Here is a 288,358-nt window from a genome sequence, read left to right on the forward strand (position 1 = left end):
CCTGTGATGCCTTCTGAAAGAACAAGCTGCTGAGTATCTACATTGCCTTTTGGAACTGCTGGATTCCCTTGAGCCTTAACTCCAAGGACTTCTTATGAACCCTAAAACTTGCTGCTTTCAGTATTTTGTAGTTTATTGCTCAGTAGCAATAAACATCAACACAAAGCGGTGTTTGGTGTTTTTCATGAAGTAAGTCTAAACTGAGGCTATTGTCTTCTCTCAAAAACTTTTATGGTATTTTCCTAAATTGTGACTGCTTTCCTTTTTGCAAAAGAAATGTTAGTGGTTTGGCTGAGATATACAGTAGAGGTTGGCAAACATTTTTTGTAAAGGACCAGATACATAAATAATTTATGCTTTCTGGGCCCACCATCTCTGTCACAAACACTCCCAGCTGCCTGTGAACTGCAAAAGCAGCTGGAAAAGAAGGGCAAACAAGTGAATGTGACAATATTCTGATAAAACTTTACTAATGGGCGCTGGCAGTTGAATTTCATAACATTTCATGTGTCACAACACAGTCTTCTTGTGATTTTTTAAAAAACATTTTAAACTGTAAAAAACATTCTTTGCTCCTTGGTTGTACAAAAATTAGGTGACAGGCCTGGTTTAGTTCTGGGTCACAGTTGCTGACCTCTGCAACAGAAGAAAACTATTTACTGTGGAAGTCTGTTCCTCCAGGCCCTGGGTGCTCTCCCTGATAGCCAAGGTAGGATGTCTCTTCAGATCTGTGATACTAAATAAATGCAGGCAGGTCCCTCTTACCATCTAGATGCAGTGTGTGTGCACCGGTGCCATTTCCGGTTTCAGATTCCAGCACAGAAAACACTGTCAGGCCATTAATAACCCTCAGAGGAACACCTTGAAACTTGACTCGCTGAGGGCACGTTGCAAATGGGCTCTAATGGCTTTTATTTCTCATTCTTGTCACCTTAGATCTAATCAGCTGTTTTGTCATTTTTAATTCCTGTTTGCCAGGACCCTCCAATCTCTCTGGCCTTGCAGATAAAGGAAATCCTGGCCTGAGGACTGGGAAGTAGACCAGAGAGATGGGCTGGGTGGATGGCCACCTTCATCTTGACTGGCTCAGGGAGGACCGGTCACATTCCTACTTCCCCAAGTGACTGCTACCCTACACCTCTCTGCAGAGGCTCACCCAGGCCCTCCAAGTGCTTTCTCTGGAAACAGGATTTTTCATTCTTCAATTAGAAATAGGTTTCATATATAGCTCTGTTTTTCTGTGTTGGCTAAGAGAAGATGAAACAGTGAATCAGAGGCCTTTAGATATGCAGCTGTTTCTTATGCAGAGCTGCTGGCCCAGCTCCTCCAGATATCGACATCACACCCCCACATCCCCCAGCCCTGAGCAACCAAAGGGCCACTTTTGACTGTGACGACAATTCCTTCCTTCCTGGGAAGGAATTGTGAATCATAAAAAAGAATCCATTAAATAAAAATAAAATTGCAATTAAATACAAGATCATTTATAATAAATAAATAATGAATAAATACAACCCATAAGAGCCGAGTATTTTCCAGTGTTTCTCTGTTCTGGGCATGATGCTAAGCATTTTATTTCTATCAGTTCATTTAGTCTTCACTATGCCTCAAGAAAATTATTGTTTTCATTTTGTGGGTCAGAGGGAACCCAGAAGACAAGTCATTTCTCAAGGTCCACTGCAGCTCAGTAGCAGATGCACTTGACAAACACAGACCTATCTGGTTTCAGAGTGTAAGATCTGCACTACCCATTGGGTAGCCGTGTATCTTTACCACATCACAGCACCTCTCAGCTAAGGTGACCTGGGCCGTCAGCTAAGAAGTGAGGCTTAAGACTATAAAATCTTGAATCTCACATTCTAATCAATATTCTGAATGTATTATTTTCAACCTTCCTTTGCCAGGAAGGAAAAAAATCTAAACACAAATCTAATCTAAGTTTATATGGTAGCTGATAGCTTAGTTAAGAAAAAAAAGAAAGAAACAAATTTTCAGGATAAGTTTTTGAGTCATTGTTTATTTAGTACCATCTGAAAGGGATTCAGCGGTGTACCCCAAGATGAGACCGGGAGAGGTTCAGGCCAAGATTAATGAAAGGGGACAGACACCCACCTGGGCAAAGACAGCGGCTGCGGTGAGGATGGTCAGAGTCTCATTTTCATACTGGGCCTAGGGGGAGGAGGAATCCACAGGTTGCTGGGAGGCTTTGGCAGGCCAGGAACTCTTGGAGAAGGGCCAAGTAGGCCTTTTTTCTGGAAGGGAAGGAAGAGGAGGGGGTTATCCCCTAACACCATCTCCTATACTTCTTTACATAAACCAGAATACAATGAAGCAAGAATAAATAATAAGCACTCATATTCCACTAGATATGAAAAGAGACAAAATGGAGACATGCTCTGCTCTTTTCTTTGCAAAAGCCTTGTAAACTGTCTTAAAGGATAGACATAAATAAGAGAAAAATGCTCTTCAATCAAAAATTTAAGATTATAAATTATTTAAAAAATCATTAGGCTTATTATACTCTATTTATTAAGACAGAAAAATAGTAGTTACCAAGAGTTTTCAGCAAAACCTGAAGCTCTAGGTACTTAGGAGTTCAGCAGAAACTTGTTTGATTCATTATTTAAACATAGTGCATTTCAGTTTAATTCTGTAACCTAAATTAACCAATTAACTAAAGGTCTCCCATTCCTGGAATATTCCCATATTAAGTGTCAGAGATAGAGGGAAGGATCAGGGCTGAAATAATAAAATCCAAAGCCCTCCCCTGAACACTTCGAATTTTAGGGAGAAAAGACTGGAGCAATTTTTTTCCAGCCAATTAAAATCAGAAATCTAGACTCCGTCCCAGCACAGACATAAGGAATAGAAGGAGATTCTACATTAAACAGAGTGATGGCTGCCAATCAGCTCGCAGGGAGAAACCATCACCAGCCTCCTCACAGGGAACAAGCTATGGCCTTAAAAACAATTTTTTTTAAGTCAAGCCTAAGTATCTGGCAGAAGGCAGATTTCCCCCTCGACAGGCCCCAGCAGAATGACTTGCTCCCAACTTCACTTATATGCCTCATTTTGGTCTTTCAAATATTGATTTTTAAAATATTCTTTGGGAGAAAGCCACCTGGGACCTTTAAATTGGGGTTCACAAATGATGCATACCCAGATGTGTTTATTGCCGGATGGAAATAAAGACTTCCCCGTGTCCTCATTTCCCTCCACCTAAGTATCTCTTTATTCATTACTTTAATTACCTAATCGTAAATTTCTTTAGGGGGTTACTTAGAAAGAAAATTAGCATCAAAGCTTGGCAGTAAATTCAGGGGCTTTTGGAGACAGTCCAAGCTGTTTCACCTGTGATTAATTAGATGGGTTTTTTTCCCCCCTTTAAGTGCCAGAAGGCTGTTGAGGTCTTTAAGCAGTTACATGACTGCTGGCGGTGCTGCAATTATGATTGATGCGCGACTGGAGTCTGAGGCTGCAGCCTGGCATTTGTTGGTGGAGTGTGTGTGTTTGTGTGTGTGTGTGTGTGTGTGTGTGTGTGTGTGTGTGTGTGTGAGAGAGAGAGAGAGAGAGAGAGAGAGAGAGATAAACAAATTTTGGAAGCAAAAGCTTGGAAAAACTCCAAGGGTTTTGAAAACACCATGAGGTGCTTTTTTAATATTCTGGTAAATGCAAGTCTAAAAACTTCAAGCCAGGACCTCGTATCAAAATATTTCAGCAATTTCAGAAATGTTGGTTTAGCAGGCTTCTGTGTCACCATTAGCCACAGTGGAGGTGAGCTTTCTTTGTGGGGGATGCACTAAGGCTGCACTCCCTAATGTGAAGCTTCATCTGTGTTTATGGCAGCTCTCCATCACCTCCTGTTGCTTCAACAGTGGCATTAGAGTCCCATAGGAGGGGGAACCCTACTGTAAACTGTGCATTGAGAGGAATCTAATCTATGTGCACCTTATGAGACCCTAACGTCCCCTGGCCACCCCAGTCCATGGCAAAATTGTCCTCCATGAAACTGGTCCCTGGTGCCAAAAAGGGACCCGGTGCCACTGTACATGGTTCAACTCTGCTATTAATGCAAATCCACATCTCTTTCACATTTCACACCAGTAAAAGAACAAGTCAGGGAAAAAGTGGTCTGTGTGGATAATTCACTGGGTATAAAATTATCCCCAAACTCTAGCATATAGTATACTTAGTATATCTAGCATTTTAGTATATTTGGCAAAGAGTTAATACTACTAGTCACAGTGAATATGCTCTTAAGGACACAATTTAGAAAGTGGGTGATTGTTTTACAACGAGGGCCAGTTTATCATTTTTTCTTTATTCTCTTTATTTTCTTTATTCTCTATGTGAAATAGAGAGGAAAGGATTCTGCAAATCATCTCATGCAGTCATGGTAGAAGGAAGTTCAAAGTTTTTGCCAACTTTCGCTGAAGTTTTCACCAACTTCTGATACCCTAGAAATTGAGATCGTTGTCATCCATCATACGTGACTCCATACATCCATGCCATCCACAACAATATTTGTTGTCTAACAAGTTAAGTATCTGGTGCTAGCTTGCCTTCTTAGGGCTAGCAGAAATGTTTTTCACCTGTCTGTGTTACAGAGATTTCTTCCATCTGCATCAGTGTGGCCTAGCATTTGGAGTTGGCAAACTATAAAATAGGGGCAGAGAGGAAATACTTAAGGCCTGTGGGCCATTAGATTGGTGTTGCAATTGCTTAGTGCTGCTGTGCGGTGGGAAAGCCGCCACAATCAATAGGTAAATGAATGGACATGTTGTGCTTCCAAGAAAGGTGTTTGCTGACCCCTGGCCTAGAGCAGGGTTTCTTAGACTTTAACGGGCACATGAAATACCTGGGGATCTTGTTAACATGTAGATGCTGGGTCAGAAGGTCAGTAGTGGGCCTGAGGTCCGCATCCTGGCACAGCACCACCTGGCTGGTGGGAAGACCTCCCTTTGAAAAGAAAGGCTTTGCAGTGTCCCCTTGAAATACATTCTGCCTTTCTATTTCCAGTGCCATCAAGGCTCAGAGAACAGAGATGACATCTTAGTTCATTAGAGATGTGTATATTGGCTAGGCATGGTGGCTCACGCCCATAATCCTAGCATGCTGGGAGGCTGAGGCCAGTTGACTGCCTGAGCTTGGGAGTTTGAGACCAGCCTGAACAAGAGCAAGACCCCATCTCTACTAAAAATAGAAAAATTATCCAGGCATTGTGATGGGGACCTGTAGTCCCAGCTACTCAGGAATCTGAGGCAAGAAGATTGCTCGAGCACAAGAGTGTGAGGTTGCTGTGAGCTATGATGATGCCATGGCACTCTACCCAGAGTGACAAAGTAAACTCTGTCTCAGGAAAGAAAGAAAGGAAAGGAAAGAAAGAAAGAAAAGATGCTTATTGCTGTAGGACTGGTGTTAGGTTTAGACTTTTCAACTCCATGGTCTTCAAAGATGCCTCTAGCACTCCACCTCTGGGCAAAGGTCTAGACATCCCTTCCCTGAACATCACTGTCCTGGTTTGCACCTCTGAGATTGGTTGTTGAAGGCCTCAGGCTCCTAAATGGACACATGAAATACCTGGGCAAATATGTGAAATACACACATTCACATGGCTCCGGCTCTGGTCCAGCTGTGTACGTGGCACATCAAAATTGTTTGTACCTGCTTTGCTACCTCACTGTTGCCCCTTCCCTGCCTTGGTGTGGGGGCCTCTAATGGCCAGGGAGAGGGCCCTCTGGCCCCAGGCTAATTGGATGCAATGCAAGAGCTAATGCAGGTTGAGAGACCAATTAACTGGGCTTATTTCTACTAATGCTGCATCTGAACATCAATTATGCTAAACAACATATACTATTAAGACATTTCCCTACCACATCATTTGCAATGGGACATTTCAGAGCAGGGCAGAGAGGAGCCGCTTCTCACCACCTGCCTGAAGTGGCTTTCTCTCTCACTGCTACGGAGGGCTGGCGGTTGGGAGCACGGTTTTAGAACTGGGAAAACCACAAAGCAGGAAAACAACAGGCATTAATTGGCTGCTTTATCTAGGCCTCAGTTTCCACACCAGTATTTTTCAGCCTTTTTTTTATCTCACAGCACACTTGAACCTATAGTTCTACTTCCATGGTACACTTAGATTATGTTCATCAAAAGAAAAAAAAAAAAGAAAAAGAAAAAAAGAGAGAGAGAGAAACAAAAAGAATATATTTACTGTGCCTTGAACTTCTTTCAAAAATAATTTAGCTAATAATCTTTAAATATTTCCCTGGCACAACTAAGAGCCTCTCATGGGACAACCACACACTGAAACCATAGCACACCAATTGAATGCAACCACAGCACACCAATTGAAAGTCACTGCTTTAGACTCGGGATTAAAGTCCAAGGTGCCAGAGAACAGGATCCTGGTATTTCTGCACCCTGATCTGCCCATTCTGCTTATACACAAAAACACCAGGCACTGGGAAATTCGAAGGACACTTTGTCTAAAACTTAAAAAAAAAAAATATTAAGTGTAGTAACAGCAAGCTGTTGAGAGAAGGAAGAGGGTTGTATTTTCTTCTACAGCTTCAGCTAGTTTTGTTTCATTCCACCCTCATCTCGTCTTATCATCACAAGATCTGCCCCTGGAATGCACTTCTTGATTTCTTTTATTTCTGATGAATATGGGGGTACCTACAGTCAGTTACATTGTTTGAGTTTGTAATATAGGTCTGAATTATATTTGAGTCTTTTACTCAGGTACCCCGTTTTCCCAAAAATAAGACATCCTCTGAAAATAAGACCTACTTACAGGAAAGATAAGACATCCCCTGAAAATAAGACCTAGTGCATCTTTGGGTGCACACCTTAAAATAAGACACTGTCTTATTTTCGGGGAAACAGGGTAGCATGCCACACACCCTACACTGTACTCAGATGAGAACTTTCTGAACCCCCCCTCCTAAATTTAATTGTGATTTTCTCTCATGTGGGCTTATAGTTGTTAATCTACTAGTTTCAATTTAGTATTGAATATGTTGCATACTTAGGAGAATGTTCTCCACATCCATCCAGGTAAACACAAAAGATGCAAAATCTCCATCTTTCTTATGGCTGACTAGTATTCTATACTGCAGTTTATTAATCCATTCGTGGGTTGATGGGTACTTTGTTTCCAGTTCTTTGTGATTGTGAATTGAGCTGCTATAAACATTTGAGTGCAAATGTCCTTATGATAAAATGCTTCTGTCTTTAAGTGGCTCAGTACACCTTCACACCTCCTGACCATGCTGTTGCCATGCACTGGGTATACTGAGTAATCCAACCCAATTAAAGACATAATCCCTACCCTGGAGTTAATAGTTTAGTTGGGAAGACTGGACATTTACTCATTTACTCAATCATTCAACAAATATCTGGCAATTAGCAGATATTTCAGGTGTCCTGCTAGGCTAGAAGCACTGCAACCCCCATCTAGGATTATTACTAGGTGGAGAGGTGGGTGACCGAAAGACGGATGTTAATATTGTGTGAGTAACACTATCATGACTGTGATAATACTGTGACGAAAGGGGACACAAAATGGAAAAAACGTGACACATAATAAAATCATGTCTTTTAAACAATTAAAATGTTGTGCAGGTTTAAAGTGGAGTGTTACTGTACATTATAGTTCTTAGTTCAAGCTTCTACCACTCTTCAACTTTTCAAACTTCAAGAGAAAACTAATTATCAGGTTTATGCCCTCTCAACTTCCAGCAATTGAAAAACTATCCATATTTACACCTATTCTTCCCCCCACTTCTTCCGTTCTTATAGGAAAAGGTGTCATTTCTCTTGTTTGTGGACATTACCTTCACCAGTGCCCTTGACCGGCTTCCCTAAGATCATATGCACCTGTAGTTGCCTTTCTCCTTCCAAATCAGCATCTCCATTTGGACTGGCATTTTTCTTTGCATCATAAAATTATGATCAAGCTTTCCATTCACCTTAAAAAATCAAGTCCTTTCCTCATCCTGCATCTCCCATCCCCTTTTATCCTCTAAGCTTGAAGGTCTACCTTGTTTTCCCTTCTGTCTGTCTTCTACCTCTGGTTCTTCAAAAGCCTGCAGTTTGGTCCCTTCTGTCCCTGCATTCCACAGAAAGCACTGGCAAAGGCCCCAGTGATCTCCTGACAGCTGAACCTAGTATATTGCTTGGCCTACTTCATTCGTCTAGACTCAAACCTGATATTTTTCATTAACAGCCATCAGAGTCTCTAACTGTGTTCACCTCCAAGTTCTCTTCCTGCTATGTTGATCTATCTGCCTCTTGTCCTTTGCTGACCCTTATTTCTTTGTGTTCCCTCCACATGTTGTGTTTCCTGTCTATGCTTCCCCTTGGGCCTCTTCTCACTTCATATTCTATCCCCTGCGTCCCCACAACCTCTTCTTATCAGCTGGGATCAATCTCCCATAATAAGTTGACTTCCACACTTCTACAGTGCAGTTTAATTAACCCCTTCCTCTGAGTCTCAGTCCCATTTTCCTGTCATGCAGGCATCTCAACTTGCTCTAAGTCATCAGGCTGAGTGTGATGGCTCACACCTGTAGTCCCAGAACTTTGGGAGGCTGAGGTGGAAGGATCACTTGAGCCCAGGAATTTGAGGCTGTAGTTAGCTAAGATTGCACCACTGTATTCCAGCCTGGGAGATAGAGTGGAAACTTGTCTCTAATAAAATAAATAAAGTAAATAAAATAAATAAATAAAATAAATGAGTAAACTTAACTCATCAGTTTTCCACCAAACCTGTAACTTTCTTTGGGGACCCTGACTTGGTGAATAGCAACATCATCTGAAACTTGGATTTTTCTCTTGTTCTCACCCTGACACCCAATCAATCAATCAATCAGTTCTATCAACTCTATTTCCCTAACATCTGTTATAGCTATCCTCACTTCTCTATTCCTACTGTTTCTGCCTTATTTCAGGACTCATCATCTCTTATTATGAAAGAGACAATTAGATTACCATCTGATTTCCTTGCCTCTGGTATTATTAATATTTCTGATTTTATACCCTCTCAGGCTATCCAATACATTGTAGCTGGGGTTGCCTTTGTAAAATACAAATCCAATTTTAAACAAAAGCACACTTAAGTCAGGATGTCTACCTGTGCTTTTCTGTGCCAACCTTTGAAAGAATAAGAGTTGTCTTGGGCCACATATTAAATACACAAACTCTAATGAAAGCTGATCAGCAAAAAAAAGGCCCACTTTTTGAGATATTTGACACCACAGATAAGCACAAAATGTCCTCCCAGAGTCATCATGTGGCCCACAGGCCTCTGGCTGGACACCCCATGAAGCCTTCTGTGGCTAGGTGCAGCCTGCAGTGGCTATCATCCTGGGGAGGAGAGGTGGGGTGGGCAGAGAGGGTAATCAAGGGCTTTGGATTGTAGATTCCCTCTTTCTGCCCACTGCCCCTCATTAAGTATTACTCAGTATTGTTCTGGCAAAAAGTAAAAATAAAAAAAAATGTAAAATTTTATTTGTAGTTTTCTGGTCTCCATGGTACCAATTTCAAGATACCAACATACCAACATCATGGGATTGCTTCAGCACACCACCACTGCCCCCACTTTCTCAATCACTCAGGGCCTCAATCAGAAAGACTCTACCTTCATCCTTTACATGGCTTCCTCATGAACCAGGGATGGCAAATAAGTTTTAATTCACAAAAACTCTGATCAATTTTTAATGGCTGTCCAGAGGGCTGCAGTTAAGGATATTTAAATTGTCTCAAGGCTCAGGGAAGAGAGTGCTGGGATTAATTAGTAACGTCTGCTATGGGTGTGAGGTGCTAAAGTGGATACAGGTGCTACATATTTTTAGTATAGTCGCTGTACATATTAACTTGAATATAAGATTCCTTTAGCGACTAAGAAATAGTTGGAAAATTTATAGAACAAAGCCAAAACTCATTAGCCTAGAATACCAAATCTCCCATGCCCTGGCCAGGGCCTAATTTTTTAGCCTTGTCTTTTGCTATACTTCTCCAACACATTAGACCTTAATTCTATTGAAAAACTTGAGGTGCACTGAATACATGGACCTTTTCTGCCCTCTGTGACTCTGCTTACTCTGTTAACACTGTTTTGGGTGAACCCTTTCATGTTCATCTGGAGCGTACCTGCTAATGCCACTCAGGAAAATCTCTTGAGTTACCCCTAAGCAAAGGTTATATTTCCATAAAACTTTTTCCCTTTCTTTACCACATTCTTGCTTAAACTAGTTGAAGTCTGTAGGCCCTTTTATTTAAGGGAGAGGATGCAATGTTGCCATAGTTCGGTAGCTTTGTTGCAAATGCCACGTGATTTGAGAGGGTTTGTGGATTATCTGAACAAAGGAGCTGCCTAGCCTGAGAGCTGTGCTGAGACTTCTGTTGGCCCTAACAAATCAGGATTCTGCTCTCTGCAGATGCACATACGCATGCACAGAACAGGACTGTACAATCTTCTGTGCTGTTCCTTCCTCTGCGATCAGGAGATATGCACCCCAACTGCCTTCTCAGTTGACATCCTGAACTCTGTGGTCAACATGTGCAGGATCCTACCTACAGTGCTGAGAGCAAACACCCCATCAGCACTAATGCTCCCCTTACAGTGGTGAGAGCAAACACCCCATCAGTGCTAGGTACTCCCCTTACAGCGGTGAGAGCAAACACCCCGTCAGCGCTAAGTACTCCCCTTGCAGCGGTGAGAGCAAATACCCCGTCAGTGCTAAGTACTCCCCTTACAGTGGTGAGAGCAAACACCCCATCAGTGCTAAGTACTCCCCTTACAGTGGTGAGAGCAAACACCCCGTCAGCGCTAAGTACTCCCCTTACAGTGGTGAGAGCAAACACCCTTTCAGTGCTAATGCTCCCCTTACAGTGGTGAGAGCAAACACCCCGTCAGCGCTAAGTACTCCCCTTACAGTGGTGAGAGCAAACACCCCATCAGTGCTAAGTACTCCCCTTGCAGCGGTGAGAGCAAACACCCCATCAATGCTAATGCTCCCCTTGCAGTGGTGAGAGCAAACACCCCATCAGCACTAAATACTCCCCTTACAGTGGTGAGAGCAAACACTCTGTCAGCGCTAAGTACTCCCCTTACAGCGGTGAGAGCAAACACCCCATCAGTGCTAATGCTCCCCTTACAGTGGTGAGAGCAAACACCCCATCAGCACTAAATACTCCCCTTACAGTGGTAAGAGCAAACACCCCGTCAGCACTAAGTACTCCCTATCTTGTTGGCTCTAGGGAGATAATAGATAGATAATAAAGTCTGCTTTTGCTTTACACATATCTGGTAAGTCTGTGTTCTCTTTGTAAGGACACATTTGGAAGCTCTTAGCTCTTTTTCTGAACTAGATTATTTTAAAAAGGATTCGACTGACAAAGAAAGGTTGTATGTATTTAAGGCGTACCATGTGATTATTTGATAAACAAATCCATCATGTAATGATTGTTACCCTCAAATTAATTGACATGTCACACTGCCCATGCTGTGCCTCAGATACCCTGAACTTTCTCATCTCATAACTGAAAGTCTGTTCCCTGTGACCAACATCTCCTCATTTCTCCCAAGCCCATGCTCCTAATAACTACTGTTCTGCTTCAGTAAGGTCCGCATATTTACATTCTAGATATGTGAGATCGTAAGTATTTGTCTTTCTTTGCCTGCCTTATTTTATTTAGCATGATCTCCTCCAGATTTATCCTTGTTGCAAATGTCAGGGTTTCCTTCCCTTGTGGCTGAATAATATCCCACTGTGTATACCTGGAAACACATTTTCTTTTCTTCATTCATAGATTATTAGTTTTAAGACTGTGCCTACTTTTGTTCATCTGTGAAATGGGGATAAGGACATTCCGTTATTTTTATGGTTGTCCTGTAAATAAAGGTGACAATGTAAAATACTTACCACAGAGATCAGTGCAAAACAATGGCTTTAAAATGCAATTCTAATAATGAAAACCACACCACTATTAGGTTCAAGGCTCGTCCATATGAAGCGTCTCTTTACCTTCCTCTTATTAATAATTAGAATCACCATCCTCTTCTTTATGCATCTGTAGAACCCAGTACAGGGATTTTTCCAGGATTGCTGTTTAAAGCATTAACATTCTCAGGGAATTGACTCAGTGTGCAAACCACGCTGAGAATTGCAAGTATCTTCTCTCCTCCTCGTTACAAGAGCATTCATGACACAAACCGAGTTCTGAGGGGCTGAGTCACTAAGGGCTCAGTGAACAAATGGAAAAGGTAGAATTTGGAGGGAAATATAAGCTATTTGCATAGCTCTTCTTTTAAGCTCTGTGCATTACCACCTCTCCTTTTTATTGTGCTTTTCATTCAGGGATGTCCACTATTTCTTTCTTTTTTTTTTTTTTTTCTCTTTGACACACATTGGAAGAAGAAGAGTTGTCTTGGGCACACAATAAATACACAAACACTAAGGAAAATTGAATTTAGCATAGAATAGGTAACACCAAGATAAGGGGTAGAAGTCGCCCAAGATCAGCATGCACCTGCTGGCTGCACACTGGACAGCCGGTCTACACTCTGCTTCTCCTCTGCCAGACAGAAGCTACTTTGGGTGAGATGACTTATTCCTCTATAGAGCTTTGTACCATGGCTGGCATCACTCATAGCGGCTGAGGTGGAATGCAGCTTTAGAAAGAGGGGCATTTTGTTACAAAACGAACACAGTTCAATGATAGAGAGTGTGTATGTCTTTAGAAAGATCAACACCTTTCTTTCTGGCTCCTTGTTCACCTGGGCCCTACCATAGAGGTTCCCAGTCTGAGGAAAGAGAACAAGAGCATCAGTCTGGAAAGATGGAAGCCCCAGTGTCTCCCTGGCCACCTCTGGTCTACTGCAGGAGAGGCTCCAGGTAAGCTCTGCCAGGAGCCAGCAGGGTTCTAGATGAGCACAGGCCTTGCTGTGGGCTGCATTTGTCTTCTGGAAGAGACAACCCAGGGTAGAGACTTAGTGCAAACTGACAAGACGGTGGCCTGCAAACAGAAGATGGAGCAGAGCCAGTGACCTCAGCAGCACCAAGCAACTGCTTGTGCAAATGCCCTTTCTCCACACACAGGCCTGGGAGGTGCAGTGTACACAGCTTAACATCAAGGGCTATGGACTAGCCAGATTGTACAAAAACCTGCCAGCACACCAATGTTCCCGATGGCTCTCTGGGAGATAAAACTCCCGGGTGGCTCCACCTCTGCTCCCCAAACCAACACACATAGAACTTTTTTTTCTTTTTATAACGGTAGCCAAATGGATTACTCCTTCCTGCACAAGAATGAATGTCACTGTCAACATCAAAAAACATCCCTGCTTTGCTCTGCAGCATATGTCTTATTGATGGGGCAGCTCAGAACAACTCACACAAAGCGCTTAAACCTGTGTGACTTCAAAAAGTAATGTAAGACGGCCCCCTCATGGCAGTGCAGCACACACCTAATGTGATTATTTCTCCTTTTCTGGAGATAATAGAATTATGCAAAAGCAGCCCTGACCCAGTAAAGGTTTTCTCTTCAGAATCAAATTTCTGTGCGCCCCTAACTCGAAACTCCTCCCCCTCCGCCCTCAACCTTTCTTGCTTCCGAGGCACTAACTGGGCAGGGCACTTGTGTTTGTGCCCTCTGGCAAGGCCACGGCTTTCTTACCTGTAAAGGATAGCAAAACAATGAGAGATATGGCCAGATTTGTCTAGTGGATAACTGATGAAGAAAACATCCATCTTCATTCATGAATTCATTCTGAAATGTTTATTGATCATCTCCCCTGCAGTCAGCTCAGGCAGCTACATGTAATTTTGAGTGAGGCTATTCACAACTTTCCCAGGTCCCCTTTATTCTCATTTTCTCCAAGTTGTCTGGATCCTGGGAAGAGGCAGGCTCTGCCAGCGGCACTAGTAATAGTAATCAGTAGTAGCTGTAGGACAGCGACCAAAAGAGACCTTGGAGGGAAGACCCAGATCAGCTGTTAAGAATCTACCAGCTCCAGGCATGGGATCTGCCTGTTGCATAAGCGCACCTCCTGGCTAGATTACACTGCATACACAAGCACGTTGCAAGGGACCATTTTTGGCATCTTTCCCTGGGTAGGGAAAATGAGCTTAGGAGAGGGTAGGCCGCTTCCCAAATTCATGCTCCACCAACCAACAGAGCCAAAGCTGGAGCCCAGGACTCTCTACCTTTAAAACCTAATTTTCTTCTTCTTGTATTTCACACATGACTGGAACTCAAATATTTATCACCTCAGTAAGAAGACTATGTTTTTCTAATGGGTGTAGATTAAGTTATTTGGTTTTGAGATTATTAAAAGGCAAGAATAAAATAACGATGCAATAAGAAGATTTAGAAAATGTTGGAATGACTTCAAAAGAAGGAGATTCTATTAACTGTGCAACTTTCAATAGCCTTCTCTAAACACTTGGATTAATAAAGGACCTACTTTTGAAGAATATTTTCAAAAGAACTTTCTTTCTTCTTAGACTTTTTGGAGTACTAATTCTTTGGCACCAGACTAGGAAAATAGATCCTCTGAGACTTGAAGGATCAGAACTCCATGCTCAAAGATGCCAAAACACAATGTATCTTTAGTAGCCATAAAAATAATGAACTGCTATATTCTTAACTGCTTTTGTTCACATCTTTAGCAGTATAAAACTTCAGGATGAATATTCTGACAAGGCTTATAAATTTATTTGTGAATTAGTTAAATGAGATGCTGTAAAACTATGGAAAGTGTTCTTTTGGTATGAAACATTGCATTTATTATTCATTCATTCAACTACTATCTATACAGCATCTAATATGTGTGAAGTACTGCTCTTACCATCAGGAACATGGTAGCAAATGGAACAGATAAGTCTTCTACTAAATCTCACTTAGACTACAGTAGAACCCCCATAGCTGACCACCTGCCTATACTGACCACCTCCTTACATTGACCAGTTTCACAGACTGGACATGCACATTTACATTTCAGTATGGTAGTCTTGTTCCTTATGCTGACCACCTCCATATATTGACCAGTTTGTTGCAGTGCTGTGGGTGGTCAACTTACAGAGGTTCTACTGTGCTTAAACAAGACCTGCTAAGAGGGTAGGAAAATCACTCAGTTGTGAAGTCATGAAATACAGTGAACTATGCAGTAGCAATTGGTAGAAAGGCAATGAGTAGACAGAACCAGAATATGTTTTGGGGGTAGAAGTGACAGAACTTGCTAATGGATTATATATGAACTGGAGGAAATGAAGGGATCTGACTTTCCTCCTTTTGGCTGAACAATTGGGTGCATGATGGTAGAGTTAACCAAGATGCAGTATAAGAGAGCAGTAGAGGGTCAGGGCCAAGGCAATGCAGAGTGAATTGTTCTCTTTTGGCTGTATTGAATTTCGCTTTCTATCAGACATCATGGTGTTAAAGTTAGCAAACACATAGGATTCAGGAGAGGTATAAAAGCTGGAAATATACATTTTAGAGGCATTTGCATTTGGGAAACATCTAAAATGATGGGCTTAGATGACACCACCAAATAAGTTAATGAACATGGAGAAAAGGCAGCCTAGGTCTGAGCTCTGGAACATTCCAGCACTAGAGAGTAAGTAATGGGATCTATCCAACATGCTTGGGAAGAGGTGGCCATAGAACAGGAAGAAAACCAAAAGTGAGATTTCATGAAAGTGAAATGAAGAAAGACTTTTCAGAAGAAATGATCATGTGTGTCCCTGCACAAAAAGCCCAGAATTTATTTAGTATGAATTTTATAGTTTTACTATCAAAGTATAGCTTAGTTTAAGGATATTCAGGGTCCAGAATTTTAGAAATTTAATCGGCTGAGATAGTACCTGTCTACTTTGTATTTTATGAGAATAAGGGTTACCGCATAAGTGTTGCCAATTTTCAAATATGTGTTCATTCTATTCCCATTTTTCCAATAGAGTAATCATTGAACAAAAGAAGATTTTAATCATTACTCTATGTAGCATTGTTGTGGTTGGACTCCAGGTCCACTCCATCACCTGACTTCAGGTCCTTGTTTGGTGGCTCTTCTTTTATAGCAGATTCAAGAGCCAACAGTGGTAAAATCCATGTGTAAAATCAATTGACCACTCAGGATATTTGTCAAACTGTTAAGGTTATTGCCCTTTGCTGTTAAAAATAACCATTAACCAAGTATTATATGATTAAGAAAATTTTGCAGTAACAAGGATGAGACATAGATATGTACTGAGATATAAGAACTATGAGAGTTTACCACCATATAATTCTTAATTTTAAAGCAGTCTGGCAAGAAGGAAAATTATTACAGGAGAACATTTTGAGATGCGTGATGATATGGTGCAGATAAACTAGAAAAAGTATATAAATTCTTAAAACCTTACAACTTGTAAGATTGAATTATAAAGAAATGGAAAATATGAACAGACCTATAACTAGTTTGGAGAATGAACCTGTAATCAAAAACTTTCCAATAGCAACAATAACAAAAAAGCTCAGGGCTAGATAGCTTCACTGCTGCACTCTTCCAAACATTTAAAAGAGGAATTAACACCAGTACATCTAAATTGCTTCCAAAGAATTGAAGAGAATAGAATACTTCTAAACTCATTTTTTGAGGTCATAATTTTCCATACATGTGGCTCATTACAAAAATCAAGAAATACATGAAGCCCTCCCAGCAATAGCAAGATACTGAGCAGACTCAGAAAGGACATTGTCAGCCTTGTTTCCTGGAAGTGAAATAATAAGGCAGAATCAGAAAGGACGCTGTTGGCTGTGTTTCTTGGAAGTGAAGTAATGGACCATAATGCAGTCTATCTCAAAACTTTCATAGTGACCTGAAAACCAAAGATGCTACAAGAAAAGAAAACTATGAGCCCATATCCCTGTTGAGATACATACACAAAAATAAAATATTAGCAAACTGAATTTCAACAGCACATTAAATGATATATCATGGTGAAGCGGGACCTATCCCTGGGTTCAATATACACAAATTAATTAATCTGATACATCATATTAACAGAATAAAGGACAAATTTTGTATGATTATCTCAAAAGATACAGAAAAATATTTGATAAAATTCAACACCTTTTTGTATGAAAAAAATTCTCAACAAACCAGAAATAGAAGAAAATTATCTCAATATTAAAAGGCTATATATGGGGCGGCGCCTGTGGCTCAGTGAGTAGGGCGCTGGCCCCATATGCCGAGGGTGGCAGGTTCAAACCCAGCCCCGGCCAAACTGCAAAAAGAAAAAAATAGCTGGGCGTTGTGGCGGGCACCTGTAGTCCCAGCTGCTCGGGAGGCTGAGGCAAGAGAATCGCGTAAGCCCAAGAGTTAGAGGTTGCTGTGAGCCGTGTGATGCCACGGCACTCTACCCGAGGGCGGTACAGTGAGACTCTGTCTCTACAAAAAAAAAAAAAAAAAAAAGGCTATATATGAAGAGATAAGAGCTAACATTATACTCAATGGTGAAAAACTAAAAAAGGTTTTCTGTAAGATTCAGAACAGGTCCCAGATGCTCATTCTCCTCACTTGTAGTCAACATTGTACTGAAAGTCCAAGCAAAAAATGAAAATAGTTAAAGTAGAAAAATCCTAAAGCCTTCACAAAAAACCTGTTAAAACTAATGAATGAATTCAGTAAATTGTCAGGATATGAAATCAACATACAAAAATCAATCGCATTTCTATACACTAACAATAAAAGGGAAATTAATAAAACAATCCCATTTACAACTTTAGTAAAAAGACTAAAATACTTAGCAATAAACTTAACAAGAAGGTGAAAGATTTAAACATTAAAATTACAGAACATTGATGAAATAAAGCAAATTTAAATAAACAGAAAGCTATGTCATGTTTATGGATTGGAAGAACTAATACTATCAGAGTGGACATACAACCCCAAATGATCTATAGATCCAATGCGATCGCTCTTAGAATCTCAGTTACATTTCTTACAAAAATAGAAAAAAGTTTTAAAATTTATAAAAGACCACAAGCCAAAATAATCTTGAGAAAAAAAGAACAAAGCTGGAGGCCTCACATTTCCTGACTTCAAAACATATTACAAAGCTACATTAATAACAGTATGGTTCTGGCACAGAAACAGACATACTGAGCAATGGAACATAATTAAAAGTCTAGAAATAAACTCATGCATACAGGGACAGCTGATCTTTGACAAATATACCAAGAATACACAATGAGTAGAGAATAGGCTCTTCAACAAATAGTGTGGTTAAAACTTCACATCCACATGCAAAAGTATAAAGTTTGATCCTAAATTTATATGCAAAAAACTCAAACGAGGTTAAATGTTTAAATATAAGTCCTATAACTATAAAATTCTGAGCCAAAAATATAGAGGAATATCTTAATGACATTACGTTGGGCAGTGATTTTTTAATATGACAGCAAAAGCACAAGCAACACAAGCAAAAATAGACAGATGGTACTAAGTAAAACTTAAAAGCTTCTGTACAGCAAAAGAAATAATCAAGAGACTGAAGAGAAAACCCACTGAATGGCAGAAAATATTTGCAAACCAGACATCGGAGAAGGGGTTAAGATCCAAAATATAGGGCAGTGCCTATGGCTCAAAGGGATAGGGCGCCAGTCCCATATGCTGGAGGTAGTGGGTTCAAACCCAGTCTCGGCCAAAAACCACAAAAAAAAAAAAGAAAAGATCCAAAATATATAAAGCACTTTCTTCTTACTAACGACCAACACATAATTAAGAATGAGCAGTAGAGTTGAATAGGCTCTTCTCCAAAGAAGATATGTAAATGGCCAAGCAGGTACATTCAAGATTCTCAACATAACTAATCATCAGGGAAATGCCAAGCAAAACCATGATGATTTGTCACCTCACACCTGCTAGGATGACCACCATCAAAACAAAAAGCAAAAGATAGCAAAAGTTAATGAGGATAAGGCTGGCATGGTGGCTTATGTCTGTCTGTAATTCTAGCACTTTGGGAGGCTCAGGTGGTTGGATTGCTTGAGCTCAAGAGTTCGAGACCAGCCTGAGAACAAGCAAGATTCTGTCTCCATTAAAAAATAGAAACACTATACCTGGGCGTTGTAGCAGGCGCCTGTAGTCTCAGCTACTTGGGAGGCTGAGGCAAGAGAATTGCCTAAGCCCAGGAGTTGGAGGTTGCTGTGAGCTGTGTGATGCCATGGCACTCTACAGAGGGCCATAAAGTGAGACTCTGCCACTACAGAAAAAAAAAAAATAGAAAAACTATCCAGGAAAGGTGGTGGACAGCTGTGGTCCCACAGGTGAGCAAGCAGACCACTTGAGCAGAAGAGTTTGAAGTTGCTGTGTGAGCTCTAATGAACCATGAAACTCTTTCTACCTATGGTAACAGTGAGATTCTGTCTCAAAACAAACAAAAAAACAGTGGATGAGGATGTAAAGAAGTTGGGACACTTGTACACTGTTGGTACACTGTTGGTAAGAATGTGAAATAATACAGCTACTATGAAAACAGCATGCAGATTTCTCAAAAAAAAAAAAAATAGAAATAGAAATACCATATGATCCAGTAATCCCACTAGTATTTATCCAAAAAACTGAGAACAAGATCTTGAAGACACATTTGTATTCCTCTGTTCCCTGAGGTATTATTCACAATAGTCAAGATGTGGAAACTATCTAAATGTTTATTGAACGATAAATGGATACAGAAAAATATAATACATACTTACAGAGAATGTTTTTCAGCCTTACAAAAGAAGGAAATCCTGCCATATGAGACAAGACCAATGAGCTCTGAGGACATTATGTTATGTGAAATAATCCAGTCGCAGAAGGACAAATAGCGTTATACGAAATGCTGATACCACTTATGTAAAGTATATAAAACAGTCAAACACGTGGGAGTAGAACGGTAGGCTGGCAGAGGCTGATGGGAGTGAGAAATGGGAAGTTGCTGTTCCGTGGCTATAAAGTTTTAGTTAGTCAAGATGACCTAGTTCCCAAGATCTTCTGTACAGCAGTGTGTCATCTCACAGTTAACAACACTGAATTGCACGCTTAATATGTTAAGAGGCTCGATCTCATGTTAAGTATTCCTACAGAAATAATAATAAAAAGATTAGATGGTACAAATATAAAATATTAAACCTCTATAAATACAAATAAACACTGTCTTTACAGAATAATTGTAAGTACGGTTTTTAACTTTAGATGTTTATAAGAGCTACTGGGGTTCTGCTTTACCTTATTTAATAAAATTTAAGAAGCCATAAGAAAATATCAATCTTAACCTAAGAGCAACAAGAAGAAAATCACCTCCAGATAATTTACAAAATAATCACTTTTCGAGAGCCCCTTTGAAGACCTGAGTTTGTAAGGTAAAGTGATGAACTGAATTTCCAAGTGTGACAAGACCCTTCAAAGACAGGCAGGGCCTTTCATCTTTAGCCGAGCACAGAAGGAAGAAGCGACCAATATAACAGTAGGTAAGAAAAATCATCCATTTCTTTTTGCAGTTCTTAGGGGCTTGCATGGAATTTTAGAATTCCCAGGACCCCGGACACAAGGGGAGTCCACATGCAGTCACAGTTCATTCTCAAGGTCCTTCCTCCGGTGCTCATGCAAAAGACTGTGGACGGAGCAGGAGAAGGAAGAAGAGTCTGGTGGGCTTAGTGGTGGGCAGGCACGAGTGCCCTCCCACTTCCCCAGACCCTTTCTCTCATGCAAAGTAAAAGCCTTTCACTGCCCAGGCAAGAGCAGAGAAACCTCTTGCCCACAAGGCAGAAGCAAAGATCCCTTGTTGTGGGGGAGGGCTGGACCTCGAGCCCGGAGTTGTACTAAGCAAATGGAGGCCTCCAGCTGCAGCTGCGGTCCCGCCCTCCCGGGCTGCGGTGCCATCCGGGCCCTCAGCCTCCCTCTCTGCGCTAAGGGGGTGGGGCGCGCCGCCGCAGCCCCGGCTCCGCTCCCTGATAGGGCAGAAGGCTAAGGGGCGTGGCTAGGAGCGGGGAGCGGGAACCAAGGTACTGGCAGCGGCTGTTCCCCACTCGGGAGGGATAATAAGGAGCCCTTGGTGACCTTACGCTGACCTGGGTCTTTGGACCATGATCGTATAATTAAGCTTGCAAATTGTGACCCCCGTGTGTTCTTCTGTAAGGTTCCAGGGAGGACAGGTGCGTTTTAAGAAGTTTGGTTGTGAAACCCCAACCTGTCAGTTACCCCCAGAGCGGGAGGGAGAGGCGGGACAGACGGGGTTCAGATTCCGGTCTCCTTGGCTCCCGGAGGGATCCATCTTCCCCCTTGAGAAGTGCTCTCCTTGTAGTTGGTGTGCTTTGTTCTCTAATAAATGTCTGTTGCTGGTGATCGCGCCGTCATGGCTGGGCACGGGCTCATTCTTGGCACTGGGCGCCGAGGAGCAGAGGCCATCCTTCTCCAGAGGGGCCTACCACGGACAGCAGTCCCCAACCTCTTTGGCACCGGGGGATCGATTTCATAGACGACAGTTTTTCCATGGAAGAGAAGGGAGATGGTTTCAAGATGATTCAAGTGCATTAGGTCTGTGTCTCCAATCATCAGGCATTAGATTCTCACAAGGAGCCTGCAGCCCAGATCCCTGGCACGTGCTGCTGATCGCTGGGTTGGCTCCTATGAGAATCTAATAAACCAGCTGAGGTGCTGGTGGGTGGAGGTCAGGCGGTGAGGACACTGAGGGGAAGGGGCCGTAAATATAGACGGAGCCTTCCCTGCTCTTCTGCTGTGCCACGTGGCTCCTAACCTGCTAGGAATCAGTACTGGTCGATGGCGTGAGGGTCGGGAGCTGTAGGGTTAGAACATCCTCACGCCTGGCATCTCACTAAAGGCAAACTGATGCCGAGAGGAAGAAAGAAACCAAATCTCAATGCTCCTCAAGGAGATGTAGAAAGTGTCCCTAAGCAAAGTCCCTGTGCTGAGTGACAATTGAGATCAGCAAGAGGGACCGGGAATACTCTCACCACTGTCACCAGGCAAAGGGCACACACTGAGGGAAGAGCAAAGAAAGCTCTCCCACCCCGGGGAGGGCAGGTCACCTCCCGAACCGGAGGATCCTGCGCCCACCCAACGCGACAGCTTCGCAGGGCCAGGGAATGTTCTCTCATCACACATCCCTCTGCAGATACCAGGCAAAGGTGGGCTGCCGTGGAAAGACATACACCGAGTTATACTGAGAAAACCTTAACCTTGAATCCACGTGCACAGGGCCTGACTAGAACTGAGGCTGGGCCAGGAAAGCGAAGGTGCTCTGGTCCTTCCCCACGTCTCGTTCCTACTAGAAGTGATAACATTCCACCGCTTGGAGAGGGACAAGAACGGGAAAGAGAAATATTCCCCGTGGTTCAGGCTTATAGGGTCTACAGAAAGCTAAAGATGGAGTTGAAAATTTGATTAAAAAAAAAATAAAACCTTCGATATCCCACTCTTCACCTTCACATGAAGTTGAAATAGCTGATGCTGAAGGAATTTGAGATCTGCAGAGCTTTGGAAGTAACTATAGCAACAACAGAACCCAAACTCAGCTCAATTATTAATTAAATCCGAAACTATTAGCCTAAAAGAAGAAGACACATGCCAGTTTTCAGCCCAAATACTGCCTACCTCACACCCTGTTCTGTTCCTCTACATACAACGTCTGGTATTCAGTCAGGAACTGTGAGTTTTAGAAAAAAAATGAGAAGGAAATTTATTATCAAAAGATGCAGCAGTGAAAACAATTATATCTCTGAAATATCAGATGAGGAATTTAAAATAGCAATGGTACATATGCTAAACTATCTCATGGACAGATCAACACTGTACACAAATAGGAAATGTCAACAGAAAATTGAAAATTTTAAAAAGTCCAGTAAAAATGCTAGAAAGAAAAAACCCCACAAAATCGAAGATAAAAAAAATTCAGTGATTGGTTTATCAAAAATTTGGATACATGAGTGGAAAACAAAAGAATTTAAAAAGAGACTAAAGAAATTTTTCAGTATAAGAGAAAATAGCTGAATAAAAAAAAAAAACAAGTAAAAATAGAACAGAGAACACAAAAGCTGTAGAATAATATTAGATAATAATGTGTGACTAATATGTTCCCAGGTAGAAAATAGGAAATGAGGCAAAAAGAATACTCGAAGAAATGATGGTGGAAATTTTCCAAATTTAATAAAGAAAGCAAAGCACAAGTCCAAGCATTTCAGAGAACTACAATCAGGGTAAACACACACACACACACACACACACACACGCACACACACACATACACCCATAACCATGCACTTAGACACGTCATAGTTAAACTGCTGAAAATCAAAGATGAAGATAAAATTATGAAAGCATCCAGAGAGGAAAGAAACACTGTATAGTGAGGAATGAAAAGAAAAATCACCACAGACTTCTTATCAGAAACCATGAAACTTTGATGACAATGTAACAAAATCTTTAGAGTACTGAAATTAAAGAAATAAGTGGCACTACTATTTTGCAATATTGTATTGGATGTTACAACCAGTGCAGTAAGGGGGGAAAATCATAAACATTAGTGAGGAAGAAGTAAGCCAGACTTTATTCAGAGATGAAATAAATATCAGCATAAAAAAGCCCATGGAATCTGGAAAAGGTTAATGTAACTAATAAGTGAGTTTGGCAAGGCAACAGCTACAAGGTTAAAATAGTTAGTACTATGTGCTAGCAACAGAGACTGGGTAATTAAAAATGTGTAAGTATCAATTACCATTACTTCAAAAATTATAAAATACATAGGGATTCACATGTGCATGATGTATGCACTCAAAACTACAAAACATTGTTGAAACAAATTAGAAATCTAAATGAAGACATATTCCATTGTTATGAAACTTCAGTAGGCTTAATGTACATATTATCAAAGTCCCTTAAAGAGGTAAAGGACAAATATTGAAGAAAGAATACCTGAAAATTTTCTACAGCTGGGCTTGGCTCACACCTGTAATCTTAGCATTCAGGGAGCTGGAGACAGCAGGATTGCCTGAGCTCAGGAGTTCAAGACCATCCTGAGCAAGAGTGAGACCCTCTCTTTACTAAAATAGAAAAATTAGCCAGATGTTGTGGTGGGCATCTGTAGTCCCAGCTACTCGGGAGGCTAAGACAGGAGAATCACTTGAACCCAATAGTTTGAGGTTGCTATGAGCTAGGCTAATGCCACGGCACACTAGGCTGGGCAACAGAGTGAGACACTGTCTCAAAAAACAGAAAATAATAATAATACTTGAAAGTTGTCTAAAATGAAAGAAAACTCTAAACCCACAGATTCAAGAAGTTTGATGAATTACCACTTACAAGAAACGTGAGGAAAACTATACCAGGACATAATTTAATAAAATTATTCAAAATCAAAGACAAATATTATAAAACTATACCAGAACATAATTTAATAAAATTATTCAAAATCAAGGACAAATAAAAAACATTGAAACCAGCCAGAGGGGAGAAAATGTAAGGAAAAAATTCACATTGTAATGATGTCCATTCACATAGTCTACAACCCAGTAGCTCTATTTTTTATATTATTGGATATACATTATTTTGATATGGTTGCACATGTGTATCATATCAATAGAAATGTACAGAATTGTTTAAAGCAGTGAACAAAAGAAATAAAAATTTCAATGTCCATTGACATAGAAATGGTTTCATTGTAGCATATTCCCATAGAAGAATATACTATGCCACCATTGACATGAATGAATTAAAAATACCAAAATGCTACAAACTAGTCTTAGAAACATAGTGTTGAGAGAGAAAAGGAAGTCCTCAAATGATATAATAGAGTTTATAAACCAGTAAAAGTAAAAATAAAATTCAGGATATGTATTTATATGTGATAAAATCATGTAAAAGGTATGCAGAAAGCAATACAAGTTATTACAAATGTCCTAATTCTTGTGTTGGTTGTTAGGTTCAAAGATGTTCACTATATTTTGTTTTATAATATTCATATATTATTTATATATCTTACACATAATAAATATTTTTAAAAGATAAAAAAGTAAAAGTAAAAAGATCAACTAACTCCATTTTGTATGTCTTTTTTTTTTAACATGGTAAAGCATTTTCTAGAATTTTAATGTACTCAGTGATATAAAGAAAAAAAGCAAAAAACAGTAACTTTGAACACATGACAAGTGATTAAACAGCTTCATAATGAAACCAGGCTTGCAAAAACAGCAATGCTTTCCATTCTCCACCAAATACTTAAGTTTCAATAGTACTAAATTAAAAGAAAATTCAAGTTGAAACTAAGTAACTAATGTGCTACCCAGAGTGGTAAATCACTTTCTTTGGTTTTAGATTTGAATTCCTTTTTTTTATAAATTAGTGGAAAATATAGAGTGTTAAATTTTATTCTTTCTTTGTCACGCCCTTTTTTTTTTCAAGTTGGAGTCTTGCTCTGTTGCTTAGGCTGGTGTGCACTGGCATCATAATAGCTCAATGGAACGTCAAACTCCTGAGCTCGAAGGATCCTCCTGCCTTAGCCTTCCTAGTCGCTGGAAGTATAAGCATGCACCAACATGCCTAGTTGGATTTTTTTTTTTTTTTGTAGAGACAGAGTCTCACTTTATGGCCCTCAGTAGAGTGCCGTGGCCTCACACAGCTCACAGCAACCTCCAACTCCTGGGCTTAAGCAATTCTCTTGCCTCAGCCTCCCGAGTAGCTGCAGGCGGCCGCCACAACGCCCGGCTATTTTTTGGTTGCAGTTTGGCCGGGGCCGGGTTTGAACCTGCCACCCTCGGTATATGGGGCTGGCGCCTTACCGACTGAGCCACAGGCGCCGCCCAGCCTAGTTGGATTTTTTAATGTCTTTATTCTTTTTAAATACAGCCATTTAAAAGTGTAAATTTCCTGTTAAATAGTTTCAGTGACTTTTTTAAAGTTTTGCATATATTTTCACTACAGTTCAATTCCCAATGTGTTCTTATTTTTTCTCCTGGATTTTGGAGAAAGTGTATTGCTTAATTTTCATTTAGAAGGAAGTTTTCTAGGATTTTTAAAATAGACTTGTAGTTAATTTTTCTATGATTAGGAAACGTACTTCAAATAAATTTAGTCCTTAGCAGTTCATTGAGATGTTCTCTGTGGCCTAAATATCATCACATTATGGTAAATATTAAATGTGCCTTAGGAAAAAAATGTTTATTCAGTAGCTGTTGTGTGTGGTGTTCTGTATTTGTCAATTAGGTCAATTTATTCAATTATGCTACTTAAATCTTACATAGCTTTACTGATTTTTTTTCCCTAAATCTATCAGTTTCCAAAGATATTTTTTAAAATGCCCCACTTTGTATATTTATTTAAGTTTTTCTTCTCTTCTGTCAACTTTATTTTAAGTATTTGAAGGGCATATTTTAGCTATGTCTGACTTAGATTTTGAAAATATTCTCTTTGGGTTAACATATTTATCGAGATAAAATGTTCCTCAATCTCTCTGTTAATGATTCATGTCTGTGTTATTTGCTGTTAGTACAGCCATACCATATTACTCCTTATTTTTATTATTTTTTAAAATTTCAGAATATTAAGGGGCTTATGTGATTTGTTGGCATACAATGTTTTTTATACAGTTTGAGTCAAAGTTATTAGTGTGATATTCATACAAATAGTGTACCCTATGGTCATTAAATGTGAGTTTACCCACCTCTCTTACCACCCCACCCCCCAGCTTGATTTTCATTGCAATTTATGTCCACATGTCCACTAAAGTGTTGATGAGTTAGTTCCAAACTGGTATTGAGTACAGTTGTTTCTATCTCCATTCTTGTGGGGTTTCACTTAGAAGAATGGTTTCCAGTTCCATCCTGCTTATCACAAAAGATACTAGAACACCCTTCTTTCTATGACTGAGTAGTATTTCATAGTATGCAAATATCATATTTTATTAGTCCATTCATGTGTTGGTGGGTACTTGAGTTGTTTCCCTGTCTTTGTGATTGTGAATTGTGCTGCTATAAACATTCAAGTGCAAGTGTCCTTTTTTAAAATGACCTTTTTTCCTTTGAGTTCATACCCTGCAGTGGGATTGCTGGATCAATGGTAGGTCTACTTTGATTTATACAGTTTTCTATGGAGCTTATACTAGTTTGCAGTCCCACCAACAATGTTGAAGAGTTTCTTTCTCTCTTCATCCACACCAGCATCTGTTGTTTGGGGACTTTTTAATACAAGCCATTCTCACTGGTGTTAGGTAATATCTAATTGTGGTTTGGATTTGCATTCTGCTAATTATTAGAGATGTTGAGAATTTTTTCATTTTTTCTTGGCCATTAGTCAATCTTCATTTGTAAAGTTTCTGTTCATGTCTTTACCAACTTTTTCAAGTGGCTGTTTGGTTGTTTCTTGCTGACTTTTTTGAGTTCTTCGTGGCTTTCAGTCCTTACCAGATGTATAGCATGTAAATATGTGCTCCCACTTTATGGGCTCAGTTTGCTGTTTTCATTGTGTTTCTGGATGTGAAGATGCTTTTTAATATGATTAGGTCCCATTTTTTTATTTTTTTGTCACTATGATTGCTTTGGGGTCTTATTATTTTTATTGCATTATATGTGTTTTTATCCTTTATTTTCATTCTTTTTTTGCCATATTTTTAAGTTGTGTCACATAAACATCTTATAGTTTGGGTTGGTTTATTTAATCTGAGAATTTTTACTTTTTGAGTAAATAATCCTTTTTTATTTATTTATTTATTTATTTTTGTAGAGACAGAGTTTCGCTTTATTGCTCTCCGTAGAGTGCCATGGCGTCACACAGCTCACAGCAACCTCCAACTCCTGGGCTTAGGCGATTCTCCTGCCTCAGCATCCGGAGCAGCTGGGACTACAGGCGCCTGCCACAACGCCCGGCTATTTTTTTGTTGCAGTTTGGCTGGGGCTGGGTTTGAACACACCACCCTCGGTATATGGGGCCAGTGCCCTGCTCTCTGAACCACAGGCGCAGCCCTATTTTTTAAATCTACCATCTTGTTATTTGATTAGCTAGCCCTCTTCTTTTCTTTTTTGCTTAATTTTGTCTTCTTTTTACAAATAATTTTTCATTTTATTTTATTCCTTTTATTATTCTTTTAATGTAATTAATAAATTATAATGTGTATATTTCACTTAGTAAAGTTATTATGAATTAGTATTTTCATTAGTATTTTAGTAATTTCAGCTGGTGAAAATTATCTACCATTTTGCAGGAAGGCACAAATACTAGCTAATTTTAATACCATTTATCAAATCCTAAGCTTTTTAATTTAAATCTGATAGGACAATATTCTTATCATCAAGCATGTCCAGTGTTAATTTCTGCTCACCCCCATGTTTACTTGTTTGCTCTTTGTCCAGTGCTCTATTTTTGCATTCCTATTTATGATCTCTTCTTTTGGTTAAAGAATTCCTTTTATTATTTCTTCTACTGTAAATCAGAAAGTGATAAAGTCACTCTTTTGGGCGGTGCCTGTGGCTCAAGGAGTAGGGAGCCGGTCCCATATGCCAGAGGTGGCAGGTTCAAACCTAGCCCTGGCCAAAAACCAAAAAAAAAAAAAAGTCACTCTTTTTCTGTATATCTGTTAATATATGTACTTTGCCTTTACTTATAAAAGCCATTTTCAGTGGACATAGAATGCTAAGTGATTAGTTTTCCTTTCTTTTCCAGATCTTTAAATGTATTATTCCACTGTCCCATGATTTTAATTTTTTCAGTGAAAAAAATCAGTCACAAATTTTATCATACCTTGTTTAAGGTCTTTTTTTTCCTTGGGGTCCCTTTAAGATGTTCGATTTTAGTTTAATATGAAGAAAAATTTCCTGTGATTTGTATAGGAGTTCTTTTCATTTTTCATGTTTGGGGTTCAAAGAGCTTCTTGAATGTATGGATTGATGTCTTCAGGTTATAATCATTCTTGTTCAGTATTTCCACAAATATTTCCATCCTATTGAAATTTCTCTTTCCTAACTTTCTGCGACTTCAGTTATAATTTAGACATTATCACCATGTCTCTTATAGACATTTTCTTTTATTCTCCATGCGTCACTGCAATTTCTTTGTACTAATCTCTTTTCCAATTCGCTAATTTTACCTTCTTTATACAACAGCTATTAAACCCTCTCTTACATTTATGATTTTAATTATTATATTTTTAAATTTTTTTTGATAAATATCTTTCTCTGAAATTAGCCTTTTTCTTTTCTTTTACTTACTTGATCTTGGCCTCGGCACCCATAGCACAGTGGTTACGGCACCAGCCACATACACTGAGGCTGGCAAGTTCAATCCTGGCCTGGGCCTGCTATGCAATAATGACAACTGCAACAACAACAAAAAATACCCAGGCATTGTGGTGGGCACCTGTAGTCCTGGCTACTTGGGAGGCTGAGGCAAGAGAATCACTTAAGCTCAAGAGTTACAGACTGTTTACCAAGTGAATGATGCCCCATGATTATATCAATGTACACAGCTATGATTTAATAAAAAAAAAAAAAAAGAGTTAGAGGTTGCTGTGAGTTTTTTTTTTTTTTTTTTTTTTTTTTTTGTAGAGACAGAGTTTCTCTTTATCACCCTCGGTAGAGTGCCATGGCGTTACACAGCTCACAGCAACCTCCAACTCCTGGGCTTAGGCGATTCTCCTGCCTCAGCCTCCCGAGTAGCTGGGACTACAGGCGCCCGCCACAACGCCCGGCTATTTTTTTTGTTGCAGTTTGGCCGGGGCCGGGTTCGAACCCGTCACCCTCAGTATATGGGGCCGTTGCCCTGCTCACTGAGCCATAGGCGCCGCCCGGTTGCTGTGAGCTTTAAAGCCACAGCACTCTACTGAGGGTGACTCTGTCTAAAAAAGAAAAATAAAAATTACTTCATCTTGTCATCCATTTTGAATACAGGAATCAGAGACACTTTAACATCTATGTCATATATGATATGTGGGTCATCTTTACTAATTTATTTTCTATGGTTTTTATTTTTATTTATTTATTTTTTTATTGAGTCTCTTTGTTGTTATTATTTATGATAAATATTTACTTATTTATTTCTTAGAAGTAAAAATAAGTAAAAGAGATGGTCAAAATTTTCGTATCTCAGAAAGAAGGAAGTCAGGCTTATTGGCCTATTGGAGGCAATTTAGGTTTCTAGAGAAAAGAATAAATTAAAGCAGAGATAAGATTGACTTTAATCATTTTTATTGGGCGCTTTATACTGTACATAAAAAGTGCAGAAATTCGGAATGATGTTAATTTCTAGCATAGACAATTCATCCTTTTTTATGAATTTATAGGCAGTTAGAGCGGCAATTGACTGACTACCTTACTATAATCAGGGAATGAAAGGTATTGAAGCTGGATTTCAGATGTTGTGAGAACTACTCCGTTCTAGTTTAAAGTTATTCTAAAGTAGAGCTTTTCAAGAATCTCAACTGAAAGCAAGAGTTTTTTTTTTTTCATTTATTTATTTGTTTATTTATTTATTTTTATTGAGACAGAGTCTCACTTTGTGGCCTTCGGTAGAGTGCTATGTCATCACAGCTCACAGCATCCTCTAACTCTTGGGCTGAAGCGATTCTCTTGCCTAAGCCTCCCAAGTAGCTGGGACTCCAGGCGCCTGCCACAATGCCTGGCTATTTTATTTGTAGAGACTGGGTCTCACTCTATCTCAGGCTGGTCTTGACCCTCTGAGCTCAAGGCAATCTACCTGCCTCAGCCTCCCAGAGTGCTAGGATTACAGGCATGAGCTACCATGCCCGGCCGCAAGAGCTGTTTTCTCAGGCCAGTTCTTGCCAAGACTTGAATGGCAATTTTCATCTCCCTAGCGTTATGAGAAGGGCAAAATCTCTGCTTAGCTTCTTAGCTTCTTAGCTGATCATTTCTTTTTTAGATTCTCAGCCTCTCATGCTGAAAATATTAGAAGTAAATAAATTCCTCAAGGAAAATAAAAGCAGCACAGAACGTCTTGCTCACTGCTTTCAAGTTCTCTTTCCTCCACAACTTAAGTCCTCTCAACACCTGGCTACCTTCCTAGCCTTCAGCTCCACTTTTTTTTTCTCCTAGGCCCATGAGACTGCTGAAAGCTCTGGGTTTTACAATTCAACTTGATCTCTTGTCCAACACCACTTGCTAATTGGCAAATGCCTTGAGGGAAAAGCAGCAGAGAATGGTGAGCTCACCTCCATAATAAGAAGGTCCATAATAAGCTTGGAGTGATCCTAATACCTAACTGTGTTGTAGTAAAGAAGAGTCAAAGGTAATGTGTGGATGCATAGACAGGAGTGAAAGGACAACTAGAAGACTGTTGTATTGTGGACGTTGAGGACTGAATTCTGACCTTGGATCTTTTGCCCAAATTCCTCCATTCCTGGTGGAGTTATACCTACAATGATAAAAATCTCATGAAACCTCCTGTAAACCGCTCTGAGAATTCACCAGGGTCAGGGGGATGGGCACAAGATGTTTAGTCTTAAGGCTTTTGGGGTCACCTTCAAGACTTTATTGCACCTTTTGTTAGGCTAAATATATCCTTTTGCAGCTGGCATGCTAAGTTCTGAATGGTAGATTGGTAAGGTGCTCCCTCCTCTCATGGTGTGATAAATCATTAGAGACAAAATTAAAGTGGGTGGCATTAATTTGGGAATCCGAGGTCTCACCCTTGTCCTCCTTCCCTAAGAGAGGCTTTCCTGACTTGCTAACAACTAACCCAGTCTAATGTGGTTTACTGTCTAACTTATTCCAGTATAACATACATGTCAGGTAGGAGACACCCTTACCTTACCTTAAGCATTCTAGCAGACCCTATCTGACCTCAAGCCTGCCTTTCTATTGCCTTCAGGTCTTTAGAGGAAGCTTGTCCCCTTCAGTCAATTGCCAGCTAAAGAATCTCTGAAACCTATCTAGGACTTGTATGTCCCCACTTTGAGATGTCCAGCCTTTTTTGCCAAACCAGTGTATACCTTTTATGCGTTGGTCTATGGTTTTACCTATAATTCCTGTCTACATGAATATGTAACATTGAACCATAACCTGGGTGCCTCAGGTGCATTTTCTCAAGACCTTTGGAGGGCATGTTTTCCAAAACCACACTATAGCACACATTCTTGGCATAAACCTCTTTAAATTATTTTACTGTGTTTGGACTCTTCAATCAACAAAGTCAAAGGAAGACAGTATTTTCAAGATGGGGTAGGGTTCCTGCTAAGGTTAATGTCAAGTCAGGGTAGTATGAAATATTCTTCTGTGGAGGATGTCAATGTCATTGAAGGTCTTAGAAAGAATCTTTTTAGGTAGAATAATGGGGGTTTACCGGCAGGTTGTGATGGTTTAAGCAGTGAATTGGAGGTGTGGAAATAAATGAAGTAGTGAATGTAGACAACTCCTTAAAAAGTTTGTGATCTGGTGGCAAGAGAAAAGATGGTGGCAGGGACAAATACGTGGGTTGAGCGATAGACAGCCTACTTTATTGCCTTCTTAACAAGTTATCTAGTCTTTCCCCACTTTCCTGCAAGATCAAATGCTGCAAAGATATTTTTTTGTAGGCAAAGAAGAGCAAAAGACCTGGTCAGCATTTCCATATCACAGGAAAAAGAGAAACAAGGCTCCTGGGCTATCGGGAGGCTAATTTATGTTGCTAAAGATGAGAGTAAATTAATACAGAGAAAAGACTGACTTCAACCCTTCCCCTGACCGGAGGAGCCACGTCCTCGTATGACGTCATCCCCTTCTCTTCCTGCAGAAGAGGCTGCAGGGCAGGCAGAAGACAGCAGCACAAGGGCTGACTTATTTTTTCATTTTCAAAAACAAAAGGAGGGCTGGGACATTTTCCTCCAAGCTTCAGGGATCTGTTAATTGGCTCCCCAGTAAAATTTCAGAAGCAGCCTGCCTGATAATGATTGTAAATGACAGAGACGATCAGGTTTACCTTGTCACGTCCCAGGGGACTTGCAGCTAGTTTAGTCTCAACTTAGCATCAGCTGCTCGGCTTCCTGTCTGCCCAGCACATGGTGGCTGGACTCATCCTGTAGTCTTTCAAACCTAATTAGTGTTAGGGCCTTTCTCCCTCCTCCCCTTCCCAGCAGCCTTTCCCTCTTCTCACTGTCTGGCTTCCTTCTCACTTTCCAGCACTCCCTCCCTCCCCACTCAAATCAAAGAACTGAGGTGAGATTACTGATAGCTTGGGCTATTTTTTTTCTTTGGCCTGTAAGAACCGACTCTTAGGTTCTGAACTGGAGGATATTGTTTTTCCAGGAAAATGTACACCAACCTCACTGACTCCAACCTCCCCTTCACAGTTTGAGGGGTCATAAACTGGTTTATTTCAGCTTAAGGATTTTATAATTAATTAGAGATGTTTGCAAAACACTATATGTCTTAAATACAAGTTAACACGCCAAACATCAAAATGTTGGGGGAGATAGTTTTTACTAAAAACAACCCCCTAGATCTTCTGTGATTTTCCAGAAACTACCATGTATATGTGTACACACGTATGTTTATATTCATATGTGTATACATATTTATTGTTAGGAGCCTAAACTCTTTCCCTACCTCCCCTCCCAGAACAAAGGCCTACTTGGCCCCACCCCAAGAGTTCCTCCTGAAAGACCTTACCTGGCTAAAGCCTTCCAGCAACCTGTGGAATCTCCCTCCCCTTATGCCTGGTATGAAAACAATCCTTAAGCCTTCCTCATTGCAGCCACCATCTTTGCCCAGATGAGTCTTAGTCCCCTTTCATTAAACTTGGCCTGCACATCTCCTGGTCTTGTTCTGGGTACATACCGAACCTCTTTTATTTATGTATAGGTACTTATGCCTATGTGTATGAGTAATATATGACATACATGTACAATACATATAACACATGCATTGCATACACTCCTATATACATATATATTCCTTGAAAGCCTGCTTCTCAAACTTTAATGTATGAACCATTTATAAATCTTGTTAAAATGTAGATTCTAATTCAATGTTCTGAGATAGAGTCCACTTTCCCATAATGCAGATGCTGCTGGTTGTGGGAGCACGTTTTAGGCAGCAGCTTCTTCACTGTAACCTACTTGTCCGACTCCTCAATTTTGTCCAAATATTGTTCCAGCATGTCTTTGGACCACCTGAACAAAATAATACATTTAATAAAGGACAATTTTGCTATTTCTCAAAATAACAAATGGTTAGCTATTGACCAAATCAGACTGTTGATTTGTGTTCTGTTTCCTGTTCGAGTCAAGTATGTTGGGAAATATTCTTTCTCTAATTTATGAGCAATTAGCTCATTAATTTTTAATCTTTCATTCATTTCTACTTTTGCATGTTGTCCGAGGGTCAACTGTAAATCACATCACTTACTCCATTATTTAAAATGTTTAAGAAGCTTCTCATGCACTTAGAATCAAATGCAATTTTTTCTTCAGAGTATGCAGTGTCTTCCTTAATCAGGTCCTGTCTGTCTTTCCAGTCTCATGGAATTCTTCCCAATGTTTATTCCCTATGCTCTAACAATTGTCTGCCTTATGATATTTTCTGCTTCCTTCAACTAGAACATGTAAGTTCCATGGAGAAAGCAATGTCGTCTTCATCCCTGCTTTATTCTTGGCTCCTAGTAGGTGGTGAATACATGTGTTAAATAAATGAAAATCGAAATGATGTTCAAAATGTTCCAGTTCACCTTTCCCCTTTACAATTGGTAAAGGTTGCTGAGAAAGGTTTAAAAACTTGTCTAACGCAAAAGCTGTTTAATGAGATACACAAAACAAGTGTTCAGGTCCCTATCTGCCCTTTCCTATGTTCTATCTGGTGACCACTCTGCTGGTTACAGAAAATCTGTATCAGTAATATGGGAAGATAATGAATGGATTATAGTGATCTATAAGCTCCTCCCCACTTATAAGATGAATTCTGTGAAATACATATGTGGATATATAAATTTTCCTGGGGAGAAATTCTGTAGGCTTTCATCCAATTTTGAAAGTGTCAAAGACACAACATCTTAAGAATTTCCGGCCCCTACTTTTTGGGAACTAAGTTCTTTGCATGATTTTTTCTTTGTCTTTATTAAAGCTCTTTGATTGATAAGTATTGAACAATAATTATGAGTTAAATATTTACCATGTTGCCAAAGGGTTTGGTGTTACGACTTTTCTTGAAATGTTGCCATTTATAGGTGAAGAGTTTGGTTCTGGACTTCACAGAATCACCTGCACGTGATCGTACGTGGGGTACTCAGACCATTTTATTTATCACAACTGGTACTGTGACTGCTCACACATTGGTTATCACTGCATATAACTTAATATTCTTTAGCTAGATTTCTGGTACTCACTCACCTAAAATATTGGAAAATAAAGTATTTATCATTCAAATTGCTCTACTTTCTTAGAAATTAAATCATATGTGGGTTGAGTTTTCCCTCTGGAGGACTGAGTGTCAGATGATAAGCAGAGTGGTCAGTGTGCATATACCAGTGGATTTATGGCTTTTGAATGTCCACAGAGCTAATACATAATTTCCTTCTCAGGAATATTTTGTTTCTACTAAATCTTCTATGGCCATAAAATGTCCAGGGGAGTGGGGAAAAGGGAATGATCCTGCCTTTGCAGTAGACTTTGGTGCCACATCTTCCCAGGCCATTGACATCCTCCCATTCAGAGGCACTTTGCTCCTCAGCCTTTAATAGTTGGGATGGTTGGTCAGAGGTGAAGCCATCATGCACTTTAGAAATTAGAATTTGAGATTCAGAGACAGAATATCTTTGATGTGCCTGTAACTACCTATAAATTTGGAACTGCAGGGAGATATATGTTGCCACATATATGGAAAAACAAAGAAAGTAAGTCTGTAACAATCTGCACAAGGGGGAAAGGGGAAGGAGACTGAGGTAAGTGCACAAAAATTTTTTTTGGTCCTTGACAACTTTCTTACTCTCCTTCTTTTCCATATAGATTGAGTTGATTCCTTCCTTCCTTCCTCCCTCTCTCTCTCCTTTCCTTCCTTACTTCTTTCCTACCTCCCTCCCTCCCTCCTTTCCTTCCTTTTTGAGATAGGATTTTTCTCTGTTGTTCAAGTTATAGTGCAGTGGCATCATCATAGCTTACAGGAAGCTCAAACTCTTGGGCTCAAGAGATCCTCCATCCCAAACTCTCAAGTAGCTGGGACTATAGGCACCCACCACCATATCTGGTTAATTTTCCTATTTTTTGTACAGATGTGGTCTCCCTCTTGCTCAGGCTGGTCTTTAACCCTTGGCCTCAAGTGCTCTCCCCTGTAGGCTCCCAGTGCCCAGCCAGAGGTGATTTCTTAACACTAAAACTTGACTAATACAAACTTCCCTTTTCTGTGGATGCATATCTTTGTTTTACTTTTAGTTTGTTTCATTTCTTTTGTTTGCATTCTTGGGACCATAATGCCTACAAGTTTCAGAGTCAAATAAATAAAGTTTTGAATGTTGACTTGATCACTTATTAGGTAAGCACAATAATTTAGCCTAAAAATTTATTTGTTATTTATCAGAAATTCAAATTTAACTGGGTGTGTTTATCTGGAAACACTATTGTGACATAGCTTCTTCCTTTGTAAAACAAGGGCAATAAACTAATCCAACAAAAATGCTAAAAATTCAAAAATATCATACACATTATAGAAAACAATTTATGGGAAATATGGATTGTTATTTTCTTTCCTCTCCCTTTTTATCAATATGGTATGTACAATGCAAGAAGGCTTTGCTTATAAAGCCCACCATTGCAAGATCACCAAGTGGGTGATTACAAGATCTTGGTGATCTTCCTAGATGTGCTGAACTTTCATTTACTATGTTAACAGAGTATTAACAGGTGAAGGTAAGCATTACAGAGCAGTTTGGTTTGCTCTGGAACATAAAATGGGGGAAAGCTTTCTGCTTTTCATTCAGTGTCTCTATGACTGAATTAGAAAATTTGAAAAGTTACATATTTCAATTGATCCGACTACACCTAGGCAACCCAATCCAGTGTTCATATTCACTCTCATTGAACACCTACTATGCACCAAGCACATACCCTGGTCTTACAGGCAAATTGGCTTCCATTACAACCACCATCTGCCCATGTCATCTTTCTCACCTTCTATAAAAGGAAATTATGGGCTTAGCACCCGCAGTGCAGTGGTTACGGCGCTAGCCACATACGTCAAGGGTGGTGGGTTCAAACCGGGCCCGGGCCAGCTAAACAATGACAACAACCAAAAAATAGCCAGGTGTTGTGGCAGGAGCCTGTAGTCCCAGCTACTTGGGAAGCTGAGGCAAGAGAATCGCTTAAGCCCAAGAGTTGGAGGTTTCTGTGAGCTGTGACACCACAGCACTCTACCCAGGGTGACATAGTGAGACTCTGTCTCACACACACACACACACACACACACAAAAAAAAAAAAAAAAAAAAAAGAGAGAGAGAAAGAAAGAATATGTGGAGAAAAAAGAGGGAAATGAGAAATGTGTACTAGTTTACTTTTTGCCTGTTCTGGGGTAGAAACAAAAAAATACATGATTCTTTATTTGTAGGGGGTGCTTTACTTCCTGTCTCCTGTGTCTGTCTTGCTCGTTTTTATTGTGATCACTTATATTCCTTGACCCGGGGGGTCCCAGCAAGTATGAGAGGACTTTTCTAATGCAGCTCAAACTAACATGATTTCTGCTCAAGGGAAATGGAACAAGGAACTTTTCTTACAGAGGTATTTATCATATATTTCTTTATTAATCACAACGGCTCCAGTGGGATTAGATTAGACTTTTGTCTCTTCCAAAACAGTGTGGCTTTGCTAATCAACCACTAACCAATGGGCACAAAAATGGCCTGCTTCCATTCGCATTTTCCTTGTTCAAAGTTTCCATCTCTGGAGATGCTTGGTAAGCAGCAAAGGTAGGAGCTTGCAGAGAGAGTTGGAAGGTTGACTTTGGCTGTGATTGTGTGAAGATGGCCTCCTCTGTGCTTTCCTTTCTTTGTCCTTTCATTTTTCCTTTCCATTTTCTTTCACATTGTCACCTGGAAGCATCTGGGATGACTGGGTGCTGTTTCTGCCACTCTGTCTCAATACACCTTGCTTAGGTACAAAAATGCCGGACTGCAAAGGGTGGACTGGTACCTGGACTGTTTGTGATGTAGTCTCCTTAATTATGTCAGTTTTGGAAGGATGATTTGCATCTGCATTTGTCACCGGTGTCAGTGGCTCTATATTTACAGTGTCATAGGGCATTTCAGACGAATCAGCATCCTTCTTCTGATTACAATCTAGGCTGAAAGGGATGGCACAATACACAAGGTCCGAGGGCAGCAGCAGGAACTCATTGTCTGGCCGGGTGATCACAAACCTGTAAGACAAGCCAGAGATGAATTCTGAGCCTCTGCAGTGAGGACAGTGGAGCTGTAGGTCATGGCCCCAAACAGAGAAGTCATTTTACGAGGCCAAAAGAGGAAATGTTTTTGTTTTGCTTGGTTTCACTGGTTTCTGATTAGTAGTAAATATCCTCAGTATAGTGTGATCAAAGAGGTCCTAGAGTAGGAGATAGGGGCTGGCTTCATCTCCTGCCTCTGAACCCAGCCACCTCTGACCTTATGCAAGATGTCTCCCTCCTCTGAGTCTTGCTGCTCCCATCCAGAGAGGCATCAGACTGTGGATTGGACTGACTGGTGTATAATGGCCTTCTGGACTCTAATTTGATCTACTTTTAATAGACACTACTTCCATGAATTCAATTGGCACAGAGCTGAGCACTGAGGCAAGCTTTGTCAAAGCAGAACATTACAAACATTTCAGATATTTCCAGTCTGGTTTAGGCCCTAACCTAACAACACCACCACCACCTTTATAGAACATGGACTGGCAAATGAAGGAAAGCATTTTTAAAGTGAATGAACAAAACATGAAAAGTCTTATTTAAAATTTGGAGTTGTAAACAAATAATAAATTTCTATGACTCCTAAAGAACACCTAAAGCCTGGAGCTGCATGGGAAGGCTTTGTGGAGAAGCTTATCACGCTATCCGGTGCACAGCCAATTTTAATGAGTATGAGTTAAATTAGGTCCAACACCAGTGTTCATGTCTGAACGTTGGGGCAGGATGACTTGGCAGGATGTGCATTCTGCATCACCTGCTGCTTCAGTGATTACCTTTCCTAAGACGGCCCTCAAGTTACCATCTCCCTTTGTCCACTGAATAATCTACCCACGTCTATCTTTCCTGTTGAGTACTTTGAAACCCCAACTCTATTATAAAGATTTTCTTAAGAAAAAGATGGTGTATTCATTCCATCTAAAATCAAAATATCATTTTCTTTCCTCAGATCCACCAAATATAAGCTGAAATTCTCCCACTTACATTTTTCATAGGTTTTCCAGAGGTGTTTAGGGGAGAGGATAGAGCTTAGGGCATGCATGCTCCCAACACCATTTCCAGAACATGGCTCCTCCCTACTTGTCAGGATGGTGAGTGTTGGGAAGCCATATCACCCGCCCCCCTGACCCATCAGTGTCATTGACAGGCCTCTATGCTTATTTAGGTCTTTGGCTCTCAGGATACACTTTCTTTTCAGACCTTCATCTCAGGGACCTGCAGAATCTACAATGGTGTAGAGTCTAACAACCACGCACATTTCTGTGACTTCCACTACTAATGATCAGTATCAACAAAAGACTTTCCTACTAGATTCAGAATGCTATAATGTTCTCACACTGTCCCACCTCTCAAATCTTAAGCTGCAGGAAATCATTGTCTAACTACAACTTCTCAGCCTTCTTTCTCCCGTATCCCCTTACTTCCTTACTCTGAGCATATCTACACTTGAACATCATCAGGATGTCTAATCCTTTGTCCTTTCACTTTATAGTCAAGGATTGTGCCACAAATCCACAGTTTACCTCCTTGTGGCTGGAAGTGTAGCACGGATAGCCTTTCCAGAGGACTGGCATGCAAGAATGGCCCCCTTTCCTGCTCAGCACACCTATGGTGGCAAGAGGGGTTGGAATGTTTGCCAGAATAGACAGTAAACTAGTTTGGGGACACCTGAGTAAAATTCAGCAACTTAGCAGAGATAGGATACATCAGACTAGAAGGGGATTAAAAATTATCCTTGAGCAGAGACTATCTAGCCTGAAAGCTATACCCATAACCATTCCTCTCCCATCCCCTAAGGCAACTTTGTTTGTTACCTACTTTCTTCTGCCCTTGAGAATTGTTCTATGATTTAGTGATTCCACCCTGAAGATGTTTTTCATCATCAAGATCATCAGCATGACTGAGTCAGGAGACTATTAACTCTTTACATCTGCATTCTATAAACACATGTCCTACGATCTTAAACAAAAACCTCATGAAATTTTGAATCAGGGTGCCACCAGTCTGCCTCACTAAAGGCTGATATGCTGTCTCTCCCTCCCAGGTCTCAGCAGAAGGCCTGTGTATGAATTTCTGACACCGTTTTTGTCTCTGGACTGGACAATCCAGAAAGTCCCTGTATGGGGAATTCTCATCCTGCAATGTTGTGGCTCCCTCCTGTGCCACAACACCTCCTCTTCCTCAACTCTCACCAGCAAATCTAAATCTTTACCTCTTTCTGAACCCTCTGTGCTACTTCTTCCATCTTCCTCTCAGCAATTATTATGCTTTGAGAAATCCTGCTAACTAAAAATTCCTGTGAACACAGCCCTCTCTTAGAGACAGATATCCTTGCTCATTTGTTTTTTTCCTCTTTTTCTCCTATGGTCAGAGAAACTGTCCTCATTGTTGCTTTTATTTGAGACACCACTCTGAGCCATTTGACCTCCTTCTCCTTTCTCCTGGAACACGTTCCATCAATCTGTTTCTCCTCCATTACTTTTAATTTCTCCTCCCCTGAATCCTGGCCATTCTCCTCCTGAGGATCTCAGTTTGGATCTACGTGATTATGTTGTCCCTGGACTGCACTCTCTTTCTTCTCCTCCTCCCCTTCACCCACATGTTACCAGTCTTCCCCACAGCTGTCAGAATGATCTATCTTTAAATTGAAATCTGAACTTATCACTCTATGAAGCACAGTGGCTCAAAAAGAAGCACTCAGTTAATATCCACTCAATGATTCTGAAGAAAACAAGTAAATCTTTCCAGTGAACAGTGGCATTCAATCTTAGAAAGTCATACATAAACACACAAGTTATGAGAACACCCAAGTTCAAAATCTAGGTCTTTATTTCACTCGGGGACACAGATTCCATTCTTCTCATATGACCAAGATCATTTAGACCCTAATTATCAGGGTTTTGTCTTATTTAAACACATTTTTCCTTTTTCCTACATCATTATTTATTTTCCCTGTACCCTTTTTTGCAACTATAGATGCTGAGCTTTCACACTGAATAAAATAGTTCTGGTTCTTATGCTTGGATGGGCAGTTAGTATTTCCATGCTAGCATACTCCCCTTTTGGGCTCTGAGTTCAACGCCTCTTCATTTATCAAGCGGTATAAGCCAATACACAGGATCCCGTAAAGATCTAAGGAGCCACAGAACAGTTGTCCAAAGTTCTTTTTTGGCTGGGGAGAAAAGAGAAAAATGTATGTCTTCTGGGCACTTTGATCAAGCAATGATAAGCACTTAGTGGGGTTTCACCTGCCTATTCTGGTAGTAGGAGTTTGGAAGCTCTGGAAGCCATTCCCTCATATCTTCATGGTGGCAGTGTTGGCTTGAGACTCTAATACCAGTGATTGTTTTTAACATTCTGGTTCTTTCAAGAGCCTCTGATGGGTGTGATGTGGCGTGTTGTTATGTTCTTATTCCTATTGCTGTTTTGGTGACCATTATGAATTAACAGTGAGCAAGAGGTTGAAAAACTCAGTTTTCCAGGTATGTAATGAGTTGGGATATTAAGTGACTTCTCGAGCATCACCCTCTCACCCTGCTCTGAAACAGGTCAGGGTCCCCAGCTCTCATCTCCACCTTGGTCTTAGACTGTAGCCAGTAGGGTTACTCTGAATAGACAATAGGTTCAAAACCCTGCAGCAGCAAATGGGCTCAGCAAAGTCAAAAGCAAATAGTTCATTCAGGTCTGTGATTTCTCAGGATAAAGAATCAAGTGAGGGTGAGACATCACAGTGGGGAACTGGTCTACCGTCCTCTTTGAAACCCACAGGAGGTTGCCAATGGCAGTCTCTTGGACCTACAATCACTCACAAGCCAGTTCTGGGTAACGAACCCAGGGCCTCAGAAATGCAAGGGAGCTTTGAGAATGCTGTTTGCATCTGAAATTCAAATACATAGAACATAGTACTCACCCTCTGGGGCAGCAAGTGTCAAAGCTCCTTGTGAAGGAGGTTCTCCCAATATCTTCTGAACCAGCAAAAGATGTTCCCTTTAGAAATCCTACCCCTAACTATAACCCTGGACTGCTGTATGTAATGTTAATCAAACAAAAGCAGAAGGCACACCACTGACCAGGGGACTACTCATTCCTCTGCTAGAATCTACTCTGATTCTCAAATGCACAGATGGCCCATTGGAATTTGTCAGAAGGACAAATTATCTTCTCCCTTGCTATAATCAGTTGTTTACCAGTTCTCTGGGTACAGGCAGATTCTTAGAGCCAGACACAGAATCATCCTGTTTGATGTCAGCTAATCTAAGCAGATTTGTTCAGCATTTCAGGATTAGGGAGAATGTGTAGAACTGATGTCAGACTGACTTAGCCATACCTCTGCCCTGACCCTGGCTGACGCTGTGGCTTGGGTAAGTCCTTGCTTATTTAGGTCTCAGCTTCTTGTTATGTTACATGGAATTAATAATAATGCCTACTGCATAAGTCTTTAGACAGATTATGGGCAAAAACCAAAGTAAACTAAAGAATTTTAGCAGTAAACAGTAGCTATTATAATTATTTTTAATATCCTTGTCAAGATACAAAGTTATTGGTCCTCTCTGATGCTTTCTGCAAAATTGAATTATTTATTCTGAAGACAAGGAGGATAACAGCTGTTTTATGCATTGCTCAGTATTGCTGTAAAAACTAACTATAACACATGAATGTACTGTGATTTGTACACATAAAATGCTTTATGAGTATGAAGTTGTATTATTTTGTTTTTGAGATTACATATTATTATTTCTGTGCCATCTATGAACTTAAACAGACTGGACAATTTTCAGAAACTCAGCAAGGTGAGGAAGGAGGAAATTCTAAAGATAAGACTACACTCACTTCAATTTCTGATAATATGGTTTGGTGTAAGGACAGAAGCCCCAGCTTACACCGACTTCTCCCAGACATGTATGTAGTGCAGCTGTCAGCATTGCAGTACTTCTCCTTGTCCAAATGTTGTTCCAGCTGAGAGCATACACCTCCTGTCACCAGCATCTGAAGTAATTCCAGGACGCGATAGTTGTAGAATGCCTGAAAAGCAAGGACAAGGCCAAGTGCAAGGTCAGAGGAGCCCACACCTGGTGTAGGTGTAGAGACTTGAAGCTTTAGTGGGCCTCACTGCTGACAGTGGACCTGATGGTGCAGAGTGCTGTTTCTCATCATCGTTATCTAATCCAATTGGAAGTTGGCAGTTTGGTTAGGTTAGGCGGAGTGCAGAGAATGCAAGGCTGCCTCAGTTCCTTCTTCCTTGGAGATTACACCACAGAAGAAGAAGGTGAATAATGAGGCTGTCACCGAGAATTCCACTCTTTCAGAAATGACAACAGAGGTTAGTCAGGCCATAGATACCCTAATAATCCTCAATACGTATTGAAAAAAAAAATATATATATATGTATCATATCAGATTTCCTATAGATTTTCCTCCAGGAGTACTATTGTCATCTCTACTTGAGATATCAGCTTACATCATCTACATCTACTTATGATCCTTTTGACTGTGATCTTCTGGAGGACAGCTGCTGACTGAGCTTTTATTAATATTTGGATTTCCCATAGCTCTTACTGTATACTTTAGAAATTGTAGGTGCTGAATGAACAAATGCATAGACCTCTCATGACGAGAGCACCACATGGACAGTCATAGTAAGTGACCAACCAGCCCTGTCACCAGGGTGTGTCCTTGTCTTCAGACACGTTGGTGACAGCAACTATGACTGCAGCTCTGGGCCTGACCCTGGCCTCAGAACAAGCTCCAGTGCCCAGTGCCCTCACAGACTTTCCTGCTCTCCCCAGGCCCACCCTGGAGGCCGTGTGGTCAGGATGTACCCAGCCCTTTTAGCCTCCATCATAGAGGAGTTACCTCACGGCTACATGACAGACAAAATGAGGGAACTGACCACGTATGGGGACTCAGTGGAGGTCAACAGCTGCTTGTCAGTGCTGCACATGAGCCAGAAGACAAAGTGGCTTTTGACATGGAATTTTATAAGAATGTATATGAACTAGACAACAAGTCTCTCCAAAGGAGCTCATGCTGGTCCAGCACAGGCCATGAAATCACAGAGCACTCTGTGTTGATCCAGCCAGCCGGGAGGCCCCAACCCCATTCACCTCACTGTGGATACAGTGCCTTGGAAGAGGCCTTGGGAGAGCACTCAAGTCTGTGTCAGCCTTTAATGGGTGTCCCTGGGAGGCCTCCCCAGAGTGATGTTCACACCTCTGACGGGAAATACTCCTACCATGTCACTGCACACATGGGATTTGACCTGGTCGTGAAGACCTCTTCTATCCAACCGAGTGAGTGGATTGGCAAGAGCCTGCAGTGAGTAGGAGGGGCCTCAGCTTGCGTGGCGGTGTGGTGATGCGCAGAGGAAGTGCTGTATGGGGGAGCGGTCAGCTGACAATACCAGGGGGTGCTCTTGATGAGCCTGGTAACCAAGTACCCAAAACGGCTCCTGACAACTTGAAGACCAGGCTCAGCAGCAATGCCAATGGCTTGCTGATGGTGACCTGCCTGGCCAAACTCACATGCTCACAGATTGCCCTCAGTGAGAAACCTGTAAACCTGTGAGTAGGCTGAAAGCAGCCCGCCAGTCTGGGTCTCAGTCCAGGACTCGGAATGGAATGAAGGAGAAAGGGTTTCTTTGTGGTCTTGAGTCACACTGGGCTAGTCAACAGCTTGTGACTCTAATAAACATACCCTACCTCTTGTATATCAAACTTTTAGAAAGTATCACATTTTAGAGTTTTGGGCATCAAAATACACGCAGAGGATGGCTTGAGCACCTTGTTCTGAAATAAACTTGAGTCTCAATATCCTAGCTGTTTTTGGAAACTCCAGGCTCCCTAAACGTTTGGCGTGCACCAGGCTTCATTGTACACGTAAATGTCATTGTAATGTATTACTCATTTTTTCCCCTAAATCTATTGAATATTTTAAATTTTCTACCTTTTGTCTTATCTAAATTAGACTTTGCTGCACTAGAAATGAGAATTGCTATTTCTGTATACTACCTACAGGAAAAGCAAAAAGTTTGTTTTTATAATAAAAGATGGGATGAATTCAATTCAAACTGTTCTAGAAATTTTACCATACATTTTCTCTACTGCTGAATTTTCTCTACAGACTCAATCTTACACAGCCCGGATTTCTATAGGGACTTCTTTACCAGTTTTCCTGCCTGGATTTTCTTTACATCTGCAGTCCGTTGTTTGTGATGCTTCCCAAGTGATTCCTCAGAAACACACATGTGTACCTCCTCGGCCCTTCTGTGTCCTTCCATAAACCCAGCCGCAGACTCCTCACGGGCCTTCAAAACCTTCATGATCTGTCCAGTCTTCCTTCCTAGGCTCATCTCCTGTTCCCACCCCTACCTAAGACTATGCAGTTGCTCGAGTCTCCTATTTCTCCTTCATGCCTTTGCCTGTGACCCCCTGGTTCATCTCCCATCAGGTAGACCCTTTCCTGGGCCTGTTCATCAGAATGAAGTTTTCCTTTCTCTGTGATCTCATGGCTACTGGCTTTTATTCTTCTGTACTTTATAGTCAGTGGTGTGTATGAAACACACCTGAGTTTGTATCTTGGACTGTCACATTTTAGTGGAGTTACTGTGGGCAATATATGTATTTATTATTTTTAGCAATAGTTTTATAATCTTTAACATTGATATAATAATACCCAGCTTCTAGCATTATTTGCAGAAGTGATGAGATAGCCTGCATTTTTACTAATTTTTTTTTTTTTTAACATGAGTTCTGATGTGTTAGAATCATCTGGAGTGATATGAAGAAGTTTAGGTTTCTGGGATCTCAGATCTCCTGAATCAGAATTTATAGGCAGTAATGGGAATTAGAATTTAAAGAGCAACCCAGTTGGTTCTGACACTGGTGATACTTAGGACTGAGCAATACCTGTTTAAAATGCTCTGCTCCCGCAGAAGGTAGACTTTGTCTACCTAACATTCATGTCCTCAGAAGTGCAGGTATCCGGAAGTTCTGAGAATACTAACTATAACAGAGAGCTGGTGTTTAACAAATAAACAAATATTGCTAGTAAAACATGGCAGTGACTAGGACAAGTTGACCTAAGGAAAAAATATAACCTCTATTGATTAAGAGAAAATAAAAATATCAGTATTTTTCAGCTTAAACGACAACCTTGCCCCAGTCTCCAGTCTAAGTCCCCAGTGTGACAGCTCCCACTATGGTTCATCTTTGCTGTATTCCACCAGCACCCAGAGGGTGTTTATGGGATCAGGCCCCTGACATCCAGGAGAGAGTGGAGGATATAAATCCAAGTCGAGCCACAATCTATTTAAGAACAGGTGGCCGCAGTGTAGCGTGAGCAAACATAATACTATTAGAGTAATGCTCCACTGAGTAAAGAAAAGGTGTAAATTCCAGGATTATCCTGGCGTTGGTACCTCTTTGCATATTTAACTGAGAGAGGCTTAGCTTTTGAACATAGCATTTCTTCAGATTTGACATCAAAAGGACTGCAATTCTATATCGAGGAACAGAAGGATTTGTGTGTCAGCTGTACTCTGTGAACTCACGTCCTCTCCTTGGGATTTGCATTCTCTGGTACCGACCTTTCTCAGCCTCTTACTTTCTTTCCTTTTTCTTTTCCTTTCCTCTCCTTGATTTCCTTTCCTTCCTTTCTCTCTCTCTGTCTCTCCTTCCTTCATATTTTTTTTTTATTTTTCTCTTGCTCAAGAAAATCGGCAAGTTGGAATGTGCTTGAAATATTTTCAGACCTCTACTCTTGGACGGTGTTTCTACTCTCTGAACACATGGTGTCCGAAAGCCCCATGCACAGGAAACACTGCAGGGCAACAGATGTCCTGGGTCGTGTTCACCATGAGTGGGAGACAAAACTGTGTGTGTGTGTGTGTGTGTGTGTTCAGAAAGAGGCGGCCTGTGCGCAGATGTTTTGTAAATATTTTGTAAAATTTTGTAATGACTATTTTGTAAATAACGATACATTTAGCTATAATTTCCTGTTTTCTCTATGTATGGTGACTTTTAGGACACCCTGCATTTATTAGAACTTGGATAGTCAATGTTAGAGAAAGTTGCAGCCCAGTGAGTTCTATTTTTTAGCTACATTGAATCTTGAGGTGTTGCCCAGAACCAGCCTAGAATATTACCTAGTAGTATAGATTTTAGCTTCTTGCTGCTTTTTCTTCTGAGAATCCAAAAAGGCCCTAAGATCAAATGTTGTCTGGGAATACTCCTAATTCAGAGTCAGGCTACATGGCAGGACAAGTGCGGGTAACAAGCTGAATGATCTTGAGAATGTCATGTCACCTCTGAGAGCCTCAATTTCCTTGCAAGTAAAGGGAAATGCTCCCCAAGTTCATGGTTAGCTCTGAAAGTCTTTCTTGTACATTCATACAAGAGCCGTGCATATGGGCCTGGCTGCTTCAACATATTTTAATCTTTATAGCTGTGGAACTGACAGCAGATAAAACGTGAACCTGAATTACACCTCCCAGGGATATATTTTCAGCTGGAGCAGGCGTCTATGGCAGTATACCGCGGGTACTAGAAGCTGTTCTAATGCCAACTGCGTCAAGAGATTTGGAGAGAAACTCGTTATTTTACGTGGAGAAAAAATATAGAACTATCAAGGAATAGGATTGCATGAAAATTTAAAACAAAACGCCAGTGTTTCTTAGTAGTGACAAGTTCACAGCACGTTGTGGCTTTGTTGCCACCCGGGGGGACTTCGTGCTCCTCAGTGTTCAGTAGGAGTGATGGGGAAGGAAACGGGGGTGGAGGGGCTTTCTGTTTAGCTTTCCGAGTAAACGTGGAAAGGAGGAGGCCCTTAATATCAGGTGGGAGATGCAGCTTGCAGGGACTAGAGTCACGCCTGTGCTCTCACGTATATCGACACTGTGGAAGTGGCAGCCTCCTTTTTCCCCGAGGAAGTCTGTTCTGAGTGCACCTGTTTGTGGTCTTGCCCTTCTGTACAGCATGGGCATCAGGGAAAGAAGCATTCTGAGTCTAACCATAACCCGGGAGAAGCAACGGGACACATATGTGTTAGTGTGGGACGCTCGGCTGCAGGTCTGAGGAGCCAAACTGGAAGGTGGTTTGGGAGGGAAATTAGCAAGCTGCCTCAGAGCAGAGGAGCTGGGATTCTGTCCATGTTATATGTCTCTGTTGGTCACATAGACCCACCTCAAAAGGGTGATTTAAAAATCTTTTTCTTTTTGTCTCCATTTTGGAGACAGAGTCTCACTCTGTTGTCCTGGGGTAGAGTGCCATGGTGTCATAGCTCACAGCAACCCTAAACTCCTGGGTTTGAGCGATCCTTTTGCCTCAGCCTCCTGAGTAGCTGGGACTACAGGTGCCCACTACAACACCTGGCTGGTTTTTCTGTTTTTGTAGAAGAAGGGTCTCACTCTTGTTCAGGTTCATCTTGAGCTCCTGAGCTCCAGCAAACCACCCGCCCAGAGTGTTGGGATTACGGGCATGAGCCACCACTCCTGGCACTTTCAAAATGTTTTTAACAATCAATCGTTGTGTGGGCACCTCCAGTATGGTGTGGATACTCTGATGGAGGGGAAAAGGATGGGAGGCCAAGATAGGCTGGGCACTTGCATGTAGCTGCCCTCCTCTACCTGTGCCCAGCAGCCCCTGGGCGCTCTCAGTGATGGGTTCCTCTAAGCCAAACTTGAAAATCATTGTACAAGAAAGACACTGATAATCACAGATATCGATTTCTGGGAGGACTGTTGATTGTGGTAGTGAGGTCTGACTTGGGAAGCACATCAGTTTAGCTCTGAAAAACAACTTTATTTTCAAGCAATGGGACCTTAGTGGATTATTTATCCTGCTAAGCCTCAGTGTTTGACAGGAGAATCAAACAAGGTAATGAAGGTGATGCACTTCGTTGGCACAAGGCAAGTGCTTGAGAGATGTTGTTACTCTTCCTATGACAGATATTGCTATTATTATTGATATTATCTCAACAAAGCTTATCAAAATAAATTCCTAGAAGTCTGTGCTGGTTTGACCTGGGGGAAGAGAACTGTGGTGATCAGTGATGTCTGTCATGAGGGCTTCTTGGAGAATGAAGGCTGAAGGGCCCCCCACTGCCACCCTATCCTGTGGGGAGCTCAGAGGCTTTGCCTTCCTGCCAACCCTCATCGAGGAGATGTGTGGAGGATGAAATGGGGCATGTGACCAGTCACTAGGGGCTGCCCTAGTGACTCCCCATGTTTTTAGTGCTAGATGATAAATGTTTTCTTCCTCAAGGAAGCAATTTCTGTGTGACCAGGTGGCAAGTTCAGAAGTCCAGGCAAGATTCAAGGGCACTTAGAAGGTGAGGCCGGAGGAGGTGGAGGCTCGGGCTGGGCCTGTGTTCTTTCTTTCTGAATGGATGGTGTGATTGGAAGTCACAGCTGCCCTTAGAAGGGCAGGTAGAATCAGTAGCAGCAGCCCCAGGGGGACGGGACAAGAATGGGAAGCATTTAGTTCTAAGCATTCACTTTGCTGTGTCACACACCATTAAAGACTCGAGAGCAGGGCAAAGGCTGCTGGGTAAGATCTGGAGGTGCGAACCCACTCCCTTAACATGAAGGGCTCTTTCCAGCCAGATGCTCTGTTGCCGTTCGCTCTCCTTATTCAGGTGACCAAGTGCCAGTCCTTAGTGAAGCACTTTCCAGGAGCTCCTAAGGACAAGCCAATGCCCCAATGTGGGTTGCAACCTCATGTGACTGACCGCTGTGTCAGGCCACAGTGTGGCTTTTCCTCTCTCCCACGAACTTGACCATGGGGATTCAGAAAAGACTCCTGAGATTTTTTTTTTTTGAGACAGAGTCTCACTTTGTCACTCTTGGTAGAGTGCTGTGGTGTCTTAGCTCACAGCAACCTCAAACTTTTGGGCTCAAGCCATCCTTTTGTCTTTGTCTCCCTAGTAGCTGGGACGGCAGGTACCTGCCACAACAACTGGCTATTTTTAGAGACAGGGTCTGGGTCTTGCTTAGGGTGGTCTCAAACTCCTGAGCTCAAGCAATCCACCCGCCTCAGTCTCCCAGAGGGCTGGGATTATAGGAGTGAGCCACCCGGCCCAGCTCAGACTCCTGAGGTTTCATGTAGCTCATTTTCCAGCACTAGATCACCCTGTGCTGCTTAGGCCTGCCCACTGCCATGCCATCTGAAGGGAGTCTGGGAGGGAAGGCTACTGCTCAGACTGCCCGAGGCCAGTGCCACACTCACCTGGTGCAGAATGATGGTGCCATTGCTGGGCCAAGGTGCCCAGGACTCTTCCTCCCCAGCGAACCTGTGTTCCCTGTCCGGTTGTGTGCTGTGTTCATTTGTTTTTCTTTTCACTCTTCCAGCCCTTCTCTGTCCATCCTGCACTTTCTGCCACCTATTAATAAAATCTGTGGCTTTGTTCCTGCCTGTGTGGGCCAGCAGAGTTTAATTAAATCTCCAGTTTAATTTAAGGCATGAAGCTTCCTTCCATCTAGGAATCTCTGAAGAGAACTGGGGCCGTAAACCCATCTAACACGTGCTCTTCAGACAGGTCAGGCTCATCAGATATCACCTTCGGCCTGACACTCCAGTCATTAATTCCAGGCAAGTTAATTGACACGCTGGTGACACAGTGATAGAACACTTTCTCTGATGGAGCCACCTTCGCAGAAAAGTGAGCTGCCTTGACTTCTTCTAATGTGTCCCTGTCTGGCTCAGTCAAGGTTGGACACTGCTGCTTAACCTTGTAGGAACCTTGTCATCTACCAACCTGTTGAATGTTAAACTGTCACTGAAGTATTGTTATCTCTCGGAGACCTCCCTGGGCTTTATGAGATCCCTGCTGTGGCTTAGTGAGGCAGGATCCAGGACAACACAATCTGTTCAGCACCAAACCGTGTCAGTGTCATCAGGGAGGTACATGTGCCAGCCACACGCCCATAAATGTGCAAGCCCTGCCTTGGAGGCACCCTGCAAATCAGGAAAGCTGCTTTTCTACATAGGACAGCAAGGTCGTTCAGCTGTGCAAAGAGACAGCCCTGCACACCAACATTCAGCTGCTTTGCAACACTTCCCTTGAAAAACCCGGGTGGGAAGGGTCTGTGAGGTAACGGGTTACATGTGGCCTTTGAAGGGGTTCTTACAGTCATTCGCAAATGGCGACACACAGATTCAGCAGGTCTTAGTCAATTCCCTGAGCATTGCTGGGGTGCCTCACTGTCTCTGCCTGAAGCGTTTCTCCCTCAAAGCTCTGACAAAGCCTGTAGGGCCTTCCTCTCTTTCAGAGTGGGGCTCACTGGCGGCTTCTCAGGGCTGTCTTCCCTGGCCACCTAGGCATGTTGTTGCAGCCCACAGCCACTTCCCCAAACCCTGCACTTCCTACCTCACATGTCCCGGCCACCTGGCCATGCTGTTGCAGCCCACAGCCACTTCCCCAAACCTTGCACTTCCTACCTCACATGTCCCGGCCACCTGGCCATGCTGTTGCAGCCTGCAGCCACTTCCCCAAACCCTGCAGTTCGTATCTCATGCGTCCTCAGCCCTTGTAACTGGCACCCTGACCTACTTATCTAATGCAAGCTCCTAGCGGGTGCAAACTTCTGTCTGTCTCAGAACAGCACTGACATTTGTATGATTAATTAATTCTGCTTATAGGAATCCTGTAGCAGACGCAAGAGATCTGCTTAGTGGCTAAAGAGGTGCTGAGAACTGAAGAACAACTGTGTGGACAAAAGTGCCCTCTGAGAGGAGCAATGTGGAGGGAGATTCAGCTCAGATCTAAACAAAGCTCACACATCAGAGGCCAGGAGTTTGTTCCCTGAAATCCCTAGGCCCTTTTATGGCCAGTTTCCACATGAGCTGTTGGGGAAAGTTTGGAGAAGAGAGAAAGCAGTGTCTCTTGTCTGCCAAGTGCCACACCAAGGGCCTGTTCTGCTGAGACGCACTTGAAGCCGAGAGGCTTATGCTCTGCCTCCAAGGGCCTTAAGCTTTTAATCTTGAAAATGTGAAAACTTTGCTTTCCTCCCCAGGTAGTTGTGAGGAAAGATGAGAAAATGTATGTGAATGAGCTTTTTGGAAAATAAAGGAGAACTTACAGCTATGAGGTGTTATCATCTATGCAGCCCTAACCTGCCCATTCACCCCTCTGCAAGGGCTTTGGTTTGGGGAGAGCCTTGGTTTCACTGGCCTTACCGTGGCCAGGAGGGAATCCAAGAAGCTGTCAGAAAAGACAGTTCCTGTAGCAAAGGACGTGCTGAGGTGCAGGTCTGTCCCTGGCATGGCCTCTTCCAGTCCACCAAGCTGCTCGATGAAGTGGATGTTGTAGGGGTTTTCTGCAAGGCAAAAGAGGCAGAAGAAAAGGCAAGTGGACGGGATTAAGAATATAGACACCGCCAACCAAGGTAGGCCAATGGGTGAGCACTTGACCAAAGTCTCTGACACCTACTCTGGGGCCTCCGTGGCATCTACTCTGACCTCAGGACGTGTTTTTCCTTTCCAAATGTCTTCCTCCCCTAAAGACATGTATCTCCTTGGGTGCTTTCACCATCAAGAGGACATTCCTATACCATAGTTCAGTTTCTCCAGAACTGTCTTGATTGTCACACTTAGGTACAGTAGAACTTCCAAATTTGACCATCTCCCCACAATGACCGCCTCCTTAAGTTGACTTAATTTTCACAGACTGGACATGCACCACATGTACGTGTCAGTAAGTAGGCCTCGTTCCTTACGTTGACCACTTCCTTGGTCAACTTATAGAAGTTCTACTGCAATTTATCTTTCAAACTAGGACATTTGGGACAGGAAAAGGGGGCACTTAATAATTGTACTGAAACCCCAGTTACTTGGGAAGCTGAGGCAAGAGAATCACTTAAGCCCAAGAGTTTGAGGTTGCTGTGACCTGCAACGCCACTGGCACTCTGCCGAAGGCCACAAAGTAAAACTGTCTCAAAAAAAAAAAGAGAAATTGCACTGAAAGAGGCATAAGTAGGGACACATGGTCACACCAGTTAGTCTTTCCTCATAATACTATGCTTCAGATGATTTGGCATTTAATTCCTAGAGTTACTGGAGCCCAGAGTGAGTAAAAACAGTGCCTTTCAAAATTAATGTGCATACGACTCAACTTGGGATCTTTCTACATTGCAGATTCTGATTCACTGGGTCCAGGGTTTGAATTAAGGGTCATGCTCCCAGAAGATGGTGAGGTGATGATGATGATTCATGGGCCACACTTTGTGTAGGAAGAGCCTAGAGAATGGTTCTAATTGAGACCACTGCACCAGTAGCCAAATTATCCATTTGTGTGTCTACACTGGCCCAGGCTGCAACACAGACCCTGGTAGGTAGCCTCCAGAAGCAAAGGGATCTGATCTTTGTTGGGCTTTGTCTCTAGACCCATGCCTCAAAATATTGGTTTAAGAACAGCATTGGAAAAGAGAGATAATATCTCCCACTAGAGCAAAGGGAAGGCATGCTACTGCCTATTATAAAAGATCCTTGTTTCCTAAGTGCAGATTCCTATCCTATAAGCAATTCACTGTGGATACAGGCGTCACTTGGCTCTTTTCATGTCACCCAGTGGGAAGCAGGGCTTAGGCAAGCAGCAGAAAAATGATGATGCTCTAGCCACTGTTACTGCTTTGAGTAAGAAACTATTTGTTCTTTGCCTGATCAAGGGATTTTGTGTCTTCTGCCAGTATCCATGAAATGGTGGCAGGTTAACTTGTCGGTCTGCCAGTAGGATGATGTCCTGAAGCCTTCATTGTTCTTAACATTACAGTTCTTGATATTGCTGATCAAAACAAACACCTGGACATACGACTCAGAATACATCCCTTACCAAGATTGGTTATTCTGTGATCCCTTCAATGTTTCTTAGTAAGTTTTGGAGCAGTGACATAGTGGTGATATTAATGAATCATTTTCTTCTGAGAGCACCATTATTTTTATAAAAAAGAAATGAGCAAAGTATGACTAACATAGACCCATATGTTCTGTGTACATCTGTTTTTTTCTCCTTGCATTGCCAGCCATACATACACACACATTCCAAATGTGTACAAATCTTGCTGTTTCACCCTAAACCAGCAGTCTCAGCTTTTCTGGTCATTCTCCTGCAGGCTCTGCAAAGTGCTGGCATGAAGCCTGACAGCTTCTATGTCACTGTGACCCTTTCCTGCCAGCCAAAGAGCAAGAAACTGAGAGAGCTGGTGGCTGACTTGTTGGGTTAGTTTGACATCGGCTGCCTAGTGCCTGAAAGTCTGCAGTTGGACAAAGCCTGTAAGTCCTTGGAGAGTGACTAGGTGCTCCTCTGGGCCAGTGAGAAGTGGGATGATTCCCTCCCAACCACCCTAATTTAGAGTCTTCTTCAAATGAACATATTTAGTGCATTCAGTCAGCACTCCCGATTCACAGGTTTTGCATCCAAGGATTCAGCAAACTGTGGGTAGAAACCCCTAGATTAGGAGGGTCAACTTTACTGCGCTATTTCATATTAGAGACTCAAGTGTCAGAGAATGCTGGTACTTGCAGGCCTGGAACCAATCCCCTAGGGATGCGAAGGGCCAACTACGCACACCTTGGGAGTTAGAGATAGTTCAAAGGAGGAGAAAATGGCAAAATATTAATAAAAACCGTGATGGCTTCAAGGTGGTTACAAATATACTGGTAGGTACCAGACAGGATCCAGGGATCTGAGACGGCTCCAGGATGCAGGGTGACCAGATGGCTTCCCACCTGCTATCTGGTCCTCTCAGCTCACAAGGTGGTGACATCTACAGATTCCTCTCAAATTTCCCCTGCTTCCTTTCCAGTTTGAGATAAGTCCCGCTAGCTTGGATACTGTAAATCATAAAATGCTTGTTAAGCATTTTTGTTTTATGGAATCAGGTCAAACACACCTAGGACAGGCTCTAGAGACCATCTCTGAATTGGTTCAATCTGCATTAAAGGCACTACTCTCCTCTTCTTTAGTACTTTCTCCTTTTCTTCTCAAAAATTCTTGGTAGTAAATCCAAGTATGTACCCAAACACCCCTTCAAATGTCCCCTTTCCCTCCCTCTGCTTCCATAGCTCCTCATGTTGACAGAAGTTTCAGAAATGCTCATTTTCCATACGGTGTTGGTGAGACAGAATAGCATATTATTTTTTCAAAGGGTTTTTCCATTTTAGAAAAGCACAACTCAGGTCTGGGATTAAGAGGATGCAGGAAAGATACCTGGGACACAAAAGTTACGGATTCCAAGAGTGAGCACCTCCTCAAAGTCTGCACGCTAACTCCAGCCCTAACCTGCTGTCACTACGAGAAGGCAGGTGTCTGACCCAAAGTAGCATGAAAGGTAAATCAGTGCAGGAAGACCTTGATAGCTGGCTTCTAATCCATGCCCCCTCCACCTGAATCAGACCCAGCCAGGTGCTGTCACGCTCTGTCTCAGGATAATGGAGAGAGTGGAGAAGGCACATGTTATTCCTGTACCCTGACACCCAGACCTAAGGCTCTGCCAGATGATGTCACCAGTTGAGAAAAAGCTGAGGGTAACATCCAGCCAAGCTCTTCAACCTTTCTGGGCCCCATTCTGCTTCCTCAGGCCTTGGATGGTGGATTCTAAAAACAACCTTGGGACATTAGTCATGCATTACAAAAATTTCTCCATTGAATTTTGCCCTCAAAACACAACTTACTCAGTTCAGTGAGGAAGGGGACTCTTCGGTGTTTTGATTTTCCAGAAGGTTCACTTGAGTAACTTGAGATATTCGCTATACACACAGACAAAAATAAAAAAGACAAGAGAAGATAAATGTGTTTTTGTATTTTTTCTTTCTTTCTTTCTTTTTTTTTTTAGAGACAGAGTCTCACTTTATCACCCTCTGTAGAGTGCTGTGGTGTCACACAGCTCACAGCAACCTCCAACTGCTGGGCTTAAGCGATTCTCTTGCCTCAGCCTCCTGAGTAGCTGGGACTATCAGTGGCCACCACAATGCCCAGCTATTTTTTTGTTGCAATTTGGCTGGGACCGGGTTTGAACCCGCCACCCTCAGTATATAGGGCTGGTGCCCTACCCACTGAGCCACAGGTGCCACCCAAGAGAACAAAATGGCATACACAACTTGGTAAGAATGCAGGAGAGCGTTATGTAACTTGGGGCTCAGTCTTAGCAAAGTTACTCTCATGTCCAAATCCCAAATCTGTTTCTGTATTTAGAAAAAAGTATGTATTAATTGTGCATCCTGAACATCTTCTTTTGAACAGTGAGGGGTGTGTGTGCAGACATGCTTTCCAAATCACACTTCACATAAAGCATAAAGCCTGAGAGCTTCCTGGGAAGTCGCTTGTCGTCACCTTAACTGAGACATGATTATTCTCTATGAACTGGTAAGGCTGGATCCTGGCTCAGTCAGGCAGGCCTGAAACCACATCAATCTTCTTGGAGAATGTCTGGGGAACTGTAAATAAATTGCCTGTGCTGTTCCATGGACACTTTTGGAAACACTGCTCTGGCTGCTGGTGCCACTGCCTCTCTGAGATCCTCTCTGGGCTGGAGCACTGATTTCCTCTTCTTTCTTCTCAGCAGAATGGGCTGCTTTCCCTCGGGTTAGCCTGTCTCCACCTGGAACACCTTGGGGTTACTTATGGCGAGGGATGGATGTCACGTGGGGCCCTTGATTTCTGTGCTCTGTTGGTAGACACATTTTCCTCCTGCCTAGGACAGAAGGCACTTTGCTCTTCCCTGTGAGCCTCACCTGTGTGGTGAGAAGTGCTGGCCTGAAACATGGCTTTGCCATGTGGAACTCTGTGAAGAGTTTCAAAAAGAAGCATGATGCTAGAGTTTTAGTTTCTGAATGAAACTAAAAATGTAAAGAAATAAGAAAGAGTTATGCTTTAAAACTGTTGGTTAATTTTCTTGAACTTTTCTGAGGATGTTACATAACAGGGAGAAAAATGTGTATGTTCAGGGTCTACTGTTCTGCTCATAATTAAGATTCTCTGCTGGCTTGGAAGAGAACGAAATCTCTGGGGGGTCCTTGGTTTACTGAGCTAGGTACTTGGTTGGGGAGGGGGTGGGATGTGGGTAATGCCCCCTGAGAAACAGACAAGCCACTGACAGGAAAAGAGAGGAACTCCGGAGAGTTGTTTCTGGAGGGAGTGGAGGATGCCATGCACTCTCATATTTAACACCTAAGAAATATTTAATAAAAGAGCCATGTCTTGATGATGCAGAGGAGAGCTGAATGTTTCTGATATTCAGTACACTTCTGAGTCATGGATTCAGGTTAAAAACTGAAGCTCCAGGTGGCGCCCTTAGCTCAGTGGGTAGGGCGTTGGCCACATACACCAAGGCTGGCAGGTTCAAACTCAGCCTGGGCCAGCTAAAACCACAATGACAACTGCAACTTAAAAGTAGGTGGGCATTGTGGCGGGCTCCTGTAGTCCCAGCTACTTGGGAGGCTGAGGCAAGAGAATCGCTTAAGCCCAAGAGTTGGAGGTTGCTGTGAGCTGTGTGATGCCATGGCACTCAACCCAGGGCAACATGGTGAGACTCTGTCTTAAAACAACAACAACAAAAAAAACCCCTGAAGCTCCATATGTGGAGCCCAACAAACTAGGTTTAGTGTTAGAAATGGTAGTTAAACCTTTCAGTTTTAGGGGAGAAACTGGAAACCCAGAGGGGGAACTGGCTTCACACAGCTATTTAAAAGGAATGTTAACATGAACAGTGTGAGATCAGATATCCTAATTCACTCTTAAGTCTTACTGTCATTGGGCTCTAAATACCTTAATTGATTTTTCTATTTTTTTCTATTTATTTATTTTTATTAAAACATAACTGTGTACATTAGTATGATCGTGGGGCACCATACACTTGGTTCATAGATCGTTTGACACATTTTCATCACATTAGTTAACATAGCTTTTGTAGCATTTTCTTAGATAAACAAACAAACAAAGTCTGAGATTTCCTAATGCAAGAAGACTCAGGGGAACTGAGATTCTACTTTATCTGCAGACTGCACAAAATGCCTCTCTGGCATATGTGCCCTTCCTTCTTCCTCTCTTCCCTCTGTCCTTCTAATAATATTTAAAACATTCTACTCCATGCCAGGAATGCCAACAGTTCAATTACATGCTGAATATTGCAAATACAAAATATTTTCAGACAGTGAAAATATTGACCACAAAGAATAAAAAATTTATCAACTTTAAGGGCTAGTGATCGAGATAGGGAGGGTCGCATTAGATAGGGCTCAACGGGAGGCTCCTCTGACACTTGGGTAGAGTCTTGAGGAAGGAGGAGAAGCCACCCCAGCAGAGGGCATGGAAGAAGGCACCTGTGATGGGAAAGACCCAGTATGAAGAGCAGGAAGTGTGAGAAAATTCAAGTTCCCTATGGGCCTGCAAGATCCTACATGATTGTCCTATAATTGCCGTGAGTTAATATGATTTAACTCATATTAAAGTAGGGAACTGAGATTATCTAATAAATATTTTTAAGATTGCTCTGAGCAATAGACACTGCAGGGAGATAAGAATTATGTAACTTGATAGCAGACCTTTAATGGATATATAGTTTGCAAATATTTTCTTCCCTTCTGTATGTTGTTTATTTACTCTGTTGACATTTTCCTTGCTGTGCATTAACACCTTAATTTAATTAAGCCCTATTTATTTATTTTTGTTGTTGCTGTATTTGTGTTTTGAGTCTTTGCCTAGGCTAATGTCCAGAACCTTTCCTTGTCATTTCTTCGAGAAATTTTATGATTTCAGATATTACATTTAAGTCTTTAATTCATCTTGAATTAATTTTTATATATAGTGAAAGGCAGTGGTCCTGTTTCATTATTTGGCTTGTGGAAGAAAATTGGAATTTTCTAATTTTCCCAGCACCCAATAAAACTTCCTTCCTTTCCTTGGTGTACCTTAGTGTTTACTTTGTCAAAAATCAGGTGGGTGTAGCTCCATGGATTTACTTCTGGGTTCTCTGTTACACTGCTCTATGTTCCACCTTTATACCAGTACAAAGGTGTAATGTCCAGAATCTACAAAGAACTCAAAGAAATCAGTACGATAAAAATCATTCAATCCCGTCAAACAATTGGCAAAAGACATGAACAGAGTTTATAAAAAAATGGCCAATAAACATATGAAAAAATGCTGAACAGCACTAATAATTAGAGAAATGCAAATTAAAACCACAATGATATACTGCCTTACCCCTATCTGAACGGTCATCATTAAAAAAAATAATAAAAACAGAAGTTGGTGTGGATACAGTGAAAAAGGAACCCTTATATGCTATTGATGGGACTTTAAATTGATACAACTTCTATGGAAAACAGTTTGGATATTCCTCAAATAACTAAATGTGGACCTGCTATTAGATTTATCAATCATACTACTGGGTACTCACCCAAAGGAAAAATGTCATTATAGCAAAAAGACATCTGCACCTGAATGTTCATTGCAACACAATTCACAATTGTAAAGGTAGGAAATCAATCCAAGTGCCCATATAAAGAAAATGGGAGGGTGTATATTTCACTGAAGAGTAGTACTCCCATCTATATCATGGAGTGCTACTCCACAGTAAAAAAGAATGAGCTAACCTCGTCTGCAGCAACTTGGATGGAACTGGAGACCATTATCCTAAGTGAAGTACCTCAGGGATGGAAAACACACATGGTCATAAAGTGGTATAAAGATGGTGAAAACTAAGAAGGGGAGAGGCCGGGAGGAGGGTGAAGGATAAATATGTACCTCTCAGGTATACTGTACACTATTCTGATGACAGGAACACTAAAAGTTCTGACTTCAGTATTGTACAGTTCATCCATGTAAAACACTAGCACTCCCTTAATGCAGTAGAACCTCCAAGTTGACTGCCTCCCTGCCCTGACCACCTCCTTAAATTGACCTGATTTCAAAGATGGGACATGCAGTACAGGAGGCCTCATTCCTTATGTTGACCACCTCCATATGTTACACTGTTTGTTATTGTTGCTCAGGTGGTCAAATTAGAGAGGTTCTACTGTATTTTGAAACTAAAAAAAAAAAAAAATTATATAACTGTTGCCCCCACCCTGTGAATAAGTATCACCCGGGAAGATGAGGAAACTGCAGGTGGAGGTTCACATAAGTTTTCAGGGTTTATACCCTGATGGGCACCAAATCCTAAGCCTGCCATCTTTTGGGTGTGGCTACTTTATAGCTCCATTAAAATATACAAGCTTGGACTGGCATTTTCAGTATCCATTATGAGATCAGTATCCATTATGAGAAAATTCTCCATGAATTCCACTTTCTGATTCCAGTTCCCTGCTAATACAGGGTTTGAGATATCTGACTTCGAAAGTCAAATGTTCTTACTGGATACAACAAATACATTCACATCAGCTGAAGTGCCTGCATAAACATCTGCTTCTGACACCCGCTGAAGGATAGCAACTGAATTTCTGCCTTAACTCTGTCTCTTTGCAGAGCAATGGTTAATTTGAATGTGTCAGATCATAGCCTGGGTACATTTTACCAAATGTCAATATTTTTGCTACCTAATAGTACACAGTATTATACCTGAAATTGTACAGGCTGGCAGGGTGCTATTACAAAAGATTGCTTAATTGTAGATTACTACTGTACATTTAAATTTCAGTAGCATATTAAGTTGTCAGGCTTAATTACTGTTATATGTTTAGATTATGCCACAGATAATTTGGTTCAGTACCTAGGTTTGCCAACCTTGTTCTCTGTGTGGCATGACAGGGCAGTAATTAGAGCATTACTGAAAAAAGTCGGAAGTTTTCCATGGCGACGTCCAGGAGGCCTGGCGTTCCTCCTTTGGGTATTTCCCACTCAGCTGTCTCCCCATCACCCTCAGTGTTCCTTGGTGAATATCTGTATGAACAGCCCTGGTGGTCCTAGATTGATTTCATATGAAAGTTATCATAGCTATGACACTGTGGAAAAGCCCCCTGATCCCATAAAGGGCTCGGCAGATACGCTGGGGCCAGGCGTCCCAGTCTGGGCACGGCTGACTGTCTCCATTGTGTGTGGCTCCCCTGTGCTTTGCATCATAAGAGGCTCAGCGGTCTCTCTGACCTCTATCAGCCTGATGCTGACAGCATGTAACAAGCAAAACTGTCTCCAACCATTGCCAGATGACCTCAGTGGGCAAACTTGCCCCTAGTTTAAAATCAATCACCTAGAAAAAGTGGGGGGAAAAGGCTGCCCATTGGCTAGTCTGTTTTGAGAGATCAGTGTGGAAGATCTTTTCTACCTCCAGGTAGTATTTCATAATCCTTTCTGCTTCCAATTATTGGAGGTCAGGATTCCTAGTTCCACCTCGTACGGATGGTGTAAGAGAAGGGTTGAGATGAAATGGGAAGAATGATGAAGAGTGTCAACAGGCTTATCTGAGGATCAGGAATTTTTGTATATAGTTTTCAGATAGATTCCTATGATCCTAAAGTCATTAGTAAAGTTTCTGGGTTAAGTTTGCTATTTATATGTTACCTTGAAATATGCTCAAAATGTGACTTAATTGATGCAATAGCGCCAGATAAGCAGATGTGCTGACTTTTATGAGGTAGGTTGGTAGAGCCTGTCTGGACCTATATTTCCCTGTCACACACGGGAGACGTACACCCCATCCACACAAGAAATAATGCTACATGGCCCACACCACACATTCTTCCTGTAACTTTCCTACTAATTTTTAGAGAAAATTACACACACACACACACACACGTATCTGAAGTCAGACAATTAAGTTCATGAACTCATCTTGGAAAAAGTGGTACATACCTCATTGCTGAATATCACTTTGGTCACCTTCAAAGTACTTCCTTTGGCCATCCGGTGACCTTAGTGATATTCAGCAATGAAATATGTAGCACTTGTACCTCTTTATGATGACAGTTCTGACTGCTATTCCTGAAGAGTTCCCAAAATTGCTCTGAAGGATGGACTAGGCACTGGTGTCACTGCTTAGCTTCCCAAGGGTGGTCCCTTAAAGGTGACCACAATGATATTCAGCATTGAAGTATGAAGCACTTTTTCTAGCATGAGTTTGTGTACTTAATTATTTGATCTCATATAAGTCTTCCCCATTTTGAAGGAGAAAAAAACACTGCAGTTGTGTAGGGGGATTAACCATAGGCATGTTTTGGGCACAGTGAAATGTGTGGAAGCTCTTTGGGAGTCCAGCTCACTCACTCATTGGCTTCAATTCCATAGGTGTCAGTGTTCTCCTAAGTGAGCATAATTATACTAGGTACTTAGAGGAATACAAAACAGAAAGGACATGATCCTCATTCTGAACCAATAGTCACTTATCTCTCACCCTTGTTTTCCAATCTGAGGTTGATGGAAGTTAATTTTTAGTCTCTAGGAGTTGGGAGAGACCTTGGTCTCCTAAAATTCACTTATTGAAAGTATCTTGAAAAGGAAGGGGGGATTATTCCCCCATCTCTCATCTACAAAACTAAGAATTGTAACTTGAACATCTATAAGATTTAGTGAGAATTTAATAATAATATATTTTATTAATTACAATAACATACTAGTTTCTATGTTCACTGACATTTGATTTATAACAAAAAATGAATTATAATTCTGTGATTTTTTTCTCAAAATGGGAAAACAAGGTTATATGTGTTCTACTTAAAAGATGGATATTATTTTTGCTTTGACTTAGAATTTTAGAGGACCACACTGTAGGCTATTCTTATCATCGAATTCTCAGAGATCATGCAGGACACCTGGTCCAATTTGCCTCCTTCCAATAATTAAGCACTTCTGAGAGGAGCTGTGTTTCCTTATTCCATTCTTTCTAGCCTCTTCCTGCCAGGAAGCTGCTCTCACCTGACACTGAGGAGGGCTTGGCAGAGCAGCTGACCCGCACTGATCCGATGTTGAGGGTGGCCATGATGGTCTCTGTGTCTATCAGAGTCTGGCTGCTGGATGGCTTGGATGAGGGGCATAGGACAGCACACATAGAACATTCTTCTATGTTGACTGCATGTAGGTCTCCAGCATAGAGTGCAGATCCCTAAAGAGAGAAAAACAGGGGAAAGACTTGTCAGATGGAGGGATTGGTCATGTCTCATGACCCATGGTAGTGGCCTTTTATGGGTGATGTGATTTAAATCCATTAAATGACTCAAGGGGAAGAAAATTAACAGTGTCTGGATAACAGTAGTGAGGAAAACATTCAAAGGAGAGGAGAAGGATCTAAGGGCAAAATTTGTACCCTCACAGCCTTGTTAGTTAGTAGCTGGCCCTACTTGCACTCTTCAAATCAACTAGCAGAATGGCAGTTGCTTCTCTCTTTGAAGAAATAGAGATGGATCTGGCCCCACCTTTAAACAGCTTAGAGACCACTATCGGTAATTCCTACTATTACCTGGATCTGGAATTCCTGGTCATTTTCTTTTCTTCCTTTTTATAGACTGAAGGAAGAGGGATGGCACAGGGAACTTCATGGTATTCTTTTTAAAAGGATTAAGAATTATTTTTGAAGTTTGAAAAATATTCCTTATATATTGCTAGCATGATTTTATAAAAATTCAAATGAATGGGTGCATTTCACACAGCACATAATAAGAGTTATCATCCAGAGAAATGGCATAGAGTGGAATGAAGACCTATGGAAAGTTCAGGGAAGAAATGATTATGAACTTTTCATAATCATAGTTCTATTATGAATAGTTTCACTTCTCAAAAAGGTAAATCAAATTCTTCTGCTTTGGCTGAAGCCTGTAATTCCAGCACTTTGGAAGGCCAATGCAGGAGTATAGCTTGAGGCTGTGTGTTCAAGACCAGTCCTGTAACATAGCTAGACACCCATCTCTTAAAAAAAAATAGCCATGCATTACGGTGTGTGCCTGTAGTCCCTGCTATTCGGGAGGCTGAGGCAGGAGGATCACTTGAGCCAAGGAGTTTGAGGTAATAGTGAACTGTCATTGTGCCAATGCACCCCTGGGCCAAAGAGTAAGACCTTGTCTCAAAAAAAATAAAAATTCTTCCTCTTCATACATCTGTCAGGGACTATGCAGCATTATGTGATCCATATAAGATGTCTCCAGAAAAATTGAAAAGTTATAGCTCACAGGCTGTAACTCATCATCAGCTTAAGTTTAGCCATGAAACTAGAATCAGACTCAGAAATGTAGAGAAACTCCCATTTGTATAAAGAGCATATTTGAGCATGGTCAAGGCACATGACATTGGGATTTAAATACTGTTTTTTTCACTTACCTGTTGCATAATCTTGGTCAAATTACTTACACTTTTTATGCTTATATTTTAGCATCTTTAATATGTACCACATAAGATTATTTTGAGGATTAAAGATGTTAATACATGTAAAAAATATTTAGAACATCTTATGGTACCCAGTAAGCACTACATAATTGCAAACTATTATTATTCATTCTAGTACTATTAAAATTATTATTATTATAAATATTCACTATCCCCTTATGTGATACTTACAGGCATAATGTATACCTGGGGAAAGTTCCGGAGAAATCGCCACTCTCTCTGCAGGTAATCCATAGAGCCAATGAACACAATGTCCTTCAGCTCCCGCCGGGTATAGTTGCTAGTTCTCAAGGGCATCACAAAGTTACGAAGCCCCAGCAGGGTTGAATGGGAGTCTCCAAACACACATGCCACAATGTGGTTCTGGAACTCCTGTTTTGACTTCTCAGTTCGTTTCTAAAGATAAACACGCCAGAGTCTAGTCATTTTGATAAATAAGATGAGGGGGTCTGTCAGAGTGAGCTCCCTGCCCTCATCCTTAGCCCTACTCTGCTAGTACTCCACAGCAGTACTTTCATAAGGTTAATAGAATTTTTCAAGTTGCTTATTAAAAAATATAAATGATGCATAAGTGGTATAATTTTACCTTTTATGTTTTTGTGGAGTTCCTTCCCATTTCACTTTTTGGGTTTTATTTGGTAGTTTTCTATTAGCCTGGAGGACATCAATTAAAGCCTAGATCACTATCATTCCTTAAGGTGTAAAATTCTTGGAGCAAATGAAGAAACCATATCTTGATTTTTATCATAAGTTGTTAGCCTTGTGTGTTCTATAGTAAAATTTGGTGAAAAATTAAGACATTTCACATTCCACTGCTAAACTCATGCCTTCTAATGACCCCTGAAAATTGTAGCCAGTTGTATGATATGTTTCAGTATTTAGAGATTTTTCATACATTGATTTGAACTATACCAATTTACCTTTCTAATGAGTAAAAATGGTCAAATATTGCTATTTCATAGGGTTTAACCTAATACATTGAGCTGATTCAATGGACTCTTCAGGAAATTCATCACACAAAGTTCACAGAAGAAGTAAGTTTACAAAAATTCCCTGTGCTCTCAAACATTTGAATACATATCATACTTTTTTCAGCAGTCCTCCAAATTAAGTTGAAAACAAAATAATAAAATATGACACGTATTTTAAAGTAGGTTTTCCACACTCTCTTTGAGTCCATAGAAACTCAGAAAACAACAACAACAACAAAAATATAAATGTAATTTGATGGAAACGACACTCCTGTAGGAAACCGATGTGAAACCTATGTCTGTTCTCATTCAGGGAATAGGCTAATGCCTCCTCTTATAGCACTGGGGGCACAATAGAAAAAGTTCTGGAGTTGGAATCAGAAAACATGATTTTGTATTCTGGTTCTGTGGTTAGATATATGACTGAACAAATGGCTCAACCCCTCTGATCCTCAATTTCTCTAAAATGGTAAAAATCAAAAAATTAATTTTGGTTTGAAAATTAAATAATACATTTAAAGTGCATTTTACTTTACTCATTAATAATTGTTCAACACTATTAATGGAATCTGTACCTTACTGAATTCCTAGATTTTCAAAGGAAGACACTTAGAAGCTGGTAGAGCATAAGTTCCTTGTGTTTAAATTTCAAGATGAGCATAATCTACATTTTTCGACACACAGAGATGCAAAATATTTCAAAGTATCTCATTCTTCCTATTCCAGTCCTATTCCAGATCTTTGCTGGGTTAAATGAAATCTTCTATGAAATGGAAATTGAAAATAACCTAGCAGGATAAATAAGTAGCATCTAACATCTTAATAATTAGAGTTTGCCTGATTAGCATATCCTGGGAAATACCGTGCTGTCTTCTCTCTCTAAGGGGGATCTCCCTGCGAAGGGAAATGAAGCTACTTGGCTGCAAAGCCTTCTGAGAGAGTGATAGGAATCTTAACCAAATCCACTAAATAATTATCTCCAGCTAATCTGATTAGTTTTAACTTGAACAATGAAGCCTCTAACGGTATTTAATGTAACAAGCCTGAAGTCCAACAATTGCTCTTCTGAGTAGAACTAAACAATTATAAACAAGATACATGGCAGAGTGCATTAATGGGCACAGCTAGAGAGGCAATTTCTCTAAGAAATGGTACCTTGAAACTGTCTCCCAATTAAGAAAGATGGTGGCTCTTCAGGGAAGGGGAGTATGTGCTATTTGTTCAAAGTAACTTAAATTGACCACTTCCACTTTAACCCTCTCCAAAGGAAACTAAGTCTTCAGATATTCACAAGACCAATTTCCCAACCTGGACATTTCTCTCCTAGGGACACATGTTTCAAAATTCGTAGATTTTTAAAACTAGAAGGCATTCTAAACTTAACAAAGGACTCGGTTTCTGGAACTATATTCCGTATCAAGTATCTTAAGGGAAATATCTATTGTGGTAACTTGTCTGCATACTCAACAAATAGATCCAATAAAATGTCTGCTATTTTCATTCCATGGCCTTGGATGTCTCAATTTGCAACCAACTTCCCAACCTTTCTGAAGATCTGCCTCCCACTGAAAACATGTTTGGCTTTCTGCTCAACGGATGTTTACTTTATATAATTTAGAATCAGACATAATTGCTAAAATGGTGAGTTTCAGCAACCCTTTTAGTCTTCCAGTTGTTATGATGGTTCTGACAGTTTTGTGCTTCTGATCAAATGATTGATCATGTTTTTACAAAACTTGGAACATATTCTGTCAGGACACTGGCATTAAGCCACAAGGATTTTGTGTGTGTGTGTGTGTGTGCGTGCGCCCGCACGTGGGCACAGGCACACACGCATGTCCGCCTAGCAGGAAAAAAATGAACTACTCTCAGAAAATAAGACAGTATATATAAATATCAATTAGTCACAGATGAAAAATTATATAGGACTCATATAGCATGCAAACCATCATTTTTATTAGTTAAATTTATGAGCTACTTCATGTAAGGTAAACCACTGAGATTACACTTGAATTTCCAACTCCTGAAAATAAGAGTAAATGGGGATTCCAGAAAGCAAGTGTCAGACCCTGGATTAGAATACAGGCTTTTTGTATCTTAGTTGCTGGCATTTCGGCGAGCTTAGCCTTTTCGAGATGACAGACCGGGGTGGGATTGTAAAATCAGCAAGGGTTCACCTACCTTGTGTGGGCTGAGGGAAGGAGGATATTTAGAAGGCACATTTGCAGCTAATGTGTTAAAGTGAGTGTAGCTGGCCTTAAGAAAACCACTGTCAAAAATTCAAATTTCAAAATCAATAAATTAGGAAAATGCTTATTTTCTTTGAAACAAAGAGAAAACTGCAGAGTAGTAAACAGTAGGTTTCCCTAGTGCATTCAAATTAATTAGATTTACTAGCAAAACAACAAATCTTCAGGAGAACATTATTCTGAATAACTGAGTCAGCCAAATTGTTTAAGGAGGGAGGGAGTCATTGGAGCCATATAATTTTTTCAGTTCCAGCATGCTGCCCACACACACCTTGGCAGCCACATGTGTCACCTCGCATATCACTCATAGGGCTGGTGAGGTATGTGGGCTTCTTTTCCTTAATTCTAAATTCATGCTTTACAAGAAGAAATGAGAAATGCTTATAACTAACAGACAATATCATTTGCCCTGAAAGAGCTTTATCTTATTTGAGGTTTTGTGGAAGGAAGATTACCTACCAGAACTATCTTGTCCAAAGGGGTCGATTTGCACCAGTGAAACATCCCACTGCTATCCAGCTGGTCAGAATCTTGGTCAAACATAAAAATCCTAAATAGGGCAGGAGGGAGAATTAGTTGTTTGAGGCTCCACTGTAACACAGCCAAGATACAAAACTCATTAGAGCCTTCGGCTTAAAGTGGAGAGTAACATATGGAGAATGATCTCAGGTCTATAAAACTGCAGAATAAGTGTCCAAGTCTGCAGAGTGCCAGGAGCTGAATGACCAAACTTCATCATAGCAGGAGACATACTGAGCACTTTGGGCCCAACCACATTACCTTAGATTGCAGGTACCTTTAAAGTAGTTATTTCTGCTTTTAATTTTACTGTTGTCATGATACCGTTATTGCTTAGCAGAAAACATAAGCAGTGTTCAGGGTACTTAAAAGGCTGTAAGGGACCTACAATGTGTGGGACCTCTCATTTTAGCCTGTTCCCCTCACCCTTTTCTTTTCCATATCTTTTTCCTGATGGGTACTGGTGGAAACAGCTTTATTAATTACATGAGTTAATTAATTATAGTGTTTAATTGCACTCTTTCTAGCTCTCATCACTGACCTCTATTTTCTTAGACTTTGATCTTGGTCTGAGTCTTGGCAAACCTTCCACATGCTCAACCCACACTGAAGCTAAGCATAATGTTGGTTTGTGATCACTGAAAGGGTTAGATGAGCTCTTGGAAAATCCCACTTTTATCCTAAGGAATGCTATTTGCTTGTTAGAGAACAGAGGCAACCATTCTGGAATCCCAGCAAGTTTATGGTTAGAGAGACCTGTGTGAGTGAGGAGAGTGAGGAGACCTGAGTGAGGAGAATCTGGGCTTAGGCTGCAGAAACAACCCCCAAATCCCAGAGGCCCAATACAGCATAGCCTCCATCTCACCCACACTACATATTTCACTCAGGTGAAAAAGTGCCTCAGCTTCTCACAGCCACTCAGGCCTCAGAGTCTCAAAGCCTCTGCCCGTTTATGGCCTCAGCACCTGCTGCCTACATCCTCCTCGGTCATCAGGCAGGTGAAGAGGAAGGGAAGAGAGGACCAAGCCTGGCCTTTCCCAGCTCGGCCACAGTGGCTGGCGTCCTCCCCTGCATAGACCTTTGGCCAGGACTCGTCACCAGTGTCCTGCTTGCTTTAAGGTGGCCGGGGAACGGGATGAAATGGAAATATTTGGTGAGCATTTCTGTCTCTGCCAGAGAGACTTTAAAGACTACCTTCCCTTGTTTTATGGATAAAAGTCGAAGATCTAAGAAACCATAAAGGTGGAACTTGAGGCTGAGGTGACAAGTGCTCACATCATCAGTTTTCCATTCCTTCCTGAGCACAAGAGCCTGGGCACGAGACAACTGAGCAAGATGGCGGCCAAGTAACAGCTTCCTTGCAAATGGGCACCGTGAGTCTGGGGAGACAAGACTCCAGGCATCTCTGGCTGGTGGGATCTGGCTATAATCATTCCTTCGAGGACACAGGGAGTCAACGAGAGACTTCTGGACCCCAAAAGGGCAAAGTGGTTGTGTGTGTTCGATCGGTCTAATCCTGCCGGCAACTTTAAGTACAGCAGCAGTGAGACTACAAACTGGAAAGGCCTTAACCTGTGAGCTGTTTTGATGTTTTTGGACTTGGCACTCAGTTGAACTGCCTTGGGGAGAGCTTGGGCAGGAGTGTGGAGAACTTTGGGCATTGTCTAGGGCCCCAGACTGAGCCACTGAGCCGGAGGGAGCTAATAGTGTTTAGCTATGGGCCGCAGGGAGCCATTGTGAGAGAACTGCCTCGATAAGCTCCGCCCTCAGGGTCGCAGAGCAAGGATCAGGTGGGAGCTAGTAATCTAATGACTGAGCAGCTTAAAGGCAGGAACTAAGCCAAGTTACAGCCTTAACCCTCAGGGGCAGAGTGAGACCAGTTTTGGCACACTGGGTAAGTGGATAGCCACTTCAGCAGTGATCCCAGTGATAAGCACTTTCCTGGGAAAGCTTCTGCTTAGCCAAGTTTAGAAGTTTAAAGTGTCTTTTAAGAGGGCTGAAGAGAGATTTAGGGTATTCACCCTGTGGGGTTTGACAAATTAGCAGAGGCCTCCAGTTGAATCAGTATTGTGATTAACATCTCATACCCCAGAAGATCACCTGTTGCCCAGACAATATTCAACAAGATATATATACTGCTTTGTTTTGGGGGGGGGTTTTTTGTTTGTTTTTGTTTATTTTTATTGTTGTTTTGTTTTTTTTATTTCAACCTTTTCCCTATAGATTTTTCTTTTTTTTCTTTCTTTTCTTTCTCATTTTTCTAGTTTAAATACAATTGTTGCCTTTTTCAATAATTAGAAGCTCATTTTTGCTAGTATTTCTATCTCTCTTATTTGGTTTTTCACCTAAGTTTATCCCATAAAGTTTTCTGTTTGCTTGTTTTGGATTGATTTATAGCAATTTTGTCTTTCCTCTCTACTTGGTGGAGGTGGTGTATTGTATATGATCAGGCTAGCAAAGAGCTTCTGACATCAAGGGAACCACCCAAACTGGCACCCCCAGAGGTTAGGTTTTTTTATGGTTGTGTCAAAGTACCCTACTATATACCTATATTGCTCTGTCTCCCTCTTTCTGTGACTCTCTTTTTTTTTTTTGGCAATATTCCCTTTTACCCACCCCCTCTTTCTCTTTTTTCTTTTCTTTCTTTCTTTTATCCCTTCTTGCTCTTCAACCTTCTCATGCTTCTGGCCCTGTACAAAAAGGACTCATTGAAACCTTAGTCCACAGGCACGACAACTTAAAGAGCAAGAGGAAGTGAAAGAAAAATTAGGGCAAGGAAAATGATAAAAGAAATCACTCATGAGGAAGAATCAGCAGAAAACTCCTGGCAACGTGAAGAACCAGTCCAGAGCAACCCCTCCAAGGGACCATGAGGTAGCTACTGCAGAGGATTCCACCTATAAAGAAATGTTAGGAATGAAAGAAAGGGAATTTAGAATACAGATGATGAAAACAATAAAGGAAATGATGGAACAATGAAGGAAACTGCTAATAAAGTGGAAAATAACCAAAAGGAAATCCAAAAACAGGATCAAATAAGAGATGAACAATATGAAGAATATAGAAAGGCTATAGCAAAACTGAAGGAACTGAAGCAGTCAATTAGGGAACTTAAAGATGTAATAGAAAGTATCAGCAACAGGTTAGACCATGCGGAAGAAAGAATTGTGGAGGTAGAGGACAAAGTTCTTGAGATAACTCAGATAGTTAAAGAGGCAGAAAAGAAGAGAGAAAGCAGAACGTTCACTGACAGAATTATGGGACATTATGAAGCATTCCAACATATGAGTGATAGGAATCCCAGAAGGGAAGAAGAATGACCCAGAGAAATGGAAGCCATACTAGAGAATATTATAAATGAAAATTTCCCAAATATCACAAAAGATTCTTACACACTCCTTTCAAGAGGGATATTGGACCCCAGGTCACCTCAACTCTAACCAAGCTTCTTCAAGACACATTGTGATGAACCTGTCCAAAGTCAACACAAAAGAAAAGATTCTGCAAGCTGCCAGGACTAAGTGCCAGTTGACCTACAGGGGCAAATCCATCAGAGTGACTGCAGACTTCTCTAATGAAACTTTCCAAGGAAGAAAACGATGGTCATCTACCTTTAATTTACTTAAACAGAACAATTTCCAGTCCAGAATTCTATATCCTGCTAAGCTAAGCATTAAAATTGATGGAGAAATCAAATTATTTACTGATATAGAAACATTGAGGAAATTCGCCACAACAAGACCAGCTCTATAGGAAATACTTCAATCTGTTCTAAACACTGACCATCACAATGGATCAGCAGGAAAGTAAGAAGTCAGCAATTAAAGGACAGAACCTAACTTCCACACTGATGCAAAAGATAAAACTAAGCAATGGACTCTCACAAAATAAGATGAATAGAATACTACCACACTTATCAATTATCTCAATAAATGTTAATGGCTTGAATTCCCACTGAAGAGACGTAGATTGGCTGACTGGATTAAAAAACACAAGCCATCCATTTGCTTTCTGCAGGAAACACATCTGGCTTCAAAAGACAAATTAAAGCTCCGAGTCAAGGGTTGGAAGACAATTTTTCAGGCAAATGGAATTCAGAAGAAAAGAGGAGTTGCAATCTTATTTTCAGATATATGTATATTTAAAGCAACTAAAGTCAAAAAAGGCAAAGGTAGTCACTTTATATTGGTCAAGGGAAAAATACAACATGAAGACATTTCAATTCTAAATATTTATGCACCCAATTTAAATGCTCCCAGATTCTTGAAACAGACCTTACTCAGTCTGAGCAATATGATATCTGATAATGTCATAATAACAGGGGACTTTAACACTCCTCTTACAGAGATGGACAAATCCTCTAAACAGAAATTAAACAAAGATATAAGAGATTTAAATGAGACCCTAGAACAACTGTGCTTGATAGACACATATAGAACACTCCATCCCAAAGATAAAGAATATATATTCTTTTCATCACCCCATGGAACATTCTCCATAATTGAGCATATCCTACACACAAAACAAACCACAACAGAATCCAAAGAATTGATATTTTACCTTGTATCTTCTCAGACCATAAGGCACTAAAGGTGGAACTCAATTCTGTGGCTCAGTCGGTAAGGTGCCGGCTCCATATACCGAGGGTGGTGGGTTCAAACCCGGCCCCGGCCAAACGGCATCCAAAAAATAGCCGGGCATTGTGGCGGGTGCCTGTAGTCCCAGCTGCTCGGGAGGCTGAGGCAAAAGAATCGCTTAAGCCCAGGAGTTAGAGGTTGCTGTGAGCTGTGTGAGGCCACAGCACTCTACCAAGGGCCATAAAGTGAGACTCTGTCTCTACAAAAAAAAACAAAAAAACATTCAACCCCACACAAAGGCATGGAAATTTTACTGCATAGAGTAAAACTGAAAGCTTTCCCTCTTAGCCAATACAATTAGGCAAGACAAGGAAATAAAGGGAATGCAAATGGGAGCAGAGGAAAGTTCAAACTCTCCCTCTTTGCTGATGACATGATATTATACTTAGAGAATCCCAAAGACTCAACCACAAGACTCCTGGAAGGCATCGAAAAATACAGTAATGTCTCAGGATATAAAATCAATGTTCACAGGTCAGTAGCCTTTGTATACTCCAGTAACAATCAAGATGCAAAGTTAATTAAGGACACAACTCCCTTTACCATAGTTTCAAAGAAAATCAAATATCTAGGAATATACCTAACAAAGGAGGAGAGGGACCTCTATAAAGAAAATTATGAAATCCTCAGAAAGGAAATAGCAGAGGATATTAACAAATGGAAGAACACACCATGCTCATGGATGGGAAGAATCAACATTGTTAAAATGACTATACTTCCCAAAGCAATCTACCTAGTCAATGCCATTCCTATTAAAATACCAACATCATACTTCCAACATTTGGAAAAAATAATTCTGTGTTTTGTATGAAATCAGAAAAAAAATCCATATAGCTAAGGCAGTTCTTAGTAATAAAAATAAAGCTGGGAGAATCACCATACCAGATTTTAGGCTGTACTACAAATCCATAGTGGTCAAGAAAGCATGGTACTGGCACAAAAATAGAGACATAGACACTTGGAATCGAATAGAAAACCAGGAAATGAAACTAACATCTTACAACCACCTGAACTTTGATAAACCAAACAAGAACATACCTTGGGGGAAAGACTCCCTATTCAATAAATTGTGCTGGGAGAACAGGATATCCACATGTAAAAGACTGAAACTGGACCCACACCTTTCCCCACTCACAAAAATTGATTCAAGATGGATAAAGGACTTAAATTTAAGGCATGAAACAATAAAAATCCTCAAAGAAAGCATAGGAAAAACACTGGAAGATATTGGTCTGGGGAAAGACTTCGTTAAGAAGACTGACATAGCAATTGCAGCAACAACACAAATAAACAAATGGGACTTCATTATACTGAAAAGCTTCTGTACAGCTAAGGAGACAATAACCAAAGCAAATAGACAACCTACACAATGGGAAAGGATATTTGCATGTTTTGAATCAGACAAAAGCTTGATAACTAGGATCTATAGAGAACTCAAATTAATCCACTTGAAAAATGCCAACAATTCCATATATCAATAGGCAAAAGACATGAATAGAACCTTCTCTAAAGAAGACAGATGAATGGCTAACAAACACATGAAAAAATGTTCATCATCCCTATCTATTAGAGAAATGCAAATCAAAACCACCCTGAGATACCATCTAACCCCAGCGAGAATGGCCCGCATCACAAAAATCTCAAAACTGCAGATGCTGGCGAGGATGTGGAGAGAAGGGAACACTTTTACACTGCTGGTGGGACTGAAAACTAGTACAACTTTTTTGGAAGGAGGTATGGAGAAACCTCAAAGCACTCAAGCTAGATCTCCCATTTGATCCTGCAATCCCATTACTGGGCATTTACCCAGAAGGAAAAAAATCCTTTTATCATAAGGACACTTGTACTAGACTGTTTACTGCAGCTCAATTTACAATCGCCAAAATGTGGAAACAGCCTAAATGCCCACCAACCCAGGAATGGATTAACAAACTGTGGTATATGTACACCATGGAATACTATTCAGCCATTTAAAAAAATGGAGACTTTACATCCTTTGTATTAACCTGGATGGAAGTGGAAGACATTATTCTTAGTAAAACATCACAAGAATGGAGAAGCATGAATCCTATGTACTCCATTTTGATATGAGGACAATTAATGACAATTAAAGTCATGGTGGGGGTGGGGGAAGGGGACAGTAGAGAGAGAAAGAGGAGGGAGGGGTGGGGAAAGGAAGAGCAGAAAGAGGGAAGGAGGGAGGGGGGTAGGGCCTTGGTGTGTGCCACACCTTTTAGGGGCAAGACACAATTGCAAGAGGGACTTTACCTAACAAATGTAATCAATGTAACCTGGTTTATTGTACCCTCAATGAATCCTCAACATTAAAAAAAAAAGAGTCTGGACACATAGGTGTGGCACAGGACTAGCTCTGTCCAATGAAACATGAGAAGCTTCCCCTGTCCCCTTCAGGCTCTTTCTTAACCTGTGGAGGTGACCTTCTTGGGTGCATGAGCGGTCATGGACGGCAGAGTTCTCCTGCCTGCCAGACTGCTGCTGGACGCATTGTGTTCCCCTAATAAGAAATAAGCATTCTTGCTCCTGAGGCACAGTGGGTTCATAGTTGTTACCACAGTGTAAGTTCAACCTACCCTAATGCCAATACCTTTTCCAAAAAAGCATGTTCCATAGAATATTAGTAATGGGAAGAGTCCTGAGGAAGGGTTTTTTGTAGTCAAATAAAAGTTGAGAAAATAGAGTAATGTTCCGAAGATAGTATATAAGAGAATTTCTGCAATAAGGAAATCCTTTAAAAATGGTATAATCCACTGTTTCACAACTTACTTGACCACAAAGACTTTCACTATTTACTTACATACTTTCTTACTTTATTTACTTATTTAAAAATATCTTTTGCTATCCACTTTGGGGGGACATACTGCACTGTGCGGCCCCTGACAGTCTGTAGCTTATGACAGTACTCTCTCCTGTGCCATTTCACTCTCCATCTTGGGAGAATTACAGCCTACTATTCTGTGTGATGAAGGGTTAATAGTTTTCCCTGTGAATTAATGTAGCTAATTATTCAACAACTGGCCAAAATACTCAGAACCTTAACAAGAAATCTTACTTTCCTCAACCAAGTTAGCATCTAAATTGCCATCTTATGCTGTAATTTTTCAGATGTAAAGGCTTAACTCAAATTTAAACTGAATTTTCAGACCTGAAAATTGGAAAGGAGCTAGGCAGAGAAGCTGGGGTGAAGGATGGAGCCTGGGAAAAGGGGTTGGGAAGGTACAGAGGGTAATTCCTAATGAGATTTACCAAGACCTTGATACAATTCTTTACCTCCTCCTGCACTTAAGACCTACCTATAAACTCAGTGGACTTAGTGAATTCTAATAATTTACCAAAAGATGTGGTAACATAAGCCTCAAGGCCAGCTTGGTCAAATGGGTTACCTCATTCATTCAAATTAGCATGCCTTTCGGTAATTTAAATATCCGTAAGTCATGAGCCCCAACCCAAATTCTAAGAGCCCCTCAGGCTCTCTTAATGGTACTAGACAGGAGCATGGTGCTGGCCTTCTGCCAAGCTTGTTAAAGGAATTCACCAGGGGACATACTTAATACCTGAGTCTGTTTTAAATTTTTATCAGGCTTTAGAGAACTGGCTATGTTACTTGTTTGTAGAACCCTCTTTCTCTTCAGTAAGTGGCTTTCTGGACACTGTCTCTTAGCCTGCTCAGCACATGTTTACATGAAGTACCCACACTGGTGGTGACTGTCTCTCAAGGACTGTTTGGGAACCGTTCAGGGCTGTTTTACCTTCAGAGAGCCGGCTTCTTGCTCTCTGCCCCTGGTACTCACGTCTACAGCTATAACTACTACTTCCCTCTGGTCACTTTCTTCAGCTTTTTCCCACTTCTTCTTCTCCACCCCCACGATGGATGAAGAGTCTTTGGTCTATAATTAAATGTCCTTTTGGCAAAAGGAAGATGATCTTCTTCCAAGCACATTTTAACTTGACTCAGAATACCAAATCAATCACTGTATACTTCTATCATAATAAAAGCGCGTTCTATGTATACGGGCCGTTACAAGCAACATCTTTCTTCATTCTGATGTTATGGAAAACAGATATGCCTTAGAGGAAACACCTGTTGGAGACCTGCATAAAAGAAAATTCTGGAGGACACCCACTTCATCATAAAGGCATCCATCTGGTGTCCTTGCCAAAGCAAAACCTAATGTGATTTAGATCAACAACCCTTAACTAAAGCTCCCTTCTTCCATATGCTTCACAAATGACATGAACCTTGGAGAAATATGCCTTCTAAAGAAACTAATAAATCATCTGCAAGAAAGCTCAGCACTACGAGTCTTAGAACTTGGATATAAGAAATAGAACATAAAGATGATGCTATTGGAAGAAAACATAGCCATGGGGCACCATCGGGTCAAAACGGACATGTCACATTGGGTGAAGGGGAGGGGGTTGTGTAGGGGAGATACTGGCAAGAAATGTGGTGGCTATTGTCTGGGATGGCCTCAGTGAGACATGTTTAGGATGAGAGTGGGGTTGGTTCTCTGGTCACAAGACACGCTCCTCACTGCCCAGACAGTGCCACTTCTACTTTGGAGCTTCTTGGAGGTACCGGACCTTGAAATGTCCTCAAGAGTCCCAGTATGTGGCTTCCGCTTTTAAAAATTAATAGGCCAAGTGTGCTGGGTGAAAATACCTTCTGCAGCTGATCCACTTGTGGATGTTCAGAGCAGCACCCGGAGGATGCCCCCAGCTCTCTGCTCTGATGCCTGCCTATCTTTGAGCTGCTTTAATACGCATGAGGCCACAGTCCTGTGAGTGCTTGGCCAAGCCCCACCTGTGGAAGTCAGGATCTTTCCTCCCTGCTTCCTGGAACGATTCTGAGTAAATTGTACTTACTCTCCCATGTTCAGAAATTGTATCACTTAAAGGAAAATATAAATAAAGAATTATGTGCCTCTGATTACTGGTGGTGGCACTTGATGAGAAAGGGACCAAACCATATGAGAAAGCCACTTGAGTCTGGTAGGTTTCAGAGCTCCAGGGTAGGCATCATGGTTTCCAAGAATATAAATGTGTTGTCATTATTTTCTCCAACTTGCAAAATTGACTCAGATTATTCTTGACGATGATTTTGGCCAAAGGATATGATCTTTTGTTGCTCACAATATCTGTTAGAAATTTCAAAAAGCCCTACTAGTACCTTTTATTCTTTTGCAGGCCTAATTTTTGGCTTGTGTTAGGATTCTCGGGCTTGTAATCATTCCATATGAAATCCCATTAAAACTCTACAGGTGGCTTGTAAATTATTAGGATAGCATTTTCTAGCCTGAATGAAGAGCAATATATATATTTTTGTTCAAAGCTCGAGTTATACAAAGATAACAAGTCTTATGAAGTTTTAGCATAGGGAGGAGAACCAGTCCCCTGATCAAGTGTTAGGAAGGAGAGAAGAAATGTGACTGTGTGTCTAGGGATTTCAGTGACTTTCTTGGTTTAATCTTTGAAAAGTCCATCGCAGCAATGTCTTGAAAGTAATAGTTGGGTTCCTACCAAAAATGTGAAGCAGAATCTCAGACCCAGATGCCTCTGATGGTGCTGAAAATTTTGTATCTTGAAAGCTATAGCTGCCTTCTCTCCAGTGACTTTGTATATAGTGACAAGACCACATAGTTCACACCCAACTTGGGAATCTTCAGTTCTGTCTACCCCTGTTGTGTTATGGGGGAAAGTCAGCTATAATTTGGGAAATAAGGGCTGGTCATACAAATGGCGCTTCCCACTCTGTGCTCCTCCAAGTTCCCTCCTTGCTTTTCCTCTACACATTCGCACATATACTATAGTCAAATATCAAAATCTGAGCCTAGTCTTTATGGCCACATTATGATTTCATTTTTCTGGGTTTCATCTAGTTGCCATTAATTCATCACAAGGTATTATTTTTAATTGAGAAGGAAGTTTAAGGTTTAAAAATATGAACAATTCTGAGCAGTTCAGTCCCCCCCAAAACCTGTGTATGAGCAAACTAAATAGGCATTTTCTGAGCTCCAAGTAACTTTCAGAACCAAGCAACTGGGAAAGAATCTCAGGAAGCTAGAGCACAGACTGCACTTCCCTATGCGGAAGCCAGAGGGCGGACTCCACTACCCCATGAGGAAGACCTTTGCAGCCCCTTCCTTTCCTATGAGGCATGCACTAGGTCCGTCTTACAACCAGCTTGACCAGTTATTCACGATGGCACTCTTTTACTGGGTAAACTAAGAGAAAATCTGCCAGGAAATCTCATGGACATGGCATACAATGACAGCAGCCTGTTTGCCTCCAAAACACCAGCCCTTCTTGGTTTTCGCCATCTGAAAAAACCTTAGGAAAGTGCTTCAGGAAGAAGGAAATAAATCTGCTGTCTTCCAGAGAGGGATGATGGGCTGTTCTGGTTTGCTCGGGACTGGGGCTTCCTAGTTTTCAGTTAAAGCTCATCACTCTATGGCCAAATGCAGTTGCCTCTACCTCCTAATTTGAAAAGCTCCCAAGGAGGAGGGAGGAGAAAATACTGAATAAAACAATTGAAACCCATGCTTAGAAAACTTCCACACTGGGCAGAAAACTTCCCACACCTCCATGATTATAAACGAGTTTCGCTGATGTTTAGTGGAAGGAGGGCAGCTCCATGTTCTAGTGAACTGTATTTTCCAACCTCCCTCTGCTTCCTGGTCTCTCCTGATTCTTTGGATATGCAAAGAATGAAGTCACTGTGTAATATATAAGCTTTAATAGTAAAGACTGTAGGCATGATGAAAAACTATCTGTAAATGGTATTTTAAAAGGAGGGGTATGGGAATTCAGGATCTCATTGTAGTCAGTATAATCTCATGTCAGTCCACATAGAAGAATTCATGAACTGTGTTTTAAGGTAAACCAATAAGCTGTGAATAAAGTATTCTGTTTGCCTTAACTACTTCTTTACAGATGGGTTCTATTAAACTCATGGCCTCTGTTTTCAATGTTTACAATTTGAGACATCCACAAAGACTTTTTTTTCCCCTAGCTTCTTGCTTATAAGATAGATCCAAGGTCAAAGTGGCCCCAGCCCAGGTGAAGGCAAGAGGAGGATGGTGTTTCTCTTGGATAAACCTATGTCTGAGCCCACATTTGAGCATCTCTCTGTTGAGCTTTGTTATTTCTGATGAGTGAAAACTGACAGCATTTCTTCAGAGCCTTTTCTGTGAAAACACATGTGTGGGCATCTCAGACGGTAAATTGTTACCAGCCAGAAGATCAAGGAGAAAGATAAAAAGACAGTTTCTCTCTTTCTCACTCATTCCACAGATGGACCCTCATTTAAATCATTATATTTTATGGATTTTGTATTTAGGATTTCCCACAATGTGAGGACAAATGAGACATGACCCAGGGCACCAAGCATCTTTAATAAAGGCCAGAGTCTTTGCCCTGGGCGGAAGAACTTGGGACTCAGGGCAAATCTCTTCTCTCATGCGAACAATTTCCTTAGCCAATCTTTCAGCATAAGGTTGTATTTTTAGGTGTTCTTTCCCACACTCCCCAACACTTTTTAAATGTCAAATGACATAAACAATGTTAATATGCACAGAACTTATTTTATTTCCACATACAAGAAAACTGAGATGCAGTTTTCTTTGTTCAGTGGACTCAGAACTGCAAAATCAAGTCAGTAACTCTGATACTTTCAGTCCTACAATGCATTGCTAAAACAAATACAAATTTCAGGCAAAAGACTTTTTTTATATTACTTTTTTGGTAGAGTGTGGAGGTAGGGAGTATGAACATGAAATAATTTGAAAACTACCTTGCTTTTTATTGTATCGACCCATTTTCCAATGGGTTGAGATCAGATCAAGATATTAACATGCCATAAATGCTGTCAGTGGGGTGACAGGCTTGCCCTAGAAAAATTACTAACAATGATACCCTCCAAAAGAAATTAGGAATAGAAACAATAGCATCCATGGGAAGGTTACTGGTGCAAGTGTGCATGTGTACTTGTATGTTTGTGTGACAGAGAGATACAGAAGGGAAGGGTGGGTATCAAATAGAAAAGTGCACACCCCAAAGAGAAAAATACAATAACTCCAGGGTACATGAATACTAGGGATATTTTTATGAGAAATAGAAAGTTATTTGTGAAATCTTCTTCTCAATACTGCTTAGTTTATCTTAAATCCCAATGGCTGGATGTTGAAATGGAGACGATTGTAGTATGCTGGTGATTATGGACTTTTGGAAACATTGGAAGGACCTAATGATGTGTTGAGGGCCACAGGTTTTTAAAATTTCCTCACATCTGGAAGCCATCACTGTAGGGAAGTTTGTTGAATAATGGAATCCTGAGTGTTATAACATTTTACTTAGCACTGGTGACCTGTCAAGGAACAATGGCGATAATGGAGCTGGAGGCCATTTGGGAATCACTCATGACATGGAGCCCTCCTGCTTAGTGTGTTACATGATAGCTATTTCTAAAAAGTGACATGCCTCGATTAAAGATGAAAAGTTAGAATTAGGGGTCTCTGGTGGGAGGGAAAAGGTTGTGGATGTTGTTTTTTTAATAAGAAACCTGACTAGAGTACAGCTGTTACCAGGCATGAGAAAGATAAGAACAAGTCAGGGGGTTTTAGTGAGAAGTAGAAGAGGAAGCAAGGGGTGAGAGAGCTTCAGTAAGGCAGGGCCACTCAGACACAGACACTTTCCATATTTTAGTTCTTTAAATTAAAGGCTACTGAGAATAAATCTGTTCTCCTCTAATTTGAGATTAGGTTTCTGAAGCTCATTAAGTCCCTGGCTTTCCTTATGTATGATTCTATAGGGGACGTTTGTATCTCAATTCCTTGAAGCTAAGGCCTGTTGCATCAGGAAACCATCTGGATGTTCCACCTCTTATACACCTAAAGCTGCACAGGTAATTTTGAAAGTCTTTTCTTTTCTCTTTTTAATGTTTACTTAGTTGCAGGCATTTAGAGAGGTAAGGACATGGAAAGAGAGAGAACAAAGAGAGAGAGAGAGACAGAGAGAGAATGAATATGAGTGATTCTACAAACATTTTGGAAATTTTCCTGTAATTTAAACATCACCACCAAACACACACACGTACATTTTGGTAATACAATTATGTCTAACCTCAATGCCTGCAACATGGAACCATTGCAACATGCTAAGTAAGTGTTGGTGGGGATCTTTCTTGCTACTGTCTCACGGCAGGGCCAAGATCACCCCACAGTTCTATGGAAGTGCATGTATCTCCTTCTTTACTGTCCATGTAAACCAAGGGGAAGATTCAAAATTGTTCTTTGTCAAGATTACCAGAGAAGTATCTCTGGATTTTATAGACTATAATAAATACAAATAAAAAATAATATTGTTTTCCTGATGATTAATGTCTTGACTATTTTGCAAGAAAAATGCATTCCTATCTCTTTTTCATATCAAAGTATCCATGGAAATAGACTCCAAGTTATGTCTGAACTCTTGTTGGTTTGTGAAAGAGTAAAATGCATATTCCATGAAGTTGTTTTACAACCTCTTCCTTTTCACCATCTCAAAGGAACTGACCCTCTTTCATTCAGGATTCCAAGGAGAAAGCCCAATAGTTGCCCTTTATAAGGTATTCCTTATTTATCTGTACTTTCCCAAGTCTCCAATAACCTTTTAATCCAAACTCAAAACTTTTAATGGTAATTTAGGATAGAAATTATTGCCTTTGTCAAATTGTCATAAAGCTAATATTTAACTACTATTTCCAGACATATGATATGATACAGATCAACTTAACTGTAATAGAGCAATTGTTTTGTTCTGTGAAGAACTACATAGTAAATGCTATTATTTTAAGTCTTGCAGTCCAAGAGACTGAATTTATATTATTTGGGTACTTACTTAAATGAATTTTAGTAGTAATATTCAAAATATAATAACAATAGCTTAGTCCATTTTAAAAATTACAGCTCTACTAGTGAAAAGAAAGGAATTTTAAAGGGATTTTGCTTAAGTGGCATTTATAGTATTCTCTATCACTAAAATAAATTGCAAATTTTCATATGTTAATGCTAACCTGTGATAAGATTTGACATATTTCATCTCTGAAAATGTCTTTTCACACAAATAGGTACTGCACAATACTGAGACTGCTCCAGGAGCATGTATTCTAATTGGGTATATTTATCATTTTGAAGGCATTTATAAAATTCTATTAGATTCTTCTCTTGATATTTGCCTTTTAGCATGTCATTATATTGCAGATTAATCACTTGCAATGGAAGTTTAGGGAAATACTTTTCAATTGCATAGTTAAATAATCTTTGAAATATAAATCATTTTTTGCACTTGCATGAAGGTCCAAAAGATCCTGCTAGAACTGATATAGAGGAGGGGGATGGGAGGGGAAGGGGGGAGATTTGATGGAAGGAGAGTAAACGATGGGACCTTTCCCCATGGCTCATATTGCAAGGGTACATGTCAAATCTATTAAGTATAGAGTATAAATGTCTTAACGCAATAATTAAGTAAATGAGGCAAAGGCTATATTAACTAGTTTGATGTAAGCATTCCTAATTGCATATAAAATCAGGACATTTTACCCCATAAAGGCATCAATGTATACATGATCTATGTGTTTATAACTTAATAAAAAGAAAAAAGAAAAGAAAAATAAAATAAATCCACTGAAAGTTTATGTAGAAATAGCAATCTCACTTCTTGTTTTAACTATTTTTCTCCTAGTGTTAAGATTGGATTTTTTAGACAGAAAGCAATACAGAAGGAGTAAAAAGGACCAGTGCTTCTGGAAAGAAGGACTAAAAAGCCTGTTGTTTTTAATTTTAAACCTTGGCAAATATATTAAAAAGTGTGACATTACGTATGATTTAAAGATTGATAATTGTCTAGCCGGGCGTTGTGACGGGCGCCTGTAGTCCCAGCTACTCGGGAGGCTGAGGCAAGAGAATTGCTTAAGCCCAGGAGTTGGAGGTTGCTGTGAGCTGTGTGAGGCCACGGCACTCTACTGAGGGCCATAAAGTGAGACTCTGTCTCTACAAAAAAAAAAAAAAAAAAAAAAAGATTGATAATTGTCATTTGGAATTTACCCTAGAATAGATTTTATATACATTTTGGCTTTCAATTTTAAGAAAATTCATTAAGGAAAATAATCAAACTGCAATTATGAATGATAAGTTATGAAGCCACTTAGGATTCAAAAATAATGGACGAATGTAGTTCTCATTCAGAAATATTTTAGACTTGATACAGAGTTCAAAACACACACAGTCTAAAACTTTACTACTGCTAACCTGTTGAACCAATATGTGGTAGCGCAAGTGAAGATATTCAACTTCTATTTCTTATAAAAATTTGCAGAACTAACAATAACAAAGTCTACAAGAACATATGCAGTTTACCACTGACACTACCAATTGAATAACTTATGATAAATTCAAGTATTTTTCACTAAATACCTCCTGATGAATAATACAACAAATAGCCACAGTCTCTCTGCACTTTACATTTTAAAAGCTTTGTAAATATGTCTAACTAGGAATGTTTCTGCTTCATATGTATTTTTATATCAGTTGTATTACATCTTAGTAGATTCCACTTCAGTTTGTACTGAATTAGTGTTTTCTCAACTTTTTTAGATGTATTTTCAGAAGTAGTTGTGCTATGAAGACACAGAAGCTAATTCTTTAGTCACTTCAAACTTAGCATTAACTCCTTGAGTAGATAACAACTAAGAAGTATGAGTAATATCTGTTAACTCAGTAAGATGCAAGGGAAATCATTTGCAATTATTTACTTTATTGTTTGACTATTGATACTGCTCTCAATGACTTCAATGCATCTAACAACTGTTTATGCTGAAAGATTAATAATGTTAAGCAGTTTTATATCATTTAGATATATTTCTTTGGTTGCTGCAATCAGACACAATTTAATTAACTACCTATCAGTAAATGGCTTTACTTTTGCTTGGCTATCAAGTGAGCAACTCAGAGACAAACTGTGGTTGTAAATAATGCTTTTATGAGATAGTCTTTTTAAATTTTGTACATTTTCTAATCACTGATTCACTGCAAATTTGGGATATTGTGATAAGTACATAGGTCAATAATGTCAACACACAATATTGCTTTTATCACAGATATACATTTATTGCAAATTAAGCACAATTCTTTATCATTGCAAACCACACAAAAGCAAGTAGTGGAGTGGGTTTTGACTTCTTATCTAGAACACAGCCTGGCATAATTCAAAAATAGCATTTGCAGAGACCCATGTTATCACACCACTTCTGTGGCATTTGTTAATGGTAATTTTTTTTCATGCATTATATATAATTCTAACATGCTTAGATTTTTGGATTAAAAGTAGCAAATTATAGTTTATAAAAGGAATTTCTTCAAAAAATCATTTTTATACAAGCCTAAGAGACCATTAGCTGTTTAATAGATGAAAGTAAAGTATAAAAACCAACCAAGAGGAAAGCTCTTATAAGATGACATACTATTGACTTTTGAATATTCACCCTCCTAAAAAAGGAATAAAACACTGAAAAAATATTACAATAAACTTATTTTGAGTTTTAGAAATCAATTAGAGCTTTGAAGCAATGTGAGGAGTGCTTGTTTAAGAAAAATGACAGGATCTTGGTAAGAATTGTGAATTTGTGGCATTTTGAATGACCATTTTCTCATCCTCTCCTCAGTTCTACAGTAGCTTTGAAAACCAGAAGACTTACAATCACAGAAGCTGTGGAAAACAAACATTTAGCAGAGGAGCTTAACAGCAACTAAAGAAAATTTTAGCAGAGGAGCTTAACAGCAGCTCTGAGTTGACAGAGGAAAGAAATGATGAACCAGATATAAGTCAATTGTGATTATCCAGCATGAACAACAAAAAGAAAAGCATATTGAAACAGCCATTCAGGAGGAAAGAAGGGATTTGGAGCTTGCAGAAAATCTCCATTTACATAAAATGTCATTATTTGACTTTTTTAGCAGCTTTCTCGAGACACTCATTCATAGGACTTGTCTTTATTTGATCTGACCCAGAGCTTCCTCACTGTTAATAGTCATTTCCTTTGGGTATTTTTCAAAACTCATCAGCAACAATTATTAAAATTGCAGATGTCTGCCATGGTTAACAGTGTGGCAAAAAAAAAAAAAAAAAAAAAAAAAACCTGAGATATCCCTAATTCTTTATCTTTGAGTCACCTTAAAACTCTATAAAGACAAGAAACAAAGGCTAGAGAAGAGTTGTAAACTGCTAGAGTGTTAAAGGAATTCTCCAACATATACATGGAGCTCTTTGGCAAAGGCAAAGAGACTTATTAATTAGTTTAAGGCATTTACAGAAACCTCAGTGTAAATATTAAGTGATAATAAATATTGGCTGAGTAAGTGGAGACTTAAGTGTCAATATACAAGAAAGGATACAAACTTCAAAGAATTAGCTCTAAAAAATCACTTAAGAAACAGACTTTAAAGAATTAGTTTGGAAAAATTACTAAATGAATAAAAAGCAGGGCCAACACAACGATAGCAAACTCTGAGATGAGAAAGCAAATTAATATCCAGTGTTGCCACATTGTATTATTAAAAATATCTAGTTTTTCATAAGAAATTAGGAGACACAAAGACAAAGGAAGTCTGAGCCATTAACAGGTGAAAAGTGATCAACTGTGTCACTGAGGAAGCCAAGACATTGGACTTACTACACAAACATTTTAAAGCAGGTATTAGTAATATATTTTTAAAACTTGAAACCATGCTTTAAGGACTAAAGAAAACTAGAGAATAATATGTTATCATATACAGAATATCAATAAAGAGGTAGAATATAGGAAAGAATTAAAAAAAATTGGAGTTAAAAAAGTCAAAGAACTGAAAAGAAAATTTTAGCAGAGGAGCTTAACAGCAACTCTGAGTCGACAGAGGAAAGAAATGATGAACTGGATATAAATCAATTGTGACTATACAGCACAAAAAGAAAAACAAAAAGAAAAGCATATTGAAGAAATATGAACTGAGCTTTAAAAAATTGTGGGGCATCATCAAGTATACCAACACACATATAATGAGAGTTCTTGGAAGAGAGGAGAGAGAGAAACAGGGACTGAATAAATATTTCATTGAATAATGACCAAAAAAAAAAAAAATCCACAAATTTGATAAAAATTTTACTGTACATGTCCAAGAAGCTCAACAAACTTTAAGTAATCTCAAAGGGACTCACATCTGGATACATCATAATCAAACTGTTGAAGGCCAAAGACAGATAAAAAATCTTGAAAGCAGCAAGCAAAAGCAACTCATCATCTACAGGGATCTTTAATAAGATTAATAGCTAATATCTCATCAGAAACCATGAAAACTAGAAAACAGTGGGAAGATATATAAGATGTCCTGGAAAAATAAAATGACTACTTCTCAAGTACTCTATATCTAGCAAAATATTCCTTAAAAATGATAAAAGAATTAAGGTATTTCTACAATGAGAGAAATTGCCAGAATTGTTGTTAGCAGACTAGTACTGTAAAACTAAAGAGAGTTTATAGGCAGAGATGAAATAACAATAGACATTGACTTGAATACATATTAAGAAATAAAAAAGTATTGTAAAAGTAATAAAATAATAAATATAAAAGAGAGTGAATACATGTATCTTCATTATATATGTATATATATATACACACACACATATATATAAGCTTCTGTCTTTTCTATGTGACTTAAAAGTCAAGTGTTCACAAAATTATAAAAATGTGTTGATGGGTTTATAATGTATAAACATGTAATTTGTATGACAATTCTAGCACAAATGTGAGATGAACGAATGGAGCTACATAGAAGTAAAGTAGTTATGCATTACTGAAAATTAATCTCTAGGGCAATAACTAATAAAATAAAAATATTTTAAAATAAATGGCAAGAGAATTAAAATGGTACAATAGAAAATATCTATTTAATAATAAAAGAAGAAAGTAATGAAGGAAGAGACTAAAAGTGATACGAAACATATAGTAAAAAATAGCAAAATGGCATAATTAAATCCTTCATTACCCATAATTAGTTTAGATATAAATGGATTACACTGGAGGTGGAACAAGATGGTAGCCAAGTAACAGCTTCCCTGCATCTGGGCACGGTAAGTCTGGGGAGATAAGACTCCAGGCATCTCTGGCTGGTGGGATATGCCTATAATCATCCCTTTGAGGACACAGGGAGTCAGCAAGGGACTTCTGGACCCCAAGAGGAGGACAAAAACAGTGGAAAACTGGCAAGTGGTTGCGTGTGTTCGATCGGCTTAATCCCGACAGCAGCTGTAAGTACAAGCAGCAGTGAGACTGCAAACCGGAAAGGCCTTACCTGTGAACTGTTTCCATGTTTTTGGACTTGGCACTCAGTGGAACTACAGGCAGTTGAACTACAAGCTCTCCTTGGGGAGAGCTTCAGCAGGACTGAGGAGAAATCTGGGCACTGTCTAGGGCCCCAGACTGAGCCGCTGAGCCTGACGGAGCTAATAGTGTATGAATGTGGGCCACAGGGAACCATTGCGAGAGAACTGCCCCGGCAAACTCTGTCCTCAGGGTGTCAGAGCAAGGATCGGGCGGGAGCTAGTAACCTAGTGACTGAGCAGCCTAAATGGCGAGGACTGAGCTGCCATACTTAGACTTAACCCACAGGGGCAGCGTGAGACCAGTTTTGGCACACTGGAGCCTCTGGCTGTTGCCCTGGGTAGAGTGCCATGGTGTCACAGCTCATAGTAACCTCAAATTCCTGAGCTTGGCACCGCCTGGACAACCATAAGAGCTGCGCTGTGACCCTCAACTCATGACCTGTGTCCACCAGGCCTCCACATGCTCTGACCAGGAACTGTGGGAGCCGTACAACCCTGCATCCTCCCTCCTGTACCCTCCCTGACTCCACACCGGCCCGCTAGTCTGGGCAGGGACTCTGGTAGCCGCATGCCATCCAGAGCCCTCACTGCCTCTGCACAGAGCCCTTCTCCTGGCCAGAGACTGCTGGAGCCTTGGGCTCTCTGTGACAAAGTCACTGGACACCAGGCACTCCCAGAACCATGCGCACCACCTCCCGCCTTGTTGCTGGATCCGGGTGTGTCACACTCCAGAGCTGCTTCCACAACCAGAACTGCCTGGCTGGGGCAGCCCCAGAGGAACGACACAGGGTCACTCCCTACAAAGATCCAGCAACAATAGAGTGATCCCACTGGGGTATAATCTTGGAGAGACACCTCCCCACCTCTGAGGACAGCCAGAGGCAATGGTGAAAAACAATCATGAGATGAAATCAAGGGAAAAACTCTGGCAATATGAATAATCAGAGTAGATCAACTCCCACAAGGATCAATGGGACAGACACGGTACAAGATCCCATGCACAAACAAATAGCTAAGATATCAGCAATCGAATTCAGAATCTGGATAGCAAATAAGGTCAAATTAGAATTCCAAGCACTAACTCAAAAGATATCTCAAGAATTCAATGAATTCAAAGACCAAATGACCAAAGATTTTGACACATTGAGACAAGAAGTTGCAGCCCTCAAAGATCTGAGAAACACAGTAGAATCCCTCAGTAACAGAATGGAGCAAGTAGAAGAAAGGATTTCTGACATTGAAGACAAAGCTTTCAAATGCTCCCAAACTGTCAAAGAGGAAGAGAAATGGAGGGGAAAAAACAGATCACTCTCTCAGAGAGCTCTGGGATAATTCGAACAAAACTAATATTAATCTTATAGGGATCCTGGAAATCAATGAAGTGGCTTCACAAGGCACAGAGTTCCTTCTCTATGAGATTATGAAGGAGAACTTTCCAGACATGCCAAGAGATTCTGAAATTCAGATAGCAGACAGTTTCAGAATTCCAGCACAACTCAACCCAAATAAGACATCCCTCAGACACATCATAATCAATTTCACTAAAGTTAATATGAAGGAGAAAATTCTGAAAGCAGCCAGATGAAAGAAAACCATCTCTCCAAGGGCAAGAATATTAGAATAACAGCAGATCTCTCTGCTGAAACCTTTCAAGCTAGAAGAGAATGGTCATCAACTTTTAATCTCCTAAAACAAAATAACTTTCAACCCAGGATCCTATACCCAGCTAAACTGAGTTTCATTTATGATGGAGAAATTAAATACTTCAATGACATTCACATGTTGAAGAAATTTGCCACAACTAAACCAGCTCTCCAGGATATTCTTAGACCTATCCTCCATAAAGACCAGTGTAATCGTCCACCACAAAAGTAAACTAACCCAGAAACTTTTGATCAAATTCCAACTTTCACAGTTGCAAAAGGATTAAAAATGTCCACTGGACTCTCAAAAGGCTTATCAATATTCTCAATTAATGTGAATGGTTTAAATTGTCCTCTAAAGAGGCACAGGTTTGCTGACTGGATACAAAAGCTCAAGCCAGATATTTGCTGCGTACAAGAATCGCATCTTACATTAAAAGACAAAGTTAGACTCAAGGTGAAGGGATGGTCATCTATACTCCAGGCCAATGGAAAGCAGAAAAAGCAGGCAATCGAATCATATTAACAGATGCAATAGGCTTTAAACAAACCGAAATAAGGAAGGACAAAAAATGGACATTTCATATTTGTTAGGGTAATACTCAATATGATATTTCAATTATTAATATTTATGGAACCAAACAGAACGCACCTCAATTCATAAGAGGAACTCTAACAGACACGAGCAACTTGATTTCCTCCAGTTCCATAGTAGGTGGGGATTTTAACACCCCTTTAGCAGTGCTGGATAGATCCTCCAAAAAGAAGCTAAGCAAAGAAATTTTAGATTTAAACTTAACCATTCAACATCTGGACTTAACAGACATTTACAGAACATTTTATCCCAACACAACTGAATACACATTCTTCTCATCAGCCTACGGAACATACTGCAATATAGACTACATCCTAGGCCACAAATATAACCTTAGCAAATTAAAAAAAAAATAGAAATTATTCGTTGCATCTTCTCAGACCATTATGGAATAAAAGTTGAACTCAGTAACAACAGGAACCTGCATACCCATACAAAAACATGGAAGTAAAAACCTTATGCTGAAGGATACATGGGTTATAGATGAGATTAAGAAGGAAATCACCCAATTTTTGGAACAAAACAAAAATCAAGACATGAATTACCAGAACCTCTGGGATACTGCAAAGGCAGTCCTAAGAGAGAAATTTATAGCACTGCAAGCCTTCCTCAAGAAAACTGAAGGAGAGGAAGTTAATAACTTAATGGGACATCTCAAGCAACTGTAGAAGGAAGAACACTGCACTCCAAACCCAGCAGAAGAAAAGAAATAACTAAAATCAGAGCAGAATTAAATGAAATTGAAAACAAAAGACTTATACAACTGATCAATAAATCCAAAAGTTGGTTTTTTGAAAAGGTCAATAAAAGAGATAAACCTTTGTCCAACCTAAGCAGGAAAAAAAGAGTAAAATCTCGAATTTCATTAATCAGAAATGGTAATGATGAAATAACAACAGACCGCTCAGAAAGTCAAAAAATCCTTAATGAATATTACAAGTAACTCTACACTCAGAAATATGAAAATCTGAAAGAAATCGACCAATACTTGAAAGTATGCCACTTACCAAGACTTAGCCAGAATGAAGTGGAAATGTTGAACAGGCCTATATCAAGTTCTGAAATAGCATCAACTATACAAAATATCCCTAAAAAGAAAAGCCCAGGACCAGATGACTTTACGTCAGAATTCTATCAAACATTTGAAGAAGAACAAGTACCTATATTACTAAACCTCTTCCAAAATATATTAAAAAAAAGGAATATTACCCAACACATTCTATGAAGCAAACATCACCTTGATCCCCAAACCAGGGAAAGACCCAACAAGAAAAGAAAATTATAGACCAATACCACTAATGAATATTGATGCTAAAATACTCTATAAGATCCTAACAAACAGAATCCAACAACACATCAAAAAAATTATACACCATGACCAAATGGGATTTATCCCAGTGTCTCAAGGCTGGTTCAATATACGTAAATCTATAAATGTAATTCAGCATATAAACAAACTAAAAAATAAGGACCATATGATTCTTTCAATTGATGCAGAAAAAGCTTTTGATAATATCCAGCATCCCTTCATGATCAGAACACTTAAGAAAATTAGTATAGAAGGGACATTTCTTAAACTAATAGAGGCCATCTATAGCAAACCCACAGCCAATATCGTATTGAATGGAGTTAAATTGAAATCATTCCACTTAGATCAGGAACCAGGCAAGATTGCCCATTGTCTCCATTGCTCTTTAACATTGTAATGGAAGTTTTAGCCATTGCAATTAGGGAAGAAAAGGCAATCAACGGTATCCACATAGGGCCAGAAGAGATCAAACTTTCACTCTTCACAGATGACATGATAGTGTATCTGGAAAACACGAGGGATTCTACTATAAAACTTTTAGAAGTGAGCAAGGAATACAGCAATGTCTCAGGCTACAAAATCAACACCCATAAATCTGTAGCCTTTATATATACCAACAATAGCCAAGAACTCTATACCTTTCACAGTAGTGCCAAAGAAGATGAAATATTTGGTAGTTTATGTAACAAAGGATGTGAAAGATCTCTATAAAGAGAACTATGAAACTTTAAGAAAAGAAATAGCTGAAGATGTTAACAAATGGAAAAACATACCATGCTCATGGCTGGGAAGCATCAACATTATCAAAATGTCTATACTACCCAAAGCAATATATAATTTTAATTTAATTCCTATTAAAGCTCCATTGTCATATTTTAAAGATGTTGAAAACGTAATTCTTTGTTTTATATGGAATCAGAAAAAAACCTGAATAGCCAAAACATTACTCATCAATAAAAACACAGCAGGAGAAATCACGCTACCAGACCTGAGACTGTACTATAAATTGATAGTGATCAAAACAGCCTGGTATTAGCACAGAAACAGAGAAGTAGACTTCTGGAACAGAATAGAGAACCAAGAGATGAATCCAGCTACTTACCGTTATTTCATCTTTGACAAGCCAATTAAAAATATTCAGTGAGGAAAAGATTCCCTATTTAACAAATGGTGCTGGGTAAACTGGCTGGCAACCTGTAGAAGATTAAAACTGGACCCACACCTTTCACCATTAACCAAGATAAACTCTCACTGGATAAAAGATTTAAACTTATAACATGAAACTATAAAAATACTTGAAGAAAGTGCAGGGAAAACTCTTGAAGGAATCGGCCTGGATGAATATTTTATGAGGAGAACTCCCCAGGCAATTGAAGCAGTATCAAAAATACACTACTAGGACCTGATCAAACTAAAAGGCTTCTGCACAGTCAAGAACATAATAAGTAAAGCGAGCAGATAGCCCTCAGAATGGGAGAAAATATTTGTAGGTTATACCTCTGATAAAGGTCTAATAACCAGAATCCACAGAGAACTCAAATGTATTAGCAAGAAAAGAACACGTGATCCCATCTCAGGGTGGGCAAGGGCCTTGAAGAGAAACTTCTCTAAAGAAGACAGATGCACGATCTACAAACACATGAAAAAAAGCTCATCATCCTTAATCATCAGAGAAATGCAAATCAAAACTACTTTGAGATATCACCTAACCCCAGTAAGAGTAGTCCACATAACAAAATCTCAAAACCAGACATGTTGGTGTGGATATGGAGAAAAGGGCACACTTCTACACTGCTGGTGGAAATGTACACTAATACATTCCTTCTGGAAGGATGTTTGGAGAATACTTAGAGACCTAAAAATAGACCTGCCAATAGATCCTATAATTCCCTTACTAGGTTTATACCCAGAAGACCAAAAATCACTATATAACAAAGACATCTATACCAGAATGTTTATTGCAGCCCAATTCATAATTGCCACATCATGGAAGAAGCCCAAGTGCCCATCGACCCACAAATGGACTAGCAAATTGTGGTACATGTATACCATGGAATATTATGGAGCCTTAAAGAAAGATGGAGACTTTACCTCTTTCATGTTTACATGGATGGAGCTACAACATATTCTTCTTAGCAAAGTATCTCAGGAATGGAAGAAAAAGTATCCAGTATGCTCAGCCCTACTATGAAGCTAAATTATAGCTTTCACATGAAGACTATAACCCAACTATAGAACAAGACTACGGGGAAAGGGCCAAGGAAGAGGAAGGGAGGGTGGAGGTTAGGGTGGAGGAAGGGTGGGGCCACACCTATGGTGCATCTTAGAATGGGTACAGGCCAAACTTACTAAAGGCAGAATACAAATGTCTACATACAATAACTAAGAAAATACCATGAAGGCTACATTGAACAGTTTGATGAGAGTATTTCAGATTGTATATCAAACCAGCACATTGTACCCCTTGATTGCACTAATGTACAGAGCTATGATTTAATAATAAAAAAGAGCAAAAAATATAAAAAATAAATGGATTATACTAATCAAAATCTAGATATTGTAAGAATATTTATAAAAACATACATTTTGTTTTCAAGAAACAGATTAGAATTAAAGCATAAATAGGATCAAAGTAAAGTATAGAAAACAATATACCATGCAAATGGCAACTAAAGGATAGCTGTAGTGAAAATACCAATAACGTAGAAACAAAATTTTATAAATTGTCACTAAAGACAAGGATGATGCTTTATGATGATAATAGGGTCATTCTACTGGTAAGACATACAAATTTGAAGGATGCGCAGATAACCTCAGAAGAGACCCCCAAAACACATGTCACAAAATCCAACAAAATTGGAGGAAAAATAGCCAATGCAACAATAATAGTTGGATACTTCAAAACTACAATTACAATAATGAATAGTATAATTGGTGCAATATCAATGAGAAAATAGAAGTCTCCAGCAATGCCATAAGCCACGTAGGCCTAGCAGACAATTTATAACACTTCCCCCCCAAATAGCAGAATATCACTCTTCTTAAGTGCACATGGAACATTCTCTAGATTAAACTATAAGTGAGAACACAAAATACGTCTTGATAAATTTTAAATGATCGAAATCATTGAAAGTCATCCTTTGACCACTAGGGAATGAAAGTAGAAATCACTAATGGAAACAAATTTGAGAAATTCACTAATATGTGGAAACTAAATAACACACTCGAAGTAACAAATAGGTGAAGGAAAAAATCAAAAGAGAAATTAGAAAAAAAATGTTTTGATATGAATGAAAATGAGAGCACAACATATAAAAACCTATAGAATGCAGCAAAATATATTATTAGAGAAAAATTTATAGCTTTAACCACCTACACTAACAAAGAATTAATATCTAAAATCAATATTTCACATTACTGAACTAGAAAAAGAAAACCAAACTAACCCAATGTAGCAGAAAGAAGCAAAAAGCAATAAAGAATTTAAAAAGTGAAGATTAATAAAATCCAAAGTTGGTTACTTCAACAAACCAACTTTGTTCCATATTTTGTGGGTTACTCAACAAAATTTACAAACCTTTAGCTATATTGATCAAGAAAAAAAGCAAGAAGACTCTTAGTTACTAAATTCTGAAATGAAGTAAGAGGTATTCTAACCATACAGAAACAAAATGGTTATATAGGGGAATACTGTGAAAAGTTGTCAATAAATTGTACAATGTAAATAAAATGAGCAAATGGCCAGCAAGACACTATTAAAACTGATCCAAGAGAAAATACAGAATCTGAACAGACATATAGCAAGTGAAAAGACTGAGTTAATAATCAAAAAATCTTTTTACACAAAAGAGCCCTGATAGTTTCACTAGTAAATTCTAGTAAGTGTGAAAAAAAATCAATTCTTTACAAACTCTTTAAAAAATTTGAATAGGAAGAAATATGACCCAACTCTTTTTTATAAGGCTATCTGTATCTTATACCAAAACAAGACAAAGACCTCATAAGATAAATACCAAGACAAAAATTCTCAAGAATATAGTAGGAAACTGAATGGAGAAATACATAAGAAGGATTATATGCCAGGAACAAGTGGGATTTATTCCAGGAATACAAGATTGACTTAATATACAACATTACCAATGTAATACACTATACTAATAGAATAAAGAATAAAACCCACCTGATCATCTCAATACATGCAAAATGCAATTATAAAAGTACTTGAAAAAAATTCAATATTCTTTAAAGATAAAAATGGTAAACAAACTAGGAAAAGAAAGTGACTTCCTCAAACTTGATAAAAGTCATCTGTGAAAATCTTACAGCTAACTTTATATTTAATGATGACATATTGAAAGCTTTCTTCCTTTAATTAAGTACAGACAAAGAAATCAACTCTCACTGCTTCTATTTACCCTTGTACTGGAGGTTCTAGTTAGAGAAATTAGACACACTCATAGAAGGCATTCAAATAAGCAAAAGTAAATATTTTTGCATGTAACACAATTTTATATTCAGAAAATCCTAATACATACACACACATAATCTACTAGAACTAATAGAAAGCTTCAGCAAGGGTGCAAGATGCAAAACCAGTATTAAAAAATAACTATTTGTACACACTGGCAGCAAAAAGTATGAAAATAAAATTTTAAAAAGTTCAATTGACAAGAAAAAGTTTAAATGCTTAGAAATAAATTAAGCAAAAGACATGCAAGGTTTGTATTGAACACTATGAAATTGTACTAAAAGAAATTTTAAAGGATCTAAATAAGTAGAAAGACATTTCATGTTCATGAATTGGAAAATTAAATGTTGATAATACTCTCTAAATTGATCTGAAGCTTAAATTCAATCTCTATCAAAAACCTAACTATATTGTCTTACTCTTAAAATTCATATGAACACTGAAAGAACAGAGAATAATCAAAAAAATCTTGCCAAAGAGCAAAAAAGTTGAGGAATCATAATTCCTGATATTAAAACTTACTACCAATTACATTAATCATAATTAAGTACAGACAAGGAAGTCAACTCTATTTATTCTATACTGGAGATTCCAAAGCAATTAGTTCTATGCACACAATTAATTATAATAGATATATTACATTGATCTATGTCTATCTTTATGCCATTATCTCATTGTCTTGATTTAAACACAGACATAAGTTAATGGAATATAATTGAAAGTCCAGGTACAAATCCTTACATTGATGATAAATTCACTTTTAACAAGGGGTGCCAACAATGAAAAAAATGATATTTTCAATAAATACTAATAGAAAAATTGGATTTTCATATGCAAAAGAATAAAGTTCCAACCTTATCTCACTCACATGAACTCAAAGTAGGTAAAAAACTTAAAATGTAAGAAATAAAAGTGTCTCTTAGAAGAAGAGGTAGATGTAAATCTTCAAAACCTTGCGTTAAGCAATGTTTTTTTAGATATACTGCTTAAAGTCATAGGCAATGAAAAACATATGCACAGTTTGATAATCACCAAAATTAAAAACGTTTATAGCTCAAAGGACTCTATGAAGTAAGTGAAAAGACAACTTATGAAATATGAGAAAATATTTTCCAATATATTTGATAAAGGAATTTGATCCAGAACATATAAATAACTTTTACAACTCAACAAAAAAGATAATTCAATTAAAAATGGATAAAGGATTCAAATAGACTTCCCCAAATAAGACATACAACTGACTAATAAGCACATATAATATTTCAACATTATTACTCCAAGCACAAAAAGAAAACACTTAACACATACAGTAGGCTAACTAGATGCAAGAAGATAGATAATAAAAAGTGTTAGAAAGGATTCCAAAGGTAAATTGGACTTGCATATATTAGAAAGGATTAGAAAGTAGTTTGAGCTTTTTTTGCATGTACATCCTTTACATATTTGTATGAATTATATGTGTTTTTGTAAATGATATTTTTAATATTTCAAATTGCAGCATTTGTAACTGATGAGTAAGAAAGCAATTGACTTTTTGTATACTAAGCTTATATTGGGGGACTTTCCTATAATCATTTATTAGTTTAAGGTGTTTTTGAAATTTCTCTTTGGATTTCTTAGACCCATGTGTTATTTAGATGTGTGTTGTTCAATTTCTACATTTTAGAGAATTTGACAGCTTTCTTTCTGTTATTTCTAGTTTAATCCCACTGGTCTGTGAACATACTTTGTAAGAATTTAATTATTTTAAGCTTGTTAAAGTGTATTTTATGGTCTAGAATATGGTTCATTTTGTGCACTTGAGGAAAAAAAAGTGTATTTTTCTATTGGTGGACAAAGTAAAATGTCAATTAGATCAAGTTAATTGTTAATGCTGATCAGATCAAGTATATCCTTACTCCATGTATTTTAATGGCTTATTTTTAGGTGTATAGAAGTTCAGAATTTTTAGATTTTCTTGCGGAATTGATCTCTTTATCATTAGGTAATGCCTCTCCTCATCCATGCAATTTTTCTTGTTCTAAATTTGACTTAATTAATACAGCTACTCAAGTTTTCTTTTTAATCAGAATTAGTTTATCTTTCTCTATTTTATTTTAATCTATCCAAATCTTTATGGTAAAAGAGTTTCTGTAGATGGCATACAGTTGAGTGCTGACAATAGCTGTTTTTAAATTAACGTATTTATACCATTCATATTCAAAGTGATTATGGATATAGTTGGATTAGTGTTTACCATGTTTGTAACTACTATTTTTTGTTTGTAACATTTGTCCTTTGTTTCTTTTTCTCCACCCTATTTCCTGCTTTCTCTGGTTTTGATTATTTCATATAATTCTATTATGTCTGTTCTCTTAACATAACATGCATATTTCTTTTAAAAAATTAGAAGTAGTCTTAGAATTTGCAATGTTCATTTTCTATTAATCTGAGCTTATGTTCAAGTAATACTATGCTGCTTCATGTGTAGTGCAGGTAGCTTTTAATAGCACACTGCCGATTCCTCCTGCTCATCATAGTGATATTTCTGCCATTCATTTGCTGTAATTATTCAATACAAATTCACTGTTAGCACTTTACATTTTAGATTAAGAATACCAAAAAACAAATGATTTCTTTTACCTTATTTTTTTCACGTTTATTTCTTCTCTAATACTGTTTCTTTCTTTATGTAAACCTAACTTTTAAACTTATATCATTTTCTTTCTGTTTGCAGACATTGCTATCTTTTCTTATATCTTGCAGGCCAAATCTGCTGGTGATAAACTCCTTCCCTTTGTTTATTCAAGAAAGTCTGTGTTTATTCTTCACTTAAAGGATTTTTTGTTGTTTATTTTTGTTGTTGTTGCTGTTTTAATCCTTCAACACTTTAAAAACTTCTCTCTCTTCTTACAGTTTCTGACAAAAGAAACAAAACACTATAATTCTTGTTCTTGTACCTTCAGGAAAAAAATTTATTTTTTTCCATTTGGCTTCTTCCACAATTTTCTCTTTGTCTCTATTTTTTAGCAGTTTTAATGTAATATATATGATTTTAGGTATTTTGGTATTTATCTTACTTGTTCCTTGTTCTCTGAGCTTTCTGAGGTTTGGCATCATTAATTTTGAAACATTTTCAGACATTGTTAATTCAAATATTTCTTCTGCTCCATTTTTTTTCTTTTTCCTCCTCACTTTACAACTATGCTTATATTTACATTTTGAAATCATTCCACTTTTCTTTAGTATTGTTCTAACTTTTATTTTTCTTTTTCCCCTTTTGCCTATCAGTTTGAGGAATTTCTGATATCCTGTCTTTAAGCTCTCACTTTTCTCTTTTCGGCTTTGTCCAGTCTGTTGGTCAGCCTTGATAAGGCAATTTTTATTTCTGTTACAATGTTTTTGATTTCTGGTATTTCTTTTTGATTCTGTCTTAGAGTTTCCACCCCTCTTCTTCCATTGTTCATTTGTTTTTTGGTGTTGTCTACCTTTTCTGTTAGAGCCTTTCACTTTGGTCATACTTCTTTCAAATTGCAAATAAGTATCATTATCTGAGTCTGTTTCTGATACTTGTATTGTCTTTTCATAGTATGTTTTTTTTTTTTCAGGTTTCTTCTTTTTCTGTCTTTTACTTTTTGGAATGCTTTGCAATTTTGTTTTGTTTTGTTTTACATTGGGATATGGTGTACTGAATAATAGAAACTGAGGTAAACAGGTGTTGAGGTGAGGTTTTATGTTAATTTGGGTAGTAAATGTCCTGAGTTTGTTATAGTTATAGATCTCGGAGGCTCCAAAATTTTCTGGTATCATTGTTTCTAACCTCTTTATTATCTTGTGGTTTTGCTAAGAGCTCCTTTTTGAATAAGTTGCACCTTGCAGCTCTGTCAAGTAGGATTCACTTTTGTTGTACTGGATCCCTATAGGTATAGCGATAATGTATTAGGAGAGGGGAAGAGTATATAACTTTATGATTAAATATCGTGCTTTCTTGGGCTTTTTTCTAGGGGCCATGACCTTCATCATGAATCTTAACTCCACCTATCTCAGATGAAACAGGAAAGACAGAAGGGGCTAGAGTAGAAGACTGCCGTGTCCTCAGGTGAGACAGGACATTGGGAAAGTCTTTTCCCCAGGAGAACAGGCTGTTGTATTAGAGTATGTCTCACAGTAGTTACTCCTCCTCTCACCCTGCCAGAGTTTCCCAGGGGACTCTTGTCAGCTTCTCACTGTGACAGCCTGGTAGGATTCCTTGAGGCAAAACTCTCAGAAGGGTGAGGCCTCTGAGCCTGAAGGCCCCAGGAGTTTCCCATTCTCAGTCCACACTCAGCCTCCAGTAATTCATCAAAATTATCATTTAAGTGTTCCTATTCCATTGTAGCTTCCGCGTTCCTCCCCATCCTCACTGGATCTCAGCTGTGACTCCTCAGATTTCAGGGTGATGGTTTGCCCTGCAACCTCAGTTCACTCAAGGACTAAGACAAGTCTTTCATTTACAGTTTGTTGACCGTTCCTTTGTTGTAAGGACAGGGGTGATGACTTCAAGAGCCCTTTACATATTGTGGTTAGAACCAGAAACTCAGCACCAGCTTTCCTTATTCACTGTCACACAGGTTTCGGACATTGGTTCTTCTACACTATAGAATCAGACAGCTCAGTTTTCAAATGTGGTTCACATCCCGACACATTCCATTTACCTATTTAACCTGAGAACTCCCCTTTCAGTAATTAAATACACTTTCTTCACGGGTCATTATGATGTGATTTATGACATGTGTGTAATTGTCAAAATTACTGTGCGTAATTAAAATATGAAGTGAATGCTGCCAGAGGCTTCGGTCTCTCTCTCACTGTCTTCATTAAAAATCAGAAGCTGACCAAATTATAAATAGACCAGTTTGCACAAGTTCCTGGCAAAACCTAATTATGAAACTTATCCTTATTCTATCAGAACTCACTCCATTAGTCATGCAAATTCTGAAAATGATTAAGTTATTTTATGCGCTGGAATTGTGGAATTAATAATAAAGAGGTAGGTAGCAGTAATTAGATAAGACTGTGAAACTTTATTATGTCGGGTCACTTTGGGTCAAACTGGCTGCTCCTCCTGACCCCACACCCCAATGCCACACACACACCCTTACCTTTAAGGTAGTTTAATATGGTGTCCATGAATTTATAATAACTTTTAGAATGAGAATTAAAACAGGGAGTGGGAGGAAGATTTATAAACTGGTTGGAGAGAGATATTTGGTAATTATCATCAGCAGAATTCTTTCTCACCAGAAAAGGCAAAGTGCCACAAGGAGAAATTAATTACTCTGAGGTTGTCTCAGGATATGGCAGCTGGAAAAGGAGCAAGTGATGACTTAGAGCTCAAAGGAGCTTTGGATGATCACAGCTCATCTCCTCTCTAAATTTACAGACTGGGGATTTAACCTAGAGAAAGTTCTTCACCACCAGTTGATAAGAGAGTCAGGCTTAAAGCCTAGTGCCCTGTGTCTCTTCTTGAAAATGTGATAGGCCACATACTGATGGGGAAATGGGTGAGCATCAGTGCTTTGTCTGCAAGAGAATGGTGAGAGAACATGGAAAACCGGCCCCACACTAAATGTCCACAGGACAGAAAAGGTAATTTGCTGATTGCTTAGCTTAGTGAATCATAGCCTCATATGAGACAGGAGAACAACTAGGTGGAAACACAGACATCAGGACACTGAATCAGAAGAGGCCAAGAACTCGGGTGACTTAATATACTTGTCGATAAGCAGAAGTCAATATAATGTAACAGGTAAGAACAGAAGAAGAGAATGATAGAAGGAGGGAGGAAGAAAGGAAGAAAACATTTTGGCTAGGGAGGAGGGATGGGGGCTATGCAAATGTTCCTTTGGAAGGAAAATGGAGAAAAATGGGCCAGAGAAGGTAGAGAAAGGTATTTCCTACAGAAATACAGAAATTCTAGTTCTATAGATATAAGATTGACTGGCTTTATCAACTTATGGACTATCTGAAATTCATCCCTTTATACACTCTCCCTGGGTTAAAGACAGAAAACTTCCATGAATCTAGACCAGGGGTCCTCAAACTGTGGCTCGCGGGCCACATGAGGCAGTGTGATTGTATTTGTTCCTGTTTTGTTTTTTTACTTCAAAATAAGATACGTGCAGTGTGCATAGGAATTAGTTTATAGTTTTTTTTTTTTTTTAAACTATAGTCCGGCCCTCCAACGGTCTGGGGGACAGTGAACTGGCCCCCTGTTTAAAAAATTTGAGGACGCCTTATCTAGACAGTGAGATCTCAAATGAAAGACAGGAAAGCTGTGGACTTGGCCTAGGAAGAAACAGTCCCCTTCCTCCCTGCCTATTTCAGCTGAATGAGTGAGTGGTGAATATCGACACCTCACAGGAGGCTTGATCCTCACACAAATGTGACAAATAGAAACTGTTGTTCAGAAGACATGGAAGGTCCTTCAGAAGGAGACACAAAAGAAGCAGCAATGAAGGCAGGGAGGTAGAGGTGCGCGGAAGGGAAGATCAACGACCAGCCACAAATCACTCCTGGTAAGGACACGACTTTAAGAGATGAATGGAGAGAGGGCTCCACATGTAGAGCACTGGGGATGAGGCGCTGAATAGTAGAGATCCAGAAGCTTGTGCACATGCAGAGGTTTATAGGAGAGAAGCCAAGGATCTGGTTGAGACAGTGACGCAATTACCCATCTTGGACAAATGCAAGGTGCATTAAACCTCCGTGAGCGTGCCTGCCCACGTGTGCGCACATTGTGTGATGTGACCTTCTACAGCAACACCATGAGGTCAGCAAGAAAATATATTCCTATTCTTATCTAGATGTTATGATAAAGAGAAATTAGGTGACTCACTCAAAGTCCCGAGGTGGCAGTGATGAATTTTTGGATTCCAGACACCTGGGTTCTGAGTCTCCGCTAGGTGTTCCTCTGCGACAGGCTGGTACTCCGTCTGCAGACCTCCTCAGAGTGGAGGTAGAAGTTGGCGGGGGATGTAAGCGAGGGAGTGCACACACGCTTCCTTCTCTGACAATGTTGGCTGGCCTTTAGTGGGGTAATTTATCTTCTCCTCTAACGGCGGCAATGTCAGCTCCTGCGACCACTGGCAGCTGCCTGGCCCCATCACAGCAGGACAACTAGTGACTTCCAGCAATACACTGCACCTCAGTGGGAGCGAGACCTCAGCTCCTTCCTTCTCTGCAAGGCACTGAGCACGTCAGGGAGCCTTCTGCTAGTCCCTCTAAACTGAGGCCCGGGGCCTTGTGAAACAGTCACGCTGTTCAGCATCCTTTGTGCCCCTCTTTCAAGAGTGCACTGGCACCTCAGTCACTCACTCAAAGAATATTAAATCCTTTCTATGCATCTTTCTTCTTGCTCTACTGGGCTTTTTAAATGGTTTGTTTTGTTTTCTTTTTCAGATTTCTCAGCTTTGGGGGAAGAAAGTAAGATGACACATTCACCTCCAAATGTGGAGGTGTCCCGGCAGACGCACTTGGAGAGCACGCCTTTCAAGACGGCATTTGTTGGCTCATCTCTCACTTGAAACCCAAACAGGGTGACTGCCAGTCAGGGATCCCGAGCAGCTGGTGGGACCGGCCTCACGTGGTGACGAAGGCGTCCCTTTTGTCAGCAGCAGCTTCTCCACCTCTCCCTTGCTCCTCTTTGCTCGAGAACACAGTTTAGCACTTGTCCTTCATACCAATAACTGGAGGGTGGGAATTATTCAGAAGACGCATGTTTGACACCCCATCTGTTCATTCCTGACAGCGATATATAATGTAAGGCTATAAAAACTTGAAAAATAATGCAACATAAAAAGGGATTGACTCAGCTCCAAGAGGCCGTAAATGGTAACAAATACCACTGGGTGATTTATCTCGTGCTGCAATCTTTACAGTAAGTCATCTTTCAGACATTTCCTTGTGACAGGTTTTAATAATATTAATGCCCAGAGCAATCCAAATCATCGCCAATAGATGTATTTATCAAGCTGCCAATCCAAGTAAATGAAATTCTATAAGCAATAATGTAACATGTTTAAAGGAAGCTAATAAAACAAGTCAGTGGAGAAATATTACTTCAAAGTATTCTCTCTCTCTAATGCAGTCCTGCATGTTAGACAGCCAAAATGCAAATCTTTCCATACTTGATTTATTGCTCCAAAAATACCAATGACCTTTTCCACAGCTTCTGTGTATTCACCCTCACACGTCCATAAAGCCTGCAGCGCATCCCGCCAGCATCGCTGAGCACTGGAGGCCTCAGCATTTATTGTTATGTTTGTCTTGCTTTTACACAGGTACTTGATTGGTGGCTGCAGTGAATAATGTCTAAGTTTCTAAGCCTTATTAAAATGTAACAGATATCTGAGCCATAAACCAGTCTATACAATACCCACTCTAAGTAGGTCTTCCAGAAGACCCGAGAAAGTGACTGGAACAAACTCCTGACGATTTACCGGCTGCCAGGTGAATTTCCGCTGTGGGAAAGCCCATCTGCATCTTCCTTCCATCAGGTTCGCTTCGCTGCTTTCCCTTACTTTTCGTATGGTGCCTGCAGATCACAGTATACCAGCTGTTGAAGCATCTGGCATTTCAAACGCAGCACAAGGCCTGCCTCCTGCAGGAAGTCTTCCTTATTAATTTCACTGGTTTTCTGATCTCTAGCACAAAATACCTGACCCATCCCTCAACACAACTTTCTAATTAATGAATTCATGCAAGCACAAGACACATCAAAAGCACTCATCCAATATCAGATGGAAATACGCACGGCATTGATTTATTATTTCCACTGTGCAATAAATTGATGGCTTGTTGTTCTTGGTTATTGGAGGTTGGATTTACTGTTTAATGAACACCACAAGTGGTCACTAACTGTGTACCCTGTAGGAGAAATCTCTATCTATCTATATGTTAATTTATATTCTAATCGGCACAGTAATGTTTAAAAGTACTTATTGTGATTATTGTTCTTGTTGGTTTATTTGGAGAGAACCTTTTGGGAAATCTACCAATCGCTACTTCTTTGAGAAGCACTTTGTCCCCAACCCAGTGGTCAAGTTTGATCTTACCAACTCCACCTTCTGGGCTACTTTCCCCTGAGTTGAGCTGAGTTGGTCAGACACTCTCTTCCTGGGATACTGGGAAGCTAGTCACCAAGCTTGTGAGCAGGGATATGACTTTAGGGCCATAACAGCCAACTGCTGCTTCACAGAGGTGAAGAAAGCCTTTGTGCATTCGGTGAAGACTCCGCTATACTCACATGGCCCAGTGGCAGAGTGTAGTGAGAAATGGCCATCCCATTTTGGGCAGGGCTCTCAGACCTCTAATTCCTGGTTCCAGTCTCAGCTGAAGGAGAAGTCTCACTTTCTCCTATATAGTATTTCTGATCTATAATTCCTTATTAGAAATTTTCATCCAGGTGCAGTGGCTTACATCTATAATCCTAGCACTTTGGGAAGATGAGGTTGGAGGATCCCTTAAACGCAGGAGTTTGAGACCAGCCTGAGCAAGAGCAAGACTCTATCTCTACTAAAAATGGGGGGAAAAATTAGTCAGGCATGGTGGCAGGCACCTGTAGTCCCAGTTACTTCGAAGGCTGAGGAAGGAGAATGGCTTGAGCTGAGGTGTTTGAGGTTGCAGTGAGCTGTGATGATGCCACTGCACTCTAGCCTGGGTCACAGAATGCAACCCTGTCTTGAAAAAAAAGAAAAAGAAAAACCTAATTAAAATAAAGAAAAAAAAATTTTCTTGTGTTTATTTAAAAAGAGTTTCTCTTACTTGCAACCAATTGAGCATTAATCAAAATATTTATATTTTATAAAAACTGAACACATGAGAGACATATTTTTGTTTGAAAGAAATTCGTTCCTTATAATGAGATGCTGGATATTTTTGGTGTGAATAAAATACAAAGCCCTTTCTATGTTGGCAGTCCAAAGTATTTAGAGTTGAGTTTTTGAGTGTAGTAAAAACGTAGTAAGAATTTATTTAATGCTAGGCAAAGTACATTTTAGGAAGGGGGAAGCACATTCCAGGTAAACACATCTGGCCCAGGGCAGAAAAAGAAGAATAACACACGTTTGGAGAAGTGAGAGAATATAATAGAGTCAGAGTTCAGAGGACTTTCATCAGAGGCCGGGGCTGTGGGATAATGGACATTGTGAAGAACTTTGATCTCATGCCTAAAAGCACCAAAAAACCGTTCAAGGGAAGCAGTGTTGTCCCATTTTCATTTCTGATATATCCGTCAAACTGTACTGCAGGGGTGGATGAGAGGGAGAAGACGGCAGCTTGGAACTGGGATCGCCATTCAGGTAAGGAGATTGCAGGGATTCTTGGGAGAAAAGCAGAGGAGACCGACTGAGGAAGGAAGCTCTCTCACAGCTGCCTTGCTTGGTTCTAGGCCTTCCTGGGACTGCTGACCCAGGCGCTAGCAATTCCCAGACACTAATTTCACTGATTGTTTTATTGTTTGATTTATTTTGCCCATTGTTTTTGCTTACTTTAGACTATGATTTCCAAGTGTGCTTAATAAAGATAGGTCAGATAGAAATCAGGTACTTGGGGGAAAGTTTTAATTTTATAATTCTATTCTGTCATTTGGTGTAATGAAGTTCCAGAATCTGGTTACCCTTCCTGTTTCTCCCTTTCCAATCTTCCTTTCCTCTGGTCTTTTCTTTGGTTTTCCTTTCCTTTGGACCTTCCCTTGGTCCTTTAGCCCCCATCCAGCCTTGGGTGCCTTGATTCTTAGGGGAAGACAAGCCAGCCTTGGGGGCCGAAGAAGCCTCCTGTCCCCTGAAATTTTTATAGCTACATCTATACCTGCCCCCTGGATAATTGGTGTTTCATTTATTCTTTTTGCTTCTCTTATTTCTTGGCTTAGAAAAATGCTGTGATCAGAATGAATGGCTGCGTAAAGTGAAGGAGAATAAAGGAAGACAAAGGAATTTGAGGCAGTTACACAAATCTGGAGGTTGAGACAAGAAAGTCTGGTGAAAGAGTGGGAGAGTGCTTCATTAGGAATGGTTTCCTTTATCCTGCCTGTAGCCAAAGAAAGAAGACAGGTCTAGGTGGAAAGTCCCTTAGAACGAGTGATAGAGTTGGTCTCGCTAGAGATGGTCTGCTTGGCCCTTCTTCCTGGTCCCAAATAACCCAACAGATCTAAGTCCTCTTTTTTAATTTTTGTTTTTTGAGATGAGGTCCCTGTTGCCTGGGCTAGAGTGCCAGGGTATCCTCATAGCTCACAGCAATGTTAAACTGTAGGGCTCAAGTGATCCTCCTGCCTCAGCCCCCTTAGTAGCTGGGACTATAGGTGTGTGTCACCAAACCTGGCTAATTTTTCTATTTTTTGTAGAAACACAGAACACTCTTTTTCAGGCTGGTGTTGAACTCCTGGCTTCACCTAGCCAAGAGGGTTCTGACATAGGTTTGTTTTTACTTTGAAAAACAGAGGTAAGTAAAAGTCAGCCAGGATGATTCTTACCTGTTTTCTTTTTAAATATGCTCTTCAAAATCCTTATAAATTAGCTGTAAAAGAGCTCAGATAATATTCATATAAAGAAATCAGGGCTTTATGCCATTGGGTTCATTGGTTATTTTTTTTTCTTGCCTACCTCACAACTTGTCCTGGGTGGGCTGAATGGATATGTGATGCAAATGAGTTAGTTACTTGAGTTGGGTCTGAGTTGCTGGGGGCAAGGAGGGAGGTTCCTGGAAGACTGACTTTGCAGTCCCAGGAGATACTTGACTTGGTCCTGCAAATCCTTACCAGTCTTTTATCTCTGAGCTATCTCAAAATGTTTCTTAAAGGAGTAAAACAGAAGTGAAGTGAGAAGAAAGAAAGCTCATTATGCATGTTCTTGGCATCTGAATACCCCTGGTGTGGGCGAAAGCTATAATCAGAGTTATTCAGAAAGGTCTTGGGGGATTCAGAATTACCTCAAGCAGGGTAAAATCCAGCCTCTAGGTTTGTCTGACTCCAACTACACAGAATATTTCACTTGAAGACAATCTAGCTAATCTGCATGAAAATCTTTTTTTTTTGAGACAAAGCCTCAAGCTGTTGCCCTGGGTAGAGTGCTATGGCATCACTGCTCACAGCAGCCTCCAACTCCTGGGCTTAAGCAATTCTCTTGCCTCAGCCTCCCAAGTAGCTGGGACCACAGGCACCTGCCACAACGCCCGGCTATTTTTTGGTTGCAGCCATCATTGTTTGGCGGGCCCGGGCTGGATTCGAACCGGCCAGCTCAGGTGTATGTGGCTGACGCCCCAGCCGCTTGAGCCACAGGCGCCGAGCCTGCATGAAAATCTTTTTCATAAAATGTCATTTTATGAGCTAGAAATGTTCGGGTTCTGTTTACTTGTACTAAATAATAAAATACAAATATAAATGTATCTGTCATAATTGATTCCATTCAATAAATAAATAAAAGCTGGACATGTTTATGTGGAAAGACCGTTGGCATTGTTTTCAATTACAGAGCCACTGGATTAAGATGCTACTTTGAATCAAAGTCTAGAAACTTTGCCATTCCCCATTTGGGGCTCTTCTGGATCTTTCTGTGTTGATGTGTATCTGTAATGTACATGTGTGCATTGGCAAAAGCGTCTGGTGAGTTATGCATGTGTGTGTAGGTACACACACACACAAATACATATGACTTATCTTGTGGATTGACTCTTACATGGCAACATCCAACTCTTCCCCCGAAAGAGTAATTCATCTGTAATATATGCACTATCAGTTCTTAAAAATATGTGTTTCCATTACTTAAATTGAACACTTAAGGAGAAGTTTGAGACAGAAAATGGCAGCTTCTCTCTCACTAAATAAGTTGCTTTATTTATTTTTTTTTGGGGGGGGGCTAGCATTTTCCCATTGGCATCTTAAATGCAGATGAGATATAATAATACCCAGATTCATTATGAGGAAACCAGAAAGCAGAGAGCAGCAATCTGAATGGTTAAGATTGAAACTGGGGGGCAGTGCCTGTGGCTCAAGGAGTAGGGTGCTGGCCCCATATACTGGAGGTGGTGGGTTCAAACCTGGCCCCAAACAAAAACTGCAAAAAAAAAAAAAAAAAGATTGAAACTGGGATTATAGCCTCAACCTTGAAAGAAGGGTAGAGCCTTGTCTAACACCCAAAGGCCCCTGAGTGGGATGAAGCCCAGCCCAGCCCAGCCCAGCCCAGGGAATGTAGCCACCAAAATCTCCTGCTCAGGGAAGGCACATGATGGGACGTGGGCTGCTAACACACACAAATATCCTGCCACTCTGTGCCATCCGTGTCTGAGGGTAGAGTTGTATTCTTGGGAGGAGAGAAAACTTGAAATCTTAAAATGAAAACAAGGGGTTATTTCTTATCTTTACATAAGGACTGCTCCTACAGAATCCCATACAATGATCTACTCATTTACAGCGTGAACAGAAAAGCATTTACAAAACATATTTGATTTCCACATGTTTAAGGAATATGTCTTTTGCTTAATGAGAGACAAGCTTATAAATAAAAAGGAATGGTGCCTACTCAGCTTTTCCTAAGGCTTTGAGGAGAACAGAGTAGGTTTCCAGGGAGCCAGGTTATTTGGTTTACTTCTTAGCATTATCTGCAGCCATATTTCATAGTGAAATAAGTAAAATATCTGTTCTCTTTCATTTGGCAGCAGCAAAGATCTTGGGAAAAAAAATAAATAAGAAATATGTAATCCCCATGGTGTAATCCCAGGGTATGAAAACTCACTTCTCTTAAATACCTCCCTCTGGCATAATTGACTTTTCATGTGCATTTTAATAATGATATTTCAGCAGGTTGCAAGAGAATTTTTTTCCTCCTGTTGTTGTTGTTGTAAATTATGGCTTGGAAAAAAAGTGTTATAAATCTAATTACATTTTCACTTATATTAACAAGTCAGCACAATCTTCCAGCATGTTTACCAAGCAATTCCAATATTTACAGCTGACCTAATTGGTTGTGGGGTAGAAGCAATGAACAATATTTCATTGTCCTGACAGTTGTGCATGTGCTGAAGGCAGCTGCTAAGTTGTGAAGCTTCTGAGCAACCCTGAAGTTTTGCCTGCCTTGTGTTTGCAGTCATTGACCAGCTGTGGCCCAGGGAACAGAGAGAAAGGGAAGTGATAGGAGAGGGGTTGGTTAAAGATACTTTTTCTTAACCTTCTCTTGGCAGGAAGGATTTTCCTAATTATTTGGGGACTGTTACAGACTCAAAACTCACTTGTTTTTCCTAAGTTTATAAAAAATGTTATAAATAATTGTACTAAAGGCAATAATATAACTGTTTGGTAAATAGTCTCTATATTTAGTGCTGTGGTAAGGGAGGGTAATTATGGCCCTGTTCCCCCGCCCCTTAATTTTCACCACCAAAGCTGGCATGGTCCTTAGGAGCCAAGCATGGGTCTAACAGGCTGGGGATTCTTTTATTTATTTATTTAATTGTTGGGGATTCATTGAGGGTACAATAAACCAGGTTACACTGATTGCATCTGTTAGGTAAAGTCCCTCTTACACTAGGCTGAGGATTCTTATAGTGTCACCTTCTTAGAGAAAGGACTAAGAAAAAGATCATTTCTAGCAGGCCAAGACCACATTGTCTCTTGGGAAAAATGGAAGAATGTTTATGTCTCTCATTACTAAAGGTGAGCATTGTTACACCTTTGCCAACCTCCAGATTTAAATTGAAGTGGCTTGGTGGGATTACACCAGCGGTGCATCTTACAAGGGTATATGTGAAACTTGGTAAACGGTCTGTGAAGCTAGTGAATGATGCCCCATGATTATATCAATGTACACAGCCATGATTTAATAAAAAAAAAAAAGAAAAAAGAAATTGAAGTGGCATCTCTTAAGTCTTCTATCTTTTCTACTCACACTATTGGTGCTAGCACAAAGGCAAAATGTTAGTCCAATTTCAGTAGGAAGTTGCTCTGATGAACTGACTGTAGAACACAAGTTCAGTTATTTTGTTGGACAATTCCGTCTTCTGTGTTGTGATAGTTGCTAACATTTATCGAGTGCTTACTCTATGCTAGGAATTTCTATAGAAGCCTCATTTATACTAAATCTCATTGGTTCTATGAGATTGGTACTGTATATTTAATAGATGAAGGATCTGAGCCACAGGACAGTGAATGACTTCCTCATCGTCACACAGCCTGGAAATCACACAGCTGAGATCTGACCTTCGACAATCCACTTCTGGACCATCCGAAGCAATAGATGGGGATAGGTGGACTTCTCTTTGATTACTCTATTTGAAATCTAAAAACTAACATGTCATAGCATGTGATTTTAGTGATTTTAGATGTACACAGAGGCCCTTATTGGATGTCACCTAAAATCATCCCTTCCCCTTAAGGTTGATGGCTAAAATTCCCTCACTTTAGGACTTCCTTCCTTAGCTGAAGCCTTGATTCATGAAGAAAGAAAGGTTGTCTCTGGAAGGATTAATATTTTCCACTTCTGCTTTTGTAAATGAGAATTTGGATAACAGATTTTGATGGGATAGTCAATATCTGAGCACTGTGAACCCCTGAAAAAGATAGTAGTGAGGTGTCACTCAGAGAACAAAGAATGTTGAATGAAGAGTCTGTGAAATTTGCCTACTTTGCCTTCATTTCCTTTAAAACTATACAAGTCATTTTCCTAGATTGTGACTAGAGTTTTCTTAGAAACAGTTACTAATCTGCCCCAACAGTTACCAGACAGGGACTTTGTCACATTGAGTTGGTCTTTTATACATGACTCTAAACAGCTAAGGCCTTATCCATGCAATTTAGGAGATTATAGATGAGATGAATAATAAAAACATGCAAATACTAATTACTTAATGCAAATAAATGTATCCACTCAATACATGATCAGTCATCTCACTGTACTTTTATGTTATGAAGGCTGCTTTCACATCTTATCACCCAGTCACATCACTGGAAATTTCCATACTTGCAATTCCTTGGAGAATTTGACTTCATGAGTTTTAAAATATGTCCACAGATTCACAGAGATGTTTAAAAAATGTCTTTGCCCCTCCTTTATTACAGCCCGTCAAGCTAGACAGAATGAGGAGGCAATCTCAATGGAAGAGCTATGTTGCATTCTGTACAGAGCTAATGGTACTGTTCTGATGCTTTTTATGATGCCTAAAGCTATTTTGAATGCTATTTTTAAGCAATAATAATAAAATGTACATTGTTAATATGAAGAATCAATTTACTCAATACATACTTCATGAATTACTATTAGATACACGGTACTTTGCTAGGGTTGTGCTACATTGCTTCTCAGAAATGGGACTTGTGCCTATAGATATAAAATAAAAACAAAAAGTATTTAGAGGGTGTTAAGAAAAACACCCACTCATTCTTTCCAAAGTTATTTTCCCTGCCACCCTAACTCTTTTATCTGCCTTTAGAACTCAAGCTCATTGTGATTAAAAATACCATTTCTGTATGTGTGTGTATGTTTGTGTTTATTTTTATTCCTGCCCTACACTACTCCTATAATTACACATGGCTACACTATTTTTTACTCTTTTCTTTTATCTTGGTATTGACATTTGCTCAAGATATTTATTAAACTTCAAAACTTCATGGAAGACACATGCCTCTTGCTTGTGATTCCAGTAGACTCAAATTACACCACTAATTAAAATGAGGAAAGTACCTTTCTTAGAGGTTCTGAAATCTCAGGTAAAAAAACAAAAACAAAAAAACATAGGACTGAGAACTTAAGTACTATTTGGACTCATGGAGAAAGGTGATTTTGGAGGAGGAAATGCTGGCCATGCAATATTAAGTGCATATGGACTCTAGAACATGATTTGAAATCCTACTATAAAGGATACTCATGTGTGTATATGAATGAGAGAATCAAAGAATGCTTTTGATTTGCAACTTATGGGGCACGTTGCATATAGAAAATAATTTCAAAATCTTAATATTAAAACAAAGGGAAAAAAGTAACTGCTCAGTTACTGGTCAGATTCTATAGGAAGTTCAAACATGACAAGGAAGTAGAAGAGCCATGTATGATGATTTGCATCTGATCCTCTGCCCCTGATGGACTCTTCTGGAAGCTGGCCCTGAGTAGGACATTACATTCTTGTCCAATAATGCCTATTAATCTCTATTAAGTCATCCAGTCTATCTTATCATTCATTAATGTTACAGAAGACATGTGTTTGCCAATTTGCTAGGCAATTTTCATCTTATAAAAGTAACAAACATCAAAAAAAAAAAAAAGAAGAACTAAACTATATGTTAGTGCTAAGTGGGAACAAGGACAAAAGATGGTGATTCTCTTGTCTGGATCATCTTGGATACAGAATTCAATAAATTGTGTGCATGGTAGAGGGGTCATGAAAGTGGCAGGTCATAGGGACAGATATTTTGAGAGTTGTGCCTAGTCATAAATCATGTTGGGCTGGGAATATGTGTGCCAGAAGAGAGACAACCTCTTTTAGTGGGATGGTTTCCCCATGTCCTACGGCTAAGGCACTATTTACTAGCGTGCTTTTGGCCTGCTAGAGGCTACCCACCCTGGCAGTCCTCTGGATGAACCACCATTTTCAGAAATTAAAGACTGCCATGGAATCATTGGTACTAGATGGAACCAGAAAATAGCCAAGGGAGGAGCTGGGATTGCTGTGGGAAAGAGCATTCTGAAGCTATAGGCGGACTTGGATGTGGCAAAGTGACCTTACAGACCTTCACTGAAAAGTCTGTTGATGTGCTCCACTGGGCTGATGGTCTGGGGACTGGTAGCAGACAGTGAATGAAATTTTGGGAGGACTTGAATTGTGCACTCCCTATCCGCAAATGTGAAAGAAATTAGTCACAGAAACATGGAAATCTAAGAGCCAGGGAGATGATGGCAGAGGGGGACAAAAATACAATGACAACAACAACATGAACTGTTTTTCAGGCGCTGTATTTTTACTATGTATTAGACACCATCTAAGAACTTAATCTGTTTTCTTTCATTCAAACATTTCCACACATCTCTCACAACATTTCCATTATTTAAGTTCTAATATTATCTACATTTTATAGATGAAGAAACTGAAGCCTAAAGACTAAAGAGGACTGTGATCTGGGGCTGACATCTCAGATGGGCACTATTGTTGCCAGGTGGTATTTGTGGATCACTTGGCCTTTAAAGAACTAAGGCTGGTAATAGCATATGTGAAGGCCACAGATTTTTGGACATTGATTTTGTATCCCAAGACTTTACTGTATTTCTTGATCACTTCCAGGAGCCTTGTGGTTAAGTCTCTGGGGTTTTCTAAGTAGAAGATCATATCATTAGCAAATAGCAGGAGTCTGACCTCCTCTGTTCCCATTTTTGTACTAACCTGGATGAAGTTGAAGCACGTTCTTCTTAGTAAAGTATCAGAAGAATGGAAAAGCAAGTATCCAATGTACTCAATACTAATATGAAGCCAATAGATAAATAACTATATGTCCACAAGAGAGAAGAACTGAATTGAAATGGGGGAGAGAAGGAAGGAGGGAAAGGAGGAAGGGCAGTAGGGAGGGTGATTGGCAGGCTGTCACCTAAGGTGCACCAAGCAAGAGTATATGGAACACTCCCTGGGTGAAGGACTCAACTACAACTTGACTTTTACTAAGAAACACACACAGTGTAACCTAATCACTAATCATGTGTACCCTCATATTAATATAAAATAAAAATAAAAATAATAAAGAACTGAGCCTTGTAGGATGTTGGAAAAGAAAGAAAAAGTAATACTTATCATGTCTGGTATCTTAAGAAGAACATAGAGAGTATGAAAATAAAGTTGATATTATGACTGTGATCTTATTCACAGGTATTAGTAAGACATGTAAGATGAGAAGTAACATGGGAAAGCAGTTAGATTTCAACATAGTCTATAAAAGCTGTTTTAAGCAGACACAAAGGGAGGACTTACAGGGACAGGCTGGTATACTAAAAGACCCAGGTCTATTCCACACTGCTTGGAAATTTCTGCCTTTCCTTATTTCAATGACTACATAACTTTCGATATCTACTTAAGCCAACAAACTTTTTAAAAACTTTTTTAACTTATATATTTTCATCCTGTTTCCCAGGCTAGAGTGCCCTGATGTCAGCCTAACTCACAGCAACCTCAGCCTCCTGGGCTTAAGTGATCTTCCTGCCTCCACCTCTAAGTACTGGGACTACAGGCACCCACCATAACACCTAGCCAACTTTTCTCTATTTTTAGGAGAAATGAGGTCTCGCTCTTGCTCAGGGATCCTCCCTCTTTAGCCTCCTAGAGTGCTAGGATTTCAGGCATGAGCCACAGACCCCAGCCAACACCTTCTTTCTAAAAGACTGAATGATTTAGTGTGGTCATGGTGTTACTAGTCAGTCACAACACAATGTGAATATATGCACCTACGTCTACTCTTTCTAATGTATAATCACAATGGTTTTACTGAAGAAGTGAGTTTTGATAGAGAAGAGGCAGAGAAGAGAAAAGAACTGTGGAACAAGTGAAATGGACAGAGTTCTCCTGAGCTTACCCAAAGTGAAGTGGTGACAATAAAGAAACAGGAGGCGAGGACAAAAAAGGCTTCAGGAGTGGGAGCATGATGTGTCATTTGTCATAAAATATTGTACATGTCTAACTTTATCTCCCTGAAAAGAAAGAGGAAATACTTATCTTCTCTGTCTCGTATCACAAGAGCCCTTGATTTAAGAACACAGAACTCAAATGAATACAGCTGTTTATTTATTCAACAAATACATATTTAACTCCCATCTATTAAACAGTCTTTTGTGTGCTAGTCTGACAGACTAACTGCTATTTACAACATTGCTTATTCCATGGTAAAGGAAAGACACCAGGTATACCATAAAATATGAACCATAACTTCTGTTACAAGTCAGGGCTGTCTGAGAATAGAAGGCAGTAGTTTCTGAACTTACCAGAAAACCCACCAATGGCCTGAAGACTACATCCTTAAAAGCATCAAACTCATTGTCAGCAAAGCATAAATAATATTATGCTGCTTTTGGTATGTGAATGCATATTGTTGACACATCAAAAATGAATCACAAATAGCACATACCACATATTACATTTTGTCCAATAATGCCTACTAGTCTCCATTAAGCTATTCTGTCTATCACTCATTTAGTGTCACAGAAGACACCTTTGCCACTTTGCTAGCTGAAGCTATCTTTGTCCTATCAAACTAATATAAAACAAACAGGACCCTATTCTTTAATATTAAGTGGAAGCCAGATCTGTCATTGACTCATTGACACTATATTTTAATGAACTGAGCTAATCAACTCCACTGATGAAATATCACAGAAATTCACCCTCAAATAGCATTTATCTACCCAAGTGTACAGCACCACCTAAGATATTCAGCAGTTTGGCCCTGATTAGTTTATTTAAGCTTTATCATTCATGTGAACATACCCCACTTTTCAAGTAAGTGCAAGTGAATTAAGCACCCAGCAAGCTCAGTGGGTTGCTATCACTATCTCTGGCCATCTCTGGAACAAAAACAAATTCAGGGACCCGTCACATTAGACACAGAACTGACGGAACAGGTTCACGAAAGGACCAGGCTATCTGGTTCAATTCTCCTTTTTGAATGCCTGCTTTAAACCATTTTTTTTGTTTAACATATACAGTGGGGGAGTTCAGCCAACATGAAAAATACCAATAAGTTAAATTACTTTGTTTGTTCAGAGGGGCTAAAGAATCATGGAAAAGCCAGTGAAGCCGAATGGCTAAAATTACATTTGATAATTTTCTGTGGCATTTGATTATCCATGGCTTGTCAGCCCTTTCTTATCATAAGAAGAAAAAAATGAAAGCACAAACATGACTGGAGTACTTTATGTGCTATCACATATGTTGTCTTCATTTCCTTAAAACAATTTTCAAATTTGAATTATGTTTTGTAACAACTTTGCATTAACATAAATAGTGTGTACACACACACACACACACACACACACACAGGCATTCATACACATATGCAATACCAAAAGCCAAGGAAGTGTATTTGAGAAATTTGAGATGTGATTTCTCCTGACACTCTCCCAAGCCTTCTCACCTCTCCTGAGGTTGGCTAGCTGCTGCTCACGAGGTGCCTCATTTCCCCCAGGCCTTGTCCACACTACACTTTACAGGACCTGAGATTCCCACTGACTTCCACTTTCCAGTTGCCACCTCCCACAAGAAGCATTCCAGAACGATCTACCCAGACCTCACTGACCTATTCTTCCTCTGACTTTCTACCAGAACCATCTGTGGTACTTGAAAAAGTAGTGTTTTATTTGGCCTCTCATTGTTTGATTGATTGAATTTGAGGGGTTTTTTTACTTTAAAAGATTTTTATTGTCTAAGTTTTCAAAACTTCTCTCCCCTGTAGTTCCAGAGGAGAAAATTAATTTCCCTTCCCTGTATTTTTCGTTGATATGTAATATTTGTGCATATATATGGGGGAATGTGATATTTTGATACATGTTAAAGTGTGTAAGGATCAAGTCAGGATATTTAGAATATCCATCACTTCTAACTAACATTTATCCTTTCTTTGTGTTGAGAGCATTTCAAATCTTCTCTTATAGCTATTTTGAGATGTACCATATATCATTGCTAACTATACTCATCCAACTGTGTTATGAATATTAGGATGTATTACTTCTTCATCCTCTGAATTATTTTATATGAATTCTTCTTGTTTATCCAACTAGATTACTTGGGGGTTGACGCATGATTCCTATGTTTATAAAAGCATCCAGCACAGTGTTGACTTAGCAAATAGAGGATACTTGATAAATACCTGGATATCAACCATTTTCAAAGAAAGACATCTGCAAACCCCAATGCTAGTCTACAGCTCTTTTGTTATTAGAAGTAGTGAAGTGAAATCTGAATCTCTGAAATTCCAAACCATCTTTCCTTCAACTAGTTAGTAGTCCTTCTTCTCAGGTTATCTCCCCTAGTTTTGTAAAACCCTGGAATGAAAGGCCAGGAAGGGCAGAAACTTTAATTCCCAGGACTTTTATATTTCTCTTAGAAAGTGCACACATGGGACTGCAAACTAGTACAACCTTTCTGGAAGGAAGTATGGAGAAACCTCAAAGCACTCAAGCTAGACCTCCCATTTGATCCTACAATCCCATTACTGGGCATCTACCCAAAAGGAAAAAAAATCCTTTTATCATAAGGACACTTGCAGTAGACTGTTTATTGCAGCTCAATTTACAATCACAAAAATGTGGAAACAGCCTAAATGCCCAACCCAGGAATGGATTAACAAGCTGTGGTATATGTATACCATGGAATACTATTCAGCCCTTAAAAAAATGGAGACTTTACATCCTTCGTATTAACCTGGATGGAAGTGGAAGACATGATTCTTAGAAAAGCATCACAAGAATGGAGAATCATGAAGCCTATGTACTCAATTTTGATATGAGGACAATTAAAGACACAGTGGGGGTGGGGGACGGGGAGAGCAGAGAGAGAAAGAAGGAGGGAGGGGTGGGGAAAGGAAGAGCAGAGAGAGGGAAGGAGGGAGGGGGCTGGGGCCTTGGTGTGTGCCATACCTTTTGGGGGCAAGACATGATTCCAAGAGGGACTTTACCTTACAAATGCAATCAATGTAACCTGGCTTTTTGTACCCTCAATGAATCCCCAACAATCAATCAATCAATCAATCAATCAACCAATAAAATAAAATAAAAAAGAAACTGTGCACATGAGGTGGTAGTGTATTTCATGGCTCAGACATCTAACACCTGTCCCATCTGTGGAGAAGGTATAGTAAAATCTCTGCTAACTAGACCCAGCAATCCAGAATTCTCAGTTAGGCATAAGCATGTTTCTCTGTGCATTAAAAGAAAGAGGTAAAGTTTGTCAAAAACAAGTTTAAGCAAGGAATTTACTTCAAAATATTCATTTTTGGAAGATTCTGTATTTATGTCATGTTCAGCCCAATTTCATACACCGTCTTGTATAAAATAATTGATAATTACAATAACAAATATTTCTTGAGTACTAACTAGCAACCAGGAGTCAAGTAATGTGCTTTGTTATTTATATCTCTCACCAACATCTCCCCATTCCCCCCATGACCTAATCTCCACCAATCACCACTCTATTCTGTGTTTCTATGAGCTTGACTTAGGTAGAGTCCATGTAGAACCAAGACCTAGAGGTACTGTCCTTCTGTCTAGGACTTACTTCACTTAGCGTGATGTCTTTCAGGTTCATCCATGTTATTGGAAATATTAGGATTTCCTTCTTTTCAAGAGTGAAGAACATTCCATTGTGTGTGTATACATCTGTATGTCACATTTTCTCAATCTGTTCATCTTTTGACAGATGCTGTGTTGTTTCCATATCTTGGCTATTGTGAATAAAGCCACAATGAACGCAGGAGTGGAGAGGAATCTTTGAGGTACTAATTTCATTTCCTCTGGATAAATGCTCAGAAATAACATTGATGGACCATATAGTATTTCTATTTTTAATTTTTGAGGAACCTCCAAACTATGTTCCTTAATGACTGTACCAGCAAAGTGCTTTAAACACCTCATCTCATGTAATCATTATAAAAAACTCACAAAAGTGTTCATGACATTATGCTCTATTGGCAATATATTTACCCTTAGACAATTACAATTCTCAATCATTAAAGGTTTTCCTGGCATACTACATCTACTAAACTGAAATGTTGCCATTATGTTACAGAGTTCTTGTCACTAAAGTTTACATCTTTTCAGTTTACCTGGATGGAGTTGAAACACATTCTTCTCAGTAAAGTATCTCAAGAATGGAAAAGAAAAGCATCCAATGTACTTGATACTAATATGAATCTAATATATTAACAACTACATACCCACACAGAAAAAAAAAAAAAAAACACAAGTATAGTCTAGAGAAAGGTAAGATAGAGGAGGAAGAGGGCAGAGGGGAGGAGGAAGGGCAGGGATTGGCAGGATCTCAGCTAAGGCGCACAATGTGAGGGTGTTCAGCATGCCCCCTGGGTGAAGGCTCAACTACAGGTTGAACGTCACCTTAGAAATGTAAACAATGTAACCTAAACATTTCTACCTTCATGTTAATCTGAATTTTAAAAAATTAAAGGAAAAAAATCAAGTCACTTAACAAATATATATAAAAAAAATAAGGTTTTCAATGATGGACCTTTTGGATTGACTCTCTATTTAAAATCAGCTAGGCACATCACCCTCCATCTCCTACCCTATTCTCTGGTTAACAGAAATCACAGAAGGATAGATTCATTGACCATGTTTTTCAAATGCAAAAACTAAGGCAATCTCATCAATTTATTGGATAAATAATACAAAATCCATTTTGGAATAGCTGAAATTTGCCTCTGACCTACATTTTTAGAGTGCATTAAAGGTAATCCAAAAGAAAATTGGGTATACAACTTTTGGTTGTTATGGATGGGGGGATTTGAGCAATGGTGGGAGGAGAGGTGTATTTCCTTAGCTTAATGATATGGGGAAAGTGGAGATGATCCATTTTGGTGAGGAGATGATAAGGCAAATATTATGGCTTAAATCAAATTTTTATTGCTTACTCATTGTCGAGAAAATACAGGAACCCAGAGTTCTCTGAAGCTCTTACCTGGTGGCATAGCTTGAGATGGAAACCCCACTTTCTTTTTGCCTGGGTAAAGAAATCCGCAGTTCTGAACCGGGGAAGAAGTCCTTCATGCAGTTTTTTATCACCTTTAATTCTGCAAGAGCATAGCAACCTTACTGAGTTGGCGTGATATCCCTTCACAGGGGATTTTAGACCATTCCCCTTGGCTGAGACATTCCTAGGCCCTTGGGGATCCTTAGCTACAGACTAGTTCTAAGAGGATGAATTGCAACAAACTCTTTGATTTCGTTCTACAGAATGAGACAATGTGTGAGGATTTTAATTCCATATGGTAATGCTTAAAATAAGTGCCTGTTGAGTTGCTGCTGCACCTTTCTAATCCTTCATCCCTCCATCTTACTTGAGAGTGCAGCAGCTGGGCAGCCTTTTCACTATAGCAAGGTCTAGAGCCATCTTAAGACTCTAGGAAAACTTCACTGCACAAGTCTTGCCTCCTATAATCCTGCTCAGGCTACAACTCTGTCTCCCTACACATTACCTTCTTTTACTTAATTTTTCCTTTAGAGCATCTGTTATTATTAACTTTGACTTTTGAATAATCTTGATCACACAGGGGATATGTCTCAAAATTTTTGTGGATTTCCAAATCTGGAAATAGTGCGTGAAAGTAAATAGCATTCTCTTCTGAAAAATAGGGATGATATCACGTCTTTGAAGGGTGATAATGCAGATGAATGCAAGATTGTTCTCAGTGAATAGGTAAAATGAGAAACAGAGCAGTTTTAAGATGGAAAAGTGTCCCACACAAGCTGTTACTTCATTACTTCTACCTGCACCTGTACCTTGGTGCTTGACCATGTCATTCTTATTCTGGAAGCCAGATTCAGCTCAGGAGTGCTTCTCAACCTTCTAGGCAAGGAAGCCATAGTCAGGCAATAAGAATTGGCACATGGTATTGTGATAAAACAACATGTTCCAAAATAAATGTTTTGGAACTTAAATGGTTCTCTTCAGTCTTCAAAGATCCTGCATAATTTGCTTGCCTGAACCTGATTGCTGGGTGATCAGGGGTGCAGAGACTGCCTGAGCAGCAGATACCAAGGAGATGGACAAAGTCTAAGGGTGGTCATCACTGCTATTCTTCTTTTTTGCCCACCCAAGTGGAGAAAAGAGACATGACATTTTCCCACTGTCTCAATGTAAGCATCATCTCTGTACTTAGATTAGCCAGAATGAGGAGTTTACATGGACAAGCCTTTAAACCCACATCTCACCTCACTTTGACCAATGGTAGACAGAAAGAGCCATAAGAATGTCTTGATAACCCTTTTTCTTCTGATGTTATTCTTTCTGAACCATTGCAATTCACAGAATAACATCAAAAGAGTCAAAAAACACTTCTGGAAGAAGAAGGACATCCATTGGAGATGTCATTTTTCAGCTTAAGTTAGCAGTAATTGTATCACACAGGTGTGCTAAGAGTCAGGTTTGGAACAAGATTGCTCCCTGCTTGTAATTCTCAGAAGCCTTCGCTTACATACGGAGGCCTGATGGGGGTTTTCAGGTTGACTGATGCTTCCTTATTTTGAGGTTACCCTTTTCCCTGGGGGATATGCCTTGAGAAGGGAACAGAACATCTGAAATAAAATCTGAATGGACTAGTTGTGTTTCTGTCACTCTCTAAGGCTAGCAGAGTTTAGGGCACATGATAGAAGCTGAGTTATGGAATGTAAAAGACAACATGCCCAAACTGGCTTAGAAACAAAGGAACTTTGGGGGAAGTTGTTGCTTTTCTCAAAATCTAACTCATCAGCCAACATTTGTCACCTACTTTAAAAGGTGTGTGTTGGCATGGGGATAAGTGGGTGAGGTGACTGCTTTGTGTGACTGTCTCAAAATTTTTGCTAAGGCTTTGAATCTTACTTGTATCATTCTTAAAACCTCCTCTGAATGCACATTCACTATTTTCATAATTTTGGAAGCTTTCATAGTGTGTGCATGTATGTGAGTGTTGAAAAGGGCAGCCTGTGTCGGGACTGGTCAAGTTTCCAGCTAGGTATTGAATCTCTGGAGGTCAAGGAGGAACTGACCCAAGTCAGTCTCTTTCCATTTCTTTCAACTCCAAATTGTACAATTCTAATGACTTCCAAAAAAAAGGAAGTCTAAAGGTGTTTCCTCTACTAGGTTATGACAGATAAAGAGATTTCAATAATATACTATTATCCTTGCCTGAAATTTTTAATGTTGTTTCAAATATTTGGGGGATAAAAGGAATAAATAGGAAGATACTGAAATCTCTTTCCTGAGGTGGTAGATAAGCAAGAGAAGTTTCTCTGATTTCATTTGAAGACAGTTTGATCATTTTATTTATTTATATTTTAACCTATTTATCCACAACTTACAGTGTGCAAATAATTTTTTTTCTATTTTAGGTAGGCAAATTAGGAATGGATTTCTACCTAACACTCTAGCTAGACCATTACTGTCTTTCCATGGTTGCTGTGATTTCCTTGTGGACACTAAAGTGATTTCTAGATAAGGCATTAGGGACCCACAAGACAGGCATCTGAGACCTGTAAAAGACTAAAAACAGTGAAACTCCTTCTGTACACTGCTCACATTTCAGTTATTTTTCTCTCTCTTTTAAGGAGTGATTTCCCTGCTATTAATGGGCAAACATTTCCTTTCCTGGCATACTTGATATGAGGACATTTTAAAACAATGCCTCATATGCCATTTCCATATGAATAGCAATAATTTTATTCTTTTCCTCTCTCTCTCAAGAAATCTTATTGTAGTTCAAATGAGTGAAAATAATGCCTATATGTTTATGAAGGCATTAATGCCTATATGTCATCACTGCTTAAGCAAGTCAAGCTGGGAAGATGAATTAGTAGATTCATTAGGGTAGCTGTATCTCAGCCTTCTGGGTTTGGATTTCCCTTCTCTAGTCAACTAAGAGTCTTGGATGGTAAAGTGATTGAGGGCCAAACCTGAAGACAATCATGAAGTAGGATAAATCCATATTTGGACCACCTACTCAAACTGTTTCTTATCAATTGTTTTCTGTCTCTAAGTTTCTTTACACCTTCTTTCCAATTCTTTTTCCTAATTCCACTTTCCTTTAGGTGTGACTCCATTGCAGAATATTAACATAGTAATGACTCTTAAAATAGTTCTTGTGGGGTGGGGAATAGGGAAATTTGGGCCCAACTTTCCTAAGGGCCATTTTCAAATTGCTCACTTCCTCTATTCCATCACATGCTAAGATTATTAGGTGCTCCTCCCTCACCTGGTTGGGGACTACTATTCTTAAATCTTAGATATTATGGGCGGCGCCTTTGGCTCAGTGAGCAGGGTGCCGGCCCCATATGCCTAGGGTGGTGGGTTCAAACCCAGCCCCGGCCAAACTGCAACAAAAAAATAGCCGGGCGTTGTGGCGGGCGTCTGTAGTCCCAGCTACTCGGGAGGCTGAGGCAGGAGAATCGCCTAAGCCCTCAAGTTGGAGGTTGCGTGAGCTGTGTGATGCCACGGCACTCTACCGAGGGCAATAAAGTGAAACTCTTCTCTACAAAAAAAAAAAAAAAAATCTTAGATATTATAAACTGCAGTGGTGAAATCATAAGCAGTGATCAGTAATTGGGGCTGAGAGAGTTTCTGCCTGATAACTTATCTAATCCCATTAAGCAGAAGGGCAGAAAAACCATTGCTTCTCCTACTCTCAAGGCTAGCCCTGCTGGTGTTTATTCTCTGAACCCCCAAATATCATGGTTTAAAATAAGTATAATCTATTAGGGCTACTCTTCCAATTCCTATTTTATCTGTATTTCATTGATGTAAAAGGAAATAATAAGATTCTTCTTGGGTTTATTTTCCCATGTGTAATATAATCATTCACATATGTGTAAAACTTAACTATTGTCTAGGTACTAGTCTTAATAGTTTTTATATTAATATGATCAATTTGTATAATCTTTATATACTAATATTCCCATTTACCCGGTATGATATGTAACATTATTATCAACATTTCAAAGAAATCTGAAGCTTTCTGAGAAATTCAATCATTTGCTCAAAGTCATACTGTCACTAAGCAACCAATTCAGAATCCATGTTATTAACTACCACACCATGCTGCCTCTGTAAAATGTTAAATTATGAACTTAAGTGGAGAACCTCTAGTGTAGTTTTAGTTTAGAAAAATGGAAGTAGCCAAAGGAAGAAGGACTAGAAGTTATAGAACATCAAAATTGGAAAGGGCCTTATAGACTGATTATGAGTGATTACACTGTCTTTCCTAAACTACAGCTCATCAGTGAAATAGCTGTGATCACAACTTAAGCCTTCCCAGTTCTCACTGAATTTGAACTTGAAGGAGAGTGAAATTGAAGGGACCAAGAAAACTTAATAAGACTAATAAATTTATTAAGGGGTGGATTTGATATGCCCATTATCTAGTCCCTGAACTGTAAATACAGAGCATGAAATTTGTACTAATCCAAACCCAGTGTATTTTTATTTTGCAATTTATTGAAAAATTCTTAAGTCATTTTTGAAAGATAGATATCATGACTTTTAATACTATGAGGGCGAAAGCAACTTCCTTCTGAAATGATATCCTCTTTTGGCACATTTTGGCTGGAACTGCTCTCTAGATTTAAATTCACACACCAGTCCCTGCCTGAGCAGGCTGACCCATTAGCATTTTACGGTACTCTGCTGCCATCATCTGGCAAACAGAAGTCAACAGCAGTTGACTCACTCATTGCTATTTAAGAATCTTAGAACCAGATGAATAATTCTCCTGGATGAATTTGGATAGGCTTTGTTAAATAGTAGTTTTTGAGGATCAGTATAGGTATGGTAGTAGTGGCAATTCAGGATAAGGCAGAAAGAAGAAATTATGCTATGTATTATGAAAGGAATGGGAAGATTATGAAGAGGAGGATGACTACAGTGAATCTAAGAGATTAGATTGCAATTCAATCCTCTAGATACTATAAAGTACATGCTATAGAAGAGGTTAAAATTTGGCATATCTACAAATAGGAAGGAAGAACCTTTGTTTTATACAAAAATAGCTTCATATTTATACTAGAGTAACTTCCTGCTTTAAAATATTTATTAGTAAGATCATCCATAAAATTCAAATAAATAAGGGGATGATCACTTATTTTCATTTTTTTTTTTTTTTTTGTAGAGACAGTCTCACTGTACCGCCCTCGGGTAGAGTGCCGTGGCGTCACACAGCTCACAGCAACCTCTACTCTTGGGCTTACGCGATTCTCTTGCCTCAGCCTCCCGAGCAGCTGGGACTACAGGCGCCCGCCACAATGCCCGGCTATTTTTTTTGTTGCAGTTTGGCCGGGGCTGGGTTTGAACCCACCACCCTCGGCATATGGGGCCGGCGCCCTACTCACTGAGCCACAGGCACCGCCCAATGATCACTTATTTTTATAAAGCATTTTGGTAGGGTGGTGCCTGTGGCTCAGTCAGTAAGGCACCGGCCCCATATACCAAGGGTGGCGGGTTCAAACCCAGCCCCGGCCAAACTGCAACCAAAAAATAGCCGGGCGTTGTGGCGGGCGCCTGTAGTCCCAGCTACTTGGGAGGCTGAGGCAAGAGAATCGCTTAAGCCCAGGAGTTGGAGGTTGCTGTGAGCTGTGTGAGGCCACAGCACTCTACCGAGGGCCATAAAGTGAGACTCTGTCTCTACAAAAAAAAAAAAAAAAGGCATTTTGGTATAATGGGGATGTAGCAAGATGATACACCAGAAGGATTGTTCAGCTGAGCTCTCCTAGAATGCATGGAGAAAAAGGGAGAACCCAGCCATACCTGATGTGGGGACCTTACCCAGAGTCATAGCTCAGGGATCATAGCAAGGAGGTGGTGAGCTGAATACAGTGTATGATCCAGAACATTGAAAATCTAATAAATTAGGCAAGTGATTGCAACCAGCTGGGATTGGCTGCCCCCCTACAGAGATGTGGGATGGGAGGAAGCATTTCTGGAGTTCTGAGTTGTTGGGAGAAGTTGCACATTGAGTGTAAAGCTTGGAAGTGTATACAGAATCCAGATTTAAATGCCAGTTGGAGCGGATTTCCTATCAGTTAGTGGCTGGGGAGGCAGCCATACTGAGAAGGTCTCAGTGGCCAGGGGGTTGCCATCATAGTAAGGTCATTAAAAGGTCTTAACCAGAGCTTAAAGCATAGCTGTCTTAATTCCACCTGCCAGGATCAGAATTCCACTCATGTGACAGTCTAAGGGACTCCCACACTCTATGGGAACTTGAGTCAGGAGGCATTGTGAGACTGCCCCTGAAGGATTCTTGTGAGCTTTAAAATCCCAACATGGCCAGGTCTGAATGCTGAGGAAACAATTAGGAGATCATCAAAGGCAACTAAGTTTGGAATAAGGACCATAAAGGTTGCAGGCTGTGCTCTATGTCACTTAAAAATACCACAGAGCCACCTGTTGTTCTGGTGACATATTGCAACATATTGTCATCACGAGCAAGGATGTCTGTTTATTTGGCCATGAGGAAGTTTGGCTTTGCTCAAGCTGAGGTACTTCAAGACCTAAACTCTGAGGCAAGGTAATATGAAGCAAAGGTGACAGTGAGAAGGAAAAAGGACAAGGAGGTGAACAAGAAGAAAGAAGACATGAAGAGGAGGCAACAGAAAAATTTGGGAAAACGAAAAACCAAAACAGAGGAACTCATTCAAGGGACCATGAGGCAGCTAAGGCAGAATACTCCACCTATAAAGAATTAATGGACTTGACAGAAAGGGAATTTAAACCATGGACAATAAAGACAATAAAAGGGATGGACAAGAAAATGGAAAGATAGAACCAAAAGTTGGATGAGAGATATGTAGAATATAGAAAGGATATGGTGGAGCTTAAGGAAATGAAGGAGACAATCAAGGAATGTAAAGATGCAGTAGAAAGCATCAAAAATAGGTTAGACCACAGTGAAGAAAGAATATCAGAGGTAGAGGCTAAAGTTTTTGAGTTAACCCAGGTAGTTAAACATGCAGAAAAGAAAAGAGAGAAAGCAGAACAGGAACTTAGAGAACTACGAGACTCTATGAAGCATTCAAACATACAAATAATAGGGATCCATTAATAGGAAGAAGATTGTCCCAAAGGAATGCAAGCCCTACTGGGAACTGTCACAAATGAAAAGTCCCCAGGTTTTACTACAGACCTGGACACACTCCTTTCAGATGGATATTGAACCCCCGTGTCATCTCAAGTCAAACACAGCCTTTTCAAGACACATGTAATGAACTGTCCAAAGTCAAGATGAAAGAAAAAATTCTGTAAGCAGCCAGGAGTAGGTGCCAACTGATCTACAGAGGCAGAGACATTAGGATGACAGCAGACTTTTCAACTGAAAGCTTCCAAGCCAGAAGAGCAGTGTCATCCACCTTCAACATTCTTAAACAAAACAATTTTCAGCCCAGAATTCTGTATCCTGCTAAACTAAGCTTCAAAATTGATTGAGAAATCAAATGTTTTGAAGATATACAAGCACTGAGGAAATTCACCACAAAAACAGCTCTACAGAAAATACTTAGACCTGTTCTCAACACTGAAAAATGCTCATTTTCCCTAATCAGCAAAAAAAAAAAAAAAAAAAAAGGCAAATTAAAACTACCCTGAGATATCACCTAACCCCAGTGAGAATGGCCCACATCACAAAATCTCAAAGCTGAGGATCTGGTATGGACGTGGAAAGAAGGGAACACTTTTACACTGCTGGTGGGACTGAAAACTAATACAACCTTTTCAGAAGGAAGTATGCAGAATCCTCAAAGAACTCAAATTAGACTTCCCATTTGATCCTGCAATTCCGTTACTAGGTTTCTACTCTGAGGAATAAAAAAATCCTTCTATTATAAGAACATTTGCACCAGACTGTTTATTGCAGCTCAATTTGCAATCCCCAAAATGTGGAAACAGCCTAAATGCCCACCACCCCAGGAATAAATTAACAAGTTGTGGTATCTGGAATACTATTCATACACTAAAAAAAGATGGAGAGTTTACATCTTTTATATTAGCCTGGATTGGAGTGGAACACATTCTTCTTAGTAAAGCATCACAAGAATGGAGAAGCAAGAATCCAAGGTACTTAATTCTAATATGAAGGCAGCAAATGAACTAACTTAAGGGGGGATAGGGGAATGAGCAAGTGGGGAGAGGAGAGAAGGGTGGGGGATGTGGAGTCACGGTGTATGGCATACCTCTTGGGAGCAGGACACAATTATAAGAGGGACTTTATCTAACAAATGCAATCAGTGTAACCTAATTCTTAAATCCCAAGATTCCCATGAATTCCAAACCTTCACGAATCCCAAACAATAAAAAACAAACAAGAAAAATAAATAGAAAATAAAATATTTTCGTTTTGCAAAATGAGAACCATATGCAGTGTGTGCTTGTGCATAATTTATTGGCAAAAAGTTTGGTTTGTATGCTGTGTTTACAGGTTAATATGCCTAATGAATAAAACTACATTGAATTTTCACATAGCATAATGATATGGGTAGCAAGATTATACCTTTTAGTGTATTATTTTCTTCTTTATTACTGACATCTGCTTTGATGGGACTGTCTTCATATTTAATCAGACACATCCACTGACCCAAGAAATATTCAAATTTTTATAGAATGTAGAAAGAGTCAATATTTAACTTCTGAGTCTCAAAATGGGCTCTTAAAGCCTATTTAAGAAACAATATTCTTCAGACTCAAGAGTTCATCTGAAAACCCCTATAGACAATAGGAAATTACATAGGAGTAGTTTCTTGCCATGCCTGAAATTATCTTAGACTTTCACAATAAAATTGAAAGTATCTTCAAAGAAAATAAAGATACAGAGCCTTTGGTTTTGTGTTGGAATGGCACATGGATAAACTCCATGGATCCACTCTTCTTGAAACAGCCATAAATAGTGAAAATTACTAACACACACACACACGGATACACACACATCACCATGGAAATTGTCTGGAAATTGTCCTATGGGGATATAGCAAATAAAGAAACAGTTCTTCAAGAATATATTCTAAATCGTAGCAAGATCAGGAAGAGTCTGTGGCAATTGAGCCACAGATTTTCCTTAAATTCCAAGTAGGTGTGGAGAAGTGTGCTCAAGACTAAAGAGTTCCTACTCCCATCAACTCTCAGTCAAGCCTTATGCTATGTCCCTGTAAGGTCCAGGGCAACAGCATTTCTCATGCCCTCTGCCCCTCAAACTCTAAGTTTCAGAGGCTAAATTCTGGGTAAATGAAGCCTGGAGGATAGAAGCTGGATTACTCCCTTATCCACAGGTGAGGTTCTGCCCAGGCCTCATGGATGAAAAGAATAAAGCACTAATTCCCTCATTCCAGTCTGTTACCAAGGTAAAGATTTCACAGTGGGAGGAGCAAATAAAGAAGACCAGAGGCTACCACCACTGCCAGTACTCTACTCATGAAATGGTATATCACATCAAGAAAAGTGGACTACTATCCCAATTCCTAGCCCCAAACTTGGGACCAGTAGTTCAGAGGGTTTTCCCAGGGTGAGAGGCATGCTATAAGAACAAAGGGCTCTCAAGTATTGCCCAAGGTAATTGACTTTACTTGGAACAGAGTGTGAAGGAGTTCAAGCCCAAGTGTACAGTTGACAATAATAGTGATTTTTGTCATTATTGTCACTATTGAAAACAATAGCATAGGCCAGAGTTCACTACAGTGAACCAGGGAGACAGCTTATGAGTGCTTTCTCAGGGTCAGAACAAACCTCAAAGATCAGCCCCAAACCTACCTTGGCAAAAGGGTCCAAATTTAATTGGATAACACTGTGGAGAAATATATGCCTTAGGCATTGTTAAAAATAATAAGAGGATTCAGAAGACTTTTAGTGTAGCCCAAGAACTGGGTGTGATACCAACAGAAACAGAGAGTTAATCAGAGATATCAAGGAAAGAGACAATTAAAAAGAGCCCCACTAAAAGTACTGTCATCCCAATGGTTGTTAAACACTGCAGCCCAAGGCTGCTTTCTTTGATGTAACATCAAAGTCTTCACACAGTAGAGGAAATGCATTTTAATGAAATAACCAGCCAAGTCACTAACCAACTAATCAAATGTGCAATGACAACAATACACCCTGATGGCTAGAGTTGCTATAATATATTATCTAAAATGTTCATTTTTCAATAACAACAACAAAAAAATGAGAAATACACAGTAACAAGAAAGCATGAAGGGAAAAATCAGGCAAAAGAAAGGGGACTTAGCATACAAAGTCTTTAGAACATATTATAAATGTGTTTAAAGAATTAAAGAAATCACAATTAAAAAAGTAAAAAGCCAAGAATAGTAGCATGCAGTTGCAATCTCAGCTATGTGGGAGACTTAGATAAGAGGACTACTTAAACCTAGCATTCAAGACCAGGCTGAGCAACATGACACTACATCAAAAAATAAACAAACAAACAAACCCAAACAAAAATGTAAAGAAACAGAATGATGACAGTTTTCCTTAGAGAGACACTATCAATAGACAGATGGAATTTTAAAAAAATGGAAATTCTATAGTTGAAAAGTATAATAAATGAAATTAATTATCCACTAGAGGAATTAATGGACACAATTCATAGTGTCACCCAATTCGTATCAACCTAGAACCTCAATGTGTAACTCCTATAAACTTAATTGTCTTCACCCAAAATCTCTTTAAAAAGTAATAGAAAAATAAAATGTTATTTACAAGTGAAACAACTGACTTTTTATGAGAAAGAATGAATGCCAGAAGGCATTGAGATGACATATAAAAAGTGCTGAAATAAACTGTCAACAAAGAATCCTAAATTCAGCAAAAATATCTTTAAAACATGAAAGACAGAACACTGGTTAAAAAAAAAAAAAAAAAAAAAACAAGTGGAGTAAGAAGCTGAGAAATTTTTCCCTCCATAAAAATAAAATAAACTTGTAAAAACTGTCAGAATCTTTTTTTTTCTTCCAGTTTTTGGCTGGGGCTGGTTTTGAACCCACCACCTCCAGCATATGGGGCTGGTGCCCTACTCCTTTGAGCCACAGGAGCCACCCAGAATGTTTTATTCAACTCTGAAAACTAACCAACAGCAACCAAGGAAATATTAAGCAATCTAAATAAATATATTGTAGTGAAAACAGCAATATTTGTGATGTTTTAACTTACACCAGTCCCATCTCCAGATCTCCAGCTCATTAATAGCTTTGAACTATAATAATCAATATTCTTGGTTCCAGAGGGAGTACAGTATTTCTCTTAAAATATCATTTCCAAAGAAGAGTAATTATTTGACTTGTCTGGTAGTTCCCTCAATGACCCTTGAATGGCTCTTCTTTTTCAACCTCACTTGAGTTTCCCTTGTGCTAAAAACTATCTCCAGGGAGTGTTATCAAATGTATTACTATCACTTATGCCTGAGGCAATTGTTCAAGGAAAAAATGATAGAGTAAATGAAATTTTAAATTGAAAAATGAAGAATAAGATGTCTATAGAGACAGTGAAAAACTTTGAAATAGTACTGGGAATAAAAATGACAGTGCACATGCTTGGACTGTGCCTCTCTATTTCCATGCTCAGGAAGGTCTGAGAAGACTCTAAGCTCTCATATTAGGTTGACCTTGAAGTTCTGTACAAATAGGAAGTGAAGGCTAAAGCAGAGATGTTAACTAGCCAGCTGAATAATGAAAGCATTTTTTTAAAACAAACACAGAATCCTGTGACAAATACTGAGAAACTTATTGGTTCCAAGTGTTTAGCAAAATCTTGGTCTAATTATAAGCTGAATTACTAAAGTAACAGAGTAGAGGAATTAGTGGCCAAAAAATGACAGAGACAACAGACTTTATAGAATTAGTTTACAAAAGTCATCAAATAAACAGTAAGACAAGTATAAGAAGCAGTAAAGCAAACATCACTGGGGAAAAGAGAGGGAAAATCTTATTTCCATAATTGCTATCACATAATATGTGCAATATCTAATTTTCAACATAAAGTCATAAAATGGGGAAACAAACAAGAATGTATAACACCCACACAAAAGATATCAATAGATATTGTACCAGAGGAAGCTCAGGCATTGCATTTGCTAATCAAAGACTTCTTAAATCAGCTACATTAAATAAATTCAAAGAGCTATAGAAAACTATGTAGAAAGAACTAATAGAAATGTGAGAATGATGTCTCACAAAATAAATAATATCAATAGAATTATAGATTAGAAAAGGAAAAAAATAGAAATCCTGCAGTGGAGAAGTACAATAATAAAAATAAAAAAAATACAAGAGAAACTCAAAGTCAGATCTCAGCATGCAAAGGAAACAATCAACAGGGGTGGCAGGGACAAGATGGCTGACTGAAGCCAGCTTTCCACAGAGGTTCCCTTCCAGAAGGAGAGTTAAAGGACAGAGATTCAGCAAGTAACCTGGTGGATTAGAGCTGCACCAAGAGAGGAGGTTGTAGAATGCACATCAACCCCACTGAGGTGAGCTGGGACCTCAAGGATACAAACAAAAGGTACAGAATCCATCACCAAGTGGATGGGAGTCCCCTTCCCCATGAGAACGGCTCAGAGTGTCCCACAAACAAACGAGCAGAGTTCAAAATTCCTCCCACTAAAATCCACAGAAGAGACCCTCTAAAAACTGGACGTACCTCCCCTACTAGGGTGCCACAGCGTTCTCCTGCCAGGCATAAAACTGTACAAAACTGTGTATATTCTCTACCTGCAATTCTGAGCTCCCAGGACTCCCCTCCACTCTCACCCTGAGGTCTGGAGGCCTGTCCCCAGAAGTCCAGATTCTTGGGAGATTTCTTGAGGGGTGTGGACAGGGCCTAGACTGCAGCTGGTCAGTGCTGATTCTGCAGCATGGGAGTGAGGAGAGGATGGTCGGCTGAGAGGGGACCACACCGGAGTGGCGGTGCCCCGAGGTGCAGAGCAGCAGCTATTTTTGGCAACAATAGGGCTCACTCCTGGATATTCCAAAGCCAAATTCCCTGTCTCGCTGGGCAACTGGGCATCTACTCAGGTGGCAACCACCGTGGAAAAGATCTGGGACAGAAATGCAGGCCATGTGAGTAAAGGGTTTGCCTGAGGTGGTACCAGCCTGGGTGGAGCACAGAAACTAGAAAACGTACATGTAGAGCCGGGAAATTCCCAGGGCAGGGCTGACCCAGAAGACCGCTTTACTGAGCCTAAGATTCACCCAGCCCTCAGGGGATCGTCAGCCTATAGACAAAGGAAGGCAGGAGGCTAGAACTGATAGGTAACTGAATACAAACCTGCACAAGCAAAGACAGGGCCTGAGGCACAGGCTCTGAGAACTCAAAACAGCTTCTGTTCTGCAGGGGAATTTAGCAGGGACAGAAACAAATTCCTGCAAAGATGTTCTGTTCTGTCAATAACATCAATCAGGGGTGGGGCTGGGAACTGAGTGAACATCCCCCAGCCTCCATCAAGCACCCAAGGTTGTCAGGCCTTACCTTCCCCTGCTGGATAGAGGCAGAGCACAGAGGCCTGGCTGAGCAGATATAGATTTCCTTGTGATTCAGGCAGGTGAAAAGTCCTGGATTATCTGTTTACTAGAGGCAACTGGGTCACAGCCCTGCAGGGCTATCGGTGACTGGCTGTGACAGAGGTGCAAGGTGGAGAAGGAGGCATCAACATTCGCAGACTTATCTATTTTCTGGGTGGGTCCTCCTGACTTCACGGAGCACTGGAGCAAGTCATATCTGAGTTGTCACCAGACACCTGCAATCCAGTTGCCAGAGACCTTTTAAACTCTCCCATCTGAGACAGGTACTGACTGAGAAAATTGATTTGGACCTTTTGAACTGAGCCAGTCACCCAAGGACTATTCAAGTGGTGCCCTGGGTTTGTGGTTATAGGAAGGTTTGATTTTCCTTTTCCAATTGTTGACTGTGGGGGGTGGGGTTATGGAACTGCTGGTATTTCTCTACAGCTGAGACTTCAACCCAGAGTAACTGTTTCACTAGGGTTGGACAGAGACCAGCTGAAAACAAGACAGAACCACTAGGCCCCACCACACCAAACAGGTCCCCAGTTTCTCAGAACATAGCACTGTATGGGTCCTCAACAAAGCTCCAGGGGAAAAATCAAACAGTAAAATAATCATGGGGCAGAATCAGTGGAAAAACACTGGTAACATGAATAACCAGAATAGATCAACCCCCCCCCCAAGGAAAGATATGGCAGATGTAACTGAAGATCACATTCATAAACAGCTGGGCGAGATGTCAGAAATCGAATTCAGAATTTGGATTGCAAACAAGATAAATAGAATGGAGGAAAATTTGGAATTAGAAATTTGAGGAGCAATTCAAAACTCAGAATTAGAAATTCGAGGAGAAATTCAAAAGTTGTCTCAAGACTTTAATGAATTTGGTGGTCAAAACCACCAAAGATTTTGACTCACTGAAGCAAGAATTTGCAGCCCTCAAAGATATGAAAAGTACAGTAGAATCCCTCAATAACAGAGTGGAGCAAGCAGAAGAAAGGATTTCTGACATTGAAGACAAAGCTTTTTTGCTCCCAAACTCTCAAAGAGGAAGAGAAATGGAGAGAAAAAATGAATCATTCTGTCAGAGAGCTCTGGGATAATTCGAAGAAGGCTAATATCTGCCTCATTGAAATCCCTGAAAGTGATGAAGTGGTCCCTCAAGGCACAGAAGCCCTTCTCCATGAAATTATGAAAGATAATTTTCCACACACGCCCAGAGATTCTGAAATTCAGATAACAGACAGTTTCAGAACCCCAGAATAACTCAATCTGAATAAGACATCCCAAAGGCATATCATAGTTAACTTCACTAAAGTTATTATGAAGGAGAAAACTCTGAAAGCAGCCAGATGTAAGAAATCCATTACCTACAAAGGGAAGAATATTAGTATGACTGCAGATCTCTCTGCTGAAACTTTTCAAACCAGAAGAGGGTGGTCATCAAATTTTAATCTTCTAAAACAAAATAACTTTCAACCCCGGATCCTGTATCCAGCTAAACTGAGTTTCATTTATGATGGAGAAATTAAATACTTTAATGACATTCATATGTTGAAGAAATTTGCCATAACATAACCAGCTCTTCAGGATATTCTCAAACCTATCATCCATAATGATCAGCCCAATCCTTTACCACAAAAGTAAACTCACTCAGAAACTTTTGATCAAACTCCAACTTCCACAGTGGCGAAAGGATTAAAAATGTCCACCGGACTTTCAAAAAACTCCATACGCAAAATTTTACCAGACTTATCAATATTCTCCATTAATGTGAATGGCTTAAACTGTCTTCTAAAGAAGCACAGGTTAACTGACTGGATACAAAACTCAAGCCAGATTCTTGATGCATACAAGTGTCACATCTTACCTTAAAAGATAACTATAGACTCAGGGTGAAAGGATGGTTGTCCATATTTCAGGCAAATGGTAATCAGAAAAAAGCAGGTGTTGCAATTCTATTTGCAGACATAGTAAGCTTTAAATCAACAAAAGTAAGGAAGGACAAGAATGGTCACTTCATATTTGTTAAGGGTAATACTCAATATGATGAGATTTCAATTATTAATATTTATGCACCCAACTAGAATACACCTCAAATTATAAGAGAAACTGTAACAGACATGAGTAACTTGATTTTCTCCAGCTCCATAATAGTCATAGATTTCAACACTCCTTTAGCAGTGTTGGATAGATCCTCTAATAAGAAGCTGAGCAAAGGAATTTTTTATTTAAACCTAACCATCCAACATTTGGATTTAGCAGACATCTACAGAACATTTCATCCCAACAAAACTGAATACACATACTTCTCATCAGCCCAGGGAATATATTCCAAAATCGATCACATCTTACATCACAAGTCTAACCTCAGTAAATTTAAAGGAATAGAAATTATTCCCTGTATCTTCTCGGACCACCATGTAATAAAAGTTGAACTCAGTAACAATAGGAATCTGCATACTCATACAAAAACATGGAAGTTAAATAACCTTATGCTGAATGATAGCTGGGTCAGAGATGAGATTAAGAAGGAAATTGCCAAATGTTTGGAACAAAATGACAATGAAGATACGAATTATCAGAACCTCTGGGATACCGCAAAGGCAGTCCTAATAGGAAAATTTATAGCACTGCAAGCCTTCCTCAAGAGAATAGAAAGAGAGGAAGTTAACAACTTAATGGGACATCTCAAGCAACTGGAAAAGGAAGAACATTCCAACCCCAAACCCAGTAGAAGGAAAGAAATAAGCAAATTAGAGCAGAATTAAATGAAATTGAAAACAAAAGAATTATATAACAGATCAATAAATCAAAAAGTTGGTTTTTTGAAAAGGTCAATAAAATAAACCTTTGGCTAACCTAACCAGGAAAAAAAGAGTAAAATCTCTACTCTCATCAATCAGAAATGACAAAGACAAAATAACAACAGACTCCTCAGAAATTCAAAAAATCCTTAATGAATATTAGAAAAAAGTTTATTCTCAGAAATATGAAAATCTGTAGGAAATTTACCAATACTTGAAAGCATGTCACCTTCCAAGACTTAGCCAGAATCAAGTGGAAATGTTGAACAGGCCAATATCAAGTTCTGAAATAGCATCGACCATACAAAATCTCCCTAAAAAGAAAAGCCCAAGACCAGATGGCTTCACGTCAGAATTCTACCAAACCTTTAAGAGGACTAGTACCTATATTACTCAACCTGTTTCAAAATGTAGAAAAAGAAGGAAGACTACCCAACACATTCTATGAAGCAAACATTACCCTGATTCCCAAACCAGGAAAAGACCCAAGAAGAAACGAAAATTATAGACCAATATCACTAATGAATATAGATGCAAAAATATTCAACAAGATCCTAACAAACAGAATCCAGCAATTCATCAAATAAATTATACATCATGACCAACTGGATTTTATCCCAGTGTCTCAAGGCTGGTTCAATATACATAAACCTATAAGTATAATTCAGCACATAAACAAATTAAAAAAAAAAAGACCATATGATTCTCCCAATTGATGCAGAAAAAGCTTTTGATAATATACAGCATCCCTTCATGATCAGAACACTTAAGACAATTGGTATAGAAGGGACATTTCTTAAACTAATAAAGGCCATCTACAGCAAACCCACAGCCAATATCATATTGAATGGAGTTAAATTGAAATCATTTCCACTTAGATCAGGAACCAGGCAAGGTTGTCCATTGTCTCAATTGCTCTTTAACATTGTAATGGAAGTTTTAGCCATCGCAATTAAGGAAGAAAAGGCGATCAAGGGTATCCACATAGGGTCAGAAGAGATCAAACTTTCACTCTTCGCAGATGACATGACAGTATATTTGGAAAACACAAGGGACTCTACTACAAAACTTTTAGAAGTGATCAAGGAATAAAGCAATGTCTCAGGCTACAAAATCAACACCCATAAATCTGTAGCCTTTATATATACCAACAATAGCCAAGCTAAGAAAACAGTCAAGGACTCTATACCTTTCACAGTAGTGCCAAAGAAGATGAAATACTTGAAAGTTTATCTAACAAAGGACATGAAAGATCTCTATAAAGAGAACTATGAAACTCTAAGAAAAGAAACAGCTGAAAATGTTAACAAATGGAAAAACATACCATGCTCATGGCTGGGAAGAATCAACATTGTTAAAATGTCCATACTACCCAAAGCAATATACAATTTTAATGCAATCCCTATTAAATCTCCATTGTCATACTTTAAAGATCTTGAGAAAATAGTACTTCGTTTTATAAGGAATCAAAAAAACCTCGAATTGCCAAGACATTACTCAGAAACAAAAACAAAGCAGAAGGATTCATGCTACCAGACCTCAGACTATCCTATTAATCGATAGTGATCAAAACAGCATGGTACTGGCACAAAAACAGAAAAATAGATGTCTGGAACAGAGTAGAGAACCAAGAGATGAATCCAGCTACTTACTGTTATGTGATCTTTGACTAGCCAATTAAAAACATTCAGTGGGGAAAAGATTCCCTATTTAACAAATGTTGCTGGGTGAACTGGCTATCAACCTGGTGAAGACTGAAATAGGACCCACACCTTTCACCATTAACTAAGATAGACTCTCACTGGATTAAAGATTTAAACTTAAGACATGAAACTATAAAAATACCGGAAGAGAGTGCAGGGAAAGCCCTTGAAGAAATCAGTCTGGGCGAGTATTTTATGAGGAGGAACCCCCGGGCAATTGAAGCAGCTTTAAAAATACACTACTGGGACTGCAAACTAGTACAACCTTTCTGGAAGGAAGTATGGAGAAACCTCAAAGCCCTCAACCTAGACCTCCCATTCGATCCTGCAATCCCATTACTGGGCATCTACCCAGAAGGAAAGAAATCCTTTTATCATAAGGACACTTGTACTAGACTGTTTATTGCAGCTCAATTTACAATCGCCAAAATGTGGAAACAGCCTAAATGCCCACCAACCCAGGAATGGATTAACAAGCTGTGGTATATGTATACCATGGAATACTATTCAGCCATTAAAAAAAATGGAGACTTTACATCCTTCCTATTAACCTGGATGGCAGTGGAAGACATTATTCTTAGTAAAGCATCACAAGAATGGAGAAGCATGAATCCTATGTACTCAATCTTGATATGAGGACAATTAATGACAATTATGGTTATGGGGGGGAAACAGAAAGAGGGAGGGAGGGAGGGGGATGGGGCCTTAGTGTGTGTCACACTTTATGGGGGCAAGACATGCTTGCAAGAGGGACTTTACCTAACAATTGCAATCAGTGTAACTGGCTTATTGTACCCTCAATGAATCCCCAACAATAAAAAAAAAGAAATGTCAAAAAAAAAAAAATACACTACTGGGACCTGATCAAACTAAAAAGCTTTTGAACAGGCAAGAACACAGTAAGTAAAGCAAGCAAACAGCCCTCAGAATAACCTGCAGATATTTGCGGGTTACGTCTCTGACAAAGGTTTAATAACCAGAATCCACAGAGAACTCAAACGTATAAGCAAGAGAAGAACAAGTGATCTCATTGCAGGCTGGGCAAGGGACTTGAAGAGAAACTTCTCTGAAGAAGACTGGGACACGGCCTACAGACATATGAAAAAATGCTCATCATCTTTAATCATCAGAGAAATGCAAATCAAAACTACTTTGAGATATCATTTAACTCCAGTAAGATTAGCCCATATCACAAAATCCCAAGACCAGAAATGTTGGTGTGGATGTGGAGAAAAGGGAACACTTCTACACTGCTGGTGGGAATGGAAATAAATACATTCCTTTTGGAAAGATGTTTGGGGAACACTTAGAGATCTAAAAATAGATCTGCCATTCAATCCTTTAATTCCTCTAATAGATATATACCCAGAAGAACAAAAATCACATTATAACAAAGACATTTGTACCAGAATGTTTATTGAAGCCCCATTCATAATTGCTAATCATGGAAAAAGCCCAAGTGCCCTTTAATGTACGAATGGATTAATAAATTGTGGTATATGTACATCATGGAATATTATGCAGCCTTAAAGAAAGATGGAGACTTTACCTCTTTCATGTTTACATGGATGGAGCTGGAACATACTCTTCTTAGTATAGTATCTCAAGAATGGAAGAAAAAGTATCCAATGTATTCAGCCCTACTGTGAAACTAATTTATGGCTTTCACATGAAAGCTATAACCCAGTTACAACCTAAGAATATGGGGAAGGAGGAGAGAGAGGGGAGGGAGGGGGGAGGATGGGCAGAGGGAGGGTGATTTGTGGGAATACACCTGCAGTGCATCTTACAAGGGTACATGTGAAACTTAGTAAATGTAGAATATAAATGTCTTAACACAATAAGTAAGAAAATGTCAGGAAGACTATGTTAAGCAGTGTGATGAAAATTTGTCAAACGGTCTATAAAACCAGTGTATGGTGCCCCATGATCACATTAATGTACACGGCTATGTTTTAATAATAAAAAAAATTAAATTAAAAAAAGAAAACAATCAACAAACTCAAAGATAAGTTAATGGAAAATATCCAATTTGAGGAACAGAAGAAAAAGAAGAATAAAGAAAAATAAACAGAGCCTAGGAGACTTCTGGGACATGCAAAAATGCACCACCATATATTAAATGGATGTCCCAGAAGGAGAGAAAGAAAATAGTCAGAAAGAATATTTAAATAAATAGGGTGGCACCTGTGAGTAGGGCACCGGCCCCATATACCGAGGGTAGTGGGTTCAAACCCGGCATCTGCCAAACTGCAACCAAAAATAGCCAGGCATTGTGGCGGGCCTCGGCCAAACTGCAACCAAAAAATAGCCGGGCGTTGTGGTGGGGGCCTGTAGTCCCAGCTGCTCGGGAGGCTGAAGCAAGAGAATCGCATAAGCCCAAAAGCTTGGAGGTTGCTGTGAGCCATGTCACGTCATGGCACTCTACCGAGGGTGGTAATGTGAGACTCTGTCTCTACAAAAAAAAAGAATATTTAAATAAATAATGGCCCCCAAATTTCTCAAATTTGATGAAAAACATTAATCTATACAACTAAGAATCCCATTAAACTCCAAGTAGGATGAATTCAAAGATCACCACACTCTTAAGCCAATGATAATCAAATATCTGAAGTGCAAAGACAAAGACAGAATCTTCAAAGCAGCATGACAAGAATGACTCATCATGTACAGAGGATGTTCAATAAGACTGAAAGCTGATTTCACATCAGCAACATTAGAGTTCAGAATAAAGTGGGATGAAATACTTAAAGTACTAAATGAAAACAACCACTAGTGAAGGATTTTATAACTAGTAAAGCTATTTTCCAAAAATGAAAGATAAATTAATATATTTTAAATATAAAAAAATTGGAAAGTTTATTGCTAGCAGTCAAGTCTTACAATAAATACTAATGGTAGTCCTTAAGGTTGAAATGAAAGGACATTAGGCAATAACTCAAATTCACATGCAAAAATAGAGAGCACTAATAAAAGTGTATTTATATAGGTAAATACAAGAGAGAACGTACATACATACATATACACATTATTTTCTTTTCTTTTTAAAATACAATTTAAAAGATTAATGTATAAAGGAGTAATTATAGATCTATTTGATAGGTTCACCATATAAAGATATAATTGGTGACAATAACATATTAAAAGGGAAAACAGAACCATATTAGGAAGGGTTTTGTATAGTATTGAAATTAATTTGGCATTAATTCAAACTAGATTGTTATACAGTATGATGTTAATGGAAAACTGTAGACCAATCACCAAGAACATAATTAAAATATATATACACTAAAAATGGCAAGGGGTATAAGGAATAAAAAAGTTACTTATTTGTTATAATGTACATTACCTGAGTGATGAGTATATTAAAATCCCAGATTTCACCACTATGTAACATATGTATATAACAGAATTTAACTTGTACCTCCTTAATCTATTGGAATTAAAGAAATTTAAATGGAGAAGGAATTCAAATGTTGAGGTAGAAAATATCTATCTCAATAAGTCAAGAATAAAAGATTTTAGAAATAAAAAGATACTATATGGGGAATGAATAGCAAACAGAAGACACTAATATTAACTATCGTTACATACATTAAATATAAATAGATTAAACTTTGCAATTAAGAGTCAGAGATTTGAAGAATGGAGGAAAAACCATGATGCACTGTATGCTGTATGAAAGATGCATACTTTAGATCCAAAGATGTTAATAGATTGAAAGAAAAAAGGTCACAAAGAATGTTCCATGAAAATGATAACCAAAAGAGAGCTGGCACAGTTATACTAATTTCATGCAAAATAGAGTTTAAGACAAAACATGTTACAAAGACTAAGAAATTTTTAGTAATAAAATGATTAATCCACCAAGAAGATAAAGTAAATATAAATATATATGCATTTAGTAGTGGAAATCCAAAATACATATTGCAAAACTGACATATTTGAAGGGAGAAATAAAAGTTCATTAATAATAATTGAACATGTCACTATCCCACTATCAACAATGTAATAGAATAAATAGACAGAAGATCAGCAAGGAAATGAAAGACCTGAGCAACCTTATAAAGCAATTATACTTAACTGACATCTGTAGAACACTTCACCCAACAACAGAAGAATACTTGGTCTTCTCCAGAATAGACTCTGTGTTAGACCATAGAACAAGTCTCAATAAACTTAAAAAAATTTAACTCATCCATAGTTTGCTTCCCAACCAGAAGAGAATTCAACGAAAAAACAATAACAAAGGAAATTTGGGAAATTCACAAATATGTAAAAATAAGACAACACACTTCTAAATAAATGGCTCAACACAAATCACAAGAAAAATTATAAAGTACTTTTAGATGAATGAAAATAAAAATACAGTGTTTTAACAGTATGCCATGTTCCTAAAGTTGTTAGACAAAAATTTTCAGATATAATTGCCTGAGTTTTAAAAAAAGAAAACAAAAAAGATCTGAAATCAATGACCTCACCTAACCTTTCTTCTTAAGACACTGATAAAAGGAATGCAAGCTAATTCAAATCGAGAAAAAAAGAAGAGATGGTAAAAATTAGAATGGAAATAAATCAGTCAAAATAAAAAAATAGAAAAAATCAATTAAAACAAAAGTTTTTTTTTCAAAGGATGAACAAAATTGACAAGTATTTTAACAAGCCTGGCTAAAGAAAAAGAGAGAACACTCATGTTAATAAAGTTAGAAATTAAAGATGGATTTTTGCTACTTAATTGAAAAAAAGTTAAAATGAATATAAGACAATACTTTTTGTATAATATGTAGAGTAAGTGATCAAATTCTTAGAAAGACAAAAATACCAAGACTTTCTCCAAAAAAAAGAAAGAAAAAAGAAAAAATTGAAAATTTACTTGAATAAGGTAAAACAAGTAAAAAGGTTGATGAATAATCAAAAACATAAATAAATAAAATTAGGCCCAGATTGTCACAAGTGACATTCTATCAGATATTTTAAAAATAATTGACACTAATGCTTCACAAACACTTTCAAAAAATAGGGTGGAATTCTTTTCAATTTATTTTATGGGGCCAATTGCAAAAGCAGAGAAAGACATCACAAGAAAAGGAAACTACAGACTATCTCTGTTGAATACAGATGCAAAATTCCCTAATAAATTCTAGTGGATTAAATACAGCAACGTACAGAAAGAATTTTATGCTTTGACCAAATGGGATTTATCTCAAGAACACAAAGTAGGTTTAGCATCTGAAAATCAATTAATGTAATACAAATGTCTGCCAATTAAGTTCATGAATTCATCTTAGGAAAATACTACATGCCTCATTTGCTAAATATCACTGTATTTACCTTTGAAGTACCCTTGGGAAGCTATGCATTGATGCCAGCTCCTAGTCTACCCTTCAAAGCAATTTTGGAACTCTTTCTGGAATAACCATCATAATGGTTGTTGTACATGGTCTAACAGTTAAGTTTGCAAACTTGCCACCATGCGTTTATGTTGGTAGCACCATACAAACAACTCAGTAAGGTTTCATAACCTTGGTATATCAGTGTCTAACAGTGTTTTTGTGTTGATTTGTGACAATGTTTTGCAGAGTGGTGTTCATTATTGTGTGTTTTTGTGTGCTCTTCTGAGAATGTTGGAGCTTGAATTAGAGCAATGAACAAACACCAAATTTCTTTTTAAACTTGGCAAGGGTGGAAGTAAAATCAGGCACTTGTTAGTCCAAGTTTATGGGCGTAATACTATGAAGAAAATGGTAGTGTATAAATAGATTAAATGTTTTTTTTTATGAGAAGAGAGAAAGTGTTACCAATTAACAGAGGTAAGGGCAGCCAGTAACTAGCAGAACTGATGAAAAAATTGCAAAAATTAATTGAATTGTGCATCAAAATGGTCAGCAGACTATGAGAAGCACAGCAGACCAAATAAATGTGATTCAGTAACAGGAAATTTTTAACTGAAAATCTTGGCATGAGAAAGGTCTGACTCTTGCATCATGACAATGGCACTATCTATGAGGGAGTTTTTAGCCAATAAACAAATAAATATATTGGTACACCCTCCCTACTTATCTGGTCTAGCTCCAATGACTTTTTCTTTACCCGAAGATAATGGAAATATTGAAAGGCAGACATTCTGATGACATGCAAGACATCAAGGGTAATCTGATGACAGTTGTGAAGGTCATTCCAGAAAGAATATCAAAAGTGTTTTGAAGGTGGACAAGGTAGGCACTGGCATTGGTGCATAGCTTCCCTAGGGGAGTACTTCAAAGGTGAATGTAGTGATATTCAGTAATGAGGTATGTGGCATGTTTTCTAGGATGAGTTTGTAAACTTAATTCTCAGACTTGCATATACACTATGGAATTCTATTCAACTATTTAAAAGAATGAAATCCTGTCACATGCAGTAGTAAGGATGAGCCTGGAGGACATATTAAGCAGAATAAGTCAGGCACAGGAAGATGTTCTCCTGTGCATTCATGCATATGTGGGAACTAGAAAAAAATTAAGGTCATGGCAGCAAAGAGTTAAGTTGTAGGTATCAGAAGATAAGGAGAGTAGGAGGGAAGGGGGGATGATGATAAGTCATCAAGAGATGCAACATTATAGCTAGAATGGAGTAATGAGTTCTGACATTCTACAAGGTTAGCTATGAATTTATTGTGTATTTTCTAAAAACTAGAAGAGAGAATTTTCAATGTTCACAACATAAAGAAATGATAAAAATTTGAGGTGATAAATATACTAATTACCCTTATTTGATCATTACAATTGTAAACACATATTAAAATATCACTTTGTATCCAAAAATATGTATAAGTATTATGTGTTAACTAAAAATAAAAGGCAAAAATAACATTAGGAATGAAAAAAAGTAGGAAGACTGAAAAGGTTTTTGCAGCTCTCAAGACCAGGGCAATGTATTTCAGTAACAAATGAGAGAAAATGACCCAAACCAGGAGGAACAGATTTCTTGGTTGTTGACATAAGGTGACAATTACAGACCAAAGAGAACACAGACTCTGAAGAGGAATCCATGAGGGCTTTCTCTCCCCTACAAGAATAACCATGATACTGTGCAAGTTGCTCTTGAATTTAAATATCATTCTAGGTAGAAGGAGAGAATAAGAATCTTAGAGATTAGAATAGTCTTAATAGAACATTCACATTTTGAACCAATTAAGTGTATATTCCATGTTACCCAAAGGATCTGAATGCACTTAGAAGAACTAAGTTTTAAACCAGCAGAGTCTTTTGGTTTATATGAATGTGTAAGATTCATTTTTCTTCCCCCAAGGGTTGTTGGTAAGCCATTGACTTCAATTAAAAGAATAGAGAAAATTCCATTCCCTCATTACTGTGTCAGAATGAGTATACTTTAAGCTCCCCACCATTCATCAAGAAAGTAGAATCCTCAAGAAACATTTATGAGTTGGCATTCATATGGTCAACCAAGCAAAATTCGTATACAGGCTGAATTTTTAGTGAAAAAGCAGAAGGCTGAAAGTCAGCATGGTTGGGATTCAGCATGGCAATGTCACTAACTGGCTGTGTGACTTTGGACAACGTGACTGAATCTCTCTTGGAACTCATTTGGTTGGCCTGTGAGGGAATTGATCACTAGAGACCTAGCAAAGTTTCTTGCAGACTAAAAGACTGATTCTCAAGTCTTGTATGTCTGATGGAAAAATGTCTGACACTTCTTTGCCTACTTTAACTGAGAATTATTATTATTGTTATTTGCATTTTTTTGGCCAGGGCTGGGTTTGAACCCACCACCTCCGGCATATGGGGCTGGCCTACCCCTTTGAGCCACAGGTGCTGCCCCCTGAGCATTATTTTTTAAGGGATAGACCCCTCTCTTTCTTTGGCCAGACCTGAAAGCTAGGCTAAGGACAATGAGACATAAAGTGCAATTACCTGTCACATGGCGTCGGACCTTGCCTTTGCAGCCACATTTTGCTATTAGCTCTGGAGTATACACATCACTGTGACAGACAGAACAGTAAAGGAAGGCTCTGGATAATGAAAGAAAGTCAAGAATGATTTGTGAGGCTTAATACCAAGAAGGCATGGTGCCAAACCCAGTCTTCCTCCCATGAAGCTGTATTTGCTATAATGACTTTTCCCCATCAAGTAATTTTTTAAAATTACCTTTTGACATCCTTTAGGGATTCAGCAATAAAGAACCCTACTGTGTTCCTCTGCAGCCTAACTTGTGCAGGTGGATTGAGTATTAGACCACTGGAAACAGAAAATAGAAGTACAGTCATGTTTCCCTTTGGTTTGAGTGGCAATATTTAGTGTTTCATTCTGTCATTACTAATTGATTCTCTAAGTTGGATTAAATCTCCTTTTACTGCCAAACACAATGGAAAATAGGAATTGGACTATATTTAATCCTTTGTTTGATATACGCTAATTATGCTGGTAGAAGCCAGGTAACAACTTGATTGCTGAGCTGCACATACAGGGTAAGTTCCTCCCTGGATTGTGTCACAAATCTGAGATGGCCCAGCTAACTCAGAAAACTTATTTAAGATTTTATATGACAAATAGGCCAAGATCACACAGCTGCCAGACTTATGGCCATACTAGTGGCATTCATCTTTCGGTCACTTGCTATTTAAAATTAAATTGCTTCTGATTAACTTAATTAAAGTGTTATTTTCATTTTTATGTCTGCAGTTTTTGAAGTTGTACATTTCTTTTGTCTTTATTTTCGTCTACTTTTGATTGCAATATTTTTGAGAGCAGAAACCATATGAATTATTTTTATCTTTAACATTACTTGAACATTTTGACTTACTGTTCTCTTATGGCTTATGTGTTTGAAGATGTTATCTTATACATTCGCATCCATGATACTCCTAGACACTCTATGTTACCTACATTTCTCCCCCTTTGTCAGAACTGACTGCCTTTATTTCCTTAATAGCAGAATTCCAATGTGGTGAGGTCTTATAACATCCTGTAATGCCCTTCTCTTCTTTTGAGCATGAAAAAGCATTCCTTTCCTTCTTTAAAAATTACTCCCCCTTTTACGTTCATATAGGAATGAGGTAAAGTCTTAATTTTGGCAAAGCTTTCCCTTTTGTTAGGATACTTCAAAGTTAACTTGTAAGTGTTAGCGAATCCTTAAAAAGTAAATGGGTTTGCACAACAAAAGCTCTTCAGCTGTATGCCAAGAGTACAAAAATGCTAAATAGCTGTGGTCAGGTATATTATGGGCAAAGACCACGGATGATATTTCTGAGTAGTTACTAACTTATATTAATGAGTGGAATAATTGGTTTTAACTCTGACAGAAAAAGAACATGGATTTGTGGTTCCCTAAATTCCCATGGGTGATGTTCGCTAACTAGCAGACAGGTACTCAGTCGGGTCTTATATAGCTCCTATTATTTTTTTTAAGGGAGTGGCATTCTCTGAGCTCATGTTAAATTTCTAGCTATGAAGATACTGTCACAATAATACATATGTCTGATGATATTTGAGGGAAAAGATGAAAAAATTTTAAGGCTTTTCCTAAACTGGCATTATTGCTTTGTCCTATCTTCATGAATCAAAGCCCTTTCTTCTATTAGGAAATGTTTGTCACTGGAACAAGCTTATTACATTATCTGACTGAGGTCAGATCCAGCTTCATCTCTTAGCATGCAGCAAATCTTTCCCTAAGAGAAATTCTCATGATTATCAAGGGCTTTTGCATGTCTTAAAGTCTATTCAAGTGTATCAATTAGAAGAGAAAATAAAAAGTGAGAAAAGATAGATTTTCACCCCCAATTTAAATATTCTTGCTTAAAACCCTGCCATTGATATGTCCAATCTTCCTTATACCAATAGTGGCTGTGGTGGGTTAGTACAATATGGTGATGAGAGCCCAGTCCTTGAGGCAGGACTGTCTGAGTTCAGATCCTGGCTCTGCCACTTGGAGTTATGTGAGGTTGGGAAAACTTTTTTTTTTTTTTTTTGTAGAGACAGAGTCTCACTGTACTGCCCTCGGGTAGAGTGCCGTGGTGTCACACGGCTCACAGCAACCTCTAACTCTTGGGCTTATGCGATTATCTTGCCTCAGCCTCCCGAGCAGCTGGGACTACAGGCGCTTGCCGCAACGCCCGGCTATTTTTTTGTTGCAGTTTGGCCAGGGCTGGGTTTGAACCCGCCACCCTCGGCATATGGGGCCGGCGCCCTACTCACTGAGCCATAGGCGCCACCCGGTTGGGAAAACTTTTTAACTTTTCTGAGCCTCACTTTTTCTCCTCCATGCAATAGGACTAATGGTAATACCTAGCAAAATGGGACTAATAATTGCATCCATCTCACAGCATTGTTATAAGGATTCAAGGGTTAATGTATGCAAGGTTACTCATGAAGTAACAATCCTCTAAGAGATTGCTATTGTCAATATCTTTGCTAAATCAGGATGTACTTGATGTTTCAGTGAGGAGACCAAGTTAAATCAATGTTGGAGAAGGTTTCTCTTTCACTGGGGGTACTTGTGTGCTAGTAAGCAACACTAGGACTTCTTGAATCTACACTACATGAAATTAGTTGCTTAATAAATACTCATGTTTCTGGTCTGTGATGTCCTAATAGTCATCTTAATAAAGTTTACATAAATCTAGAATCTTGGAGTTAGAAAGAATCTTAAAAGCATGTAGTTGTAATTTTCAAGTGACAGTAAATATACTGACTGTATCATGAAGACTTAAGAAAACAGTTCTCAGGCTTATAGATTTTGATTTTATAAAGTCAGAAATAGGGTTTTGGAACCCATATGTCTTTAAAATTTTGGAAATAATTTTGATGGACATCCCAGATTGCTTAAGGCCAAAATTGTTACTAATACTTGAGAGTAAATTTTGGGCTATTCTGAAACCAAAATTGCCCAGTTGTAGATTCTAAGACACTGCCTGTATCCAGTAGAAAGTCCACTATTGTAGGTTTACATTCAGAGGTTTATATTTCTTGGGCATGGTAAAATTGTTCAACTGAACTTGTCCAGTCAGGCAGTAATATTTGTTTATTCTTTCCTTACAAACTAACTTTTACCATACCCCACTGGGTTTTTTCCTACTCACATGACTTATACATTCTCTCAATTTAGATTTTTTCTTTTTTCCAAAATTTCATGTAAAATTATTCATTCATGTACAGTGACTTAATTTAAAATAATTAAATATTCACTGTTTCACTATAATTCTAGGATTCCAGGTAATAGCAATTTTACAACTAGAAAGGGTCTTAGAAATTTATTAACATGACTTTCTTATTCAGCAACGAAACTTGTCTTCAAGGCCAAAGGGCTAGGAAATCATAGTTAGTTTTAGGATTTGGTCTGTTGATTCCAAATTACATGTATTAATTCAACTAAAAAGCATATTTGAGACAACATAATAGATTTTATTGCCTTCCATACCTTTTAAATCCTCACTTTTTCTTATTTTTCAGAATATTTAAAGATCTATATTATAATAGCCGATTCTCTTTCTTTCTTTGCCTTTTCTCCCATTTATGTTTTGGTGTATTCTGTTTGTCTTGGATTTTCTATTATGTTGCATGAGGACTTGTCTTAATTCTTATATTATACATTTATGGTTTCTCAGGAAATGCTAGTGATGTGGTGATATTACCTTTATCCTTTACCTGCCCTATTAATAGAAGACTTTGTCCATTAGGCCCTGCAAATTCCCATTTTGCAGCTTACTTTCTAAGGGTGGAGTTTTGTGGGAACACTTTTTTTTTCCAAAAAATTCCATTTTATAGTATTTTTTCATGGTCAAGACTTACAAGAGCTGATAATAATATTAAGTGGAAAAGATGATCTGATAAGGCAACCATTTCTTCTTTTCTCTGCTTGTGAGAGAGAACTGGCATGGGTTCACGGGCACAAAAACAAAGTTATTGCTGGTTGGGGTGATCATTGTAACCCCAGTTGACAGAGACAGCACTGAATGCATTCCTGAATGCATGGGCAGGAGCCTGGCTCTCAGCAAGTGACAAAAAGCTTAACTATGGCTATATTTCTGGAAAAAAAAAGATTTAATTGTAAATATTCCACTAAAAATAAACTGAAGAGATAAGAAGTTTCTTTGGTACCAGTAACCACCCTGAATGAAGGATTTGTGTTCGATGGCTATTAGCATGAGGTGCATCTTCACAAAGCAGAGTCTGGAAAGGAAGAAAAGGAGTTGTAAGGAAGAAAAGAATAGCAGGGTGCCAGTGAGCAAGAACATGACTAACACTTTTTGCTCTGTGCCTGGGAGCAAATCAGGGTCTTAGCAGAGGAAAGAACACCCACACAAGTAATTTTCACTTATAAGTCAATCACTGGAAGTAACTGATGACCAGTGTGCCAACTGCGGCAGAGATAAAATTGTCCCACACAGACTGCAAACTTCTAAGCTACAGGGACTATGAATTATTCATTCTGGTGTCTTTGGCATTTTATAATGGAGCCTGGACTACAATGAACCCTTGAAGAACATTGTTGTTTGAAGAATGAGAAAAGGATTTTATTCAACTTACCGGGCAACTTCAGGAAAACTCATTCCAACAAAGTCATCTGAGAGACGTTGAGTCAAAATTTTGTTCTTCATGCCATTCAAGAAATGTTTTTTCCAGGACTTTTTGGGGAAAATCTGGAATACACAATTGTGCCACAAGAAGCCCAGTGACTCAAAAGACAGGATGTTATAAATCAGATTGTGTATTCTGTTAAACAGCAAACTAGTTTCTATTACAGTTAGGTCATAAAAAGGAGATTTATTCTAGTACATAAGTGGAGAACATTATAGTAAGAACTAAAACTCTAATACTAGCTCAGCTATTTTTACTAAAGAGTTCAGGATGAGGTGAACACCTCATGAATTAGTTTCATTCCAGATGGCATCCCAAGTTTTCTTACTGGAAATGAGAATTCTCTATTTCCCAGTCCCAATTTTGGCAGGGTAGACTGTGTTTTGAGAAATTGAAAATAATGTGGGATGAATAACATGGAGTCTAAGTTGTCTCTCTTTGGATATGGCTGTTCAAAATTGCTTTTAAAACATTTTCATTTTATACTAACCGTATACCTCAAAGGAAAAAAAAATACTCATGACTTCTGCACAGTTTCAGCATCCTTCAAAGGGACAAAAGAACTTAAAGAGCCATCCTGATCAATAGAGGTGAGAATGCAGAAATCCCAGGCAACAGCAGGTTTCTAGGCAAATGAGAGCTGTGAAGTGAGGAGGATATTTTTGAAAAAGCTAATGAGGCCCAACAGGGAGACCCATTTCTGACATTTGTGTAAGGTCCTCATCACATTCTGCCCCACCTGCTGCCATGAGCATTGCCACCACACTGCTCTGCTATAGCCCATAGGCTCCTTACAGCCCATAATTGCAGAGGATAGCTTAGAATTTCCAAACTTTCTGGGGCACTGTTGCTGGGCAAAGTTATGCTTGGCTCAGAAATTCTTCTCATACAGTTGTCATGTGATTTTGGAAAAAACAAAACAAAAACAAACACACAAACTAATAAACAATTCTGCCCTCCTAAAAAGAACCACCATTTCAGACAAATCATGGCCCACCCCCACCAACAAGATGCAGTGGAATCCCTTGCCTTTACCCACTTTCTTAAATTTCTCTTATGCAAAGGGTTTCCCTACTGGGTTAGTTCACACCTCTAGATAAATTTCAGTTAGTGAAGAAATTAGATTAGTGATTCCAACTGTTTCAGTTTTTGAAAGAGTAAAAAATGATAACTATGGAGATGAAGAAGACTTCTCAGGATGGTTTTTAAAATATCAGAAAGGACAACAGAAGGATAAAATGGACTTTGGATAGAAAAATTTAGAAGTTCAAATAAACCAGTTGGATTAGAGCTAATCTAAATTTAAGTTTAAAACAGTTCTGTGAACCTAGAAACAACCAGAAATGTTTTCAAGCTATAATTTGTACTCAGATGTTTTACAAACATTAATACTTGGAAAAATCAGGTTATAAGATTAACAATTACCATTTTATAGATGGGGAAACTAGGAGCCAGAGAAACTAAGTGCCTAATCTGAGAAAAACAGGACATAAAGCTGAAGAGATTTAGTCATTAAAATGAAAGAGGGAAGGAGGGAGGGGGTGGGGCCTTGGTGTGTGTCACACTTTATGGGGGCAAGACATGATTGCAAGAGGGACTTTACCTAACAATTGCAATCAGTGTAACCTGGCTTATTGTACCCTCAATGAATCCCCAACAATAAAAAGAAATAAATTAAAAAAAATAAATAAATAAATAAAATGAAGTCAACAGTTTTTTAGGGTTTCTGAAAGTAGGTTTTTGACTTTATTAAAAACACTTAAAAAAACATTATGTAGACCACAGATATCTCAATGTCTAGATTCCAAAAGCCATCTTAGACAAATAATGGTAGGTGACCATCTTCAGTGAGATGGTTCCAACTCTAAATTTAAGAATAGAAAAATATAATAGGAATAGTTTTATGTCTCTACCTTCTATATTTCCATGAAGGAGGCAGTCTTCACACAGAGTTGTAAGTCCACAGTTTTCACAACAGAGATATCCTCTACCACTTTCTAAGCATCGATACATACAAAGACTGTTTCCCCATAGGCCTCTTCCTAGAGGCCATCCACACAGACCACTAAAGGCAGGTAAAACTGTGCACAGTGCCGGAAAGGCTCTTTCTCTACTGCCTGGTGGATATTTATTTTAATCGATAAATTGTACCTCTTTACATTCACAGAGAGAATTACAGAAGAATTATTTGCTCCAGTTACCATTTTTCTGACCAGAATATCTTTCACCCCTGTTGCTTTTCCTTAACAGCATCAGAGAAGTAACAGGAAAAGATGCAAAAATTTCACATTGAACAGAGGAAAGAAAGTGCAAAGAAAGATGCCTAGGGGGTGGAGCAAGATGGGACGAGAAGATTGTTGGCTGAGCTCTCCTAGTATGACTGGGGAAAGAAAGAGAACCCTGCCATACCTGGCACGGGGACCTTACCCAGAGACACAGCTCAGGGAGCCCAGTGAGGTGCTTGTGTGCAGAAGACAGTGTGTGATCTAGAGCAGTTGTGAGCTGACTCTTTAGGTAAGTGACTGGAAGCCTGTGGAAATGGCCAGACTCCCCACAAAGGTCCAGAGACAGGGGAAGTCTTTCTGTAGCTTTTGGTTTGTGAGGGAAGCTGTGCATTGAGTGGAAAGCTTGAAGGTGTAAGCAGACTGAAACAGTATACAGCAGCCAGATTTGAGTACCGGTTGGAATGTATTTGCCATTGGTTTGGTGGCTAGTGAGGCAGGCATACTGGAAAGGTCACAGCTGCCAGGGGGTCACCATTGTGGGGAGGTCATGAGGAGGTCGTGGGGTTGGGTCTATTACCAGGGGCCTAAAGCATAGATGTCTTAGTTCCATCTGTCAGGATCAGACCTTGGGATAGGCTGAGTGACTCCCACTTTCAATGGGAACTGTTGTCAGTGGGTATTGTGAAACCTGACTCTGATGGATTCTTGTGAGCTTTAAGATCCCAATGGGTTGGGATCTGAATCCTGAGGAAACAATTAGGCAATCAATGAGGACAACTAAGTTAGGAATAAGGACCATAAAGGTTACGAGCTGTGTTTTCCATTTCCTAAAAAATGACAGTGCCACCTGGTGTCCTGGCAACATTTTGCAACATATATATTATTAAAGTTGGTCCCTTCCTTTTGTCTTTTTTTCTTTTTTAGTAATTCTTTTCTAAGTTGTTGAGGTTTTTGCTATTTTTGGCTATTTAAGATTTTTTTGTTTGTTTTGTTTTGTTGTGTTGTGTTGTGGTTTTGCTAATCTGTTTGGTTGGTTCTATTCTTAACTTCCATTTTTACTTCCATTAACGGAGGGAGGGGGGTGGGGCCTTGGTGTGTGTCACACTTTATGGGGGCAAGACATGATTGCAAGAGGGACTTTACCTAACAATTGCAATCAGTGTAACCTGGCTTATTGTACCCTCAATGAATCCCCAACAATAAAAAAAAAAAAAAGAGTTACTGTTTTTGGTTATGTTACTTTAGCATAATTTATTCTCTCTATTTCACTCTTCTCTATTCTCTCTTTTAATTGAGACTTTTCTACTTTTATCATCTTTCTCACATAAATCACTCATGCAGCAGGTAAGATATTCCCTCCTTTCTTTGGTCTTTCTTCTTTTTTTTTCACTTTCCTCTGCCTTCTTTTTCCTTTATTTGATAAAACTGTATTTTTAAATTCCTTTATCTCTTCTTATTTTATTTTTATTATATTTTCCTTCTTCTTTTTTACTTTTTTTCAGTGAGAGTTGGGTGACACAGCTGTGGTCTAGCAGGGAGGTAGGGGAAGTAGTCTGGATCAAGGAGGCTAAGAGATAATGGTCTAGGGAGCCTTTATACCTTTGATCATGGGAAGACAGTTTTGGCAAGCCCACACTGTAGAATTTTTCTATTTCTTTTTCATTTTTATTTATTTTTTCCTTCTTATTTTTTGTTTTTGCTCTTCTATTTCTCCTCCTGTTTGGGGGAGAATAAGAGTCTGTATTTTCTCAGGCTGGTAAGGAGTATCTGATTTTGAGAAACCCACCTAGCCCAGCCCCTCAAAATCCTTAATACACAGGCATGGCCTTAGCACTGTGCCGATCAATACCATTTCTTTTATTACTCCAATTCTCTCTCGTTGTCCTCCTTCTCTCCTGTTTCTCAATGTTTTATTTCATCTTCCTTCTCTTTTTTCTTTCCTTCTTTTTTCTTTATCTTTCTCTTGTTTCTCCCTGCTTGCTCTTTATCCTTCTCTTCATTTTGACCTTATACCAAGAGGCCAGTTAAAGACCTAAGCTGAGATAAGAAAATTTGAAGCAAAAGAGGAAGTGAGAATAAAAAAGGAGGACAAATAGGTGAACTAAAAAGAAAGCACACATGAGAAATAACAAATAGAAAAAATCAGGCAACATGAAAAACCAAAACAGAATTAATGGACTTGACAGAATGGGAATTTAAAACATGAATGAAAAGGTAATAAAAGGCATAGATGAGAAAACAGAAGGACAGAACCAAAAGTCAGACAAGAGATAAGTAGAATATAGGAAGGACATAGCAGAGCTTAAGGAAATGAAGGAGACAATCAGGGAATGTAAAGATGCAGTAGAAAGTGTCAAAAACAGATTAGAGCATGGAGAACAAAGAACCTCAGAGCTAGAGGATAAAGTTTTTGAGTTAATCCAGGTAGCTAAAGAAGCAGAAAAGAAGAGAGAGAACGTGGAATAGGAAATGAGAGAACTACAAAACTCCATGAAGCGCTCAAATGTACAAATAACAGGGATCCCTGAAAGGGAATAAGATTATCCCAAAGGAATGGAAACCTTCCTGGAGACTATCATAAATGAAAACTTGCCAAATTTTGCCAAATATCCTGACACATTCCTTTTAGATGGATATTGAAACCTGAGTCATTTCAACTCAAACAGAACTTCTCCAAGACACATTATAATGAACCTGTCCAAAGTCAAGATGAAAGAAAAAATTCTGCAAGCAGCCAGGAGTAAGTGCCAACTGATCTACTGAGCCATTAGGATGACAGTAGACTTTTCAACTGAAAACTTCTAAGCCAGAAAAGTAAGGTCATCTACCTTCAACATTCTTAAACAAAACAACTTTCAGCCCAGAATTCTGTATCCTGCTAAACTAAGCTTTGAAATTGATGGAGAAATCAAATCTTTTGCAGATATACAAGCACTGAGGAAATTCACCACAACAAGACCAGCTCTACAGGAAATACTTAGACTAATTCTCAACAATGACCATCATAATGGGCCACCAGCAAAGTAAACATCCAGGAGCTAAAGGTCAAAACTTAGCTTCCACAAAGGTGCAAAGGATAAAACTACAGAATCGACTTTCACAAACTAAAATAAATAAATTCCACCACACTTATCAATTCTCTCAACTGAAGAGGCATGGGCTGGCTGATTAGATCAAAACCACAAGCCATCCATATGCTGTCTCCAAGAAATGCATGTAGCCTTGAAGGACAAATTGAAACTCAAGGTTAAGGGATGAAAAACAGTATTTCAAGCAAATAGATATCAGAGGAAAGGACGAGTTGCAAACTCATTTTCAGATATAAGCAGATTTAAAGCTACTAAAGTTAAGAAAGACAAAGATGGACACTTTATACTGGTCAAGGGAACAATACAACAAGAAGACATTTCAATTTTAAATAATTATGCCCCAACTTAAATACTCCCAGATTTATGAAACAGACCTTGATTGGTCTGAGTAATATGGTATCTCCTATCACCCTAATAGCCAGAGACCTTAATACCCCTCTGGAAGAACTAGAAAGATCCTCTAAAAGAAAATAAGCAAAGATACAAAGGACATAAATGTGACCCTAGAACAAATAGGATTAATAGACATATACAACTCTATCCCAAGCTAAAGAATATACACTATTCTCATTATCCCATAGAACATTCTCCAACATAGATCACATCCTAGGATACAAATCAAACCTCAGCAAAAGTAAAACAATAGGAATTATACCTTGTACCACTCAGACCACAAGGCAATAAAGGTGGAACTCAACTCTAGCAGAACATTCATCCCCACATAAGGCAGGAAATTAAGCAACCTTAGGCTGAAGGATAGTTGGGTTCAGAAAGAGATAAAAGAGGAAATTTTTAAATTCTTCAGACATAACAACAATGAAGACACAAGTTATCAAAACCTATGGGATATAGCAAAACAGTCTTAAGAGACAAATTTATTGCATTAGATGCTTGCATTCAAAAAACAGAAAGAGAGCACAGCAACAAACTCATGAACCATCTTATGAAATTGGAAGAAGGACAATCTAATCCCAAACCCAGCAGAAGAAAAGAAATAGCCAAAATTAAATCAGAGATTAATGGAACTGAAAACAAAAGAATCATTCAGAAAATTAATAAAAGGTTGGTTTCTTGAAAAAAATTAAAAAATTGATAAACATTTGTTAACATTAACTTAAAACAGAAAAGTAAAATCTCTAATAACCTCAATCAGAAATGATAAAGGGGAAATAACAACAGACGCCACAGAGATACCAGAGATCATCTCTGAATACTACAAGAAACTATGCTCAGAAATTTGACAACATGGAGGAAAAGGATCAATATCTGGAATCACATCCTCTCCCTAGACTTAAATAAGAAGAAATAGATCTGTTGAACAGACCTACTTCAAGAACTGAGATCAAAGAAACCATAAAAAATCTCTCAACAAAAAAAGGCCTTGGTCCAGATAGCTTCATACCAGAATTCTATCAAACCTTCAAAGAATAGCTTAAGCCCATACTTTAGCAATTATTCCAAAAAAATTAAGAAGGAAAGAATCCTCCCCCAACACATTCTATGAAACAAACATCACCATGATACCAAAATCAGGAAAAAAAAAAAATTAAAAAGGAGAACTTCAAACCAATTTGATTCATGAATATAGAGGCAAAAATTCTCAATAAAATCCTAGCCAATAGATTACAGCTACACATTAAAAAAAATCATACATCATGTTCAAGTAGATTTCTTCCCAGGGATGCAAGGCTGATATAGCATACACATGCCCATAAATGTAATTCACAATCTCAACAGAAGCAAAAATAAAGACCATATGATCCTCTCAATAGATGCAGAAAAAGCATTCAATAATATTCAGCATCTTTTTCTTTTCTTTCTTTTTTTTTTTTTTTTTTTTTGAGATAGTATCAAGCTGTTGCCCTGGGTAGAGTGCCATAGCATCACAGCTCACAGCAGCAAGCTCAAACTCTTGGGTTTAAGGGATTCTCTTGTCTGAGCCTCCCAAGTAGCTGGTACTATAGGCACCCGCCACAACACCCAGCTATTTTTTTGTTGTTGTTGCGGTTGTCATTGTTGTTTTAGCAGCCCCCAGGCTGGGTTTGAACCTGTCAGGCTCGGTGTATGTGGCCAGCACCCTACCCACTGAGCTATGGCACTGCTACAGCATCCTTTTGCTATCTAGAACACTTAAGAATATAGGCAAAAGTGATACATTTTTAAAACTGATCAAAGCCATCTATGACAAACCCATAGCTAATATTATACTGAATGGTATTAAACTGAAAGCTTTTCCACTTAGAACTGGAACCAGAAAAGGTTGTCCTCTATCGCCACTACTATTCAACATAGTGCTGGAAATTTTAGCCAATACAATCAGATGAGAGAAGGAAATAAAAAGCATCCAAATGGGGGAAGAGGAGGTCAGACTATCACTCTTTGCCAACGATACGATCATATAGTTAGAGAATGCCAAAGACTCCTGGAAGTGATAAAAAAAAAAATACAGTAATGTCTCAGGATATACTCAATATATAACAGCCAAGATGTGAAGCTAATTAAGGACACAATTCTCTTCACAGGAACTTCAAAAAAAAAAAAGAAAGAAAGAAAGAAAAAGAAAGAAAAAAATACCTAGGAATATATATAACGAAAGAGGTGAAGGACCTATATAAGAAAATTATAAAACCCTAAGAAAAAAATGGAAGAATATACCATGTTCATGGGTGGAAAGAATCAACATTGTGAAAATATCTGTACTACCCAAAGCAATCGCCATTAAAATACCATCATCATACTTTAAAGACTTAGAAAAAATAATTCTGCATTTTCTATGGAGCCAGAAAAAAATCCTGTATGGCCAAGGCTATTCTTAGTAATAAAAACAAAGCCAGGGGTATCACCCTACCAGACTTTCTGCTATTCTACAAGGCCATAGTGATGAAAACAGCATGGTATTGGCACAAAAATAGAGACATGGACATTTGGAACTGAATAGAAAACCATGAGATGAAACTAACATCTTACAGTCAATTGATCTTTGATAAACCAAACAAGAATATATACTGGGGAAAAGAATATCTATTCCATAAATGGTGTTGCGAGAGCTGGATAACCACATCTAAAAGGCTGAAACTGGACCCACACCTCTTATCACTTACAAAAATTGATTCAAGATGGATAAAAGTTTTGAATCTAAGGCATAAAATAATAAAAATCCATGAAGAATGTGTGGGGAAAACACTTGAAGATATTAGCCTGGGGAAAGGTTTTATGAAGAAGACTTCTGTAGCAATTGCAATGGCAAAAATAAATAAATGGGACTGAAGTAAACTGAAAAACTCTGTTCAGCTAAGGAAACAACAACCAAAGCAGACAACCTTCAGAATGCGAAAAGATATTTGCATATTATGAATTGGGCAAAAGCTTGATAACTAGGATCAAGCTAGAACTAGAAAACTCAAATTAAACAACAACAAAAAAAGCCAACAGGCTCAGAGTCCATTGCTCAATGGTTAGGGTGCCAGCCGCGTACACCTGGTCTGGTGTGTTCAAATCTGGCCAGGGCTTGCTAAACAATGACAACTACAACAAAAAATAGCCAGGCATTGTGCCGGGCACCTATAGTCCCAGCTACATGGGAGGCTGAGGCAAGAGAATCACTTAAGCCCAAGAGTTTAAGGTTGCTGTGAGCTGTGATTCCACAGCACTCTACCAAGAGCGACATAGTGAGACTCTGTCTCACACACACACACACACACACACACACACACACACACACACACACAAAACCAGCCAACAATCCCATATATCACTGAGAAAGAGAGATGAACAGAACCTTCTCTAAAGAAGACAGAGGGGTGGCACCTTTGGCTCAAAGGAGTAAGGCGCCAGCCCCATATGCTGGAGGTGGTGGGTTCAAGCACTGGTCAAAAACTGCAAAAAAAAAAAAAGAGAAGAAGAAGAAAGAAGAAAGGAGAAGAAGGAGAAGAAGGAGAAGAAGGAGAAGGGGAAGGGGAAAGGGAAGGGGAAGAGGAAGAGGAGGAAGAGGAGGAAGAAGGAGGAGGAGGAGGAGGAGGAGGAGGAGGAGGAGAAGAAGAAGAAGAAGAAGAAGAAGAAGAAGAAGAAGAAGAAGAAGAAGAAGAAGAAGAAGAAGAAGAAGAAGACAGACGAATGGCTAACAAACAGGAAAAACTGCTCATTGTCCCTAATCATCAGAGAAATGCAAATAAAAACCACCCTGAGATATCACCTAACCCCTGTGAGAATGGCCCACATCACAAAATCTCAAACTGCAGATATGGAGAGAAGGGAACACTTACACTGTTGGTGGGACTGAAAACTAATACAACCACTTTGGAAGGAAGTATGGAGAATCTTCAAAGAACTCAAATTAGACCTCCCATTTGATCCTGCAATCCTAATACTGATCTACCCAGAAGAAAAAATATCCTTTTATCATAAGGACATTTGCACTAGACTATTGCAGCTCAATTTACAATCAGCAAAATATGGAAACAGCCTGAATGCCCACCAACCCAGATTAACATGCTCTGGTATATGCATACCTTGGAACACTATTCAGTCATTAAAAGAGGTGGAGACTCTACATCTTTTGTATAGACCTGGATTGGGGTAGAACACATTTCTTCTTAGTAAAGTAGAACACATTTCTTCTTAGTAAGGAATGGAGAAGCGAGAATCCAATGTACTCAATTCTAATATGAAGGTAGTAGATGATCTAATACAAGGGGGCATAGGGGAATAAGGGTGCAGGGAAAGTGGAGGCAGGAGGGTGATGAGGGTCATTGTATATGGTACACTTCTTAGGGGTAGGATACAATTATAAGAGGGACTTACCTAACAAAAGAAATCAGTGTACCCTAACTCTTTTTACCCTCACAAATTATTGTTTGAATCCCAAACAATAATAATTTTAAAAAAGCAAGTGCAGGGCGGCGCCTGTGGCTCAGTGAGTGGGGCGCCGGCCCCATATGCCGAGGGTGGTGGGTTCAAACCCAGCCCCGGCCAAACTGCAACAAAAAAATAGCCGGGCGTTGTGGCAGGCGCCTGTAGTCCCAGCTGCTCGGGAGGCTGAGGCAAGAGAATCGCGTAAGCCCAAGAGTTAGAGGTTGCTGTGAGCCGTGTGACGCCACGGCACTCTACCCGAGGGCAGTACAGTGAGACTCTGTCTCTACAAAAAAAAAAAAAAAAAAGCAAGTGCAAAGAGTTGCCAGAAAGGAAGTCAAGTGTATGAAAAGGCAAATATAGATTCAGAATTAAATGGAGATGAAGGTCACTCCCTGGAAGGGCTTTAGACAAGGAAGTCAATAGTTTGTTACATGGGTAACAATACCTTTCCTGGAGCATTTCATGGCAATGGCATTTGGAAGACCACATTTTGAGCTATACAAATTTACCCCAATTATTGGTTTGAGTCTCTTATTTCATCTCAGACAAAGGTACAGAAAAACGTGATGTGGGAGATTGCAAGTAGATATCTAACACCAGGGGAATAGGTCATAGTGGATCACACAATTCCAGCTCTGCTGCTCACTTCTGTACCGTACGGTCATGTTTAGCTAGGTTCAACAACCTATTGCTGGGAAACAACCTGGAAATATTATTGACAAGAAAAACAACACAATAGATACTTAATATGTGGCTACAGTTATTAGTAATTCATGGAACATCCCTAAAATAACCTGGAAAATTAGATTTTAATTATTATTTATATTACTATTTCTATTTAATCAAATAGAAATAATTTTTATTATTATGTCAATTATTATTTTGTATTTAATTTATATTTAAATATATGACTTCATTCATAATGCAACTTTTATTTATATTTCTACTTTCAATAACTCAGAATATTTCCACCTTTACAAATGTATTCTTATTCCTGACATCCTAAAGTGCAGGTAGGAAGCAGAGTTATAGTATCTTGCATAAATAATTTTAGGTAAGAATAAAATAAATGACTACTTTAGGATCAATAAGGCCTTGGGACTTATTTATTCTATATCTTTCAATTCCTTCCCAGCTGAAACAGAAGTTAAATCCTATCTCTTCAGACCTTTTTGCTTTTCTCAATTTCTGATCCCAATATGTGACATATGAAGAGAGAGCCAAGATGGAACATCAATTTTTAAGGTTACCTTTTTGTTTTGCTCAACAAATAGAGATGTTAGCAAGGTGCACAAGCCTGGCACCAAACAGCCTTGGGCAATAAAACCAAGCTTTAATTCAGCAAAGCAGATAATGTTGTCTCCAATACTCCAGTTCCAGGTGGGAATCTTTGGCAGATAAACCTGTTTCATAGTAGGAAGCAGATCAAGGATTAGGAATGAACATTCATGGAGAAGGCTCTTTTGGATGGATATCATTCTTTCATTTAATCTACTTGAAATCATTTGTTCCTTATTCAGGCACAAAAGTGGTGCCCAGGTCAATGGCAGTGATAAGATCAAATGCAGTACGGTAGAACCTCCATTGCTGACCACCACCCTACATTGACTACCTCCTTAAATTTACCTAATTTTCATAGACGGCACATGCACAGGTATGTATCAGCACAGTAGGCCTAATTCCTTATGCTGACCACCTCTGTATGTTGGCCAGTTTGTTACAATCCTTGGGTGGTCAACTTACAGAGGTTCTGCTATATTTGAAAGTGGCTAGCAATCAAGTGAAGCCATTAAAAAAAATAAGTAGCAAAATCACGTTAAATGTCTTAGATCCCTAATTCTTTCCCTAATTGGTATTCTTAAGTGGTTAACAATCTCAATGAGACTCCAAATTTACCTAAGAATGAGAAACACTTTTAATTTATTGATTCATTAAATAGTAATAAGGTTCAGGCTCAGCACCTATAGCACAATGATTACAGCGCCAGCCATGTACATTGAGGGTGGCAGGTTAAAATTCGGCCCAGGCCAACTAAAACAACAATGACAACTGTAACAAAAAATAGCTGGGTGTTGTGGCATGCACCTACTTGGGAGGCTGAGGCAAGAGAATTGCTTAAGCCCAAGAGTTTGAGGTTGCTATGAGTTGTGATGCCATGGCACTCTACGAAGGGTGACATAGTGAGACTCTGTCTCAAAATAACAAAAAGCAGTAATAAGCTTCATCTAGCTTATTGGACTAAAAGAGGAGAATGGATATGCTGGAATGTTACAATACCTTATTATGGGATTGAAGTATCTGTATGATGACTCTGGTCTTAGGGTTATAGTTCTTAATAGAGAGGACCCTACACAAACCACAAATAGGCGCATTAGTGATATGTCATATTCAAATAGCTCTAATATAATTCAATTCAGAATTAAATTGATGTGTAGGCAAATGTCAAAAGACTCCACATATTGTCTATTTTTATGTTGTTTTCTAAAAATATATGTGTACCACCATACACAGAAGAGTGTTATTGTTTCAGGGACTTCATAAACCAAATCTACAGAAAGGTCATCCCATGGTATTAGAAACACATGGGCTTGTGGGAACAATTCTTGAGGAGGAAATAAACAGTTTCATATGTGTTAGCCATTAAACCCAAATACAATAATTATGGGAAAAAATAAAAATATAATTTTTGTCTATTACTTAAAATAGCTCACAGACTAATTCAACTTTCTCAATTTATGAATTACAAAACTAAACTCCATCTCATATTTGTTGTATTATGTATGGCAAACATTCCTAGCTGTTTCTTGCTGCAGATAGCATCAGGTCCAGCTATGTGTATTTATTTTGCTCCGAGGACCAGAAGTCCATCTGAATTAGGCGTGATGTTGATGCCATTGTCATCACAGTGGTAGCTGAATTTCCTTTACTGCAAATCAAGTTCCTGCTTATTGATAGTTCACAGTTAAAGATGGCAACACTAACTCTAACCAACTTGTAAATAATCACAGAGGTTCACAAGCACATCTTACTGAACCACACATAATTTTTCACCAGAACTAATGGAGAAAAACCCCAGCAAATAAAGTGTATTAATAGGGTTCACAGATTGCAACTTTATTTTTGAGGAGGAGAGTATTTTAGTTATAGAGGTGCTATCTGAACAATAATCAGGTATTTGTATGCCTGCTTTTTAATTTTGGATGACGCTCATCCATGTGAAACTTCAGAGAGGCATACAGAGAAGCACACACATACTCAGGATGCTCTATTTTCACTTCCTTTGAGCCATCTGCAGTCGTGGGGTGGAAGCAAAATAATAGGCAGAAACATGAAATGTGGTTAACCTAATGCTGTAATAGATGGAATCTCTTCCTGTTTGGTCCTAAACACTGGCTTTAATTTAAAAGAAATAGAAAAAAATGTGGAAACAACCCAAGTGGACATCAATACAACAGTGGATTAATAAAATGTGGCATATATATGCCACAGGGTACTATTCAGCCACAAAAAAAAAAAAAAAGTGGTCAACTAATGATACTTCTAAGCAAAGTATCATAAGAATGGAAAAACAAATGCCATGTGTACTCACTATTAAATTGGAACAAATTGATCAACACTAATGTGCACATACAGAAATAACACTCTTCAGAAATCAAGCCGGTGACAGGGGGAGGATGAGTTAGGTAAATAAACACCTAATGGGTAGAATGCACACTGTGTGGCTGAGGGACACGTGTAGAGCTTTAAATCAAACTGTACAAAAGAAGTTATGTAACCAAAATGTTTGTATCACTGTAATATTCTGAAATAAAAAAATTAAAAATAAAAAGGAGAGAAAAGAAAAAATAGAAAAGAAAGGAAAAGGAAAGAAAAAGACGAGTACTGGATCGTACAAAACGCAATGCCAGCTCTTACCTCATGACGTTTGAGATGTCTTCAGCCTGCGGGTCACTACTCAGGGGGTTGGCTAGGATCAGGCAGGCCTCTGCATACTCCACCTGTTCCTCAGGATTAAATCCCACCATCTTGTTAGTCACATGGGAAATGCTCTAGTGTTTCATTTTGTGTTCTCTTATGGTTTTTCCATAAAATTGTCAACAAGAAAGATAACACAAGGAGTTGATATAGGTGTCTTTACCTCAAGATCATAGTTCTGAAAATGTTACAAGGGCTGTGAAGGCTAAAGCTGATGGAGTGGGCACAGGGCCTCTGACACAGATGTAAGATTGCTTTGAAATGGTAAATTACAAAGTTATATTTTTCTTACAGCCACCATCAACATTTTATGCCTAATGATGAACAATAAGACCTTTATAAGCAACTGCCTACATATTTATTTACCTTTTAGGATGGTAAGAAACAGAGGAAATAGGAGTCTACTTTGCCCCCCAAAGCAGCCATTCAATATTTGTGGACTGTGAATTTCAAAGTTATAGAAAGTGATTCAAGTAGCTCTTATAGTACCAAGGGTCAGGCAAGAGAAAGACTGCCAGGTCTATCATTTTTGCTTCAACTTTTTATGTTAACTTTATAGATGAACATTTTAAATTGGAACATTTTGGGGTACTGTATCTTTAAGACATTGAACATGGAAGGAAGCTTTGATCTTAAACCAAACCTGTCTAGAGGATTGAATGCTGCTTATCATTGTCAATTACAACTTTGATAGAATGTCTGCTATTTTCCTTTGTGATTCTCCTATTAGAAGGCATCTTAGTATATTTGGGAGTTGGGTAAAGCTGATAGACTCTTAGAAAACTGTCATCTGGTAAGAATCCTATTTGGGAGGTAAAATCAAACACACTTTCACTATCCATAACTTTTTCAGGCCTCTTAGACTTACAAAATAAAACTGATCTAGATAAATAGAGAATTCACTGAAATCAATTATTTAAATATAAATTTAGGTAAACAGTGAGGTCTACATATTTTTCAAGGAAGAATTGGAACTCAATTATTATACTTATTTTTTGATCACTTTTAAAGTTGAGCAAGCCATACCCGCAACCCCCATTAAAGGGTCTGAAATAGTATGTTTTGAAAGAGCCATGCACCATATCATCTTAATGTTTGCAGTAGTTTAGGAAACTAACAGGTGAAAAAATAAAACTAGTTCTTACCGCAACTCGCCTGAGATCCTCCCACTTCATCGCAGATCCACAAACAAACGTTGTATAGGCCAAGTAGCATTTAAATATGGTTTCCAATTCCAAAGAAGGAGGGGACCTGGACAAAAGAATTTAGTGGCCCAAAATAGAAAAAGATGATACACTCTGGGTTTAGAGATTGTTATACTTATTTAGAGCCTTTAATAGAACCACTCAGAGTGATATGATAATATACAAATCAAGATAATACCACTTAGAAATATTTTTCTAAGGATGAAGAAGTTTACTACATAATAAAGCAATTAAATTACTAAACAAGATGTACAATTTCAAAACAACTAAAAATTTGTTAAAATACCTTCTAAAATATAATAGAACTTCTGTAGTAAAATACCTTGTAATGCTTAATAGAACTTAAGGTGACTACCCAAGGAACTCTAACAAACTGGTCGACAGACGGAGGTGGTCAACATAAGGAACTAGGCTTACATGTGGTTCATGTCTGGTCTATGAAAATTACGTCAACTTAAGGAGGTGACCAATGTAGGAAAGTGGTCAACTCTGAAAGCCCTACTGTATATACAGTAAAAATGGACACTTCATAAGTAGGAATTAAATCTGCCACTATAATAAGAGACTTTAACACATCTCTTTCAACTGTTAGATCAAGAAGAAAGATATCATGGATTTTGAACACACAAGTTTGATACTTATAAATTCTGTAAACAACATTTAATATAGTTTTTTTAAAAGCACAAAAAAATTTATCAAAATGATAATCTACTTGACCAGCAAGGAAAGAAAGCCTTAAAACACTGCAAAAAATAACGATTGTATGTATTATGCTCATTAATCACAATACTATTAACTTAGAAATTAATAGCGAAACAAAAATTCAAAAATACTTTCATATTTAGAAATTTTAAAAAAAATAGGCTGCTAAAAGTCTCCTGGGAAAAGAAGAAATTATAACAATTCTTCACAAATAGTGTACAAACCAAAGCAAACATCAGACACACACATACACACACACACACGCAAACACGCAAACAAAGTTTAGAAAGCCATTAGTTCTAAATGGTTTACAGGTAACATCTGTCACACTTTCAAACAACAAATAATTTCAATTTTATACAAAGTCTTTCAAAGACTTAAATATAGGGACTAGTGCCCAGCTAGCACTACAAAGCCAAAATAACCATAATTCCAAAATTATTAATGGAATTCATCACGTTAACAAGTTAAAAGCCAAAAATTTATATAGAGTCATCTCAGATGCAGAAACAAATTGGTAAAAATATCTCTTAATACTTAAGAAATACAACTTATATTGTATGAAAAAGACATCCTTTTAGGGAAAATATTGAAGTGGCTTTTTTGAATGAAGGAAAAGATATTATCAATGCTTTGTTTTCAACATTATATTTGATGTTTCAGCAAATACAATAAGAGAGTAAAGATACATTGTACCCATAAAGATTAAACAGAAGGAAATGAACTATATTTATATGAAATATAATTTTCACAGAAACCTCTAATGCTACTACAGAAAAAATAAATATAGGAATTTATATGGATAGATACAAGATTAACATAAAAAACCAATTGTGTTTTTCTCTATTAGCAACCAACTAGGAAACATAAGAAGACATTATTCTCAATGAATGATATTAGAAAACACCAAGTACCTAAAAATGCATATTAAAAATAAAAGTTGGTAAGCTGTCTGCCTGGGAAATTGTATCAGATTACTAAAGGGCACTAAATGGAACTAAACAATCCTACATAGTAAAAATAAGGAAGAGTTTGTAGCATAAAGAAGTTGATTCTGAATCTAAAATTTCAATTAGGTTTCCATTAAATTTCTGCAGAATTTTCTACGATGCATGATATACATGATAAAACAATTCCAAAATTTGTATGAAAAATAAAGGCAAGAAAAGCTTTACAATTATTTAAAAAAGAAAAAAAGCTAAAAGATTTGTTCTAGAATACATCAGAACTAATTATAAACCTTTAGTGATTAAAAGAGTATGGTGTTAATGCAATGAGAGATAAATTGGTAAGTAGAAGATATGGAATAGACCCGGTTATAGTGGCAACAAGCATATCAGATCAGTGAAGAGGAAAAACATTTTATTCAATAACTGACAATAAAATGGTTATGCACACGTTTTATGCATATATTTATATACGTAAAAAAACAAATTCCAAATGAATTAGAGACAAACGACAAAGATCAAATTTTAAATTCTTCAAAGAAATTGTGGTTAAATTTATTTTAACTATTGGGGTAGGAAAATATTTCCTAAACCAAACACGAAGAAAATCATTAAATATAATAGAAAAGATAAAATTGAAATATAATTGAAAATTTGACTATAATAATATTGAAAACTTTTAAATAACCAAAACATGTGGTAGTCAATGAAAAGAGAAATTAAAAACAGGAATAAGATATTTATGATTCATGCCATTGGTGAAGAACTGGCGAAAAGAATATATTATATGTGTCTACCAAAGCAAAACTCATAGAAAGCTAAACATAGAAAAGGGCAAAACACATGAATGAGCATTTCAGGGAGAAAGAAAAGACATGATTGATCAGCAGGGAGAGACGCCACGTCTTTGGAGAGACAGGACACAGGCCACAATGGCAGCGAGCTTCCATTTTACACTGGTTCCATTCAAAGATTAAAAAGTATAACCGGACCAATTGTTACGAGGAATGCAGATATATAGATACATGAAGTCTCTTGCACATTACCGATAGGCTTGCAAAATGGTACAACCACTTGGAAAAATGCTTGCATTATCTCTTACACATGAACTTTCTCATCCTTCACACTGTTAAATACACACACACATACATGCCCCATTGCATGTGTCCACCAAGTGCCATGTACAACCATGTTAATAACAAAACCATTTCCCATAGCAAAATATAGAAACAGTCCACATCACATAAGTGGATAAATAACCAGTGATACTCACTCAATGAGATACTATATAACAAAGAAAACCACAATTAAATGAAGCAACACTTAAAACTGTTAAAGCATCTTAACATTATAATATAAAGCAGAGAAAATGTAAGACCTCAAAGATCGCACTGACATGACAGTCCTTCTCTAAAGCTAAACATCTAGAATAATATGGACACTTTAGGGGTGTAGACAGGTTTAATAAATTTATAGAAGAGAATAACAATGGTAATGATATACAAAACATTCAGAGGAGGATAGAATGTGGGAAGGATCACACAGGTAGATAAATGTTATTGTCCTAAAGTTTACCTTGCCTGTCAGTCTATGCATCAGTGCTTACAACATTATTAAAAAATAACTAATGTCATAAATAACCAAAATATGCTCATGTATAAACCAATTAATAATGTTTTTGTGACTAAGAATTATGATAAATCCAATTTTAATTTTCCAACATCCAGAGAAGAAAACTAAAACTCTGATCATGTCATCTCTTTGCTCAGTATCCTCCAAGAACTTAGAACTGACTCAGAGAAAATTCTTAAAATCAAATCCTTACAATGGCCTATAAAATACTTTTATTATCTGGCCCACCATCAGTTGCAGTATTTTGAAATACTCTGAAATCATTAGTTCTTTTGAGTGAAACTTTCCCTTTTCCCTTAAAACGTTTGTATTCATTATGTGACACATGATCATCACCACGTGGGAACAAGTAAGAGATTTGTATATATAAATACTAACAGAGCTAAAGCCTTCTGCTTTCAAAAATAATAAATTAGGTAACTTATGCCAACTTCCTATTGAAGATATATGAAAAATCTGAATGAAATATAAAAAACATCTCTTAAGAAATCCTCAATATGATATGTGTCTGTAACAATATTATATGTGTCTGTAACCAGACAATGAAGAATTACCAAGCCAGAATCTAAGGAAAATTAAAAGAAAAACACATCAGGGGTTAGGTCCAATTCGTTTTCTCTGAAGGCATTTAGTAATTCAAAGCAGCGGTTACTGACCCAAGCTAGCATTTTTGTGGTCTTACATAGCAAGGGGATTTAAAAAGTCCAGTTCCCCTGATACATAAAAGGAGCTGTTTGATAAACCCCTTCAAACTATAAACTATAAATGATAAATGTACACAAACAAAGGTGAAGGGTGAAATTAAGCAGACTGGTTTTTAAATGGCCTGTCGTCCTGAGTTGGCCTCCTGGGTAACACAGAACGTCCAGCACTGAACTTGGATTAAGTAGCCCTTAAGGCAGAGGGGCCCACACACTTCACAGAAGTAAAGGAATATGCTCTATAGGAGAAGATAATATCTTTCTAGGGTAAATATTTTTCTACAATTAATTTAGCCTTTCAAGAACAAGATGGGTGTGTGTCACATCCAGAAGAAGGACCCACAGTAAAACAACAGACATGAGACACTAGATTATCGGACAAAGACAATTCAGTTGAAATAAACAAAAGATAAGCATAGAAATGCAAGAAATAATAAAAATAGAGCAGATTTGATGAAGAAACAATTCTATAACTGAATAATACAATAACTGAGGTTGAAAATTGAATGGATGGGTTTACAAATAGAATAAACAACAGATAGCTAAAATCCGGGAGGCTAGGTCAGAAGGCACACAGAGATACAAAAAAAGGGAAAAGCAAATCTGAGAGAGAGGGTAAGAAATATAGTTGGGACTGCAGAAAAAATAAAAAGACTAACTCATTTATACTGTAATCGGAGTTACAGAAAGGAGGGGGAAAAATGGTGATGCAAACAATGTGTGAAGAAATAATTGACAATAAGTGTCTTAGCCCAATAACTGAAAAACGCCAGGAAGGCTATGGCAACCAGTGTGATGAAAATGTGTCAAACGGTTTATGAAGCTAGTGTGTGATGCCCCATGATCATATCAAGGTACACAGCTATGATTTAATAAAAAAAAAAACCATCTATCCAGAAACTTAAGAAAATTTATAAATCTTAACTATAATGAATTAACAGAAATTCAAATCTACATACATAATAGTAAAAGTATAATACGTTTTGATATTAAGTAAAACATATCTTTTAAGATAGCTGTTTCAAGAAGATAATTCAACAGACTAAATAGCAGCAACAAAAGTGATTCCTAAGTAAACAACTGCCAGTTTATCACTCAATGGATTTATCTTTCTAGACTGAAAAGAAAATAAAGACCTCTTTACATTAAGAAAAATAATAATAAACTTTGTCACTGGCAGATCTACATTTAAGGAAGACTTAGAAACTTTATTTTTTGGCAAGAAGAAAATAGCTGCAAAGGGAATAAAGATCAGAGATACACAATGAAATAAGTGAAAAAGTTTGAATATAAGATAAATTTGATAAAAACTGGCATAGAATTTTGAGTTGGTAGATGTTTGAATGTTAAATAAATAGAATCGTGTATGTAAATCACAAGGGTTCATATCACCTATTATCTTGGATAAGGCAAATATGAATGATTCAGGATAAAAATGGGCAAGATAATTTAATTATTTCATCTAAGGGATTCCAAATGGCTTATGAGTGTGAAAGGGTGCTTGATCCCCCTGGCAAGCAGAAAAATGAGAATTAAAACCCCAGCAAGATACTACTATCACATGAAATACTACTTGCAGGAATGGCTAAAATTAAAAAGACTGATATTTGTAAGTGACAGGAGGTAGAGTTACATTTCCAAGTGTTAGCAAGGATCCAGGGCAGAGGAGCTCCTGATAGCTGGTGAAGGGCTTGCACATAGGTCAAACCATTCTGGAGAACTGAAATTTCTCTTATTGGAAGATATTTAAACATTATCACCCAGGAATTTTATTCCTGGATACCAGGATACACATGTGAGAAATCTTCACTGTGCCATTCTTCATAATAGCCAAAATATGGAGGGAGATGCCATCAAGAGTAGAATGAATTAAGAAAAATTGTAGTGTATTCATGTAATGCAATACTGCAATTAAATACATAGCAATTAATATACAGCAATTAAAAGAAATACTATATCCAACTGCAAAATGGATGATTCAAACAAATATGGTATTAAGGCAAATAAATTTATATCCCATTATTTAGTTTTAAAAGAGAAAAATGCTAAATAATATTCTATTTAAACAAAAGTAATAAAACAATTAAAAATTGTAAGATATAAATTCACAATTGCAGTGACCTCTGGGGACTAAAGATAAGGTTGTAATTGGTGGGGATTATGTTGGCATGTTGTCCATGGGACTTAGTAGTCCTCCCCATCTGAGTGGAATATATTCCAAGAACCCCCAACAGACGCCTGAAGCCATGAATAGTAGCAAACCCTATGTATACAGTACTATGCTTTTCCCAAACACATGAGGTTGGATCATTAAGTTCACTAACTCACCCTAGAAAAAGTGCTACATACTTCATTGCTGAGTATCATTATGGTCACCTTCGATGTATTCCCCTTTGGAAAAAAGAGCCTAGGCCTCATTTCAAAGGAAATTCTGGAACTCTTTTTCTGCAATGGCTTTCAGAGTTATCACTGTATGGCATACAAAAACAGGCAACAACAATAATGAACACTACTCAGTAAGAAGCCGCCACACGAACATAGCTGTGAGATGTGATATACCAAGATAAAGAACCTTACTGTTTGTACAGTGCTGCCAACATAAACATGTGGTGGCAAGTTCACAAACGTAATTGTCAGACCATCTACACCAACTGTTCTGATGGTCATTCCAGAAAGAGTTCCAAAATTGCTTTGAAGGGTGCACTAGGCACTGCTGTGGGGGCATAGCTTCCCAAGGGGCATACGTGGAAGGTGATCGTAGTGATATTCAGCAATGAGGTATGCAGCTCTTGTTCTAGGATGAGTCCGTGAACTTGTCAGACCTCATACATATCTATGATAAACTTTTTAAACTAGGCAAAGTAAGACATTAATAACAATAACTACTAATAAAATAGAATAATTATAACAATCTACTGTAACAAAATTTATGTGAATGTGGTCTCTCTTTTAATATACCATATTTGTACTGTACCTACCAATTTTCCAACTGTGTTTGACCACAGGTAACTGAGAATGTGAAAATTGAACTGGAGATAATAGGAGACTATGGATTACTGTGTTTATTGATTTGAGTTGTGATCACATGGGCATTCGCTTTATAATCATTCATTTTAATGTATGATTTAATTCTATGAAATTTTCCTTTTGAATCATGTTTTGAGATTAAGACATGTTAAAACATAGTGCTTTATTATTTCCTTGCTATTTTAAAAATAAATAGAGGTTTTAGCATATTTTTTCTATATCCCAATGACCTGCATGCAAATCTTGGAAATTTTGTACTTAGCTTTTGTTCCTATTAAATTATTTACCAATGGAGAAACATTTATTGCTAGGCATAATATATTTATTGACTATGTCGTACATGATAAACATTATGTAAGGAGGCAATAATTAAGGATAAAAAAATGGAGAAAATACACACTACTTGAATCTTCAAGGAACAATATTTACTAGCCGTAACAGTATAAACACTGTTTCTGTAACTACAAATTCAGAGATAACTATATTGAACAGTGGGAGGAAGGGAAGTAGTTCTCAGTGCTAAACAATGCTCACCTATAATATCTGGTGGTTAATAAATGCTATCTACAGCAAAGGGATCAAAAAAGCGTTAAAATCTGGATTTCAACTTTGAAGAAAAATTAAATCAGAAAGAGCTGAGGTCAGTTATCTTTGAGCAGTAGGAGTGGGGAAAGGGAAAAGGGGATAAATATTTCCTGGTAAGTTTTTTGCTTTTCATAGTGCACATTATGTTGATGTATTACTCTCTGGAGCAGTACTTTCTTCTGGATGCCAGTTCTGATACGCCCCACACTCTAAAACTGCCAAATTAGGTGTCTTTTCTAATGTCCATTGCCACACATGCCTCTCGTTATCCCTATGTTTTGATTTCCACATTTCAAGTAAGTTTATGTGTACATGATTTTTATTTATCATGGTCAACATTATTGTACCTTTTTTATCTGAGAACTAACTTCTTTTGTCAACTCTGGAAAGTTCAAAAAATTTTTTGTTTGTTTTTCGTGTGTTTATTGTTTGTATATTGAAATACAATTTATTTTTATATGCAGGTAATCACATCATCTTCGAGAAAGTTCAAATTTTATTGTGAAAAAAGCACATTTACAAAGTGAGTTGCAGTTGGCATAAAAATGTGAAGAAAGTCACATCCATGTGCTGCTCATGCACAGTGAGAACACAGGTCACTCAAGCAAAGAGGCATCACGTCTTTATTGCTCCTTGCTGAGTGTCTCTCCAGCTAGTTATCTGGCTCCTGTGCAGGGTATGAGAGCTGCACATCTACTTTATATTCTTTTCTGCAAAATTTAGCCAGTTAGTTTTTGCTGTGTGCCATGAAGTTGTCTGAGGTTTTAAGTGAACATTTTATTTTTATGACATTTCATAATAGCACAATATCTGGAATATTGTTTTGTACAAGTAATAAACAAGTAAACATGGAAAGAAATCTGGTGATTTCTCTATTTCTATAAGTTCTACTTGAAAACCAAAGAATTTCTTCTCTAACTTTAATTTTTTATAATATAGTATCATACATACATGATTAACATAACTGACAACATTCTTTGGGGTAATTTTCTTAGCCAGCTTCGTAATTTAAATAGGTACATTTTCTATCTTTCATGTTACTGTGGGTGGCAGTATTACCAAATTTCTGCCATGATAACATGGGCTGCTCTTCCTCTAGTACCCAACAGCAATTTCCTCAATTGTTTTAATGGCCTTAACCTACCCATCATCTCTATGCAACCCTTCCAGCCTCTGCCTACCACCAATTCCATGCAAAAGGCCATATTTTGGCTTTTGGAATGATAGCACACCACTTCCAGTACTAATTTTTATATCAGTTACCCATTTCTGTGAAACAAATCACTCTAGAATTTATTGACCTAAAACAACATGATTTTGTGGGTTGGACAGTCTCATCCAGGTGATTCTTTTACTATATAATATGGACAAATTCCCTGGGGTGCTTGACTGGGAGCCTAAAGGTCCAAAATGGCTTTACATGACTATTGTTATAGCTCTGTGACTTTTATGGCTGAGAACTAGATGGGTCATCTCTCTCACAAGGTACTCTGTTTACACAGTGGTGCAGCACTCCAGGTAAAAGTTGAAACTGCCTATTTTTTTAAAGCTAGGCCTGAACTCACTGAATTAGCCATAGCCATTGTGTGTATGTTATTTATGAAATAAAGTCACAGGCCAGCCCAGATTCAGAGAACAAAAGCATGAATGTACAGTAAAAGCACAAGGAGAACCAAACTGGGAAGCAGTCTCTACAGAAATTCAGGAGGACAAAGGGCCTTTGTAATGTTAGAGTAGAAATAGCCAGCAGGGAATGAGCTATGTGAATATAGAGCCAGAGAGTGCTGGTGGAGGATGTAAATTTTGGAATCATCAGACTATAACTGCCAAAATTCTATATGGATAATTGCAACATTTTGTACCATTAAAAAATTTCATTCATAAGTATATACAATAATCCACATTATTTATAAAAATGAAACAGCAGATAAAAAATGTCACTTTTCATTAATCTAATGATTTCTTCTTTGTTTGAATTAGATTATAGTGATTAGCTTCTTATAACTAGTTTCAGCACATTTTTTTTTACTACTTTCTAACAAAGGATTCGAATAATGCATTAATTACTAAAAAGACAGACGTGGCCATGATACTGTTGAAATTATTAGTTATCAGACATACAAGAGCACAAGTGAATTGTGGATTGGACTGACATCATGTACCTGTACAGAGTGCTCAGTGCACATGTACCCAGTGCATGAAGGTTGGAAGGTCCCGTATAGGATCCTGTATAAGGCCACACTATCATTTCAAATATGGCTAACTTACTGAATGAATGATGTTTAGATAACTGATTAATCATTTGAGAAAAATAAAGAAGCTAAATCCCTACACGTCACCCAAAATAAACTTCAGTGAGTGTAAATATTAAAATTTACACTATGAAAACAAAAGAATGCTAGAAAAACATTCACTTAATTCTAGAACAGAGAGGCCCAATAATGCCAAAAATAGCAAGGAGGCCAAAAACATCTCAAGTTGGTGTATTAGAATATACACAAATTAGATAATGCCTTATTACAATAAAAGCACACAAAAAAATTAAATGTTAAAAGAGGAAATACGTATAATATATGACACAAAAGGGCAAGCATCAAAATATATTGATTGCTTACAAGTAAACAATACAACAGATAATTTTCCTAATGAAAGAGGATAAAATAAATAAAGAGAAATTTCTAAAAGAAAAGCAAACAGTCAAAAATAGAATATTATTTAATATCATTAGGAACTCAAATCGAAAGTTATAAAATAAAACAAGAAGGAACCACTTTTTATACTTAAGTTATATTTAAGAATCTTCCTGTATTAAATAAGTATTCCCAAGTATTTGACAGAAAATTTGACTTGAACTCTGATAGTGGAAAGGTTAACTGCGCAGAACAAAAACACCATTAAGAATAATTCTTCCATGTAAGATGCACCCAACTTAGTAAATGTAGAATATAATTGTCTTAACACAATAACTAAGAAAATGTCAGGAAGGCTATATTAACCAGTGTGATGAAAATGTGTCAAACTGTTTATAAAACCAATTTATGGTGCCCCATGATCGCAGTAATGTATACAGCTATGATTTAATATTAATAATAAAAAACAATAATCCTTCCAGCATCGATTTGAACTTCACATTTCTAATTTTAGAAATTAATGGTTAGAATAGCAATTACAAAGTATAGAAACATGTACACAAAATACGTATGATAATAAGTGTAGAGTGAGGGGCGGAGACAAGATGGCTTTCCACAGAGGCTCCCTTCCAGAAGGAGAGTTAAAGGACAGAAATTTAGAAAATAACCTGGTGGATTTGAGCTGCACCAAGAGAGAAGGTTGAAGAATGCACATCAACCCCACTGAGGCGAGCTGCGACCCCAAGGATACAAACAAAAGGTACAAAATCCATCACCAAGCAGATGGGAGTCCCCTTCCCCATGAGAACGCCTCTGAGTGCCCCACAAACAAACGGGCAGAGTTTAAAGGTCCTCCCACTACACTCCATGGGACAGAACCTCTAAAAACTGAACTACCTCACCTACTAGGGTGCCACAGTGTTCTCCTGCCAGGTGTAAAACTGTATAAAACTGTACATATTCTCTACCTGCAACTCTGAGCTCCCAGCACTCCCCTCCACTCTCACTCTGAGGTCTGGAGGTCTGTCCCCCAGGAGTCCAGATTCTTGGGTGATTTCTCGAGGGGTGTGGACAGTGCCTAAACTGCAGCTGTTCAGTGCTGACTCTGGGGCATGGGAGTGAGGAGAGGACAGTCAGCTGAGAGGGAACCACACCAGAGCAGCAGTGCCCTGAGGCGCAGAGCAGCAGCCATCTTTTAGCAATAATAGGGCTCACTCCCAGATATTCTGAAACCACACCCCCTGTCTCCCTGGGCAACCAGAGGAGGCTGGGCATCTACTCAGGTGGCAACCACCATGGGACAGATTTGGGATGGAAATGCAGGCCCCATGAGTAAAGGGTTTGGCAGAAGCGGTACCGACCTGGGTGGAGCGCAGGGACTAGAAACGCACTTGTAGACCCGGGAAGTTCCCAGGGCAGTGCTGACCCAGAGGACCACTTTAATGAGCCTAAGACGCACCCGGGCCTCAGGGGATTGTCAGCCTATAGACAAAGGAAGGCAGCAGGCAAGAATTGACAGGCAACCGAATACAAACCTAGAGGAGTGAAGACAGGGCCTGAGGTGCAGGCTCTGGGAACTCAAAACAGCTTCTCTTCTGCAGGGGAATTTAGCAGGGACAGAAACAAATTCCCGCAAAGTTGTTCTGTTCTGTTCTGTCAGTAACATCAATCAGGGGCCAGGCTGGAACTGAGTGAACACCCCCTAGCCTCCATCAAGCATCCGAGGTTGTCAGGCCTCACCTCCTCCTGCTAGATGGAGGCAGAGTGCAGTGGCCTGGCTGAGCAGAAACAGATTTCCTTGTCATTCAGGCAGGTGCAAACCCTTGGAGTATCTGTTCACTACAGGCAACTGGGTCAGCCAACTGAGGGACTATCAGTGACTAGGTGTGACAGGTGCAAGGTGGGTAAGGAGGAATCAACCTTCCCAGACTGATCTATTTGCTGGGTGGCTCCTCCTGACTCCACACAGCACTGGAGCAAGCCATATCAGAGTAGTCACCAGACCCCTGTGATCCAGTTGCCAGAGACCATTTGAACTCTCCCACCTGAGACAGGTGCTGACTGAGACAATTGATTTGGGCTCACTCCTGGATATTCTGAAGCCACACCCCCTGTATCCCTGGATAACCAGAGGAGGCCAGGCATCTACTCAGGTGGCTACCACCACGGGACATATCTGGGACGGAAATGCAGGCCCCATGAGTAAAGAGTTTGCCTGAGGCGGTACTGACCTGGGTGGAGCGCAGGGACTAGAAACACACTCACAGACCTGGGAAGTTGATATGGACCTTTTGAACTGAGCCAATCGCCCAAGGACTATTCAGGTGGTGCCCTGGGTGTGTGGTTGTAGGAAGGTTTGATTTTCCTTTTCCAATTTTTGCCTGTGGGGGGCAGGGTGACATAATTGCTGGTATTTCTCCACAGCTAAGACTTCAACCCAGAGTAACTGTTTCACTAGGGTTGAAGAGCAACCAGCTGAAAACCAGACAGAACCACTTAGCCCCACCACACCAAACAGGTCCCCAGTTTCTCAGGACATAGCACTGTATGGGTCCTCAACAAAGCTCCAGGGGAAAAATCAAATGGCATAAAACAATCATGGGGAGGAATCAGAGGAAAAACTCTGGTAACATGAATAACAGGAATAGATCAACCCTCCCAAGGAAAGATATGGCAGATGTAACTGAAGATCCCTTTCATAAACAGCTGGCTGAGATGTCAGAAATCGAATTCAGAATTTGGATTGCAAACAAGATTAATAATATGGAGGAAAATTGGGAATTAGAAATTCGAGGAGCAATTCAAAAGTTGGAATTAGAAATTTGAGGAAAATTCAAAAGTTGTCTCAAGAATTTAACAAATTTAAAGACAAAACCATCAAAGATTTAGACACACTGAAGCAAGAATTTGCAGCCCTCAAAGATCTGAAAAATACAGCAGAATGCCTCAGTAACAAAGTGGAGCAAGCAGAAGAAAGGATTTCTGACATTGAAGACAAAGCCTTTGAACGCTCCCAAAATCTCAAAGAGGAAGAGAAATGGAGAGCAAAAACGGATCATTCTCTCAGAGAGCTCTGGGATAATTCAAAGAAAGCTAATATCCACCTCATTGGAATCCCTGAAACTGATGAAATGGCCTCACTAGGCACAGAGGACCTTCTTCATGAAATTATGAAAGAGAATTTTCCAGACATGCCAAGAGATTCTGAAATTCAGATAGCAGACAGTTTCAGAACCCCAGCACGACTCAATCACAATAAGACATCCCCAAGGCATATCATAATTAACTTCACTAAAGTTAAGGAGAAAATTCTCAAAGCAGCCAGATGTAAGAAATCCATTACATACAAAGGGAAGAATATTAGAATGAATTCAGATCTCTTTGTTGAAAACTTTCAAGCCAGAAGAGGGTGGTCATCGACTTTTAACCTCCTAAAGCAAAATAAATTTCAAACCTGGATACTGTATCCAGCTAAACTGAGTTTCATTTATAATGGAGAAATGAAATTCTTTAATTACATTCATATGTTGAAGAAATTTGTAATAACCAAACCAGATCTTCAGGATATTCTTAGACCTATCCTCCATAATGACCAGCCCAATCCTCTACCACAAAAGTAAACTCACTCAGAAACTTTTGATCAAACTCCAACTTCCACAGTGGCAAAAAAATTAAAAATATCCACTGGACACTTGAAAAACTCGATACCCAAAATTTTACCAGACTTATCAATATTCTCCATTAATGTTAATGGCTGAAACTGTCCTCTAAAGAGGCACAGATTAGCGGACTGTATACAAAAACTGAGGCCAGATATTTGTTGCATACAAGAGTCACATTTTACCTTAAAAGACAAATATAGACTCACGGTGAAAGGATGGTCATCCATATTTCAGGCAAATGGTACTCAGAAAAAAGCAGGTGTTGCAATTTTATTTGCAGATACAATAGGCATTAAACCAACAAAAGTAAGGAAGGATAAGAATGGTCACTTCATATTTCTTAAGGGTAATACTCAATATGATGAGATTTCAATTATTAATATCTATGCACCCAACCAGAATGCACTTCAATTTATAAGAGAAACTCTACCAGACAAGAACAACTTAATTGCCTCCAGCTCCATAATAGTCGGAGATTTCAACACTCCTTTGGCAATGTTGGATAGATCCTCCAATAAGAAACTGAGCAAAGAAATTTTAGATTTAAAGCTAACCATCCAACATTTGGATTTAGCAGACATCTACAGAACATTTCATCCCAACAAAACTGAATACACATACTTCTCATTAGCCCAGGGAACATACTCCAAAATCGATAACATCGTAGGTCACAAGTCTAACCTCAGTAAATTTAGAGGAATAGAAATTATTACTTGCATCTTCTTGGATCACCATGGAATAAAAGTTGAGCTCAGTAACAACAGGAATCTGTATACTCATACAAAAACATGGAAGTTAAATAACCTTATGCTGAATGATACTGGGTCAAAGATGAGATTAAGAAGGAAATTGCCAAAATTTTGGAAGAAAACGACAATGAAGACACGAATTATCAGAACCTCTGGGATACCACAAAGGAAGTCCTAAGAGGGAAATTTATAGCACTGCAAGCCTTCCTCAAGAGAATGGAAAGAGAGGAAGTTCACAACTTAATGGGACATCTCAAGCAACTGGAAAAGGAAGAACATTCCAACCCCAAACCCAGTAGAAGGAAAGAAATAACCAAAATTAGAGCAGAATTAAATGAAATTGAAAACAAAAGCATTATACAACACATCAATAAATCCAAAAGTTGTTTTTTTGAAAAGGTCAATAAAATAGATAAACCTTTGGCTAACCTAACCAGGAAAAAAAAAGAATAAAATCTCTAATCTCATAAATCAGAAACGACAAAGACGAAATAACAACAGACCCCGCAGAAATTCAAAACATCCTTAATGAATACTACAAGAAACTTTATTCTCAGAAATATGAAAATGTGAAGGAAATTGACCAATACTTGGAAGCACGTCACCTTCCAAGACTTAGCCAGAATCAAGTGGAAATGTTGAACAGGCCCATATCAAGTTCTCAAATAGCATCTACCATACAAAACCTCCCTAAAAAGAACAGCCCGGGACCATATAGCTTCACGTCAGAATTCTACCAAACCTTTAAAGAGGAATTAGTACCTATATTACTCAACCTGTTCCAAAAATGTAGAAAAAGAAGGAAGACTACCCAACACATTCTATGAAGCAAACATCACCCTGATCCCCAAACCAGGAAAAGACCCAACAAGAAAAAAAAATTATAGACCAATATCACTAATGAATATAGATGCAAAAATATTCAACAAGATCCTAACAAACAGAATCCAGCAACACATCAAAAAAATTATATATCATGACAAGGTCAGTTTTATCCCAGGGTCTCAAGGCTGGTTCAATATCTGTAAATCTATAAGTATAATTCAGCACATAAACAAATTAAAAAACAAAGACCATATGATTCTCTCAATTGATGCAGAGAAAGCAATTGATAATATCCAGCATCCCTTCATGATCAGAACACGTAAGAAAATTGGTATAGAAGGGACATTTTTTAAACTGATAGAGGCCATCTACAGAAAACCCACAGCAAATATCACACTGAATGGAGTTAAATCGAAATTATTTCCACTCAGATCAGGAACCAGACAAGGCTGCCCATTGTCTCCACTGCTCTTTACCATTGTAATGGAAGTTTTAGCCACCGCAATTAGGGAAGAAAAGGCATCCACACAGGGTCAGAAGAGATCAAACTTTCGCTCTTTGCAGATGATATGATTGTATATCTGGAAAACACCAGGGATTCTACTCAAAAACTCTTAGAAGTGATCAAAGAATACAGCAGCATCTCAGGTTACAAAATCAACATTCATAAATCAATAGCCTTTATATATACCAACAATAGTCAAGCTGAAAAATCAGTTAAGGACTCTATTCCATTCACAGTAGTGCCAAAGAAGATGAAATATTTGGGAGTTTATCTAACAAAGGATGTGAATGATCTCTATAAAGAGAACTATGAAACTCTAAGAAAAGAAATAGCTGAAAATGTTAACAAATGGAAAAACATACCGTGCTCATGTCTGGGAAGAATCAGCATTGTTAAAATGTCCATACTACCCAAAGCAATATATAATTTTAATGCAATCCCTATTAAAGCTCCACTGTCATACTTTAAAGATCTTGAAAAAACAATACTTCATTTTATATGGAATCAGAAAAAACCTCGAATAGCCAAGACATTACTCAGAAATAAAAACAAAGCAGGAGGAATCATGCTACCAGACCTCAGACTATACTACAAATCGATAGTGATCAAAACAGCATGGTACTGGCACAAAAACAGAGAAGTAGATGTCTGGAACAGAATAGAGAACCAAGAAATGAATCCAGCTACTTACCATTATTTAATTTTTGACAAGCCAATTAAAAACATTCAGTGGGGAAAAGATTCCCTGTTTAACAAATGGTGCTGGGTGAACTGGCTGGCAACCTGCAGAAGACTGAAACTGGACTCACACCTTTCACCATTAACTAAGATAGACTCTCACTGGATTAAAGATTTAAACTTAAGACATGAAACTATAAAAATACTAGAAGAGAGTGCAGGGAAAAACCTTGAAGAAATTTGTCTGGGTGAGTATTTTATGAGGAGTACCCCCCGGGTAATTGAAGCAGCTTCAAAAATACACTACTCGGACCTGATCAAACTAAAAAGCTTCTGCACAGCCAAGAACACAGTAAGTAAAGCAAGCAAACAGCCCTCAGAATGGGAGAAGATATTTGCAGGTTATGTCTCTGACAAAGGTTTAATAACCAGAATCCACAGAGAACTCAAACGTATAAGCAAGAGAAGAACAAGTGATCCCATCGCAGGTTGGGCAAGGGACTTGAAGAGAAACTTCTCTGAAGAAGACAGGCACGCAGCCTACAGACATATGAAAAAAATGCTCATCATCTTTAATCATCAGAGAAATGCAAATCAAAACGACTTTGAGATATCATCTAACTCCAGTAAGATTAGCCCATATCACAAAATCCCAAGACCAGAAATGTTGGTGTGGATATGGAGAAAAGGGAACACTTCTACACTGCTGGTGGGAATGCAAATTAATATATTCCTTTTGGAAAGACGTTTGGAGTACACTTAGAGATCTAAAAATAGATCTGCCATTCAATTCTTTAATTCTTCTACCAAGCATATACCCAGAAGACCAAAAAATCGCATCATAACAAAGATATTTGTACCAGAATGTTTATTGCAGCCCAATTCAGAATTGCTAAGTCATGGAAAAAGCCCAAGTGCCCATTGATCCACTTGGATTAATAAATTGTGGTATATGTACACCATGGAATATTATGCAGCCTTACAGAAAGATGGAGACTTTACCTCTTTTATGTTTAAATGGATGGAGCTGGAACATATTCTTCTTAGTAAAGTATCTCAAGAATGGAAGAAAAAGTATCCAATGTACTCAGCCCTACTATGAAACTAATTTATGGCTTTCACATGAAAGTTATAACCCAGTTATAACCCAAGAACAGGGGGAAAGTGGAAAGGGGGTGGGGGAGATGGGCGGAGGGAGGGTGATTGGTTGGATTACACCTGTGGTGCATCTTACAAAGTTATATGCAAAACTTAGTAAATGTAGAATGTAAATGTCTTAACACAATAACTAAGAAAATGCCAGGAAGGCTATGTTAACCAGTGTGATGAAAATGTGTCAAAGGGTCTATAAAACCAGTGTATGGTGCCCCATGATTGCATTAATGTACACAGCTATTATTTAATTAAAAAAAAAAAGTAAGTGTAGAGTAACCTAAATGCAAAGTAACAAAGAATCATGTAAATAATACTAGTACCTATGCAGAAAAAAAATCTTGCATGATATATTCTAAAATTTTGCAGAGATGAACTCTGGTTATGAGATTGATTTTGTTTCTCTTTTAGTTGATTTCATAAATTTTCTACATTTATTGCAAGGATAATTTTCATCCATTAAAATTATTCATGCAGGGTGGCACCTGTGGCGTATATGCTGGAGGTGGAGGGTTCAAACCCAGCATGCATGGGCAAAAAAAAAAAAAAAAAGAAAATGCAAAAAGAAAAAAAAGATTAAAAAATATTCATGCGGGCGGTGCCTGTGGCTCAGTGAGTAGGGCGCCGGCCCCATGTGCCGAGGGTGGCGGGTTCAAGCCCAGCCCTGGCCAAACTGCAACAAAAAAATAGCCGGGTGCTGTGGCGGGCGCCTGTAGTCCCAGCTACTCGGGAGGCTGAGGCAGCAGAATCGCTTGAGCCCAGGAGCTGGAGGTTGCTGTGAGCTGTGTGATGCCACGGCACTCTACCAAGGGCCATAAAGTGAGACTCTGTCTCTACAGAAAAAAAAAAAGAAAAAAAATAATCATGCAAATATGATAACAAAAAATAAATAAATAGGACTTGATTCAATAAAATCCTTCTGCGTAGTAAATAGACAATCTGTAGAGAAGGAAAAATATTCACAAACTATATGTCCAATAAAGGGCTAATATTCAGAATCTATAAAGAGCTCAAACAAATCTGCAAGAAAAAAACAAACAATGCCATATAAAATGGCAAAACATACGAACAGAAGTTTTTCAAAGAAAGGTAGACAAATGGGCAATAAATGTATGAAGACACACTCAACGTCAGTAATTATCAGGGAAATGCAGATTAAAACTACAGTGAGATATCACCTTACCTCTGTCAGATGGCCATTATTAAAACATCAAAAAATAATATATACTGGTGAGGATGCAGAAAGAAAGAAATGCTTATACATTGTTGGTAGGACTACAAATTAGTGAAACCTCTATAGAAAATAGTATGGAAATTCTTCAGAAATACAGTTTTGGATATAATGTTCAACCCAGTAATTCCACTACTGTGTATCTACACAAAGAAAAAGAAGTCATTTTATTAAAAAGACACCTGCACTAATATGCTTATTGCAGCCCAGTTTTTAATGGCAAAGATGTGGATTCAACTTAAGTGCCCATCCGTTCACGAGGAGATTACCACAGAGTATTACTCAGTCATAAAAAAGAAATAAAGTAATGTCTTTTGCAGCAACTTGGATGAAATTGGGGACCATTATCCTAAGTGAAGTATCTCAGGATTGGAAAAACAATCACCACATATATTCTCTAATAAAGTAGGAGCTACATTGGTGCAAAGAGATGTAAAGGTCATTGGAAATCAAGTAGAAGGGAGGAAGAGAGGAGGGAAGGGTTAAAAAGCCATCTGGCAGAGACAATAAATACAATTCAGAGTGGTGCCTGTGGCTCAAAGGAGTAGGGCCCCAGCCCCATATGCTGGAGGTGGAGGGTTCGAACCCAGCCCCGGCCAAAAACTGCACACAAAAGAGAAAAAATAAACAAACAAATAAATAAAATAAATACAATTCAGATAATGGGCACACTAAATGCCCCAACCTAAGCATTATAAAAGGTATGCATGTAACAAAACATTTGTAGCCCCTAAATATTTTGAAATAAAAATAGCCATGGATATCTAAAGTGTTAATCTGGTACCCATGAGCCAAACAGGTATACTCACTCTCCCAGGAAAACAATCTCGGTGTTGATCTCCCCAGACCTATGGCGGAGGAAATTCCTCAGGAAAGCAGTCACGCTGTCCACGGTGATGTTTCCACAGACCACAATGAACCTAGGCAGCAAGAACACGTGAGGTGGAGCATCTGAAGAAGCAGAGGGACATCCCGTCAGGGTTTGGAGATGAACGACTAGCTTAAGCTTGTTTTTAAACAATTTGGGATTTGAACCACTTGGACTTTAAACATAGAAACACTGAAGACGGCCTCTCCAATGCCCAAAAGCAGCATCCTGTTTCTATAGTCCACTATCTCCTTTCAAGTTGCATATGGTTTCAAAAATTTGAATTGCATATAGCTTTTCAGCAATACAACAGTGACTATCATGATTGCTAGAGTTTTCGTGTTTCTTTATAACTTATAATAGACTTGTCACATGAGTTTTTCACTTGATTCCTGATTGCCCTGTATATTTTTTTTCCTTGAGGATCCAGAGCCAAGCATTATGGTGGAGGTAGCACCACATTCCCGGTGGTTTCACTTTATCTTCCACATCTACAATTATACAGTAGTTATAAGAAGTGAGCCCAAGGAAGAGACATCGAGGACAGGTGCCAAAGTCTAGGTACATAGTTTCTGTAGGATTAGTGTATTTAAAGAAGATAAATTTTCCCTATTAGTCACATAAGAAAACTGAAAACATGATTTTATCCTAAGTTAACCTTAAATTTTCCAGGCCCTACTGACAGATTTTCTATGTGCCTTTCCTGAGATGAGTGAGACTTGACTTATCTAATTTTATTTCACTGCTACTCATTATTTTTCATTCACTTCATTATATTTTTTTCTTTCCTCTTCATACTCCTAGGTCAAGAATGGCTTTCCTCCAACTGAGTTCAGAGGTGATTACAAGAGAGTTTGTCTACTTTGAGCTTCCTTCATCTGTAGCAGATGAGACTGAATTTAAAAAGAACTGCATCAAGTTAAAGATCTCCAATCCATTCTTTTCTTCTTATACAGGAAACAGCATAATAAAAGCTGAGGTAATATGAACCGGTGGAGAAATAGGGAACAAATGTCTGTGGCATGGACAAAGTCAGTGATATAGGAAGCATTGTAGTAGGTGAAGTAGAAATTGCTTCTCACTCTATCAAATACTGGGCCATAAATGAGCCTCTAAAGGAGGGGAATTTTGGTGAAGGCAACTGAATGGAATTAACTATTTTAAATTTGAGCCATGGCTTTAATTTGCTCTATTATGTAAAGTGAGGCACAAGTTAACCATGGGATGAACATGAGTAAAACAATTAGTAATGGATATAAGAGAACAGTTAATGATAGAAATGTAGAAATAGAAAAATAGTGTCATAATTGATAATATTTAGTGGCAGTGAATTACATTATCTGTCATTTTAGTTGACTTTCTGCTCCTATGAATGTCTATATAATTCGTAGTTTGTATGAAGTAGCAAATAACATCTTATGGTATCTATTTTAGCCAGGCCTTCTTCAGTGAATGAAGAGCATTGCAGGTATGTTCATCATTGACTGCGTAGCAAGGTTAGACAGTAAGTGTCTAGAAGGAGACATGTGACCAGCAGAATTTCTCACCCTGAAGAAATTACACTTGAAGGGCTACTTACTTCTTCCCTTTGACCACTTCATAGGAAGTGGTGTTTTTCCTCTTGTTTGCAAAAAGTTCCACCATTTCAGGGACATAGTTTGCAAATAGTATCTAAAATGATCAACAAATAAAATCTTAGGTGTTATTATTTTGATGGATACTCCAAAATTCTGAGATTAGAAAGGAGAAAGAAGCTATGGAATACCTTCTCTTACTTTAGGAGGGGCTTTGTAGGAGGGTTTATTGTATTTTAATAGAGACCCCATTTTTCCCCCTTTGGATTTGGTTAAAATGTAGTAAAATGCTTTCTGTGTTCAAAGTGATGAAAGCAAAGATGAGCAGCAAGGTGACCTCTTTCATCCCTTCCTCACTTCTGAATTCCCCTGACTCTGGCTTTATACTAATCAGGGCTTGGAAAAATTAAACACATGAGGCAGCAGAGAGTTAATAGCTAAGATAAGGGGTATGATCTGTGCAAAGGAGAATGTCAGACAGGTGAAGTGGAGAATCCTGCTGTGGTTTCTAAGGAATTGAAATGAAATAACTGAAAGAAAAGGAGGTTTCCTTTGCCCTCACTACCAAGCACAGATGTTTCCTCCTCAAAAGTTTAATACTGATTTGCTGAGTGCTTACTCATTGGGCTGAAAGGAACTCCATAGATCGAATTTCAAATGCCCTTCCTTTTTAGAAAAAAGACTGAGTCTAGTAAGGAAAATATGAAAGAAGATAGTGAGAGCTGTTTAAATCAGCATGGAGTACAATCGGGCAAGTCTACCCCACTTCATTTATCATCCTCCATTCCTGGCAAACAAGCAATTGCTCCAGAGGATGCAGTTTGGATGATATGGAATCTGTGCATCTTTTCATTTTTGACACCAGCTCTGAATAATGAAACATTCACTCTCCAACCTATATTGCTTTATATATTACTATCAACCACATGCTTATTGCTATATTCAAAAGGTATGAAAAATATTCTTCACCAAACTCCCCAGGGTGAAAACCATAATGAAGGTTCGGCCTAAGGTTGTCTTGGCTACCACATCTCCAAAGCCAACAGTTGATGTTGTTGCCATGACCAGGTAGAAGGAGTCAAAATAGGATATATTCTGTGAATTTCTGCCTTTGAGCCAGGGATCACCAGAATTTTCCACCTGTTCAAAGAGAGAAGAATCAGGAAAAGGTCTCTGAATGGAATCCAAGGAAGGGTTTTAAAGAATTAGGCAAACCATTACATGCATTTCACTTAATCCAAATAAAATTTGAAATGGTTCTCAGCCTGCTGTGAAGGGTTTGAGAATGCTGGGTAGAATTTTTATTTGCTTAGTTATGAGTATTGCTGAAATATGAGGGGGCCTTGGCTTGAGCCCAGCACAGGGACGGGTGTCCCCTGTGACCTCTTTTCATGTGGCCACATCACTTCATCTTGGAGCCAGAGGACTCCAAAGGCTTTTGGACTCATCAGTTACCATGTATTCTCACTTTTAAACTAGATCAGTGTTATCATTAACCACTTCATTTCAGTGAACTTAATCACATGAATGTCAGTGTCCAAGAAAAAATAAACAGATTTTCCAAGTTATTTTTCCCTTTCACACAAAAACCTCAATGATTTAAAGAAAACCCCAGAAAAATATTTTCCTCTGATTTTTTCCAATAATTCAGAGGGAGTTAAATTTATCATATTATCTTTTTATATTAAATAAATGAAGTAGGCATTTATATTTATATTATAGATACATTTGTTATAATGTGTAATATATAAAATAAATATATGCCATGTACTATATAGTATAAAATATAAATGTATACTTAAATATATACATAATTTGTGATTAGATGTTTACATATATTTTTCCTTTGCATTCCCATTTTTAGACCTTTTTCCTCCATGGCATATGCTTTTCTAGACATTTTGCCTTTCTATTTAGCACAAAACATGATAAAGTGTTAGAGACAAACATCTCTAACTGAGGAAAGTAGGACTTTTGTTTTGTGGTCAGGAACTGGAGTAGAAATTAGAAAACATGCAGTTTGCTCAGGTATTAGATTATTTTTTAAAAGTGCCAAGTTCTGGTGGCACCCGTAGCTCAGCGGGTAGGGTGCCAGCCATATATATCGAGGCTTGGGGCTTTGAATCTGGCCTGGGCCAGCTAAAACAACAATGACAACTGCAACAAAAAGATAGCCGGGCATTGTAGTGGGCACCTGTAGTCCCAGCTACTTGGGAAACGGAGGCAAGAGAATCACTTGAGCCCAAGAGTTTGAGGTTGCTGTGAACTGTGATGTCATAGCACTCTACTGAGGGCAACAGCTTGAGACTCTGTCTCAAAAAAAAAAAAAAAGTGCCAAGTTCTGGTTCACCTTTCAGTTTAATGAGTAGGTTGTGAGCATGGAGTTCTACAGACCCTTACTCCGACAGAAGGAAGAGGTACCATGTCTATAAATAACCTCCACAGTGCACAGTGAGTAGGCTGCAAACTCCACTAATCTGCTTCCATGACTTCTGGAGTCTTCACTCTTCTCCAAGACCAGTATATCTTTCTTTTTTTTGCAGTTTTTGGCCAGGGCTGGGTTTGAACCCAACACCTCCGGCATATGGGGCTGGTGCCCTACTCCATTGAGCCACAGGCACTGCCCTATATCTTTTTATTTTAATTATTATTAAATCATAGCTGTATACATTAATGCATTTATAGGGTACAATGTGCTGGTTTTATATGCTTTGAAATACAACAAACTGGTTGACACAGCCTTCACTGCACTTTTCTTAATTATTGTAACATTCATACTCTACACTTAGTAGATTTGACATATCTTAAGAAAATCAAGCTTTAGTTAATCTCTCCTATATATACATATTGGGACAATTTTCTTTTCTTTTCTTTTCTTTTTTTTTTAGAGACAGAGTCTCACTTGATCGCCCTGTAGAGTATCATGGCGTAACAGCTCACAGCAACCTCCAACTCCTGGGCTGAAGCGATTCTCTTGCCTCAGCCTCCTAAGTAGCTGGGACTACAGGTGCCCGCCACAATGCCTGGCTATTTTTTTTGTTGCAGTTTAGCTGGGGCCGGGTTTGAACCCACCAGTCTTAGTATATGGGGCCAGCACCCTACCCACAGTGCCTTTTGTAATGTCTTAACTCAGGGATTCAATATTAACCTTTACTATTTATTTATTTGTTATAAACCACATCTATTCTAACCGGAAATATTCTTCACAATTTAAACAACTCTTTCAAGTTTAGCTTGCTGTCTTTAGGGCTATTAATTTGGTGTTTCAAATCTCTTCCAGGTTCAGCACCTGTCTAGTTTATGGAGAGGGGATAGCCAGGCTTCTGCTCTTCCTCCTACCCAAGTTACATCAGCTTGCCATTCCAGTACAGGAAATGAGTCAAGGTGAAAGCTAAGATCATGGACTAACATTAAGATATGGGATCATTTGAACCCCATGTTCAAAACTGAATTTTTACATTTTTGAACTTTACATTTCAACTTTAGATAAAATATGCCATGAAGTAGAAAGATAGAAAGACTCATCCCATCTCCTCTCACCTGCCCATCCACCTCCATCCGTATCAGCGATATTGTTTCTACGGCTCAGGCACATTCTAGTCTGTAACCACAATTACCTTGGTTACATCTTAACTCTACTTTAAACCCAGTTGTTAACCACTATCACTGCTTTTTAACATGGCTTCCCCACTCTTGAGTTCTTAGTTTTGTTTAATCTCCTTTATGCTTGGGTTTTATCAAGATACATTTTTTTTTTTTAGCAGATATACTTTATGACCTTCAAAGGATACATTTTTAATAGGGGTTCATGGGTACAATTTTCCCATGAATGGTTAAAATGACAAGGCAGGTTATACTTTCTTTCACACAAACTCAGTAAGCACTGTTCCATTATCTTCTAATATTGATTGATGTCGTGAAGAAATCTGACACTAATTTCATTTTCCCGCCCGCCCCCCTTATAAAGACCTTGCTTTGTTCTCTTGGCTCTCTCCTTATTGCTGAAGGTCAGTATATACTCCAAAATATAGTTGGAATTAATAATTTATAATCATTTTTCCTGGGATACAGTCTACCCTTTAAGCTACAGACTTAAGACTTTATTTTAAAACACTTTCCTGGCACCATTTATTGTGTTCTTATACATTGCAGAACACTAAGTGTGTGGGTAGTATATTGAATCAACATTGCCCATCTTTCACATTACTTCTCTATAATCCTTTGAGTATCTCTGCTCTTTCTTGGGTCAGGATTTGCTTCGGTCTTGTCCACCACGTTTCTGAACTTGTTCTTGTCACATTTATTACATTTTGCTTCCCTCCAATGTGGCTCTCAGCTCTGCAATACTTTTTGCTTTTTCCTGTCTTCTTTTCACCTCCCTTTATAATTCCCACTATTGTTTAATAGTCCCTTAGTTAAAACCTTATACATCTTGCACAAAGAACAGTTTTCAGCTCTTTTAAAGCCTTACTGATTATTATTTATTTATTTCTATACAAAGACTGTTGCATCTCTACCCCACACTTTCTCTTCCTTCATGTTCTCACGAATATGTGTCACTATAATCAATGTATCCATGTTCCTGACTTTTTGAAAGAATTTAAGCGTAAGCATCATACTGATACCTTTTTGGTTAACCCCATCTTTGGGTGGTGTCAGCTTTTAACTGAGGGTAGTGTGAGAATGAGATGGTCAGTTAAAGAAATCAAGGCTTTTTTTTTACTTTGGGTAGTCATTTCAAATATCCTTTAAACACAGTCTGCTGTGGGTTATTTGCTCTGGGATATAGTACTTCCATGTTTTTAATACTCTAAAAGTTAGTGTGGTTCAAAGTGGAACCCTGTAATTTGCAAGCCATCCTTTCTCCACATGGGTCCTTGCTGGAGGTCTCACCTGGGAGACCAATGTCCGGCAGGGGCACATGCACACGTGCCTGGAGGGGCAAGTAACAGACTTGCATTATTCATGTGGGGCTGCAGGAGACTGTGTCTAACCCAGGGGCACCTGCAAGCACCTGCTGCATAACAGGGACAGCTGTTCTCCACATGGAACTGCCTAGGGAGAGCCCAGAACCTGGCATTTTCTCAAAGAATCTAGAAATCTGGGTTTTTATGTAAGCTTTCCCTAAAACTTAGTGACCAGTAAAAAAAAAACAAAACAGAAAATAAAAACACAATTAGGTCCAATGAAATATGCCTGCAGCCTCATTTACCTGAGGGTCTGTCGGTGGAACTGCCATCAAAGACAAAAAAGCCCCATATTTTCCTCCGTTAGCATTCTGTGATGGCCAACAGGTCTCTACAGGGACACGGAAGATTGCTTCTCCTCTTGTAAGCCCCTAGGACCAACTCCCTAAACCCAGGAATTTGACTTTACTGCTATGATTCTTCTTCCTAGGAAAATCTCTCTCTTACTTGAGAGATCTCTCTCTTACTGAGTAGGGATGTGGCTGGTTTCAGATTTCCTAAAGGTTTGTATCACAGTTTGTATTTGGTTTTTGACATTTTTCTTTTTGCAATTTTTTTAATGTACTTGTCTCTTAAACAATCATCCAATTACTTTCAGACAATGTAGTTGTCTCCAGTCTAGATTTTTTTTGTTTGTTTATTTTTCTTTTACTATTTGTTATTTTTATCTTACTATGGAAAACCGCCAGCACCTCACTGAAGGCAAGCTGAGGCCCCAGCTGGCCAGCACCAGCACGACAAGCATCACCTGCTGGAAATACATTACAGAAAATCAATAGAAAGTATTGACTTTTTTTGATGAATTGTACATGGTGAGTTTTTAATGTATTTTTTAATTTATTTTTTTAATTGGTTTTGAGAGATGGCCTCAAGTGAAAAAGACTTCTACTCATTGCTCATTATGAGGATAAGCACCAGCTTTTCCTACAAGAAAAGCAGGTAGAGCAAGGCACATGGGCTGATTTCAAGAGAATCAAAGCCCCAGGACTTCCTTTTGCAAAGGCAACTCCTCCCCTACAGTGCCCTACCATTTATAAGTCTGAAATTCACTGACTCCATTTTTTAAAGCAACCTTCCTTCCTCCCTCCCTCCCTTCCTTTTTTTTTTTGGACAGAGTGTCATTCTCTTGTCTAGCCTAGAGTGCCATGGTGTCATCACAGCTCGCAGCAACCTCAAATGATCCTTCTGCATTAGCCTCCCGAGTAGCTGGGACTATAGGCGTCTGCCACCATGCCCACTCTCTAGTTTTAGTAGAGATGGAGTCTTGATATGCTCAGGGTAGTCTTGAACTCCTGAGCTGCAGCAATCCACCCACTTCAGCCTCCCAGGGTGCTAGGATTACAGGTGTAAACCACCACATCCAGCCACTTTCCTTCTTTTTTTTTTTTTCATTCGATACAGTGATACATTTTACCTGTTGCTTATTATATTTTGGGAGCCTATTAGGTTATAAATCTTTATCTAAGAACAGGTTTTGAGAATTGGAAAGAGGGAACATGGATATCTTGATTGTAGGGGACACGTATTTGTGATAATATGAGGGTGCAGAAAACCTAAAAGGGGAACTAAAGCGGTGAAGCTGTGACTGGGTTACAGTGATAGAGACGGGGCACCGCAGACTCCCTTTCCTTTTTCCAGGGACTGGAATGAGACACTCACCAAGTGAATGAATCCTGCCGCAGTGAACCAGACGCTGAAAATCATTGATAGCAGTTTGGAAAATTTCACTGAATTACTAGAGGGAGAAAGAAAAAGAGCTGTTGGGTCTTGCCGGCAGGTTCCAGAACAACACAATCACCTCATTCTCTAAGACTGGAGTCCCCAACCCCCGGGCCCCAGGGACTGGCTGGCGCTGGTGGTGGCAGGTTAGGAACCTCAGTGGGGCGCGAGCAGAGCAGGCTGAGTTTGCACCGCCCCCAGCGCTCGCGTCACCGCCGGAGCTCCGCCTCCTGTCACCTCAGCCGCAGCTTCAGAGCCTCACCCGAGCCGGAACCCTACTCTCAAACTGTTCTTTCCAGGGATCTAGGGTGAGTGGTCCTTGTGAGAACCCAATGCTTCATGATCTGTGGTGGAGCTGTAGTGAGCCTGAATCATCCTGAAATCAACACCCACTTCTCTTCCATGGAGAAATTGTCTTTCTTTTTTCTTTTTTTTTTTTTGAGGTGTTTATACTTTCATATTTATTAATTTATTTAGAAATAATAATATACTCATTACGTGTTGACAGAGGTAATAATTTTTGTGCAAACGAATATATTTTCTTTTTTTTATTAAATCATAACTGTATACATTGATATGATCATGGGGCATCATACACTCGCTTCATAAACCACTTGACACATTTTTATCACAGTGGTTAACATAGCCTTTCTGGCGTTATCTCAGTTACTGTGCCAAAACATTTACATTCTACATTTACCAAGTTTCGCAATTGTCTTTCATGAAACTGTTCCCTCACCACTCTAAGGCCTTGTGACTGAAAATGTGATTGACGAACCAGAAGGGAGGGGTTACCCAGGAACGCGTCGGAGCGCAGAACTCCGCGCCCCCCTGCTCTGCCCATCTGCCTTGTTATAAGACCTTCTGCTGGATTCACAGACATGTGACAGCTTAAGACGCACAGCTGTAAACTCACTGGTCACACAAGTTTGAAATTTTTTAAAAAGTTTGAATTTTGCTGTGATATCCACTAGCCTGACAATATCACTTTTAAAAATATACTCTATGGATGGCGCCCGTAGCTCAGTCGGCAGGGCGCCGGCCATATACACCAAGGGTGGAGAGTTTGAACTTGGTCTGCTAAACGACAATGACAACTGCAAAAAATAACCGGGTGTTGCGGCAGGCGCCTGTAGTCCCAGCTACTGGGAAGCTGAGGCAAGAGAGTCGCTTAAGCCCAGGAGTTTAGGTTGCTGAGAGCTGTGATGCCACAGTACTCTACCGATGGCGACAGCTTGAGACACTGTTATCAAAAAATAAATAAATAAACAAATAAACACATTTAATAGATTGTTACATTATTTAAAGTAATAACACAAATTGCATTGTGCGAGCAATCCAGCCAGAAGGTTTATTAAATGAAATTTAGAGCAGGATTCAGAAATGTTGAGTCACTCATATTGCTAAACAGCGTCTTTGAGTGAAGAGGATCAGAGCTGCTCTTGTCTCCTAAGCGCAGCCCTAGAGTTCAGCTGAAATCTCCGTGGCTTTCAGCAAAGGCCACCTGTCACATAAGAGCTTTTCCCACCCCACTTCTCCATAATGCATAAACAGTGATGAAATCCATCTGGCCTCTAATATTTGATGCCTCCAGGGAGAATGTAAAAGCATGGACAGCGTGTGTGGGTGACAGAGGAAACTGTAAAGCGTCACAAGTATTACTGCTCAAAGGCAGTTTGGATTTTTATTGTTGCTTGGAGATATTTAAGTAACTTCTTCTATAAGCAATAACTCTTATACATGGGTCATATGAAAATCTGGAGATACACAAAAATTAAGAAAAGGATATCTGTATGGATAGAAACCAATGAAGGCCTCCTAGCAACACTGATAAGCCATGCAAGCTGAAACTAGCATGGATGAATGAGAAAGAAAACTTTTGACTGTGTTTCTTGCAAGTGAAATAATGAGCCCTTACATATCTGTCTCAAAACTTTCATAGTAACCCGCTCATAGTAACCTGCTCAGAGTAACTGTCTAAAACCCGAGGAAATATTTCTTTAGGGGAGACATGATTCATTAAGGTAAATATGTAGAACAAAAACCTCTGAATTTCTTTGACTGGGGCTCAGTCAAGGTTTGGTGGAGGGCCCCAGAATTAAAACCTAAATGGACTCACACATCATAGCTTTATGAAATCAAAGAATAAACAAAACTCTTTAAAATGATTACAAAGGTTTCATCCAGTGTGTCATGTAATATAATGGGAGATAATGAATGAATATCATCTTGGGAACTGAAAGATTTTATAATTTTTACTCTGAAATTAAGTTGGAAAACAAGTTAAAAGTTCAGTTGACAAACAAGTAAATAAACAGGACTTCAAATGGAACTAGAGTTTACCTGGTCTTGATGGCTCCTAGAATTTGCAGGATTTGAGGGAGTTCCAGCAGCCGTAATGCTCTTAGGAACCTTAAACCTACAAAACAGTGGAAAGCAGAAAGCCACCAACAGATGAGGGTCATCCAGGGTGTAGCCTGAATTAGAACACCACTGGGGTTGCTTACATCCTTTTTCTCCCTGAAATGCTCCCACATACTTACTATAATGTCATAGATTTAAGAGCATGATCTGTAGTTCAAATGCTTCCCTTGACACTTTACAGCTGTTTAATCTGAGGCAATCAATCCCCTTCCCTCCTCTATTTTCTCATCTGTAAAATGGAACTTATAATAAATAGTACCCACCTCATAGAGTTATAGTGTTGTGATGAAGCATGAAGGAGGATGCCTCACATATACATGGGTCATTACAAAAGTTTCAAGTTACACAAGAATCAAGAAACTTAAAATCCATGTAGATGGAAACAAATGAGCCTTCCCAGCAACACTGATCAGCTGAGCAAGTTGAAACTTACCCAGGCAAATCAGAAAGCAAATCAGAAACTGGACTGTTTCTTGGGAGTGAAATAATGGAGATAACACGGACTGTCTCAAAACTTTCATAGTGACCCGTGTAATAAGCCCTATTCATTTTACTCTGCCTCCTCTTTCTCTCTTTAGACTTGGGAGAAAATGGTTTCTGTGAACCACTTAAACTCCTGACTACACAATCTCTCAAATACTCTCTCCCTTCAATGCTTGTTTGCTGTTTTACTTCATGGAGCTTGATAATATTAAGGAATAGAACTGGCATTTATTTTATAGATAATAATATAAAAATTACATAAAAACAATTAAAAGTACATTAAACATATCACTGTCTGCATATCCACCTTAAAGACGAAAAAACTAATTGGAAAATTCTCTAACATGACACAGCATGCATGGCTATGGTGATTAGTTTTTAAAGACCAGAAGTTCTCTATCTCCCCCAGTCTCTGTGAAATCTCAGCATGCAAGAGCCTCAGGGGAATGAGATGTCGGAGCCTTGCCTCTCAGACTGTGGAGACAGCCCTTCCATCAGCAACTATTAAGTGCCGACTGCGTACCCAGGTGCTTTGCCGGTGCTGGGGCCCAAAGATGGTTTCTGGACATACATGATAAAACCATATAATTAAGGAGGAAAATTTTAGACATGATAGTCAGGCACTAAAGTAAAATGAAAGATAGTTTCTCATAAATGAATGTTGAGTTTCTGTTTAGATATTGCTGCTTTTTCCTATGGCACACTCACCCAGCCAATTACTCTTCAGATAAAAAGAAATAAAGGTCGGTGGGACGGTAAAGATGTCAACAATTGAATTCAACTCCAACCAGAACTTGATCTTGTCATCAGCTGCCAAAAACTATGAAATGGAAACAGAACACCCAAAATGCTGTTACTCTCAAGAATTTCAAAGTAAGCACGAGAGATGGCATTATTCAGCTACATTTTATTTATCAAATGAAGCCTTGATTGTGTTCTATTTTACATGCATACAAACATACATATATTTATATATGTCGATAGATGCACATGCATTTTTATGAATGCTGAGATTGTACCTTTTGTGGGTGTTCAATAAATGAATATATACTCACGTCACTCACCGGAACTTAACTTTCATGCCTGTCCAAGCAGACACTTACCCTTCTGCTGCTTCTAGAGCTTTCTGATAAAAACAGTTACAAACACAAAGCCCTTTACACATGAGCAATGAAGATACATGATTTGGAATATCTCCGATGGAAAAGGTACAGCTTGAATCCCCAAGGCCTATGTTTATGAGCTTCCTATTTACATTAAAAAATGCAAGCATTTCCAGAAAGGTGAGACCTGTCGCAAAATGATTTTGATGATCAATATGTAGGAGTAAGTTTTAAAGGAAAGGCATAGAAATACATGTCATGCAAATGAATGTGTGTCTGTATGTGTGCGTATATTTAAAAGAAGTATCATATTTATATATCCATTTTTCTTTTTGAGACAGGGTCTCACTCTTTCAGTGCTAGAGTACAGTGGTGTTTATCATAGCTCATTGCTACGTTGGCCTCTTGGCCTTAAGGTATCTTCAGCCTCCAGAGTGGCTGGTGCAGATGTACAAACACCACGTGCCTCACTAATTTTTCCATTTTTTTGTAGAGACGGGGTCTTTCTACATTGTCCAGCCTGCTCTCAATCTTCTGGCCTCAAGTGACCCTTTGTCTGGCCTCACAAAGTGCTGAGATTATAGGCCTGAGCCACCACACTTTCCCTCTATTACGTGTGTGTGTGTGTGTGTGTGTGTGTGTGTGTGTGTGTGAACCATCTCTTACAAATATTGGGTGAATAAACACATTGAAATCTTGATCTAGGATAGATACTTGATAAATGCCTATGGAATGAGGGAACTATTTAATGGATTAGTATACAAAAGTGAAGCAAAGCTACTAATGTTTTTATGTGGTTATATGTCACTTATGCCAGTGGAGCCAAGCACACCTCCAGTGACCTGTCACTCTAGTGGTGCTAACTTGTGGTTGTCACTAAAGCTTTCTTAGTGGTAGGTGGGAAACCAGTAAGGGGAAGTTCTTGCAACAGGTGATGTTATCTAACAAAGAAATCATTTTCATTTTGTGTTAGAACTTTTGACCTGGTTTACAGCTCAAGTATAGGAGCAAGCATTTTTAGGTCTTGTTATATATTTAACAATTTGGGGCACAGACCCTCTATCTTAAGAGTCTAAAATCTTAGGCAAGTTGTAGAATTAAGGGAAGCCCATGTAGGCCTATGTAGGTGAAAGGTGTCGATACCCTTTCACTAGGTACTTACTCTCAACCCAAAATAGAAACTAAAGAAAGCATTGAAAATCAAATCAATGGGGATGGTATTGTCTTCATACGACGAACACCTTCCAACAGGGCTGGAAAAGAAACAAGAGCCATCTGTCAAGATGAACATTTTAAAAGCAACATCTATCTAGGCTCAAATAAAGGGGAAAGAATGGGTCATTTTCTATTTAATCACCAAGAATCCAGGAACCTAATTTCAGATCTCAAGAGAACTTTGAGAAATGAATGATTTTTCTCTTTAGAGTAGAGGAATGTGTAAATAAAACCAATGGACTGCCCATGGCAATGAAAATAACAGGAAAATTGCCTACCATTTCTTTCAGAGGGTTTAGTGGTTCAATTAACATTATGTCAATTGGAATTCAGAGAACAGAGATTATGTGGCTCTTCTTGGTGTGTGAGACCATCCACCCATTCAGGATACTTGAGCTTTTGTATTCTTCTGACATAGAGATACTTCAGGTTAAATAGACTAACTTGATACAAATTTAAAGAAAATTTCCTACATAATTTGTTAGGAATTTACAAAGCAAAGATTATCAGCTTCCCTAGGATCCCTAAAATTGCCTGGTTTTGTGACCCTAAAAGTCCAATTTTATTTCTGCTGAAAATTCAATATAATTTCCAGATGATTGGCATGGAATCCCAGGTTAAATTGATTTTGTTCACAAAAGCTTTCATGACTCTGTGATATGGGAAGGGGATACCTTCAGAGGAGAATGGACAACCATCTGCTTCTTTACCATAGGTTGGGGTCTTCTAGCATTTATTAATAAATTGTGGTATATGTACACCATGGAATATTATGCAGCCTTAAAGAAAGATGGAGACTTTACCTCTTTTATGTTTACACGGATGGAGCTGGAACATACTCTTCTTAGTAAAGTATCTCAAGAATGGAAGAAAAAGTATCCAATGTACTCAGCCCTACTTTGAAAATAATTTATGGCTTTCATATGAAAACTATAACCCAGTTATAACCTAAGAATATGGGGAAGGGGGAGAGGGATGAGGGGAGGATGGGCGGAGGGAGGGTGATTTGTGGAATTACATCTGAGGTGCTTCTTACAAGGGTACATGTGAAACTTAGTAAATGTAGAATATAAATGTCTTAACACAATAACAAAGAAAATGCCGGGAAGGCTATGTTAACCAGTGTGATAAACATGTGTCAAACGATCTATAAAACCAGTGTATGGTACCCCATGATTACATTAATGTACACAGCTATGATTTAATAAATAAATAAATAAAGTAGCTTTTTGGCAGACAGCAAAAAAAAAAAAAAAAGAGACCACCCAAAGTTGTTTTGTGATTTCAGGTTTGATAAACCCTGAAACTGTGACAGAACTGCTCACTCAACAACTAAGAGATCCCGAGGCATGTGAAGCCTTCATAAGAGGAGGGCCTAGTGAGCAGAGGCCGGCTGGAGATGTGCCACCCCTGAGACTCCAGAGCAGATCACTTCCATCCCCTAATGATGCAGGTGTCAGGATTCAGGGGGAAATTCTTGCATATTTGCCACAGCTGATCTTCGTGCTTTTTAGGTGGGACTAAACACTTAACATTTTTTAATCAGACTGTGTGTGTGTGTGTGTGTGTGTGTGTGAGCGAGAGAGAGAGAGAGAGAGAGAGAGAGAGAGAGAGAGAGAGTATATTAAGTGCATTTAACATTATCCCTGAGAAGAAAATTCCAAATTAGCTGAGCAACTTACTGGTAGAGCAGACAAGGGAGCCTGGGGATTTTACTTACTCAGTAGAATTGATGAAGTAGATAATAAGAGACCCAATGCTTAGGAAAAAGACAAGAATCACCTAAAAACAAAAAAGAAACAGGGACAAATTTACAAATCCATTTTACATGGAACAAATAAACCAATATCCTTGCATTTTCTCTTTTTACTTTGTTTATGTATATATAGCCGTTTGGTCACATATTCATCTGTTAGCATTCATTCATTCATTCGAGAAAACTTGATTTGAACTTTATTGAGTACTCATCAGATGAACATGCACCTATTTTACTTACCTAATTTTAACTGTCACATACTTCAAACTAAGCATTTTGTCCTTCTTGCTGACTTTAGAACTTTATGATCTCAGTATATCCTGTCACTTATCCATTCATGCACTCATCAAACATTTATTAAGTGTTTAACAGGTGTTATGCAAGTTATGATATGCTAGAAAGTGGGGGCTGTTAGAAACAGACTTTGGACTTGGGTTGCCTGTGCTATTGTAGAAGAAACAGTCCCAAACATGTCTGTCCTTAAGAAGAGACACAATTTTGACAGTAGGGAAATGCTACAAGTGAGAAGAAGAAAATGAGTGCTTCTAAGATGCCAATGCATGTGGTCTGGAAAACAGGTGGAACTTGTGGAACGTTACTAGAAAACTAACTGCTCAAAGGTCTTGATGCATTTGAATGAAAACATCAGCAGTCTCATGGCTTTTTAGATCAACATGAGGTAATTTAACATTTTCTCCAGTTCCTTCTAGTTTCTGAACCATCAGCCTTTTTAATATGTTCAGTCCAATGAAGTTCTAATAATAGAATTCTGAATTTTATTTACCATTACATCTTCACTCTCTTCTGGCTCAGATGTTCCTTGGGTAGGCTGTCTGTATTAAGAAAGGGATCAACTTCTCCTATTAAACCCTTTCAGGATTTTTTTCCTGGTTTCCCACCTCTGGCCACTTCAGAGTTGTCAGTCAATGTTGGGGAGTGAACAGGCAGTGGGAGGGTTAAAGGGGGGTCTGTCCCTCTGGACTGGCATTAGATCATGATGCTTGGACCCCAGAGCTCTCAGGGCATAGAAGGTATTTAATGCCAACTTTCTTTGGTGGTTTTACTGGTTTTTAGATATCCAAATTTAATTCCTATTCGAAGTCAACAAGTATGTTTTATAGCCCCTTTCAAGATCCAAGTACTATTCTGTTCCTCAGTGAACAATATATACAAAGATCGCTGTTTTCAAGAAGCTTATAGCCTAGACAATAAATAATGATAATATGAAAGTCTTATGGGATGATAGAAACAAAATACTAGGAAAATAAAGTTGAGCAAAGTAAAGGTGATCAGAAATGCAAAGGGATGGAGAAGAGAGGTAAAGTCCTTAGGATATTTAATTTCTAAATGTCTCATCTGTGGTTCTCAACCTATGCTTTCATTACTCATCTTTCAATACTCCCCATGCTCCTATTTTCTGCTAGAACCCTCCCCTGCCCAGAAGTCTGCTTCAGCTGGAAATTTCTACTGCTTTCCCATGCCACCCACATCTGGGCCACAAAAGCTCTTAGGCATTCTTTGCCCCAACAGATTTGAAGGACACACTATGTCTAGGGTGGCCATCCATCTGATATGGAGCAGCTAGGCCAGCAGTCTCTTCCCACAAATGAACTACAGGTCCATCATCTGTGTCCCCACAAATGAACTACAGGTCCATCGTCTGTGTCCCCAAATTTACAAGAGATGCAAATTGAGATTTCTGAGTGGTCCCCCTTCAGCCTCTTTCCTTAGGTTGAGATGAAAGGAAAGTACTCTCACCTCTGCCTCAGCAGAGCTCATTCCCAAAATGCTCTTCTGTTTCCAATTTGCCCTAATTTACAAGTAATTGGGTAAGAGGCTAACAGCTTCAACTGATTTTCTTCCAACTGCTTTGTAAGTGGTAGTGTGCAGCCTGGCTCTTAATGTAAGCTCCATTTCACCATAAACATTGATAGAGACAGTACTAAGTTTGGGGGCTTATGCAGACATTCAGTTGGAAATGTAGTCTGAAGCTCAAGAAAGACAGGAGGAGTGAATATACATGTGTGCCTAACGCAGAGGATGCAAAAATGTATATACATTTTATGAAGAAAATACTACATTAAAATTATAATGTTCAATACACACTAATAACAAAAGATAAATATAAGTCACAATGAACACCTCTTGTAATTGCAGAAGTCAAACGTGACTTTGGTATTAAAAATTTCATACAGATGTTTTCCTTTCTTAAAATGTGCATACATTATTTGGCATCCTCTATATAATAGCAGCATATTGATAACTATTAATAGTTTTCATGAAGCCTTTTTATTCTTTTCTTTACATTCCATTCTGTATATTTTTCTCATACTAAATCTCACAAGAGATTCAAATATGAATCATATATTGACAGACTTCTGAAAAGATGTTGGCATGCATGCCATATGTTTTCAGCCCGTAAGCCATGGAAATGAACAAAAATACATACATACAGAGGAACATTTGAGTTTTACTAAAACTAAGAAAAATTACAGTCATATACCACAAACCCAAAGAAATATTTATCCAGAAATGTTACACAACTGGCAGCAAAATGTGTATGAAACCCAAAGAAGGCACCAGGAGCTAACAGCCTATGGACGCTGTTTAGTGAGTCAATGGGTAATTTTGAGAGAACATGTAAATTTATCTTGACTTGGAGGAGCAAAATATGGAAGAGAAAGCTGTTTAGGGAAGGGTATAAAGCCCTACACCCAAACCATGAAGGCCAGGGGTGGGAGGTGGGGCTATGCAGCCAGATTAGCCAGGAGGAGAAACCCTGAGCCCTAGCAGTCACGGAGAAGTAACCTATGGTGAGTGACAACACCTTTTTGTCAGGAGCACCTTGAAAAATAATCAAAGAGAAACAAAATGAAGGATTTGAGACCTTATCCAAACAGAGCCTTGATTGTGGGATTGCTGACCACAGCATTATCCTGCATGTTTATCTTTAAGGGGATACACACAGTCAGCTGGGACTTTGATTTCCACAATAAAACTTTTAAAGCTGTATCTAGTTAGCTGGCAGTTGTGGGTGTCTTCAGAAGACAATGACCCAAGGAGTGAAAAAGAGGCACTCTGAACACTCCAAACATCCATATACAAATATTAGCAGGTAATAGACAAGTGCCAGTTTTCCTACAATTCTTATGGGAGACCAGGCAGAGAAAATACATGAAACGCCCTCCCTTGTATGAGTTAACACAGGATATGCGATTAAATGTTTTAAAATTATAATGATGGTTCTTAGTGAGATTTGGGAGGACATTACACTGATAAAATAAATGCAGCCTACAACCAGAAGCAGTGATAAAGGGGCAAGACAGAGCTCTTGGGGTTGGAGGGAAAGTAATTGACAAAATTAAAATCTCAATAGAGAAACTTAGTAACAGAATGGATATTGATGAAAGTATAAGAGAATAAAGGAATTTCCCAAGACCACTAAGCAAAGAAAAGAGATAAAAATTATGATACAAAAGATATAGAGGTTTAATGCAAGACACACAATTATAATGTGCAGTTCAGAATGATAAAACAGACATTTTCACAAAAAAATTATTAAACAAAATAGCTGAAACTACTTTTCTGAACTTAAAACTGACCTGAGTAGAGATTGAAAAGTTATCAGGCAGGAAACACTGAAGGAAGATGAACATACAGCTACATGATGATGAAATTTCAAATATTAAGAACTTAATTTTTTTGTAGAAACAGTCTTACTTTATTGCCCTCGGTACAGTGCTGTGGCATCACACAGCTCACAGCAACATCCAATTGCTGGGCGTAGGTGATTCTCTTGCCTCAGAGAACAAATTTTTAAACAACCTATTCAAAATAAATAATAGGTTGTTTGAAAATTAAGGAGAATAAGACTGACACCACAACTCTCATTTCTGATCTGTATCAATTAGGATCCAGCAGGGAAGGCAGAAATAACATCAGCCATTTTAAGAGAGAATTTAATTTAAAATAGGATTAGAGGACCAGAATGGCAAGAAAGGAATATGGGGGTAACACAGAGATTAAAAAAAATCAAGCTTCTGAGGGATCAACAAAGGAAGACTGAAATTACCCACATTTAGTCATTTTAAAGAGGTAACTATTGAGGCTGGAATTCCAAAATAGGAAGAGGGGTCCCAACATGGCTGGTAATTGTATCTATAAAGAGAAACTGCAAGTCTGGTTCTAGCATGTTGGGGAAAAAGTGTCAAGGGGTACCAAGCACTGCAACTATACTAAAAGTTCATTGAGTAGGTGAGGCTGAAAAGAACAGGTGCAAAACGAAGGAGGAACAGATCTCTTCCCTCTTCTGGGCATGCTGTATATCCTCCTGGACCCTAATTGGCAGAGCCTGATTACAAGTGAGCGAACTGACAAAGGAGACTTATTTTTTGAATCCTGACCCCACAAAGCAGAGAAGAGAGTCTGGATTTGGACCTACTCGAAAATAGCTTACTACCTAGAATGCAGCCTTAAGTGCTAGAAGACATTAGAACAAAAAAAAAGTAAAAAGGATTATAAGGGCTGGGCATGGTGTCTCATGCCTCTCATCCTAGCACTCTGGAAGGCCACGGCAAGGTGGGAGGATCACTTAAGCTCAGGAGTTAAAGACCAGCCTAAGCAAGGGAGAGACTCCGTCTCTACTAAAAATAGAAAACCTAGCTTGGGTGTCATGGCACGAGTGTGATGTCCCAGCTACCTGGGAAGCTGAGGCAAGAGGAGCATTTGAGCCAAAGAGTTTGAGGTTACTATGAGCTGTGAGACCATGGCACTCTATCCAGAGTGAAACAGTATTTCAAAAAATAATAATAATAAATTAATTATTTATTATTATAATAATTAATTAATTATTTATTATTAATAATGTATTTCACAAAATAATAATAGTAAATTAATTAGGAAAAAAAAAGATTGCAAAAACTCTAACTCAACCAAATTGTCACTTACTTGCAAGAGCAAAGACAAAACCTTTTAGGACATTCAAAGACACTACCCAGACTTCCTTTTACAGAATGAATACAAGACATTTCAACAAAGAGAATAAGAAAACATTTAGAAAGATAAGGTATAGTATATATATTTAAAAAAGTGATTCACAATAAAACTTATGATATTGAAGGTTAATATAACTTTAAACTTTAAAGCAAATATTGAGAAAAAATCTTACTGAATATAGCTTCCTCCCTCTTCCTTCCTCCCTTCTCCCCACAGAATAGCAATCTGAAACTGAACTAATTCAACTATTTCTGGAAGGAAGGAGGGATGGCATGGAGGAAAATCATAGGAATGGTCTGATGCAAAAGGAGAGTATAGTTATAAAACATGCAAGGATACATGAAGGAATGTAAGGTTTGTTTTGCATTTGATCCACATAAATTCAATGTCTACAATATGCTATTAAAAATACAGGACAGGCAGCACCTGTGGCTCAAAGGAGTAGGGTGCCAGCCCCATATACTGGAGGTAGTGGGTTCAAACTCAGCCCCAGCCAGAAACTGCAAAACAAACAAACAAGCAAAACCAGAATAGATGGGGTGGAGCAAAATGGTGGACTAGAAACATCTCCTTAATAGCCACTAGCAATGAGGAAGGGGAAAGAAAACTTCAACCACCTCTGGCTGGGGGCCTTCCCAGGGGTATCAATCTGGGGGCACAGTGAAGCAGTGGTGGACTACAGGAGCAAGGATGTCTGGAGCTGAGGAGAAACAGCACAGAAGGTGAGTGGTAGGGAAGGGGACTGGCTGGCTGCCGGCCCAGAGAACTGTGGACAGGAAAGAACTGTCCTGTCCTGCAGTTTTTTGATTTGGGGCTAATCCTACACACTGGAGTGGCCTTGGAAGGCTTAAATGAGTGGATAGACAGACATGAACAATGTTCAGCAGTCAGGATCAACCAGGTGGGGTGGATCGCCCATCGGCTTGGCTGCTAGTTAGGTGCTACCATTGCAGAAAGGCTGACTGGGAGAAACAGTCTGCAGGATCCTAGTGTATGGCCAGGTCTGGTGCACCTGCTGAGCTCAGGCATCTACTGGGATGCCTACCCATCTACTCTTGGGGTAAGATGAATGGTACTGGGAATTATTGTCATGGAACATTATGTGATATGCTTTCTACAGAATCTGGAAAGAAGTTTAGGACCATAATCCTGCAGAGATTGAATGCTAACAAAGCAACCAAGAGCCGATTGAGGGCAACTAAGTCAGGAAGATGGAACGGATCTCCTCTGCAGCTAAGAGAGTAGCCCGGGGTCCTAATTTTTCCACAGCAAAACAATGTGCGTTATCTGTCTCCTAACACCACAGTGTCACCTGTGTCTAGGCAATATATTGAGATATACACACACACACACACACACACACACATGCACACATATATATTTCTTCTTTGGTGTTTTTTATTTGTTTGTCTGGTGATATTATTTTTTCTTTTTTACTTTCTTCAATAGCAAAGGCTCCTCCATTTTTATTATAAACTTTAAACCTCTTTTCATTCTTTCTTTTTAATTTCTGTTCTTTTTTCTATATATAGGTAGAGATTTTTCTACTTTTCTCATATATCCCACACAAATTTGTTGTACAACAGCTAAGATAACCTTTTTTTCTTTAGATTATATAATTATATTTTAATTCCCTTTATCTATTTTTATTTATTTTTTTCTTTTCTTGTAATGCAGGGGGTGGATCACAGCATTGGTCTGGCTAGTGGGAGGTAATGGCATTGGTCTGGCTCAAGGAGATCAAGAGCTCATGGTCAAGAGTGTCCTTATAACTTTGGCATTTGGAAAGACAGTATTGGCAGGTTCCCACTGCAACACACTGCTGAATTTTAATTTTAATTAATTTATTTTTTTGTTTTCTCTTTCCAGATTTTGCAGAGGCAGGGTCTTGCTTTCCCCATGAAGGTGAGGAGATCCTCACTTCAAGGGACCCCCAGAGTCCTAGAGTTGTGGGTGTGTCCATAGCACCCTTTTGAACAACAGCATTTCTCTTGTCTCTCTCTTTCTCTTCTTTCACCCCACCTTCTTTTTTTTTTCATTTCCTCTTCTTTCTCCCTTTTTGCACTTTACCCTTCTTTTCTTTTTGGTCTTAAACTAAAAGGAAATTTCAACACCTAACTTTTGAGACAAGATAATTTAAAGTGAAGGAAAAAGTTGAGGAAGGAAGTGAACAAGAAGAAAATACATATGAGGAGGAACAAACACAAAAATAAGCAACATGAAAAACTAAAAAAGAGCAACATCCCCCAAGGGACAATGAGGCAGTGAATGAAGAGGATTCTACCTATAAATAATTAATGTAAATGACAAAAAGGGAATTTAAAAATATAGATGGCTAAGGCAATAAATCAGATTGTTGATAAAGTGGAAAAACAGAACCAAAAAATGGATGAAAGATATGAAGAATATACAAAGGATATGGCAGAGCATAAGGAATTGAAGGCATCAGTCAGGGAACTTAAAAATGCAGTAGAAGGTATCAATAATAGATTAGACCATGGAGAACAAATAATCTCAGAGTTACAGGATAAAGCTTTTTAGTTCACCCAAGTAGTTATAGAGGCAGAGAAGAAGAGAGAAAAAGCAGAACATTTGCTCTGGGAATTATGGGACTTCATGAAGCTTTCAAACATATGAATTGTAAGTATCCCTGAAGGGGAAGAAGAACATCCCAAAGGAATAGAACCCCTACTGGAGGATAACATAAATGAAAAATTTCCAACATTTGCTAAACATTCTGAAACACTATTTTTAGAGGCATATTGAATGCTGAGTCATCTTAACACAAACAGAAAATCTCTAAGACACATTGTAATGAGCCTGTCCAAAGTCAAGACAAAACAGAAAATTCTGCAAACAGCAAGGAGTAAACACCAACTGACCTACAGGGGCAGATCCATCAGGGTAATAGCAGACTTCTCAGCTGAAACTTTCCAAGCCAGAAGAAAATGGCCATCTACCTTTAATCATCTTAAACAAAACAATTTTGAGCCCAGAATTTTGTATCCTGCTAAACTGAGCTTCAAAATTGATGAAGAAATCAAATCTTTTTTACTGATACAGAAACATTGAGGAAATTTGTTACAATAAGACCAGCTGTACAGGAAATACTTAGACCTATTCTCTACACTGACCATAGCAATGGACCATCAGCAAAGTAAACACCCAGAAACTTAGGGACAAAATCTAGCTCATACAATGTCACAAAGTATAAAACTGAGCAGTGGACTTTCACAAAATAAGATGAATAGAACTCCACCACACTTATCAATTCTCTCAATAAATGTTAACGGCTTGAATTCCCCACTGAAGGGGCACAAGCTGGTCGATTGGATAAAAAAACCACAAGTCATCATATGTTGTCTCCAGGAAACACACTTAACCTTGAAGGATAAGTCAAGACTCAGAATAAAGGGGAGGAAAACAGTATTTCAAGCAAATGAAAATCTGAAGAAAGGAGGGGTCGCAATCGTATTTTTAGATGCAAGCAACTAACGTTTTGAAAGACAAAGATGGTCACTTCATTCTGGTTAAGGGAACAACAAAATAAGAGGACATTTCAATTCTAAATATATATGTACCCAACTTAAATGCTCCCAGATTTATAAAACAGACTTTGATTGGTCTGAGCAATATAATATCACATATCACCATAATATCTCAGGACTTTAACAGCCCTCTAACAGAATTAGAAAGAGCCTCTTAATAGAAACTAAACAAAGATACAAGGGACTTAAATGTGACCCTAGAACAAATGGGCTTTTTAGACATATACAGAACATATCATTCCCAAACTAAGGAATATACATTCTTCCCATCAGCTCATGGAACATATTCCAAAATTAATCGTATCTTGAGATACAAATCAAACCTCAGTAAAATTTAAAAAATTAAAATTGCACAGTGTATCTTCTCAGACCACAAGGCAATAAAAGTGCAAACTCAACTCCACAAAAATTTTCATCCACTTGAAAGTGGATGCTTATGCTTATGCTGAATGACAGTTGGGTTAAGCAAGAGATAAAAGAAGAAATTGTTAAATTCCTCAAACATTACAACAATGAAGTGACAAGTTAACAAAACCTGTGGGATACTGCAAAAATACTCCCAAGAGGGAAATTTATCCTATTGGCTACCTACATTCATAAAATAGAGAGCACATTAGCAAACTAATGAATCCTTTTAAGGAAATGGAAAAGGCAGAAAAATCTAATCCCAAACCTAGCAGAAGGAAAGATATAACCAAGATTAAATCAGAAATAAATGAAATTGAGATCAAAATAATCCTTCAGAAAATCAATGAAACAAAACAGGGGTTCTTTGAAAAAAATAAACAAAATTAATAAACCGTTGGCCACATTAACTAGAAACAGAAAAGTAAAATCTCTAATAACCTCAATTATAAATGAAAACATGAAATAACATATATCACAGAGATACAAGAGATTATCTCTGACTACTACAAGAAATTCTATTCCTCCACTCTTTGCCAATGTGGAGGAAATGGACCAATACTTGGAAACACACCCTCTCCCTAGATTTAACTAAGAAGAATCTCTTGAACAGACCAGTATCAAGCACTGAAACCTAAGAAACAATTAAAAGCTTTCCAACAACAACAACAAAAAATTCTTAGACCAGACAACTTCACACCATAATTCTATCAAACTTTCAAAGATAAGCTGGTACCTATATTGCAGAACCTATTCCAAAGCATTGAGAAGGAAGGAATCTTCCCCAACACATTCTCTGAGCAAACATCACCCTGATACCAAACCCAGGAAAGACCCAATTAGAAAGGAGAACTACGGTGGATGGCACCTGTGGCTCAAAGGAGTAGGGCACCAGCCCCATATACTGGAGGTGGCGGGTTCAACGGTTTCAAATCTGGCCATGGCAAAAAAAAAAAAAAAAAGGAAGGAGAACTACAGACCAATTTCACTAATGAATATAGATGCAATGTAGGGCTGGGTGCAATGGTTCATGACTATAATCCTAGTGCTTTGGGTGGCCGAGGTGGGTGAATTGCTTAAGCTCACAAGAAGCAAGAGCAAAAGCCCCCCTTTAAAAAAAATAGCTGGGAGGTGGCACCTGTCGCTCAAAGGAATAGATCACCAGCCCCATATGCTGGAGGTGGCAGGTTCAAACCCAGCCCCAGCCAGACTGAAAAAAAAAATAGCTGGGCATTGTGGCAGGTGCCTATAGTCCCAAATTTTGGGAGGGCTGAGGCAAGAGGATTTCTTGAGGCAAAGAGTTTGAGGTTGCTATGAGCTATGATGCCATGGCATTCTACTGAGGGTAACAAAGTCAAACTCTGTCTCAAAAAACAAACAAAAAGACCCCAAACAAACAAACCAAAAAAAAAACCCTATAAAATCTTAGCCAACAGATTACAGTTACTTATTAAAAAATTATATATCATGATAAAGTACTTTATTCCAGTGATGCAAGGCTGGTTTAACATACGCAAATCCATAAATGTAATTCACCATATCAATAGAAGCAAAAATAAATGCCACATGATCCTCTCAGCAGATGCAGAAAGAGCATTTGATAAAATTCAGCATCCTTTTCTAACAAGGACACTTAAGAATATTGGTAGAGGTGGCTTATTTCATAAACTGACTGAAGCTATCTACAAACCCACAGCTAATATTATACTGAATGGAGTAAAACTGAAATCTTTTCCACTTAGAACTGGAACCAGACAAGTATGTCCTCTATCACCGCTAATATTCAATACAGTGCTGGAAGTTCTAGCCAATGCAATCAGACAAGACAAGGATATGAAGGGCATGCAAATGAGTGCAGTAGAGGTCAAACTCTAATAACTAACTCTATGCCAATGATATCATCTTGTATTTAGAGGAACCTAGAGACTCAACCATAAGACTCCTGGAGGTGATCAAAAAATACAGTAACATCTCAGGGTATAAAATTAATGTCCACAAATCAGTAGCCAACAACAGCCAAGTTGAGAAGCTAAATATCTTAGCACAATAACTGAGAAAATGCCAGGAAGGCTATGTCAACGATTGTGATGAAAGTGTGTCAAACGCTCTGTGAAACTAGTGTATGATGCCCCATGATCATATCAATGTACACAGCTATGATGTAATAAAAAATAATAAAATAAAAAAAGGTATAATTCCCTTTATAGTAGCTTCAAAGAAAATGAAATACCTTGGGAAATACCTAATAAAAGAGGTGAAGAACCTCTACAAATACAATTATGAAACCCTAAGAAAACAAATAACAGAAGGCATTAGCAAATGGAAGGGCATACCATGCTCCTAGGTGGGAAGAATCAACATAATGTTGTTTGTATGGAACCAGTAAAAAAACACGTATAGCCACGTGTTTTATTACTAAAAAAACACACAAGGCAATTTTTAGTAATAAAAAACAAATCCAGAGGCATTACTCTGCTAGACTTTAGACTAGGGGTCCTCAAACTACGGCCCACAGGCCACATGAGGCAGTGTGATTGTATTTGTTCCCATTTTATTTTTTTACTTCAAAATAAGATATTTGCAGTGTGCATAGAAATTTGTTCATAGTTTCGTTTTTTTTTTTAAACTATAGTCCAATGGTCTGAGGGACAGTGAACTGGCCCCCCCATTTAAAAATTTTGAGGACCCCTGCTTTAGACTATGTTACAAGTCCACAGTGATCAAAACAGCACGGCATTAGCACAAAAATAGTGAGATGAACATTTGGAATCAAGTAGAAAATCAAAAGATAAAACCAATCTCTTATAGCCACCTGACCTTTGATAAACCAAACAAAAGTTTTAAGAAAAGAAATTCTATTCAATAAATGGTGCTGGGAGAACTGGATAACCACATGCAAAAGACTAAAACTGGACCCTCACCTTTCATCACTTATTAAAATTGATTGAAGATGGATAAAAGATTTAAATCTAAGGCATGAAACATAAAAATACTTGAAGAAAGTGTGGGAAAAACTCTTGAGTATCTTGAGAGATCTTATGAAGAAGTCTTAAGTGGTAATCACAACAATAACAAAAATAAACAAATGGGACATAATTAAATTGAAAATATTTTGCATAGCTGAGGACACAATAAAAAAATAGACAACCTTCAAAGGAAAAATATATTTGCATGTTAAGAATCTGACAATGGTTTGATAATAGGATCTATAGAGAACTCAAATTAATCAACAACAACAACAAAAAAGAGCAAAAAATCCCATCTATCACTGGTTAAGAGACATGAACAGAACCTTCTCTAAAGATGATGGACAAATGGCTAATAAATCTATGATAATCATCAGATAAATGCAAATCAAAACCACCCCACAGAGGAGAAAAACTCATTTCAATTCAAGTTGGAATGAAGGAATGGGGGTGTGCTCCCAGTGAATGGGCACAATGTATGGGTATATGCTACACCTTTTGGGGGGTACAGACCACAACTATAAGAGGTATTCTACATAACAAACTCAAATATTGTGACCTGGTTGTTTGTACCCTCACATTAACCCGTAATAAAACATACATATATATATATGTATGTATGCATATATATATAAATTAAGATGCCATGGGCAAGGATTTCAGGAAGAAGCACCTGGTCTTGCATGGGTAATAAAAGGAATCATATTTGATGGCATATAACTTCCTACCATGAAAAAGGGAGATCTGAAACAACATCTAGCTAAACTAGTTTCTATCCTTTGGCCAAGTACCTGCATTGTACAACTGTTCATGGTCAAAACCACCATGACTGACAGGAAGGCCAATGAGGTCCTATGGAATCAGGGATCCATGATGGAAGTGTCACAATCCAGGCAAAATCTCTCTAGTCTCACCCATGGACACACAATTTCCCTCTGAAGTCACAGTCCTTGAGGTTGTCCTTGAGATTCAGCAGGCATGGCCTGTCACAAGACACTCTGTGGATAGTTCTGAAAAAGGCTTTCTAGGTCCACTTGGTACTGCAAAGTTCTCTAGGAGGAAAAATCTCAGAATGCGATGACTCTTAGATGCCATAATACTCTTTCTACGAGGCCCTTGACACTGAGTTTATTAATACCAAAAATAGGTTTTATACTAACCAGACTATGTCCAAATAAGTATAAATTTAAAAAAAGACTTCAAATCCTGAATTCCTTGGCTGCAGACACTGCTAGGTGAATCCTACAGCACTTCCTCAAGAGGTCATCATGCAGGAAGTCAGGATCGCAAAATTTACAATAAACCATGCAGAAATAGTATATCCCATGAAGTCCAGGAAACACTGAATATCCTGTGATCACCTTTGCCAAGATAGGTCAGATTCCGTGACAGCAGAGGATGCACTCTAGGATCTTGACCTCAAAAATTCAACCCAGAACTCCCTGGACTAGGAGCACTATAGATGAGTACACTGTCCAAACACAGACCTGCTCCAGGGTCACAGGTCATGCAGAATGCCACACATTAATCAACCTGCACAAGGGATATTAGGTTTTGATTAGATATGTTAGGATGAAGAATAGTCACTAACTACTGCACAGTTAGTTCTTCTCTAGAGGAAGAGAGGTTGCTAATGCCCAGATCAAAGACCTGACAGAACACTTAATCTGACTGAGTCCTACTGGAATTTCCTAAAGCTGCACTCATGGCACCTTCAAGTTTGTCCAATGGATCCATGATGAACAGGATCATTGCCTTGTTCAGGCCACACTGGCCCCAGCTGCTTTTCACTCTAAAAATGGCAAGTCTCTAAATACCAAGCCCCTAATGGTATGGCTTGCATGTGTGGCCAGCAGGGTTTCCTTGGGCTGTTGGCTGGATGTTTTAATAGAGTTTGCCAAGGGGGGCAATGATGACACACCAGAGGACCAAAGGAGAGAAAGAAGATAAAATGAAGAGGTCGTCTCAGTGGGGAGCCAAGACCTTCAGAGAATAACTGATAATTTAGGGAACAAAAATTATGATGGGCTCCCCAGGAAAAATAGGGAAGGGGAGATGAATGCCAAGTAAAGAGATAGAGGCAATGATTATTATGGCAAATAGTTCATTCAAGGATGGAGAAGATCTAACAGTTTAGAACAGAATCCTGTGTGATGCCATAGTTGCCAAACTGGGCTATTATCTAGAATTTTATAATTTTAAATACCAAATTAAAACTTCCCTCCTCCAAATTATAAAATTACCTGTTGCTTGGTAAGGACCAGAAGAACATTAAACTATCTTCCATCAAAGTAATAATTTCTCTTTATTTGGTTCCTTTAAGAAGGAGTTCTCCCTTCCCCTTAAATACTGCAAAACTTGGGTTTTGGTTAGTGCAATTCTCAACCACCTGAGTCAGCTTGGCTTCAATATCCTTCTTCTTAATGGCAGATATGCAGATATCCTTCAGATGAAAGTCAAAGAATATGTCATGAGGTTTTCAACTACAAATTAAGTGCATCATAAGATCATGGAATGTTTTAGCTTGGAAGAGACTCAGAAGTCATCAAGTTCATTTCATCATTTCACAGCCAAGAAAACAAAATCTCAAGATCGTTGTGGTGTGTATAGACACTAGAACTTTCGACCCTCTGACCACTAGTTGTTTTCCTATACCACATACATGAGATAATGGAGCTTAAATCATTTTCTTGATTTTATTTTTAATTGAAGTTTTTAACTAAAATGGGAATAATCAAGTTGCCCTGTCTATTCCAGAAGTTAGCTACAAGAATCAGATGGGAATATAAGCGAGAACTGTTGAATTGAATTGAACTCTTTCAAGTAACACATAAATATTATTGTATCCCTGGTTTTTCTGGCTTTAATATGAATGTCTAATTTTGCTTAAAATACCATTTTGTTTTTTTCTTATATGTTTTCCTATTTTTCTGGAAATATGTAATATAAATGTCTCACAAGAGGAAACAAAAGTACATATTTTTCTCAAAAAAGATACAAAAGATACAAAAAAATAAAGTGGCAAAAATAATTAGAAATGTAAATACCTAATGGTCAGTGATTATGATGCCCTGAGTGGTTTGCATGTTTCGTGATATAATTCTCCGTACCACACTCTAGTTGGGGTTATTATAATCTTCTTTATATTCATAGTATGTGAATGAAATCCAATTTAGAAAAAATTAACATGCTCAAGCTTACATTATAGGAAGTGGAGGAGCCAATATTTTAATCCAAATTTCTCAAAATGCAAAATCACCATGTAATTCTGCCTCTCCAGGGAGATAACAAACTCAGACTATGGAAGAACTCAGGGCTGGGTGTCCACTGCCCAGTACCCTTTTCTTTGGGTACAGACCTTCTGTTTGTTTCTGTAAGCCATGGGTATTTAGACATTCTACCTCAAAGCAAAGCCAATCTCTAAATATTATAAAGACCAAATAAAACAGATCACCATAAAGGAAACTAATTAAATTCTCCTGGTGAATTAAGAAAAAAATGTATTCTTAAATCAAGATAAGAACAAAAATCCAGCTCCATTACATTTACAAGAGACATACTTAAAGAGGAAATGAAACAGAAATGTTGAAAGAGAGCTGGACAAAGACATCCCAATCAATAGGAATAAAATGAAAACAGGAGAGTCAACAGGACATGCTAATATTATATTCTAAATTATTTTAGCAAAAACAAAAACAATACTAAATGTGGAAAAATGGATATTCATATTGGTAAAAAGCACTCACAACCAAGAAGATATAGTAAGTAACTTTTATGCACCAATTGACATTATATAGAAACATATCATTCCAAGTCTGTTGGAATGCAAAAAATCAATAACACTAAAAAACCATAAAGTAAGCTTTTTTGACATGCCCCTTTCAATCATTCAGCAAATAATTAAGGATATAGAAAATTCATATGACATAATTAGTCTTATCACATAAAATAGAAAATACAGTTTTTCTTTTTTTTTGGCTGGGGCTAGGTTTGAACCCGCCATCTTGGGCATATGGGACTGGCACCCTACTCCTTGAGCCACAGCCACCGCCCGAAAATACAGTTTTTCAAAAGTCCATTAAATGGTAGTAAACGTTGCTTCTATGCTAGGCAACAAGGACTTTCAGCATAATTTCCACAAGGTAGACATTATAAAAAGTGAGACATTCTTAGACCAAAAATGTCTATCAAGGTAGAAAGGACAGCCACTTTATCACCAATCTAAGCCCTCTCCCCAGAAAAGAAAAACATACATGATTCTTCTAAATATATCATGAATCAAACAAGGCATCATTCAAATAACTTAAAAGATCAGTTAGGCACTAATGACAATCAGAGAACTACTTGTCAAAGTCTCTGCGATATTAGTCAAACTCTGGGTGCTATAGTACTCTTAGGAAACTCTTTTATAACTTACATACAGCTCAAGAAACTGGGGAAATGAGGCCAGCCTAATTTTTTTAACTTTGAGAGGACAAAGTATGGGCTGCAGCCCAGGAAGGTGCTCATCAAAGCTGCCCCAGGGATGGGAATGAGATCTGCGATCCAGTGGATTCCTCAACATGATGATGGAAGGAGGAGACCAGGAGCAGGCCAGATGCCTCAGGACAGGGATCTGAAGAAAGGAGCAGTCTGAGAAGCGTCCTGCTGCTCCCGCAGGCTGGAGGGCAACCTCCCCACACCGGGCCTGAGAAACCTCCCAGGGCTGTCAGCCTCGAGGACCGGGCCATTTCTACCAGGACCGTGCGTCCTCCCGCACCAGCTGCTCCCTGGCCTTGCTCTGGGGATTACCCAAGGCCTGGAGCAGGGGCCCCGGTGGATGTGAACGTGGGAGGAGCTGTCACTCCAGTTTGCTGCATCAAGGACTGCAGTTTAAGAGCAGAGTCCCCGATACTGCCCAGGACAACTACGCTCTGGTTGAGGGCGGGGAGAGGCTCCAGCAGGGCCCCCTTTCCTCGGGACCCACGGGGAGCCGCTGCCATGATGAAAAATCCCTGCTAGTTTTTAAGGACAGCTTCACAAGAAACGGGAGCAGCAAGTTTATCGCTCGTTAATCCTTTACTCTGTGGAGTCTAGAACTTGCTCTCCTCGCTGCAATTCATTGCTAAGAGGAAATACAGGGTATGTTGATTTGGTGATTTCTCTCAATAAACTCTGTGCCCATCTAGCCTCCTTTTCCCCCAGATGGGGGTGAACCTCTGGAAGCAGTTTTTGTATCAGAAAAGGTTTATTGCAAAATTCTCGCCTAGAACTTGTGGGTAACATGGACTACATTAGATCTAACTAGAGGGAGTAAAAAGGGAATTAAACAAAATAAATGAGAAAAAGGTAGAATTTAGAAGGATAAAAAAGATGTTAATTATTCACACATATACATATAAATATATATTAATTCTACCCACACATTCAGGCTGTCCAGAAAGTATCTAGCCATGTAATATGAAAAATAGACAAATAGGCTACATTCTGACAGCCCGTGTGTGTGTGTGTGTGTGTGTGTGTAATTGATGAATACATTTTATTTATTTATTTTAGAGACAGAGTCTCACTTTATCGCCCTCAGTAGAGTGCTATGGCGTCACACAGCTCACAGCAACCTCCAGCTTCTGGGCTTAGGCGATTCTCTTGCCTCAGCCTCCCGAGTAGCTTTTTTCATGAGACTAATGAAACATATGCATCTCTAGAAACACTAAATGACACCATAAAGAAAGGGCACGGCTCATAGAAGAGGATGAGAAAGGTGTGAATTAGTCGTAAAGGGAGAGAAAAACAAGAAGGTTCTTTCTAACCAAAGTGGAAATTAATCTGTGGAGCTGTCCAGAAGAACTTCAAAGTTTCATTCTCTCTGTTGGTGACTTTTTCCTGGAAAATGACCTGTGGCTTTGAGAAACAAAGCTCTTGTTTAAAACTAAGGCGTCTATGTTATCATCGTCTGAACATACATGCTTTTAAGAATGAGTGAGACTCTATTAACAGTTACACAAGGACAACCGGCAAAAGCTTGGGCTAATGGTCATCCTGGTTATAACAAATAACGTCCTGTTAATTCAGTAATTACTGCTTAACACCTCTGACAAGTGCAGCAGTCAAAGGGGAAAACAGATTTAAAATCTTAAGATAGGTATAGTAAACTAAAAGGGAATTTAAATTTCCTGACTCTTAACTCAAAAGATTGTTTTAAAAATTCTCTTGGATTAAATTATCATTATAACTGAAATTTGATTAAAGCAACATAAATATGTATATTACAAACTGATAATTATCAAACACCAAAATTTTATGGGAAATTCATCCAATGAGATGGACTTTTTTCAATTACTTATGAATATTATTATTGTTAGGATGAGACAAGGCTCAGTATCACTATTAGTCATTTTTATGTTTATATAAGCACCAACATATACTGTTTATAAAAATATTAACAGTAATGCCTACATATGTTTATTATATAGTAGGCCTATATATATTTTACACTTACTAACTCACGTAATGATTGTATTATAATAATGATTATGATATGTTAACTCATTTTCATATTTTAGCTCAATTATTCATTTCATTTTGTAGAGACAGGATATTGCGCTGTACAGGCTGATCTCAAACTCCTGGCCTCCAGCAATCCTCCCACGTCAGCCTCCTGAGTTGCTGGGGAATACAGGCATGAGCCACCATGCCTGGCCCCAAACCTATTGATAGTATGTTTTTATTCCCGTTTAATAATTTTTATGTTATGTCTCTATGAGATGTCTTGGTTTCCTCATTTACAAAGGGGGAATGATAGCACCTCTCTTGTAAAGGATGGTGAGAAAGAAGAATTGGCATGTAGAGTCCTCAGGCAGATCAGTTTTAGGACTAGCACTTAAGAAGCTTGGAGAACTGCCCACACCTGCTGACCCTTCAGAAGTCCATTTCTCCATCACTCTCACCTTCCTCTTGGGATGTATTCCTATTTTAAGACAAAGAATCAGTGGACTGACCTGATTTCAGGTCTCCTTTGACCTCGACTGGCTCCATTCACTTCACCACTCTCCATAAAGAACTACCGCAAGAAGTAACAAATTTTATTATGTCAAAATTTATATTTTATAGATACAACCATGGGGAGAAAATAGTTTTCCTGAATGCCCTAGACACTTAAAGAAAATAAATCTGACAGTTGCTGAGAATTTGCATGCTTGGAGGAAGAAAATTGGTAGCAGGCATTGCTTTGGGGGATAGGAGTGAAGAAAAAATTAGTTTTTACTATGAAGGAGTAATGAAGAAATTTAGCTTTTACTATGTACCCTTTGTGCATTTTGATTATTGTATTATGTACATGAAAAGAAGATAATTGTCTTCAAATGATCAGCACATAAACAGATAAATGATGTAATCATCAAAAAATCTGAACAAACATAATGTAGTACTTCCACAAGTCTTTTCATTATTCACATGATAAAGATCTCTAAAGTATATTCTTATACCACACACCAAAATAAATTTTTGGTGCTTGATGGCACCAAATGTTAAATATAAAGCATGAAATAATGAAATGTAAAAAAACACCAATGAAAATACAACTCATCTCAAGAAGATTGTGGAAAAATTATTTTATTTTATTTTGTTTTCATGAAGAATGAAGATAAAGTATGAAGTAAGAGACCGATCTTTTCTAGTATGTTTTATGTTTACTTTTTTCTAAAGGTTGCATTATATTAGAAAAATAACTAAAAACATAAAAATAGGTTTTTTTCTCAGTTCTTTCTAAATTTATTTCAAAATATTATGGGGGTACAAATGTTTTTGGTTACATGTATTGATTTCCTTATGCATGAATTGCGGTGATGAGTTTATCCATCATCAGCTAGTGTTTCTTATACTCACTTGGTAGTAAACCCTCCACTCTCCTCTGTGCCTAATTCCCACTGAATTTTACTTCTTTTTGTGCACATGTGTGCTTATCAGTTAGTTCCATTTTAATAATGAATACATGTGATGTTTGTTTTTTCTTTCTTTAGATGGTTCACTTAGGTTAATATGGTCTCCCATTTCATACAAACTGTTAGAAAAGGCATTAATTCATACTTCCTCATGGCTGAGTAGTGCTGTTTCTGTAATTAATAAAACATATACCACGTTTTATTAATTAGCTCATGAATGGAGGGCACTTGGGTTGATTCCACATCTTTGCAATTGTGAATTGTGCTGCAATAAACGTTCCAGTGCAGGTGTCTTTTTGATAAAACGACATCATTTTCTTTTGGTAAATACTCAGTAGTGGAACTGCTGAGTCAAATGATAGGTCTACTTCTAGTCTTTGAGGAGTCTCCACACTGTTTTCCACAGGGGTCACACTAATCTGCGTCTCATCAACAGTGTAACATGTTCCTTTCTTGCTGCATCCACACCACCATCTATAGTTTTTTGGACTTTTTGAGAAAAGGCATTCTAACTCGAGTAAGGTGATATCTCATTGTGGTTTCGGTTTGCATTTCTCTGATGATAAATGTTGTTGAATGTATTTTAATATATTCATATCTTTGTAGATTCTGGTTATTAGCCCTTTATCAAATGTATAGCTTGTGAATATTTTCTCCCATTCTATAATTTCTCTATCTTCTCTATTGATCATTTCCTTATCTTTGCAGAAGCCTTTTCATTTAATCAAGCCCCCTTAATAAATAAATTTATTGTTGCTGTCATTACTAATGGGGGTCTTCCTCAGAAATTCTTTCCCTAGGTGGGTATTTAGAAGAGTTTTTCCAACATTTTCTTCTAGAATGCTCAGTGTTCCATGCCTTAAAGTATTTTATACATCTCGAACTAACTTTTGAGAGTGGTGAGAGATAAGGATCCTGTTTTGTTCTTCTCCATATGGCTCTCCAATTTTCCTAGCATTGTTTCCCGGATAGGACTTCTTTACCCCAGCAGATAGATAGATAGATAGATAGATAGATAGATAGATAGATAGATAGATAGATAGATAGACAGATAGATACAGTTGTCTGGTTCGTCAAAGATCACTTGACTTTATGTGGATGTTTCTTTGTTCTGTTTCAGTGGTCTATACGGCTCTATTTTTGTTACAATACCATGCTAGTTTTCATCACTATAGCCATGTTGTATAGTCTGAAGTCTGGTAATGTGATGCCTCCGGATTTATTCCTGTTGCTTGAGATTGCTTTGGCTATTTGGGCTATTTTCTGGTTCCAAATGAAGCATGAAATTATTTTTCTAGCTCTGTGAAATGCGACATTGATGTGTTCAATGGGATTGTATTAAATCCTTTAATCACTTTGAGTAGTATGGACATATTTACAATGTTTATTTTACCAATCTATGAGCATATGTTTTGCCATTTGTTTGTGTCGTCTGCAATTTCTTTCCTCAGAATTTCATAATTATGTTTGTAGAGATATTTTACCTCCCTGGTTAAGTATATTCCTTATTATTTTATTTTCTTTATAGATAGGGTGAATGGTATTGAGTGTTTGGTTTGATTATTAGGTTGACTATAATTGGTGTGTCGAAATGCTACTTAGTTGTGTACATTGATTTTGTAAACTGAGACTTTGTTGAATTTATTTAATGATTTCAGGAGTCTTTGGGGTTTTTGTGATATAAGATAATATTATCAACAAAAACTGATACCTTTCCCTGTTTGCATACCCTTTATTTCCTTCTCTTGACTGATTGCTCCAGATAAACTTACAGCACTATGTTGAAAAGAAGTAGTGACAGAGGACACCCTTACTTGTTCCAGTTTTTAGGGGGAATGTTTCCAACTTTTCCCCATTCAGAGTGATGTTGGCTGTTGGTTCATCATAGGTGGCTTTTATAATTTTGAAATAAGTTGTGTCTGTGACTAGTTTCTTGAGGGTTTTTATCATGGAAGTGTATTGTATTTAGTCAAATACTTTTTCTGCATTTATTAAGATAATGATATGGCCTTTGTTTTCGCTTCTGTTTAAGGTGGTGAATCATATTTATTGATTTACATATGTTGACTCATCCTTGCATCCCTGGGATGAAGCCTGCTTGGTCCTATGTGGATTATTATCATTATTAATTATTTTGATGTGCTGTTGAATTCAGTTTCCTAGTATGGTGTTTTATTGAGGATTTTTGTGTCTATATTCATAAGGGATATTGGTCTGAGTTTCATTGTTGTTGTACCTTTTTCTGGCTTTAGAATGGAGGCAACACTTGGATTTCAGAATGTGTTGGGAAAGATTCCCACATTGATGTTATGAAAGAATTTCTGCAGTGTGGGTACAAGCTCATCTTTGTTGGTGTGTTAAAAATTTGGCCTGAATTCCCTGGTCTGGCACTTTTTTATTTTGGAAGGTTGTTGGAAGATTTTTGATTACTGCTTCAATTTTGATGCTCTTCCTGATTAAGCGTTTTCAGGAATTTGTCCGTTTTCTCTATATTTTTGACTTATGTGCATAGATATTTTCATAGTATTCACAGACGATATTTTGCATTTCAGTGCTATCAGTTATAATATCTCCCTTTTTTATTTCTGATTGAGATTATTTGGTCTTTTATCTTCTATTCCTGGTTAATTTAGCAAGGGGTCTGTGAATTTTGTTTATCTTTCCAAAGAACCAACTGTTTGTTTCATTGATCCTCTGTATTTTTTTGTTGTTGTTTTCCATTTTGTTTAGTTTTGCTTTGACTCTAGTAATTTATTTTCTTTTGTTGACTTTGGATTTGATTTGCTCTGTCTTTTCTAGCTCCTTAAGATATGTCACATGATTGTTAACTTGTGGTCATCCTATCTTTCTGGTGTAGATATTTAAGGCTATGAAGTTTTCCTTAGGACTGCTTTTGCTAAATCCCATAGATTTTGTTAGCTTGTGTCTTCTTTGTCATTCCATTCAAGAAATCTTTTCTCATTGTTGCTCTAATAATTGTTCATTATTAGCAGGTTTTTTAAATTTCCTGACTTTGTATACAATTGATTGTTTCTCTTGGTGTTGATTTCTACCATTTATTCCACTGTGTTCTGAGAAGATATATGGTATGTGTCGTTTTTTAATTTGTTGAGACACGTTTGTACAGTAAGATACCATCAATCTTGGACAATGTCCCATGTGCTAATGAGAAGAATGTATATTCAGTAGTTTTGGGGTAAAATGTTCTATAAATATTTCTTAGGCCTTTTGATCTAGAGTTCCATTTATGTCCATTGTTTCTTATTTATTTCTGGTTGGATGATACATCCAGTTCTGTCAGGTTTTTTTTCTTTCATGGATCAGGGCACTCCAGTGTTTAGTGCATAATTGTTTAAGATTGTTGGTGGGACCTCACCTAATGTGCATAATACCATGGTACATTTCAAAACTATTAAGAATCTAAATGTCTTACCACAACAAATAAGCAAGCGAGGTAATGGTTGCTTTAATCAGTTTGATGTAAGCATTCCACATTGTTCATCAATTCAGCACATTGTACCCCTTAAGGCATTAATGTACACACTCATGATTTAATAAAGAAAAAAGATTGTTTTCTTTTTGTTTTAATTGCTACCTTTACCACTATATAATGACTATCTTTGTCTTTCTTTACTATTGTTGATTTGAAGTGAATTCTATCTGATATGAGAATGATTACACTTGTTTTTTTGTTTCTATTTGCATGAAATATTTTTCCCACCCCTTCACTTTGATTCTGTCTGAGTCCTTATGGATTAGATAAGTTTTCTGAAGACAACAAAATACACTTATGTGTATTTTGTCATCCATTCACCCAACCCGTGTCTCTTGTGTGGGGCATTCAGACAATGTTGATAGAATGTCAGTTGCCGTTCTGTTCATCATGCTTTGTCCTACCTTATTGCCTTGTGTTACGTATTGTGTTATTGTTTTATTTGAGCTCTAAGCATTAGCTTTTGGCTGTTTTTACACTGTTAGCCTTTTACTGTGCCGAGTCATGTATACTGCTCTTCTGAGCATTTCCATTGGGGTTACCTAGTCTTGACAAAGTCCCTCAGTGCTTGCTTTTCTGGAAAAAGTCTTTATTCTTCATTTATGAAACTTAGTTTTTCTGTGTACAGAGTTCTAGGTTGATTATTGTTAAGTTTAAGAAGACTAAAGATGGGGCCCCACTCCCTTCTGGCTTATAAGGTGGCATTTGAGAAGTTTGCAGTTAGACTGCTGAGTTCTCCTTTGTGAGTTACTTCATTTTGCTTCACAATTAGCAAGAGTTCCTCTTTTGCGTTATTTTGTTCAATCTGATGACTATGTGCCTTGGTGATTGCCTCTTTGTAATGAATCTCCCAGGTGTTTATTTGGCTTCTTGTACCTGAATATCTAAATCTCTGGAAAGACCTGGGAAATTTTCCTAAATTTTTCCTGCAAATAGCTATTCCTGTCCTGTGCATTTTCTTCTTTACCCAAAGGATGCTTATGATTTTTATATTTGGCCATTTGTACGTAATTCCATATTTTAATTCTCTGTTTATTTTTGACTGAGTTAATTTTAAAGAGTGGTCTTCATAGTATAAGATCATGTCGTCAGCAAAGAGGGAGAGTTTGACCTCCTCTGCTCCCATTTGGATTCCCTTTATTTCCTTGTCTTGCCTAATTGTATTGGCTAGAACTTCCAGCACTACGTTGAATAGTAAAGGTGACAGAGGACAACCTTAGAAGTCATCAAAAAATACAGTCATGTTTCAGGATATAAAATCAATGTCCACAAGTCAGTAGCTTTTGTATACACCAATAACAGTCAAGATGAGAAGCTAATTAAGGACACAACTCCCTTCACCATAGTTTCAAAGAAAATGAAATACCTAGGAATATACCTAACGAAGGAGGTGAAGGACCTCTATAAAGAAAACTATGAAATCCTCAGAAAGGAAATAGCAGAGGATATTAACAAATGGAAGAACATACCATGCTCATGGATGGGAAGAATCAACATTGTTAAAATGTCTATACTTCCCAAAGCTATCTACCTATTCAATGCCATTCCTATCAAAGTATCTACATCGTACTTTCAAGATTTGGAAAAAATGATTCTGCGTTTTGTATGGAACCGGAAAAAACCCCGTATAGCTAAGGCAGTTCTTAGTAACAAAAATAAAGCTGGGGGCGTCAGTATACCAGATTTTAGTCTGTACTACAAAGCCATAGTGGTCAAGACAGTATGGTACTGGCACAAAAACAGAGACATAGACACTTGGAATCGAATTGAACACCAAGAAATGAAACTAACATCTTACAACCACCTAATCTTTGATAAACCAAACAAGAACATACCTTGGGGGAAAGACTCCCTATTCAATAAATGGTGTTGGGAGAACTGGATGTCTACATGTAAAAGACTGAAACTGGACCCACACCTTTCCCCACTCACAAAAATTGATTCAAGATGGATAAAGGACTTAAATTTAAGGCATGAAACAATAAAAATCCTCAAAGAAAGCATAGGAAAAACACTGGAAGATATTGGCCTGGGGGAAGACTTCATGAAGAAGACTGCCATGGCAATTGCAACAACATCAAAAATAAACAAATGGGACTTCATTAAACTGAAAAGCTTCTGTACAGCTAAGGACACAATAACCAAAGCAAAGAGACAACCTACACAATGGGAAAGGATATTTGCATATTTTCAATCAGACAAAAGCTTGATAACCAGGATCTATAGAGAACTCAAATTAATCCACATGAAAAAAGCCAACAATCCCTTATATCAATGGGCAAGAGACATGAATAGAACTTTCTCTAAAGATGACAGACGAATGGCTAACAAACATATGAAAAAATGTTCATCATCTCTATATATTAGAGAAATGCAAATCAAAACAACCCTCAGATATCATCTAACCCCAGTGAGAATGGCCCACATCACAAAATCTCAAAACTGCAGATGCTGGCGTGGATGTGGAGAGAAGGGAACACTTTTACACTGCTGGTGGGACTGCAAACTAGTACAACCTTTCTGGAAGGAAGTATGGAGAAACCTCAAAGCACTCAACATAGACCTCCCATTCGATCCTGCAATCCCATTACTGGGCATCTACCCAGAAGGAAAAAAATCCTTTTATCATAAGGACACTTGTACTAGACTGTTTATGGCAGCTCAATTTACCATTGCCAAAATGTGGAAACAGCCTAAATGCCCACCAACCCAGGAATGGATTAACAAGCTGTGGTATATGTATACCATGGAATACTATTCAGCTATTAAAAAAAATGGAGACTTTACATCCTTCGTATTAACCTGGATGGAAGTGGAAGACATTATTCTTAGTAAAGCATCACAAGAATGGAGAAGCATGAATCCTATGTACTCAATCTTGATATGAGGACAATTAATGACAATTAAGTTTATGGGGGGGGAAGCAGAAAGAGGGATGGAGGGAGGAGGGTGGGGCCTTAGTGTGTGTCACACTTTATGGGGGCAAGACATGATTGCAAGAGGGACTTTACCTAACAATTGCAATCAGTGTAACTGGCTTATTGTACCCTCAATGAATCCCCAACAATAAAAAAAAAAAAAAAAAAAAAAAAAAAAAGAGTGGTCTTCATGCTCTGAGATTCTTTCTTCTGCCTGGTTTAGTCTATTCTTAAACTTTTCCACTGTGTTTTATATTTCCTTAAGTGAAGTTTTTATTTCTAGAATTTCTATTTATGCCAATCTCCTTTGCAAATTTTTTATTTATTTCCTGAATTTTCACTCTGTTTTTTTGATTTAGTTTTCCATTTTTCTCTTGAATTTGAGCTTTTTACAATCCACATATCTGTCATTTTGATATTTTCATGATATTGCTAGATACCACCCCTCTTGGGAATGTACTTTCACTCTGATTTTTCATACTTCTGGAGTTCTTTCACTGAATTGTTATAATCTGGGGGAGTTGTCATTTCTTATTTTTAGATTCTATTTAGGTGGAGGTATTTTCTTTCTCTGTAACCTATAGGGAGTATCTATAGCATAAGTTGAGTAAGAACCCTTTGCTTTGCTTGTAGGTGCTTTGGTAGCAGTCCAGTCCTGGATGGATGCCTTGGTTATCCAGCTCTACAGTGTTGTGGTTTCTTCAGTTGCTAGTTGTTCATAGGGTGTAGCAGGGGCAAGCTATGTGTGTGGGCAGATTTCCTGTCTCTCTTTCATGAGGGAGTGTAGAGGTCTTTGTGATCCTTTCTCTTTCCCCAACCCTATGTTATTCTTAACAGTGTGAATTATATTGGCACACCCAGTTTAATCTCTTAGCAGGTTGTACCTGTGGGTAAGAATCAACCACACTCTATACATTTGAGACAGGAAATGTTGTAAAGTCCTGTGCAAATCAACCTCCCTGTCAGTAGGTGGTGCTTACAAGAAAGAATGAGCTGCAAGTTGTTTTGCGGACCTGTAACTGGCTCTAGTCCTTCAGGAGAAACACTGGAATGCCCCAGGTGGTGGGTTGGGCCCTGGAACTTCCAGGTGAGTCTTGAGTCTCTGCCACAGCAGAGGCAGGGGAGTGTAGAGCTATACAGGCTAGGTTTGGTTAGCTTGCCCTCGGGGTCCACAAAAGCTGGTAGAGTAGCTGTTTTTACTGGGATGCCTGTCTGCACCCAGGCTTCTTCTGTGTAAAGCAACCAGGGACAGGCTGAGGTGGTCCCATCCAGGCAGAAAGTCTCTTGTGCAGGAGGGGCCATCCGAGATTCAGTCTGGCAGCCAGGTGTGGATTTCACTCTTCCCTTTCCCTACTCTGTGGTCTCCCTCCTGCATTTGCTGTCAGGAAGGAGATCAAACTAACTGAGCTCCCACACAATGATATTGAGGCTGGGATCTTCCCTGTCTGGAATCCCATCTCCCTGAGAGTACAGTTTTCCTGTAGGGGGAGGGGTGCCCCATGAATGTGCTGCAGCTTGGACCCACACTAGACTCTCTTTTCAGCTCTGCCCATGTGGGCTCCCTTGCCCTCTGAGATTAGTTCACAAATCTCTCCTCTGTGGCCCTGAGCAACACAATTGAGTTCTGGGGGTATAGGATCTGGCCTGCAAGCCTGTCCCCAGGTCCCCAGAGATCACATCCTGACCTTGCTAGGGAGAAGAGTGCTGGTCTTGATTTGCCTATGGGGTGCTCAAGTAGATTTGATGTTCTTTCACTTTGGTGTGTACCCTGCTCTGATGGACTGGCTGGGCAACCAGCACTAGGGAAGGCTAGTGAGCTAGAAGGTCATAGTCTGAGCATCCCTTGGTCCTCTGAAGGTCTTTACGAGGAAAGGTTTGAGCCTCACTCTCTGTGGCAGCCCCAACAGAAGAATAGCAGTGGCTCCTGAGAGTCCTGACCTCAATCATCAATATCAGCAGTGATGGGTGGAAGAAGGGTGATGAGGATGAGAGTCTGAATGAAGAAAAGCTAGCACTGGTCATCTTTGTCCCTCTTTCTGGAAGGCAGTCTGCCTAGAATGCCCAGGCTCTGGGATCACACAGATCTTCTGATGCACCAACTCCTTGTGGCTCCTGCAGTCTGTGTTGGAGTTGGGAAATGTTTGTGTTGGAATAAGTAAGATGAAAACTTAAGGGCTAAAGTCCCATGGGGAGGATAAAAGCACATGGTGGGTGGAGAAGCAATATGGTACCTGGCATTTTGGCTCAGGTCTGTGGTGATGGGAAGCAACCCTCAGGGGGCTGGCAGCCTGGTGTTTTTTCCTCAAGAAGCTCCCTGTTCGTTGGTGGCAACAGCTTTTGGGCTCATGAGGGTAGAAAGGCTATCCAGCAGCTCAGGGATCTGTGGACTTCCAGATAGGTGACAGCTGCAGGGAAAAAAACAAACAAAAAAAAAACCTCCACCTCCCTCTTTCTGCGGGACTCCATGACTCCTGGGGGTTGATCTAGGCTAATATCTTGTTCCTTCTTATTCTCTCTGCAACTTCTTCCTGTGAACTCTCTGGTAGGTTCTGGCTCTGTCTCCCCAGAGCTACACCCAATCTATGATTATTCCTTTATTTGAATTTTTCACCTGAAACATTTCCTTCTTTCTGAAGTAGTCTGGCAGCCAGTGTCTCTGGTCAGCCCTCTTCAAAATTAGTTTTTATTTAGTCAATTTCCCAGCATCATTTTTAAAAATAAACTTTCTCATTTCTAAATAAATTTTGATGCTTTATTCATTTTAGTTGTTCTCTATATTAGGGTGGGACAACTGTTTGTTGCTAAGGGCTTATTTCTCTACAGAAAGATTACACATGTACAGAAAAGATTTACATTTACATTCACAGGAAGGATTTAAGGCAGAATGCAAAGACATAAAATGCTAGATTGCCTGAAAAAATAGATTTCAGAGAAGAAAGAAAAGTAGATTATGATCATATAATGGTGCCTAAAGCGATGCTAAAAACAGACATACTTGATAAAAATAAGCCTTAAGTTTGGTTTTAATATTTTTAGCCACTAAGCAGCAGAGAAACATAATCAGTTATACAATTAATAATATCCTCTCGACACCCAAAAGAAACAGAATAATTGTTTAGAAATAGGATCTTATTTGGAGCTAAATTCAGAATAAACGTTCACAGGTAGTTGATATAAAAAGATACCTTGCTATAACACTAAAATAACAAGCCCAAAGATGCTATAGGGTTTTTTTTTAATTTATTTTTTATTTTTTTATTTTTTATTAGTATTAGATTATAGCTGTGTACAGTAATACGATCATGGGGCACCATACACTGGTTTTATAAACAGTTCGACACATTTTCATCACACTGGTTAACATAGCATTCCTGGCATTTTCTTAGTTATTGTGTTAAGACATTTATATTCTGCATTCACTAAGTTTCACATGTACCCTTGTCAGTACCTTGTCATGGTCAAATCTAGCATTGTCTCCAGAAAGCATTTTGTTTGGAACAGAATTTTATCTGTCCCTTTGTTGGGCTTCTCTCTCTTTTATTGTCTTTCTTTCTTTTTCTTCTCTTTCTTCTTTTCCTTCCCACTCTCCCATTTTCCTCCTTCTTCATTTTCTTATTTTTATAGTGGGTGGTTTCCATGTATTGTCTCCCAAAGTACTAAGGACATCAGTCTATAGATTTTTTTAAATTTTTCTGTTTTGGGGAGTTTTGATATAAATTTCATGCCTTCACTGAAAAAGAAAATTCAATGGTTTCTTTCCTTTCCTATGCCCTGGAACTCTTCAATTAGCATGAGAGATGTCCACTCTCTGAGAGTTTCATAGGTTTAACCTTGAAATAATCAAAGTCTCACATAGGAAGAGGTGAAAGGGTGGTGGTGATGATGATTATAGGTCTTTCATATAGGTCTTTGACAACCATTTTTTCTAGTTTGGTCTCAGTTCCTTTTCATTACAGATACTTTTTGTAACTTATATTACCTTAAGAATTTTATTTTCTTTCCAATTTTATTGTACATATATCTTTCAATTTCCTTTTTATGTGTTCTTATTTTCTCATTTGAAGGTCGTATTTCATATGTTTGCACTTTTTCCTTTATTTTCTGGTTTAGGGTGGCTATTGATTTCTCTAGCTCTTTGGTTGACATAATCAGCTGTTTTATAGTTCATTGATATCTGACTTTATCTTTTAAATTTATTTTGCTTACATTTTAATATGTTTTCTTTATGCCTTTTTGAGCTTGATATCTAATTTATTTAATTATTTTTATTTAGCTAAATCACTTTATTAAGTTTTACCTATCTTGAAGTAACAGTTTTGGTGTAGTGATATTCATGATGTCATATACTGGTTGTAGTTTGTCACATTTATCATTTCAAAGGTTATGTGTTGAATTGTTTCTCTCCCCATCACCATTCTTCAGAAAATACATTGAATTTTAGTGCCCAGACCTCAAAATGTGACTTTGCTTGGAAAAAAGGCCTTTGCATTCAATTTAGGATGGGGTTATGAGGGTGGGATATAATCCAATATAACTGGTGATCTTATGCAAAGGGGAAACTTGGACAAAGAGTTATGGGCACAGGGAAACCACTGCAGGAACAGGAAGGCAGACAGTGGGGTAAAGCAACTGCCAGCCGAGTAACACAGATTGCCAGCAAAGCACATCAGCAGAAAGGCACGAAGCAGATACCCACTCACAGACTTGAAAGGGAACAACCCTACCAATGCCTTGATCTGGGGATGTTGGTGTCCAGAGTATACGCAAAATATTTTGGTTGTTTAAGCCACTCTGTTTGTGTCATTTTGGTATGGCAGGCCTAGAAAACTAACATGGGTTACTTGGTTTTATTTAATGTTTTTCTCCCCTGAATTCAAACTTATGTGATATTAAAATTGTACTCCCAATTTCTGTTGCCCTTTGTCTGGTATACCTTTGACAATTCCTTTATTTTTAGCCTTTAGTGCTTCTTCAATTTTAAAACTAATCAGATCCTGTCAATACGTACTTTAAGACTTCCATGGCTTTCCTTTGCATTAGAACAGAGCGATTCCATTTCAGCTCTTTACCATGAATCATAAGACACTGTGCTGTTCTTTGGTCTCTTCTCAGCCCTGCTCTGCCCTGCCCTCTGTGGCTGCTGGCACATGTGCTTCCTTCTGGTGCCCATTGTGACCTGAACTCTATCCATCATGCCTGTTCTATTTGAGACCCTGTTCCATCCATTCTTCAGTCTGCTTTGTCATTCTTGTTCTTCCTGTCATGGTTCAGATCATACCTTTGCAGAGGTTTCTTCTCTGATAACTACATCTAATGTGATTTAGTTTTATAACCGAACTTCACAAATACATCACTCATATATCTCCTACAGGATTGATCAGCATCTGAATTTGTCTTATTTATCTATGTGTGCATATTTCATCTCCACCTCCACTAAAATTTAAGTCCCACGCATGCATTTTTCGCTACATCTAGAGTGTTTGCTTGGCATGTCATTGGCAAACAATGAATATTTGTCCAAAGAATTACAAATGAAAAAAAGAAGGATAAAAGGAAGACATGAGGAAATCTGTAAGGCACTGTTTTCTTCTGACTCTTTCATAAACATTTCCTGGGAATCCCTAAGAGTCTCAGTTAAGTCTCTCAATGCTGGAGTGTTTATTCTGATCTCTCCTTTACTCCACACCTCCTGCTGTGCCAACTAGATTATCATCACCAGTTACAGTTTAAAAGAATCCAATTTTCCATCATTAAATAAGTAATCCTTATTAGTATACAATCAATGATCATTCTTTCCTCACCCATTCCTGATATGCAATGCTCAGATGGTGGGTGTTGTAAGCTTCCTTCTGCCTCACCCCAGTGATGTTTAGTAAGTTATTCTTAATAGATCCCCACACCATCAAACATGATATGAACATGCAAAGAAATACTAACCAAGAAATTATTTTCTATAACCAGAGAGAATCACAAAATCCTCCTGCAACAGATCATATCCACAGGGATTTCAGGAAAAGAGACCAAAACTTTAGAACGGTGAGGCACATTTCCAGATGAATCAACATTTCCTGCAGCTTTTATTAAAGCAATTTTATTTATATACCTCCAAGCAAGCTTTAGCAATTTATTACATCTGAATTAAACAACAGTAACTAGAAATAGGACCTGATTCTTTACATGTTCCTGCTAATTGTAAAAAGCAGAGGAGGAACACATGAACCTACTTCCACCATAACACCATCTGATGGCAGGATACCCCAAATTAGAGACTCCCCCTTTTTTGTTAAAATTTCAGATCACACTATACTACTGAAATGATAATCAGTGAAATATTTATTTGCAGAGCATATTTTATGTCTAGACAATGGGATGCAAACATTTCCATGACATATTCTGTTCTTTCAAGAGCTCACAGTGAACGGAGGGAGAGAGGAATGAAAGCAGTAATTATAATACAACGTTCCATGGACATTGGGGAAGCAAAAAGAGGGGCTCTTATGCAAACATGGAGGTAAGAGGAGATGCTGGCTGAACTGAGTTTTAATACACCTGCATTACAAGATTAAAATAGGAAGTCAAGTGAGCAATATCTTAAGAGGGCAATAAAGGCTAGATTATAAAATGAAGAAAAAAGTTATACTGGAAACAAAGAAGGGATAAGTGAGTGGCACTTCCTTGTATATCTTTAAAAAGTTTCTTATGAGGGGGCAGCACCTGCGGCTCAAAGGAGTAGGGTGCTGGCCCCATATACTGGAAGTGGTGGGTTCAAACCCAGCCCCGGCCAAAAACTGCCAAAAAAAAAAAAAAAAAAAGAAGGGGTAAGTAACTACACATTTCAGGTCAGATTAACTCACCATCATTTTTAAAGGGACCTATGTGCCAGACATTCACCTGGATGGTCAGAGGAAGTGAACAAAGTGCATACAACCTTTTTTCTAACAAAAGCTTTTCTTTTAGTATAGAGCCTGACAATAAATATAAAATATAATGCCAAATAATTATATAAAAATAAAGTGGTAAACAAGGGAGGTGGTAACTGGGAGGTAGTGATGTGTGTCTTAGATAAGACAACAGGGAGCACCAGATGCTTACCTGGGTGATAAAATTATATAATCTGACTATAATAATGCTCGTGGCTAATGTTCATTAGCAGCTGATGAAAAAAATGTACTTACCAACACTTGGCCCACAAAGGTCTGTGCTGAGAGCAGCATTTCTATACGATCACGAAATATTCCACGGAAGTGGAGCTTTTTTTCGTAAGGTTGGTAGAAGCTGTCTGAGGTCACTAATTTCTACAAGCAAGAGAAAGAAATTGACAATGTGAGCTGGATCTTGGGGAAAGTAATCTCCTTTGTTTACCTGGACAGAACCTCTTGTGGAATCACCCAGAAATCATTCTCACTTGTCCAACCCAAAGAACCCCAAAGTTGCTTATTCAGTATTTCAGAAATTGAGTTTCACCGCATTCGCATTTTACTGGTTTTCTGAGTAGGTCTTTTATTCTGAGTTCCACTGTCTTCCCCCATGTTTTTCTCCCCTTCAAACTGCCACCACTGCGTGGATCAGGACTGGAAACAACCTGTTTCTTTCTGCTCTGAGAAAAAGTGCTTTAACATTTTCCACTGAGATACACAAACAAAGGGAAAAAGATCACAAATTTATTTTTTAGGTGATTACTCAAGTATCTCACTTTTTAAGAGAGAAGGGAGGAAGGAAAGTGTTAGCAATTTTATGTTGTTTTTTTGTTCTTCATCTAGTATTCCCTGAAATTATAACCTTTCCTCATATTTATATTTATTATATTTTAATTTTATAGTAATCCTATGCAGTAGACAAAGCAGGCATGATTAAATCAATTTTATATCCATATGTTTGGATCAATTTTATACTGAGAAATTAAATGACTTGCCCAATACCAGGCAATGAGGGAAGGGTGGAGTCAGCACTATTAGCCCTGGTCTGTTGTTATAGTCTAGAAACCTACCATCAACCAAAACACTAGCTAGGATGGGCCACCCCAGGCTGACTGAGTCCCTCTGACTTTCAGAAAAGCTCAATCTATGTGGAACCAGGTGTCCAAATCATTTTAATTTTTCTACTTAATTTTATGACTGGAAAGATGGAATCTTTCATTAAAAGGCTCTTTGATAAAGTTCACATCCTAATCAATGATTTGCCCCTAATATACATAGTTCATTATGTATGTTCCTTAGATGTTGTCTGAGAATTGATTTTTAAAAAATATTCAGAAAGACATTAATATGGAACACTCATTTGAATTCCATTATAAAATCAGAAAAACAAATTTGTCAAAAGATACAATAAATTCATGCTATGGATGTAGTAAATCTTCTAAAAATGCACATTTAAGGAGAACTGTTGAGACCTCCATAAGAGCTGTGCAGCGACCCCTGACCAGTGACCCACACCCACCAGGCCTCCACATTCCCTGAACCAGCAACCCTGCGTCCTCCCTCCTGTGTCCTCCTAGCTTCCACACTAGCCTGTTCATCTGGGCAGGGACTCTGGTAGCTGCGTGCCCTTTGGAGCCTTCCCTGCCTCTGCGCAGAGCTCTTCTCCTGGCCAGAGACTGCTGGAGCCTTGGGCTCTCTGTGCCAAAGTCACTGGGCGCCTGGCACTCCCAGAACTGTGCGCACTACCCCCAGCCCTGTTACTGGATCCGGGTGTGTCACAAACTGGAGATGCTTCCACAACCAGAACTCCCTAGCTAGAGCAACCCCAGAGGAACTACACAGGGTCACTCCCTACAAAGATCCAGCAACAATAGAGTGATCCTGCTGAGGTCTAATCTTGGAGAGACACCTCCCCAACTCTGAGGACAGCCAGAGGAAATGGTGAAAAACAATCATGAGGTGAAATCAACAGAAAAACTCTGGCAATGTGAATAATCAGAGTAGATCAACTACCCCAAGGATCAATGGGGCAGAAACAGCACAAGACCCCATGCACAAACAAATAGCTGAGATGTCAGAAATTGAATTCAGGATCTGGATAGCAAATAAGATCGAATTAGAATTCCAAAAGTTATCTCAAGAATTCAACGGATTCAAAGACCAAATGACCAAAGATTTCGACACATTGAGACAAGAAGTTGCATCCCTCAAATATCTGAGAAACACAGTAGAATCCCTCAGTAACAGAATGGAGCAAGCAGAAGAAAGGATTTCTGACATTGAAGACAAAGCTTTCGAACACTCCCAAACCCTCAAAGAAGCAGAGAAATGGAGAGCAAAAACAGACCACTCTCTCAGAGAGTGGAGAGGAAGAAAGAGAGGAAGTTAATAACTTAATGGAGCATCTCAAGCAACTGGAGAGAGAGGAACACTTCAACCCCAAACGCAGCAGAAAAAAAGAAAGAACCAAAATCAGAGCAGAATTAAATGAAATCGAAAACAAAAGAATTATACAACAGATCAATAAATCCAAAAGCTGTTTATATATATATATATATACATATGTATTTTATATATTTTTTATTTTTATTTTTATTTTTTTGGTTTTTGGCCGGGGCTAGGTTTGAACCCACCACCTCCGGCATATGGGACCGGCGCCCTACTCCTTGAGCCACAGGCGCCGCCCCAAAAGCTGGTTTTTTGAAAAGATCAATAAAATAGATAAACCTTTGGCCAACCTAACTAGGAAAAAAAGGAGTAAAATCTCTAATTTCATCAATCAGAAATGGTAATGATGAAATAACAACAGACCCCTCAGAAATTCAAAAAATCCTTAACGAATACTATAGGAGAACTGTTTACCCTCCAAATATGTTTTAAAAGAACTTTTCACATTACCTAGATTTGTGACCTTTTTTTTGTGGCCAACTTTTTCAAAGGCTTAAAGCAAAACAAGAGTACTCTTAATTTAATATAACAAATGTTTGAGGAGTAACTCGGCTTTGATCAAACTTGCTTTTTTTTTTGAGACAAAGTCTCATCCCCCTGGGTAGAGTGTCAAGGCATCACAGTTCACAGAAACCTCCAACTCTTGGGCTTAAGCGATCCTCCTGCTTCTGTTTTTCTATTTTTAGTAGAGATGGAGTCTTGCTTTTGCTCAGGCTGAACTCAAGCAATCCACCCATGTCGGCCTCCGAGAATGCTAGGATTACAGGCATAACCCAAACTTTGATCAAACTTTCTTCTGAAGTTTCAAAAGCAGAATGGTGTAGCATTATGTTTCCTCAGAGCCTACCTTTTTTTTTTTTTTTTTTTTTTTGAGATAAAGTTTCACTTTGTCACCCTTGGTAGAGTGCTGTGGCATCACAGCTCACAGCAACCTCAAACTCTTGGGCTTAAGCGATTCTCTTGCCACAGCCTCCCAAGCAGCTGAGACTATAGGTGCCTGCCACAGTGCCTTGCTATTTTTAGAGATGGGGTCTTGCTCTTGCTCACACTGGTCTCCAACTCCTGAGCTCAGGCAATCCATCTTCCTCGGCCTCCCAGAGTGCTGGGATTATAGGCATGAGCCACCACACCTGATCAGATCCTATTTCTTAACACTTTATAACATTTGGTTAATATTTTAAATTAAAAGGTACATATGGATTGAAGTATAGCTATAAATTACATAATATAATAAATAAAAAATGGGAAATGTGGATTGAAAAGATGTACTTTCACATTTTGTATAACTGCACAAAAATTATAATGGAAAAGAGGAAACATTTCCTGGAGCAGGAGACCAAAGAAATTTTAAAATTCTAAAAACTCATTTATACATTAAAAAAAATTTTAAAAGTAAAAACCAAGAGTCTGATTAACCATATCTGTTACTCATCAGTCAGTATCCCAGAATTCTTTCTGCAATTTTTATGCCACCATTTAATATCTCTAATGTAGAAATAATTATTAAGCATGAAGTCACTTAGCAACAAAATCTATGAGCTTCAATATTAGACAATTTTTAAATAAAGAAATCTGATTTTCATATTTCCCAATAAACTTAAAAATTTATCAATTCATACCTTATGTTATTTTAGGTCGATTTTTAGCATTAAGAGAAATATTTTAAGCAAATTTTCAATACTGATTATGATGACAGATCATGTGTGTTCTACGATGGAAATTACCATCATCTACCAAAGTAAAACCAAGTTTGGGAAATAAAAATGGAAACAAACTACATAGGTTATAACAAAATTCTGGGCTTTTGACTTTGGGTAACAAAACAGCCATGATATAGGATTTAAACGTCTTATGTGGGTAAGTAACATCATTTTCTGCCGTCACCATTATCTGCCAGCTATCAATCAACAACCCCAATGCTTGCAAAGCTTGTTTAGGTGGCTGGATGGTGCATGCTCACAGTGCATGGGTCTCTGCATGTACTTAAACACATGCTTTGTGTTTTGTTCCCACAGTATACCAAGCAGAGGATACAAGTCAGCTCACATTCATGAACAATTTTGAAAATGAGATTGATGCAGTGATGTCTTGTTCTTTTTGCCTTTTTTCTAGGGCCTAGTACAAGTGTCTTGTTAAAATTGATAATAGAGGCCCAGACACAATGTGTATGGACGTATTTTCAGAAGGGTGACCTTGGTTTCCAGAACTCACATTCATCACCCACCCACGCAAGACGTTGCTTGTTCCAGTGGTGGGAGAGAGAAGAGGTCTGCCCTTGTCCCTACAGGCTTTTGAATAGTGGCCCAGGGCCCCATTTGTCTCCCTTTCCAAAGCACCACGGGATACTGGCTCTGTTGGCATGAAAAGTTGAGTGAAGCCGACATTATCTGCTAAACACAAACATATGCCAAATCTGTGTCTGATCTTCGTACAGAGGGATCCAAAATAGGGAAACTGACCAAAATAATTCCTGTTCCCTTGATGTTTTCCCATTTTATTATTGTTCTCTTGATTAGTCTGAAAATGAATAAGATGACCAGTCCACCTAGGAAGGTCGCAAAGGAGGAGAGAATAAACGCTGTCTGGATCTCAGATGTGCAGGATATTTTCCTCCATTCTTCCCCAGCTGCTTCTTCTGGCTCCTCATCTCGAAACATTTTCAAAATGTCAGGAAACGGAATTGTAGGGCTCTTCTATGAGGTCATCACCACATGGTAATGATTCTAAGAATTAGAGTTCCTGGTATTATAACATCCTGACATGGGGTGTACTGACCAGTCCAGCACCAGCACCTGCTACCTACTGTGGTCTGCCTTGCAGGGTGTGAATTAATGAGCAGCTGGAGGTGGCTGGAGCCCACAGCATGTGCAGTCAGAAGATGAACTTCTAGATCTGAATTCTGACTTCCCCACTCTCTTAGCTAGGACCACCTGGCTATTTACTTTATTTCTTCAGGCAAACAATTTCAAAACAACTCCTTGTGAGTGAAATGACATTCAACTATCTGTGTGTGAAGGAGTTCATTCTTTATTTGAGAGGATGACAAATTCTCAATAATTGCAGAGGGACAGAAGACAGAAGTATTTTGGTATTTTCTTTCACCCTGAAACAAAGTAGCAGAAATATATATATATAATAATGAATAAGTTTAATGTGTAATATGAAGATAATACTTAATAGTATTGTTTTGCATTTGAGATTTTTGCTGAAAGAGTAGATTGTAGGAGCTCTTGCCACACACACACACACACACACACAAAATGCTAAGTACGGGAGATGACAGAAGGGCAACTTACTTGGTTATAATAGTCATTTCACTGTGAAAGTACATAAAAACCTGCATTCTCTCTCATATATAGCATCTAAAAAGTTAATCATCTGAAAATATAGAATAGATGGGTGGTTACCAGAGGCATGGAAGGGTGGGGGGAGGGAATAAAGAGAAGCTGATTCATGAGCACAAGTATGTATGGTTTGACAGAGTTTCATAGATCAGTACAGTGACTATTATTCACAATAATCTATCATATATTTCAAAACACCTAGGAGAGAATAAATGTTTTTAGCATAAAAAAAGAAAAATAAGGTGATGACTATCCTAATGGCACTGATTTCATCTGCATAATTTATATGAATGTATTAAATTGTCACATGTATCTCGGAAATGTGTACATCTATCACATATCAATTTAAAAAATCATGTTGTAGTCCTCAAATATACACAAAGAATCAGAATTGCCTTGAAACAAAAATAAATTCTTATTTGTCCTTTAAATAACAGAGGTGTAGTGCAGGTATGCTAGAAGGCAGTTTACTAGTATGATCTTCAGTTGATTGTTATTTGAACCCACGAACTATTCTTTTTTAAATTAAATCATATCTGTGTACATTAATGCATTTATGGAATACAATGTGCTGGTTTTATATACAATTTGGAATACTTACGACAAGCTGGTTGACATAGCCTTCACTGAACTTTCTTAATTATTATGTGAAGACATTTACACTCTACACTTAGTAAATTTGACATGTACCCTTGTAAAATGCACCATAGGTGTGGTCTGACCAATTACCCTCCCTGCACCCATCCTTCCCGCTCCTCTTTCCTCTCTCCTCCCCGTCTCTTCTTCCCCCTTCATCTTGGACTATAATTGGGTTATGGCTTTCATACTGAAGTGTGGGTGATTATATATTGGTTTAATAGTAGATCTGAGTACATTGGATACTTTTTCTTCCATTCTTGAGATACTTTATTAAGAAGAATGTGTTTCAGCTCCATCCATGTAAACATAAAAGAGGTAAAGTCTCCATATTTTTTAAGGCTGCAAAATATTCCATGGTGTACAAGTTTGGAGATCACTTAGGGATTTAAAATAGACCTGTTGTTCAATCCTGAAATTCCTCTACTAGGTATGTAGTTCAGAAGACCAAAAATCACTTTATAACAGCGATATTTGCACCAGAATGTTTATTGCAGCCCAATTCATAATTGCTAAGTCATGGAAGAAGCCTAAGTGCCCATTGGCCCATGAATGGATTAATAAATTGTGGCATATTCACACAAATTATTCTACTTATCTCTTTTCTATGAGATCTTCCTGCCTTTCCTTTCCTTTCTTTCTTTCCTTCTTTCTTTCTTTCTTTCTTTCTTTCTTTCTTTCTTCCTTCCTTCCTTCCTTCCTTCCTTCCTTCCTTCCTTCCTTCCTTCCTTCCTTCCTTCCTTCCTTCCTTCCTTCCTTTATTTGAGACAGAGTCTGCCCTCTGTAGAGTGCTCTGGCATCACAGCTTACAGCCACCTCACACTCTTGACCTCAAGCGATCCTCTTCCCTCAGCCTCCCAAGCAGCTGGGTTTATAGGCACCCACCTAACCACTTGGCTATTTTTTTTAGAGATGGGGTCTCATTCATCCTCCAGGTGATCTCAAACTTCTAAGCTCAAGCAATCCGTCCGCCTCTGATCCCACCCAGAGTGCTAGGATTCTAGGAGTGAGACACCACATCAGGCAGGGACCTTCCCCTTTGTTGCTTTTGTCACTGCTCTGTCTCAAAATCTTTGGTCCAGCAAAGGTAAAGTTCAGAATGAGAGATATTTCTTTTATTTTCCCTAATGGAAATGTCATGTTGTGCCACATGCACTTTGGTGGCCAGAGGAGAGCCTAGCTCACCCCAGCTACACCAAGATGACCTGTGACTAGGGGATGCGACACAGGGAATCCTGCTCTCCTTGGGAGCCTGCCAGACTCTCCCTGTGTGATAGACTATTTCTAGAAGATAATTTTCACATTTCCTACAACTGCTACCAAACTTACATTTTCTTCCTTTACACTTACCTCTGATGTCTACAATATCCTGTCATTGAGCTGGCTAAGAACATAGCATAATGTTACAAAGAATACTGGTCTAGGAGTTAGGGGAACTGAGTTCCAGCCCCACAAGTCCTTCTATTAAATTATTCTCTGACATCTAAGAAGGCATTTGAATTTTCCTAGTCTCATTCTTTGTGGAAGATAATACCCATTTGATAGAAATATTCCAGAATTCAATAAGGTGATGTGGGCTTATTTTTAAAGCATAAAACTCAATATAAGAAAAGATGTTGTTAGACATTTCAGTTCCTTTTCTGAATGACATTAATTACAATGTAAGGTGGAAGGAAAGAAGGAAGAATGGAAGGAAGGAGGAATCATTTGTTTATCACTCTCTCTCTCTCTCACACACACACCCCTACAGCTATTTGAAAAGTAAGATCAGAGTTTCTGAGTCAAAATTCATCTAGTCTGCTTCCTCTGAAATAATGGCCAAATTATCCCCAATTTAATTTTCTTGTTTTCTCAACTTTTGCTATTTAATACTTCCAAGGTGTTATGAATCTTTCTACAGCGCTCTCTGGGCATTTCCAGCCCCATCCCCCGCCCCCCACTTTTTTTAGAGATTGTCCCATGAACACACAAAAATGATTCCATTCAATTCAAACAGTCAAGTAGTTTGTCCCTCTACTACTGCATTATCATGAGAATATTACTAGCTCTGTGCATGAGTCAAAAAAATGTGCAGGTGGTTTCAAAGTCAGTCTTTCCAAACTCAACTTGAACCCAAGAGGATTAATAGTTCTTGTCCATCCAGCACGTCCCTGGGTTGAGGACTGAAAGTGCAGTCCCCTGAGAAACCCCTGGATAGTTGCTGCCCTGAGCCTCACGGCGCCACATCTTTACTGTTCTCTACCTTTGTCCGCCGTGTCTATAAGAACAAACAAAGCCATTTCTTTCCCAGGACTATGACGTACTGTCCCTCTGCTTAGCTGCTGTTTTGTCAGACTTCAGGTTTCCATTCAAATGTCTCATCTCTTTCTCTGAACATCTTGTGGAAAGGAGGCCCCAGGCACAGGCACCATTGTTCTCCCTTTTGGCATTCTGACACTCACGGTACTCAAAATCTGCAGTTCTGTTATTTAGTTGCTGCTGGTCTATTCTCTATGGTCTGTCATGAGCCTAATGCTCCACAGGTTCAGGGAATCACACCTGCTCTACTCAGCACCGAGGACCCTGGGTCTGATGTTGCAGCTGGCATACCTGGCGAATCGTATAGTCTTAATAATATATGGTGATTGCATGAATAAATTGTACATCCTCAAAAATATTTGTTAGGTGAACGAAATACTAAATGTACATGGATCTCAACCCAATTTTTCCCCTTTTCTCTTTTCCATATTTTCCATTCCTCATTGCAAACTATTCTTATGAAGTCAGTACCATCTGTAGAGTGTGTGTGTGTTGAACAAATACTATATGCCAGGGCCTCAGAGCACCATAGTCCACAATGTGAATCTAGCCCAGTTCCTCATCATGAAAACAGATAACTGAGGAAGACGTTTACAGTTCACAATTGTGAGAATTGTTTGGAGAAAAACTCTATGATAGAAGAAGGAACCCAATCTAGTGAAGAGTGAGGGATCAGGAAAACTACCTCATGTATGTGGTGTGTGAAGTTGAGGTCTGCAGGTAGAGGAGGTGTCAGGCCAGCACCGGGCAGGGTTGGAGAGGCGGGGGAGCATTGTTAGGCTGAGCAAATGTGGCGAGCGCACCGGGAGGGATAATGTACCTCTAGAGAACAGGAAAGAGGGCCTTCCGGTGGAATGTGGTGACCCAGGGGAAGGCTGGTCAGGTATAAAAGGAACCAGATCATGTCAGGCCTTGTGTTCCAGTTTAAGATTAAAACTCAAGCAAATGAGGTTAGACTGAGAACAAGAGGAAGCATTTCAAGAGTTACAATGAAGGGAATTAAGTGATCGAATTTCAGTTGTAAAAGGATCACTTTGGTGTCTACACAGAGAAGACACTGGTCTAGATATGGAGAGAATGTGGGGGCTGGTGTAAGAGATGTTCTGGAAAAGTCGGCATTTGGGAGATGAGGGCCAGGCAGTGATTCTGGGTTTCTGGGGCTTTGTTGGGCTTTTCACTTCCATGCTTTTAAAATGAAATGTACAAAATGTAGACTATGCTACTGAAGAAATGTGTGTGTGTATATACATATATATGTGTGTGCATATACATATATACACACACACATTAGTTCACATGAATTTTTTAACATATCAGTGATTAGATTAGAAAATTGCTTTACTTTGTACACATCTGTGTAATTTACCTCTGGGCACTCAAATATTCTGGAAAAATTATACTTTCTAATGGGATCAAATAGATGCTTAATTTTAAAAACTTTACTCTCTTCAAGAATCATGCCACATCTAAGAAAGGAAAGTAAAAATTACATTCTTGAAGCCTAAACACAGCAGCATTCATGAATATGTCTGTGTGTGTATGTGCATTTGCAATGCTTCTGAAAGTAATAAATTACATTGTAATGCTGCCTTTTAAGAGTCTAATCCCATTGCACTTAATGCTATGAGCCTACATTTTTTCTATTTCTACAGGCAGAGGTTGATTTCCTATCCTCAGAGAACATCACACCATTGGGCAAGCACGCTGTGAAGAGATATTCAGGCTCAGTTCACACAGCATGCCAGGGACAGTACCAAGTCTAAAGCCGAGGATGAAGATGGCTCCATTCTCTAACTCTGTGTAACTCTGGGGAGCACCGGAGTCCTGGGCAAAGGACATCACAACGAGCTGTTTCTATGGCAAATGCCTCTTATGGATTTGTTGTTTTTATCCCTTTGGGAATGTTACTTAATGAGTAAGCCTTCAGTGTTTCGGGGTGTGTACATGGAACTATTTTAGCCACCAGGCCTTATCTTTACACCATCTTAAGGTTTTGTGTTTGGTTTAACCCCCCTTTTAAGTTTCTCTAACAGGGGAGATAGCACATTAATTCCTTCCGGAGAAGCTTACACTGGAGGGAATGTGATTATAGCACATTAATTTCTTCCGGAAAAGCTTATACTCGAGGGAATGTGATTTAATTCATTTTCTATTCAGATGCATGATCTACTAAAACCCACCCTTTATAATCCTGTACTCTGCTGTTCCCGGTTTATTCTAAGATGTTCCACTGTGGTATGAATTTTAACCCAACATCAGAATGTCTAAATTGTTTGTGGCGTATCTGGAACTGTTTTTAAAAGCTAACAACTCTGGACAGGCTGATGTTATGAACAATATAATTACCTTCAAAACAAAACTTTGAGTTTTTTTTTTTTGTTGTTGTTGAATTTTTTGGTATACTTCCAAAATGTAAGCCAAGCTTTCTGTGCTCCCCGAATGCTAATTTTCTCCTCAGTAAATTGAAGAGTAGGAACTGGTTTTTGAGATCTTTCCCAGTCTCAACATACTACCAAGGTTGAGGGACTATACCTCTTTTAATAAATTAACTTAGAATTCAATTTGATTTCTCTTTAGATCTTGCAGAATTGTTTTTCTTCATAGAGGGAACATGGTTACTTTGGCCGCTGGCTCTGATTATGTCTCTAAATCCAGAGCCCCTTTCTCTATGTGCTTAGATTACAAATATGCTAACTGGCTTGCCAGAGAGACCACCTCTTCCCCTTTCTCTCCTCATTACCCATTTCCTTTTTATTTCCTGGCTTATTTGCTTTCTGGGGTTCTACAGACCTACGACGCCTTGTTGCTGGTGTCTGCAGACTGCGCGCGTGTGTCCATGTATCACATACGTGGTGGTGTGACTGGGGCGAATTTCCAAGTGAAGCATTCCCTCCATCACTTTAATGTTATGATTTGTGATTTCTAATGATTGTATTAAATGTTTGGAGGGTGGTCTTCAAAAACTGTGATGCAAATTTAAAAACGAAAGTTAAGACATGAGTGTTCTCCTCTTGGCCGGTAGGTGGCAGTATCTCACAGGGAATTAGCAAACAGCCCCAGTGCTGTTTGTTTATTGATTTTGATTCTGTATTTTATTTGTTAAGAAGATGGAGGAACATACCTGGAAAAGAGGTGACTAGGGAGAATGAAAAAGAGAAAGTAAGACAGGAAGAGGAGAGCGCCCAAGCCTGTACAACACAGAGCTTCCTAATCTTTCCAACTCGCTAAAAACCTGTGTTCTCTTCAGGCTCTCTCTGTTTATCTTCTGCAGTGCTGTTATTTTTCAAAGAAAAGAAGTATAAATTAATTTGCATTCCCACCAGCAGTGTAGAAATGTTCCCCTTTCTCCACATCCACACCAACATCTCTGGTCTTGGGGTTTTGTGATATGGGCTAATCTTACTGGAGTTAGATGATATCTCAAAGTAGTTTTGATTTGCATTTCTCTGATGATTAAAGACAATGAGCATTTTTTCATATGTCTGTAAGCCATGCGCCTGTCTTCTTCAGAGAAGTTTCTCTTCAAGCCCCTTGCCCAGCCTGGGATGGGATCCCTGGTTCTTTTTTTGCTTATACATTTGAACACTTAGAGATCTAAAAATATATCTGCCGTTCAATCCTATAATTCCTCTACTAGGTATATACCCAGAAGACCAAAAATCACATCATAACAAAGATATTTGTACCAGAATGTTTATTGCAGCCCAATTCATAATTACTAAGTCATGGAAAAAGCCCAAGTGCCCATAGATCCACGAATGGATTAATAAATTGTGGTATATGTACACCATGGAATATTATGCAGCCTTAAAGAAAGATGGAGACTTTACCTCTTTCATGTTTACATGGATGGAGCTGGAACATATTCTTCTTAGTAAAGTATCTCAAGAATGGAAGAAAAAGTATCCAATGTACTCTGCCCTACTATGAAACTAATTTATGGCTTTCATATGAAAGCTATAACCCAGTTATAACCTAAGCATATGGGGAGAGAGTGGGGAAGGATGGGCAGAGGGAGAGTGATTGGTGGGATTACACCTATGGTGCATCTTACAAGGGTACGTGTGAAACTTAGTAAACGTAGACCGGGAAGGCTATGTTAACCAGTGTGATGAAAATATGTCAAATGGTCTATAAAACCAGTGTATGGTGCCCCATGATCACATTAATGTACACAGCTATGATTTAATAATAAAATAAAATAAAATAAAATAAAATAAAATAAAATAAAATAAAATAAAATAAAGAAGTATAAATTAAAATGCTGATAACTCTCGAGTTGTTATTTAATATAATTTCTATGAATCCTTGAGCTTCTGAAATGGCTTCCCATGAGAATGAGCAACGCAGTCTCCTGGGCAACTGGCCAACCAAGCACCACGTGGTTGGAACGTGCAACGTCCACCTCAAAGCCGGGGACAGCCGCTTGCCCCTGGCCTTCCCTGCAGCAATCCAGGCCGGGGTTCCGAGGCAGTGGTGTCAGGCCAGCCTCTTGCCCCATATCTGCAGCTCCCGTTTGGGATTACTGGTCTACCAAGGAGAGACCACCGCAAATCACCAAGCGTTGTCCCAGTGGCCGCGGCATGTTGCTATTGCTACGGGCATGGCGCGGCTGCATTCCCAAACTCCTCTTGCACTTGATTGAAAAACAGTTGTCGCCAACAGCAGAGGAGATGAAAGCCGTCTTTTCTGGATTAGCTCCCATACAATCGCCATGTCACACAAACGGTCCTCTCCAAGCCTCCGGTCTTTAGAGCCATCTTTGGTTTGTGGACAGCCCAATATAAAACTTATTTTGATCTACATGTTTTAAAGAAAGTCCAAATACATGATATAAAATGCAGGCGTCAAGCAAATGAAATACCGTGGAACTGGTTTACAAATTCTGAGACACAGCTTTGCTTATTTACCCAGTTCTCTCTCCCATCAAAGGGCAACGCTTCCCTCTTTATTGGTATTTCTGACTTTTTCATCAGCATTGTGATTTTAATTGCATTTGTCGAAGAACTGCCTTTATGTGCAACGCCCTTGATGTAGAGCTGTTTGCATTAATACATTTATTTTCTTCTTTCAACAAGTCCTTGAAGTAAGGGCCTTTGGAATATATATGAAAAACAATGCAGATAAGTACGGGGGTGGAAGAGCCATCGCACATTAAATCTTTTATGCCTTAGACTACTCATTCCTTTTAAAAGGGTGGAAACTGCGGCCAAGGCAAAATAATTTGTTCTTAAATCTGTGAAGTCAACGAAATGCATAATATTTTGGAGAAAAAAATGAAAGGAAATCCTACGATGGTGAGTAATCACCAGGGACTAATGGTCAGCTTATTTGGAAAAATCTTCATGCCTCCTGGGCATTTTAAAATATCTTCTAATCTTACCTCTAACAAGCATTGAACACATAGGAGAAAAGGAAATACTACACAAGAGATAAGGATCAAATCTTTTCTGGCCAGAAGAGATAGTGGCAAGATTTTATTTGCTTGTCTAGGAAGCCGGACGCTATGGAATGGCCGACTCGGCAAGTAACTCCTTGTTCTCCTCTGTGACACTGTCTGCACCAGTAGCGCCAGGCAGAGTCCCTGACTGGTCTGTCATTGCAGGTTCCTGAAATTATGCCACCAGGGGGCAGCAGTGACTAATTTTAGCAAGGAGAGGACCCCTCCCCACCCCTGCAGGCACCTGCTGCCTCCCTGCTTTTTAAGAAAAGTTGTGTTTCTTTATCCTGGGGTATACAAAATCAGCCCTTCAGAAACCACAAATTTGCAGGGTGGGAGAAATGCACTCCTGATTAACAGTAGGATAAAGGAAAGGGCCCTTGACTATTTCTTCCTTGGCAAGTACTTTGGGGCTTAATAAAGTTTGAAGGACAGATGTTTTTGACCAGAAACAACTGGTCAGGGTAACTTTCCTCTCTGGATTTTCATGTGTCAGAGACCTGTTACACAGATCTGCAAAGTTAATCCTTGCCATGAATCAAACCAAAATAACAAGCTACTTTATTGCAACTCCACTCAAAATGTCTTGAGCATGGGGTCCTCTTGCTGCAAAGACCACCTTCTAAGAATGATCTCAACCATAGATAATCAAGATTTAACACGGAAATTAAAAGATAGGTGGGGAGTCTTAACGATTTCCTCCATTTAATGTGTCATGCAAAACAAAGCACAGAAAGAAGAAATTTAAGTCGTTTTCCCCAGAATGCGGTGCTATTAGGAAATCGTCTGGGATTCCCTTTATTGCCTGTGTAAGTCCCTCCTAATTCCTTCTCCTGCTAGGAAATAAGCTTATGGGGGGTCTTTCGGTTCTAGACTCCTCTTTCTAAACCTGTCACAAGCTGGTTGCCGTTTTCTGTCACCTGATCTTTCTGAAATCCTTCCCTCTGGTGGAGTGAGGCAGTGGACACATTCAGAGTCCAGTGCTGAAACTCCCAGCAGACCTCATCACTGGCCTTTCTGCTGCAGGTGGGACTGGGTGACGGTGCTGGGAGAGGCAGGGAAGCCTTCTCTGCTTTCCCATTTGCTGACTTTCCAGTTTGAAAAACAATCACCTGTTTCTAGAATAACTGGAATTCCTGGCCTTAAGGCCACCTGGCTAAATCAGTGAATGAAATGAAGTCAACCAAAATAAACCACTGTACCTGTGAATTGTGGCTTCTGTACAGGTAGGTCAAGAGGGTCTTGTGGGTGGGAGAAAAGCACCCTGGACCCTCAATGGTTGCCTTTGAGTCTCAATTTTGCTACTTACCAAGTCTGGAAGAAACAAACAAACAAACAAACAAAAAACCCCACAGACTTCTGGGAGATAGAATACCTGCCCTATTGTCCTCATGGATGGCCTCAGGCCAAGTTAGGGACTTCAGAGGAGGCGCTTGGAAGTTTAAAGTGTCAAGCTTGCAGTAGGACAGCACTATGGATGATAACAACACAAGAGTTCCCGTCATTCGTGGTTGTACTTTGCGTGGTTCCAGTTACTCACTGTCAACTATAGCCTGAAAATATTAAAGGTCTTCACTTAATAAGGAAAGAAAAAAAAATCATATGCTGAGGTTGCCAAGATCTGTAGCAAGGACAAATCTTCCATCCACGATACTGTGGACAGTATATTATTATTTGCGCTATTTTATTGTTAGTCACTGTTGTTAATCTCTTACTGTGCCTAATTTATAAGTTAAATTTTGTCATAGGTATGCATAGGAAAAATCATAGCCTAGTGTGTGTATATAGGGTTCAGTACCACCTGTGGTTTCAGGCATCCACTGGAGGTGTTGTATTTGTGTATAGGGTTCAGTACAACCTGTGGTTTCAGGCATCCACTGGAGGTGCTGTATTTGTATACAGGGTTCAGTACCACCTGTGGTTTCAGGCATCCACTGGAGGTGCTGCATTTGTGTATAGGGTTCAATACCACCTGTGGTTTCAGGCATCCACAGGAGGTGCTGTATTTGTGTATAGGGTTCAATACCACCTGTGGTTTCAGGCATCCACTGGAGGTGTTGTATTTGTGTATAGGGTTCAGTACCACCTGTGGTTTCAGGCATCCACTGGAGGTACTGTATTTGTGCATAGGGTTCAGTACCACCTGTGGTTTCAGGCATCCACTGGAGGTGTTGTATTTGTGTGTAGGGTTCAGTACCACCTGTGGTTTCAGGCATCCACTGGAGGTGTTGTATTTGTGTATAGGGTTCAGTACCACCTGTAGTTTCAGGCATCCACTGGAGGTGTTGTATTTGTATACAAGGTTCAGTACCACCTGTGGTTTCAGGCATCCACTGGAGGTGTCGTATTTGTATACAAGGTTCAGTACCACCTGTGGTTTCAGGCATCCACTGGAGGTGTAGTATTTGTATATAGGGTTCAGTACCACCTGTGGTTTCAGGCATCCACTGGAGGTGTTGTATTTGTGTATATAGGGTTCAGTACCACCTGTAGTTTCAGGCATCCACTGGAGGTGTTGTATTTGTGAATTGGGTTCAGTACCACTTGTGGTTTCAGGCATCCACTGGTGGTGGTGTATTTGTGTATAGGGTTCAGTACCACCTCTGGTTTCAGGCATCCACTGCAAATGTTGTATTTGTGTATAGTGTTCAGTACCACCTGTGGTTTCAGGCATCCACTAGAGGTGTTGTATTTGTGTATAGGGTTCAGTACCACCTGTGGTTTCAGGCATCCACTAGAGGTGTTGTATTTGTGTATAGGGTTCAGTACCACCTGTGGTTTCAGGCATCCACTGGAGGTGTTGTATTTGTATACAAGGTTCAGTACCACCTGTGGTTTCAGGCATCCACTGGAGGTGTAGTATTTGTATATAGGGTTCAGTACCACCTGTGGTTTCAGGCATCCACTGGAGGTGTTGTATTTGTGTATATAGGATTCAGTACCACCTGTGGTTTCAGGCATCCACTGGAGGTGTTGTATTTGTATACAAGGTTCAGTACCACCTCTGGTTTCAGGCATCCACTGCAGGTGTTGTATTTGTGTATAGGGTTCAGTACCACCTGTGGTTTCAGGCATCCACTGGAGGTGCTGTATTTGTGAATAGGGTTCAGTACCACCTGTGGTTTCAGGCATCCACTGGAGGTGTTGCATTTGTGCATAGGGTTCAGTACCACCTGTGGTTTCAGGCATCCACTAGAGGTGTTGTATTTGTATACAGGGTTCAGTACCACCTGTGGTTTCAGGCATCCACTGGAGGTGCTGTATTTGTGTATAGGGTTCAGTACCACCTGTGGTTTCAGGCATCCACTGGAGGTGTTGTATTTGTATACAGGGTTCAGTACCACCTGTCGTTTCAGGCATGCACTGGAGGTGCTGTATTTGTGTATAGGGTTCAGTACCACCTGTGGTTTTGGGCATCCATTGGAGGTGTTGTATTTGTTGCTATTAATCATGAATAAGGTTACATATTAAACACTTTTTGCAGATGGCCTCCCTAACTCATTGCGATTATGTGTAGTAGATAAGAATTTCCTCACTTCAGAGGTTAAAAATTTGCAGTACAGAGAAATTCAGTGATTTCCCTGGGGTCCTAAAAGCTGGGTCTGTTGTGAGCTGCTGCCTTTATCTTGGCCTGTGAGGTCTTCAGCATCTGAGGCTACTTTGTGCAGGAGGTTGAACCTCCGTCCACCCTTCAGGCCACATGACTTCTTACTAGGGGCACTCATGTTAATGAAGGATCATTAATGACCTTATATAACTGTCTTGATTGCCTGCACTGCACCACTCTGATTTACAAATCATGTATCTGAGGTGACATCTTCACTCTAAGGAGAAAAAAAGGAGATGAGAGCTGGAGTGGGGGTGGGAAGCCAGCAGTCGCCACGCCTAATTACCAGAACTCTGCAGCCTGGCAGAGAGGGCTTCTCCTAAGGTGCAGCCTGACTTGAGAAAGTGGAGCTTTGAAGGAGCAGCTGTCCCCCGGAGATGGGAAGGAGTGGACTCAGAGAGGTGGGGCCAAGTTCATCCTGAAGTATCTCAGGTTGGTTTGTGAATTCTGGTGATGACACTTGGAGCCTGGGAATGGCTCTGCCCTCTGAAATGCTCTGGGGAGAGGGATAGCCAGAGAGGGACCGCTGTCACACATTGTGTGCCATTCAGGGCTTGGGGTGCCTGTCTGGAATTAGGCTAACCCTTCCCTTTGTCTTTTTAAGATGCCAGCTCCCTGGTTAGGGGGCAGTTGGCAGGGAGAGTTGAACTCTTGTGGATGGAGTTTATTGTGGTTGATCAATAAAGCAGCCAGCTGTGAGCTGCAGATCTTCTTTAGCGTCCTCCGCAGCGTCCTGCAAAGTCTGTTCATGTTTTGAAAGATGAGTTCCATGGAGGAGGTAACCATGCAGGGAGGGCAAACACACAAAAAATAGTGAGACATTATGAGAAAGCATTTGGTATTTAATTACAGTCCCCATGGTGCAGCCTGAAGGGGGACCTGAGGTCAGGTACGATTTTCAGGGAAGAGACAGTGACCAAGAACAGGGAATTTTGAAGAAGAAGGAGACAGTGTCTTTCCCAGATGAGAACATGTCATGAAATGCAAGAATGAACATGTGTGCAGAGGGGACAAAAGAGCAGGAATAAGATCCTTTGTATCTATTACATCTCCTTGTCAGTAACAGTCTTGATTGGGGTGTTAATGAGACCAAATTGACTCAACTATGTGAGTTAACTTGAAAGGGCTGGGAATCAAAATTCCAACCCTTCATCCCAAATCACGGATTCTTCATCTTAAACCATGTTTCTCCTTAATTTTAGAGCTTGATTTTACAGAGGAAATGAGATTTTTCAAATAAATGTCTTTAAAAGATAGAAACTAAAACCAGAAGAAAATTCAGTTACTATTTATCGAAACTGGCAGGGGGGAAAAAACTTTCTAAGCACAAAATGAATGAAAAAAAAAAACATAAAAGGAACATAGATCTTTGCTTATGAAGAAATTAAATTCCTTTTTTTTTTTTTTTAGTTAAATCATAGCTGTGTACATTAATGCAATCATGGTTACCATCAAACTGGTTAACATAGCCTTCACCACATTTTCTTAGTTAATTATATTAAGACATTTTGGAGGGAGGTGAAGAAATTAAATTCATTTTGTTCATAAGCATATTGTTAAAACCAACTCATAACATTCTTATAACAAAGAATTGGTACAATTTTTGGAACCTCTCATAAATAACTTATAAAATTTATAAGAAATACTAAACACCCCTAGGAAAATGAAAAGGAACATGAGCATTCGGTGATCAATATTTGAAAACAATCTGAAAACTCAAATAAAAGTTTCTTTGTCATGAGTGCCAAAATGTTGCCTCATATACTGCTGTTGAAAATGTATATGTTGCAGAAATACCAAAATATTTATTCCTTTAACTCAATAATTTTTATTCTAGGGGCATATTCATAGGGATTAATCAGAATTTTGGACAAAATTTTGGACAGAAGATAATTTATATTTTTAATGAAACATAATGGCAAATACCTAAGTATTAAAAGGGAAAAAATAAGACATCTGTAGGTGGATTACTGTTCTATGGGTAATGAATAATTACCACAAAAAAGTGTTAAGTTTTTTTTCAAAAGGTAGCAATGTTGAATGTACAATATTATCCCCATAGTAGTTAAATATATGTGCTTAGGAGGAAAAGGCTAGAAGGAAATGTAACACGGGGTAAGTTGTTATTTTTTAGTGGTGAGATTATAGGTATTTTGAAAGCATATTTTTCAGTCTTTTAGATGAATATGTACTATTTCATACCAGATGTTTTAAATAATCAATTAGCTAGTAGCTGTTGCTCCTTTCATCTACTCATTGAACAGGTCTTTGCTGGGATGCTACTTGGTGGTGTTGGTCACCTGCCTGCGAGGGTGAGCACGGTCCTTACTCCCAAAGAGCTTTCAAGCCAATGAGCATGTGTTAGATTACAAATGAAAACAAGTACTATGGATGAGAGTTTCCATAAAAATTCAAATAGAAGTAACCTGACACAAATGTTTTGGGAGACAGAGTTCTCAACTCTGACACCACAATCACCTGGGGAACTTAAAAGAACAACCCTATCCAACACCCCTGCCTCCCCATCAGTCTGAGATTCTGCTCTCTGGGTGATATAACATTCAACTTGGTGGGGTTGAGAACTGAGCTGAAGTGAGAAGATGCGGACAGCAGGCAGGATGTGGCCAGAATCGGGCAGGGTGAGCAGGGGTGCAGTCCCAGGGGGAATCAGGCCAGGTGTGCAGGGGTGCAGTCCCAGCGGTCATGAGATTTCTATCTTGTACATTTGATGATTATATTGACAGCACTAGGAAGTCTTTGAAGCATTTGAACCCAGACTTGATGACAGATTGATATTTTCTAACTCTGTCTCTGTTGTGGACAGAAGAGATTGGTGGGGAACCAGAATGGAAAAGGGCCATCAGAGTACCAGTGTAGGGCAGAGTGGAACCAAATGATGGTGGCAGAAACAGGGAAGGCTGGATGCATTTAAGAGATATTTAGGGGGTAAAATTGTGGTGGCTGGTTTATGATTGCATGTAGAAATGGTGGTAAGGTATTTATCTTGTGAAATCTAATTGAGATTTATTTACTAGACACAAGAGTTGTTAACAGCTGGTGAGCTTTATCATAATCACTGGGAAAAAAAATAAAAACTTTTAAAAATGTTCCTTTAACCAAAGTGAATTTATTCCAGAAAGACATTCAATATTAAGTCTGAATCAAAAATAATTGACTTGTTGAAAGCCACAAATATGTAAGCATGAGCACCTTGCTGGGTGGGAAGCCTGCAGCCATCCTGGTCCTCAAGTATGCCCTTTTGACTAAATCTGAATTTTATAGGATAAATTATTTTATTAAAAGGCATGTAGCAGAGAACGATGAAGCTTTTCTTGCCTCCTTTGGTGTGAAAGAAGAAAAGCAATCTTCAAATCAGAAGGCTGCAGGCTCCCCACCCCAAACTGGGAAAGAAAGACGATAATGACAATTAGTATCTGTGTGAACTTTAGTTCATCCCAGGGACAGTGGAGTTTGATTCCTCGACTGCCCATTCACAGTGTAATCTGCCCTTTTCATTTGGTGTATTAAAGGGCACACTTCTCACTCTATTTACATTTCAATCTACCGCCCTTGCTTCTCAGTAATGGAGGAAATCAAAGGTTGGGTTGGAACAGACTGTAGGGCTCTATTAGCCTTCCCTCAATTCTGTGTCACTAATAATCTAGGCCAGCTGCATTTGCAGATGTTGGACAGAGAGATAAATGCTGACAAGTACCTGTGAGCACACTATGCTAGAGGTGATTTAGGAACACAAAACACCCCAGCTAATTGGAAGGGGGTTAAGGAGGGCTTGGGATTATTTTAAAATATAGACCCAGAAATGTATTATGGGAAATCAAAATCTATTAGAAAACAAAACAATAGAATGGATTCTTGGCATGCACAGGCAACATTTAACATTTCAATTATTTGGGGAACATAAAATAATTAGTAATCTTTCAGGCCTCATGAATTAAAGGTAGTATTCCAGAATGGTCTTAGGTGACTTTAATTAATTGGCTTCTTAGCATCTACATCTTTCTTTTTTAAAAATTTCAGAATATTGGAGGGTATATGTATTGTGCTTTTGAACAGATTGAGTCCAAGTTACTGGTGTGCCCTTCACCCAGATTAGCCTGTCTGTATCCCATCGGTGTGAACTTGCCCACCACTGAGCATCTGAGTCCTCACTCAAATTTGTTCTCGATTCAGCACTGTCTGTTCACTATGGCTTATGATAGCAATTAATGAATGAAAACAAAATGAAAGCCAAACACCAAGAAACAAATTTGTTTCTCTTAAAAAAATAACCTTGAAAGTCAACAATTAACTTTGGAATGAAAGTTAAGTAGTTCCAAAGGCTATACCATAAGATTTCTTAGACTGAAAAAAGGAAAAGTCATTCAACTTGAGAATTATCATGCACTCTATAGAGAAACAAGAGTAAGCAATCTGTGAAACTATTTCAGCAATTACTTCTGCCAGAATTTATGTTAATAGCTATGTAAAAGACTTTAGCACTGAATTTATAGAATCATTAATTGTCTAAGGGGGTCACTTAAAATTTTGTTATACTTCATGGCATTTTACGGAGAAAATGATATGTAGGAGTGGTATTTTCAGATTTGTGAATTTGAGAAGGCCTAGGGACATTTCCTCATAAATGCTTATTTCTTAAAGTGTCGATGACAGGGGACAGATAAGATGAACAAAATCATTCAGAGAAGAGAGAATGAAAGTGCTTAGGAAAGAATTCCTTTACGTGGTCCAGTAAGGACTTGGAGATAAGGCTGTTTGACTCAGAGTCATCATGAGTTGATAAGGGTAATATACAGAAGAGGGTAGAGGTGATACAGGCAGAAGGCCAGATGGCCCTAATAATGTGTGCTGTGAGTAAATCAATGGAAGCAAATTTCAGAAATGTTGCATGGCGAGTTGAGAGCCCAGACCCCCCGCAGTCCTGCTTCTGCTGTGACTTTGAGGAAGCCGTTTATCCTCTCCAGTCTTTAATTTCTTTTCTGAACCTTAATTTCTTCATCCATAAAATGATTGCAGGGGCCTAGGTAATGCCTGAGGTACAGTTCGGTGATTTTACGGCATGTAGGGAATCAGACTACATGGTTTTGCCTTCTTTGTTTCTTCCAGTGAACATTAGATGTTGAATACTTTCCACGCCGCTGCCGTTACTTTAAAACTGTGCCGATGACTGTGCAGCGCATACTGTCTGAATTATTTAGCCATTCCCACATATAGAACTTAACTTATTTTCAATGTTTTTATTTTGAAAATGCTCCATTACACATCTTTGTAAATATTTGTCTCCTTTTCCAGTGAGTTTCTTGGGTTGATTTCCTAAAAATAAAATTACTCTTTCAAAGACAATGAACATTTTTAAAGTGCTTGGTATCTGTTGCTGCATCCCAGAAAACTCAAAATTTTTTATGTCTACTGGAGGTCCTAGGTCTTCACCATTTCACCACCACTATCATGTTTAACATTTTTTATATACTGGCTCCATTGATGATTTAATGTATTTTATCATTTAAATTTTAATCATTTTCATATGTGTTCATGTGCTTTTATAAGTCAATGTTGTTCACTAGTAACTTACCTGTTGATATCCTTTGACTTTTCCCCCTATTGGAAAGCCAGTCCTTTATTTGTTTCAGTTTAAAGACATCTTTTATTTTAAGGATAATAATAACCTTTTGGTTCTTTTATTTGTAATCCATAGGTGTCCTGACCTCACATATCAGCGATTACAAATGTTCAGCAATTCCACAAATACAACTCTTCCAGCTCCTGATCAGACATTTCTGGGGTCTCCCCCACCACATTATCTTCCAGGAACTTGATCAGAAAAAGAAGATAAGTTTGCAAGAGTAGCAGACATCTGTACCTTTCCGAGACAGTTGCTTTTTCTGGTTCATCATCCTTGGCTACCAGCCCATCGCCTTTCTCCACATTCCTAGACCACAGCAAGCCTCCCCTCCCTGTGCCTGACCAGGAGCAGGCTCTTCTGTGCCTTTTGGCTAGCTTTTTCCCATCAGGTGGTTGGGGTCCTGGAAACAGAGTTCCTTTCTTTCATTTTTACCTCAGGTGTCTCCTTCACAGACAACAGAGGGCTCCGAGTGTCGAGAGGCAAGGCAGCAGACAATGGCCAGGCCAGCTCCACCCTCTTCTTGGAACAGCCTTTTGGCTGATGTCTATCTAGCCTGAGGTACTTTCTTCCAAACACACTTCCAATCTCCTTTCTCTCCAGCCCCTGGGTCAGATCCATGGGCACATTCAAATCTTTGCTGTGCTCAGGATTCATGTGCTCTCTTTCCCCAGGTTTTTTCGAGGGGAAGGCTACCTCAAGTGTTCCTGTCCTCTTTCTGAGTATTCTGTGGCAGTTGAGCTGCCTGATTGTGGCCTGGGGCTGGTCCAGTGGGTAATGTGACCTGATGCCTGAAAAGGACTCATGACCTCTGTGTAACCCCAACACAGATACCACTAACTATTGTACCTAAGTTTGGTTCTGGTGTTTTGCAACATACAGAAGTTGTTTTCATTGTACGTATAATCAATTTTAGGATTTTTTTCATTCATGACTTGTTCCATTATCATTCTACATTGAAAATATCCCAATCATCTGAACTCTGATGTTCATCTGGAAGAGACTTTCTCTGAAAACCCTTAAAGGCAAAGAGATTTCCCTGCTGGTTATTAAAAAGTGCATCAAGTCACAGTATCTAAAACAGGTTGGCTGTGACAGAATAATCAGAAAGTTGCACCCAAGTGATGAGATTACAAAGTCATAAAAAAGACCTTGTGTTGCTCTGTAATATGGAATGCAGAAAATTTGCATGTTGGTGTGTCCATCAATAGGACTAGAAAAAGCAGATACTTATATAAAATATTGAAGTAGAATATCATGTAACTACAAATTAGATGTATAGTTATTTTAACTTAACTTCAGGTAGGCAATTTTCTTACAGTGCCAGACACTATTCTAGGTACCGAAGTTATATCTGCGAAATAAAAGGACCAGCACCCTGACTTACTATAATGAAGAGAAACTTATGCTAAATGAATGAATAAATAAAGCAATAAAGAAACTCAGAATATAAATGCTATGAGGGGAACAAACAGCATGATGAGCTACAGAGGAAATGGGGAGGAGGGAAAGTGACTGATGATGGGATGGGCTGAGAAGATGCAATCAGATCAGAAGCTGCAGTAACAACATATTCAGTTGCAAGGACTGACAGTTAAGTTTGCAAACTCGCTACTGTGAGCGCACGTTGGCAGCACTCTACATTCGTGAGACTGATACGACTGAGTAAAAGGAGCTCTCTTTTCACTTCAGGATCTTGAATTCTGTCCCTGTACATTCAGGGAGAAGAGCCCTATTGCTGTCCATTGGTTTACAGTGAATACCAAATCTCTCTATCTAATGTGGTATTTTCTGCTAATTAATATTGGGGCAGAGTCGTCCTACACCATTCTGTTTGATAGGCCAGCTGGTTCTAGAGGGTTGGCCCATAACATCAGCGAATGCCAAGGACTTGAACTCTTTCACTGTGATGTTAATTCACTGAAAAGTGATTTCATTGGCCAAAAATGATGTTGTGTGAGATGCTACTCTATTATCTACAATGTGTCTGATAGGAGGTGTGGATGTGCATGCAAGTTAACATTAATCTATGTTGCAGGGTGTCAGACAAGTAAGAATGCTTCTGAGTAACTTCAGCTTCAGGGTACTTAAAGTTTTAGAATTTGAAAGACCTTCACACACAGTCCACACTTCATAGAGTCTGCTTTCCACCAGAAGATATGGAGAATATTAAAAAAATGAGTTGTTGGAAAAATGAGTGGCATTCAATATATGTTGGGTAGAAAGATTTGTACAGGAAAATCCGCCTTGGAGTGATTAATCCTTGACAATCCCAGCAGGCTAATATTTTTCTGGCAGCACTCAGGCTCTAGAACTGCATTTATTCCCGACTCCTCCACTTCAGACAGAATTCTTATGGGGGATATAGCTTTTCTGCCATCAGAATATTTGTTGTAGCTGCCACAGGATGAGGCTTACTGCAGGGGCCTTGTGGCATGGGGGGGGGGGTCCAAGACCTCACTGTCTGAATGTTTCGAGGCCAGTCACTCATGGGTATGGGCACTCATGGCAGAATGAGATAAGGGATGGGGTTGCTTTAAAGAAAAATAGCACCTGGCAATAACATTGTAGAGAAAAACAGTAGGTGCAGGCATCACTGATCACCACAGGCGACCAATAAACTGCAGAGAGAATCCAGTGACTCCAAATGACTAAACTGGCTTGGGTCCCTTCTAACCAGAAAGGGCTTTGGTCGCCCCCAGGGGTGATGCTGGCAGGTATAGGGTGGAATGGGATCTATTTTCTGGGAGCTTCCCCTATATGCAGAAATAAATTGGTTTATACAAACCATAATCTGCTGGGGATGGTGATTGCTCACAAGTGACTTGAAGTGGGTCATTGGCCCTTCTGGGGCAGCCTTCTTCATAGATGCAGAACTCCTGACCACTCCTCCCTGAGAGATGCAGCCCTCAGTGACTGCAAATGAGGCTGGAGTCTCATCCAGCACTCTAGGTTCGGGGGCCACGCAGGAATCGGAAAGAAACAGAGAGAATGCCCATCTCCCTAGCTCTGTATTACCTTCCCAACTTGGCTCCGTCTCCCTAGCTCTGCGCTACTTCCCCACCTTGGCCCCATCTCACTAGCTCTGCGCCACCTTCTCAACTTGGCCCCATATCCCTAGCTCTGCGCTACCTCCCCATCTTGGCCTGGGGGCAGCACATTTAGTGCTTGGAGTCTCTTAAAATCTCTCACAAAAATAGCTGTTTCCCCCTCTGTGGTTTTAACATCTTTTTCCACAAGGAGTCAAAAACTATAGCTCAGGAAATACCAAGAGGAGTAGCTGTTCCATTATCTAATTATCCCAAGTATCCCCATATAATGCACCTTCCCCCACTCCCACAACAATCACCTGATGTTTATAAAATCACACAAATAGACCTGGAGGGAAAAATGTGTGCGCGTGTTATTTTGGGGAGAGGGGTGCTGGTGAGCCCTATATTCCCAAACATAGTTGAGGCTGACATCTAGGCTACCCTAATGAATACCAAGGTGAAAAATTTAAATGTGGCAAAATCAGTCATCACTCAATCTGGTTTGATTTCTTTGTTGTGTTCCAAGCCTTTTTGATACTTAGAGTACTTCAGAATGTTTACTACAGAGTAGAATTGTGCAAAAATGTGTCACATCTGCAGACACCCAAGGGTAGCCCATAGAGCCATCACGTTCCAACCCATAGAAACATCTATTTAGGCACAAGAACAGTGTTTCAAGTTTTTTAAAGTAAGTTCTTTCTATTTTAAAATCAAGAAATTTCACTTTAAATTATCTGTTATTTTTATAAAAAGTACTATCTTGGAGAGATTTAAAAACTAAAATTTTTGGATATAGTTGAAAAAAATCATACTATATCCTCATTCCCAAGTGGCAGTAATAGGCTGTGACTTTTCGAGAGGACACGTGGTTCCAGTTCTTCACTCTCACCACTGGCTCATCCATTCAGTAGCCATTTATATTTGTGCTGACTCGAATGGTGTATTTATGGAAATGCCCAAACTAATTCTACAGAAGTCAACTTACTCCACCCAAAGCTCTATGAATATCCTATCATGAAATATTGACTTTAGGCTTGGCGCCTGTAGCACAGTGGTTATGGTGCCAGCCTCATACACTGGGGCTGGCAGGTTCCAGCCTGGCCCAGGCCAGCTAACCAACAATGACAACTGCAACAAAAAAAGAGCCGGGCGTTGTGGCAGGAGCCTGTACTCCCAGTTACTTGGGAGGCTGAGGCAAGAGAATCGCTTAAGCCCAAGAGTTTGAGGTTTCTGTGAGCTGTGATGCCACAGCGCTCTACCGAGAGCGACATAATGAAACTCTGTCTCAAAAAAAAAAAAAAAAAAGAAAGAAAGAAAGAAAAGAAAAGAGAAGAAAAGAAATATTGATCTTAACTTTCACCTTGTCCAAAGGGGACCATTAACAGAGTAAACGTGCAACCCATTGAATGGAGGAAAATTTGCAAAATATAAATCTGACAAAGGATTAATACCCAAAATATATAAAGAACCCCTATAACTCAAAACAAACAAAAACAAACAAATTGATTAAGAAATAGGCAAGGAACTTGAATATGTATTTCTCCAAAGAAGATATACAGCCGACAAGCACACGGAAAGATGGTCCACATTGTTAGTCGTTAAGAAGATGAAGATCAAAGCCATAATTAGACAGCCTTTCATACTCATTCAGAGGGTCATTGTCAAAATAAAAACAAAGCAAAGAAACAAAAAACAGAAAAATCAATTGTTGGCCAGAATGTGGAGAAATTAGAATTCTTGTGCCTTGCTGGTGAGAAGATAAAATGGCATCATCACTTTGGGAAATAGCACAGAAGTTCCTGAAAGAATTAAATACACATTTACCATCTCATGCAGCAATTCCACTTCCAGGTATGTACCAAAAAAATTAAAGACGTGACTAGAACAAACCTTTACACGCTCATGTTCATAGCAGTGTTGCTCATCGCAGCCAAAGGTGAAAGCTAAACAAGCACCCATTGCAGGACATGAGGATAAATGACATCATCAGGCGCAGGATACGTGGATAAATGAGGTAATTTGGGGCATTTGTCTCAGATGGTTTTCATTTTAAGGATTTGATTGTTTTTCCTTTTTCACTATTATTTATTTTAAAGCTCAACAATATTTTTATAGTTCAAAAGTCAAAATGACAAGCTTAGAGAAATTTAGTTTCTGTCTCTGTCCCCTCTCACCACATATCTGTGTATTTGCTCTAGGTAATTATTTTTACCAGTTTCTGGTTGCTTCTTTTGGAGATTCTCCTTGCAAGTGTGTCTTATATAAAAAATACTAATATTATTATGTCCTCTCCTTTATTACATAAGGTGAGCTTATATACAGTATTGGGCATGTTCTCTCTCTCCTTTTTTTTTTTAATAATTGACATTTTTTCCTGGCGATTACTCCATCCACATGTATCCATCTTCATTCTTTTTATGTGGCTATATAATATTTTAATGTATACATGGGTCATGTCTTATTCCATTCTTCCCTTACTAGGAGACATTTTTTTCCCCAAGACTTTATAAATAATGCAGTAGTCAATAACTTTGTGAATTATATTTTGGGTTTGTACAGGTGTGTTTTCAAAGTAAATTATTACAGTAATACTGTTATATCAAAGCAGAAATGCATCTGTAACTTTGCCAACTTAGATTTTACTTACTGTCCTGGAGCCTCTTATGCATGAACATGGGATGCAGAAGGAAATGCACAGACTTGGAGTCGCACTGGCCTGAATTTGAACCCTCGTTCCATGATGTACTAATAAACTATGCAATCTTGAGGATTAATGATATCACTTCTATCTAATGTGTCTAGTACCTTGTCTTGCATCAGAAATACCATTCAAAAATCAGTTCCCTTTTTAATCCCTCAAGTTGATAAAATCTTGTATACTTGTATACTTTTCAAATTCTGAATTTCTTTCTTTCTTTGTTTTGTTTGTTTGTTTGTTTTGTTTTGTTGAGACAGAGTCTCACTCTGTTGCCATGGCTAGAGTGTTGTGGTGTCAACCTAGCTCACAGCAACTGGGTTCAAGTGATCCTCCTGCCTCAGCCTCCCAAGTAGCTAAGACTACAGGTGACAATGATTTTGGCTAGTTTTTCTATTTTGGGTAGAGATAGCCTCTTGTTTTCACTCAGGCCATTCTCGAACTCATGAGCTCATGCAATCCTCCCACGTTGGCCTCTTGGAATACTGGAATTTCAGGTGTGAGCTCCTGCTCCTGGCCCCAAATTCTGGACTTCTTGCTTTGGATTCTGTTCTGACATCTCTCTCTAACCTGTACACAGTCTAAGGTTAGCCAAGAAGCATTCTTTCTCGCTCTCTCTTATTTATTTTATTTTTTTAATAGACAACTAATATTTATAAATAAAAATAGAAGATAATTTCAAAAAAACAGATCATGCCAAATCTTACAGACAATAGAAAAAGAAGAAATACTTCAAATTCATTCTACTTCATCTGGATATACCTGATATTAAAATTGGAGAAAATATATTATTATAAAGGGAAATTACAAAATATTTCACTTATAAATAAGGATGCAATATCCTAAACAACATATTAACAAGTTGAATTAAAAATTGTTCAAATAATATACTTTTGTCAAAATTAAATCCAATCTCACAATTATGTGAGAATTAGTCACTATTTTCTTTTCTTTCCCTTGGAGAATGCCATGGAGTATTCTTAACAACTTTCATAGAAAACTCCAGTCTTGTCAGATTACCATGATCTCTTGCTCATGAGCAATTGCTCTTAAGAGCAAGAGAGGACACCATTCCTCTCTGTGTTGGTTAACCACGGGTTTTTAATAATGTGCTTTACTGGGTAACTCATGAAAAGAAGAGCTCATCAGTCTGCTCTTAAAATCCTCTGTGACATCTGTTTTTAGGAACCCTGAATTGAAATCTGTGTGATTGATTTCTACTTTAAAATATCTCAGCATTTTGACTCCTAAAGATTTTCTGGGGCTTTAGTTTATCAAGCTCTCTTTATTCGCCCACTATTAATTGTCAGGACAATTCTCCATCCCCATATTAGACGTAATTAGTCTCATTTGTTGAATGCTGATTAAGTTCAAACGGCCTAGCTCAGCAAATAAAAGAGATTTTTGAGGTTGTTTGGATCATACTGGCTTAGCAACACTCACACATAGAAAGAAGTATGAGTCACCACTAAATAAATCAAATAGAGACCAACTTGCTGAAATTATGGGTGTTTCTAATTTGAGAAAGTAATCACATTTGGATTATTCTAATAAATTACAGAGTTCAATATAGTAGGCTCCTTGGCTTATTAAAGTCTGTTTTCTATTTAGCACGTGAATATTTAATGCATTAATTGTTAAGTGGATAATATTTAGAGGATTTTTTTCTTTTTATTCTGTGCACTTGTAACTAAAAGTTATTTCGGCCATGAACAGGGGTTCTTAATTATTCCTCTTCGCAAGAATCAACTCTTACTCGGGGCCACTCATGTTTTGAGGAACAGATAACTTATCACCAGGCCAAGTGATCCTGCCACCCTGACAATGTTATCAATTTGGTTAGCATTGAAATGGACTACAGGTCTGGACCAAAAGTCAGAAAATGTCACATCAACTAAACTCAGAACTGGCTCCTAACTTGGCAGCTGTTCTAGGATTACGATTTCTTTTGAACTATGAAACATGTCAAATAAACTAAAAACCCCACTTGGTACTAGAACCGGACCCCCTGCTTCTGACTGGTATCCTTTGTTTCAAGGCTCAGAAACAGAAGACTCATAAGGATTAAACCCCTTCAATGCAGGTAAAGAGCAGAGACCGCTTTCTCCTGGTGCATTTTTTAAGGAGGATAAGATACATTAAGAGTGATCTATATTCTATCAGCTTTATTTGAGAGGAATGATATTCAATATTTCAACCCATTTTTACTATCATTTCTGAAAAGAAAGGATTTTCCTCTTTAACATAGTGAACTAATCTTCTTGGTTTAAGATCTTACAATGACACCAGAAACATCTAATGGAATTTTAGACTAAGTTAAACAAACAAAGGAAATAACCCTTTCTTAAACAGAATTATAACAGTGGAGTGACTGAATATTTTATTTTACTATTTTAAACCATACGTCTTGTTTCTGGTATGCCACATACATTTTTCTGCTACCCATGCTGTCTATTTTTCTTAACATTAGACATGACTCTTAAGCCATCTAGTCTTACAGTGCAAAGTGGAATATAGAAAAGATGCCTCAGAATTCATGAGGATAACGTTGAAGCTGTAGTCCTCCCAGTTACAAAATCAGCTCCTTTCAAACCGTGCTCAGCCTGCGGATGGCTGGAGTGCCCATAGAAACCAGTGGAGCTTCAGAGAAGAGAGAACGTGACCATTTTCCGTAAGCTCTTGATTCCGCCCTTGGGAGCAAGTTAATCCTGGTAGGAACCTCGAGGGAGTGAGTTGAAATTCTAACACCCCTGCTTATTTTCTCTGTGGCAATTTACTTACCAGCATGTGTTACTTTTGTATTAGGAGCTTTTTCTTTGCCTTGTTCCCTTGTTGTTGTTTTTTTTAAAATTAAATCATAGCTGTGTACATTAATGTGATCATGGGGCACCATACACTAGTTTCATAGACCATTGGTACTGGCACAAAAACAGAGAAGTAGATGTCTGGAACAGAATAGAGAACCAAGAGATGAATCCAGCTACTTACCATTATTTAATCTTCGACAAGCCAATTAAAAACATTCAATGGGGAAAAGATTCCCTATTTAACAAATGGTGCTGGGTGAACTGGCTGGCAACCTGCAGAAGACTGAAACTGGACCCACACCTTTCACCATTAACTAAGATAGACTCTCACTGGATTAAAGATTTAAATTTAAGACATGAAAATTGTTCCCTTGTTAAATTTAACACTTCTCCAAGAATTAACAAGGCAATGCAACATCAGCTAGTTTTGAATTACAAAGCTGTTTTCCCAGAGTTATACAACAGAGATAAAGGGAATGTTACAGAAATGTATATTGAATGGAGGCTCATGTACTACCTCCTCAAGAATCTGGTGCAAGTGACCCCCACATTGTGATAGCTAGAAGTGAGTGGGTCAGACAGTGAGAGACGGGAACTTTCCAAAGACAGACTGGACAGTTATATGAAGTCATATTATAGATGAAGTGGAGGTGGGTGGAGGATGGCTTTTTCTTACCATCTCATACATTAGCTTAGTGCTGGCAGGGAGGAGCCTTTAACAATTTAATTTTCCTTTGAGATTAGATAATGTGGTCATTTTTGTTTAATCTCATGCATAATTTCCTTCCAATTTACCACTATGGGTACTTTATACAGATTAAGAGTAGAAAGGAGTTGAAGAACTCCAGTGATTGCACAAGAATATTGCATTTCAAAAAACTATGGTAATAGACTAAAGAGACAAGCTGTCCTTAGCTCACATGGATGGTGGAGTTTGATGTCAGTAATTATGAGTCCTGAGGAAGCCCAGAGTCATGGGCGTATCTACTCCTGCGCCCTGCTTTTCCCTAGCAGGGCTGGCTGTCACTGTTTGCGTCACTGCTGTTCCTGCAGTCATGTCCCATACCTAAATAGCAGCTTGTTTTCCTGTGGGCAGAAGGTTTGGATCTATTTGAGTTCTGACTCAGATTCTTTTTTTTTTTTTTTTAATTAAATCATAGCTGTGTACATCAATATGATCATGGGGCACCATACACTTTCTAGATGTGTAATGTTAGGGGAGTATTTCCATCTCTCTGGGAGGCGATGTGGCGTGCTGACCTCTTAGATACAGGTGGTGCTAGGACACCCTTCCCAACATCTGGACAGCACTCTCCAGCTGACAAGGCCTTTGCACATGTTCTTACTTTTTTTTCTGTACCTGCTTCTCCAAATTAAAATATATGAAAATATTTTCTGAATTTGCTTTGAGACAAGGTCTGTTATATTAAAATCTATAATTTAGTTGAATGAAATATGCATTTATATGAATTTATGAATATGTCAAAATGATTAGAAATACTGACATATACATAGCTATAAATTTGAATAAAATCTCTAAAGCAATGAAAACTAAAATGGTATACCTTACTCCATGGGTGCTTTATATTTATTTTTGTGTGCGTGGTTTTATTTATTTAAATATTTGTGGCCTTCAAACAAGCAAACATTTCCCTATTGCAAATTCATGGCTTTATTGGTTTGTTGTTATTGGGTTGAAGATTTAATACAATCCCTTCAGCCCTGGGCTGTGGAGTTCTTATCCTGTTATTGCATTGGTTTGGTTCATGCCAAAAAATAAACAAAAAACTATTGACCTTGTTCAAAATTGCTACAGTGAGGGTTTCTGTCCCTCTTCCTTACATAGGTGGACTGCTGTAGGACTGAAGAACTGCCCTGGACATCTTACAGTCACTCCTGTAAAGCTGTCAGCAGTGAGAACTGAGAGAGTTTAAGCACAGAAGCGTGAACATATTGGCATCAACCACAGTACCCTGAATGCTGATGAGAATTTTCCTCATGAATACCCAGAGGCATGGGATGGATATGAGGACGCAGAGCACACACTTTGTATCAGTGACCAGGACGCCTGCCCCTTGGGTCTAAAATGGTTGCATTCATGTTTACCAGGATGATGAGCAACAACTCCTAAGTCGGCTGCAGGAAAAGGTTGGGGAGCAATGGCTAGTATGATGTTTTCTAGAGTTATATTTACAGCGTTTGACTTTGTATTCACCTCCAAAACAAGTAGTCCTGTTTACCAGCAGTAACGACACCATGAGATAAATAGGGGTTGGGCCTGTCATCTTCAGACTCTGGGAGCTAACAAAGTGTCACGTGCCTGGCAGGAGTTGCCAACTCTCTTCCCTGACATCTCATCTCCTCTTCTTCTCAAACAGAGAATCCTGGGTTTTGCTGTGCACATTGCAGCCCAGAATAAAAGCCTGTATCCAACCTTCCTTTCCAGCTAGAAGTGACAGAGGCAAGAATCTTTACCAGGAAGGTATAAATGGAAATGTGCAGAATTTGTAGAAAGGCTATTTGAAGAGAACTGCCTCAGCACAGCCAGGACCCATCTGTGCTGTCCTGCCGTTCTTCCTCTGTCAGCCCTCACGCAGTCACGTACCCCTCAAGGTGACCTTGAGAGGGAGACCACAGGCTGAAGATGGCGGAACACACAGGGAGGCCCCAAATCCCTATTAATGCCACGGAGGCCCTGCAGATCTGCTGACTCAGAACTCCTTCTATGTAGGAAGGAAAAACATTCCTCTTCCTCTCTCCTTTAAGGCTCCTGTGGTTGTTTTGTTTATTATGGGAAGGAAAGGCAAGGTCTACACTTTACATATCCACAGGATCAATAAACAGTGCTGCTGAGCCACACTGGAACCTACCTCAAAAAGGGGTTAATATAGTAAAAGTAATCTGTTTTTATTTAACATTCTGATATTCTATTCATTGTGGATTTTTTTTTTTCTTGAGACACTCTCACTTTGTCGCCCTTAGTAAACTGCCGTGGGAGTTACAGCTCACAGCAAACTCAGCTCTTGGGCTTAGGCAATTCTCTAGCTTCAGCCTCCCAAGTAGCTGGGACTACAGGCACCTGCCACAACACCAGACTATTTTATTTTTGTTGTTGCATTTCGGCTGGGGCTGGGTTTGAACTCGCCACCCTCGGTATATGGGCCTGGTACCCTACTCACTGAGCCACAGGTGCCACCCCATTGTGGATTTATTTTGCATTAAATTTGATTTTTTTAAATATTGCATTTCTCCTAAAAAGATAAGTTACAAATATTTTTCTCTATTCCTTCTGCTAAGTACAACTAAAAGCCTTAGACATATGTCCTATATACAATGATGGCAGGAGGCAAATGGCCTTGGATTTTCTTTCTGCCTTGTAGAACTTGCAGGCAACTTATAGATGCCAATTACAGCACAGAAGACAAACTCCAGCTGCCAACAGATGCTTACTCTAGTCAAAGGATCAGAAAGAGGCAGTAAGAGAGAAAACTTTCTAAAAATAATTATTCTGCTTTATCCAAACTGCACAGGAAAAGTATGCCCTGCTCAAACCAGCTCAGATTAGCTTGGTAACTGAATGGGGACCTGGTGAAGCAGTGACAAGTTGCCCAGTACCCTCAGGGATATGTGTCAGAGAAGGCCAAGTATGAAGGCAGGATTTTTCTTAATACACTTTATAGTATTTTACAGAAGTTGTAGGTTCACGGCAAAATTTAGTATAACGTTCAGAGAGTTTCCACATGTCTCCTTCCCCCAGGCAGCGTCTCCCCATTATCTATACTCTCCACGGAGTGGCATGTTTGTCACATTCACTGACACATCATTAACACCTAAAGTCTGTAGTTTACAAAAGGGTTCACTCCTGCTGTTGTGCATTTTATAGGTCCTCCCAAATGTATAGTGATGTGGAGCCGCCATCATTGTACCATACAAAGTGGTTTCACTGCCCTAAAAATCCTCGGTGCGTGCCCACACGTCTCTCCCCCCAGCCCTTAGACCACTCATCCTTTAATTGAATTTATGGGGGTTTTTTGTTCCCAAGGTCAGATAGTTGGAAACATTCAGTACAATACACTTTTTAGACCACCTTCCTTCACTTGTAATATGAACCAAAGTTTTCTCCGTGTCTTTTCATGGCTTGATGTCTCATTCCTTTTTAGCTTTGAATAAGATTCTCATGTCTAGATATAAAACAAATATGGACATCTTGGTTCCTCCTAAGTTGTGGCAATTCTGAATAAAGCTGCTGTAAACATTGGTGTGCAGGGTTTTGTGTGGCTGTAAGTTTTCAGTTCATTTGGATAAATACCAAGGAGCAGAATTGCTAGATCATATGGTAAGAGTAGGTTTCATGTTGTAAGAAACCACCAAAGTGTCCTCTAAAGCAGCTGTACCATTGTGCATTCCCACAGGAATAAATGAGAGTTCCTGTTGCTTCACACCCTCACCAGTGTTTGGAGTTGTTGGTGTTAAGGATCTTGACTGTTCTAAAAGTTGTGCAATGGTATCTCGCTGTTCTTTTAATGTGCAATTCTCCAGTGTCACATGGGATTGAGTATCTTTTTAAATGCTTTATCATCTTTGTCATTTTTTTATCTTGTTTATCTTTTTGCTGTGGTATCTGTTCAAGTTTTTAGCCATTTATTTGGGTTGTTTTCTTATCATTGAGCTTTAAAATTTGTTGTACACTTTGGATAAGTGTTTTATGACAATGTTGTTGGCTAGTATTTATTTGCAGTTTCTGGCTTCTCGTTATCTTAACAGTGTTTTTCACAGAGAAGACATATTCAATTAAATTCTAGCTCATGGGCAGCATGGGGCAGGCAGCCTCACTGTGCCAGGGTTGCGGGTGGATGAGCGCCGCAGTCCCAGCTTCAGACGCGGTGGCTCAGAGGGCAGCTCAGGGATCCCCGGCTTGGGCAGCCAGAGGTGACAGCTTTCTCTAAAATGAAGGACAGCTGTGCTCTGGGCTTCAGGGCAGTAGCATCCAGCTGAGCAGTGGGCACAGCTTGAGAATGAATCTTTGTGATCTTCTTCCTCAGCACTCTTTACCCTCGTCTGCTGAGGACTTTGAATCAAAGCTGCTCTCAGCTGTTGGCATCACCCTGAGGAAAGGACGCCTCAGAAATCAGGGAAACATTTGGGAGGCTTCTAGCCCAATGGACCTTCTGAAACATGTCTTGTCAGATAGTAATAGGCAGAGACAGCGTGATGTAGATGAGGAGAACTGCAGGCCCAAATGCCTGGCACTGGCTGGTCTTGGAGCCACCAAATGATCTCTTCTTCCCAGGATCTGTGATTAAAAACAGAAGCTAGGGAAAAGCTGCACTGAGATCCCGATTGGCACCTGCCCAGACCTCCGGAAGAGCTGGGCCGTGACACGCCATCAGCACCCTCCTGGACCTCTGTAAGAGCTGTGCCAGGCCTGCTGGTCCTACTCAGGACCTGACGAGGAAGTCTGGGAGCCGCACAACCCCATGTCCTCCCTCCTGTACCCTCCACACACACCCGCTCATCTGGCCAGGAACTCTGGTAGTCGCCTGCCCTCCAGAGCTTTCCCTGCTTCTGCGTAGAGCCCTTTTCCTGGCCAGAGGCTGCTTGAGCCTTGGGCCCTCTGTGCCACAGTCACTGGATGCCAGGCGCTCCCAGAACAATGTGCACAACCTCCCCGCCCTGTTGCTGCATCCAGGTGTGCAACACTCCGGTGCTGCTCCCACAAACAGAACTCCCTGGCTGGGGCAGCCCCAGAAGAGCTACGCAGGGTCACTCTCTACAAAGATCCAGCAAAAATAGGGTGATCCCCCCAGGGTCTAATCTCGGAGAGACACCACCCCAAATCTGAGGATGGTCAGAGGCAATGGTGAAAAACACTCATGAGACAAAAATCAAAGGAAAAACTCTGGAAATATGAATAATCAGAGTAAATCAACTCCCCCAAGGAAAAATGGGGCAGACACAGCACAAGAGCCCATGCACAAAAAAAAAAAAAAAAAAAAAAAAAAATAGCTGAGATGTCAGAAATCAAATTCAGAGTCTGGATAGCAAATAAGATCAAATTAGAATTCCAAGCAGTAACCCAAAAGATGTCTCAATAATTCAACAAATTCAAAGACCAAATGACCAAAGATTTTGACACATTGAGACAAGAAGTTACAGCCCTCAAAGATCTGTGAAACACAGTAGAATCCCTCAGTAACAGAATGGAGCAAGCAGAAGAAAGAATTTCTGACATTGAAGACAAAACTTTCAAACACTCCCAAACTCTCAAAGAGGAGGAGAAATGGAGGGCAAAAACAGATCACTCTCTCAGAGAGCTCTGGGATAATTCAAAGAAAACCAATGTTCGTCTTATAGGGATCCCCGAAAGCGAGGAAGTGGCTTCACAAGGCACAGAGTCTCTTCTCCATGAGATTATGAAGGAGAACTTTCCAGACATGCCAAGAGATTCTGAATTTCAGATAGCTAACAGTTTCAGAACTCCAGCACAACTCAACCCGAATAAGACATTCCCCAGACACATCATAATCAATTTCACTAAAGTTAATATGAAGGAGAAAATTCTGAAAGCTGCCAGATGAAAGAAAACTATTACCTACAAGGGGAAGAATACTAGAATAACTGCAGATCTTGCTGCTGAAAACTTTCAAGCTAGAAGAGGATAGTCATCGACTTTTAATCTCATAAAACAAAATAACTTTCAACTCAGGATCATGTACCCAGCTAAACTGAGCTTCATTTATGATGGAGAAATTAAATACTTTAATGACATTCACATGTTGAAGAAATTTGCCACAACTAAACCAGCTCTCCAAGATATTCTCAGACCCACCCTCCATAAAGACCAGCATAATCCTCCACCACAAAAGTAAACCCACCCAGAAAATTTTGATCAAATTCCAACTTCCACAGTTGCAAAAGGATTAAAAATGTCCACCAGACTCTTGAAAGGCTTATCAATATTCTCAATTAATGCGAATGGTTTAAACTGTCCTCTAAAGAGGCACAGGTTGGCTTACTGGATACAGAAATTCAAGCCAGATATCTGCTGCATACAAGAATCACATCTTACATTAAAAGACAGATATGGACTCAAGGTGAAGGGATGGTCATCTATATTCCAGGCAAATGGAAAGCAGAAAAAAGCAGGCGTTGCAATCCTGTTCTCAGATGCAATAGGCTTTAAGCCAACCAAAATAATTAAGGATAAGGATGGATACTTCTTATTTGTTAAAGGTAATACTCAATATGATGAGGTCTCTATTATTAATATTTATGCACCCAACCACAACACACCTCAATTTATAAGAGAAACTCTAACAGACATGAGCAACTCGATTTCCTCCACTTCCATAGTAGTTGGAGATTTTAACACCCCTTTAGCAGTCCTAGATAGATCCTCCAAAAAGAATCTAAGCAAAGAAATCTTAGATTTAAACTCAACCATTCAACATCTGGACTTAACAGATATCTACAGAACATTTCATCCCAACAAAAATGAATACACATACTTCTCATCAGCCCACGGAACATACTCCAAAATTGACCACATCCTAGGCCACAAATCTAACCTCAGCAAATTTTAAAAAATAGAAATTATTCCTTGCATCTTCTCAGACCATCATGGAATAAAAGTTGAACTCAATAACAACAGGAACCTGAATACCTATACAAAAAGATGGAAGCTAAACACCTTATGCTGAAGGATAGACAGGTTATAGACAAGATTAAGAAGGAAATCACCAAACTTTTGGAACAAACAACAATCAAGACATGAATTACCAGAACCTCTGGGATACTGCAAAGGCAGTCCTAAGAGGGAAATTTATAGCACTGCAAGCCTTCCTCAAGAAAACAGAAAGAGAGGAAGTTAATAACTTATTGGGATATCACAAGCAACAGGAGAAGGAAGAACACTCCAACCCCAAACCCAGCAGAAGAAAAGAAATAACCAAAATCAGAGCAGAACTAAATGAAATTGAAAACAAAAGAATTATACAACAGATCAATAAATCCAAAAGTTGGTTTTTTGTAAAGATCAATAAAATAGATAAACCTTTGCTCAACCTAACCAGGAAAAAAAGAGTAAAATCTCTAATTTCATCAGTCAGAAATGGTAATGATGAAATAACAACAGACCCCTCAGAAATTCAAAAAATCCTTCATGAATACTACAAGAAACTCTACTCTCAGAAATATGAAAATCTGAAAGAAATTGACCAATACCTGGAGGAACGCCACCTACCAAGACTTAGCCAGAACAAAGTAGAAATTTTGAACAGGCCTATATCAAATTCTGAAATAGCATCAATTATACAAAATCTCTCCAAAAAGAAAAGCCCAGGACCAGATGGCTTTACATCAGAATTCTACCAAACCTTTAAAGAAGAACTAGTACCTATATTACTAAAACTCTTCCAAAATATAGAAAAAGAAGGAATACTATCAAACACATTCTATGAAGCAACTATCACCTTGATCCCTAAACCAGGGAAAGACCCAACAAGAAAAGAATGCTATAGACTAATATCACTAATAAATATTGATGCAAAAATACTCAATAAGATCCTAACAAACAGAATCCAACAACACATCAAACAAATTATACACCATGTCCAAGTGTGATTTATCCCAGGCTCTCAAGGCTGGTTCAATATACGTAAATCTATAAATGTAATTCAGCACATAAACAAACTGAAAAATAAAGACCATATGATTCTCTCAATTGATGCAGAAAAAGATTTTGATAATATCCAGCATCACTTCATGATCAGAAAATTGGTATAGAAGTGACATTTCTTAAACTAATAAAGGCCATTTTCAGCAAACCCACAGCCAATATCGTATTGAATTGAGTTGAATTGAAATCATTTCCACTTAGATCAAGAACCAGGCAAGGTTGCCCATTGTCTCCATTGCTCTTTAACATTGTAATGGAAGTTTTAGCCATTGCAATTAGGGAAGAAAAGGCGATCAAAGGTATCCATATAGGGTCAGAAGAGATCAAACTTTCACTCTTCGCAGATGACATGATAGTATATCTGGAAAACACTAGGGATTCTACTACAAAACTTTTAGAAGTTATCAAGGAATACAGCAATGGCTCAGGCTACAAAATCAACACCCATAAATCTGTAGCCTTTATATATACCAACAACAACCAAGCTAAAAAAACAGTCAAGGACTCTATTCCTTTCACAGTAGTGCCATAGAAGGTGAAATATTTGGGAGTTTATCTAACGAAGGATGTGAAAGATTTCTATAAAGAGAACTACGAAACTTTAAGAAAAGAAATAGCTGAGGATGTTAACAAATGGAAAAACATACTCTGCTCATGGCTGGGAAGAATCAACATTGTTAAAATGTCTATACTACCCAAAGCAATATATAATTTCAATGCAATTCCTATCAAAGCTCCATTGTCATATTTTAAAGATCTTGAAAAAATAATACTTTGTATTATATGGAATCAGAAAAAACCTTGAATAGCCAAAACATTACTCAGAAATAAAAACAAAGCAGGAGGAATCACGCTACCAGACCTCAGACTGTACTATAAATCGATAGTGATCATAACAGCATGGTACTTGCACAAAAACAGAAGCAGATGTCTGGAACAGAATAGATAACCAAGAGATGAATCCAGCTACTTACTGTTATTTGATTTTTGACAAGCCAATTCAAAACATTGAGTGGGGAAAAGATTCCCTATTTAACAAATGGTGCTGCGTGAACTGGCTGGCAACCTGTAAAAGACTGAAACTGGACCCACACCTTTCACCATTAACTAAGATAGACTCACTGGATAAAAGATTTAAACTTAAGATGTGAAACTTAAAAATACTTGAAGAAAGTGCAGGGAAAACTCTTGAAGGAATTGGCCTGGGTGAATATTTTATGAGGAGGACTCCCCAGGCAATTGAAGCAGTATCAAAATTACATTACTGAGACCTGATTAAACTAAAAGCTTCTGCACAGCCAAGAACATAGTAAGTAAAGTAAGCAGACAGCCTTCAGAATGGGAGAAAATATTTGCAGGTTATGCCTCCAACAAGGGTTTAATAACCAGAATCCACAGAGAACTCAAACGTATTAGCAAGAAAAGAACACATGATCCCATCTCAGGGTGGGCAAAGGACTTGAAGAGAAACTTCTCTAAAGATGACAGAGGCATGATCTACAAACACATGAAAAAAAGCTCATCATCCTTATTCATCAGAGAAATGCAAGTCAAAACTCCTTTGAGATATCACCTAACCCCAGTAAGAGTAGCCCACATAACAAAAATCCCAAATCCAGAGATGTTGGCATGGATGCAGAGAAAAGGGCACACTTCTACACTGCTAGTGGGAATGCACACTAATATGTTATTTTTGAAGGATGTTTGGAGAATACTTAGAGACCTAAAAATAGACCTGCCATTTGATCCTATAATTCCTTTACTAGGTATATACCCAGAAGACCAAAAATCACAGTATAACAAAGACATCTGTACCAGAATGTTTATTGTAGCCCAATTCATAATTGCTAAGTCATGGAAGAAGCCCAAGTGCCCATTGACCCACGAATGGACTAGCAAATGGTGGTACATGTATACCATGGAGTATTATGCAGCCTTAAAGAAAGATGGAGACTTTACCTCTTTCATGTTTACATGGATGGAGCTGGAATATATTCTTCTTAGCAAAGTATCTCAGGAATGGAATAAAAAGTATCCAATGTACTCAGCCCTACTATGAAGCTAATTTATAGCTTCCATATGAAGGCTATAACTCAACTATAGCACAAGAATATGGGGAAGGGGCCAAGGGAGGGGAAAAGAGGGAAGGTCAGGGTGAAGGGAGGGTAATCGGTGGGGCCACACCTATGGTGCATCTTAGAATGGGTACAGGCAAAACCTACTAAATGCAGAATACAAATGTCCACATACAATAACTAAGAAAATGCCATGAAGGCTACGTTGAACAGTTTGATGAGAATATTTCCAATTATATATGAAACCAGCACATTGTACCTCTTGATTGCACAAATGTACACAGCTATGATTTAACAATAAAAAAAAAAGAAGCTAAGGGCAAAAGTATTTTTAAACAGGATCGATTTTTCCCTGAGTATAGAACTAATACATGTTCACTGCAGATAATTTGGAAAATGAAGAAAAATGTGAATAAAAATAAAAAGAATAAAAAAACACAAAATAAAACAGATAAATAAATTCTAGCTCATGAATTCTTCCTTTGTTGTTGCATTTAAAACTTCATTACCATGCTCAGTGCCACCAAGATCAGTGGTTCTCGACCTTCCCAATGCTGTGGCCCTTTAATACAGTTCCTGGGGGTCGTGTACCACAAGTTGGGAACTGCTGATCTAGATGTTTGCCATCTAGGATATTTATAGTTTTCCATTTAGGTTTATAATACATTTTAATTACATACATTTTTGTAATAGGTGTAAATTTGGTGTTTAGATTTATTTTTTGTGTGTGGTTATCCAGTTATTCCAGTACCGTTCACTGAATTAAACTACCTTTTCTTTATTACATGGTCTGTGCTCATTTGTCAAAACTCTGTGGACCATATTTGTGTGAGTCTTATTTCTGGACTCTCTGTTCTGTTTCCTTGATCTGTTTTTCTATTCCTTTGCCAATACCACTTGTTTTGATTACTGTAGCTTTATAGTAAATCTTAAAGTAAGGTTAAAACTGCGTAATACCGTTCTCCTGACTTTGTTCTTGTTTTTTATATTGTGTTGTTTATTCTAGGTCATTTGCTTTTCTATGTGAACATTAGAATCATTTTGTCGATATCCACAATTAAGAAAATTTTGAGATATGCAAAAATCCAGATATGTAAAATCTGCATGGATGGAAGTAAATGAAGCACCCCCAGCAATACTGATATGCTGATGACACTGAGCAACTTGAAACTTGCGCGAGTCAATCTGAAAGGACGCCGGCCACTGTGTGTTTTGGCAGTAAAATAATGGACCATAACTCAGTTGTTCAGGTAAAAACTTACTGAAAAATTTCACTGGGATTGTGTCGAATCTGCAGATAAAGTTGGGAAGAACTGACATCTTGATAATATTGAATCTTCCTATGCATAAATACAGAATATTTCTCCATGTATTTACTGCTTTGATTTCTTTGTGAGGGTTTTCTGGTTTTCGTCATATGTATCTTGTATCAACTGTGATGGATTTCTACCCAAAAATTTCATTTTAGGGTGTGCCAGTGTAAATGTTATTGTGTTTTTAATTTTAAATTTCACTTGCTCATTGCTGGCATGTAGAGAAGAGACTGACTTCATAAATATGAACTTCGTATTCTGAAACCCAGCTGTAATCACTTAGTCGTGTTTGTTATTGTTGTCAATTCTTTTGGATCTTCTACTTAGAAAATTTTCAATGGTCAACAAAGGAAGTTTTATTTCTTCCTTAGTCTGTACACCTCTTATCTTCTTTTCTTGTCTTGATATCATTAGCCAGGAAATCCTGGTAATGTTAAAAAGGTGTTGGAAGAAGGGACATCATTGCCTTAGCAGGAAAGCTTCCAGTTTCACATGATTAGGTCTGATATTAGAGATGGCAGTATAGATGTGCTTTGTCAAGTTGAGGAGAGTTTATTTTTGTCATGTTGGATTTTGTCAAATGCTTCTTCCAACATCTATTGATACAATAATGTGATTTTTGTCTTTAGCTTGTTAATGTGATGAATTCCATGAATTCCTTTCTGAAGGTTAAACCAGTTGTGTATACCTGGGATAAATCCCACTTGGTTGTGTAGTATAATTCTTTTTTCTATATTGTTTAATTTCCTAATATTTCATTGAAGATTTTTGCATCTGTGTTCTTGAGAGATAGTAGTCTATATATTTTTTTTCCCTGTAATGTCTTTATTTTCATATTAAGGTAATGCTGGCCTTACAGAATGAGTTAAGATATACCCAGGTCACTATGAAAGTTTTGAGACATGCTGTGTGATGATCTATTATTTCACTTCCATAAAACACAGTTTACAGTGTGCTTTCTGATTCGCCTGTGTGCTCAGCTTATCAATGTTGCTGGGAGGGCTTCATTCTATGAGAATTTTACATTTCTGGAGTTTTGTATATCTGGAAACTCTCATAATGACCCACTCTGCTTCTATCTTCTGAATTAAATTGTAGAGAGTTCATATAATGTCTTCATTAAATGGTTAATATAATTTACCTCTGAATCCACCAATGTCTGTTGCTTTTTGGTTTTTGAAGTTTATTAATTTACTTTCTAACAGATATAGGCCTAATGGAATTGTTCATTTCTTATTTCTTCTTGTGTGAAATTTTGTCTTACAATTGTTGCCTCGTTTTATCTAGGTTACCAAGTTTGGGGAAATACAGCGTTCACATTATTCATTTATTTTATCTTTTACTGTCCACAGGATCTGTAGTGATGTCCTCACTTTCCTTTCTCATATTAGTAATTTATATTCTCTTTCTTTTGTTCCTAATAAGCCTTGTCAGAGGTTTATAGATTTTATTGGTATTTTCAAAAACCCAGGTTTTATTTTTGTTGATTTTCTCCATGGGCTTCCTGTTTTCAATTTCCTTGATTTATACTCTAATATTTATTATTTCTTTTTATGTGTTTACTTTGCATTTAATTTACTCTTCTTTTTTCTAGCTAAAGTGGAAGTTTATATAATTGATTTTAGATCTTTCTTTTTGTCTATTATGTATATTCAATGCTACAAATTTTCATTTAATCTCTGGTTTCATTGAATCCCATTAATTTTGATAAATTGTACTTAGATTTACATTTAGTTCAAAATATTTCATTATTTCTTGAGATTTTTTCTTTGACTCATATGTTATTTAGATATGTGTTGCTCGACTTCTATTTTATTTGTGTTTTCCAAGATATCTTTCTGTTAATGATTTATATTTTAATTCCATTGTCACCTGAGAGTAAACATTGCTTGATTTCTGTCCTTTTAAATGTATTAAGATGTGCTTTATGCCCCAGATGTAATCCACATTGGTAATGATCCCTGTGTGCTAGAAATAAAAAAAGTCTATTCAGCTGTTGATGGATGAAGTAACTCAATTAAATTCAGTTTATTAATGATGTTATTGAGTTCAACTCTGTTCTTAGTGACTTTCTGCCTGCTGGATTTATTTATTTCTGAAAGCAATAAAAACAACTAAAAATAGAAAGTTTGAGTAAAGAAATAGAAGATATGCAGAACTACCAAGTAGAAAAGTACAATCATTAAAATAAAAGCTTAGTGTCTCAACAGCAGAATGGAGGGGGCAAAGAAAGAATCAGTGAACTGGAAGGTAAAACGCTGGAAATCACCCCATATAAATGGCAAAAACTAAATAAACTCAATTAAAAACAAAACAGCTCTTTAATAACTTTTTGGAATATAATAAACAATCTAACATTCAAATCATTGGTGTTATGCAAAAAATGAAGAAAGAATGGAACTGAAAAGTACTCAAAGAAATAATGACTGAAAACTACCCAAACTTAGCACAATACATAAAACTGTAGATTCAAAATGCTGAATGTCCTTATAAAAGGATAAGTTCAAAGCAATCCATTCATCACATTACAACAGAAGTTGTGAAATCTAAAGACAAAAAGTAAACTCTTGAAAGCATTCAAAGAAAAATGACACTTTACATACAGGAGAAAAAGGTTCAATGATAACAGTCTTCTTATTAGATACTATGGACTCTGGAAGAAATTTGCATAGCATTATTCAAGTGCTGAAAGATAAAAAAAAACCTGTCAAACCAAAACCTTATATTCATAAAAAAATATTCTTCAACAATGAGGATAAAAGAATAAAATTAAAAAAAAAGAAAGACATATAAAAGAAAAGACAAAAATGAAGGGAAAATCAATACATTTTCAAATAAATTAAAATAATTTACCACCAGTATATTTAGCATAAGAAATGTCAATAAAAAGCTTCTCAAACAGAATATAAATTATACAATGAAACATTTAGAAAATCAGAAAGGAAGAAAGAAAATCAAAATATAGGTAAATACTGTTAAGTTCTTCATCTCCTCTTCAGTTTTCTAAACTATTTTTGACAATTGAAGAAAAAGTTGTAATGCTATCTAACGTGTCTCTGATGGTATATAAGAGGAAAAGTAAGCAGTTAATTAATGTCTATTTGAACTAAAAATATTTAAGAAAAATACAAAGTAATGTCCAAGCAAGATGTTGAAGTCGTGTTCAAAAATTTTGGAGACGCATCCTTTGTGCATGTTGTGTGGAGCAGTACATAGAACTGAGAACACGGAGTCTTGTTTCCTGACCCTGGTAGTCCCTTGCTTCCTCTGCCATTTAGTTTCATCACTTTTGAAATTAAAATAATTTCAGATAGTTTGAAGTTCTCATTGATGTTGAGAGAAATTTATAGCTTATACACACATAAAAGGTTGAATTTTCAAATATCCTAATGAAGCATGGACAGGACATATAATTTCATGCTTACAAACTACTAATAGTTTAAATGCACATTAACCACCTAATGCAGAGCTTTACAGACCAAAACTTTCTCCGAAGCACAGAAAATAAAGAAATGTGCTGACCTGCCAGTCCTTCAATGAGCATCAATCACTGAACGGATGCCCATCAAATGCCAGCAAACTCACAGCTGGGTTGGTGTTATCAGTGTCTACCTTGCTCCTTGATCATTCATCATCAAGGTTCAATAGCATTAACATATGCTCCATTCAGGCTAATAGTGTTTGTTTGATAAGCAACATTGCTTTACTCTTCATTACTCTGAAATGATGAGTATTAGGCGAAGTGAAACTAATTTCAGAGGACCACATCATTTATTCTAAGAGAGCATACAGTCCTTATTCTGGAATAGAAAATTCCCAGTTTGTACAGGCCATTATTCTAAGTGAAGTAACCCCGGAAAAAGAAAACCAAATACCACGAGTCCTCCTTATAAGTCACAGCTAAGCGATGAATACACCTGGTCATTCAGAGAGACTTAATGGCCATTGAAGACTCAGAATGGGAAGGGTAATGGGGGATGCAGGATGAAAATTACCTATTGGGTACAATGTACACTGTTCAGGTGACAGGTAAATTAAAAGCATAGATTTTTCTTTTTTTTATTATTAAATCATAGCTGTGTACATTAATGCAATCATGGGGCACCATACACTGGTTTTATAAACTGTTTGACACATTTTCATCACACTGGTTAACATAGCCTTCCTGGCATTTTCATAGTTATTGTGTTAAGACATTTACATTCTACATTTACTAAGTTTCACATGTACCCTTGTAAGATGCACCATAGGTGTAATCCCACCAATCGCCCTCCCTCCATCCACCCTCCCCTCTCCTTCCCCTCACTCTCCACCTTCCCCATATTCTTAGGTTATAACTGGGTGATAGCTTTCATATGAAAGCCATAAATTAGTTTCATAGTAGGGCTGAGTACATTGGATACTTTTTCTTCCATTCTTGAGATACTTTACTAAGAATATGTTCTAGCTCCATCCATGTAAACATGAAAGAGGTAAAGTCTCCATCTTTCTTTAAGGCTGCATAATATTCCATGGTATACATATACCACAATTTATTGATCCATTTGTGGATTGACGGGCACTTGGGCTTTTTCCATGACTTAGCAATTCTGAATTGGGCTGTAATAAACATTCTGGTACAAATATCTTTGTTATAATGTGATTTTTGGTCTTCTGGGTATATACCTAGTAGAGGAATTATAGGATTGAATGGTAGATCTATTTTTAGATCTCTAAGTGTTCTCCAAACATCTTTCCAAAAGGAATGTATTAATTTGCATTCCCACCAGCAGTGTAGAAGTGTTCCCTTTTCTCCACATCCACCCCAACATCTCTAGTCTTGGGATTTTGTGATATAGGCTAATCTTACTGGAGTTAGATCTCAAAGTAGTTTTGATTTGCATTTCTCTGATAATTAAGGATGGTGAACATTTTTTCATATGTCTATAGGCCATACACCTGTCTTCTTCAGAAAATTTCTCTTCAAGTCCCTTGCCCAGCCTGCGATGGGATCACTTGTTCTTTTCTTGCTTATGTGTTTGAGTTCTCTGTGGGTTCTGGTTATCAAACCTTTATCAGAGACATAACCTGCAAATATCTTCTCCCATTCTGAGGGCTGTCTGCTTGCTTTACTTACTGTGTTTTTGGCTGTGCAGAAGATTTTTAGTTTGATCAGGTCCCAGTAGTATATTTTTGAAGCTGCTTCAATTGCCTGGGGGGTCCTCTTCATAAAATACTCACCCAGACTAACTTCTTCAAGGGTTTTCCCTGCACTCTCTTCTAGTATTTTTATTGTTTCATGTCTTAAGTTTCAATCTTTAATCCAGTGAGAGTCTATCTTAGTTAATGGTGAAACGTGTGGGTAGATTTTTCTTTTATGCAATGATTATCCAAGTTAAAAAAAAAAAGTCGCTAGTACCCCCTCCACCTGCTTAAATAAGAAATGAAAACAAAAAAAAAAAAGAAAAGAAAAGAAAATCACCAGTTTGGGGATAATATTGTGTGTCACTTACTGAGCACCATCTATGTGTCACGGATTGTACTTATTTATGTTGTCTTATGTGCACTTTTTAATATTCATTGACATGATAAGGTTTAGTTTTTTCATTTATATTTAAACATTATTATGTAAAAGTTTGAATATCTAGAAAATTAGGCAGTGGAATATAATGAATATCCACATATCTATCACCCACATTTAATAATTTAATTAACATCATTTTGTCACATAAATCTATGTTTTTCTAAGTTTTCAAAAACAAGTTAATAGATATCATGACATTTTATTCTAAATTCTTCAGTATGCATGCCTAAAAAATAAGCAGTTTTTAAAATGACAAATAACAATATGCCAAACTACAGAAAAGTTTCTTAACATCATCTAATACAAAGTTCATATGAAAATGTTCTTAAATATACCCAAAATATTTATCATAAAAAGAAATACATATTTTCCAAATTAGAATCAAGTAAAGTAATATAAATTTCATTTGGCAGCATTTATGTTCGTGTTATTTTCCTCTAGAAGAGTTCTATCTCTGGTTGACTTTTATGACATTGATTTTAAAAGACAGGAAGATTTCCAGCTTTTTGACTGACATGTAAAAAGTTTGAAAATCATAACTCTGTCTTGATGGTAAGAGCAAAGCTGAACAAACTGACAGTCAATTACATTTTTGTTGAACTATCAGAGAACTGAGGTCTCAGAAAATCCTACCAACACAAAATTGGGAGACAGAGGCAAACCCATAAAGTCACAGCCAAGATCTACTCACCCAGAGCAGTAGTGTAAAGTGGTAGGAACACTTGCATGGTAATTCTGACAGATAGGTGGGGGCTGAGTGCAAACTACCATGAGAATGAGAAACTCCTGGCTGCCACAGTCTTAGGGGAGCCCTCCACCATGTTAGTCAGTGTTGCCTCCAAGTTCTTTCACTGAGGAGCTGTGAAGATCTTCTCTGGGCCTTGGCAGAAGGAACAGAACAATAATCATTTGACCTGCTCTCTAGGGGAAAAGACTACTTAAGACTTCTCCCACCTGCAAGGGCATATTTACCCTACTGTAGTCCCTCTCGCCTTCCTGTCTATTTAAGATGGGTGGAGAGACAGAAGCAGAAAGAAACACCCATGGAAGTTACAGCTCAGGGTTATGGGCTCATGAGAAGACTAAGGTTTAATCATAAGAAAATAAAATGCAGCCGGGGGTGGTTGCTCACACCTGTAGTCCCAGCGCTGTGGGAGGCCGAGGCAGGTGGATTGCCTGAGCTCAGAGATTTGAGACCAGTATGATCAGCAGTGAGCCAGAGTAAGACCCCCGTCTCTACTAACATCAAAAACAGTAAGACAGAGCATCACCAGAGGAAGAAGAAAATGAACAACAACAAAAAAAAGAGTACTTCAAACGAATAAGAATGGACAAGCAAGCTGAAATTAAAAATAAAAAAGAAAAGAAAAGGAAATGCTTTCTCTCATCTATACTTTACTACCATATCAGTAGGGTCCAGTAGAATCATGGATTATAGCTGAAGGAGCAGCAAGAGGAAGATCCTATATAAAACAAAACAAAAGCAAGAGGAATTTGAAGTCTCACAAGCCTACAAATACAGTAAAAACTAAACACAGCCCAACTCTGTGCCAGATTAACATTTTTAAAAGTTCAAAAGCTATTTACCTACATTCTTATTACCTGATACATCATGGGCAGACTTTCAACAAAACATTACAGGGAAAGTTAAATGAAAAAGAAAAGTACAATCCGAAGAGACAGAACTAGACTCAGATGCTCAGATATGACACATTACGATATTGTCAAACAGGGACTTTAACAGACCTATGGTTAATGTATTAGGGTTCTATGGGGAAAAGTAGACAACATTTGTGAACACATAGGTAACACAAGTGGAGAAGTGAAAACTCAGAGGAAAAAATCATAAGGAAATGCTAGAAATCAAAAACTCTGTCACCGAAATAAAGAAAGCCTTTGATGGGCTTGTCAGTAGACCAGACATATCCAAGGAAAGCATCAGTGAGTCTGTGTCAACAGAGACTTACCAAACTGAAATTCAAAGGGAAAGGGAATGAAAAACAACAGCAACAAGAACATCCAGGAGCTGTAGGACAAAATCACAGGTATAAACGACACATGTTAAAATGTGAGAGGAAGAAACCAAGAACGCAACAGAAGAAATATTTGAAAGAATACTAGAGAATTTTCCAAAATTAATGACAGACAACAAATCACAGATCAAAGAAGCTCAGAGAACACCAATCAGCATAAATGCCAAAAAGTCTATACCTGCGCATATGATGATTAAAGACAGAGAAAAATAATGGAATAAAATCTTAAAAGATGCCAAAAAATAAAACACTTTATTTATCAAAGAGCAAGAATAAAAAATTCAGTGAATCTCTTGTTAGAAAACATGTAAGCAAGAAGAGAGGGGACTGAATGATTTAGGGTGTTAGATAAAAACCCCGTCTAATCTAGAATTGTATCATTAGAAAATTTATCCTTGAAAAGCAAAGAAGAAGAATTTCTCAGATGAATAAAAAACTAAGGGAATTTATCCCTAGCAGGTTATACTATCAAAAATGTTAAAAAAAAAAATAAATTCTTCACAGTGAAGGTAAATGACATGGTTTAGAAACTTGAACCCATATGAAGAAAGAAAGAACATCAGAGAATTAAGTGATTATAAAATAATTTTTAAATTTTTCTCATCTTAATTGATCTAAAGATAACTGTTTAAGATAACAATACTAGGGTGGCGCCTGTGGCTCAAGGAGTAGGGCGCCAGTCCCATATGCCAGAGGTGGTGGGTTCAAACCCAGCCCCGGCCAAAAAAAAAAAAAAAAAAAGATAACAATACTAACAGTATGTTGGATGACAGTGACATATTGTCAAGTGAAATGAACAACAGCAGTGTGATATGTTATGACAAGTGCTGGGAATACTATTTTATAGGGTGCTTGTACCACACACTAAGCAGAATAGTATTTTTGAAGATGAAAAATTTATATGAAAAATATAAGGGAAACTACTACCAATTTTTTTAAAAGGAAATAACTGATATTCAAAAAGAGGAGATAAAATGAACTTATATAAAAGACCTGATTAAAGTCAGAAAAGGGAAAATAGAGGAGAAAAAGGAAACACGTCAAACAAATATAAAGGAGTTACAAATGTGGTAGATATTAATATAATTATATCAATAATCTGTTTATCTGTGAATTGTCTAAATGTACCATTAAAAGACAGAGATTTTACAGAAATTTTTAAAAATGACTCAACTGTATGTTGTTTATGAAAAGCTCATTTTAAATATGAAGACTCAGGTAGATTAAAACTAAAGAGATAGACAAAACTATAATATACTAACATTAATAAAAGGAAAGCTAGAGTAGAAATACTAATGTCTTATGAAACCAGCTCAAAACAAGGAAAATTATCAAGGATAAG

General features: G+C 38.7%; 1 protein-coding gene across 1 annotated transcript; it reads right to left on the minus strand.

Annotated features, from left to right (window-relative positions):
• Positions 1–12,881: 12,881 nt before the first annotated feature.
• KCNU1 (potassium calcium-activated channel subfamily U member 1) lies at positions 12,882–240,515 on the minus strand. Its single transcript, XM_053578834.1, has 35 exons — positions 240,318–240,515; positions 235,669–235,788; positions 202,214–202,275; positions 200,441–200,531; positions 198,884–198,995; positions 197,612–197,687; positions 195,209–195,284; positions 189,552–189,722; positions 188,588–188,679; positions 186,950–187,060; positions 167,055–167,160; positions 165,850–165,932; positions 164,212–164,281; positions 163,185–163,337; positions 151,719–151,831; positions 151,290–151,361; positions 147,342–147,431; positions 147,108–147,205; positions 125,830–125,833; positions 88,707–88,781; positions 77,318–77,332; positions 76,119–76,129; positions 74,279–74,317; positions 68,364–68,434; positions 64,856–65,080; positions 63,224–63,410; positions 56,050–56,124; positions 52,558–52,697; positions 43,217–43,408; positions 41,455–41,558; positions 40,467–40,475; positions 38,137–38,362; positions 21,233–21,455; positions 13,633–13,683; positions 12,882–13,108 (listed from the first exon to the last, which is right to left on the minus strand). The coding sequence occupies exons 1-35, from the start codon at positions 240,513–240,515 to the stop codon at positions 12,882–12,884; spliced, it is 3,768 nt and encodes a 1,255-aa protein (XP_053434809.1).
• Between the last annotated feature and the right edge of the window lie 47,843 nt (positions 240,516–288,358).

This window comes from Nycticebus coucang, chromosome 24 (assembly GCF_027406575.1).
Source record: "Nycticebus coucang isolate mNycCou1 chromosome 24, mNycCou1.pri, whole genome shotgun sequence".
Taxonomy (NCBI): domain Eukaryota; kingdom Metazoa; phylum Chordata; class Mammalia; order Primates; family Lorisidae; genus Nycticebus; species Nycticebus coucang.

Bases quoted from the DNA above. Each gene is read 5' to 3' on its own strand.
- KCNU1 (XM_053578834.1), bottom strand. From the start codon at position 240,515: ATGTTTCGAGATGAGGAGCCAGAAGAAGCAGCTGGGGAAGAATGGAGG. The intron at 187,061-188,587 runs GTAAGTAGCCCT...CTTGCTGCCTAG, and splicing joins GAAGTGGTCAAAGGGAAGAA to GTTCATTGTGGTCTGTGGAA. The intron at 167,161-186,949 runs GTGAGTATACCT...TCTTTTGTCCAG, and splicing joins GAGATTGTTTTCCTGGGAGA to GTCCCCTCCTTCTTTGGAAT.